The 288,358-nt window shown below is 34.2% G+C and overlaps 12 protein-coding genes and 2 long non-coding RNA genes across 31 annotated transcripts in view; 7 read left to right on the plus strand and 7 right to left on the minus strand.

Moving 5' to 3' along the window:
- Positions 1 to 16,655: 16,655 nt before the first annotated feature.
- On the minus strand, positions 16,656 to 44,112 carry LOC106079311 (calpain-7-like). The gene is made up of 21 exons (XM_056004618.1): positions 43,969 to 44,112; positions 43,039 to 43,216; positions 41,583 to 41,691; positions 41,190 to 41,239; positions 40,961 to 41,077; positions 40,400 to 40,467; positions 39,804 to 39,892; positions 37,128 to 37,299; positions 36,816 to 36,902; positions 35,635 to 35,761; positions 35,401 to 35,486; positions 35,159 to 35,252; positions 30,586 to 30,732; positions 29,654 to 29,881; positions 29,066 to 29,210; positions 28,787 to 28,886; positions 27,860 to 27,995; positions 27,598 to 27,673; positions 26,596 to 26,807; positions 22,127 to 22,266; positions 16,656 to 20,095 (listed from the first exon to the last, which is right to left on the minus strand). Exons 2-21 carry the CDS (start codon positions 43,168 to 43,170, stop codon positions 19,858 to 19,860), a joined length of 2,553 nt encoding a protein of 850 aa, XP_055860593.1. The 5' UTR covers positions 43,171 to 43,216; positions 43,969 to 44,112; the 3' UTR covers positions 16,656 to 19,857.
- Positions 23,021 to 25,452, plus strand: LOC106078903 (uncharacterized). The gene is made up of 3 exons (XR_008773762.1): positions 23,021 to 23,103; positions 23,670 to 23,746; positions 24,021 to 25,452. It is a non-coding gene; the product is annotated as an uncharacterized LOC106078903 (long non-coding RNA).
- A 13,997-nt stretch (positions 44,113 to 58,109) lies between the features above and the next one.
- LOC129921787 (uncharacterized) lies at positions 58,110 to 60,155 on the plus strand. The gene is made up of 2 exons (XR_008773773.1): positions 58,110 to 58,695; positions 60,019 to 60,155. It is a non-coding gene; the product is annotated as an uncharacterized LOC129921787 (long non-coding RNA).
- A 3,568-nt stretch (positions 60,156 to 63,723) lies between these two features.
- LOC106074042 (G protein-coupled receptor kinase 5-like) lies at positions 63,724 to 105,817 on the plus strand. The gene is made up of 16 exons (XM_056004642.1): positions 63,724 to 63,924; positions 83,212 to 83,307; positions 87,644 to 87,756; positions 88,339 to 88,416; positions 88,500 to 88,603; positions 89,620 to 89,712; positions 93,954 to 94,158; positions 94,283 to 94,473; positions 95,365 to 95,402; positions 95,520 to 95,609; positions 96,126 to 96,214; positions 96,404 to 96,523; positions 96,898 to 97,035; positions 97,125 to 97,262; positions 97,865 to 97,999; positions 99,024 to 105,817. The coding sequence occupies exons 1-16, from the start codon at positions 63,873 to 63,875 to the stop codon at positions 99,042 to 99,044; spliced, it is 1,701 nt and encodes a 566-aa protein (XP_055860617.1). The 5' UTR covers positions 63,724 to 63,872; the 3' UTR covers positions 99,045 to 105,817.
- A 1,665-nt stretch (positions 105,818 to 107,482) lies between these two features.
- On the minus strand, positions 107,483 to 131,621 carry LOC106074041 (uncharacterized). 2 transcript variants are annotated; one of them, XM_056004650.1, is made up of 8 exons: positions 131,286 to 131,621; positions 128,221 to 130,992; positions 126,623 to 126,811; positions 124,882 to 125,070; positions 123,642 to 123,776; positions 123,064 to 123,111; positions 112,113 to 112,229; positions 107,483 to 108,519 (listed from the first exon to the last, which is right to left on the minus strand). In XM_056004650.1, the coding sequence occupies exons 2-8, from the start codon at positions 130,876 to 130,878 to the stop codon at positions 108,388 to 108,390; spliced, it is 3,468 nt and encodes a 1,155-aa protein (XP_055860625.1). In that variant the 5' UTR covers positions 130,879 to 130,992; positions 131,286 to 131,621; the 3' UTR covers positions 107,483 to 108,387. The 2 variants fall into 2 exon arrangements, with proteins under 2 accessions (XP_055860625.1, XP_055860633.1); XM_056004658.1 differs by lacking the exon at positions 112,113 to 112,229.
- Positions 115,652 to 118,465, plus strand: LOC129921796 (uncharacterized). The gene is made up of 2 exons (XM_056004671.1): positions 115,652 to 116,824; positions 116,879 to 118,465. Exons 1-2 carry the CDS (start codon positions 116,610 to 116,612, stop codon positions 117,795 to 117,797), a joined length of 1,134 nt encoding a protein of 377 aa, XP_055860646.1. The 5' UTR covers positions 115,652 to 116,609; the 3' UTR covers positions 117,798 to 118,465.
- Positions 131,622 to 136,817: 5,196 nt separating the features above from the next.
- LOC106074043 (tetraspanin-33-like) lies at positions 136,818 to 151,683 on the minus strand. Of its 2 annotated transcripts, none has more exons than XM_056004853.1 (7): positions 151,470 to 151,683; positions 146,408 to 146,608; positions 145,577 to 145,750; positions 145,201 to 145,338; positions 144,760 to 144,807; positions 144,245 to 144,352; positions 136,818 to 140,653 (listed from the first exon to the last, which is right to left on the minus strand). In XM_056004853.1, the coding sequence occupies exons 1-7, from the start codon at positions 151,548 to 151,550 to the stop codon at positions 140,639 to 140,641; spliced, it is 765 nt and encodes a 254-aa protein (XP_055860828.1). In that variant the 5' UTR covers positions 151,551 to 151,683; the 3' UTR covers positions 136,818 to 140,638. The 2 variants fall into 2 exon arrangements, with proteins under 2 accessions (XP_055860828.1, XP_055860824.1); XM_056004849.1 differs by having other exon boundaries at positions 136,818 to 141,169; positions 151,470 to 151,681.
- An 8,319-nt stretch (positions 151,684 to 160,002) lies between these two features.
- Positions 160,003 to 169,161, minus strand: LOC106066634 (MAU2 chromatid cohesion factor homolog). 2 transcript variants are annotated; one of them, XM_056004833.1, is made up of 18 exons: positions 169,084 to 169,161; positions 167,871 to 167,888; positions 166,914 to 166,982; positions 165,845 to 165,940; positions 165,619 to 165,741; positions 165,126 to 165,281; positions 164,931 to 165,006; positions 164,721 to 164,794; positions 164,356 to 164,446; positions 163,911 to 164,014; positions 163,615 to 163,692; positions 163,431 to 163,496; positions 163,113 to 163,240; positions 162,657 to 162,734; positions 162,061 to 162,172; positions 161,351 to 161,441; positions 160,500 to 160,627; positions 160,003 to 160,374 (listed from the first exon to the last, which is right to left on the minus strand). In XM_056004833.1, the coding sequence occupies exons 1-18, from the start codon at positions 169,144 to 169,146 to the stop codon at positions 160,309 to 160,311; spliced, it is 1,617 nt and encodes a 538-aa protein (XP_055860808.1). In that variant the 5' UTR covers positions 169,147 to 169,161; the 3' UTR covers positions 160,003 to 160,308. The 2 variants fall into 2 exon arrangements, with proteins under 2 accessions (XP_055860808.1, XP_055860797.1); XM_056004822.1 differs by having other exon boundaries at positions 168,882 to 169,152.
- A 23,019-nt stretch (positions 169,162 to 192,180) lies between these two features.
- On the plus strand, positions 192,181 to 200,850 carry LOC106065570 (transcriptional repressor p66-beta-like). Of its 3 annotated transcripts, none has more exons than XM_056004806.1 (3): positions 192,181 to 192,208; positions 198,042 to 198,130; positions 198,442 to 200,850. In XM_056004806.1, exons 2-3 carry the CDS (start codon positions 198,060 to 198,062, stop codon positions 200,309 to 200,311), a joined length of 1,941 nt encoding a protein of 646 aa, XP_055860781.1. In that variant the 5' UTR covers positions 192,181 to 192,208; positions 198,042 to 198,059; the 3' UTR covers positions 200,312 to 200,850. The 3 variants fall into 3 exon arrangements, with proteins under 3 accessions (XP_055860781.1, XP_013079856.2, XP_013079857.2); XM_013224402.2 differs by lacking the exon at positions 192,181 to 192,208 and adding an exon at positions 192,264 to 192,559; XM_013224403.2 differs by lacking the exon at positions 192,181 to 192,208 and adding an exon at positions 192,265 to 192,481.
- Positions 194,142 to 195,662, minus strand: LOC106074808 (piggyBac transposable element-derived protein 4-like). Its single transcript, XM_056024609.1, has 2 exons — positions 194,611 to 195,662; positions 194,142 to 194,316 (listed from the first exon to the last, which is right to left on the minus strand). The coding sequence occupies exons 1-2, from the start codon at positions 195,660 to 195,662 to the stop codon at positions 194,142 to 194,144; spliced, it is 1,227 nt and encodes a 408-aa protein (XP_055880584.1).
- Positions 200,851 to 202,202: 1,352 nt separating the features above from the next.
- On the minus strand, positions 202,203 to 225,513 carry LOC106065574 (E3 ubiquitin-protein ligase NEDD4-like). Of its 3 annotated transcripts, none has more exons than XM_056004731.1 (26): positions 225,303 to 225,513; positions 223,198 to 223,277; positions 222,833 to 222,908; positions 222,232 to 222,273; positions 221,923 to 221,976; positions 221,716 to 221,828; positions 218,786 to 218,894; positions 217,775 to 217,974; positions 217,546 to 217,644; positions 217,273 to 217,429; positions 214,703 to 214,723; positions 214,423 to 214,536; positions 214,180 to 214,299; positions 213,976 to 214,030; positions 213,614 to 213,666; positions 212,933 to 212,998; positions 212,601 to 212,707; positions 212,278 to 212,400; positions 210,298 to 210,419; positions 209,418 to 209,488; positions 208,966 to 209,061; positions 208,314 to 208,387; positions 207,671 to 207,791; positions 205,169 to 205,276; positions 204,561 to 204,730; positions 202,203 to 204,466 (listed from the first exon to the last, which is right to left on the minus strand). In XM_056004731.1, the coding sequence occupies exons 1-26, from the start codon at positions 225,342 to 225,344 to the stop codon at positions 204,364 to 204,366; spliced, it is 2,496 nt and encodes an 831-aa protein (XP_055860706.1). In that variant the 5' UTR covers positions 225,345 to 225,513; the 3' UTR covers positions 202,203 to 204,363. The 3 variants fall into 3 exon arrangements, with proteins under 3 accessions (XP_055860706.1, XP_055860700.1, XP_055860710.1); XM_056004725.1 differs by having other exon boundaries at positions 217,775 to 217,977; XM_056004735.1 differs by lacking the exon at positions 214,703 to 214,723 and having other exon boundaries at positions 217,775 to 217,977.
- Positions 225,514 to 225,535: 22 nt separating this feature from the next.
- Positions 225,536 to 254,957, plus strand: LOC106065572 (NHL repeat-containing protein 2-like). 7 transcript variants are annotated; one of them, XM_056004753.1, is made up of 11 exons: positions 225,536 to 225,639; positions 227,292 to 227,492; positions 235,660 to 235,946; positions 236,164 to 236,466; positions 237,079 to 237,349; positions 238,198 to 238,282; positions 240,051 to 240,282; positions 241,188 to 241,304; positions 248,947 to 249,159; positions 249,772 to 249,985; positions 250,491 to 254,957. In XM_056004753.1, the coding sequence occupies exons 2-11, from the start codon at positions 227,330 to 227,332 to the stop codon at positions 250,727 to 250,729; spliced, it is 2,124 nt and encodes a 707-aa protein (XP_055860728.1). In that variant the 5' UTR covers positions 225,536 to 225,639; positions 227,292 to 227,329; the 3' UTR covers positions 250,730 to 254,957. The 7 variants fall into 7 exon arrangements, 6 of the variants coding, with proteins under 6 accessions (XP_055860728.1, XP_055860741.1, XP_055860719.1 ...); XM_056004766.1 differs by having other exon boundaries at positions 225,565 to 225,645; XR_008773789.1 differs by having other exon boundaries at positions 225,628 to 225,869; positions 249,872 to 249,985; positions 250,491 to 250,630.
- Positions 253,186 to 260,481, minus strand: LOC106065573 (40S ribosomal protein S15). The gene is made up of 5 exons (XM_013224408.2): positions 260,328 to 260,481; positions 259,967 to 260,061; positions 255,525 to 255,657; positions 253,405 to 253,506; positions 253,186 to 253,318 (listed from the first exon to the last, which is right to left on the minus strand). The coding sequence occupies exons 1-5, from the start codon at positions 260,328 to 260,330 to the stop codon at positions 253,205 to 253,207; spliced, it is 447 nt and encodes a 148-aa protein (XP_013079862.1). The 5' UTR covers positions 260,331 to 260,481; the 3' UTR covers positions 253,186 to 253,204.
- Positions 260,482 to 260,589: 108 nt separating this feature from the next.
- The window catches only part of LOC106064934 (DNA topoisomerase 2-binding protein 1-like), a 32,921-nt gene continuing 5,152 nt past the window's right edge, over positions 260,590 to 288,358 (plus strand). Inside the window, exons 1-37 of one of the 5 annotated variants that reach the window (XM_056004707.1) lie at positions 260,590 to 260,713; positions 266,976 to 267,090; positions 267,184 to 267,329; positions 267,444 to 267,489; positions 267,588 to 267,677; positions 268,878 to 268,985; positions 270,579 to 270,652; positions 270,818 to 270,945; positions 271,103 to 271,168; positions 272,371 to 272,535; positions 273,004 to 273,224; positions 274,105 to 274,178; positions 274,557 to 274,646; positions 275,120 to 275,230; positions 276,758 to 276,942; positions 277,242 to 277,361; positions 277,507 to 277,617; positions 278,114 to 278,226; positions 278,895 to 279,004; positions 279,924 to 279,983; positions 280,105 to 280,233; positions 280,406 to 280,688; positions 281,065 to 281,277; positions 282,220 to 282,336; positions 283,047 to 283,094; positions 283,198 to 283,305; positions 283,791 to 283,937; positions 284,062 to 284,145; positions 284,618 to 284,686; positions 284,832 to 285,043; positions 285,675 to 285,786; positions 286,501 to 286,574; positions 286,957 to 286,994; positions 287,073 to 287,150; positions 287,238 to 287,295; positions 287,433 to 287,550; positions 288,312 to 288,358. The exon at positions 288,312 to 288,358 is cut by the window's right edge and continues 20 nt beyond it. In XM_056004707.1, the coding sequence (XP_055860682.1) occupies positions 267,010 to 267,090; positions 267,184 to 267,329; positions 267,444 to 267,489; positions 267,588 to 267,677; positions 268,878 to 268,985; positions 270,579 to 270,652; positions 270,818 to 270,945; positions 271,103 to 271,168; positions 272,371 to 272,535; positions 273,004 to 273,224; positions 274,105 to 274,178; positions 274,557 to 274,646; positions 275,120 to 275,230; positions 276,758 to 276,942; positions 277,242 to 277,361; positions 277,507 to 277,617; positions 278,114 to 278,226; positions 278,895 to 279,004; positions 279,924 to 279,983; positions 280,105 to 280,233; positions 280,406 to 280,688; positions 281,065 to 281,277; positions 282,220 to 282,336; positions 283,047 to 283,094; positions 283,198 to 283,305; positions 283,791 to 283,937; positions 284,062 to 284,145; positions 284,618 to 284,686; positions 284,832 to 285,043; positions 285,675 to 285,786; positions 286,501 to 286,574; positions 286,957 to 286,994; positions 287,073 to 287,150; positions 287,238 to 287,295; positions 287,433 to 287,550; positions 288,312 to 288,358 (4,034 nt within the window). In that variant the 5' untranslated portion in view covers positions 260,590 to 260,713; positions 266,976 to 267,009. The other 4 variants (XM_056004688.1, XM_056004696.1, XM_056004684.1 and 1 more) reach the window with 4 other exon arrangements.

Raw genomic sequence — 288,358 nt, forward strand, 5'->3', positions numbered from 1 at the left:
TTGAAAGACGAAAGTCATCGACAAGGTCTGAAACCAACAAGTGATGGGCCCGATACTGAGACGAGAGAGAGAGGTCCTGATGGTGGTGAGGAAAGCCGAATGGAGCCTGAAGCCGAAGACGAGGGACCTTTGCACGAGGAGTGTTGCCAACCTGCCCCACGAGCATGCCCTCCAGACAAGGCTGAAAATGATGAAATGTCCCACAATTCCCTGTCCTGTGGATTTGAAGCCCATCCCAGTCCTTCTTCGCAAAGCCCTATGAAGCCACCTCTTTTGCCAACAATCTTGGTATCCCCAGCCCTTACATCCTATACCTCTCCATGTGCCAAACGGCTGCACTCAATACCGAACGACAAGAGAGCGACGCGACCACGACATCACTGCAGCCACATGAAGACCAACTGGTGGAGAAGAAGAAGACTACTTTTGTTGAATGCAAGATGGATGACGATGCAACCTCGATATCACTGCAACCACACGAAGACCAACTGGCGGAGAAGAAGAAGAAGGCGACTTTTGCTGAGTGCAATATGGATGACCATGCGATCACGAGGTCGATACAACCAGATGAAGGCTAACTGGAGGAAAAGAAGAAAACGTTTACTAAATTTGACGTGGGTGGCGATTAAAGCACGACGTCGAGGCAAACAGTTGAAGGCCAACTGGAGGAGAAGAAGGAAGCAGACTGCAACATGGATGGCTCCATCAAGCTCAAGGGGCAAGCCAACTGCCACCGATCGACCCCCACCTACAGCGATGAAACCTCACAGCCAATGCCATGATGTTGATTCTGTCCGGGACGGACAGATCTAAGGAGGGGGCAGTGTTATAAACCTGGTGGTGGCACAAATGGGTGTAGTGGTGTGTGTGTAGTCAGCCGACGCAAATCGCCCCAGGCCAGCGCTAGACGAGCGGTCAACCGTGACGAGTTACAACTGTCAGCCGAGTCGAGTGTCAACAGGACAGTTCGGGAAGGATCGCCGACGTGAACAGAGCTCAGGAGCGTCACGAGAGTTGTAGTCATCTGATCACCTGGAAACGTCGAGCGGCGTTCTGTCCGGTTCGAGAAGGCCAGCAGGGACCCTATATAAAGAGCGAAGGTATCAGAGACCAGGCAGTCACAATTTCCCGATCTACAGTTCGTTACAACGGCTCAGTACAAGTCCGAGACGAGACAGAGAGACCAGTGCAAGAGTTGATACGGCGGAGAAATATTTGTACAGTCTTGTGTTACTTGCTGCCAATTGTACAGTATTGGCTGTTATTTACTGACATTAAACTATTACGTTATTTTCAAGCCCAGAGTTGTCAAGTTCTTTAAGTTGGTGGTGTCGTTTGGTGCAATTTGCAGAGAGCCTGGATAGTGAGATTCGTAACAATATATATATATATATATATATATATATATATATATATATATATATATAGAGAGAGAGAGAGAGAGAGAGAGAGAGAGAGAGAGAGAGAGAGAGAGAGAGAGAGAGAGAGAGAGAGAGAGAGAGAGCGATTGGAATATGTAGTTAGGCTAACATATCGCTTTTCTACTTTTTTTCTACTTTTCTAATTCTGCTGAATAATATCTGGACTTAGTGGCCAAAGCACTCCTAGAAGACTCAGAATCCAGTTACAGAAGTTACCAAATAAATAGTAAGGAAATCGAATGACGTTGGTCTTTTAGCTGATAACAAAACATCCTCGTTAAACTTAACTGATGACATAACATCACCGTTAAACTATACTGATAACATAATATCACCGTCAAACTATACTGATAACATAATATCACAGTTAAACTATACTGATGACATAATATCACCGTTAAACTATACTGATGACATAATATCACCGTTAAACTATACTGATAACATAATATCACAGTTAAACTATACTGATAACATAATATCACCTTTAAACTCATGACACAACATCACTGTTAGACTTTACTCGTACAACAAGAGAGCCTTTTATTTAATCTTAAATTATTTTTTTTTTAATCTTTCTGTTATTTTTCATTACCAAAGAATTTGTCCACGATTCGCCACTTTTTGTTTTGTTTCTTTTCTGAACTAAATAAATCGAGAGTGTTCAATGGCATTGATTGGTTTCCTCCACTTTGGATTTAAAGCAAAAAAAAAATAAAAGATCAAAGTTTGAATGAGAAAATATTTTTGGACTCGGTATTTTATTTCACCAAACTTTGAACTAAACGTCAGGATGCAGTCCAACAGATACATGGCAGCGAATAATTAGAAGTGAAAAACACTGATACCAGAACTCTCAAAGGAAATATACAGGCACAAGGACAACATAATCAAAAGTGAAACTCAGTGAATGCACAACCTCCTTACTTTCAAAATCACAAACACCATTGCAGTCAAACATATAGACATCTAACCAAATAAACATCTAACCATATAAACATCTAACCATATAAACATCTAACCATATAAACATCTAAACATATAAACATCTAAACATATAGACATCTAACCATATAAACATCTAAACATATAGACATCTAACCATATAAACATCTAAACATATAGACATCTAACCATATAAACATCTAACCATATAAACATCTAAACATATAGACATCTAACCATATAAACATCTAACCATATAAACATCTAAACATATAGACATCTAACCATATAAACATCTAACCATATAAACATTTAAACATATAGACATCTAACCATATAAACATCTAACCATATAAACATCTAAACATATAGACATCTAACCATATAAACATCTAACCATATAAACATCTAAACATATAGACATCTAACCATATAAACATCTAACCATATAAACATCTAAACATATAGACATCTAACCATATAAACATCTAACCATATAAACATCTAAACATATAGACATCTAACCATATAAACATCTAACCATATAAACATCTAAACATATAGACATCTAACCATATAAACATCTAACCATATAAACATCTAAACATATAGACATCTAACCATATAAACATCTAACCATATAAACATCTAAACATATAGACATCTAACCATATAAACATCTAAACATATAGACATCTAACCATATAAACATCTAACCATATAGACATCTAAACATATAGACATCTAACCATATAGACATCTAAACATATAGACATCTAACCATATAAACATCTAAACATATAGACATCTAACCATATAAACATCTAACCATATAAACATCTAAACATATAGACATCTAACCATATAAACATCTAAACATATAGACATCTAACCATATAAACATCTAACCATATAAACATCTAAACATATAGACATCTAACCATATAAACATCTAAACATATAGACATCTAACCATATAAACATCTAAACATATAGACATCTAACCATATAAACATCTAAACATTTAGACATCTAACCATATAAACATCTAACCATATAAACATCTAAACATATAGACATCTAACCATATAAACATCTAAACATATAGACATCTAACCATATAAACATCTAAGCATATAGACATCTAACCATATAAACATCTAAACATATAGACATCTAACCATATAAACATCTAAACATATAGACATCTAACCATATAAACATCTAAACATATAGACATCTAACCATATAAACATCTAAACATATAGACATCTAACCATATAAACATCTAAACATATAGACATCTAACCATATAAACATCTAACCATATAGACATCTAACCATATAAACATCTAAACATATAGACATCTAGCCATATAAACATCTAAACATATAGACATCTAACCATATAAACATCTAACCGTATAGACATCTAACCATATAAACATCTAAACATATAGACATCTAACCATATAAACATCTAACCATATAGACATCTAACCAAATAAACATCTAACCATATAAACATCTAACCATATAAACATCTAACCATATAAACATCTAAACATATAAACATCTAAACATATAGACATCTAACCATATAAACATCTAAACATATAGACATCTAACCATATAAACATCTAAACATATAGACATCTAACCATATAAACATCTAACCATATAAACATCTAAACATATAGACATCTAACCATATAAACATCTAACCATATAAACATCTAAACATATAGACATCTAACCATATAAACATCTAACCATATAAACATCTAAACATATAGACATCTAACCATATAAACATCTAACCATATAAACATCTAAACATATAGACATCTAACCATATAAACATCTAACCATATAAACATCTAAACATATAGACATCTAACCATATAAACATCTAACCATATAAACATCTAAACATATAGACATCTAACCATATAAACATCTAACCATATAAACATCTAAACATATAGACATCTAACCATATAAACATCTAACCATATAAACATCTAAACATATAGACATCTAACCATATAAACATCTAACCATATAAACATCTAAACATATAGACATCTAACCATATAAACATCTAACCATATAAACATCTAAACATATAGACATCTAACCATATAAACATCTAAACATATAGACATCTAACCATATAAACATCTAACCATATAGACATCTAAACATATAGACATCTAACCATATAGACATCTAAACATATAGACATCTAACCATATAAACATCTAAACATATAGACATCTAACCATATAAACATCTAACCATATAAACATCTAAACATATAGACATCTAACCATATAAACATCTAAACATATAGACATCTAACCATATAAACATCTAACCATATAAACATCTAAACATATAGACATCTAACCATATAAACATCTAAACATATAGACATCTAACCATATAAACATCTAAACATATAGACATCTAACCATATAAACATCTAAACATATAGACATCTAACCATATAAACATCTAACCATATAAACATCTAAACATATAGACATCTAACCATATAAACATCTAAACATATAGACATCTAACCATATAAACATCTAAGCATATAGACATCTAACCATATAAACATCTAAACATATAGACATCTAACCATATAAACATCTAAACATATAGACATCTAACCATATAAACATCTAAACATATAGACATCTAACCATATAAACATCTAAACATATAGACATCTAACCATATAAACATCTAAACATATAGACATCTAACCATATAAACATCTAACCATATAGACATCTAACCATATAAACATCTAAACATATAGACATCTAGCCATATAAACATCTAAACATATAGACATCTAACCATATAAACATCTAACCGTATAGACATCTAACCATATAAACATCTAAACATATAGACATCTAACCATATAAACATCTAACCATATAGACATCTAACCATATAAACATCTAAACATATAGACATCTAACCATATAAACATCTAAACATATAGACATCTAACCATATAAACATCTAAACATATAGACATCTAAGCATATAAAAATCTAAACATAGAGACATCTAACCATATAAATATCTAACCATATAAACATCTAAACATATAGACATCTAACCATATAAACATCTAAACATATAGACATCTTAACACTGAAAGTAAACACAAAATGTATCTTCTCACAAAAAATGGCACTGATGACAGGATGCAAATGTGTGTGACATTGCCTAATCTGCTTTTATTTGTTTTTTTTTTTGTTTAAAAAAAATAATAATATTTCAATGTTGAACATATCTGTGTTTGATTAAATTACGTTAAACTCAAAGCTAGATAGATAGATAGATAGATAGATAGATAGATAGATAGATAGATAGATAGATAGATAGGTGCAAACTGAAAAAGATATTTTTTGGGAATAACACCACTAAAAGAAAGTGCTTCTAAAAGTACATTATTTTCAAGGATATTGACATGGCAGAAAACAAAAACATCTCTATTAAGTACAATAAACTAGCGATGATAGCAACTTGTCAACAGACATCCAGGGGACATAACCTAATAATATTAAGAGTTCCATTGACTTGATTGGAACAGCTCGTGTGCTTACTTGGACTGCTACTCTCCGTTTCATACAGTCGTTATTTCCAAGGCGGCTGAAGTTTCCCAATTGAGCATGATTGCATTGAAAACCTATCTATCTGGTCAGTCTAGTTATCGATTGAAGACAGATTCTTGTTTTCTGACCAAATCATCCAAGAAATGTTTATAGAGAAAGTTATATATCTATATATTGTGGGCGGCTGCTGGGACAGAGGAGAATGATTTGATATTGTTAGTATTTTGGTAATGTAACTACTGCATTCAAACATTCAAACTTAGTTTTTACAAACTAACTCTGTGTTATGTTGTAAATAGGAAAGTTTGAAACTAACAATAGATAACTGTAAAACCATCTATTTCCATAAGCACCTCTCTGGTACAGTGGTTGATATATCTCAGATTAGAGGAGGCTGAGGTAGCCTTAGCCTTGAGGTCGAATTCAAATCGTTCACCTTTTTTTTTTATAAATGCATTTAAAAAGCGATCACCCAGATATCACTCACCCCTTTCTCATCAGACAGGTGATGCGTACTAAGAAAGCTAAAAGCATGAAATTGCTCAAAATAGAAACAATTAATAAACATTTTTTTAATTGCATAGATTTGTTATTAGTCTAGATCTGTTACAAATCTAATAACATGACTGATCCAGACTACGTTTTGCTGTTAGTCTAGATCTGTTATAAATCTAATAACATGACTGATCCAGACTACGTTTTGCTGTTAGTCTAGATCTGTTACAAATCTAATAACATGACTGATCCAGACTACGTTTTGCTGTTAGTCTAGATCTGTTACAAATCTAAAGACATGACTGATCCAGACTACGTTTTGCTGTTAGTCTAGATCTCTTACAAATCTAATAACATGACTGATCCAGACTACGTTTTGCTGTTAGTCTAGATCTGTTACAAATCTAATGACATGACTGATCCAGACTACGTTTTGCTGTTAGTCTAGATCTGTTACAAATCTAATAACATGACTGATCCAGACTACGTTTTGCTGTTAGTCTAGATCTGTTACAAATCTAATAACATGACTGATCCAGACTACGTTTTGCTGTTAGTCTAGATCTGTTACAAATCTAATAACATGACTGATCCAGACTACGTTTTGCTGTTAGTCTAGATCTCTTACAAATCTAATAACATGACTGATCCAGACTACGTTTTGCTGTTAGTCTAGATCTGTTACAAATCTAATAACATGACTGATCCAGACTACGTTTTGCTGTTAGTCTAGATCTGTTACAAATCTAATAACATGACTGATCCAGACTACGTTTTGCTGTTAGTCTAGATCTGTTACAAATCTAATAACATGACTGATCCAGACTACGTTTTGCTGTTAGTCTAGATCTGTTACAAATCTAATGACATGACTGATCCAGACTACGTTTTGCTGTTAGTCTAGATCTGTTACAAATCTAATAACATGACTGATCCAGACTACGTTTTGTTGTTAGTCTAGATCTGTTACAAATCTAATAACATGACTGATCCAGACTACGTTTTGCTGTTAGTCTAGATCTGTTACAAATCTAATAACATGACTGATCCAGACTACGTTTTGCTGTTAGTCTAGATCTGTTACAAATCTAATGACTTGACTGATCCAGACTACGTTTTGCTGTTAGTCTAGATCTGTTACAAATCTAATGACATGACTGATCCAGACTACGTTTTGCTGTTAGTCTAGATCTGTTACAAATCTAATAACATGACTGATCCAGACTACGTTTTGTTGTTAGTCTAGATCTGTTACAAATCTAATAACATGACTGATCCAGACTACGTTTTGCTGTTAGTCTAGATCTGTTACAAATCTAATAACATGACTGATCCAGACTACGTTTTGTTGTTAGTCTAGATCTGTTACAAATCTAATAACATGACTGATCCAGACTACGTTTTGCTGTTAGTTAGATCTGTTACAAATCTAATGACATTACTGATCCAGACTACGTTTTGTTGTTAGTCTAGATCTGTTACAAATCTAATGACATGACTGATCCAGACTACGTTTTGTTGTTAGTCTAGATCTGTTACAAATCTAATAACATGACTGATCCAGACTACGTTTTGCTGTTAGTCTAGATCTGTTACATATCCAATAACATGACTGATCCAGGCTACGTTTTGCTGTTAGTCTAGATCTGTTACAAATTTAATGACATGACTGATGCAGACTACGTTTTGTTGTTATTTAGGAATTTGTGAAACTTTAAAAAAATATGTTTTAGAATTGGTCTGTTATTGTTTTGATTATTCTACAACATATATTATAGATCCTTACAATCTTTCGCAAGTCAAAACAGCATCAAACGTTTCTATTCGTTGGAAAATTTTAACTAAAGCCATATTCAACAGACTTCTATAATAAACTACAATATTGCTTATTTTTAAGCTTTAACAAACATATAACAAACATTTTTAAAAAAAAACATTTAGTCTACCAAGAGTCAGAAAACAGAAAACAACTCCAAGTGATAGTACAGCATGAAAGATAGTAGTTAAGTAGTTGAGTAGACCTTTCAGACCTTGCGATCTATAAACCAGATGATGTAAAGATAATTTTTTCTTGGCCGACGGTTAACGAGCAGGGGCGTAGCTATGGATTTTGGGGCCCGGGGGGATTGACCTCTTTGGGGGCCCTTGCATTGTGTCATTCGACATCATGACATGAGATAATGTACTTAATAAATATATAGCCCTACATTCAAACTGGTACAGAATATCAGTAAAATTAACAAGATTTAGAAAGTTTCTCCAACAGCTTGATGCTTTTGTCGAGATTCAAGGAAACCGCCGACGTAGCCTCTTCTCTTACGGACCACCTTGTATTACTCTCTTCTTTTAAACTCTAGGCTCAGGGTTCTTCCATTTGGTGAAACCAACTCCTGGTTTGCTCAATGCACTAGATGTCTTGTTTGATGCCTCAGAAAACAGAACACATGCAAAACAAAATAGACATCCCAAGTTTGGAGAGAAGAGGAGCCTAGATCTCTCCTGTTGGAAGCTTTCTAGTGAACCATGATGTCAAACTTCGTGATTTATTTTGGGTCAACTCTACTGGAAACAATACCATTCATCTTTGTTTTGGACAAATAAGCTACCCTTGTCTATTTAACAGAATTTTGCTCGCAGTTCCTCAGATAAAATTCCAGGATGGAAGTCTTTGTACTTAATTACAGCTTCTTTCCACTTCTGGAGAAAGTGATTTTGGAAGACCATCACTTGACTCATCATCTATATCACTTGCCTCATGTTTTCTCTGACTGCGGTAAAAGGGTATTTCCCTGGATTTTCTTCACTCTACGTCTCTCATCAAGAGACGCTTTCACTTTTTCGACTGCTGTATCTTTGTATGAATCATCTGAATAGTGATACTTTTCTTCGACACGTTCATGGTCTCCTTTGTTTTCTGTGCTCTTATCAGGTTTCTTCTTAAATGATAAAGATGATGCAATAAACTACCTTATATACCAAGTTACTTCCTGAGAGTAACACGGCACTAGTTAGCGCTATGGGTGTTACTCCTTGAAATTGATAGTAACCCCTATCACGGAATACATGCAATAGGGTCACTGACTTATATTACAACGTGAAAAGCAAGATTAAAAACAGATTTCAGACACTCGTGTTCCCCTTCAAATCTTGGCCCGGGGGGATCTTCAAATTCTCCCCCCTCCTCCCACCACCCTAGCTACGCCACTGTTAACGAGGGTATCATGTGGCCAGAACAACGGCCAATTTCCTTTACTTTCTCCAACCATTGTCAAAATCATTCGGATCGGAAGCCAAGAGCATTACCACTCAGCCACCCACCCGCAGCATGAAAAAGCCCTCCCCCCCCCCCCCAAACAAAAAAAAAAACCTTAAACCTAATCGATGTTCAATTCTGGTGAAAGTCAAGCTTTACTTTCCTTCCCCAGCCCGCGCTATATTAACCCTGAAAACTACTCCGCTCACTTGGGGCCAAAGTCGTGTCTGATTAGCCCTATCTATTCAAACAATTTGTGTGCTAAAAATGGACCTGTTAGTACGTGAGATTGCCCTTTCCTTTTTGAAAATTGGTCAAGGATGCTTAGTAGTTATTCGAGTAAATGTGGGAATATTTTGTCGGACAATACCATAAGTCACACCTGTTGTACATCAGATCTAGCCCGACATTATGTCAAAACAAATCACTGAAATGTCAACAAGGAACTTACACCCATGCAGATGCTTAAATGTTTGGAGTCGGAGGAAACGATTTGCAATTTTATATGCATTTTGTATTATTATTATTCTGTTGTATAGTTTTGTTATGATTGGCACAACATTGCTTATATATTATGATAGACGGACACTTTTGGTGTCACTAAAATATTATTTCGACCCACTAGTGGCGCAGAGGCTAACAGGAAGCCACGTGATTGCACTTAGAATTTCAAAGGTTGACAACCGGGAGAATTTGTTATGAATGTTTTTTCCCATGTGAATAGACGTCTGCTGCCTATCCCACAACTTTTTCTCCTAACAGTTAAGTTTACATTTTTGTATCCTACTAGAACTTATGATGTTAAGAAAAACAAATGGGTTTACATCACTGCAAGGGCTTTCTGTATACTAGACCTCACTGCAAGGGCTTTCTGTATACTAGACCTCACTGCAAGGGCTTTCTGTATACTAGACCTCACTGCAAGGACTTTCTGTATACTAGACATCACTGCAAGGGCTTTCTGTATACTAGACATCAATGCAAAGGCTTTCTGTATACTAGACATCACTGCAAGGGCTTTCTGTATTATAGACATCACTGTAAGGGCTTTGTGAACTAAACATTACTGCAATAGTTTCGAGTGTGCTAGATATAATGCAGGGGTTCTATGTGCTAAACATTTCTGCAATGGCGATATGTGTGCTAAACATTAGTGCCATGGCGTTCTGTGTGCTAAACATTACTGCAATAGCGTTCTGTGTGCTAAACATTACTGCAACGGCCCCTTTGATATTGACACAATTAATAATGGTTTTCCCTCCTACACTTCTTGCAACTGAGTTGTTGCCAGTTCTTTGGATCACACGGACCGTGACGTATAGGCAACGCATGACTCCTTCATCTAAAGCTAAGGAATGTCTCCTTTAAAACTTTAAAAGAATCGCTGAGTGCAACCATTGTATCTCGAGAATATATCAACATGAAATCCTCAATCGGCTATATGGCATAACATAAACATTGCATTAGAGACCTCTTACATGAGCATTTTTATATTCACATCCCAAAGCTAGTTGTACATAAAATTGGTTTGAATTTTAAACCATGGGGTGGGAGCGTGGTGCCAGAATGGGAAGGCGCAGGGCTTTCGAGCCGATGGGCCTCCGGTTTGAATCTCGGCAAAGACTTTTTAGTGCACCTTTAATAAGTACGTCCATAAGTTGGGGAAATAAAGACGGTTAGTTGTAGTGCTGTCCATAGGACACCCTTGGGAATCGTCGGCAAGAGAAACAGATGACCTTTACATCATCTTCCCCATAGATCGCAAGGTCTGAAAAGGATAGTTTATACTTTCTGAAGCAAGATTCTGGTGACCTACATCGGTATCCTGACTTAAACAATGACAATACAATGTTCTGTTTTAACTCAAGCCACATTCCGACACCATAACATTTCACAACTGTAATTGAGATTATTCTAATGAAGGCGATGTTTTTTTAAAGGGAGGGAATCAGGAACAGATAACTCCCTAATCTGCTTTCAGTCTACTAAAGCACAGCTGTGTATTGTAGGAAATCTTCCCAGATTATTGTAAATAGATTTGGAGTTCACGAGTTGTCTTTTCGTAACTTTTTTTTTTAAACGTCCAGAAATCGGTCACGGAGAGCAAAACCGAAAAGGGAAAGAATCCGAGAATAAGTGGTTTTCAATTTACGAGCCATTTGTTGTGGGTTTGACTGTCTCATGAGCTTGGCTTATACTAATTTATGTGAGAACATTCTACAAGACTTCACGTTGACCAAGTGTGAGATATAATGTGATACGGAAATAGGTGGGTTACTGATTTAAAGATTAAAGTTTGAAGTTGTGAAATAAATTGAATGCCACATAGTAATTATAAGTTTGATTTCTTAGTTATATTTATAACCGATAGGACAGAATGTGAACGCGACGTTAATAGATTACCTAATTTTGATTAGATTTAAGAAAATAGAAATATTAGTAAATTTTGATGTCCTTTTGGTCTCAAATATGACTCCGACGGTTTTGGTAAGAACCCTGCAGCTGTCTCGTTCGGAAGTCGCCTGCTGCCAGGTGCTCTTTTCTATGTCATTTAAAGCAAGCTGGCACCTAAAGCTGGTCTTGAAAGAGAAAGAAAAACCTTAATCGGCAACACAACAGCAACGTCTGCGCTGGATTCTTCAAAATGTGTAGATCCTCTCATCCTAGCTAGTACTGTGTAGCCACCTGACATACTGCACATACTTCAGACTTGAAGACTCGCTTTATATACATTAATTTGATATTATTTATCATCTGTTGAATTAGAGCCTTCTTTGCGTTAACTTGGACAGATAGGCCATTTTGTGTGGGTGTATATATATATATATAAAAGTAAAGTTTCCCTTTTCAGACCTTGCGATCTATGAGGCAGATGATGTTAAGGTCATCTGTTTCTGTGTCCCACGGTTAACGAGCAGGGTGTTATGTGGCCAGCACAACGACCAACCGCCTTTACTTTCCCCAACTAAAGTCAGGTACCCATTAGAGTTGGGTTGACTCAGGGGCGCCCTAAAAATCCATAAATTCCAAATCCCAGTCTTCACCGGGATTCGAACTCAGGACCTCAGGTTCGGAAGCCAAGCGCTTAACCAATGCAATGTCTTCGATTCCGTAGATTAAGGATGATTAAGGATGGGTCTCGAATGTGTGAAACTCCTACCTACAGTGTATAGTGATGAAGTGGGTGCTGTTCGCCCCATTGAAACTCCTACCTACAGTGTATAGTGATGACTCAATTGACTTGTTGTGTTCATATGCCGCTCGTGTCACGCGTATCAGAAATGTGTATTGACCCCTGGCTAAAATAAAAATATTGGAAATCACTGGACTTCAGTCATGAAAGTACCATAGAAATGAGTTCTTAACTAATCAGTAGGGTAACATGGTGCCATCTCAAAGAGAATAAACACAGATAACGAAAACACTTCCTCGAAGAGTGAATGCCCTTGTGCTATGTACCTTGGCAATGACTCAGATGAAAGTGCTATTCTATCAATTGATGGACCACTAACGGGAGGTATCTAAACAGTGCTATTGACTGGACAAGAAAGTTTCGGGTCAGTGTACGGGTTAATCTACGGGTCTCTACGATAATTGGAACGGTGACCTATGTGTCTAGACAAAGAATATCTAGCCAACTTCTGCCAGACATAAAGAGAAAGTGTTTCAATCAAGATGGAAGTCAAAAAAAAGTTAAAAGGGAGGTGAGAGGGGGGTCTGATATTTATTCATTGATATCAGCAAGTACCCGTCAATTTAGTTTTCAAAACATAAAGGATACGTTAAAAGTACAACTAAAACTTTGTTTGTATAGATATTTTCAATGATTATGTTTAAAGCAGCGTTTCTCAAACTATTGGGCACCCGTGCTGAAATAAAAAAGGAGGGGTTGTTATGTTGGATGTGTTGTTGATTTTTTTTCTATGGAAATGTATTTGCATTGAAGTTATAAGCAGTATTTAATGCTCAATATTTGAGTATTAGAAAAAAGTAAAATTGACTTTATGACTTATGACCCATGTTTAATAAAAAAAACTATTACATTTAGTGATGTCTTATTATTTCGTGCCGTTTGAGCGAGAAGAGTATGCAAGAAGAGTGATTCAAAAAGCTCTTTTCAAGAAGATCTTGCCATTCTAGAAGCTTCATCTTTATTACGACAGAACGTTCAAATCTCTTACAAGTGACGCACCGTTATATTCTTTTGACGTCTTTCGCATAAACAAAACAGACCCGCTGCAAGAATTTCTTAATCTCGGAATGTAGGGAAACACCCTTTACCCTTTAATTGGGTCGGGGTTCTGTTCTTTACGTGGGTCGGGGTTCCGCCCTTTACTCCGCAGGGTAAACTTGCAGCACCCTTCCAAACTCTCTAACTGGTTAAAGGAATTCGAAGTGTGAACTCAATGGCTCCGGTTTAGGGCTGGGCTCACTTGTGAAAGTTTGAGAAACACTGGTTTATTAACTGTCATGTGGGCTTTTATCTTGTTAAGACTGACAACAATTTAACAACGGTAAGTAGAAAAAGCATGGTAACGTGGAGTGATTGATTGATTGATTTGGACATCAGAATATACACATATTGAATATATATGGGGTCCACTTGAACTTCTTGCTTGTTCCTGTTAACGCTTTCACTAGGCCCGATAACATTGGAAACCCAATATTGATGATTTGAAAATAAAAATATCTTATTTATCCTTCCAACAGCTAGTGTTGCTATAATGCAATCATCAGATCAGAATTAGATCTACTATCTACTTTAGTCCAAGTGACTAGCATTGGTAGAATAAGCTCATTGATCTAGACTAGATCTTAAGAGTTCAAAATTAGAAGTCTAGGTCTAGTGTTAAATCTAGATGTCCATATAATGAAAATGTCAATAAATAATCGCACACGTTTGCAGGGCCCGCTGGCCGAATTGGTGACATCGTTCAAGCAGCTGACAGTGTCCAAATCATAGGTTAGTGTTAGATGCTCGGTTTGAACCAACTATTTCATTTATTATTTTGTATACTTTAAGCTGCCTATAATGGAAGCATTGTCTTTTTTTGTTTGTTTGTTTGTTTGTTTTTAATGTATTTTTCATGTTTTGTTGACGGTAGTTGACTTGTAGCACCAATCTTCTGGTAGACAACTGAACCGCTGTAGGCGTATTGTAGTTTAACTTTAAAAAACTTGAAATAACTTGACTAACTTCTGAATGAACTATACTAAATATAGCTTTTAATACAGCATAGACAAATTTAACTTGAGATGAAATGAAATTAATGTAGTAAACTTTAGCAATAATATAAATTGATATTTTGAATAAAATCTAGCTCACTACAAAAACAAGTCCTTTCACTCTGGCATCCTGGAGTCGTCTGGCCTACCCAAGACAGCTTACAACAGTGCCGCTTAGCTTGCATCATTCCCACTGCATAGCTACCAGACAATCGCTAACTTCTTCTCACCATCCTAGAAACACACACAAACACACACATGCAACCATTCTCATCTCATCTCTGTCAGTGGTCCCGTCTGGGGCATAGGCCACCAACCAGTTTCCCGTCTGGGGCATAGGCCACCAACCAGTTTCCCGTCTGGGGCATAGGCCACCAACCAGTTTCCCGTCTGGGGCATAGGCCACCAACCAGTTTCCCGTCTGGGGCATAGGCCACCAACCAGTTTCCCGTCTAGGGCATAGGCCACCAACCAGCTTCCTGTCTGGGGCACGTGCCACCACCCACCAACCAGCTTCCTCCAGGCGTCTCGGGTCTGGGCGAGTATGTCCACAGTCCCGCGACTTGCCCATTAGCTTGGCATCTGATTCCAAATCTCGGCACCGTGTATTTCTGGGCCATCCCTTCTTCTTATTTCCGTTACCATGTGGAGGCGTGGCCAAGCTTATTGCTCAACATTTAAAATGAACTTTGTGAATTAAAGACGTGCTTTCAGAACTGAAGACCATTGCATCCTTTCCCTAACCTCCAGAGGACATTAAGGGACTACAGCCTGCAAGGCTCGTCTAAAAGATTGGGGGCATAAGAATACAGTAGCCAAAGAGTCCAAGAGTAATGATAGGCTGAGCTTCTCATTTTAGATGCTGATTATAGATGACTGCTGGTGTGGTATGCAATCCGGTCTGTCGAAAGTCTAAAGGAATGCTTTCAATAGACGATGGTTAGTAACTGAAAACAGAAGAGGACCAAACATTGTTTGTAAGATTTCTTATAAACCTAGACAAACAGTATAGCTCACTTTATATATTGAAACGCATGGTTTAAGTGGTAAAATATGCACAGAAACTGTTTGTTAAGCCAAGTAACTAGCCTCTGAGATAAGTGTTCTAAATGGAAATGGGCAGCCACTGCGAAAACTTTGTTAAGGGAAGTAAGCACTAGCACTTAGTAACCTACTGGTTGAAATAACTACGTTGTTATTACTAGATATATAGACAGATGTATATAAATTAACGATTGTCTTTGTAGTTCCCGTAGGTGTGATGGGGCAAACTTCGCTTGATTCTTTATAGTTGTTAGCAATAAAAAAAAATAATGTACATTATGTGGTCCAGACGTTTAAGAATTTAAGCTAAAACATTCCATTCTTTGCTTCACTGTCAGAAACAACTCACAAAAGTTTGAAAGAATCATCATTCTTGTCTCGCTCAATTCATCTTTTTGTCCCAGTTGAGTCACTCAGACGTCCAGACAAGAATACTGCAAGAGATTTCTACACCGATGAAAGGTTTGTCTCCCTTGGGAGGCCCATCATGGTGTAGACATAAAGAAAACTTAAAAGACATTTGTATTCCGTCAGCTAGATGGGCTTGGCTGAATGGAAGCCAGGCTCAACAAGCATTGGATGGAACACTAAGGCACAATAAAGATAAAGAAACAAAAATTGTGATTGCATTCCATAAATTATTTAATATAGTCTAGTCAATCAATGAAGAGATTAATTCAACATAGAGATCAAAGGATAAAGTTTTGAAATCAACAAAATGTACAATTGCATGACTGATTGACACAGTGCAAAATATTTGACTTCACTAAGCAGTTCTTTATTTTATATTTAGATCAAGTAAAAAGTCCCCCCCCCCTTTTCAGACCTTATATGTAGATACATGGCAACACATTATGGACACTTATGACCACACCAAGCAATAACAAACTAATTCATTTACTTGAGATAAGTATTTTAAAAAAAGAAACAAATGATCAGTGATTCCCAAACCAACTTTAGAAAGGGTATGTGAGGTACCTCGTTCAGACCTTGCAACCATGGGTACAAATGGTTTTGAGGTCATCTGTTTCTATGGCTGACAGTTAACGAAGGTGTCATGTGGCCAGCACAATGTCACATGGCCTTTACTTCCTCAGCATATGTCAGGTAAGACTCAGGGGCGTCCCCAATGTTTAAAATCCCATTCTTCACCTGGGTTTGAATCAGAAGTCCTCGGTTTGGAAACCACACACTTTACCTGACAGGCAGATTACGGGAGATAAACTTCACCTTTACCTCACAGGCAGATTAAGGGAGATAAACTTCACCTTTACCTCACAGGCAGATTACGGGAGATAAACTTCACCTTTACCTCACAGGCAGATTACGGGAGATAAACTTCACCTTTACCTCACAGGCAGATTACGGGAGATAAACTTCACCTTTACCTCACAGGCAGATTACGGGAGATAAACTTCACTAACCTGTGGCAGGTACCCATGGGCAGTCAAAAATATGCTCCTATCTATAAGAGAAATGTACTAGACTTAACTCATTTCCATTCCCAGCCATGGTTGATGTTGTAGAATACCCACGCTCACAGACTCACGGCATGAAGAAATCAAATACAAGCCTAGCCACCACCAAACACAATAGTATAATGAAACCAATAAGATAAAGTATACAACAGACGTATTGGGGTTATGTCAACTGTTCAAAAACAAAATTCTTTCATTCTGAGCCCACAAGGAAATTTCATAAAGTATACAAGTACTTGAAATATTTAAGACACAGCAGTGAAGCAAGATAAAACAAAATAAAACAGAATATATGAGAGACCATGTTACATACTTAACTCTGCACATTCAAGAGTCAACAAGAGAATAATAAAAAAAAAAAAAAAATGGGTTTCATAAAGTTTTCTTTTGATATATGTTATGTTTTTGTTTTTTTTAAATATAGGCACTTTTTGTAATATTATTTTAAAGCATATATTTTGGTATGACTAAAGCTAAAAAAACATATATGCATTATATAAACAAGAAGTATGTTATGGCTATATAAAAGTAAATATCGAAGGAAAACAGTGTATCAAGAAAAAGTAGCTGAATAATATTTTGTATCAACTTAGAAAGTAATACTGGGAAATATTTATGAAAGCTTCATCAAGTGCTGGGGTAAATCAAATGAATTGAATTGAAACAGATACAAATCTAAAGCTTTAAGCAGCACCTCATTATTGCAAACCAAGGATATTTCCTACGTATTAATGGCTTTCTAGTTTCATTTCCACAAAAATAAAGATGGGGCCTCTGCAGCTCCACTCCACATTTTGAAAAGGATGTTTGAGAGCCACATGGCATCACCATCGTTTGGGCATCACTGATATTACTTATGTCAATGGGTATCACATTATGCCTACTACATCTAGTAATTCATAATTCAAAATAATTTATATGTTTATATCTATGGCACAAATAATTTCAATGAAACTTCTTTACAAAATGTTCAGAAATATTTCTACAATAATTTTGCCTAATAAATGATTATATTGACTGCTCTATTTCAACAATAGATTAACGTAGCATTTTCTATCCAAACAGAAAATTGTAAAATAGGTTAAAAATGGAATGAATAAAGTTGAACATTGCACTTCAATAGAATAACATGAAGAGAAATACATGAACATGTACTGAATGCATTCTTTTAAGTTCATCTATCATACACATTAATGATGTAAATAAACTGAGTCTGAAAAAATAATTACATTTTCAAAGCAACTTTTTGCCTAAAACTTTTTCTGGAAATAAAAGTCACAAATGTCAATAAAATAAAATATAATGGAAAACAACATGGGAAGAAGACAATGTCATGACTGAGCACATTTTTAGCAGATGCAAGAAAAATGTCAATGTGAGGACCACCCACAAGCTAAGAATGTAGTCAACAAATAAGATGGAAAGCATTTCAATTACAAACTTTATTCCCTCAAATAATTTATACATTCATAAGGGTTATTGTTCTTCAGAAAAAAAATAGAAAATAAAACTTCTAGTGATGTCTTTTATTTGGCAAATTGCTATTCTGATGACATTGCACACTCAGAATGAAATGAAAACTAATTGTAATACTACAGAATGTAATCCATTTTTTTTTGTTTTACATGTTTTGGATGTTCCCTCAAAATTGATATTACATCCTAGACCAAACTTCCCATAGGACAGCAGTGGATGACCAAGACATGGTTCAAACCCGGAACCACCAAGATGATGGTGCAGAGCGCATTAGTTTGATTTGACTAAATTTCAGCTTTCATCACTTCACATAACCATTATCACAAAAAAAAAAACATAGCAGTGTCACTGATGCAGAACATTTTCAGAATACTAACTTTGTTCAGTCTTAGGAAATTTCTTATACATAAATACCTTAACTACAAATACTCTCTTGACTTTATATTTGTGTATGTTATTGTTCAACATGAAAACTGATATGCATTCCATCTATATATTTCTAACAATTTGTGTCATAAATTTTATTTTTTTTATTTTTAAATATTTCCATATCCTTCAAAAAAATAGTTTCTATTGACAAAGTTTAATTTTAAAAAATGCAAATAGAAAAATTGATTCCAAATTGTACATGCATTTATATTCCTTACAACCTATCATTTCATGCCATTCCATTCAACTTTCAAGTCACAAATCAGATCAAGTTTATTGATTGAATTATACATTTCTCTCAGATTGTGTTTATATTATGAGAAGCAAAAAACATTAAAAGATTCTATTTACACTTAGTATCACTGATATGCATCAGAATGATGTAGTAACTCATTAGTATAGTATACACTGTGTATGCAATAATGTTGTTCTTATTGGTGTTGCTACTGTAACTGTTTGACTGTATACGATGTTGAACAGCTAATATCCAGAAAAAATGGTCCCTCATTTCCAGCAGCAAAAGTGCAAGGCCTGATATTGTAAACCCCACCAGAAATATTGTTCATTTGTAGGAAACAGTAGCCAGGTCTAAAATCACCAGAAGTGGTTCTCTTAAAGGCACCCACAGCATTAGGCACATTTTCACTCACACAGATGACTTCAAAGCCCACACTGTACTGTCTGGAAAGAAGATTGTAAGAATGAAAAAAAATGATTTTCTGAATTAGTTAAAGCCACTCAGCTATGTCCCCTGAATTAGTTATAGCCACTGAGCTATGTCCCCTGAATTAGTTATAGCCACTGAACTATGTACCCTGAATTAGTTATAGCCACTCAGCTATGTCCCCTGAATTAGTTATAGCCAATCAGCTATGTCCCCTGAATTAGTTATAGCCACTGAGCTATGTCCTCTGAATTAGTTACAGCCACTGAGCTATGTCCCCTGAATTAGTTATAGCCACTGAGCTATGTCCCCTGAATTAGTTATAGCCACTGAACTATGTCCCCTGAATTAGTTATAGCCACTGAGCTATGTCCCCTGAATTAGTTATAGCCACTGAGCTATGTCCCCTGAATTAGTTATAGCCACTGAACTATGTCCCCTGAATTAGTTATAGCCACTGAACTATGTCCCCTGAATTAGTTATAGCCACTGAGCTATGTCCCCTGAATTAGTTATAGCCACTGAACTATGTCCCCTGAATTAGTTATAGCCACTGAGCTATGTCCCCTGAATTAGTTATAGCCACTGAGCTATGTCCTCTGAATAAGTTATAGCCACTGAACTATGTCCCCTGAATTAGTTATAGCCACTGAACTATGTCCCCTGAATTAGTTATAGCCACTCAGCTATGTCCCCTGAATTAGTTATAGCCACTGAACTATGTCCCCTGAATTAGTTATAGCCACTGAACTATGTCCCCTGAATTAGTTATAGCCACTGAACTATGTCCCCTGAATTAGTTATAGCCACTGAACTATGTCCCCTGAATTAGTTATAGCCACTGAACTATGTCCCCTGAATTAGTTATAGCCACTGAGCTATGTCCCCTGAATTAGTTATAGCCACTGAGCTATGTCTCCTGAATTAGTTATAGCCACTGAACTATGTCCCCTGAATAATGTTATAAACCTGGTGGTGGCACAGATGGGGGTAGTGGTGTGAGTGTAGTCAGCCGACGCAAATCGCCCCAGGCCAGCGCTAGACGAGCGGTCAACCGTGACGAGTTACGACGGTCAGCCGAGACGAGTGTCAACACGGCGGTTCGGGAAGGATCGACGGCGGTTCGGGAAGGATTGACGTCGTGAACAGGGCTCAGGAGCGTCACGAGAGTTGTAGTCATCTGACCACCTGGAAACGTCGAGTGGCGTTCTGTCCGGTTCGAGAAGGCCAGTAGGGACCATATATAAGAGCGGAGGTGTCGCAGTCAAGACGGTTCACGGAAGGGGTTCAGAGCCCGGTTCACTACAGTCTGGTCGACTACAGCACAGTTCAGCGGTGTGGTTCTGTACAGAGCATTACGACGGTTCAGTGCGGAGTACTGTCAAGTACAATTGAGACGGCTGGCGTCTTGATCTTGGTCTGCGATCGAGTCCGACACAACGAGCCTAGTGTGTGAAGTCAGTCCTGAACTGTTGAACCCAGTGCAAGCCCGGAACGAGACGGAGAGGCCAGTGCAAGAGTTGATACTGCGGAACGGTGTTATCGGAGAGATATTTGTACAGTGTACGTATTGCCAATTGTACAGTATTGGCTGTTATTTATTCAACTATTAAAGTGTTTCATTACTTTGGAGCCCTGAGTTGTCAAGTTCTTTAAGTTGGTGGTGTATGGTGCAGTTTGCAGAGAGCCTGGATAGTGAGATTCATAACAATAAGTTATAGCCACTGAACTATGTCCCCTGAATTAGTTATAGCCACTGAACTATGTCCCCTGAATTAGTTATAGCCACTGAACTATGTCCCCTGAATTAGTTATAGCCACTGAATTATGTCCCCTGAATTAGTTTTAGCCACTGAACTATGTCCCCTGAATTAGTTATAGCCACTGAGCTATGTCCCCTGAATTAGTTATAGCCACTGAACTATGTCCCCTGAATTAGTTATAGCCACTGAATTATGTCCCCTGAATTAGTTATAGCCACTCAAATGTCACTGCTATCAGATTTTGAAAATAATTATATAATAGTTAACAAAAAAAAAAAGACTTACTTAGGGCCCAACAACTCTATCATCAAATGATTATCTACATTTTTGTTGTCTATAAACACCTGGTACAGCGGATTGTTGACAAATGTTGCAGGGTTGTTGGCACATCCACCAGCACTTTTACCACTCCACTGTCCATTCAACTGCAGAAAAGTAGAACAAATCAGAGTGTGATTCTTGTGAACAGATTCCAAAGTGTATTATAACATAAGTTTATGCTCATTTATAAACTCCAAAGAGAAATAAATGCACAGCCACATTAACCCATTAGACTGACAAAAGGATTTCAATACTAGTCATGAAAAAGATAGTAAGTCTATCTTTCTGAGGACTCATTCATGTCTATAATGCAAATATATATAACCTTTGTGGTGTAATTATTCAAGTCACACTTCTCCTGAATAAAGGACAAACATTCTAACATTCATCATTGAATATCACTGACAATGTTTCAAGCCAATATCACTTTTCATTTTGTTTTTAATTGAGCAACTTTAAAATCTTGAAATAGTGTCCAAATGTTTAAAATTTTTTTATTGTTTTTGAAAATTGTGATCAAGGACCCTAAATTAAACTTCACTTTTGCCAACTAAATAAAGAAATAAGTAAGCAATCGGCGCCTTCGACATACAAGCCTTAGCTCTGACCACGGCGCGGTCTACGTCATCACTCGTCAGAGGCCAAGGTTATGCGTCACTGATGATGCGTGCGAAACTACTGTGTAGCTGTGTAGTCTACATAGACAGAAAGATTTCTTTTGAAACAGAGTTTTCAAAACATTCATCATGGATTAAAACTCTAGATCTACAATGGTGAAAAAATGTCTCGTTTTGTAAAGGATCTAGATCTAGCAGATGCTTTTCTATTACCAAAAGATGATGAATGATGCCTTGGAAAGAAAAAAATGGCCAGCGGTAATACCTTAGCCTTAGGCTTAGTAGAAGGATTAGATCTACGTATCATTAAAGGAGTACTCTAAAGTAAGTAAATATTTCTAGATCCAGCATATTAATATTATACATAATTAATTGACTTCTATGCTTTTGATGATTAACATTGAATAGGCATTGAATTATGATTGAATTCTAGATCTAGGCACTAGATTTATTTCTTTACAAATTAGGCTAGGACGATGTAGGCCTAGATCTATTAATTTAATAATGATTCTGTCAATAATTATAGAGTCTAGATCTAGTTTATATACAAATAGCATAGTCCGTATATAGAAGTACAAATAGACAGGTAGTAACTTTTAGATTTATTATACATAAAGAACTAATTATAATAGAAGAACAGATCTATAATCTATAGTAGGCTATTACTAGTCTAGTATTTTATAGTTATATAGACTCATTAGTGACATTAGACTGTTAGGCAGTTACTATTAGATCTGTCATATTGTATACCCCGGTATGTACCAAATTATTCTAGTAAATGTTAGATGTTATATATATATATAGATCTACATTTTATTTTATATTTTATACAGTTTGCATTTCATTTCAAAAATATTAATAGTTAATAGTAAACTTTATTAAACTTTCAGATCTGCCATTAACATTTTCAAGACGAAGTATCATGGACAGTATTGAAGGATTACGTACTATAAAGGAATACTCTAAAGTAAGTGATAATTATTACTAGCATCTAGTATATAATTTTAGCATTATAAATAATTTAAATTTTTTATGCTTTTGATGATCAACAAGACTATAAAAAGAGGCTATTGCTAGGAAGTAAATACTACTTTAGGCTAGAACTATGTAAATCTATTAATTTAATAACGATTCTATCAATAATTATTCTAGTAAATGTTTGATATTATAATATTATATATTTATTTACAGTTTGCATTTCATTTTAAAAATATTAATAGTAAACTTTATTTAACTTTCAGATCTGCCGTTAACATTTTGAAGACGATGAAGTATTGTGGACTAGCTACTACACATGGAAGAGTAGAGAGTGCATTAACAAAAGTGTAAAGTCTCAGGAAGTCGCAGGATGGCTGCCTGGTCTTGTGGTTTGCGTGCCGGACTGTCGTTTGGATTTATCAATGTCTCTGGTTCAAACCCTGCCCGCTCCCATCCCCTGTTGTCCTGCGGGAGGCTTGGACTAGGAAGTAAACTATCTTCAACTCAGAAGGAACATCCGAAACATGTCAAACATATAAGGATATAATAGTAAAAAAAAACCATATCAGTGATTTCAGTGAATTTCAAGATGGTGTAAGAAATATAAATGTGTCTTCGTTTTGGATGTTCTTTGTCAAGAGGAGTGTATGATTTATGTACATTGTAAAGGTTCTGGTCCAGTTAAGGTAGTATATATATATTCTATTGTTCTTGGTACATCTCTTTGATGTATTTTTTTTAACAAACAGAAGTATATGGTAAAGGTGATATAAGCTACTTCTTAAAACTGTATCCTACATTTATGCAATAACTAATTTTTTAGAACTCATAGAACAATATTCTACAAAAAAATTTTACCAACAATACTAACAATTTAAATGCTATTAACGAAAACACTAAGTACACAAATAAAAAAAATGACAATGAAATAAATATATTAAATTGACTTAAACGAAACAGGACTAAATGTTATGTGTGTAATAAGGCCATCAATAAGTAAGAAGACCATGTCACTTTTTATGGACTTTCTAAATTAAGTATTGTCTACCCACATCCTGCAGATTCCTGCTTATAAGTTATTGACCATGTACATTACATATATTTAAAGGTTTAAGATACAGTGGGATAAATCAAAAAGATGAAAATATTTCTTTTAACTTTCCTAATTTTAATGATTCATCAAAACATCATAAAGGTTCTCTAACATGTTTTCAGAATTTAAACAGAGACTATAAAAGTACTTGGAAAAATTTTTGGCCAGAGGTTAGGGTAATAAATTAGGATCCTATTATTTTCTGGAATGTTTTGATAATTGGTTTACTGTAAGTCTAAGTGTTAGATGTTATATTATGGGTAATTATCTTGTTTTTTGAAGTAACTTGTGTAATCTATAAGATATATTGCTGGTTATTATGTTCATGTGGTTCTAAAGAAATTTAATGACTGCATGACTGGGGATGGGAGCGGCCAGGGTTTGAACTTGGGACCATCTATAAACCTAACTACAGGCTGGAGCGCAAACCGCTCGACCAGGCAGCCATCCATATATATATATATGGATAATATAAAATTTAGATAACATTAACATTATATGAAATCATTGTATTTTTAAAATGTGTATTGTAAATTATTTGAATATCTATTTTTTCTCCATATGTTCATTAAGCAATTGCAATAAAAACTTAACTCATTAAAGTGGCATCTGTTGTCTGCAAATAAAATTGCTATATAACACCCCACATTTGTTTTCATGTTGTGTTATTTCTGTTGTGATGCTTGTTTTAATTAGTGTGTACATTAAGTTGTAAAGCAACTTATCAATTTTATATTCTAATAACAATTATGTAGGTGTAATACTGTTTATAGAAAAGTCATAACATACATGACTACACAGTTATTGAGTTACAGACTATACCACTTAGCCTAAGCACTAATGCAAACTTTCAGCCAGATGTGCTACCGTTCAGTTTACAACACACTACAGTTTACAACACACACAAAGCATTCTTCAGTCACTTAGTGTGTATATTAAGTAAATACATAAAGTGTAGACCTAGTAATTTGTCTAGTTTAATAATACGTCTGTTTATAGTTATGAGGATCTAAGTCTTGATCTGGTAATTTATCTACTTTAATAATACATCTGTTTATAGTTATGAGGATCTAAGTCTTGATCTGGTAATTTATCTACTTTAATAATACGTCTGTTTATAGTTATGAGACAACAACTTCACGTTGGTTGTGTTACATTTTACAACACTTCGCCTAAGCCTAATGCTAACACGGATCAAGGCTCTGGTTACGATAAAAAAACAATGGTCGCTGACCTACTACGTCACCAACCAGCCTTACGGCCTGGGGTCACGGAGGTCACGAAGCAATAGTTATAACACTAAATCAATGCCAGGCAGTTGATCTTCATATCATCTCCTTTATTACTGCTACTTAGTAGCTTATTTGTATTTCAATAAGTTTTTACTTGTTAAGTGAAAGTCTAATGCTTCCTTTTTATAGAGATTATTGTGTGCTACAAATGGATTTAAATTAATTATTCCTTTTTTAGTGAAAGTCTAATGCTTCCTTCTTATTGAGATTATTGTGTGCTACAAATGGAAGAGCTCAGAACATTTGATTCTACACTGCTAAAACTGCCACACAAATATTGCCCTCACATGAACGTAAAACAAAAATAGCCAATCAACACTTCTTAGTGTGTACACCGGAGACACCACAAAGCTTGCTATTTATAGTTTTTCTGCCATGTATGAACATCTCCAATAGAAAATAATTGTTAAAAACAAAGTTTCGTTACCATAAAAAAAAACTAACTAAATTTACCCTTTTATAGTATTTCTTGTTGTAAGGATCTATGATTGGGGTCAGTGAGAATTCACATGTGCTGTAGACTCTAAGTGTGTAGTGTGTAGTGTTGTTCTTCTCATACTGAGAAATGACCAGCGTGTAGGGCTCACTTGTCTTCTCTTCCACAAGCTTGCACAAATAATGAGGAGAGTTAATTCTGACTCCATCTTTGTAGGGCGGGGGATCATCTAAGAGATCATGACATTTGAGATTTTTAAAAAATGCTAAATATAAAAAAGGCTTCACAATAAATCATTCCTGGACTTCTATATTCCCAAGACATCAAACAGCTGAAAGTTTTTGTAGCTATGCTGCTAAAGAAAAATACACTAGACCAACTGGTTTGATCTTTTATAAAAAGTGTGACATCTTACAAATGTCAAATGTCCCGATTACTTGGGATGGACATGTAGTGTAATACACATGTCTGATAGACTTCATAAATAACTTTTTCTTATGGAGAGCTGTGCAATATAAGGTGTTCAACACAAGACATACAGTAATACTCTCAAGAGCTCACTCAAGGAATGTGACATTGACACTAAAGAATGGCAAATATTAGCTAATCAAGTTGTGAGTGTCAGTGTTTCAGGCAAAGAGGCTAAAAGAAAACAAAAAAAATATCCTAAAAACTAAGCCAAAGAAGGCAATACTCCTAAAGATCTTAACTACTTATGTCTTAAATGTAACTGGCATTTCAAAGAAAAGATCAGACTTTACAATCTTCTTTAAGCTCATAGGAAATGAGATTGTGCTCAATAAAGGAGGAGCTTTATGTGATTTGTGTATTTTTATGATGTAAGATTACTAGGCATATGTTTAATTCTCCATCCCTTCTGTAATCCACCATGACTCCTGCATAAGCAGACCTCTATAGCTTGACTGAATAGCTTGTCAACTTAAGGTTAAATGTATTTTTTTTTTTAAGTATCTTTATCTATCACTTGGTGATGCTAAAATACCAAATGTAATACTTACATGGGCAAAATACTTTTTTCCCTCCATTTTTGTAAACAAGAACTGTTATGAACTCTTTGTTGTCAGCAAAGTCAGCCTGTGGGTACAAATGTTTTCAATGGAACAACTGATAGTAGTCATAATAAAAAATAAAAAGCCCTCACTCCCAATTGAAAAAAACAATTTATTACATTGATCAAGTAAATTTCATCTTATCACAATTAATTTAAAAGCAATGATACATCTTTATTTTTTGTAAAAACAGGTAAGTTATTGTACAAACCTTATCAGTAATGTGCCTGGTCAACAAAATCCAGATGGCAGCACCAGCTTGACTGCCTTTCATCTCAAGCCTGTATTGAGGATTGTCACTGATGTTGTAGGTATCCCGTTTTGGTCCTTCTTGGGCCGACCAGGTACTGAAAATAAGACAAAACTTGTGTACTTCAAGAAGATAAATAAATTGTTCACAGTTTTGAAGATGGTGCCCTTTGCTGGAAAATCATTTGGTTTGCCCATTTTAATGTCATAAATACTCCAGACACTATCCCATGCCTCTTTGCAAGAGCTTTAGACAACAGGTTTATTTTTAACTTTCATTCTATAAGATGTTTGTAATTCATAGGACAATTAAGATGGAATAAACTTAATTTTCATTATTCATTTTAAATGATTAAAAAAAGTAGTTTCCATTTCAGACCATGCGATCAATGGGGCAGATGATGTAAAAGTCATCTATTTCTGTGGCCCATGGTTAATGAGGGTGACATATGGCAAGCACATCAACCAAACCACCTTTACTTTTCTCCAACTAATGCCAGGTATCCATTAGAGTTAGATGGCACCCTAAAAATCCTAAAATTAAAAATCCCAGTCTTCACCAGGATTCGAACCTAGGACTCCTCAGTTCAGAAGCCAAGTGCTTTACCACTCAGCTACCGTGGCTGTAAATAATAATTTTAGACAAACTTTTTCCCTTCAATGATAATTACAAAGTTAGAGTCATCAAATTACCTATAGAGTCCTTTTTGCATTCAAAGCAAAAGAAACAGCCGGAGATTTCAAAAGGGTGCCTCTTAATATGGATACAAAACCAGGAGATTCACTTAAGATTGATATGGTGCCAAGTGCCCTATTCCCTTACCACTTCAGTTCTGTTGCATTTAAGCTCTACAATTTACTTTTTACGTTTCTGTGCTAGATGACTTACTGTTGCATGCAGGTTGTATATTTAAAAAGTTCAGGGTCCCAGTTTATGTAGAAAACGTCAAAAAACTTGCACAATGAGTCATAGTCTATCCAGAAAACACCTGCATGAAAACAATATGTAGAATTTATTACATTTTAACCGAAAATAATTTTAATGAGCTTGTAATTGTTGTGTATTCTAAGTCAATACTTATGATAAAAATTCAAAACAGTAGCTCCTAAGAATTAATGAAAATTGTCATGCACACACTTATATAGATGTATACAATTTATTCCTCACCATTGTCAAACATTTGTGCACTTTGGGGATCATAGTTTAAAACTTTCTGTAGCTCGGGAGTCCAGTGCACAGTGTCTTTCTCTGAATAATTTCCTTTCCATCTCAAGTGGTTCCAAGGATTTTTTAACATGAAAAGTCGTCTCCCCTAAAATGTTGAAAAATTATTTTTTTAATTTTAAGCAATTTGTAGAATATATGTATAATAAACATGTGATTTCTTGTCTACATCATTTAAAACTTGACATTTTATGGAAGTGGAAGAGATGTAATATTGTACACAAACAAAGAAGCTATCCCCATTAATATGATCATAGGAAAGTACAGAAGACCAAATTCAAATAGAAGTGAGATAGTAGATATTGAAAAAAAAAAGTTCTGTTTTAACTTTTCAATTATATATATATGACTAGCCTTTAAGGCAATAAATATTTGTTTATAAGTTAAAAATTATATCTGAAAGCAGGCAAGATTCAAACCACTTTCCACCAACTAGATAATCCCTCAAGAAAAATTAAGTGACAAACTAGGAACAAAAAGAAGAGTGGAAGCAACATGTGTGTGTGTATTTAATTTTATAAAGAAACTAACTTTGTATTCTTTTATATCAAGCATGGCATAAGCATGGGTGGGAACCAAACCAGCTCTATCAGCTTCAACCTCAGATAGCTCTCCTGTGGCTACTGTCACCAAGCAATGACCTTTGTGGAATCTATCTAGCAGCCTCTTAAACTCTTTGTCCTTGTCAAACTCAGGCGAATTCAGTCTGATGGCAACTCTTTCAGGGATCCACTCCGTTAAAGCATGTAGATCTATGTTCTAGAACAGTGCCAACATTAAAAAGTGAAAAATATGTCTTTGGTTGAGTTTTAAAAAAATTAATGTAAAAACGATCAACATAATGTAAAATTATCAAATTAAGTTTGTGGTATTACAAAAAAAATTTTTAATGCCTAATTATAAGGTTCTGAAGGTAGTAGCTGTGCACACAATAAAATATTTATATAAGTTTAGCACATAGTTATGTTTAGTACTTCTAAATATTTAACTCTTTTAAATTAACATGGGTGCTAACTGTGATTCTTGGATGCTGCAGGCCAAAACAAGTCACTTATTTTACTTGAATTTGCTCATTTCGAATTCAGGCATCAGCATTCCATTTTACAACCTCTATAGAAAAAGATGAATATTGACTCAATGCTGTACCTCTAACTCAGCAGATGTTTGTTTTACAGGTTTCAGATATTCCTTCAGAATTGAAGATTATTACACATTAGCCCAAACCTCCCACAGGACACCAGGGAATGGCGACAGGCACAGTTAAAACCCAGGACCATCAAGGCGACAGACCAAACCACATAACACAAGACCAGGCAGCCATATGTTAGCCAAATCTTTACCAAAAGGTATGAAAAATTCAAAAATCTCTTTTAACAAAATTCTATAGGAACTTCCAAGTCTTAAAGAGTCCTGCTCTAACAACATAAACATTTTTTAAAAATCAAGAAAGAAAATAAACTTACAGAATTAGAGCCTGGAAAGTCATATCCACCCATGACTTTCATGTAAGCTTTCTCCAGAAGTGAGACCCACAGCTCATTTTTGTTGTTTGAGAAGGAACAGAGCAGGTCCCCATATTTAGAAACAGGCAGACAGTCATCTATGATGACCTGTAAAACAAATTTATTCCAAGTCACAAAGAAATAGGGACAATTTTCAAACAAATTTATGACAAACATTTATAACATGCATGATATTATATGAATGTTTAAATAGTTAATGCTTTAAAACAAGAAAATTATTTTAAAATACTTTTTTAAAAACAAAGCTTATTCTAAGCATAGTAGTATCAATCATCTAATTAAATTTGTAATAGATCTAGACTAAAACTGTGCGATTAGAATTATTTGTACCTATTGTTTTTGTTTAGCGCAATTTCATGCTTTTAGTTTCTCAATATGCTATGATCCTATCACTTGCCTGGACACGTTTGAAAAAGGGTGGGGGGAGAAAGAAGGGGAAATCTGAGTGATCACTTTTTAAATGCATGTATTTAAAAAAAAAATTAAAAAAGGAGAATTCCAACTCAGTGCCTAAGCCTACCCAAGCTGACACTCTACCACTGTGCTAGTGTAGTGCTTATATCAAAAAGGAAGGTTTTATAGTTATCTATTGTTAGTTTCAAACTTTAAAGCGACAAACTATAAAAAGGTCTAATTCAGCTTATACGAAGAACTATTTCTTTCCATTGTTTGTGATACCAAACAAAATAATTTATTAACAATATTTATTTAACTAATTACTTGATATATTTATTGATTCTTGTGTTGTCAGGTAAAAGAAATAATTGTGCAAAATTCCAGCTTGATCCAAGATTCTAATGGTATGGATTTTAATTTGTGTGGAAACGTGTATTTCAGTGGAGTTTTGTGGTAAGACGCTTGACAGTATGGACAACACACCCGCCATCTTGGAACCCAATAACGAGCCTAAGCCCAAGGCTTTAACTGAACAAATCCCTAGCACAAAATGTAAGAAGAGAAGACGTAGAGGAGGAATACAAGTTAAGTGTAGAAGAAGAGGACAAAGAGGCTTCCTTCCACCCATTGTAACAGGCAATGTTAGGTCTTTACAATATAAGATGGAAGAATTAACAGGTTGCTGTGAACATCTGTATCAATTTAGAGAGTGTTCCTTAATGTGTTTCACTGAGACCTGGCTCAATGATACGATACCCGACTCTTCTGTTGATCTCGATAAATTTTACGTTTATAGAGCAGACAGAACAATTAATAGTGGGAAGTCAAAAGGTGGAGGACTCGCAATCTATATAAACAAGGATTACTGCAACGCCAATAATGTGAACATCAGGAATAAAATTTGTGACCCTAACATTGAACTTATGTGTGTCACACTTAGGCCTTACTACTTGCCTAGAGAATTCACCCAGGTGTGTGTTGTTGTTGTGTACATACCACCGACGGCTGACACAGCGACTGCGTCGGAAATATTTTTTGATGTGCTTCACAATGTACAATCAAAACACCCGGACTCTGTTTGTATCGTAACTGGAGATTTCAACAACCTAAATATTGACAACACACTGTCAAACTATTGCCAGTATGTCTCCCTCCCAACAAGGCAGGGCAGAACGCTCGAAAAATGCTACGTAAACATTAAGCAGGCTTACAAATGTAAAAGTTTGTTCCCACTTGGAGAATCTGACCATGTATTACTCCATCTTATACCAAATTACAAACCTACTCTTAAAACCACAAAGAGAGTTATAAAAACGGTCAAGATGTGGTCTGAAGAGGCTGTAGAAAAACTACGGGAAATTTTTATTGAGAACTGTCCAGACATAAACGAACTAACAGAAACTGTTAACTCATATCTATCATTCTGCAAGGAGTTAATAATTCCAACAAAAACAATACAAGTCTATGGAAACAATAAACCCTGGATGACCAAAAAAATTAAACACCTTATTACTGAAAAGAAAACGAAGTATAAGGCTAGCAACGAAGAGTTTATAAATGCTAAAAATAAACTGAGAAAAGCAATAATTGAAGGGAAAAAAACATACAAAGAAAAAATTGAGAATTTCTTTGCCAAGAACAACTCAAAACAATGCTGGGAGGAATTAAAGAAAATAACAGGCTGCGCCTCAAAACGAGAACAAATTTTAGTGGCTGATGATGAGAAATTCACCAACGAACTAAATTATTTTTATTCTCGTTTTGACAAAGAAGATTTTGTTGATCTACACAAAGAACTTTTCAACACTCTGTCCAAAGGAAAACAAGAGCCCTACGTCAATTTTGTAACTGAGGATGAAGTGACTTTGTTATTTAAAAGAGTAAACGTAACAAAAGCTTCTGGACAAGACAAAATTAGTGGCAAGCTGATCAAGCTATGTGCAGAGCAAATTTCTTCTATCTTCTGTCATATCTTTAACCAGTCATTGCAAACGTGCGTAATTCCAAACATCTGGAAAACTTCAGAAATCATACCAGTGCCTAAGAAACCAAAAATAGATTGCTTAAATGATTTCCGCCCAGTAGCACTAACACCTATTGTTATGAAATGTTTTGAAAAATATATGCTTAAACAACTTGTAGCAAAAGTCAATAACAGCCTAGACCCTCACCAATTTGCATACAAAGCAGCTAGAGGAACTGAGGATGCCATTCTATTGCTTTTGGACCAGCTTTATAAGCATCTCGATATACCCAAATATGCACGAGTCCTCTTCGTAGATTTCTCCTCGGCTTTCAATACCATACAGCCACATCTAATGATAAACAAACTGAGTAACTTAAATGTAAGCCCTTACTTACAAGCATGGGTTCTAAACTTTTTAACCCAACGGCCCCAGTATGTTAAAGTCAACATCACCAAATCGTCAACTCGAGTACAATGTACGGGTGCTCCACAAGGTTGTGTACTTTCTCCTGTACTATACACTCTTTACACTAATGACATAAGAAGCATCTATGACTCAGTTAAACTCATTAAATTCGCTGATGATACTGCCATAGTCGGTCTTATTTCAGGAGACGAAACTCAGTATCGAAGCTCGATAGAAGAGTTTACAAACTGGTGCACCGACAACTTTCTAGAACTGAATGTTACAAAAACTAAAGAACTTATAATAGATTTTAGAAAGAAAAAACAAACTATACGTGAACTGCAAATAAACACTACATCTATAGAACAAGTAAAGGCATATAAAAATCTAGGCGTTATCATCAACAACAAGCTTTCATGGGAAGACCACCTTGGAACTCTGACAAAGAAAACAGCCCAGCGACTCTTTTTTCTATACAAACTCAACAGTTTTAAATTAAACAAGAAGATCCTTGAGACATTTTACGGCGCAACTGTACAAAATCTGCTAACATACAGAATAAGTTGTTGGCAAGGCAACGCCTCATCTAAACTGTTACAACGTCTAGAAAACATCATTAAAAAAGCATCAAAAATTACACTCACAACATTACCACATTTAAAGGAACTTTTTGAACAAACGTGCCTAAGAAAAATCGAAAAAATTTTGGAAGACAACGGCCACCCACTCCATCAGAACTACACCAGGTCGTCGCGAAGTGGGCGACTGCTGTCAATCAAAACAAGAACGGAGCAGTACAAAAACTCGTTCGTTCCTCACTCGGTCAGACTCTATCAACGCCACTCATTGATCAGGGAACATGAAATGCACCAAGATACCTGTGTGTAGTCGGTGAATGAACTCTTTATGTTGTCTGTTGTATTTATGTGTATTTTTCTGTTGTGTTGTCTTTATATGAGAAACGAGTCCTTGTAATCACAACAAATTTCCGTAAGGATCAATAAAACAGTCTTAGTCTTAGTCTGGATGTCATAGAAATAATGTATACAAACTTTTTAACAGACAGAGTGAGTTGATATAAGCTTTATAAAAAAAATATAAAATAGTCTCTACAACAACCAATCAATTGTACATTTCTTAAAGAGATGTCAGGTAAACACGCCCTGTTTAAATATCCAATAGTCTGGGAATAGAATAAAATCTGAAGTATATTCATGATGCTCACCAAAAGTTATTGTATATCTTTATTTATTTATTTCAAGTAGCTGAACTGCCTTTATTACTGAGTCTTAGAAAAAAGAGAAGTTGTCCTATAAATATATCTATATTGATATAGTCAAATGGTCTGGGCAGGTAAGAAGGAAGTCAATTAGAGGAATGATGAAATAAAATGTTGGGAGCAGGAAGTGGAAAACAGATTGCAAATAATATTTAAAATAAAAGTGATTGTAAGATAAATAAAAGTGTAGGTTTAAGGTTATGAATAGAAGGATAACAATATCTATACATCAAATGAATTATTTACAAAAGATGTAGTAAGCAAAGAGTTCCAATGTAGCATGTATCATAGATTTAATAAAAAAAATAAATGAATGTGATCAGTAAGTACGTTTCGAATTGTGGAACATGAAAAATGAATGATAATATCAAAGAAGATTTTCTTACAAAAAAACTGGTCTGTGCTCTATGAATTACTTTTGAAAAACTAATTTTATGACCTTTTTTTTATTAAATGAATCAAGTACCTTTCTCCAGACTCCGTTCAAATTCAGCTTGACCATATATTTCCCACATGGATTGTACATCGGTTCTCCATTACGATTTTGTGGATAAATTATGCTGGAAAGAAAAAAAACATTTTTTAATCAACACAGAAAATGTGAAAAATTGAAAAGCTTAAATATTTTTCCAGAGTCTTTATGAATAAGAAAATATGATAATCATTTTAAAAATATTTTCTTTTGATTTTTTAATGTACTTAACTCACTTTGTTATAAGTTTTTTCCTGAATCGTTTTTCATATTGAGCACTGATAGCCAATGAAGCAACAAAACTGCAGTCTGATACAATCGTCTGGAATGGAAAAATAAAATATGGTTATTTCTTGGGACCAATTTTCCCATGCGGGCTAGTCTAATTTTCAAACGTAGGTTTTACATTAAAAAATATTTTTAAAAAGAACAATAAATAATATATCATAAATGAATATTAATATCACTACCTGTCGAATACTAAAACTTGATATGGCATATATAACTTTAGGATCATCACAGAATGATTCTGGTCGAGCCCACTTTTCAAACTGTTGTTTTTGTTTGGGTGAAAGAGTAAGTTTACCATCTCTGTCACTGAAATCAATTTTGAAAGTGAAACACGGTTGTACTACTCAAACATTTGAAAGATTTTTACTAAAAACTAAAATTGTGTCTGCAAGACTCTAGCACAATACTTTACCCTGAAGGTCATAAATTTAACTCAAAGATTCTATACTAGTGGGTGATCAATGAACCACAAGCAAAAGTAATTTTAATGTAAAACAAAGCAATGATAACCAAACCTGAAAGAAAATGACACAACATGGAGATAATCTGCCTAACATTATTGTACTCCACACCTAAGCAGCACTAAACAACTTTGTCTCATGATTAGAGGAAAGGCAATAATAGAAATCCAATGAAAAATAAATAGATGTACCAATTTATTAACCATATTTATAAATTAACAGTCAAATATTACTTATTCTTTTTTTTTTAACTCAATCAAAAATTGTCATTTTTCGTCTGATTTCAGAATCTTAAATTTATTTTTTTCTCCACCATTTCTTTATTCAATGTCAAAATTAGTATCAGTTTTTTCCTTTCTTACTAGAAAAATCTTGCTTCTTTTTTTTTAAACAATTCACTTTCAAAATGCAAATAGAGCTTTCTTAGTATGTTTTTCTTCAGCCTTAATTACTCACTTTAGATAATTAAAACATGTTTTAAAAATTTACATGAAGATAATTAAGATGGATGAATTAATTTATTTCACCTACACAACAGCTTAAATGCAATAACCCTTATTAATGAATGATTCATTTTAAATTACACTTCTTTCAAAAAGTTTTTTTTAGCTTGATTATGAATGAGATGAAAATAAAAGAATATTATGAAATAAAAACCTCTAGAATAAAAAAAAAACATAATTTATAATATAGATAACATTTTATAGAAATTTGTTTCATTTAGGAGATATATTTATCCTTCAGTCCTCTACATTTTCTAAAAGAACAAAATTTTACTGATAAATTCATTTATCACAAATTTATTTTCATTATTAGATATGTCTGAGTTTCAAATGAATGCAGTGATTAAGGTTAAATGTGTAAAGGCACAGTTTCTGATAGTTAAGTTTTCTACTTACTTAAAAAGTTCTGGATAAGCAAATCTTTCTTTTTGATCAATGGCAAGAAAAGGCACATATTCTCTACCATTGATTTTTGATGTGCTCCTGAAAAATTATTTGTACTTTTGATATATCCAAAACCAGAATAAATGGGTTTAAATTAAAAATATGGTATTATGGGGCAAGGATTTTTTTATTAACTCTTTCTCTCCTAACTGACGATACCAACGTTGATTCCACCAGAATGTGTAATATAATTGTGGAGAGAAAGAGTTAATCAATTTGTAAGAATGTAAAGAATATAAAAATTCAACTGCTTTTCTCATGTACCTTAATACTGCAATTTCTTCCTTGCTATAAGAGCTTGGACCAACATTAATAAGACCATTACGTCCACGACTAGTTCCAACTTTTGGTCCTTCAGAAGAAGGTGACAATTTTTGTGTAGAATCTTCTTTTTCATCCAAGAAAGCACCAAATCCCAAAGGAGGGACTGCTTTGCCTAATAAGAGATAGTTCCAAATTAGTATTATCATATGGGTACAAATATTTAGTATTTTACTCACATTGTATGTATTGCTTTGTATTTAAATATGTTTTTGTTGTTTTAGTACTATGTACTTTAAATATAAATTTAAAATATATTTAGAAAAATGAATCTTTCAAACAAGTAAAAAGCATCAGAGAAAATGTAATGTATACAGTTATTATGTTGTATTAGTTACATATGTTTCCAGCTGACTCAAGTTGATTTGTTATGCCCTGCAAGAAAGATACCCAAATTTACAAATATAACTTCATCTTTCAGCCTCATCTAAAGGGTACAGAAGCAGGATCAAAATGGAATACTTCTTCTCAAGGTTGGGATATAAAGATATAAACGATTACCTTTTACATAAGTCAATTAAAATCCACCAGCCAGGGCCGGTCTTAAGCCACTGCAACCTATGCGGTCGAAGTGGGCCCCGTGCTTTCATAGGCCCCGCGCTAAGTATATCTGTAATTGCATAATGATGCAAAATATACGAAAAAGTCGTGGAAGGAAATTATTTTTAAAATCTCCTGAAAATTAGACAAAATTTTTATATGGAAAATACAAATCTTACGCGAATAAAAAAAAAGCATTGTCAGCTTTCATATTTAAATAAAAATATAATAATAGTGACAATTTTAACCGAAACGAACGTTCCAACAGAACTAGAATACGTTTTTAAAACGATCAAAACCCGAAAATGAGAACATAATCACTTCTAGTGAGACAGCTGAAACAGATTCTATGAAGAATGCAAAAACTGCAGTGGTGAATGTCGTAAGAGAAGAAGAAAATGATGTAACACTGACAACTGATCTACATGTCGTAAGAAATGAAGGCAATAATGTAATAACTGATCAACATGTAGTTATAGATAATGAGTTAAATGTGGTCGATTCATTGAGAAATCTGGATTATCCTGCCATGTGTCTAGAAAAAATGGAAAGATCTTGTATTGACTATTTATTACAAAAAGGTCCACGTGAGAATACTTTGGAGAATTTTCCAAAAAATAAGGATGGTAGACATTTTTCTAAAGTGCATTGCAAACCAAACCTGATTAATGGAGGAGGTGTTTTGCGTCCTTGGCTGATATATTCTTTGTCAGCAGACAAGATCTATTGTTTCTACTGTCGTCTACTGGAAAAAACAAATAAGTTCCTTTTTAAATGAAGGATTTGACCAGTGGCAAAGCTGTACCAAAAGGCTAGCAGAGCATGAAAAAAGACGCTATGACCAGTTGCTGTGAAGCTGGAGCAAGACTAAGTAAAAAAAAAAAAAGGCATTGACAAAGTTCACCAGGAGATGCTTTATTCTGAAACTAAACGTTGGACTAGTTGCTATTGAAGCGCTATTTAGCTTTCAGAGGGACCATTGAAAGACTTAAAGAGCCAAGTAATGGGAATTTCCTGGTCTAGTAGAATTACTCGCAAAGTTTGATCCAGTAATGGGGGAACAACTTCAACGTGTTACATTTGCAGAAATTCATGATCGTTACCTGGGAAACAAGATTCAAAATGAACTCATAACTGTAGTAGCTGATGCTGTGGTGAATTATATCTTTCGAGACATCAAAATTGCAGTGATATTGAATTGTACTCCAGACATAAGTCACAACGAGCAGATGTTATCGGTATCTCTCAGATAAAGGTTAATGTGAAAGAGCTTGTGGTTTGTAAGAACGTTTTAAGTTTCTTCCTGTTGTTTCTTCTTGTGACAGCAAAAAGAAGTTGGCTGGAAACATGGATGTTGTTGCAATCTTTCCAGCCAAAAGTCAAAGGAAAAGGCAGTATGATAAATCTGTGGAAAATTTCACACATCGAAAAGCTGAAGATGGCTGCAGGATAAAATGCTTCAACAGAATTGTGAACACTGAAATTTACTCCTTGCAGCTGAGATTTGAACTGTAACTGTGGCATCTTTTGAAAGAAGTTTCTCACATTTTAAACTAATCAAGAAATACTTAAGGTCAACAATTCACGAAGAGAGATTGAACAATGTGGCAATTTTTGCTATTGAGCATGATCTATGTAGGAAACAGAATTTTGATGATCTACTGTATGACTTCTCTACACACAAGGCTCGTAAAGTAAAGTTAATTTGATTGTGAATTTGTACTTAGTTAAGAATGTATAAAATGCAAAGACGAATTTATTTTTTAATACAAAATCTTAATTTTCACTTATTATCCTTATCCCTACCCAAAATAGGCCCCGCGCAATCCGTTTCGCATAGGGCCCCACAATAGCTAGGACCAGCCCTGCCACCAGCAAAATTAAAAAATCAATTTCTCAAATGCAAACTTTTAACAGTTAACTAGTTTTCTTGTTTAACACTGTTGTGATATGTTGATTGAATAGATAAGCAGAAGAGTCCATCCCTGTTAAAGTCTCTGCAGTTAAATGATGCAAATATAACCATAATTTTTTTTTTCAGATTATGAAGAAAGCATTCAAATAAATATTAACTATCACCTGAAAGAGTCCTGACAGTTGCATTGGATGATGTCACACTGGAAGAGCTGCTAGGAGTTTTGACACTCCTTTTCTTTAAAGCCTCAGCTCTATGAGAAGGAATTTTTAAATTGTACAAACAGATTAAATTTAGAGTGAGTGTAAGACAATATTCACATTGTAAAACAAATTGAAATGTAATGTTTATTTAAAACAAAAATATACAAATAATTTTTGTTAAATACTTTTTTCAAGTAATGAATATATTTACTTTTTTTAAAGACATTTGTCAAACTAATTACAAATCTTTAAAGAATCAAATAAATAAAGTTCCTTCCAAGATTTAAAAGTTTGCAAGATACATGTTAAGATCACTTGTAATCATGACCTACAGTTGATAACAGTATCCTGTTAGCCAGAATAACAAACTACTTGTACCACTTCCCATAACAAGTATCAGGTACCTCCCACAACAAGTCTCATGTAAATTAAAAATGTATTCACATATCATGGCCTCCACCAAGATTTAAAATAAAGACCCTGAACTGTTCTACTTTTCAAGCAACACGCTATTTTCCTTGAAAGTATTTTAGTTCAAGTATAAATGTTTTCCTGACCTGTCTAAAGCTTGAGTTGCCATTTTGACCACCTTATCTTTTAACTTGGCATCGGATGTGCTGTCCCTCTGTTCAAAATAAACATTCACTATAAATATCCTTACAATATAAACATTTTTACACTCATTGACATCACATGTGCACTGAAAGTGATGAAAGTAAAGAGGTAGATTTTTAATCCACCAAGAAATGATTCCTATAAGTGTCATTGACCATGAACTAAAAAATGAGTATGAAAATGACATAACGGTCATCTGTTTCTATGTCCCACGGTTAATGAGGGTGACATGTGGCAAGCACAACGACCAACCACTTTTTCTTTTGTCCAACTAATGTAAGGTACCCATTTGAGCTTGGTGGACTCAGAGATGCCCTTAAGATCCCGAAATTAAAAATCCCAGTCCTCACCAGGATTTGAACCCTGGACCCTTCTGTTCAGAAGCAAAGCGCTTTACCATTCAGCCACCCCACCTCCTAATTAACTTCTTATTATATTTCTAGTAAGGATAAACACTGTCTAAATTTCTCTCCACCACCACCACTGCCAAAAAATAAACTTACAATTTTTAAGCAAAATGCAATAGCCTCTGAATAAAGACTTATGGCCTCATCAAAGTTGTTCAGCTCGTCCTCATCTAGTGCTGCATTTAGTAGAAAACTGGCTTTTTCTAAATCAAGCTGAAATTCATAGACACAAAATATAGGTTTATAGAATAGGGCAAGATTGATTTCTTTAGCATGATTAAAAGAAAAAAAAATTAAATGTTAAATAATAATGCCATGAACAAACCTGCTGATTATCTTTACTGTTGGACTTGGAAGTAGTTTTTTGTATTTTTACTATTTAAAACATAGAAGAAAAAAAAATATACGTAATAAGTTTTTCCTGTTTCAAGAATTACTCAAAATATTGATTAATAAAGAAATATATATAAACTGGAATAATGGCTATGTATTTACTGATACAAGAATTACTCAAAATATGGACCAATAAAGAGATATATATCAACTGGTATAATGGCTCTCTTTAATTGCAATAAATACATATTAACACACACAAACACAAGAAACAAAAATTTAGTGTTTTATTTTTTTAATAATTTTTATCTGTTTAAATGAACATATTTCTTTATTAAAAAAAAAAAAAACAATTAAAATGATTTAACAAAGGATCTCAACTTACAAATTTGTTTTAGTTCTTCAACACGGTCCATATATTCATGAACTTTGTTCACAATGTTGGGCATTTGAGAACCTGCTTCAAATGCAGCATATAAAGTCTGCGCAGCTTCCTAATGAAGAAATTTAGCATAGTTCATGACAGACAAGTTATATTTATCTATTTAAAATTACAAGATAAAAAGCTAATAAGAAGTACATGATATCATGACATAACATTTTACTTAAAATTATAAAACTAAGAATCAATTTAATGTTACTTAAATATTAAAGAATAAGGAAGGTGCAAATAAGCTATGTTTGTTCAAAGTTATATGATAATTTTTGTGCACTTTTTATGTGGTGTTATGACTAATTGATACTCTATTGAATATCAAAGGTTAGGTGAAGACATGTTTCGTGTTTACAACATTTTCCGGTGGAAGACCGGAAGTGATATTTTTTTTATTAGTATCTTAAATAAACATACATATATTAGCAAAATATAATAATAATAATGATAATATACCACATTTTAGCACTGCAGAAACACAATTTTCTAAGCTCTTCCATCTGGAGCTTAATTTTGTGTTATTTAGTTGGCAGCATTTGAAGTTTCCATTGAATGTAATTGACATTTGTTAAATCTTAAAAACTATTTTATTTGAATTTATTATGTTAAGAAAAACAGAACTTAAATTTCATTGGCTTAAAGAGACAAAAGCTATGGAAGGACACCTCATTTTCAGAATGAGATAAATTCTAACAAAAAGTAAAAGATGAGCATAAACTCATAAAAGCTTTAGACCAAACACATTTTGAGTCTTAAGCATTAATTATTATATTTCTAGTAAGGATAAACACTGTCTAAATTTGGATGGCTGCCTGGTCGTGCGGTTTGTGCGCTGGACTGTCGTTCGGATTTATCGACCGTCGAGGGTTCAAACCCTGCCCGCTCCCATCCCCCGTCGTCCTGCGGGAGGTTTGGACTAGGAAGTAAACTATCTTCAACTCTGAAGGAACATCCGAAACATGTAAAACAAACAAACAAACATTTTACAATTAATTCCTTTATTTTGCTCTGAGAAGGTGATGCATACATTGCATCTATTAAATTTGCTGAGTTTTGCCAATCTTAAAATACTAATAAAGTTGACAAGTTAAGAATTTTTTTTTTAAAGTCAAAGTTGAATATTTGCATAAAATTGATTTACATTCATTTTCATCAATCAGAATAATCTTAGAATATTATCAACTTCAAAGATAAAAAACATGCACAGATTCCCTTCTATGAATGAATGTGTTACTCAAGAATATCTGATAAGCAATGTTCAACAGCACTTCAATGACCAATTATAAAAAAAGGAAACGGATGCTCATAAGACTGGTTACTTTGTATCCACATCAAGTTTGTTTATGTTTTTCCATAGCACTAAAATTATTAGATAGAAATTTCAAAGCTAAATATTAATTAAACTTACTGAATAATAAAAAATTGCCATTTCAAAATTATGAATTTGGTCAAACTGAACAGCTTGTTGTGCTAAGTTGATCCCTTCATTCTGTAGCACTGTAGCATCAGCTCCATGGTAGCCAGAGGATGGATAATCCATGACTTGAACATTAAGACCAGAAAACCATGAAGTTTAGAAAGAACACCTAAAGGAAGTGTAACGCAATGAAAGAATTAAATACAAGAAAAGTTAGACATTTTAAACAGAAACATCAAAAGGAAAGCTTTGTAGGTTATCTTTATTTGTTAACGAAGTCTCAATGAAAATGAAATTAAATAGCTTTTAAATTTAATTATTTTATCATTTTTCATTAACATCAAGATAGATAGGACAGCTCTTAAGCTACAATTAATTATAAAATACTAAACAATTAGCATAAATCTAGTAGAGCTAGGATTAAAGCCCACTTACAAGATGATTATATTTTATATTCTTGTCATTTAAGAAGTAGAGGATAAAGAAATGTTGTCAATTATAAAAATTCCATTCATTATATAAATTCTAAGTAAAGTCTAGACTCTAGACTAGAGTTGATAATTATTTGATAATATTACTAGATCTAGATGATACTGGTAGATCTAGATGTGACTAGATCTACTTATTCTACTAAATAGAATCTAGATCTATATTCTATTGACTATTCAGTCATTCTATATTATATATCTTATTATCTATCATTCTATGTCTATATAAAGTGTATAGTATAGGTCTAGATCTAGATCTTCTAAGTCTCTAAGTCTAAGATTATTACTAGAGTCTAGATCTAATTAGTGATTATTACTATTATTACTATTAGATAATCATTGATAATGATTGCCATAATGATCATAATCATACATACTGTCAATAATTTGTCAATATTAAATATTTATTCATATATATCTAGTAAACTAATACCATAAAGTTTAATAGGGAAATATAATCTAGAGATCTAGATCTAGATGAGATTTCTATGTAGATCTATAGATTTTTTTTTTTCTAGATCTAGATCTAGAGTCTAGTCTATTAGATACTATCAGATCTAGACTTTCTTTGTAAACATTGAAGAGCAGAAAGTTAAAAAAAAAAAAAAACGAATATATTTTTTAAAACCTTTCGAATATTTAGTATGGAACGAAATTAATAATGTCTAAATAATAGCCAACAAGTAGATAATAATAATAGTGTAATGAGAATTATTTCAATTATTTAATGCTTTATTAAGTCTATACTAGTAATGGTTGGTACCTTGCATAATTATATAATAATTTAGGAGAGAAGGGGGCGAAAGTATAATAACTGGTTGCAAAATACTTAAAATAGCAATCACTAGATCTAGCATAGCCCTACACTATATGATGTACAAAATCTACATAATTAACATAGGCCTAGGACTACAGTTTCAATAGTTTGTCAGACCAAGAGACTTTGCAGTACGTCCAACGTACGTATAAACATACACGTGGAACTTTATGTACTTTTTTTGTACGCTACTTTATGAGAAAAAAATGCATCTCGATGACTAGGCCTAAATGGATAATCTGTTTTTAATCTCTTCTTCCCCCCCCCCCCCAAACAGTAGGCCTATCACAATGGCGATTGACTTTCACGATGCCCACTGTCAGCACTGTCAAAAAACGCAAACTAAAACTTTATGGCCATATCTTAAAGGTCCTCTTAGGTCTTCTAGGCACAAGGTCCTCTTAGGTCTTCTAGGAACAGAGCCAGGCAAGAGGCATGCAAGGAAGACGATGAGAGGACAACAAGGTGGGACCTGTCATTGAAAGAGATTTTATTCAAGGCAAAAAAACAAAAAATAGATGGAATGGAGAAAGGCTGTCAACAGAACATGTGTGGTTCTCTAATGCCGTGTGTCAACAGACTACAGTAATTTAGTACAGGTAAAGGTGCTGCGGATGGTGCGAGCCGCAAGGTGCAACAAGTTGTGAGGGACATCAACATTTTCTCCCTATTATGTATTGTAATAACTTAAGTGAGGCAACTCAACGAGGACATAGACGTTTATTTACATAGAGACATGACAAACACAAAGGGCAACTGCCTTGAGCACAGCATCTCCATATTGGCTCTCTTCTTGGGCGGAAATCGTTAGTCTCCTATGTCAACATCCGACTTGTCTGGTCACTGATAGTGCGCACCTTCTTTGTGCACTATCTTGGATGGCGGTGCGCATGGCAAAGTCATAACATTGCCCCCGTCTTAGCACTTTTCGTCCCGAAAAGAAACACTGCAGCTGAGGTTTGACAGTTCTGGTGAAGGTCGATCAGTGGGAGACACAGGCGGCAGGGAGCGTGTTCCCCACGAGGCCATCCGCATTGTTTTCCTCCAGTGCCGCTTTCTCTTTCTCCAGTTGACCAGGCTGTTGTTGCGACAATGTAGTGGCCGTTTGCCACACAAAGAGATAGGGTCAAGCACTGTTTTCTTCAGCACAGCCGTTGATCGGACACGCTATCTCAGCAGACCTTCCCGACAGACGCCTCTCAAGGGAGCTGCAGGTTCGCTTGCAGCCACGTTGCAAGCAAAGTCCAATGCACCGCAGTCATCCTCAGATAACAGTCTCACGTCCAGAAGATAGGTCTCTTCAGGTTCAAGTGGAAAATGTCTTCCTCTTGACAGCTCAGATTTAGAGTGGTTTGATTGACATTCATCTATGCCAATGTCGATGATGATGGTAGAAGTACATATGTCCTGTTGGTGGTTTTCTTGGCATCTAAATTCTGTGTAATGCGCCGCACGTACAGTTCATGCTAACCTTCTGAATGCAGTTGTCAAGCTTCGAATTTCCCTCGTGAGCACCGGCAGATAGGCAGAGGTCATTAAGGTCCATAGCAACAGGCTTGAACGCAGACCCAACGTTGTCTTGCTCCGTCCGGCTCATTAAGGTACTGGTAACAGGTACAACAGGAACAAACGCTTTAGGCACATAACAGACTTCAGTTAAGGTACTGGTAACAGGTACAACAGGAACAAACGCTTCAGGCACGTAACAGTCTTCAGTTTCTTCATTTGTCTCTTTCCGTTCGATTCGGTACATCTCGTTGAGATCATCACAGCAATCGTTGTCACGTTTCTCGTCTTGAAAGTCACAACCACAAGACTTGCCCACAACACAGACACAGACGGCGCTCCAATTCCCAGCGTCTCCGTCACCACTGTTTGTGCAGCCACAGTCTTGACCACGCAACTTCTTTACCAACGAGTCAACAGGCAACTGCTCCTTTACCAGCGAGTCTATTCGAGACACCATTTTATCTACCTTTTTCCCCATACTGTTAATTTGTTCACACATTTCATCAATACCTTCATTTATCTTGCCAATAAGCTCATGAATCTCCGATTTAATTTCAAATAAGTAGGTATCTGGATCTTCGTCTTCTTCTATCAAGGCTTGCCGGAGACGAGCTGTAAGCACCTCCTTGGTACCACCACACCAATTATCTCATATCGGTAACGAAGTTCCTTCCTAAGCTCTCTAACCGAGAGTTGGTCTAATTGTTTCAAAGCTGCCATTGTAAATCCTACCTCCTCTCGTTTAGTTGCCTATAATCCCACTTCTGACACCAATTGTAATAACTTAAGTGAGGCAACTCAACGAGGACATAGACGTTTATTTACATAGAGACATGACAAACACAAAGGGCAACTGCATTGAGCACAGCATCTCCATATTGGCTCTCTACTTGGGCGGAAATCGTTAGTCTCCTATGTCAACATCCGACTTTTCTGGTCACTGATAGTGCGCACCTTCTTTCTGCACTATCTTGGATGGCGGTGCGCATGCAAAGTCATAACAGTATTAAGTTCCTAAACTTGTCATTGAAAACTACAAATCGCTCACACATGATCATACACTTTTTTTTTTCTTTTTTTTTTAATTCACTTGCATAAAAAAAAAAAACTAATTTTATAGTATTACAACAACAAATTTAAGAACTTTGTTCAGAATTGTTCATTATAGTTCTCGTTTTCCTTTGCTTGTCCCTTTTCCAGCCCTAGACATACAACCAACATGGGCTAGCAACTCATACGAAATGCATGATCTTCGGAGTTTTGAAGGTCAGTGTCTTTATTTACATGTAAAGTCCAACAGTTCTAGGACACATACGCACACAAAAGAAGTCGCAGCATGGGCGTAGCCAGGGGTTGTGGGTTCTTGGGGTTCAACCCCCCCCCCCCCCCCAAAATGAAATCCCCCCCTTCCGGGGGGTCGGGGATCGGAATTTAGTGACTGATTTTTCGCTCTGATTTTGTTTATTTTAGGTGAGATTTTAATACTAAACTATCACTTGCCCCAGCACAGCAAAGGAGGTTTTGAGTTTAAAAACCCCTACCAGGGGTTTTTGAGTTTAAAACCCTTGCCAAGGGGGTTGAGTTTAAAACCCCCTACTAGGGGGGTTCGAGTTTAAAACCCCCTACCATTGGGGTTCGAGTTTAAAACCCCTTACCAGGGGGGTTTGAGTTTAAAAAAACCATACCAGGGGGGTTTGAGTTTAAAACCCCCCATAACAGGGTTTTTCGCATTTAAATTCCCCTCTTCTATAAAACAAAACAAAAAAAAAATGCAAACGACAATCCCCCAAATTTCACGAGCACAGTTAAGGAAGATTTTGATTTTTAAACTCCCTCCAAAATTTATGATAAACACCTTTTCAATATGAAAAAAAGAAAATTAATCACTCAAATTATATGAGCGTAGCCTAAAGGGGTTTTGAGTTAACCTTCACCCACTCTTCAGTAGGTTTTGAAGCTAAAAAATATCTCTTCAATACCCGGTATAAAAAAAAACGCAAATTACGCACTCAAAATGTTATGAGCGTAGCTAAATGGGTTTTGACTCAGTTTTGAGTTTAACCCCCCCCCCTTTCAGCGGGGTTTGAAGGTTAAAAATACCTCTTTAATATTAAAAACATTATACACTCAGCATGTTATGAGTATATTCAAAAAGGTTTTGAGTTTCAATTCCTCTCCAGTGGAGTTTGAAGCTAAAAATTACATCTTCAATATAAAAAAAAAAGAAAATTGCACACAGAAATCTATGAGCGTTGCCAAAAGGAGTTTTGAGTTTAAATCCCCCTTCAGAGTAATTTGATGCTAAAAAATACCTCTTCAATATATAAAAAAAAAAGCAAATTACACACTATTATTATTTGAGCGTAGACAAGACAATTAAGGGTTTTGAGTTTAAATCCCTCTCCTACAGATGGCTTTTTGAGGTGGAAAACCTCTCTCTTTAATATTTTTCTAAATCAAACTACAGTCACTAAATTCTATGACCGTAGCTAAATGGGGTTTTGAATTTTTAAAAAACACCCAACAGATGATTTTGACGATAAAACTTCCCTTTTCGATATAAAATCTAAAGCATAGGCCTACTATAGTCACTAAATTCCAAGAGCGTAATCAAGAGAGGTTACATATTTCTACCAGTGGCGGGGCTCAATTAATAAAGTGCAGTGAATTGAAAAACACTAAATGTGGCTCAACAAAGAAGGCTAAGACAGATTTTAGGAGTCAGTTATAGAGATCGGGTCTAAATCAAGGAAATCCTGTGCCGAAATGGGAGTCGATCCCTTAGTAGGATTGTGACAGAGCGTCGCATGAGGTTTGCGGGACATGTTCTCCGACAAAATAAATTACACATAATACATCCTAGTTTTGTGGAAACAGCTTGACGGCAAATGTGCCGAACGGCGCGGAAGGATCTAAGTCAGTAAGAATGGCACATTAGGTTTTTGAAATTAAATGCACTGTAGATACCTCAGAATATGCATTTTGTTGGTTTTCAATATCAGAAATAGTGCTTGGTGGCGGGGCTCCGCCCCGCGCTGGACGAGCTCCTAGCGCTCCCCCAGACCCCATTGCTGGCAACGGCGGGGAGTCTACAATTTTCCCACTAACTCCAGAAAGAAACTATTCTAGGGCACAATAAGCGTCTTCCGAAAGAATGATGGGTCAGAATGTAAAAAAGATTAAAAACACACATACATACATACATATACATTTTTTTTTCACGGGGGGGGGGGAAGAAAAAAATCCCCCCCCCCAAAACCCCTCCCGAAAAAAAATCCTGGCTACGCCCATGAGTCGCAGATATATAGGAGCACCTATAGCGAGTGGCCAAAAAAATATATCAATCTTTCATATTCATTACAAGGTCGAAGATCCAAAACTATCTATAGTCAATGATTTCCTCGGATCGTTCACCAGCTGACAGGCCCATTGATCTGATGTTTTCATGTCCAACACTTAAAGCTGGGATAATTAACAATGTTCCTGGACAACACGTTACAGAGTTATATCTACGGACACAGTATACCGGTACTACTTTTGTTATTCTTAAATTCTTCTTATTAAATGTAAGGATGGTGAAGATTGGCTTGAATTAAATTTACTAAATTTACTACAAATAAATTCAATCGGTTAAGTCAAACTTTTGTTCACATCTATACTCCATTCCTTCAAAGCTGTTTTCACAAAGCGCCATGTAAGCATGGGTTTGTGTGCTTTTAAAAAAATATATATATATTAATGATTGATTTCGATCGGAAGGTACAATGACATTGCAGTAAACATCAGAGGAAAAGACGACATTTTCACAATTTAGGCCAATGCCGGTCAGAGGACACGATCTCAAAAAGATGGACACAGCTGCGGCGCACAATTCATAGTAGTACAAAATAACGATGGACTGAATAAGTTACTTATTTTTATCATGCACGTGTGTCGCTGCAGCTAAAAAGGACTTCATCAGTCTCGAAGCCACTATACATCATCTCATAGAAATAAAACGAAAGTCTATGCATGAGCTTTGGTCGGAACTATGTCGCCCTGACAGCAATCCCCGCCCCCTCTCCATGTGTCCAGTGGCGTAGCATCCAAGGCGCAAAGGGGTTCATTGTGCTTGTCCATGATTCATGACTAGCTGTTGCCCACGTAAGCATTCGGCTCGGGACCAAAATGAAAAAAATAATTGCACTGTAGTAAAACTGATAACAAAGCTCCATAACAATGTCGTAAACGTTACACAAAACTATAAATTAACTTCAAAAGTTGTCATCTATTTTCAATTTTTCCAACCGTAGCAGTAATGCAAGGACATTATTTAAGTGACAGAATATAGTAAATATAGTAAAAGAAAAAAAAGATATCAAGAAAAACATGAAAAAAAAATAATTTGAAAAAACAATCTTATAGGAAGTGTAATTGTATCAAATAGTTTGGATCAGTCATGTAATTACATTTCTTATTGCTCTAGACTTCTAGAGCAACAACCAGAAATATTGTTTTTCTTTAGAGCTATTTCATGGTTTTAGCTTTCTCAATACGCTATGATCCTATCACTTAAATTGAAGGGGGGGGGGGAGAGGAAAGAATGAAAAGGGATATCTGGGTGGATTTTACCCTAATTGGTTTTTAAAAGCATTAATTGGTTTTTAAAAGCATTTACAAGAATTGGAACTCGTGGCTCACGCCTTCTCAAGCCGAAGTGCTAACCACTCTGCTAGTGAGGTACTTATGACTAGTAAATATTGTATAGTTTATTTATATATTTGTCTCAATTTAGAGCTTCCGTCTATACAGAGTACTAATTTAGCTTATTACTACCACTTCAGTCAAGTACGATTTCTTTCCCTTATTTCAGATTTTATATTCTATATAGCCCCTAATAATTGTATTTTTTTTTATTGCTTCTTGTGTTTTTTCGGGTAAAAAAAGGTGCAAATTTCACCTTGATCCGAGATTGGGTGTAGGAGAAATAACGTGTAAAAGATTTTTACCAGACAAACAAACAGAAAAATAGAGTGAGTTGGTATAAGCTTTATAAAAAAATCTGTACAATATAGGGGCTTATTGCATTTTTAGCGGCCCCCGAAAGGGAAAAAGACGCTATTAGTTTTGTGCGAAATGTCTGTCTGTCTGTCCGTCTGCGTCTGTCCGTCCGTCCCGTTTAGATCTCGTAAACTAGAAAAGATAGTGAAAATCCGACATCACAATATTTTAGACCATTCAAAGTTCTGATGCAACGGCTACTTTTTTTTTTCTGAAAGCGAAAAATCTAATTTTTAAAATCAGTTATGCAAGCAGTTTTTTAAAGAGAAAAGGCTAATTAGTATGCATTATAAGTTAGGCCTAATTTAAAACGAATAGTAATCTTGTAAACTTCATTTTCAAGAACATTTTTTATTGAGGAATTTTTTTTTTTTTTTTTTTTTTTTGAGTATTCGAATAAGAGATTGATTCTTTTCAAAACAATTAGATCAATTACAAGACATCAGTTGGGCTAGGGGAGGCGCGGTGGCTGAGCGGTAAAGCGCTTGGCTTCCGAACAGGGGGTCCCGGGTTCGAATACTGGTGAAGACTGGGATTTTCAACTTTGGAATCTTTGGGCGCCTCTGAGTCCACTCAGCTCTAATGGGTACCTGACATTAGTTAGGGAAAAGTAAAGGCGGTTGGTCGTTGTGCTGGCTAAATGACACCCTCGTTAACCGTAGGCCACAAAAACAGATGAACTTTACATCATCTGCCCTATAGACCACAAGGTCTAAAAGGGGAACTAGTTGGGCCAGGTTCATATCTAACTTTACATTCACTTTCACCTATCCTTTGATCTGCGAGACCGTTTGGGCACTACACAAGATCTGTTAACCTTCTTTCTCCATTCTTATCTCTCATTTGTCTTTGATATAATTTCATTCGGATGTTCTTTCTGAAAATATTGAAGCCTGCCTGGGTGGACCACTTCGGGGGCCGATTTCGAGTTTGTGTTTCCACACAAACTGTCTTTTGTAACCTTGTTAGTTATTTATTAATTAAAAATATTAAAATAAATATAAAAATGTGCGTAAAATAAAATCCGGCACAGGAATCGAACTATGTAGGCCTACTGAGTGAGTTAATATAAGCGTTATAAAATATATGCACAATATATTGCATTTTTAGTTATTTATGTATTTAAGAAAATATATACAAAGGTCCGTAAAAAAAATTCAGTACCGAAATTCAACGTAATTACCACAGGAACTATGTAAATATTACAAATTACTGTTCACATAAAAAATATCTTCATATTTGTTGTATATGTCAATCTATTTTTTTTAAAGAACTGGTTTGATCATATTGTTAGACAAGACTAGCTGTCAAAATCATCATTTCAGATACCGTACCATTTGATCATCTTAAGAGATGAGCTGAAGGTTCTTCGAGCTCTAAGTTTGAAAAAAACAGTAAAAAAAAAAAATGAGTGAACACACAGTTCTGTCTGGAAGAGACCCAATTCAATGCCTATGTAAAGCATTGCTATTTCCGATGCATCTGGCCCCCCAACGCATGGGCTAGACACGACCGAAGGCCGAGTGCACCGGGAACCTCCGCCATTTTCCTTCGTTATACCAAGCTAACCGTGGGGGACTCGCCATTTATGCAACGGTCCCTTGAGGAACGGCGCATGGATTTGTGACAAGTTCATGGGGACTCTTTTGCAACTCCGCGCGTGCAATGGGTGGACTCTCGTCTACCCGTGGGCATCCCCAGGGGGGTTTGGTTTTGCTACCAATTTAGCCTAACCACTTCCTCCAATGGTCGTTTCCACACGAGCGCCACGAAGAGGCAAAGTAGCGTGCTCGCGTCATTCCAGATACAGAAGTAATAAAATTACAAAGAAAGCTAGATGAACATCTTGAAGTAATAAGTCTTCCGTTCTGTTCATTTTAAGCTAAGAATATGTATTTATTTAGACAAAATTATTATTTTAAGGTTATCGAAGTACAGATTTTCTTTTTTTTTACACACACACACAGACACACACAAAAAAGAAAGTTTAAAAAGTTTATTTTAAAAATTGCGCCCAAGAGAATTTGAACCATGTACCTTTGGCTCTAGTGTGACATATTCAACGTGATTACAACAGGATCGATGTAAATATTACAAATTGCGGTTATATAAACATACTTTCAATTAAATTTTCTTTTTAAAGGATAAATCTTCAATTTTTTTCTATACTATTTTACAAACTATTATTTGAATATTTCTTCAAAATGCTGAATTTTTTTAAAATTAAAACATTAGATTTAATTTTAAACAGTTTAGTCAAAGAAAATATAATATTTTATGCAGTTAACATTTAAAATTGAAAAAAAAAAAACTAGTAGTTTTTATATAAACTAAAAATAACTGACATCTTTTTCCAACAGTTATCAGCCTTTGACGATGACCTTTCGGTACATTATTTTCGTAGTACAATGATATAGAGAACTCTATGGACATTTTAATAGCAAAATTTTGCATTTTTTCTCCAAAAAAATATTTATTTAAAGTAAAAAGAAAAATTATCATAACATATATAAATTCTATTGTAGCATTACATATAATAAAAATTTTAACAAACAAGTTATATATTATTTATCAATTTAAAAAACAATAATACAATGTTTAAACTTGTACTTTTTTTTTTTATAAAACCCATTTTACATTGTATATCTTCTTCATATAATTTTCAAGAAATTAAAAAGTCAGAGGATAGGTGCCACAGAGTGCAAACCAAAATAACCAACTATTCATAACAAATTCACGTGGACAGGAAAAAATATTGGATTACCAAAAAAAAAAACAATAATCTATAAGAAAGTATATTTAAAAAAAAAAAAGAAATGAAAGGCTATTAGTACTTAAAATTGTCCACTCTATATGTATTGTATTATTTTAGGGCAATGGTTCATCTAAGTTTTACCTTATTTTAAATAGACTTATGGAAGATATCCATAGAAGTTTGGCAAAAATGCATTCCTTCCTGGTCAGTGGCGAAGAAAGATGCTTATAGTTTGACAGTTACGCTAGGTAGATATGCATATCTCTTGCATTAGGAACGACCTTGCGTAAGGGTAATTACTTTGCAAGCTAAAAGTTGATAGGCGTAACAAAGGTGACTCCCGAAAACGTTTAAAGACCAGCTTAGGCGCCATCTTGGGTCCACTACTATTTTTAATTTACATAAATGATTTACCAAATTGCATTACTTCAGGAACAAAAGTCAGATTATTTGCAGACGATTGCATAATATATAGAACAATAAAAACAACACAAGACACAGTTATTTTACAAAGAGAATTAGATGAATTACAGAAATGTGAATCAAATTGGAGCATGTCTTTCCACCCAGAAAAATGTCAGTTGTTAAGAGTAAAAAAAAAAACTAAAACAAATTAATTCCACTTATCTTATTCATGGCAAACCAGTAACACAGACTAAAAACGCAAAATACCTAGGTGTTATAATAAATGAAAAACTGTCATGGAATCCACATATTGATGAAACTACAAAAAAATCAAACAAAGCATTAGGATTTATTAAAAGAAATTTCTATAAATCAAATAAGAACATAACACTAAAATGTTATTTAACCTTGGTTAGGCCAATAATAGAATATGCATCCTCTGTTTGGGACCCCTCAACTCAAGAAAACATTAAGAAACTAGAACAGACACAAAATAGAGCAGTGCGATTCATAACAAACGAATATTCACATTTGACTAGAGTAACACCTTTAGTAAAATCACTAAATTTAGAAAGCCTTCAGGACAGAAGGCTCAAAAGTAAAGTAGCAATAATACATAAAACACTGAACCATAATCTTCAAATACAAAATCAAAATTTAATAAAATACTCTGAAAGACACAAATATAAAGGCACATTCCTCGTCCCATATGCTAGGACAAATTTGTACAAATACTCCTTCTTCCCTAGTGCTATTAGAGCATGGAATGGGTTGCCTGAGCTAGCCAGGAAAACCAGTGACTTGGCAGAATTTAAGTCATTGGTTAATATGCATGACTAAATGCATGACGCGTAGGACGTAATCATCTTCTTTTTTGAAGTAACGTCTGTATTATATAAGATAAGGGTTGGTGCTGCAGACTAAGTTGTAGTGGGGTGATCTCTCAGCTGTGATCTCTAGCTTGTAGATGGCCGTGCTGACTCACACCAGTTTGACTTCTGCAGCGAAGGTTGCTCTAAGCATTAGGCGATAGCTATTGGGCAGTGGACAGTTTGGGCCGGGTACTGGGCAGATTATACTGGGCAGTATAGGGCACTGTGGACACTGGGCAATATTGTATGGCCAAGGACATTAGGGGATCTGGTGTGGTCGGCTTTGGTTACAGCTTTCTATGGAGATCTGGTAATTACAGCAATCGGGTGTAGCAACCAGGCTGGGGATAAGACAGACAATTAGGAACCTCCTAAAGGCATTGAGCAGGGATTCCCATATGCCTCGCAATCATTCAGATGCAGGCATTGGTATCAATCCCAATAAGGCATTTAAGACAATCATGTATAAAATCTTAAAGCACGCATATAACTCAATAACAAAAAAAGATACAAGTAAGATAACCACAATAAATGTGTTATCATACAATGTAGGATGATACTAGTCAAGATTCATCCATTAAATTTGATAACGACGATAAGTAATCAGTTATAGTAAAATGGGGAATGAGCATATTATATACTAAAGGATAAGATGAAATACTTGGGATCGAGATACAATCATCAGGGTTTGATATAATTAATCAAAATTAAACTCATCCAAGGAACTATCAGTTCAAAAGTATGTGAGACATAATAATATGTATGAGGGATATATAATAGGAATGTAAAATAATTACTTTCCCATGCGCTCTGTAAGTTTAGAGCACTGTGATCTAAGTTCTTAGATAGTACTTAGATTCACGAAAGGTTATTGTTTACATCAATCACTAAGATACAGGAATGGATGAAACATAACAAATCAAATATAATAACTATGGCTTCAAACGTAGACAACCATAACGACATTAATAATGCTATATGAAGATATAACATCGACATAAGATAGTACAATATACATACATAACAAAGTCACAAGGTAATGACGGGGAACGTGGTTGGGTACTAATGTGTACTCACACATTCCTATAAGATAAAATAAGTATAGTAAAATGTTTACACTTACCCGTTTGTCCCTAATGAAACCTCACTAATAAACTTCCTAACAGAGGAGACTGAATGAATTCTAGTGGGCCTAACTTAGAATGCTTTGGTCTCTCTCTATATATATAGATGGGACTTTTTGTTTAACGGGTGGGAAAGAAAGCAATGCGATTTTCTCACATGTATTGCAAATTATGAGCATTTAGCTTTTATTTTACAAATCTTCTATCAACTCACTCTATCCGTCTGCCTGTCTGATAAAAGGGTTGTACACTTTATTTCTCCCACACCCAATCTCGGATCTCGGATCTCGGATCAAACTGAAATTGTGCACAATTATTTATTTTAAATGTTAAGACAATAATTAATAAATAAAAATATATAATATAAAGTTAATTGGTAAGTACTTATTTTGTTTGGCATCTCAAGAAAGGAAAGAGATAGTTCTTGACTGAAGTGGTGATATAAGCTGAATTAGTCCCCTTTATAGTTCGTCGTCTGAGTCTTAGTGAATTAACGCAAACATGAAATAGGACGAGACTATAGAAACAATAGATAGGCCTACCTCTACAATCTTCCATGTTCATAAGCTCTTCACTCCAGAGTGATTACCGTGTTAGCTGAGAAGCCTAAGATATTTGGAGGCGCTAGACAAAGTAAATTTCGTGGCCCCATCTTTAATAATGGTAAAAAAAAAAAAAAAGAAAAGAAAGAAAAGCTAGATGATCCAGGTCAAACAACAGACCTGCCTTTGTCTTGATTTCTGCTAAGGATATAGCTTCTAATTGGGAAGAGTGAAGAAATTTTGTAAGCTAGACTTAGCAGCATTCCAAGGACATTATTTAATGGACAGATGATGATAAATATAGTAAAAGAAAAAAAAAGATAACAAGAAAAACATAAAAAATAATTTAAAACAAAACAAAAAAAAAAGCTTATAGAAAGTGCAATTGTATCAATTAGTTTGGATCAGTCATGTAATTAAATTTGTAATAGATCTAGACCAACTATCAGTAAAATTGTTTTTCTTTAGCGCTATTTCATGCTTTTAGCTTTCTCAATACGCTATGACTTAATTAATGGGGGGGGGGAGAATGAAAAGGGATATCTGGGTGGATTTTTCACGTAATTGGTTTTTAAAAGCATTTACAAGAGGAGTGCAAAATGACCTGAATTCGAACTCGTGGCTCATGCCTTCTGAAGCCGATCGCCCTAACCACTCTGCTAGTGAGGTTTCTTATAACTAGTAAAGATTGTATATTCATATATTATTTGTTTCAATTTAGACCGTCCACCTTTAAAAGGGACTAATTTAGCTTCAGTCAAGTAAAATTTCGTTCCCTTGTTTGAGATACTAAATAAAATATATATTTTTTTAATCGCTTCTTTCAGCTTTTCAGGGTGTCGGAGAAATAATGTGTACAAGCTTTTTACCAGACAGTCAAACAGAAAGACAGAGTGAGTTGATATAAGCTTCATTAAAAAAAAAAAAAAGGTATGCACAATATATTGCATTTTTAGTTATTCATTCAATTAAAATAAATATTTAAAAAAATGTCCGTATAAAAAGATCCGGTTCACAGAATCCAGCTATAATTTGGTAAATGCCACACAACAGACAAGAATTAAGAAATTCATGGTTATTTATAAGTACTTTGAATTAAATTTACTCTTGAAAGATAAATACACAACGTTTTAATTCAGTATTTTGTAAATTTTGCTTTAAAATGTTGAACTTTATCTGAATTCATAAAAATTATATGCTTTATAACATTATTAGTAAAAAAAATAGTTCATTTAATGTTAACACTATATTTGACCTTAAAAAATTCTAAATTTAGTAGGCCTAATACTTTAGAAAAATTAAACATGGATGACAACTTTTCGAAACAGTTATTTATCATTGAAGGAATGACCTTTCGTTTTTTTTTTTATTTTCGTAGTATAACGACATAGAGAACTCTATAGGTGTTTTGATTAGAAAATTTTGCATTTTATTTAAAAATAAATCTTTTTTATACGGTGAATAGTCAAAATGGCATATTATTGCTAAAATGCTTTTTAAATTAAAGACCAACTGAAGAGGTTTTTTTCGAAATTGAGATAGCGATTGATTTAGATAGTAGATAGCATCAAAGTTAGTTCCTAAAAATTTGAGATTTTAGAAAAGCGTATTTATATTAGAAAAAGTAATTTGAAAGTGTAAAAAATAACGAGATTTGAAAATCAGCTTCAATGGCCGAAACCGGAAGTGACGTATTGTAATGGACTGAGAAAATGTAAATAAAAATAGACATGGCTGGATACGTTATTGATAGCGATTCAGATAATAAATTTATCTAAATCTAGCTGTCCAACAATTTTAAATGATACTTATCATGGGGTGCACCAAAATGCCATGAAGAGAACTCTTCTACTTTTTCAAAATATATTCTAGAGCAGACTATTGAATTAATATAATTATAGATAGATTATAATAATAGGACTAGTCACTAGATTCTAGATTCTAGATCACTAGCACTAGAGTCACTAGATCTACTTGACTACTATTCTAGTACTACTCAGATCTAGACTCTAGAGTGACTCTAGACCTAGTCTACTCTAGTAGTAGTCTCTAGTATCATCAAGTACTAGTAGATCATCTATAAGGACTAGGTCTAGGTATACTATACTTAGACTATACTAAGTCTAATAGTTATAACAAAACTAAATGGTTAGATCTATCTATATTATTTTCAATATCTCTAATTCTAGCTAGGCCTTCTAACACTTTTACTAGTCACTCACTAGATCTAGAGTTTATAAATACTTGACTTGTATTATTGTACTAATTGTAGTAATACTACTTACTAGTAGTACTAGTAATACTAATAGTTTATAAACTAGTAGATTTAACTAATTAAGTAGATCTAGAGTAATCTAGACTAGCCTCTATGTTAAGCCTAAGCCCAGTCGCCAACATTTTTTGGTAATAGTTTGTAATAGTAAGACCTAGTGAGTAGTGTCCTAGCAATAGCATAAAGATTATTCATAGATATAAATATATTATAATAGTCAAGGACAAAACCTAAAGCCTAAGCTAAATCTATATAGAATATATTTATACTCTTTACTAGCCCTTACTATACTTATTAATAAGGCTAAACTTTAGATCTAAAAAAATAATAAGTCATCATTTATATTGGTAATATAAAATACAGATTTTTACTAAACACATGTGACATTTCTTTAAGTCTTAAACTTAAACAGGGCCGGTCCTAACGATTGCGGGGCCCTATGTGAAACTGATTGCGCGGGGCCTAGTCTGGGTGGGAATAAGGATAATAAGTGAAAATTAAGATTTCATATTTTTAAAAAAATCGACTTTGAATTTTATTAAATCTTTACTAAGTACAAGATTACGATCAAATTAACTTTACTTTACGAACTTTGTAACCTATGGCATATTAAAATGCCAGTCACTCTATTAAAGTAAATAAAGTATGGAAACTTCTGATTAAAGTGAAAATTTGCCTGATTATTACATTTTAGTACATGAAAGCTGACAATGTCTTATTTCGTTTATCGCGCGTAGGATTAGCGTTTTCGGAATGAATGACACCCACAATTTTGTCTATTTTTCAGGAGATTTTTATGAGATTTCCAGGTTTTATATATACCGATATATATATATATATATATATTGCAATTTAACTATTACACCTAGAATTAGCACGAAGCCTATGAAAGTGCAGGGCCCACTGCGACCGCATAGGTTGCAGTGGCTTAAGACCGGCCCTGGTCTTATATATATTAGATTGCCTAGACCTAGAGTAGAGTAATTTATTATTATTAAGAACAATGAGAGTTAGATGTTGATGTTAGATCAGATAATCAGTATAACATATATAATATATATATATATATATAACCACTAGTTCTATATATGTATACATAATTAAGTATAAATGTTAATAAATAAATTTTTTAAAATCTATTTTACAGAAAACATACAGACAAGTTTACTAGATGGATCTTTCATCATTTTGGAAATACAATATTCCCTGTGAAACAAATCACAGAAACATTCTACAATTTTATTTTATATAATAAATACCAATAAATGTAAATACAAAATCACATTTTAATAGAGTTCTTCATTATACACACAACATTATTTTAGTATGTTCCTTTTCACTTGCTAGGTTTAGACAAAGTTTTGAATCAGGATTTAATATTATTAAGTCATAGCCCAAAACTCCAGCAGGATGTTAGTTAATGGCAGTGGTCAATGTTTGAACCTGAGACCACAGAGAAGACAGTTCGGAATGCAAACCACACAACTTTCTGCGTTTCGAAACCTATTCAAATTTTGATCATTTTTATGTTAATGCAGATCTGAATGTCCATTGCAATGATGACTTGATCTGTAAAGGGGTTACATTTTTTAAAAATAAGTTGGATCTCATTCTTCGAATGATGCTATGTATTAGAAATTGCAACGTGGAATACATATTAGAGGCCAAAAGAAAATCCACTGATGAGGGAAGACGTAGACGTCGTAAAGAACATTTAAATTGACCACCAGCTGAATATGGTTATGTCTTCGCTGGACGCGGCAAAATATCTAGTTAGCAGCTGGGGCTGCGTAGCCATGGAAAATACTGCATTTCTCATTAATCTTTCGGCTCGACTGCCAGCCCTATTTATTAAACACTTTAAATTATGAATAGCTCTGCATTTTTTAATAACAATTAAAAAAAAATATATATTCAGTGATTAACTGGCAATAATTGGGTTACTAAAATTTAATAAAATGAGTTGCATAATTACATCAACAGTAGCCTATATGCATTACTTAACATTATATTGATACTATATTTTATTTTCCACTTCCCTGACTTCCCAGAGAAAAGAAAAAAACGACAACTCCTTCTCCAGTAGGATAATCTCTTTCATTTATAGTCTAAACACAATTTAAAACTTTGTTACCTACAGTTACAGATTAACTTGCTAACTTAACTATCTAATAATCTAATGATTCTATTCCAATCAACAAATGAGTCAAGCGTGAGATAAATGAAAACTCTTAAATTTGTAGATATATATTTATAGAACTATGTAAGTATATAGGCCCGAATATACGGTACGAATATATTTAAATAAGAGTGTAATAAAATCCATATTTCGTATATTAATAATATTATAGAATTGGTAGATCTAGGTCTAATTTTTGCCTTATAGATTAGTTTTTAGAAATTTAGATCTAGTACTTTTTTTACTAGTAGATCTAAATCAGACTACTTTTAAGTCTAAGTTAAGGTTTAAGTTAAAGCTATTTGCCTAGTGTTGTACGGGGTTGTGACTCTAGATTCAAACTAAATATAATCGTATACTACAATAACTACAATGACTACATTGAATGAGCTCAACATTCACATTGTAATAATTGTTTTTTTCCCATATTGGGCCTATTTAGGGACGACTATAGGTTAATAATCACTAAGTGTATAGATAGAGTATATAATTTTAAACTTTGTTTTTCTAGATCTAGGCCCAGCACCTCGATCGGATCAGTCTAAATAGATAGGTCTTATCTCTAAATATCCAATACTACTACTAGATCTAGACTTCATCTAATTGGATTTAGGTCTACTTCGTACATCATTAATGATCTGAGAAAAGAACTCTGCTCTTGATCAAAAGCAGTAGATCTAGAACTAGAATAAGCCTGAAGCAGTAACATAAGCCATAAATTGCGTAACTTGACTAAAACGAAACATGTGAACTGAGGCTCGCGGTACTGCGTGGGGTGAAACGCTGTTCGCTTGACTAGATCAAGAATAAGCCGACAAACAGTAGATCTAACATGCAAAGCCATAAATTGCGTGATTTGACCTAATTTCCCCAACTCTAACATCCACTTTTTATAAATTGGCGTGTTTTAGTCGCCTTTGTTTTTAGAAACTAGCATTCCTGTAAAAAGGAATAGGGAAATACGTTAAGCCATAAACTGAAAAATTTGACCTAATTTCCCTTAAACTACGTCATCGACCTTGGTTGTCCGGGAAATACTGATCTCGAATGGCTTCGAGATTGTGAAATTTAATAGTCCCTAAAACTCACATTAAATTGCTTATATCTAAATAATTACAAAGAATATATGTCTAAAATTTCGTATGTATGTTTTTTTAAGCATTATGAATCTAAAAAAAAGTATAACACCGGTTTCCGCGTCTGACCCCAAAACCTCTTCAGTTGGTCTTTAAACATTATAAAAAATTTTAAAACAAAAAATTTTCTTTTTTTGTATTTAATGTAATAAAATATATATTTTTGGATTGAAGTACGTTCCATTGAAAACCAATATTACTTTTAGAATCTTAATGCATATAAAAAGAAAAAAGGGAATATTTTATGCAGCCTGCACCATTGTTAATCATTTTCCTAGGACTATCTCGTAATTTATTTAAAAACGCTTAGTTTAATTAATTCAAAAAAAAATAGAGACTGAAATATTCGAAGCATAATCTTCACGGCAATTTGGAAGGCCATCCTAACTAAACGCAGAGCTTAACCCAATATTTGATATAGCCTACTATTATAGGTATTCTGCAACCGTCTATTTTCTCCTCTTTCCTGTTTTGCTAAAACATATAATGCTAGAAACTGCAAAAGGATTTACTCTTAGCTTCACCATAAACGAAAGACCGAGTTCCATTCTCATGCTTTCACATTATATAAATCTCATAGGAGAAAATGTATCATGGTATAAGAAATTTCTAAACTGAATATTGCAACTAAATCAATTAGCATAGAAATTTAAATTCACCTAACACCTAACACTCTGTCCTGTGATGGGCAATTTTTGTTTTAGAAGTGGGTCAAAAACTCAAAGGAAAAAAAAATTCGGGACTGCTACTTTTCTCCGCTACTGGATGTGTCCAAGGAAACGGCAGGTACCGATACAGGTGTCAGACATAAAAACGGTGTGTAGATAGTGACATATGTTTGTTGGTGCTTTAAGTCTTCCATTCCTTCCAACGCAATGAATTCGATCATTTTGGGGTGTCGTCTCGATGATCCAGGGTTCGAACGCATCAACAAACTACTCGTTGACAGATCGTTTATGTTTGTGTCCTGAACCATTTTTGTTATGGACGTCCTTATCACCTGCCTTTAACATGAGATCCTGTTTGTGTTCTTGTGTCATGATGCTTTACAGCATATTCTGTATATCCAGAAACGGACAGAAACCTTTATATAGTTTACAAGTTACGTTTATTACAGCGTAAGCCCTAACTTGAAAGCAAAGCCGATGATTACAAAATACCATTCCCCTTAAATACTTAATAAATCGTATCCTCAATTAAAGTAATAGCCATTTCGGCAGTTATTACAAGACAGCACTCTTTGCTTTTATCTCCGCAAAACCATCATGTCTGTGAACGATTTGTCGTGTTCCCCGAACTTGGTATCAGAGAGACGACAGTCCGAAGCTTTTACCAAACGGCCAGTCAGCCTTTTATTTATTGCAAGAGAACACTAATATGATAAGAATTGCCGCTGCATTGCTGACTGAAATTCGATTTAGAATCCAGTATGTAAATTCATAACAATCGTTACAGTAATATTAGGCAACATATTTAGAGAGATATCCCAAATATTTATTTTCATTTTAACCAATCAAAATCTGTCTGGGCTATTTCCCCCTGATGAAAGCAGCCATTTTGTTGAGATATAGGTCTACCACACCCTGTCCCTGTTAATAGTAAGGGAAAATTAAGAGGAATAATTCGTGCAATTGGGGTCTGTAATTTACAGCCCTGTTGCAGAATTAAATTCTTTTTGGATATTAAATGGAACTTGAAAATATCGTCGCGAATACTGTTTATTTGAAAGCACGAGAAGGTGAGCCAACCCGCTGCCGATTTTACAGGATTCGATTATGTGTATCATTGTATGAGGTTGAGTCTAATTATCCTGCCCTCTGTGTTAGTTTTGTACTGAGCCCTCAGTCTTCCCTCGATCCGTAAACTTAATCATGTTTGTAATAAAAAAACTTGTGTTGCTAACAATGCTGCACACAATAAACTTCTGGTCCATCTTAGATCTAGATCTAGGATAGATTTAGAATTTAACTAAACTTAAAACTAGAATCTAGATCTAGAGACTAGAGATCTCTTTATTTAGTCACTTTAGACAAGTTTTAGTTAATTTAGTTTAGAAAAAAAAAAGCCTAGATTAGATAGAACTAAGACTAAGTACTAAAATAAAGTTAAGTTTTATTTAAAATTATTATAAAGGTGGTCTAGACTTAGACACTCAAGACTTACTCTACTCTAGACTCTTGAGACCTCTGACTCACTTGATTTTGATTGATCTTTTATTATAGACATCAACTCAATTCTTTGTTTTAGTGTATATACTGTATACTTACTTTGACTCTTGACAAACATTAGAATACAATCAATTACATTATATAAAAATAGAGATCTAGATCTAGATTTTATATTAATATATACTTGATATATATAGACTATCTATATAGTATATAATAATATAGAGTCTAGATATAATAATATAATATTATAATAAATAGATTTAGCTAGTTAGATCTAGACTCTAGACCTAGATTCTATATGAATTCATGTTCTATTTTACTTGAGCATTCATTATGAAATAATATGAATCTACAAGTAAACTATGGGGCTCAAACAAATTAAGAGCTGTAGGGTCAGTGGTGTGTATTGTGAAGCATACTTTCTCGAAAATAATTATCCCTTGTTAGTAAGCTCGTTAAAGTTAAAGCTGTTGAAAGCTTCGAGCTAATCAAAGAAATTATAATAAAATCTAAAACATTTTAATTTTCACTATGAAGTCATTTTCTTTTTACTCCAGCGTAGAAACACCATCTATTGTCACCTTTCCCAAACTCCAAAACTTCATCCACAGCTCTTGTAAAGTCTGACATCACACCAAGGTCATTAGATACAACAGTTACGCATAGCTGGGTGCGCTAGAAATAAAAACGCCTCTGTTGCGAGAATAATTTAGAAGGGAAGGGAATAAAGGAGGAGTGTTAGGTGGTATTATACTCTTTCCCACTCAGAGCGTCTCCACTTTTCTAACATTTCCAGACAGGGGGGGGGGGGGGGGGTCTATGCCCTCTTCTGATTGCAACATTCTTTGAGACCATAGCTAGTGCAAGTCCACTCTTCTGACAGGCTCAGTGGAAATGATGTAACCGGATTGATATAACTTCCGTTAGACACAACAGTCTTTAGCGTACCTGGTCAATCTATAATAGTTAGTTAGTCTACTATTAGCTCTCCCTTGTTGAATGTGTGCAAAAATGATGTCACACATATTTTTTTTTTGGTACTGTACTTGGTCGACTAATAATTGTTATTCTACTAGATTTGCATATAATTGTTTAACCTGCATTTTAAAATTATAGATATTTATTCTGATATTCTTCAATACTCTGCCAACTCTGGTAATTTTTTATCAATAGAAAAAAACTATGTTGCTCGAGCTTACTAACATGCTAAACTGTTGTCATAGTGCTAGAAAAATCCTAATGATATAATATCAGACTCAATGCACAACATATTATATATATATATTACACATTTCCTTAATGTGTCTATCTATTATATAAATATACCAAATATACAAATCTTTTTTGAGCTGATGATTCATCAGACCTTTCTCCTTCATTACCTGAAAGTAAAAAATAATAACTCCACACCTTTTGGATTATTTTTTTTGGGAACTATGATTATGACTATTGGCTACTCTAGATATAACTAGATAGAATTATCTCTATCACAGTAACGCTTGGTAAGCCTTAGACCTTATTTATACTAGATTCTAGATCTATCATTAGAATACAATCATTAAAAATATAGATAAATCTAAATACTTGATCTAGATTCTAGAACTAGATATTGTTCGGATCTACAATTTATGGGTATGCAGAATAAACAAAGTACAATGGAATATTATACATATGATGTTGATACTGTATGAATGTTTGATAGATTCAACCATATAATGAATGTAATATGATTAAATATGGTTGTTAACTTGAAACTATCAATAAATTTTATAATGCACATTTTTTTTTAAATGCTGAAAATATTTTTTATGCTTTTGTTTGGATTTATGAAACTGATGAGTAATAACTGTTGAAACTAACCCTTTCTAAAGTCAATAAAAGCTATCTTAGAACACATGAGAATGGCAAACATTTTTAGCTGTTTGTAAGCACATCATTACAAAGCTTTTTTAGCTCACTCTGTCTGTCTGCTACAATTTTCGTACAAAAAAAGTTATTTCTCCCACAACCAATCTCAGATCAAATTAAAATTTTGCATAATTATTTCTTGTACATTACAAAACAGGAATCAATTTTTAAAAATTAACCTATTTTAATTAATTATTGGTAATTAATTATTTTGTTTGATATCAAACTTGACAAGGTAAAGAATTAGTACTTTAGTGATTATGTTCTATAAGTTGTCCCCCATAAATACTTTGTAGGTCACTGCTTTAAAGTATGAAGCTAACAATAGATAGCTTGATACCTTCTACATTAAAATAGTAGGAAACAAAATGTACATTCCTTCCACTGTTTCACTCAAGCATTACATGTAAAGTCTACACCAGAACATTGGCTTTTATTCAATATAATTTAATAGCAAATAAAAGAGATCTTGTATCCGTGGAAAGAAGTGGCTTTTATTCAATATAATTTAATAGCAAATCTTGTATCTGTGATTGGTGACTAATGTAATGCTACACAACTTACAGTGTTTTTGTTGTTTAAAATCTTTTTAGTTTTCTCAATATAATGATTTTATTGTCCAAGTGGAGTTTCGTTGTTGCCAGTGATCTTAGTAGGATTTTATTAAGTTTATTTGAATTTTTAATGTTCAGATTGCAAAACCATGAAGAGATGTTGAAAGTTAAAATGCTGCAGATGTGGGCATGGTAAAACTTTGACTAGACTCTTTTTGCTAACACTAAAAGAGAACATTGTCCTTAGTAGTCTTAATCTTTATTGTACTATTTATTGGTGATATTATTCATGTTTGCAGTGAAATTTATCATTTAAAATGGTACTCAGGTTCTTAAAAGTTTTGACTGTTTCGATGTTATCTTGAGCTAGCGAAAGTTAGGAAAGTTAATTATCATTTCTTTCTTTTTTTTTCCACATTTACTATTTAAAAATCATTATGACACTATTTTTTTTATTTGGTTTATTTCATTTAATTTCATTATATATAAATGTATGTCTAAACACCCTGAGAGCAGTTCAACTTTGTTAAGGAACATGTAGGACTATCAGATGAGTGTATAAAAATGGTGATATCACCTCACCCCAAAAATTAAATCCACCATTACCAAAATCAAATGAAATGATGTTAACTCCATCTACTGCTCTAGTTGATGCATTTACACAGAATAGGTTTGTTAAATTAGAAGAGGTAATACAATTGATGGATAATACCTTGATTTATTTTGCTTCATTCACCATCACCAGCAATACCGAACCCGAACAATAAATACATCATTACAAACTAAAATGAAATTTATTAAATACATCAACTGTTCTACTTGATTCATTCTGTTGTATAAATACCTTTTTTTAATATGGTCAGATGGTTTGTATTGTTATTTCTGTATTAATAGTTGTGGGTGCTTTCTTTTGATAGTAATTAATGTAATGATTTAACCTGATATGTGGTTTCTTAAAAAAGACTTACTAAACATAGTAATTATAGATAAACATAAACTTGGGAGAATTTTTATTGGCAGAGTTGTAGCTGGCTTTAAGAATTTTATGGTACAGAAAACGAATCATATCTTTTTTCTTTTTTTTTTTTTTGTGGGTAGACATTCTTATCTCTCTAAAAGTTTCCTTATAAATATGATGAATGGCTCCCATAAGGATTTAGATCCTCCTTTAGCACAGTAACTTTAGTGTAGTTTTTTGCTGACTCTGTTTTTTGCCTTCCTCTTTGTCAAGTAACAAAGGTCTTATGTTAAAACTACTTTACATTTAATAGTATAAAGAAAATATTTTATAAAACACATCATTAATTTATTAGTAATTTATCCAAATTTTATCTTATTCTCCTGAATTGTTTTTTTTCTAATGGACCTAATACATTTTAATATATATATATATATATCACAGACCAAAGCAAAAAGGAAGTTAATTACTAAAATTTCATTTCTGTGCAAACAAGTTTGAAGTGCACATTTCTGACCTAGACATATCAAGTTTTTGATAGTTATCTGTCTGACACAATCTGTGATAATATCATGTTACGCCAGATTATATAAAAATCAGTTGTAGTAGCTTAAATTTTTGAATCTTCAGAATACATGCACATACAATTAATGTCTTGCTTTTTTTTTTAAAACTGTTCTTCTAAGGCGAGAAAAAGGTTTTCAGTTGTTTATTATCTATTTTTTTTTTTTCTAATAGACGTGATTGTTTTTCAATAAGTTATTAAAACATGTATACATGCATTTTTATTGGTAAATTTGAATAATATCTTATCTTATGTAAATTAGTATTTGCCAATTCTTTGAACAGTTTCTAATCTTTTTATCACATGATTAACACTCAGTACTCTTTCAAACACATAGTGGGGTCCTACCTTTTTTTTTTTTGGCTTGGGGACAAATTTCCAATATGCTTGTCTATAGCTGCATCACTGCTTAAATTAAGTTCAATTGGAACCAAACCTCTTATGCTTCATACACTGTAGGCGGATGTTTTGAGGGGCTAGAGAGCTCTGCATCATTGGGCATTTATTGTCTGAAGGCATCACTGACATATAGTCTTTTGTAATAGATGTAATCTTGCAAAACTTATATATCAACTCAATCCTAGTGTCTGTCTGTCTGGTAAAAAGTGTGTACTTGTTATATCTCCCACACCCTATCTCAGTTCCAAGCTGAAATTTTGCACAATTATTTCTTTTACCAGTCAAAACAAGAATCATTTTAAAAAAATTAACCATTCATTAATTAACTTCTGGTAATTAATTATATTTGGTATCTCAAACAAGGGGAAGAAATTGTACTTGACTTAGTAGGTGGTTTAAGTTGATTTAGTCCCCTTTATACTTTGTAGAGAGAAAATTTTGAAACTAACAATAGATAACTTTAAAATCTTCTTTTTTCATTTAGCACTTCCCTAGTGCAGTAGTTAGTGAGGCTGTGGAGGCTTTAGCCATCAAGTTTGAATTAAGCTTGTTCACCTTTTTTTTAATATATTGTTACGTTCTCTCCCTTAATCAGGCCTTCCGTAAACACTGCTAAACACAACACAACACATCAACACATCAAGAACCTGCCAACAAGAGCTCCACAATAATCTGGTACTTTAATAATGAGTGAATAAGTAGAAGACAGCCAATACGACACAATTGGCAACACAATAAGCTACTACGAATGTTAAACTGTACATCACCGTATACAACTCTACTGTCTCTATTTCTTCCTAGACTCGTACATAACACTTGAGGACTCGACAAGGACCGACTTCATGGCCAACTAACAGTCCTGGTCTCAACGCTCTCCGGTCTTGAACTCCGCTTTCTTACACACTGTGTCACTCGTACCGCAGGCTTTCGATCACATGACCATAACATTGGTCATATTTGCGTGTAATCGTAGTACTGTCCCTTGTCCATGGCCCCGCTGACCTGAGTGATTCACGGGTGTGTCAGCTGAGCCTATAGTTAACCCTTTTGCGCCGCCAATAGGGTCGTAACACTGCCCCCTTCTCAGATTTGTCCGTCCCGGACAAAATCTATCACACGACATGGGCAGTGGAGGTGAATCGATGCAGGAGGAGGTCTATCGGTGGGGGCGACAATGGGCTTATATTGCCATCTCGATGGAGCCATCTGCGTTGTATTCGGCGTATGTCTCTTTCTCCTACTCCAGGTGACCTTCACCTGGCTGCACTGACGTCGTGGTTGCATCGCCATGCACTTTGGACTGAGCAAACGTCGCCTTCTTCCGTCGCTCACTTCTGAGGGCAGCCACTTAACACACGGGGAGGGATAGGATGTCAGGACTGGGGTCACCAAGATCGCTGGCCTATCAGGTTGTTTCATAGGGTTTTCAAGAGACGGGTTTTTGGGAATGGGTGTCAGGTCCACAGGAGGGAAGACAGTGGCACACATCATCTTCAGGCTTGTCCGGAGGGCAAACTAGCGGAGCAAGTTGGCAGCACTCCACTTGCGAAGGACCCTCATCTTCAGCATCAGGCTCCAGTTCACTTACTTGACCATCACCAGGTCTCGTCAGCTGGACAAACGTCTGTTGGGTGCAGACCTTGCCGATGGGTTTCTTGGAGTTGGCGTTCTCCCTGCAAAGCTCGACACACAAAGTTCTCGCCAAACATCTGAGTGCAGCCATCAGGATTCGGGTCCCTCTCATCAGCACTGACAGATTGACAGATGTCTTTAATGTCCCCAGCTACAGGCTTGATGTAAGACACAACGTTGTCTGGTTCTGTCTGGCTGTAACACAACGTTGTCTGGCTCTGTCTGGCTGACGGAGGCACTCATTTCTGCAGCAAAAGCGACGGCTGACTACACACACCACTACCCCCATCTGTGCCACCACCTTAGATCTGTCCGTCCCGGGCAGATCCAGCTTCACCATGGTACTTGTTGAGTCTGTCGATGTGGACGACCTTCAGTTTGGATCTTGGGCTCTTCTGTATTCGATACACGACATCGTTGATTCTTTTTATCACGCGGTAGGGTCCTTCCCAGTCTGTTTGAAGCTTTGGGGACTTGCCGTTTCGTCTTTGTGGGTTGTACAGCCACACCAGATCGTTCTCATGAAACCCAGCGGCATTGGCCCGTTTGTCGTACCTTGTCTTCATGTGGTCACTGTTGATCTTGATGTTTCTGCGGGCTAGAGCGTGAGTTTTCTCCATCCGTTTTCGGAGATTTGCAACATAGTCTGTCGAAGAGGCTGGCACATCTCCCGGGATCCCGAATAGCAAGTCACAAGGTAGTTGCAGCTCTCGGCCGAACAACATCTTTGCTGGAGTGTAACCGGTGGTGCTGTGAATCGATCCTCTATATGCCATAAGGAACATTGGGATATAGGTGTCCCAGTTCTCTTGACGTTCATCGACGACTTTCGACAGATGTTGTTCCAATGTTCTGTTAAATCGTTCCACCATTCCATCTGACTGGGGGTGAAGAGGGGTTGTGCGTGTCTTTTCGATGCCGAGTACCTGGCACATCTCTTGAAAGATCTTGGATTCGAAGTTTCGACCTTGGTCGGAGTGTAACTCCCTGGGAGGACCGAATCGGCTAATCCAATTCTCCACAAGTGTTTCCGCTATGGTGGTGGCTTCTTGGTTTGGTATCGCATACGCTTCAGGCCACTTAGTAAAATAGTCTATCACTACTAGAACGTACTTGTTTCCTCTCTGGGATTCAGGAAATGGTCCGGCTACATCGAGCGCTATTCTTTCAAAGGGGTTACCGACGTTGTATTGCTGCATACGTCCCCTCGTTCTCCTGTGCGGGCCCTTTGCTGCTGAACATGCGTCGCATCTTCGGCACCATTCTTCTACATCATCCCGGTAGCCGAACCAGTAAAACCGCTGGCGTACTTTTTCAAAGGTCTTGTTGACACCTAAATGTGACCCACTGGAATTATTATGGATTTCTTGCAGCACCTCAGCAACTCTCACTTTAGGCAACAACAGCTGTAAGCGATTGCATGTCCCATCTGCCGTTTCCCAGACCCTCTTGAGAACTCCATTGTCGATTGTCAGTGAGTCCCATTGTGCCCAATATGCCTTGGTAGCAGCTCCTTTATCAGAAAGGTGATGCCATTCTGGTCTTTGTCCGTCTTCCTTCATAAGCAGAATGGGAGCCAGGTCCTCATCTTTTAACTGGTCTTCTCGGATTCTTTCGTCGGACCATGACCCGGAAGCTTGTATCCCAAGATGTCGACAATCAACGATAACTTCCTTTTCTTCAACCTTGCTGCAGTGTTTACATTCCATTCTACAAGGTCGTCGAGACAGCACGTCAGCATTCTGGTGAGTTTGTCCTTTTCGGTGTTGTGTCTCGAAGTCATAGGTTTGCAAACGTTCAATCCACCTGGCGACTTGTCCTTCCGGACTTTTAAATGACAACAGCCATTGTAGAGCAGCGTGGTCTGTCCTAATGATAAATTTTTGCCCATATAAGTATTTGTGAAAATGTTGTATGGCATCCACAACTGCCAGTAGCTCACGTCTTGTGACACAGTAGTTTCTCTCGGCTTTGGACAAGCTCCGACTAAAGTAAGCTATGACTCTCTCGGTTCCATCTACCTTTTGGGATAAGACAGCACCTATTCCGGTATTGCTCGCATCAGTGTCAAGTACGAACGTCTCTGCTGGTATCGGGTAGGCCAGAATGGGCGATGAAACAAGAGCCTTTTTAAGTCTCCCAAAGGCCTCATGACATTCCGTTGTCCAAATAAACGGCCGCTTCGGTTCTGTCAATTGATGAAGGGCACTACAGAGGCTAGAGAAATTAGGCACAAAACGTCTGTAATACGTGCAGAGTCCAAGAAAGCTTCTTAACTCCTGGATATTAGCGGGGATCGGCCATCCATTTACGGCTTCAACTTTATTCGGGTCTGTGCTGACTCCCTCCTTTGACACGATGTGCCCAAGGTACTTGACAGTCCTTCTGAACAAGGAGCACTTCTTTGGATTCAATTTCATTCCAGCGTTTCTAATTCGTTCAAACACTTCCTTCAGGTTTGCAATATGTTCCTCGAAGGTTCTGCCTATGACGATAATGTCATCTAAGTAAACAAGACACGTGGTCCAGTTGAGTCCTCTTAGCACATGCTCCATTAGTCTTTCAAAGGTGGCTGGGGCGTTACAGAGGCCAAAAGGCATCACGGTGAATTGCCAGAGACCATTACCAGCAGAGAAGGCTGTTTTATCTCTGTCCTCGGGGTGTAGTCCCACTTGCCACTAACCGCTCTTTAGGTCAAGGGTGGAAAATATCTGTGACCCAGCAAGTGTGTCCAATGTGTCGTCTATCCTAGGAAGCGGATAGCTGTCCTTGTGTGTGGCGTCATTTAGTAATCTATAGTCGACACAAAATCGAGTGGATCCATCTTTCTTCTTTACCAAGACTATGGGTGAACACCACGGACTGTTGGATGGTTCAACAACCCCTTGCTGCCTCATTCGTTCTATCATGTCCATAGCTTCTTGATGTTTTGCTAGCGGCAGGCGACGTGGTTGCTGTCGGATGGGCCTAGTGTTTCCTGTGTCTATTCGATGCTGGATCAGGTTTGTTCGCCCAACGTCCATTTCATCAGATGGCAATATGTCAGAGAACTCTCTTAGGAATCGTTCTGCTTTGGTGTACTGTTCTTTTGACAAGATCGTTTTGGCTTCTGCCAGAAGTTTAGTAACCTGGGGTTCACTGGGCTTGAGTATTCCGTCGGGATTTTCACTGCTGCAGTTTCTTATCATCTCTAGAGCATGGCAACCAGCGATGAGGCTTCCTTCCCGTAGATGTTTCTCCTCTGTGCCGAGGTTCATAATTCTTACGGGTACCTTTTGGTCTTTCCCAATCGTGACTAGTGTCTTTCCTACTGCTATCCCGTTATAGTTGGTGTTCAAGCTTTCTACCAGCGCGGTTTTTGTCGTTTGATAGTCGTCCTCAATCTTCCCCCAAATGATCATTTCCGACTTAGCAGGCAAGGTTGTATTTTCCACCAACGTAACCCTTCTGGCTCGGCCATCTTCTTCATTTTCGTCGCCAAGCAAGGGTACTTCGAGGTCCCCACATTGTAAAGTGCCTCCGCCGATATTCAAAGAAAAGCCATATTTCAGCATGAAGTCGAGTCCTATTATGCAGTCATCTGTGACGTCAGCAATCAGGAATTCGTGTTTGAATGACTGATTTCCGATCTCGACTGTTATGTCGATCAGGCCTTTTATGGGCATCAGTTCTCCACTGGCTGTTTTCAACGAGTAGGCCCTAACTGGCGTTTTCTTGCTATTGTCCACTTTATCTGACCGGATGACTGATCGTGAGGCACCAGTATCAAGGAGGAAGTGATAGTTTTGACATCCAATTTTCCCGATGACCTTTAGACTCTTACTTTGCCCTAGCACGGCGACCGGGATGATGGTTGCAGGGGCTCTCATTCTCTGTGTCGCCGGGTTCCGCCCCTTGAAGCCGGCGCGTGCTAGTTTCCCTGGTAGCCCCGAGAATTTGGTCGTGCATACCTTTCTGATCTGTAATGGGTTCCAGTTTGTGCAAATCTTCTAGTGCAGCTTCTTTGTATATGACCGAGTTCACCACAATTCCAGCATCGTACAGGAACCCTAGGTTGACTTTCTGGTACTTGGTTTGTTCGTCGTTCATCTATTGCCTCTGTCACCCTTCTCACAAGTTGTGTAAATTCTTCCTCTTTGACTTCTAACCTTCGGCCTTGATGAGTGCTCCCTGATGCGTCTTTGGCGGCTTCATATGAGAGAGCATATACGAGGGCTTCACTGGCCTTACGTTTACCACTAACTCTGGTGGCTTTCTTTAACTCGGGGTCTCGAAGGGCATCAATGAAAGCGTCTGTAATAATGACTTCCAGAAAATCTTGTGCGGCGGTTGGGTAGGCCAGATGTGCGAGGCGTTCGATGTCTGTCTCTAGTTCCTGTAGTGTTTCATCGGGGCGCTGTTGTCTGGTCTTTAGTTGCACACGATATACTTCTTGCAGATGTTCATCCCCGTATCGGAGTTCCATAGCCTGGACTAGGGCGGCGAAGTCTTGCTGGTTCGGTAGAGACTGTAGCAATTCGGAGGCTTTTCCTCTTAGGGATAACACAAGGGCTGTTGCTTTCTCCTCCTCACTGATCCATTTGTTAACTTTGGCTGCTGCGTCAAATTGCTTCTTGTATACTGACCAGGACACGGAACCATCAAATACGGGGGGCTTCATTTTCCCGGAGACTTCAGGTACAAATGACGTCATATCTGCTTCTGGTACATTTGTGTGCTTGCGTTGGACTTGTATCTTCATTTCGTCGATGGCCTTCTCCACTGCGTCGACCCTCTGATTCATCTGCTCGTCAATGTTGGTGATTCTCTCCTCCACAGCATGTATGCGTTGGTTCATTGCCAATAACTCCGTTTTGATTCCCGAGTCCATTGTATCTATCTTGGTGTCCATGGCATCTATCTTGTAATTGATCTGTTCCAGCAAGTCCGGTTCGACCTCAAAAAGATATGTGTCCGGATCTTCTCTTTCCTTCACCAGTTCTTCCCGAAGGCGTGCTTGTAAGGTTTCTTTGTTGCCGCTCGTCTTCAGGCCTCGATCACGAAGCTCTTCCTTCAGTTCCTTCACACGGAGTTGGTCTAACGTTTTCATAGTAGCCATAGCGGATCCGTTCCTATCCGATACGATCCGATCCCACTTCTGACACCAGTGTTACGTTCTCTCCCTTAATCAGGCCTTCCGTAAACACTGCTAAACACAACACAACACATCAACACATCAAGAACCTGCCAACAAGAGCTCCACAATAATCTGGTACTTTAATAATGAGTGAATAAGTAGAAGACAGCCAATACGACACAATTGGCAACACAATAAGCTACTACGAATGTTAAACTGTACATCACCGTATACAACTCTACTGTCTCTATTTCTTCCTAGACTCGTACATAACACTTGAGGACTCGACAAGGACCGACTTCATGGCCAACTAACAGTCCTGGTCTCAACGCTCTCCGGTCTTGAACTCCGCTTTCTTACACACTGTGTCACTCGTACCGCAGGCTTTCGATCACATGACCATAACATTGGTCATATTTGCGTGTAATCGTAGTACTGTCCCTTGTCCATGGCCCCGCTGACCTGAGTGATTCACGGGTGTGTCAGCTGAGCCTATAGTTAACCCTTTTGCGCCGCCAATAGGGTCGTAACAATATATATATATATATATATATATATATATATATATATATATATATATATATATATATATATATATATAAATGCATTTTAAAAACTATCACACAGTTACCACCTTCTTTCCCCCCCACTCTTTCCAACTGGTCCAGGCAACTAATAGAATCATAGTATTGAGAAAGCTAAATGCATGAAAATCCGCTAAACAAAAAAACTTGGTAAAAATATTACTAACGCACAGATTTATTATTGTTAGTCTATATTTATTACAAATTTAATTATAGGACTGACCCAAACTAATTGATACAACCACACTCAAAATAAGCTTTGTTTTGGGGGGGGGGGGGGGTCGTCCCGAGACATGACGTTAAACTGCGCTCCTCTTTCCTTAGCACTTTTGGAGCTCAAAAGTGCCCTACTTCTTTTCTATCATTGTGTCTGCCTCCTCTTTTCCTAAGTCTGCCTTCATTGATCATCACACTGTCTCCTTAACTTTAAATTCTCACTACGTCCTAGACCAGTCCGTTTGCCGTGGACTGCGACGGGTAAGGGGGGATAAAGAGATCCTGGTGTTTGAGTGGTGGCTATCTGAGGATAAACCACAACAACACAATACTTTGGCTCCAAGTTCCCCTAGACCTGAGACCCAGATGGCCCGCTCTGGGTCAACCGGCTGGTCATGCCGAGCTACCAGCATAGGTCGTCGACCTATGCTGGAGGGCGGTGGCTGGAGGGTCAATCAGGGAGCTGCTGTATCGGACACATGTCCGATGTAGCAGCTGACTGAGTATAGCACCTGTGTAGCCCTGGCGGACTCATTCTGGACATCCGAATGGCCCGTCCCCTTGTTGGACTCGATGGCGGGTGGGGAACACAGGTGCCGAATTAACCAAAATATATATGGACAAAAAAACACACACAAAACTACTTGCCCCAGACCTATGTCTGGGCAAGAAACGACGAATTGACGATAAAAAAGAGGAGGTCCCAAAAAGCTGTGCCACCTGGCCATCATTTCTGGTGGTTAGATGCACAGAGGAGGGAAAAAGCCTGACCAAGTTGAGCCCTTTTATTATCTATAAGGGACTCAAGTCAGTAGTGGGAGAGCCCAAGAGTGTGTCTAAGCTACACAAAACAATGGAACTCCTTGTAGAAGTAGACAGCAAGACACACTCTGATGGGCTTTTAAGATGCAGAAGACTCTGTGATCTCCAAGTGGAAGTCATGCCACACAAGAGTCTGAACACCAGCAGAGGTGTAATCAGCTCTAGGGACCTACTGGAATGTTCCGAGAAGGAAATAGTGGAGGGCATTGAAGGAGTCACCCATGCCCGGCGCATTACCAGGCGCAGGGAGGGTGAGGAGGTCAAAACCGCCACTATTATCCTCACATTCGGAACTAGGACACCGCCAGAGTATGTGAAGGCAGGATACCTACGAGTTCCAGTGAGGCCCTACATACCTAACCCCATGAGGTGCTTCAAGTGCCAGGGTTATGGACACGGCGCGGCAGTCTGTAAGAGGAACACTGTGTGTGCCAGATGTGCTGGAGAGGGTCATGAGGACAAGGGCTGCACAGCCCAGTTCAAATGCCCAAACTGTCAAGCTGGCCACTCAGCCTACTCCAAGGACTGCCCTGTGTGGAAACAGGAGGTTGCCGTGCAGGAGTACAAGGCAAGAAACGGATGTACCTTTAGCCAGGCGAAATCGGCTGTACTGGCCCTACCCAAGGGCCAATTCGGCTTGACAAAGACCTACGCCCAGGCTGTTGCTAAGAAAGGAAGATCCATAGCCACACAGACGGACACATTGACCCCACCACCCCCTCCTCCTCCCCCAACTCAGAAGAAAACACCGCCAAAGAACACACCTCTGAAGAAACAAGAAAGCCCTGTTGTCATGCTAAAGAACAGGTTCTCTGTGCTCGCTGATGAGAGCATGGAGACTGAGCAGCATGTCAAAACCAATACTCCGGGAGAACCCGGAGACATCATGTCTGACACAGGTTCTCCTCAGAGAACCCAGCCAGACACCCCAACCTCTACTGAGTTAGAGGTTGACCAACTCCCTAAGGGGAGAAATCAAAGCAGAGAGGATGCCCGAGGTGAGAGAGGAGGAAATAACCTCCGCTCTAACCAGAGGGATCTCCCCTCTCCAGAGAGAAAGACTTCCCCCAAAAGGGGGTTGTCCTCCTCTCCATCCAAACCCAAGAATAAAAATACCAAGGTCACTGGAATAAAGGGAAACCCCTCCGGGGGCCTCCCAAGGCCAAATAGCTCCAAGTAGGTCATCTAGAATAAGCCATGGATTCCAGAATTGTACAGTGGAATTGTAGAGGCCTCAAGGCCAATTACGAGGAAATGCAGCTACTGATGGACTCTGAGACTCCTGTAGCTGTCTGCTTACAGGAAACATTTCTAAAAGATTGCATCAGCTTCCGAAGCTACCGTGCTTACACCAAGAATGTTGAGGATACAGAGAGAGCATCAGGTGGAGTCTGTATCCTTGTGAAGGATAGCATCCCCCATGAGAGGGTAGAACTACAGACCACACTACAGGCCGTAGCAGCTAGGATAACCCTTCACAAGGTTATCACTTGCTGCAGCCTGTATCTACCACCAGGCGCTCCATTAAACCGAACAGACATGGAGGACCTATTGAAACAACTCCCCCGGCCTTATTTAATCCTTGGGGATTTCAATGCCCATAACACCATGTGGGGATCCAACAATACCGACACAAGAGGTCGTATGCTGGAGGATATCTTCCTCCAACATGATTTATGCATACTTAATGATGCATCACCGACCTACTTGCACCCAGGAACTGGATCATTCACATGCATTGACCTCACCGTATGCGTCCCCGGACTTCTGGACGATTTTAAATGGTCAGTTAGCAATGATCTACGGGGAAGTGATCACTTCCCAATCATCATTACTAACAATCTCCCTTCATTGGGACGACCTCAGCGGTGGAAACTGAATAAGGCCGATTGGGAACAATTCCAAAAAAGATGCTCTGAGGATATCACAGAAAATATCCTCCATGAACAAAACCCAGCTGATACCTTTGCTAGCAAGCTACTAAGTATAGCCAGGAAAGTTGTACCCCTAACCTCTGCAAATCCAAAACGGCCTAGCAAACCATGGTTTGATACAGCTTGCAAAAGTGCTATTGGTGATAGGAAAAAACGACTGGCTGCATTTATAAAGAATCCTTCCCAGGAAAACCTAAAGCTATTCAGGATAGCTAGAGCAAAGGCTAGACAAACCATACGGTCAGCCAAAAGGAATTCCTGGAGAAGTTTTGTCGGCAGTCTGGATGCCAAAACTTCTGCTAGAGCGGTTTGGAAGGCAGTAAGGCGAATCAAAGGGAAAGAATCAAATGCAATAGGGCATTTGAAAAACCAAGGACGAACTGTCACGTCCCCCAGAGAAATAGCTGACTGCCTTGCATCCTCAATAGCAGAAAAATCATCCACTGCACACTACACGCCAGAGTTCCAAAAAGTCAAAACCAGGGAGGAAAGACACCCCATTGATTTCAGGTCAGAGAACAATGAAGACTACAACAAACCGTTCTCGCTTGAGGAACTGAGGGAATCGCTGGACAAGTCACATGACACAGCGCCTGGAGAAGACGAAATCCATTACCAGTTCCTCAAGCACCTTCCCGAACCCTCATTGGCAGTCCTGCTAGGGGTCTATAACTGTGTGTGGCAAACAGGCGCTTTCCCAAACAGCTGGAGGAAAGCCACAGTTATACCGATACCTAAACCGGGAAGAGACGGCTCTGACCCAGCTAACTATCGACCAATAGCACTAACAAGCTGCATCTGCAAAACCATGGAAAGAATGATTAACAGTAGGCTGGTCTGGTACCTGGAAAGGAATAAAGTGATCTCAAACTACCAGTGCGGATTCCGGCAGGGGCGGACAACAACTGACCACCTGGTAAGGCTGGAAGCTTATATTAGAAATGCATTACTCAGAAGAGAACATCTAGTAGCTGTATTCTTCGATATAGAAAAGGCCTATGACACAACCTGGAAACATGGCATTCTACGTGACCTGGCGCTTATGGGGCTTAAGGGACACCTCCCCCGTTTTGTGGAGGAATTCCTGAAAGATCGAAAATTTCAGGTCCGAGTGGGCAACTCCGCTTCTGATACTCATGACCAGGAAATGGGTGTACCCCAGGGCAGCATTCTGTCAGTCACCCTGTTTAACATTAAAATAAATAGCATCATAAATGCGCTGTCCCCTGGCATAGAGTGCTCTTTGTATGTTGATGACTTTGTCATTCTTACTTATGGGAAAAACATGAACACCTTAGAAAGGAAATTACAGTTATGTTTAAACAAAATTCAGGGTTGGGCAAACTATAATGGTTTCAAATTCTCTGACTCCAAAACAGTTAGTATGCATTTTTGTAATCTAAGGGGGCTCCACCCAGACCCTGAACTATTTATACACAAAAAGAAGATCCCTGTCGTGAAAACTACAAAATTTTTAGGCCTCACCTTAGATTCCAAATTTAATTTTCTCCCCCACATTAAGGAACTTAAGAAGAAATGCCAAAAGTCATTAAACATACTAAGAGTACTCAGCCATACGGACTGGGGAGCTGACAGAGATACCTTGCTGCTGCTCTATCGGAGTCTAATTCGATCCAAGCTAGACTACGGATCCATAATATATGGAGCAGCAAGGAAGTCGTACCTAAAAATACTGGAACCAATACAAAATGCTGCCCTGCGTCTCTGTCTCGGCGCGTTTCGTACATCACCTATCCCAAGTCTCCATGTGGAGGCTGGAGAACTCCCCATGGATATATATAAGAATGAAAAAGCTTGCAATGCAGTATATAGTCAAGCTAAAATCCAACCCCACGAACCCTGCTTTTGACTCCATATTTAACCCCACAGAGGTAGAATTATACAATCGAAGGCCTAACGTCATACAGCCGTTGGGCCTTCGAATGAGAGAACCCATCCAAAATTTAACCCCACCCATTGACCAAATCTCTAAAATAGAAACCCCTCAGAATCCTCCTTGGCTAATGAATAAACCTAAATTAAATTTATCCCTCCTTAATTTCAAAAAAGAAAATACAGACCCAAGCATACTACAAGTCCACTTTAGGGAACTGCAGGAGAGCTACGGAGATTGTGGCACCATCTACACAGACGGATCCAAAATGGAGGGAAAGGTCGCGTGTGCCTGCTCCTTTCGGAACAAAACAATCTCCCGTAGACTCCCCGATGGCTGCTCCATCTTTACGGCCGAACTGCACGCAATATTGCTTGCACTTATGGCCGTAAAAGCATCAGAAAGGAGTAAATTTATAATCTGCTCCGACTCCAAATCTGCATTGCAAGCTTTGGGGCGGATGAAGACTGACATCCCATTGGTACATAAGAGCCTGAAGCTGTTGGACCTAATAACAGCCGACCGTAGGGATGTCACCTTCATCTGGGTCCCCTCCCATGTTGGCATTGAGGGAAACGAAGCCGCAGACAGAGAAGCAAAGAGAGCCCTAAATCATGCGGTGTCAGGAACCCAAATTCCCTACTCGGACCTGAGACAAAGTATTGCCTCTGCCACCTATCGAGAGTGGCAGAACCGATGGGAGGCTGAGACTCACAGTAAACTCAGGCAGATTGTGGCAGATGTCAGGTGGCGGCCCACATCTAAGGGTCTGACAAGGCGTGGTAGCACAACCATGTCCAGACTTAGGATTGGCCACACCTACATCACGCACTCTTTTGTACTGAAGAGAGAGGAGCCCCCACTTTGCGAGTACTGTGACTCTCGCCTCACCGTGGAACATATCCTCGTTGATTGCCCCAGATACCAGGATGTCAGGGCGAAATATTTTAGAGCCACTAATCTAAAAACACTATTTAATAATGTCGACCCTGGGAAGGTACTGGGCTTTATTCGGGAAGTGGGGCTATCTACGAAGATCTGATTTCTGAATTTGTGAACATGCACTATTTACATTAGATTTTTACCAAATATTTAAATTTTTACTACCTTTACTATTTTAACTGTGAATAGACCTTAATTTTAATTATATTACTGTATAGAATCTGGCTCTTGTTGTTTAGAGAGAGAGTAGTCCTTGAGGGACTGCAGGCACGACATGGCCTAAATTGTGCCGATGTGCCTCAAATCAACAAATCAAATCAACAAATCAAATTGTTTTGGGGGGGTTTTTTTAGCGTGCCCCAAGAGGGGAAAAGACACTATTACTTTTGTGTGGCCTGTCTGTGCGTCTGTCCCATTTAGATCTCGTAAACTAGAAAAGATAGTGAAAATCCGACATCACAATATTTTAGACCATTCAAAGTTCTGATGCAACAGCTACTTTTTTCTTTTCTGAAAGCGAAAAATCTAATTTTTTAAAATCACTTATGCAAGCATTTTTTTTCATAAAAATATATCACTTTTACAACTATTCAGTATTAATAGTAACAAACACTTGAGGCTCTTTATTAAGGGAGACGACTATTGACCATATGTTTAATACATTTATGCAAACAGTTGTAGGTTTTTTTTTTCAAAAATTGTTTTTTAGATATTTGTATTGTTAAGCTATATAAGTTCTGTTATACTAAATACTATACACACGAAAAATGTTTACTATTTTTTTAAAGAGAAAAAATCTATTTAGTATGCATATAAGTCAGACATAATTTAAAACAACAATTATTAAGTAGTTTTCATATTATCGCAACACAATCATTATTGCACACACAACCAAAGAGATTATTTTTTTTACGGAAATGTTATATTCTTGAGGAATAAGAGATTGGCCCTTTACAGAACAATTAGATCAATTAGATATTCATTATTAGACATCAGTTAGGCCAGGTTCACATCTAACTTCACATTCACTTTCACTTATCCGTTGGTCTGCTGGACCTTTATTCTCCATTGTTTTCTGTCATTTATCTTTAAGAGAATTTCATTCTGCCTTTTTACCTGCCTGGGTGGACCACTTCAGGGGCAGATTTTCAGTTTGTGTTTTCTTGCTTTTATAGTTCAATACATGATAAGAAGATTTAAAATTGACCTATTGACAGTTACTTTCAGATGTAACTTTTTAATTTGATAGGAATGAACTATTATTTTACATATTAAAGAGAGAAAGTAGACTTGATTTTTTAAATTAATTTGTTTCCCTTGGCTTTGTTAGGTGGAGGTGGAAAAAGAAAAGGTAAAAGCAAGAAATGGAAACAGATACTTTCATTTCCTCATATATCCCAGTGTGCTGATATTAAGAATAAAATAAGTAAGTATTGTTTTGTCTATTTCTGTATCAAAGTGTCTGACGTTTTTTTTTTTTTTTTTTTTTTTATTTTAAAGAGAAGAATCAGAATTATTGGACAAATGAGTTAAAACTGGAATTAATAAAACAACAAGATTACAAAGAGAGTTTGTGTTACCACACAAACTCAGAGGCGGCCCCCGTGGGAGACGGATCCCTGTCGGATCCGCATATTCACTGGTCGACTGAGGATGGCATCGAGCAGGGTATGAAACCGAGACCGTAGAGATAATCAGTCCTGCGCGCTACCCGCACGACCAGGCATTGCTCTTAATCTAATGACAAACTGGTTACAAACTAATAGCCTACTATTGATAATATACCTACACATTACGGAATGACAACTACCGGATATGTACAATATGTCAGAAGAGCGATTTTAGATAAATGAGCATTTGCATTGAAATGGAACTAGAATGAGGATAAAGATCTACCTAAATTAAACTACTAATTTAGCACTCTTAATACCTATATCTACTAGATCTAGATCTAAAATATATATTTGGGATAATCATAATGTAGATGTAATTTAGATAAGATTTATATTAAAAAAAACACTAGATAATCAATTAATAGACTAATTGCAATATGAAATATTAAAATAGTAGATTAGTTTTAGTATTTTATAACATTGCAATATTGACATTATATTGACAATCTAGACTTTAGAAATAAAAATCTACACTTTAAGCCTAGAAATTAAAATTATAGATCTTGATCTAGTCTAAATCATGGCTGTCTGGTAGTGCGGTTTGCGCGCTGGACTGTCGTTTGTATTCATCGATGGTCCCAGGTTCAAACCCTGCCCGTTCCTATCCCCCGTCGTCCATGTAAAACAACAAACATTCTAAACTAGACCAAGAAATTCTAGATCTAGATTATATACTGATTTTAATTAGAACTTAAATCTAAATCTAGTTTTAAAAATCTAGCTCTAGTGTAAGAAAAAAAATCTAGATCTAGTGTAAAAAGAAATCTAGATCTAGTGTTAAAAATTTAGATTAGATCTAAATCTAGCTATTATGTCTTTAAAATGCGAGTCACATTACGAGGTTTATCTTTAAAATGCGAGTCACATTACGAGGTTTAATAAACATTACCATACCGAGTTGTTTTAGCATTAAAAGAATTTATTCCATATGACGTCAAAGGAACAAAATCCACTACGTCACACGGCCTAGTTAGACTAAAAAATGTCATCTATATGAGCAGCTTGTCGAGTGTTCATAGACATTGGTGCACTGAGTGAGATCTTTTAGCATTTCATTTAAAGAATTAACTCCATATGACGTCAAAGGAAAAAAATTCCATTACGTCACACGTCCTAGTTAGACTAAAAATGTCTTCTATACGAGCAGCTTGTTGAGTGTTCATAGACATTGGTGCACCGAGTGAGATCTTTTAGCATTTCATTTAAAGAATTAACTCCATACGACGTCAAAGGAAAAAAAATTCCATTACGTCACACGTCCTAGTTAGACTAATAAAAAATGTCATCTATATGAGAAGCTTCTCGAGGGATCATAGACATTGGTGCACCGAGTTTGTTCTTTTAGCATTTCATTTGATGGGCTAGTTAGACTTAATATACATATATAAAAGGATTAAAGACGCTTTTTTTTGTTTTCTCTGTCAGTCTGTCTGTCCGTTATGTTAATAGCGAGAAAAAAAAAAGCCTAAAAGCTATTGAAAATCTGATTAAAATTTAATTTCCCTTCCGAAACATCGCATTAGTTTTAAGTTTCTATAATAGATTGTTCCGGATGTTTATATATTTATAGTGAGAGAAAATAAGAAATTCCAGATTAATCAAATGCCGTTAATTAAATTTGTGGGATGGTCTGTTATGAAAATTACATGTACCATAGTCTTATAGAGATTTTTTCAAACAATACTTTGGTGTTAGGAAGTTGTTTTCCTTAAAAATCGGAGCATAATATTAACGATAATTAGATTTTCTAACGTTTTAGTTAGAAAGTTAAATGTAGTGTAAGAGTGACGTGCGATTTTACATAAATAGAGTTAAACTATTTTTCATAAAAAATCCGGAACAACCAATTTTCGTAAATGAGAAAATTATTTGTTTTATTTATAAGAAGATGGATTTCAAACATTATTAGCGTTTTTATTAGATTTTACATATAAAATTCGGATCATTTTTGGCGACGATTTGTAAGAAAATTAAGGTAATGTAGGTCGATTTCTTTTTCGAAACAAAATCCGGAACATGCTTTACCGATTAAACAACTTTTATTATGTTTTGGCAAGAAAATTAACTGTAAAATGTCTAAAAATTGATTTTCAATAATCGTTTCTAGTAAATTACTTTCTTATTTTAAAATCTTGAATAACCTATTGTCGATATTTTTGAAAAAAAATAAAATTATTTGACATACATTTGTTTTAAGTTAAAAATTCGGAACAATTGATATTGATACATAAACTATAGTGACGTACTGTCAAAGAATATAAGTGTAATATTAGTCAATTATGCGATTTCAAACAATCATTTGACAAAATTTATTTTTTATTAAACAAGATCCGGAACAACTTTGTAGTTAATGAAATATAAATCAGTATAGATATTTTTATTTAGCATTTATATGCTATTTACATTAAAAAACCGGAACTATATATTAAAGATCATGTGTTTCTTGCAAGGTTTAAGCATGGAAATAAAATCTAATATACGTTAGAAGAGCAAACAAATATTCATTGGCATTGATTTGTTTTTTACAAAACATCCGGAACAATCTATTATAGATACTTAAAACTATTACAATATTTCTGAATTAAAAAGTAAAGGTTAAACAGATTTACAACAGCCTCTAGCTTTATTTGTTAATCTAATCGTGACGGACAGACAGACCAACACACAAAACGCACAAAAAATAATCTTCTTTTATTCGGATGGGGGAATTAAACAAAAAATAAATAAAATCTGATTTTTTAAAAAAGTTTAAGGAATTGGTTTAGCACCTGATCATGTTGCGACGTTACGCTACTGCACGAAAATCGCTGCATAAAAAGTCCATTTAAAAAAATGGGCGTGATATTTACATACAAAGTGCATTATTAGCCTTTATAAACAAACAGAAATGTTTTCTTTTAATTTTAGCAGCTAGTTGACCAGAAAAAACATTTATAACTATTATTTATATTTGTTGAAAACATTTCCTGTACATTTTTAAAATATATTTGACTTAGTGATACTGAAAATACACAAAAATTGTCTATCTTTGTTAGCATATTGTAACATTGCCTCCCTTACATTTACGTAATTGTTTTAGAATTGGTGTATTTTTATGAAAAAATCGCTTGCATAATTAATTTTATAAATTAAACGGTTTGCTTTTAGAAAATCAAAAGTAACCGTTGCACCTAAACTTTTCAAGCCGCATTTAATGATGAAATAATATTTTTCATATCTCTTCTAGTTTTCGAGATCTGAGTGTGACAGACGGACATTTTGCACAAACCTAATAACGGCTTTTTCCCCTTACGGGGGCCGCTAAAAATGTTGCTAATGCTCTTTTTCAACTAAAGCAGATGACTAAAACCATGTTCTTGTTTGTTGCTAGAATTGAGTTGTAGTGTAGATGTATTAATTTTTTAAAAGCCTATAACAAATTACTCTCTCTGTCTGGTACAAATTTTGTGCACATTATTTCTCGCACTTTCCATTCTCAGATCAAGTTGAAACTTTGCACAATTATTCATTGCCCCTAACTAAACATGAATCAATAGAAAAATTAACCAAATATATTTTCAATGAGTTGTAAATAACAAATTTTATTTTTATATGGAATATATAGTTAAAAAAACATAGGGCCTCAGTAAAAACATGCCTCTCTCCACTGTCTCCTGCTAGTTTTTTAATGGCTTCCCGGCTCTTTCCTGTCCTCTTGGCTTCATCTAGAATACTGTGTCGCCACGTTCTTTTTGGTCTTCCTTTATGTCTTGTTCCCTTGGGTTTCTACTCTAAGGCCTATCTAGCTTTGTTGTTGGTATCTTTTCTAAGGGTGTGACCAATCCATCTTCACTTCCTCTCTAAGATCTTCACCTCTATATTTTTCTTTCCACTCATCTCAATTATTCATAGTTGAGGACAATTCAAGAATCTATCAAAAAATTAATTAATCAATTAGTGTTAATTAATTAATTTTGTTTTAAATATAAAAAGGGAGTTAAACCTTTTAGTGTTGAGATATAAGGCAATGGTTTCGCAGTTCTTCCCATTAAATTTTTATTTTGCATGTTTTGTTTTCTTATTGATAGCATGATTTGCCTTTAATTGCAGATCAAGATTTCAATTTTATATTTGACCAGCAACCCTTAGGACGTCATCTATTTGTAGAGTTTTGCAATACAAAAGAACAATATCAACGTTCTATTGGTTTCTTGAATTTAGTGGTAACTATTGACTTCTTAAAATAACTTATTTTTTATAGTGATCCTGCATTAAGAGTAGCTTTTGTGTTTGTCACATTTATATATTATTGAAAAATCTAACTTAACAGCTTGAAAATGAGATAAGTTTTTGGAAGTAATTAAATTTTTAAAGTAAAAACATTTATTGTTAACCAGGGCCTTGGTAACCAAGTTCATTGTCGAGAGATCATTTTGTTTGTTAAAAATCATTTTTATTTTCAGTATTTGGTTCTAGTAATAAAGCTGTGTATAAAATTAGTATATTACCTCTAATGACTACATTTCCTCTAAATATGGAAGTATATTACACATGCCAAAAAAAAAAGTTGTTTTTAATATTTAAAAGGGCTTAAAAGCACTTAATGATATTTAGCTTAACTCATTGAGAACTCTTTATTGTTTAAAATTATAAGTTTCTTAAGTGTTCTCTTATTTGTGTAGGCCAGGTGTGAGTATCAAAACAATATCTAATGCATCAAAGCAAGTTTTTAGAATTTTTCTTTTATTGAATGCTATATTATCTTATGTTATAAGCTATCAAATCAATATTGTGCTTTAATTTAGAGAGAGTATGAAATAACTGCAGAAGAAAAACGACATGTAATAGCGGAGGAGATTGTAGAGAAATACCTCCGGCCTGAAGTAAGTTTCCAATTATTCTTTGTTAAACTCTTTTATTGAATCTTGCCTAGAAATGTATTGCATTTTGAGTTTTTATTTTTCAGTCTGAATTCTATGTGACCCATGTAAATGGAAACCAAATTTCTGAAATAAAAGATATTATTGGCCAGAAAAAGTCTTGTAAACCATTATTTGAAGAATGTGGCAAGTAAGTACATGGCATACTTTTTTCTCTTTCTTCCCTTTCCTATTCCATTAAGTATAATTGCTGACAAGTTTGTAATATGCCTAATCTGGGTCTGTAGAGTATATGCTGATCAGAAGATAGAGTGTTTCTATACACATAGTATTATTCTGAGTTCTTAGTTACAGACTTAAAGATCAAGACATATACAATAAAGTAAATCAACAGGTGTAGATCAAATATGAATGTTTATTCAGAATAGGAACTGTCTAGTCTCAGTCACTATAACAAAGATGTTGCTCCTATGAAAGCCTAGCCTCAACTGTCTGTTTGTCTATATCTAAGCTACAGTCTCGTTTTGAATTAATGTGACACAATTGTATGTTCACTAGCAGTCACTTAAAGTGCGTCTTTACAGTTTTATGGCTTTTTACTGGTCAAAATTAGAAGTATGCTTCAAGCATGATGTTCCACATTTTGAAGTTATTTTCACCTCTACATCTTTGCAGTAGTTTTAAGTTCTACTATACAATTTTGTCGAAGTTATCATGCTGGTTTCTCAGAATTGTTATACTGATATCATTTAGTGACTTGTATGCTTCTGATATATTTTTGTAAAAATTACAATAAAATCAATAAATATTATCAGATATTAGACCTGCAACATTTTATAAGTTGTTCATGGTTTACCATAATGCACAGCACAACTAGCTTATAGTGATTTGTCAGAAGAAAAAAAACTTAAAATATATTAATTTGTCCTTTTTAATATATGGTTTACGTAAGCTAAAAAATGAGACATGAAATGGTCATGAAATCTATGCCACAAAATAAAAAAGGAAAGAAATTATTTCTCTTTTTGTCAACAGTATATTAAATTTTGGTTTAAATTGATGTATCATCTAAGTTATAATCATAACAGACATGTTATAATTGCCTATACATTGACATGAGCAATTTGATATCAAATACATTCTCTTACTCTCTATACATTTTTTTAAATGTGTTTAAATATGTTATAAATGTGTATATATTCATAGATTAGTGAGAGAATACTTAAGCAAAGAACCCTTCAATGACTTTTTAGAGAGTATGTATTTCAAAAGATTCATGCAGTGGAAGTGGCTTGAAAGGTAAGTTGTTGTTTTTTGTGGGGGGGAGGGGGGGTTTCATTGTGTATGTAAGCTATAAAAAAATACATTGTAAATGTTATGTAACTGTTAGATTACTAATGAGGTATTGTTTTTTGTTTGTTTGTTTTACACTGAAAGTAATATTACCAATGACTTTATTATCGTATTTGTAGTTTTAATGAAATAAAATTATATTTAAAATAAGTAACTCAGGACTGTTCAAATGTATGATCTTTTTTTTTTTATGTGAGATGCAAAACTCTTGATACCTTTGTATTATTGTATATACCTACATTTATTTAGTTAAGACATGCCAACTACTTTATTTTGCAGCAGTGCTGATGACATGACAATGTCAGTTTTGATGATGTCTTGGTTTGATAACATCTAAGATTTATACATTACAGCTGTGTTTTTGGCTGTGAAAAGTTGGAAGGGCAGGGGCACTTAGTGAATTGCCTGGAGGCTATGAGATTAACTAGAGATAGCAAATGTACTAGAAATGTCCACAATATATTTCTATGTTGGAAACAACCAATATGTTAGGCATACAAACTTAATATTAAAATAACTATATCATTTTCTGTCTTTTCGTTTTGTTTAACATCTGGAAACCATCCAGGGGTGCCACTTTTCCGGAATAACCCGGAAATCTGAGTTTTGAGGGGTCCGATTTTCCCCCCCTCCAGGTTTGCCTTCTACAATTATGTTATAATCCAGGGTTTTAGTTCATTTAGATTTTTTTTTAAATTTCTGGTCATTTTCTCCCGTTAATTTTAGTTTGTTAGTTCCGATCGCGCGAGCCGCCATTTTAAAACAGGGTTCGTAGCCACCTTGAAAACCTGGAAAACACCTTGAATTTCATATTAAATTCAAGGCCTTGAAAAAGCCTTGAATTTCATAAAAAACGGGGAAAAAACCTTGAATTTTAAAATGGACCTTGAGTTCTTTCCCTCCCGATACCTGGTGTTTATTTTCGTTTTTTCCCTGGTTACATTGAGCTGACCAGTGACGACGCGTCTACACCGCCTTTCAGCCACTTGTGAAGCGCGACCTCGTGATTGAAAACGACCTTGACTCAAGCAAGCATTTCACTTAGCACTGTTTTCCTTTCACTGTTACGACTGAAGACGCGCTAGATCTAGTCTGTAGTGACTATTGTCTATAACTAGAGCAATTAGCAGCCTAATGTGAAGGCTACACCCCTCCGGGCCCTCCCTCGCCAAAAATCTTCTTCTTATAACAGTAAGAGTCACTTCGCGTGGAAAGTCCGTATATCATATTATCTTTGTCTTTCTGAGTATTTTATTTTGTATTTGGAGATTATGATTCAGTGTTTAAGTATAATTGCTACCGGTACTTTACTTTTGAGTCTTCTCACGATCCATCCTTCTCATCTAGCTAGAAATAGTATCTAGATTTAGATCTAAGTTAGATCTAGTGAAGATAATTCGCGCTTAACATGAAAACTCCGTGAATTTTAGTTAATTTAAGGATCTAGATACAGGTACATCTAATGTCTAGATTGCTCTAAAAATATTCTAGATTTACGATAAATCACTAGAATCTAGTGAAGATAATTCTCTCACAGCCGTTAAAAGTCCGCGAAGTTTAGTGACATTGAGTTAGAATCTATAGAGTCTAGATCTACGATAGATTCAGTGAAGATAATTCGCACACAGCCGTGAAAAGTCCGCCAATGTAGTGACTTAATTAGATCTAGACTGTAGAAGCAGTGACAGCCGTGAAAAGTCCGCGAAGTTAATGACTTAGATCTAGACTCTAGATTTACGGTAGATTCAGTGAAAATAATTCACACACAGCCGTGAAAAGTCCGCGAAGTTAGTGACTTAGATCTAGACTCTAGATTTACGGTAGATTCAGTGAAAATAATTCGCACACAGCCGTGAAAAGTCCGCGAATTTTAGGGACTAGATTTATGTTGATTCAGTGAAGATAATTCGAAAAAGTCCCGAATTTAGTGACTTAGACTTAGATCGAGACTTAATTTACGCTAATCCAATAGAATAGAGTGAAGATAATTCTCTCACAGCCGTGAAAAGTCCGCGAATTTAGTGACTTAAATTTAGATCTACTGTAGATTTAACGAAAATATTTCGCACACAGCTGTAGAAAAGCCCTTAGAGTTATTTTGGTTAAAACTGATGGAAAGCAAGTCAATTGCTATAGTAAGAATGAAATATTTTTTTTACAAATCTATGTCAATTTAAGAAAATTTCCAACTTCAGATTGCGACAGTTTTAGCTGAATTACATCTCCATATTTTAAAAAAGTTATTCTTCTGTAATGCAAGCTTGTGTGTGTTTTTAAATGTATTAGTAAAGTTTCCCTTTTCAGACCTTGCGATCTATGGGGCAGATGATGTTAAGGTCATCTGTTTCTTTGGCCAACGGTTAATGAGCAGGGTGTTATGTGGCCAGCACAACGACCAACCGCCTTTACTTCCCCCAACTAAAGTCAGGTACCCATTAGAGTTGGGTTGACTCAGGGGCGCCCTAAAAATCCAGAAATTCAAAATCCCAGTCTTCACCGGGATTCGAACCCAGGACCTCAGGTTCGGAAGCCAAGCGCTTAACCATTCGACCACCGTGCCCCCTTTTAAATGTATTAAAAAGTTAAAAAGTTGCATTTAAATGCTTAGGAAACACTAGAGATTAATTAATTTTTTTTTGGAGGTATGATTTCAACTTATCAGCATACATTTTAATGAGGGTTTTTTAATTTAATATTTATATATATATATATATTGTTCTTTTTACATATTTATGTCATATGTATGTAAATATTTATACATATATATTGCTTGCTATGGTGCAATGCATACCTTGAAAATCTAAAACTCTACCTTGAAAACCTGGAAAATACCTGGAAAATCATTCATGAAATTGGCTATGAACCCTGTTAAAACAAAATCGACCCGTCTCATATCTCGCGATTCGCGAGACTTTCACTTTGCATGCGCGCTAAGCTTTATTTACCGGTACAGTATTTTTTTTTTAAGTGACAAAAAAGTGTAAACATTCTAGATCTATAGAGAATTTCTAGATCTACGGAACGCGCCTCGAAATGGCTCGATTTAGAGTCTATATACCCAATATAGATCTGATCTAGACTTTAAAGTCTTGTATTTAGTATAGATATAGTCTAGAATAGTCTAGATCTACTCGTGAACCTAGCGGCTAGTCCTAGATCTAGAAATACTCCTATAGAAAGAAAAAAAAATTCACGAGTGAGAAATTAGACTACTATATTTTTTTTTTCTTTCGGTGTTTTATATTTTAATATTTGTATAGGTTCCATATAGACATATAGCCTTAGCCTATGTCTAGACTAGTCTAGAGCTATATTGGTCTAGAGTATTATAGAAGTAGGATCTAGATTTAGGATATTTACATCGTTTTTAGATCAGAACTAGAATCAATGATTGAAGAATTAAATAAATAAGTTTGCATTAGCCTGAAGACTTTTAGAGGCTAGAAAAAATAGATCGATTGGTCAATAGATTTATACAAATAAATTATAATTATCTATAAGTAGTCCAGCACATTCTAGCCATCTAGGTCTACATTTAAATATTAGAAACTAAATCTTAATGTTCATTCTGGAGTAGATCTGGACTAAATCTCAAATCAATTTTATCTTGTTGCAATGGATTTACAGGTCCATGCATGTACATTGATGGAATCAGTTTTATCAATGTTGATTAAAGTAGGCTGCTTCAAAGGAATAATGATGGAAAAAATGTTAAGAGAGAAACATCATTTAAAATAACTGTGTGGGGGGTGTGTACAAACATTGTTAATATAAAATTGTACTAAATCCTCTTAACTTGTATTACAAGCTTTAACAATAAATACACACAAACTCTATTTATTATAATGATAGGCTTACTAATTACATATTTAAAACATGGGGGGCATATTATGATATATATCTAGGTAGTAATTTAATACTGTTCTTCTTTCGTAAAATTTTGGTGCTTAAATTGTATATGCGGTACGTTTCAGGGTTGGTAAAGTTTGGGGTTTATGATTTCAGGATTTGTAAAATTTGGAAATTCGGGTTTCAGGGTTTACTTGGTCTCATGGGTGGCACCCCTGAAACCATCAAAGATATAGTAAAATTAAGGCTTCACTGAAAGTTTTTTTTATCTTATTAATCATACATTTGAATTTATTTTAAAAAAAAATGCATTTAAAAAATTTCCCATTACATTACAGCCAACCAGTTACAAAAAATACATTTCGCATGTATCGGGTCCTTGGCAAAGGTGGATTTGGAGAAGTTTGTGCTTGCCAAGTAAGAGCCACTGGGAAAATGTATGCCTGTAAAAAGTTGGAAAAAAAACGAATCAAAAAAAGAAAAGGAGAAGCAATGGCATTGAATGAAAAATTAATTTTACAAAAGATTAATTCAAGATTTGTAGTAAGTGAATTTATAATATATTTAATAAAATCAAATTAAAATATTTTTTTGTCATAATTTTTTTTTCTTTTTGTAAGTAATTTACCCATAATGTTAGTTTAATATTATGACTCTTATATTCTAGGTGAGTCTAGCCTATGCATTTGAGACAAAGGATGCATTATGCTTGGTTTTAACTATAATGAATGGTGGAGATTTGAAATTCCACATCCATAATATGGGCAATCCAGGTTTTCCAGAGGATAGAGCAGTCTTTTATGCAGCTGAGATTTCTTGTGGTTTGATTGACCTTCATAAAGAAAGAATTGTCTATAGGTGTGTGTTGATTTTGAACTTTTTTATTTATTTTATTGTCTTAAATATCTATAACTATAATAGAACAAGAAAAAACATTTTAAAAAATATTTTTTCTAAAACAATGCTTATAGTGATGTAAGTGATTGCGTTTTACAAAGCTTATATCAACTCACGTCTGTCTGTCTGGTAAAAAGTTTTTAAATGTTATTTCTCCCATGCCCAATCTTGGATATTGGCTAAAGCTGAAGTTAAACAATTATTTCTTTTACATGACAAAAAAATTAACCAATTAGTTAATTAACTATTGGTAATTAATTATTTTGTTTGGTATCTCGACCTAGGGAAAGAAATTGTACTTTACTGAAGTGTTGGTATAAGCTGAATTAGTCCCCTTTATCGATCGTGCTCTAAATTGAAACAAACAATTTATAACTATACAATCTTCTCTAGTCATAAGTACCTCACTAGCAGAGTGGTTAGCACCTGAGCCACAAGTTCAAATTCAGGTCATTCCTTCTTTTTTTTTTAATACCTTTATAAACCAATTACCCAGATATCCCTTTCTGTCTCCTCTCCCCCACACCCCCTTCACTCTCCCCATTTTCCCAACAGGTCCAGATAAGTGATAGAATCATAGCATATTGAGAAAGATAAACGAATGAGATAAACAAAAACAATTGGTAAAAACACTATTAATTGTACAGATTTATTGTTGTTGATCTAGATCTATTACAAATTTAATTACATTACTGATCCAAACTATACACTTTGTATAAGCTTTGGTTTTTTTTTTAAAGAATTTTTTATGTTTTTCTTGTTAATAATATTCTCATTATGTCTCGAAACAATATAATTTCATTTCATTAAATTATAAATACCTTCTAAATTTATTGATTTTAATTTCCACAGAGATTTAAAGCCAGAAAATATTTTGTTAGATGATAATGGTAAGTACCTAATGCATTAAAAGTTGTCAATTTGTTATGTTAATATAGGTACAAAGAGTTTGAACTTAAAAAAAATAAATTTGTTTGTTCAACAAATTGCTGATTTATTTTTCTAAGGTCATGTAAGAATCTCAGATTTGGGTTTAGCTGTCGAAATACCAGAAGGTGAATCTATAAGAGGACGAGTGGGTACTGTTGGATACATGGGTAAGTAATCAGAAATAATCACACTTCGTTAACAAAATTTATCTTTCTACAAAATACCTAACAATTTAAATTATAATTTTGTTTATTAATCCAATCTCACACATATGCAACCAGCATTATTTGACCCTACATAAGGACATTTAGGTCTTTTTTTTTTTCACTTAAAAAAAGAATTTGAAAGAAAAATAAAGCTTTGAAGCTGTTGAAAAATTCAAATTTATTTTCTTGTACAGTTTTGACAATAAATCTAAACAATTTATTTGATTCTAATCATCTCTAGTATTTCTTCAATTTAATTATGGCTGAACTTAAAAGCCACATCTGTCATTTAAATTGTAAACCATAATACTGAAACATTTAAAATGATAGTGCTAAGATTTCTGTGTTGAAATAACACCATTAAAATATTTTTGCTTTGTTAGTTAGAATATTTCATTTTTATTTCAAGGACTTTTTTTTTATATATAAGTTACTATAAGTTATTCTAGTTAATAAAGAATGTAATTTTGTCCACAGCTCCAGAAGTAGTTAAAAATGAAAGGTATACTTACAGCCCTGACTGGTGGGGATTAGGTTGTATTATATATGAAATGATTGAAGGAAAAGTAAGTTGAAATTTGTGCTGGAGGGTTTTTTTTTACTACTAATGCACACACAAGTTTAAAAGTTCTATTTATATATCATCTTGCATGAAAAAAATATAACTGAATCTCTTGATCTGTATTAGTAAACTGCTTTGCTGTCTAGTTGATCTTGTATACTTAATCTAATACTTTGTTTTTCTACAATTATAGGCACCTTTTAGAGCTCGCAAGGAAAAAGTAAAGAGAGATGAAGTTGACAGGAGGGTAAAAGAAGATCAAGAAACATATTCATCTAAGTTTTCTGAAGAATGTAGGAGTATATGCACTGCAGTAAGCACATTATTTTTATTTGTAGCCCATTTGCTGTTAATTTTTTTTTACTATTATTTTTTTTTTACCCTTTTATGTTCATGTCTGAAATGAAATCTTTATAAAATATTTTTTCCCAGCGAAATATAAATTTTATTATTAATCATGATTGGTGTGAAATTAAAGCTGACAGCATGCCTAATATACTAAATAATTTAACATTAAGACAATTCTGCTGGTTCGCATTCAACTTTCGAGTGACTCAAATTCAATACAATACGGTAGTAGTGCCTCTGGTTTCTATTTTGTTTACATAACAAATAAGAGGGGAAAAAGACCAAAATAAAAAAATGTCTCAACGCTATTTAAAATAATGCATTTGACAATGATTCCAGCTTCTTCAAAAATCTCCAAACAACAGACTTGGTTGTGGTGAGGCAGGAGGTGAAGAAGTCAAATCTCATCCATTTTTTAGGAACATTAACTTCAAGAGATTAGAGGCAGGCATTGTTGATCCTCCATTTGTTCCAGATGTAAGTTTTTCTATTTTTCATTTGGCATTAGATAACTGTGATTTTGTTTGTTTCCTTTTCTAACCTCTTGATTTGTTTCTTTAAACTAGCCAAGGGCAGTATATTGTAAAGATGTATTAGACATAGAACAGTTCTCTACTGTTAAAGGTGTGAATCTGGATGCCAGTGATGATTCATTTTATAGTAAATTTAACACAGGCAGCGTATCTATTCCTTGGCAGACTGAGGTAAGTTTTTTTTCCTTTTTAGCAGCTCCAGCTAAAAACAAACTATTCTTTTTGTGTTGTCTGATAGACTAAATGGACTTTATTATATCCTTAATTAACTTGACATAGAAATTTTATTATATTCTTCTATTAGCCTGAAATAGGAAACTTGTGTACAATCATGAATCTGTCATCTCTGTTATTTAATCGCTGAACAATGTTAGGATTATTCACTATTCCAACAAGATTACCAAAGATCTAGCCTACCTTAATATATATGGTCTCATTGGTTAATCTGAGGTCACTTGTTTTTTATTGCCTTGTTTAAAATAAAATGACAATATTGATTTTTTAAATTAAAATCTTACATTAAAATATAATGTCAAATAGTTATTGAAGGGATGAGATACAAAGCAATTTATTCTTGTAATGGTGTGTTTTGCATTTGTTTACTAAATTGAGCAAGTATGGCCTGGCCTGAATACTATTGAAAAAAAGGTAGTGGTAGAAACTGGTCTTTTTATCTTTTAAAATTATTTTGACTTATTCAAATAAGGTACTATTCACTTAATAATTGCAAAGGTGGATCTGTGATTGAAATTTGTTTTATTTCCTACATTTAGATGTTAGAAACAGAATGTTACAAAGAGCTGAATGTGTTTGGTCCTAATGGAGAGCCTACACCAGATCTAATTGAAGGTCTACCACCACAACCACCCCAAAGAAGTTTTTTTGATAAATTATTTAGGAGGCGACGGGTAATCATATTTTTATTGAAGTCAAATTTATCTATTGGGAAATGGGCATTTAAAATGATAACCCATTTTTTCTCTGAACTGCTATTTCACTACATTGCTTGAGTAGCTGATGTGAATGACGCAATCAAATATTGTAGGTTAAGTATGGGATTTTTTTTTTAGCCATACAATGTTTAGACTACCTTAAGCTCTCTGGCACCCTACATGGCAGTGCAAATCGTAGGATAAGTTAACAAGAGTATACAGCTTAGCAGTGAACAACTGGTTTGAAGAAGAACTTAATCATTTTATTCAAGACCTGAAAAGTCCAGATATAAACCAAATCCTAAAACTAATTGAAGCATTTCTTTATGTAAAACTAAATTTCTATAAATAATTTTAAAAAATAACTTGTAGCTTCCTTAATTTAACCTCAGAGGTTAAATTTAACACCAAAGTCATCTGCACTTAATAGTATCTTCCAAACATGAACCCTTAATGATTAGTTTAGGCAGACATGTTAATTTGTAATTATAACTTCAAAAAAAAAAGTTTCACTTTAAATGCACTATAGAACATTATAGAACACTTTAGCTTATTTTTTTTAATGTAATTTTCAAAGCTTGGTGTGAACCTGTGACTAAAGTCAAGTGAAATATCCATTACACTAAGATCGCAATAGTTAATAGATAGTCTGCTATTAGCCACATGTACAAATTGCATTGGGAAGATGTGCCATTCAAAAGCATTGTAGTGTAAAATATCTTTTTGTAGTTAAATATTTATTATTTGTCTATTGTTACTTTAACATTTTTTTCATTTGCTCTCAGATACAATAATAATAATAACAATAGTAATATTACAATACAATAAATTGCAATAATAATAATAATAACAACAACAATAAATGTTTAAACACTTATTGATTACATTAAGATAAGAACAGGATTTTGCATGTTTTTATGGTCAAATTAATATTGATTTATGAAATATTTTTTTTACCTTGTGTGGCATTGGCCTAATGTGTTCACTTTGTTTGTTTCAGCATGATGAGAATCGTGTTTAATGCTAGCTAGTCATCATCCCCACTCAACAGTTCTCAAGTATTGTACGGGTGATAGGAACTTGGATTTTTGCTTTTGGATGTTATTTCTAGTTTCTCAAAACCAAATGTGTTTCATTCAGATGAGGCATTTATCATATTTTTAAAAAACAACAAATAGGTGCATTTCTACACTTTGGTTAGATAAATGTATTAATGCATTCTCTTTAATGTGTGCCAAGCTCAAGTTGTTATAGCCAACTTTTGGAAATTAAAACCATTAACTGATTGGAAATTGTAAAAACAAAAAGGAAAATATTAGTTGTTTTTTTTAATAAATGTGCCAAACCACAGTTTGAAAACTACGCAGTCATTGTGTAGATAATCAATAACATTATTAACCAAAGCAAGAATGTCAACTGGCTGTGAGAAAACTGCTAAACTGCACTACAAAGTCAAAACCTACCTCTCAAGCCATATTTATTGCCCTGCAATTAATTTTGGGCCAAGATGCCTCATGGTGCTTCCATGTTCACACTGCACTTCACAGGAAGTTGGTGATGAAGAAAAGGCACCTTTCTCTGGAACTAAATCTAGACACAGTGAATATTCGACTTTGAGAGAGAAACATCAAGCAAACCAGTCATTTCATCAGAGAGATGTATTTTTTTTAAATCTTGAAATTAAACAATTTTCTGGCCTGTGAAATCCAGAAGAAAAAAATAAACCAAAAAAAAATAATTTTAGTTTTACTTAGGGCCTGGAGCCCACCATATAGTCAAGACAATTAGTGTTGTTTAATTCTGTTCACACTACATAAAACAATTTTTTGTAGGGAAGAGTACATGTGAACAAGCTGTGGAACAGTTGCCAACTCATTATGCTTCAAGTTTTATTTAGTTCATCTCTTGCTGTAATTTCGGTCATGAGTATGGTGATCATTCGGTAGCTTTAACATTGCCCTTTAAATAGGCATTTGTAAAGATGATCTTTTTACATGTGGAGTAAGTCTAGAAGATGCTTTTTTTTTTTAAGCTATTTGTTGAAGAAAGTAATATCTTACCGGAGCAGAACTTTTGTTAAGGTATAAAGACACTGTCTCTGAGATAAAACCTGAAAGATATTGGTGCATTGTCTTTGTAAATGACTGGAAAGGACCTTCAGGAAGTACTCAGTTCTATATTCGCATATAATTAAAACCATGATCACATGTTCAGTTGACTGCAACAGATAGTTGGATAATTTTTCTGCTATAATGTTGAGTCATATTTATTGCCAATGTGTTTGTTTTTTCTCAAATCAACCATTCTAGTTTTTTTTTTTATTTCAGCATTATGTTAACCACTTTTTGTTTTGCTGAACTTATGAGCTAAATAGGCAAGTGATTGTTGATTCAGAAAATCACTTCAAAATTTTTATTTTGATTGGCTGTAGTGCTGTATTAAAGAGAGACATAATTCCTTTGACCTCTAAATAAAATTTTCCCAATTTTATCTTAAAAGATTTTTTTTTCAAATCATTTCTTAAGTCTCTGTATTTCCTGAAAGCATTAATCAGAAACAGTGTGAATATAAAGTAATTGGTCAAAGGGAGTCTTTTTTTTTTAACAATACCTCTATTTCAATTATATCTTACTAGAGCCTTCTGGGCAAAGGGTGGAACTTGGACACAGATTTCAAAAACAGCTCCAACAATTTTCCTGAAGATTTTACAGTTGATTCGTATCAGGAAAAGAATTACTAGTTCATTGGCCACACTGGGATACTCTAGTTTGACCATTATAATTTTCCATTCCAAAGTATAAAAATAAATTAATTTTAATTTGGCTAGAGAATTAGAAAATATTATTTTTGGTAGGGGGGTTGATTGCCATAAATTCTAACATTCATTAGTTATCAGGAGCAAAATAATGGCTACATAAGTTATATAAAGGGAGGTATTGTCTTTTTTTTTTTTTTTTTTTTTTTTTTTTTTTTTTTAATGTTTTTCTTCATATAGTTTGGGTGCATACAAAAAGATTCTTCTTGTAAGCAAATATTTTTAAAAAAATACTTAGGTGTTCATTTTCTTTCAATTAAAAACTCTTGTGAAAAATTTTCAGTTGCCTGTCATGACATGCAATGGTTATTGCCAGTTTTCCTTTTCTGTAATTTACTATAAGTGCTACAGTTGAAGAATCAAAGTTTTGAAAATTTAACTGTAATGAAACTTTTGAAAACTTTAATGTTTAAGTAGGTTTTCTGTTCTAAGTTTGACTTGACGTTTCAATACTTACTGTTTCGTTTATTGAATACTTTGGATTGTTTCAAGATTTTAAAAAAAAAAATTTGTTCCAGAGTTTTAATTGGCCAGTTAAAGAACAAAATGGCAGCTAATTGGTCAGAATATTTATTTTTTAAAAATCTTTTTAAGATTTTACAATGTCTATCAATTTTATTTATAAAAAGGAAATTTTTTTTATAATTAATAACATTCAGCGATCAAAAATTGTAACTAAATTTTAAGTCTCTCTCAGATTGAATGATGTATAAATTTTACAGGGAAACAAATGATCAAATAGAAGTTCATGAATACACTTTTACTGTAGGTTCCCCCCCCCCCCCCCTCCCACCTCCTTTTTTTCTTTATTTTGTTCTAAGACACTTCCATCGTTACTTCAAACAAAAAAAAAGTGCCATGTTTTTCATTTTTTAAAAATTGGCTTATCTAGTAACTGAATTTTTGTTTTGATTTTCTTTAGCTGCCTTACAGGACTTCTCAACACAATTGCTAACATATTTTTCATTAAACTGGCTGGTAGCTACCAGATGCACAGTTTAAAAAAGAAAGAAGCATTTTGTTTCTAATATCTATATTTCTTTTGTTAGAACTCTTTTTATTTATTGTGATATACATTTTCATTGTTAAGTGTTTAAATGATCACAGACTGTAATGAGATCTTTTGTATCTATAAACTTCACTTTCTGCTGCAGTATAATCTCAAAGCAGCCAGTAGCCAATGTCCATCCTTAGTCTACCCTATAATTAAACTAGGTCCACTTATAATTGTACTATCAATTGAGGGATATACAATTATACAAAATCTTTATAGACTTCTCCTTTCTATTTTGTTTTTCTCTTAATAGATAATTCATGGTGACATCTAGTTTTGTTGTTTTTTTTTCTTTGTTTATGTATGCAATATATTGTAAAATGCTTTAAACTTTTTGTTATTTAGGAATGAAGCATTTTGTAAAACCATAAATCTGCTGTATTCATTTGCTTCCTGAATTATGTGTGTATTGAAAGACCCATCATACTTACAGTAAAAGGTTCTAAATATTAGGGTGAAGAAAGTGCATCATTTCATATAGGCTTTGAAAACAAACAAAAAAAACTTGCTTGAATGCCTGTGAATTTTTTTTATATATATCTCAGAGATCAAAATAAATAATTTGGGCACACCCGTATTTCATCATGAATATCTGCGAAAACAAATATTTTGTCAGAGTTATGTTATGAAGTGTGGATGAGAAAGGGCTTTCACAGTACCCTGCAAATTTCTGTTGAGTTTTGGGTGAAAATGATTCTTCTGACATGACCTCTCAACCATTGGCCACCACTGTTAGGATGTTATGTCATGTGAACTTAGTAATATGCTCAAAACAAACTAGTTTCTATGATGTGTTGTGTCCTTGTTGACAACAGAATATATTCTATATATTTGAACAGCAGTATTTATACACACATGTAAAGATACACTTCATAAGTAAAGAGTTTGGTGTCACTGGTCTGAATGCACATGGATAATTGTTTTTATGCTCTCAATACAAGAAGTTTGTTCATTATCATGGTGATTTTTTTTCTTTCATTCTATGTCTCCATGCACCAAGGATATGATAACTTTACATCCTTGATTTCATACACATTTTAAATTGCATTGAACAAGTTTTGCCAAGATTTATTTGGTCTTTTTTTTTCCTGTTAAATTCTAGTCAGTTTATTTTTTGTTAAACATGCCCAAACCATGCCATTAATTCAGTGCAGTGCTTCTTAGTTTGAAACTTGCATTGTACTCATTAAATTGCATTGTACTCTGCCATTAGTTCAGTGCAGTGCATCTTTGAAACTTGCATTGTACTCTGCTATTAAATTGTGAACACAAGTCTTTAAAATGTTAATTTGATCTCTGTTAAAACCTATTTCCCTCCAAATATTTCTAAAGTCAGGACAGTTGAAAAGTACTTTTTTTTAGGTTTATCTGTATAGTTCAAAGATTTTTACAAATAATTTTAAATATTGAAACCTGAACCCTTCCAAAAATGTGTAATAAGAAAACATTTTTTAGTTTCGATGGTGTCCTAGAAATAGTTTTATCTGCTCTAGTCCATAGATTCTTAGAGTGTATGTACATGTGTTGAATTGGATAGAAATGTCAATGAAAGAAATGTCTCTAGGGCTTCAAAAAATGTAATGCATGACAGTGTACAATCTCAGGCGTGTGCAATCTGTTTGTTGTGTTAAACTTTGCTGTATATTTATTATTAGTTCTCCACATAAGATTGCTTTAAATCATAATGTTGTTCTTTTTTAATTAACCATTTATATATATTTATAAATATATATAAAAATACACATTTCTTTTACTCTGTATCTTGTTTTCTCTATTATGTTTTTTTTTAAACGAATGGCCAAAGCACATCTTAGTGTCTTGCCAATGATACTTTGTTTTTCTGTTACGTAACATTGACTTGAACACCTGACATTCATATCTTTGCATATATATGTTATACAAATATTGTCATAACCATGTCCAGCTTTAATGTAAAATAGTGAAAAGAAATCATTGTAGTAATGGTTACAGATGAAATCAAACTACAATGACACTAATAAATTTATCAAATTTGACAATATTATATATTTAGCCGGATGAGCTTTTACTACATGTTAGATAAGTCAAACAGGTGATGTTGATATTGAACTATCCACTAAATATGTATTGATACCCAAATAACATAGATTCATGAAAATAGTTGCCAGATTGGTTTACTTCTGTGCTTTTAAATTGCATCAGTCTAGTTACAATAGTATTTTATGGAATTGGGCTTAATTAAAAAAATAAATAATAATTTTTCTTACCATTGGGCTATGGCATCACCATTTATTATTCATTGTTTGACACTAGCTTTTTGAGACACCAAACTATATTTCAAATTGAAAATTAATATTGGCTCATCAAAAAAGTAATCCTAAATACATACACCTCTTGTTTTGCTCTTATAAAAAATTTATTGATAAGGATTTTTTTTTAAATTTCATTTTTTTTTTTTTCGGAGCAAAAAAAAAAGGGGGGGGGGGATCCTCGTATAATGAAAAAGGAAGAAAAAAATATGGTTCGCGGCTCAATTGACAATATTTTATCTTGTAAAATTGGAGTGAGTTTTTATAATGGACTAGCATATTTCGGAATGTTATGTCTGATGGTAGGTAGGGACCATGGGAAGACAAGCAGTTGATCTAAATGCTCAAAGAGAACTGAACATTCACATTCATTAAATAGGTTGTCTTTGATGAGCCTACATTGCCATGGAGGCTCATTGTGTCCATTCATCCCCTTTGGCGTCTAGCTCATTGGATTGGTTTCAACCCTTCATCTTCATTAGCATCAAGATCCTCTGATCCTACAATGCAGACCTGTGTTATCACCTTCTTTTTCCAACCTACTAGATATTATTCTTTGTCTTCATTTCTGTGCATGGGAGGAACAGCTTTCAGTTTGACTTGTCTGCCTAATGAACAAGCTAGTGCCACTGAGATATTACAGCTGTTTCTTGGTACATTGAGTTGTAAGTTTGAACACTTGAGTAATTGCTCTGTACTGTCCATTGGTACACTTCTGATGTCTTAGTTTTGTTTAGGGAAATCAAAGGGTTTGGGGTCAAGAGAGATTTCATTAGATGAACGTTCAAGTGTAGTTTCGTTTGACTGAATTCATGAGAGTGTTCACGAGATTGGGAGGTCTAGGAGTATGCATCTCAAAACTAACTCTGGAAAACTCAGAATCACTGATTCTTTGAGTTCACCCTTAATTTGGATGTAATTAATGAAGATAAGATTTGGATTGAGTTTAGGTTATGTTACAAGGAAATAGTAGAGAAAGAATGTTTCTATTACACTTAGATCTAGGGTGTTTTTGTTTTTTTTTTGTGTTATTGTTGAAAGTCCTGCAAGAGAAAGTCACTCTCTTGTTGCTGTCTTGCTAGTAGGCTGGTTTCCTACTAGGACACCTAGTCAGAACAATTCTTTATTGTAAATGTGTACATCAGTTCTTGTACAGGATCATACTTTAACATATTTAGTGTACATTTTGCTTTCTTATAGATTTTTTTTGTTTGTTATTCATGTATACAATGATGTTTTGAATTTTATTTTCTGATCACCATCACTTAATCTTACATATAGACTTCGATCAGGTGTAGCGACAACAATTGTATTGTGTATCTAGACTTTGATCAGATGTAATGACAACAATTGTGTAATTAGACTTCTGATCAGATGTAAGGACAACAAATGTGCATGATTTTTTTTTTAAATGGCCATGTTTCCAATGTTTGATATTTTGGTTAGTGTACAAGTGTGTAAAGAACTTCTTGCTTGAGCAAATGTTGACACAGAAACGTGTGTGCCAATATTTGATGTCATTTTTTTTTTTAGTTGTTCATGTCTTGACGTGTGCGGCGATGTTCTCATTGAAATTGTTTGATCAAAATTATTTTAGCAACTCTTTTTATTAATAAATGTTTCATGAAGACACATGACCATCCAGGACTTTTGTTCCGTTCATTTTGGATTCTCTTTCTTTCCCAACACCGTGAATTAAACATGGATGCAAAGTTAATGGTTTGATTTCACTGTTATACTTTTTTTTTTAATTTTTTTTTTAGTAATTTTATAACTCATACTTGTTTTGTTTTAAGTTTCCTAGCTTAACACACCAAACCATATTTCGCTTTCCCAAAGCTTTTGTGTGTGTGTGTATTATGCAGTGCTAGAAAGAACTACTTGCATGTGGAGTGTGGTAGAATAAACCAAAGCGAATGTGATGATTAACAAACTTTTAATCAAGCTCAGACATTGACTTACTTTCGCACCATTTCAAGAAATAGGTTGAGTTTTGAGTTTTTTGACAATTCTAAACTTGGTCATGTATCGAATCACTTTTATGGTTAGAAAAAAAAAATGTTTCAGTTACTAAAAGTATTAGTCTCAGCCCTCTGAGTCCACCTAGCTCTAATTCAGTGTTTCTCAAACTGTGTGCCGCGGCACACTAGTGTGCCGCCGAAGATTTGCAGGTGTGCCGCGGGAGTTTTCAGAACGCCACACGTGCAGCGTTACACAGGTCTGTCTACTATTAAATTTGTATTTTACGTTGCGATGACATCCCCACTTGCAACGACCAGTAATAGTAGCCTTAGCAGACGCACAGCAGTTCTTGAATTGGTAACGATAATAATAAGCGATGTGTTTCGTGTACATTTTTTAGGTGTATGCTAATAATAACAAATTATTACTAAGCATTATTCATTGTTATCCATGGAGAAATACGTTAGTAAGAATGAAACTGCGGAAGTGTTCAATGAAAAGCAAGGAACCAAACGAAGGTACAAAGAAGATTGCATCGGGTATGGTTTCATATCTTCGGGACCTGAAGATGTTCCATTGTCATTCTGTCTGATCTGCAATGCAACTCTGTCGAATGAGGCACTTGTTCCAAGCAAATTGAAGAGACACTTGGAAACAAAACATCCAGTTTTACAAACGCAACCGAAGGAATACTTTGAAAACATCAGGGCTCAACAAAATAAACAAGCTAAGAAACATACGAACTACATAAAGCTGCCAGAAAAGGGATTGATTGCAAGTTATAAGGTTGCTCAGTTATTAGCAAAATGCAAGAAAGCACACACAGAGGCTGAATCAGAAGCTCTTTGCTGAAAGATTTTATGTCTGTTCTGGATCTAGTGATTGAAGTTGTAAACTTCATAAAATCTCGACCGCTTGCATCCCGACTTTTCTCAGAGCTTTGTGAAGCTATGGATTCAGACTACAAATGTCTCCTGTATCACCTCAACGTTCGTTGGCTCTCCAGGGTAAAAGTGTTAAAGCGTGTCGTCCAACTCAAGGCTGAGCTGATTTCATTCTTGGAGGCTGAAAAAAAAGACTTTGGATTTTCTATTCTTGACGAGATCTGGTGGGTTAAGGTGACATTTCTCTCTGATTTATTTGACAAATTAAATTCATTGAATTTAAGTCTTAAAGGACCATCGAAAACCATCATCACTTCATCCTCAAAACTGAAGTCATTTGGTGAAATATTGTCTTTGTGGAAAGGTAAGATCTCGAAAGGAGTCTTCAACTGCTTTCCTACTTACAATGAATGTGCTTCAAATAAAGAAATCCCCCCCCCCCCCCCCCCCCCGAAATTACGGACACTTTGACACACCTGCAGTCAGCAGTTTGAAGTAATGAGTATGGATGGGTCAGCTCTCCATTTGGAAACAATGAAGCTACAAATCTTACAAAATGAAGAAGAAGAGCAGCTCATTGATTTAAAAAATGATGCAGTTCTAAAGTCAAATTTTTGGGGAAAACAGCCAGGACATGTTTTGGATTTCAATCAACAAGTTATATCCTGCAATCAGTTTAAAAGCAATGAAAATAATTCTTCCATTTGCATCATTATAGTTATGTGAGTTTGGATTTTCAGTACTGACTGAAATCAAGTCTAAGAAAAGAGAGAGACTTCTTACAATAGACGATGAAATGCCTCGATTAGATCGCATTTGCTCTCAAAAACTGGCACACCCTTCACATTAAATGTAATACTTAAAAACAGGTAAAATCTTTTTTTTCTTTTTATTATAAAACAGACTCTTCGTGGTGTGCCGCGAAAGTTTTTGTAGTTTTTTTTACTGTGCCGGCAGACAAAAAGCTTGAGAAACACTGCTCTAATTGGTACCTGGCATTAGCTGGGGAAAAGTAAAGGCAGTTGGTCGTTATGCTTGCCACATGACACCCTCGTTAATCGTGCCGTCGGTCACAGTAACATGACATTTACATCATGTGGTCTGAAAGGGGTTCTTTTTTTAGCTCCCTATATTGAATGGTACTGACTTTCCTTACGTAGTGTTATATTGGACAATACAGCCGATACTTCACTTTTTATTGTACCTAATCTTTACATTAAATAAAGCTACTGACTATCTTGGTACTACATTTAGCAAATATTGGACCAGTATTGTAATCTCGATATTTCACTGGCCAAAATCTTAGGTCATTAGTGTTTTCTGTTAGTATTTGAATGGATTAGTAAAGATCTAGATCTAAATTAAGCAGAATTAGATAATTGTGTCAAGTTTGAGGACGTAATTTGGACCGTGTCACTCAACTTTCTCCAAGTTTTAGAGGAGCGTCTCTGTAAAAGTTTGACGAAATAGCGAGCTGCTACAACTCCTAAGATCTGCAAAGTACATAGAAAATTAATTCTTTAGTATCTCTTCAAAGTGGCCAGTATAGGTACATATGAATCACTTAAAATGTATTGGGAAATCAATGTAGAGTAGAGTCACTATTGCGGAACAGTTTGCTGCTACTTTTAGTTTTCAATTTTTTGCTCCGAAATGGTTAGACCTATGGAAAAACTAAAAGTATCTAGGCATTGCCCATCCATTTTCCGATAAAAATAGACGCATTTGTTTAGTTTTTCAACAGATATTTAAATTTTACATTCAAATCGACTGAGATATGGTCAGTCACAATTACGGAACATGATTTTTTAAGGAGTCACAATTGCGGAACACGGTACAAATGTCGGAACAAAGCCTATATAAAGCATATATTTATTAGTCCTATACATGGGCGTAGCCAGGAGGGGTTCTTGGGGTTCAAACCCCCCCCCCCCCGAAATGAAATCCCCCCCCCCCCCGGGGGCGGAATTAAGTGACTGATTTTTGCTTTCATTTTGTTTATTTTAGGTGAGATTTTAATACTAAATCATCACTTACCACAGCACAGTCGAGGCAGTTTTGAGTTAACAACCCTCTACCTGGGGGTTTTGAGTTTAAACCACCCTACCAGGGGGTTTTGAGATTTTAAAAACCACTATCAGGGGGTTTTGAGATACAAATCCCTCTACCAGGGGGCTTTGAGTTTAAAACCCCCTACAGGGGGTTTTGAATTTTAAACCCCCTACCAGAGGTTTTTGCACTTAAATCCCCCTCTTCTATAAAACAAAACAAAAAAATGCAAACAACAATCACGAAATTCCAACAGCACAGTTGAGGAAGATTTTGATTTAAAAAACCCATCCAAAATTTACGATAACCCCATCTTCAATATAAAAAAAGCAAATTACACACTCAAAATTCATGAGCGTAGCCAAAGGGGTTTTGAGTTTAACCCCACTCCCCCTTCCAGTTGGGGTTTGAAGCTAAAAAGTACCTCTTCGATATAAAAAAAAAGCAAATTACACACTATAAAATCTATGATCGTAGCCAAAGGGGTTTTGAGTTTAAATCCCCCTCCTCCAGATAGCTTTTTCTTTAAAGTTTAAAACCCCTCCAGATGGTTTTGAGTTTAAAATTCCCCTACAGAGCGTTTGGAGTTGAAAACCTCTCTCTTCAATATTATTTTAAAGCAAACTAGTCACCAAATTCTATGATCGTAGCTAAATGGGGTTTTGAATTAAAAACAAAACAAAAAAAAACCAGAGATTTTTTAGTTTAAAAACCCTCAACAGATGATTTGACGAAAAAACTTTCCTTTTCGATATAAAATCTAAAGCGAAATACAGGCATTTAATTCCAAGAGCGTAGTCAAGAAAGGTTACAAATTTCTACCAGTGGCTTGGGCTCCATTAATTAAGTGTGAATAGTCTTCTGCCGAAATTGAAAATCATTAAATGTGTCTCAACAAAGATGGCTAAGACAGATTTTAGGAGTCAGTCATAGAGATCGGGTTTAAATCAAAGAAATCATATGCCGAACTGGGAGTCGAATCCTTAGTAAGGTTGTGACAGAGCGTCGCATGAGGTTTTGCGGGACATGTTTTCCGACAAAATGAATTACGCAAAATAAGAGTTGCGGAAACAGCTTGCCGGAAAATGCGCCCAACGGCGCGAGAGGGTCTAAGTCAGTAAGAATAGCACATTAGGTTTTTGAAATAAAACTTTTTAATAGCAAGATAATTTTAATGCACTGTAGATACCTCAGAATATGCATTTTGTTGGCTTTCAATACCAGAAATAGTGCTCGGCGGCGGGGCTTCGCCCCGCGCTAGGGGAGAGCTGCGAACTCCCCCAGACCCCCTTGCTAGCAAGGGCGGGGAGTCTACAATAAACAATATACGTCTTCCGAAAGGGTCAGAATGTAATAAAAATTAATTATGTACACACACACACACAAATATATCACACCCCCCCCCCCAAAACCCTCCCCGAAAAAAAATCCTGGCTACGCCCATGGTCCTATATAATACTTGAACTCCTTATCCTTTACATTTAATTTTATTTTAATAAAGCTTAAGACAACACATTGTCACTTTTTTATTCTTTACCTGTTAATTTAATTGACGTCACGCTACCCTGATTTTCCTTACAAGATTTTATTTTACACTATTCTTTAATTCTTTTTTGTTATATTAATATTATATAGGCCTATATGATATTATTTGCTATTATGATTTGTCCTCTTTTTGCTGGACGTCTGGTAATCATAATTTATATATTATATGTAATATTATGGTCTAAATGTTTTTAAATTTATGTTTACAAACTCATATTTAAATTCAGATAATCTAAATCACTATGTAAATATTAAGCTAAATGCGCAGGTCAAATTAATGACATCTATAGTGTTCCACAATTGTGACTATCTTTAAAAAGGTAAAAACTGGGTTAACACCTCCCAATTTTTTTTAAATTAAATTCCTGGTAGATGTAAAATGTTTTACATATTTCGGATGTTCCTTCAGAGTTGAAGATAGTTTACTTCCTAGTCCAAACCTCCCGCAGGACGACGGGGGATGGGAGCTGGCAGGGTTTGAACCCTGACCATCGATAAATCCAAACGACAATCCAGCGCGCAAACCGCACGACCAGGCAGCCATCCAATGGCTACGACATGAAGTTTTTTCACATCCATTTATAAACCTAAAAATATGTGTATCATGCAGATGATGTGTCATTATCATTTTTAAAAAGCCTTAAGCCCTGACCTATGCGGTTCTCCTGGTACGTGAAAAATAATGGACGATTCCACACCTGTCAACTTTAACCTGGAGTCAAAATTAATTTTCTGCTGTGAAAAGAAAACCCTTATATTGGAAATGTAGAGAAATGGACCATTCGCAGTACCGTTACAGTAGTTTAGCAGAAAATTTCAAAATAAAGTAGATTTTAACTAATTTCGACGAGCTGTTCCGCAAACATGCCTGCTCCGCAATACTATATATAGAATAGAATTATAGAATCATTCAAATTGACCCCATGAGCAGCTGTGTAACATCAGTGCCCCGGAAGTGATTCGTACATTTAGATTGACAGTATGTTTGTGGTCTGGCGTGAGAGCTGCACGCGGTAGCCTACTTGCATGTTTTCTCGATTCGCATCAGTTTTTTTTTTTATATACGATTAACAGTTCTGCGTTCAAGAAGAGATTAAGAGAAGAAAAAATATAAAGAAGAAAAACGATTTGGGGACCCATGATCCAAATAAATTAACGATAGTTGATATAAAGTACAAACAAATTGGTCTGAGTCTTTGGGGCAATGAAACTATTCATCGGAAGAGAGTACATGATAGGCTGCAGACAACTTCTAAACGGCACAATTGTAAATGTTATCGAAATTGATAGTAGAAATGCAAAATGGTTGTTTAGTTCTGGAAAGTTGCTTTTCGCAGAAAAAAAAAACTGGTAGGAGATTAACAAGCGGCTTTTGACGTAGTGATTGAATTATTGTTTGTACACACACAAGCCGGAAAATCGTTATTTGTAGAACTATTGTAGGCCTACTGTAATAATTACTCGTGTGAGTACTAAGAATAGGAACCATTACCTGTGGAATGATGACGCCTAAAGCTACGTATCCTATGGCGGCATCATTCTTCCCAAGCCATTCTCCGAAACTTTTCATGCAGCCTTTGGTGTTAATCATATACATGATATATGGTTCCTGTACGTGAATAATAAGTCAGTTTAGTGGATTGTGAACGGCGGATTTAGTCATGGAAAAATACTGGAATATATGTGTGAGCTGGCGCTCCTAGATCTATTTTTTTAAATCTATTTTTATCTTTATTTTAATTTGTAATTTATATAGGCCAGGGCTATGATGTTGTAGTTTAGTGTCTTTTTAGTTTATATAGCTCAGTGCTGAGTATTTTGAAGTTTCCGCTATTTATAACTTTCTGCTAGTTTTAGTCTTTTTCTGTTATTTGTGTTTTACTCGTAGTTAACTAGTCTTAGAGCTGTGGATGTTCTTTCCTATTTTTTGTCCATGGTTAGTTCTGCTTATTTTTGTCTTTGTCATTAGCGTTGGATTGGTTGTTTTTTTTTAATTTCAGTTTATGTGCAGGTCTGTAAAAGGTATCTATGAGCTCCCATATGAGTTTAGAATAGAAATAACTTCAGTGGCGTAGCTAGAGTATATGATGCCTGGTGCGGTACCTCATCTTGATGCCCCCCCCCCAAAAAAAAAGATAACTAAATACTAACATTGCAAAACCTTAATTTGTTGTTCAAAATAATATGTTTTCATTAATCAAATATTGTTAATTCAAAAAATCACTTTTACTTAAACATACTACAAGTGAATTTTACGCGCTTTCTTGCTGGCAAAAGTATCAATAATTTTATCGAAATCAATTTTTTCCACCAGCTCTTGTTCAATGGACAAAATGGCCAAATTAGTGAGTCGTAAATTTGTCATCGTTGATCGCAAGTAATTCTTGATCAGTTTCAGTTTGGAAAAACTTCTCTTGCATGTAGCGACGCTTACCGCATAGTCAAAAATATGCGAATCATGATGACGATATTCGGGACTGAATCATCTAGCTGATATTTTTTTTTTAAATTTCAAGAGCTCAACAGGTTTTGGAAGTTCGGAGGCTTCTGATGAAACTGTGACAAACCGTTGAAGCCTCTTTCGCTCCAGCAGAAATTCGTTTTTATCAATGTCACTAGGAGTATTATCGAGATTGATTTCGACCTGAGGATTTAATTGCTGGGAAGGCGACAAAAATTCATATCTATCTGCTACATCATGAAGTTGCTGGAATAGGGTGATTATTTCTTGAACAATCCTGTCCAAGGTAGAATAAATTTCCCTTCGTAGCTCCTCTTTGTGTGTAAGTACAGAGTCGTCACTTTTCTCACCAGGCATCTTTTTCTTATGGCCAATACGTTTTTGAGGTTCTGTACTGATTCTCAGATCTGAGCACACGCTTTCGGCAAAGGTAATGCTGGCTTCAGCGATGTCCTATCGATTACTACTTTAAAATGTCTCCAATTTTTTTAGTTTGAGTGAGCAGTCTCGAATAGACAATCCTTGTTTTTGAAGGTAGACTTGCGTATCATTAATTTCAGTTAATACAGGAGCCCAAAATCCAAGATAGGTGAGAAAATTAAAAGACTGAATAGCAACTAATAATCTACCTGCTTCAGATCTAGTCGATGAATGTTCCTCTCTGTTAGTTAATGTCTCCAGAGTTTCTATAATTTTAGAAAACGTATCCCTAATCATCTAGACGGCTTCTCCTCTGGCGCTCCAGCGGGTCTCAACTAAACGTTTAAGGCTAGTTCCGGTTATTTTGATGATGATATCACAGCGGTGTGTTGAAGTTGAGAAAAAGGTGTGTAAACGGTCCAGTGTACCAAAATAAAATGTTACCGAATTGACTTCAGCTTCAGCAGCTAGAATTCCTGCTAAATTAAGAGAATGGTTTAAGCAGGCAATGAATAGTGCTTTGGGATTGACTTCTAGAATACGTTTTTGGACACCGTAGTTTTGACCTTTCATGACCGCAGCATTATCATAGCCTTGACCCCTGCAGTCCATTATGTCTAAGCCATCCGAACGCAGTTTCTCTAGAATCATCTCAGCGATTTCAGCAGCATGCTTGTCCTTTGTGTCGATGAAGTCAATAAAAGACTCACGAACTTGCACCCCGTCATTATCCATGACAACGTACCGTAAAATTTATTTCGGAAGTTTGATCCAGCTTTGAGATGTCAGGTGTACTGTCAAAAATAATAGAGAAATATTTGGCTTGTTTTACTTGCTGTATGATTTGTTTTTAACGTGATTCTCCAATATTGTAATAAATTCATTTTGTATTTGTGGAGACATGCAGGGGCGGACTGGGTGTCGAAATCGGCCCGGGCATTTCTATACAATCCGGCCCATAACTTGTATATCATATGATGGGCATATAATTCTAGGCCTACCTGTCCTCAAAGTCATTATGTCAAGTTTGATAATGTATCGATATGCATGCATACAGTGAACTCTAAACCTTTATAGAAATAACGGCCTTATGTTGATTTTTTAATCCCTAGATGTGTAGGCCCTAAGCCTACCACTAACACTATCTACGGATGAAGGCCATCACATTATTACTGAAAATGTGTTAGATTAAAATAATATTACACAGTAGAGTGTGTGAATGTTGTTTTTTAACACAAAGCTCAGAGGGCCCCTTTTATAAGGTTTTATAAAACCTTCAACAATTTGATGCGTGCCATAGTGTCATCATGAGGCCCTTTCATGGCCTACCAGCCCATTAGTGAACCGGCCCACCGGGCATTTGCCCGAATGCCCATATAGTCAGTCCGCCCCTGGAGACATGTATGTATTCGGTCTGGAACAAAGCTTAGTTTGAAGCACATACTCCCTCAAGAGTGGATCGGACTTTGATAATAATTTTACTAACTCCAATACTCCAAGAAATTGCCTTGATTTTGCCCTTCCAACTGTCGCGTAGTATAGACAAGTGTCTTTTTCTTTCTCCTAACTCTGTTTTTTTTTTAATTTCCTCTACTGGTAGTACGTGTACGGGGCGAGAGTGTCTTGTATTTTTTTGTTGTGAATTGTTTTGCTACGTCAGAAAGTCCGGTGACATCTATGGGTCTTTTTTTGTCATGAGGCAGTTCACCCTCTAGTTTGGTTGTAGCGGACGGTGTGTTGGCTCGTAAAACGTTATTTGTCTGTACCAGTTTCTCGGACTTATTATTCAGTTGGATTTTTGGGACCCCTGTTTAGGGTGAGTTATTCGTTTGTGATATCTATTATTGTATGTTGTATGAGGTTGTCACTATTTCTATTTTTAGTGTAGAAGTTGAGAGTATTGTGTTTATTTCGTTATAGGGTGCCAGTGTTGGAGTTGTGGGCTTCGCTTGCCGTCTCAGAAATACATATTGCAGTTTTTTTCATTGTCATTGCCAAACTTTACTATTACCAAGGTTGGCAGTGTTGTGACGCCAGTCGGTCAGAGTCTGGTGGACCATAAAGCCAGGGTGACAAGTTAATAGCCATAGCAAAGGTGCTTAAATTAATTATTGCATAATATCTTTATATATACATATTATATATATATATATATATATATCTAATATATATACTGTCTATTTGTCATCCTCATTGTACATACACATATATGTTTCATACAATTAAATTCATTTATTTTTGTTGTTATTTAAACTATTCACCTAGTTGTTTACTGTATGTACGACTGTGTGTGAGTGATGTTCTTGTCAGGTTGAACCCCGGGACCTTAACAGTATACAGCTAGTTAAAAACGCAAATAAATCCTAAACCTGACAAATGGGGGCTCAGAGTCCGGCTGTGACTACTAGGTCATAGATTGTCTTATCTCGTCTTGTTATCTTATAAAATAAAAATAAAAAATATACTGCCTAATACCCCTTTATTGTATTTATATTTGATGTTATTGGGTACAATTTGCTGAAGAAAAAAAAAAGTGTTTGTGTACTTCTCATAATTGTTGGGACATCAAAAGTAGCAGAGGCTTGAAACATTGTTAAATTTATCATTAATTTGTTTGAATTCACCGCCATATTATTATATGTGTTGATTGTTATTGAGGATTGTACCAATGCTAAATTTATCATTTATGATTTTGAACTCATCATCATAGGACTATAGGTGTTGATATTTCAAGATTGTGATTTATATTCATTTATTTAATTTTTTCTTTCATGTTATTTTGTGCTTCACTACCACCGAGTGACGAGTGTCTTCTCGCTCCCGGCAACAGGCAAGTGTGTGGGGATTGACCGTTGATAGCGGTGTTAGAGGCCATCGTTCCTATATTGGTGTGTGGAAGTCCCTGTAACAGCTATCTTTCTACGCATCGGCCTGGAGTGAGGCGTTTTCTCTCCGACTTTGGATACTACTCAGATAGGTTTTCTTTCTTTGCCATACGACACACTCTAAGTTTTAGTTTACATCTTATGTCTGTATATTATAGTATATCATAGTAATAATAATAATAGTATTAGTTGATTTAGCTGAAGACAGTAAGGCACTTAGACCATGGAAACCAGGTTAACGGTAAGGTCACAGTTTATTAGTGATGGCCGTGCTATGGGGTACGAAGGGGAAAGGCTAGAGAAATATGTGAAGGAACGGAAAGCTGAATATGATAGAGATAAGGAAGAGGCGAAGGCAGAAGAAGAGGCTAGAAAGAAAGAGGCGAAGGCAGAAGAAGAGGCTAGAAAGAAAGAGGCGAAGGCAGAAGAAGAGGCTAGGTTTGAGCGGCAGGAGAAGTTGAAGAAAGAGGCGAAGGCAGAAGAAGAGGCTAGGAAGAAAGAGGAAGAAGAGAGATTTGAACGTGATGAGAAGGCCAAACGCGAGGAGCACGAAAGATGGAAGGAAAGAGATGCCAAGGAGTCAATCAAGAGGAAAGAGGAGTTGGAACTGGCTAGGCTTAAAGAAAAGTCTGCGCCAGAGGCAGGCGGGGCGGCAGGACAGTCAGGGGATGTGCGATACAAGAATGTCTTAGACAGGCTTGACAAGAGTTTCCAGGGAATGAAAGATGACGACGACCTCCTAGCTTACCTAACACACTTTGAGGCCGTTGCAGCAAGGTGCAAAATAGAGAGAAAAGAGTGGTCCTTGCTGTTGTCATATAAACTGACCACCGCACTCAGAAACTTCATGCTAAGGGACAGTCTGTTCCTTAGCGAGAATTATGAAGAAGTCAAGACTGCACTTCTTCGCCATGCAGATATCAACGCGGAAACCTGCCGCAAAAGATTCCATCTCGTGAGACCAAGTCAAAACGACTTTAGGAGATATGTAACAGAATTGAAAACGGCCTTAGATAATTGGTGCAAGATGGCTGAAGTCGGTAAAACAGTGGAGGAGTTAAAAGATCTGTTGATCAAAGATAGGATTTTAGAAAGCGTATCGAGTCGTGTATACAGGCAACTGGTTTTGAGCAAGCACAGAACAGTAGAGAACATGCTGGAAGTTATAGAAGGCTTTAAGGTTGCTGGGTCAGATGAGCCGATTTGTAAGGAAGAGAGTGTATATGTGGCGGCAGCATGTTGTGAACCTGTGGGTAAAAGAAAGGTAATTGTGTGTTTCAGTTGTGGTGAAAAGGGGCATAATTCAACCGAGTGCCGTAAAGGTGGTTCCCCGTCTAACGAGATTGATGTTGAAGATGTGAACTCTAATGATATTGTCAGCGATCAAGATCAAAGGTCAAGACATAGATGACTAGCGGGTCGTCGCGATTCGGATGGTCGCCGTGGGTATAAGTTAGTGCCGGATCGCTACACAGTAACTGTTCAAAATTTGCCATTCAATGTTAACTGGCAGAAGTTAAAAGATAGATTTAGAGACGTTGGTTTAGTGGGATTTGTGGAGGTTTTAATGGCAAACGGGAAGTCGATGGGCGTAGGTCATGTAAAGTTAAGGAACCTGGCCGATGTTGCGAGAGCAGTTAAATATTTAGACAAGTCCAAACTTGGAGGTAGAACTATTGTAGTTGTCCCACATCGTATAAGTGCGCGGGGGTAACGATATGATAACTTTGATTCTCTGTTATATATATATATATATTTATATATATATTAGCTTTGTTGGTCAAACGTTCCAATATTTAGACCTATGGAAGTAAACTGGAACTGCAAGTGTGCGTTGGCATTGAATAGGCTGCAGACTTGTCTGAGTAAGTGTCCTATTCTTCGTTTACCTGATACTTCTCTAACTTTTTTTTTCTTCAGACAGATGCTTCAGATAAAGGAATTTCTGGCATTCTCTGTCAGTGTATCAAAGGCATGTTACATCCCATAAAGTACGTAAGCCGTAAATTGTTGCCTCGGGAGCAGAAGTACTCTATTATTGAACGGGAAGGATTAGCCATAGTATATTATGTTAAGGAACTGGACAGGTATTTAGCAGGTAAACCATTTTACCTGCTGACTGATCACAAGGCCTTATCGTATCTCAGGAGCACAAACTTTACAAACGCACGTATCACAAGAGGGGCATTGATGCTACAAGACTACTCCTTTGACGTTGTCCACGTAAAGGGAGAGAACAATCTGCTGGCTGATCTTTGTTCAAGATTGATATAGACTTCCATCCGCCATTTATTTTATGTTTCTATGTGTTATAACATTTGAACTTGTGTTTTATATTATGCAAATGATACTAATTTCAAGAATATAATGTGTATTTATTTAATATGAATATAATTTGGTATATCATATTAATGTTGTATTTGTAAATATGAATTTGTAATATAACTTGGTTCTTGTCCCAAGTTGATATGGGTCACCTTTAAAGTCAAGGTAACCAACTTTTCTTTGTTATTGGATCTTTATCTTGACGTGTATTGTGTCTCCTTGGTTCATTAATTGGTGACTCCCCATCATTTTTTTTTCTTCCATTATTACATTTTGAAATGTGACATAGATGCACTTATGATCTTTTTGTTCTTCCTTGTTCTTTCTACAAAGTTTTGTCTTCGAAAGGATTTTTGATTACTGGAATTTCTTTCAAAATTTCCAGTTCGTCGAGGAGGGGGGATGTCGCGTAGTATAGACAAGTGTCTTTTTCTTTCTCCTAACTCTGTTTTTTTTTTTATTTCCTCTACTGGTAGTACGTGTACGGGGCGAGAGTGTCTTGTATTTTTTTGTTGTGAATTGTTTTGCTACGTCAGAAAGTCCGGTGACATCTATGGGTCTTTTTTTGTCATGAGGCAGTTCACCCTCTAGTTTGGTTGTAGCGGACGGTGTGTTGGCTCGTAAAACGTTATTTGTCTGTACCAGTTTCTCGGACTTATTATTCAGTTGGATTTTTGGGACCCCTGTTTAGGGTGAGTTATTCGTTTGTGATATCTATTATTGTATGTTGTATGAGGTTGTCACTATTTCTATTTTTAGTGTAGAAGTTGAGAGTATTGTGTTTATTTCGTTATAGGGTGCCAGTGTTGGAGTTGTGGGCTTCGCTTGCCGTCTCAGAAATACATATTGCAGTTTTTTTCATTGTCATTGCCAAACTTTACTATTACCAAGGTTGGCAGTGTTGTGACGCCAGTCGGTCAGAGTCTGGTGGACCATAAAGCCAGGGTGACAAGTTAATAGCCGTAGCAAAGGTGCTTAAATTAATTATTGTATAATATCTTTATATATACATATTATATATATATATATATCTAATATATATACTGTCTATTTGTCATCCTCATTGTACATACACATATATGTTTCATACAATTAAATTCATTTATTTTTGTTGTTATTTAAACTATTCACCTAGTTGTTTACTGTATGTACGACTGTGTGTGAGTGATGTTCTTGTCAGGTTGAACCCCGGGACCTTAACAGTATACAGCTAGTTAAAAACGCAAATAAATCCTAAACCTGACACCAACACTTCTGCTCGCTCGCGATGCCCACGAAGTGCCAGATTTTGCTTTGAGAGAAAACGAATGATGTCCAAGATTCTCTTCAGGTAGTCTCTCCAGGTTTTCGTCTCTTGTATAATCAAATTTTGGGCCTTGTTGTCAATACCCTACTCTCAGGCGAACTTCAAGTTCCCCCCAAGCAAGCGATGACTGAATGTGAGTTCTGCTGGTCTCATGTTTTTCTATTTTCGGGGATAACCTCCACCAATCATTGAATCCATCTTTGGATTTAAATGAAGATTTGGTACTTGATCTTGTTGAGAAGAGTATGCAGGGGAAGCAAAATAAGGATTCTTTTTTTGGCGAATAACACATCCACTTTCTAAGAACTTTCTCGCCGTTTGACATTTGCCGGAAAAAAACTAGCCTTTGGAAGCTTTCTAGTCTTTCCTTTTGCTGATTCTTGATGTCTATACACCTCTCTGAATTTACTGTCCATACGCTGAACTGTTTCAGATCATGAGTGGCAAGGTGTATGCGAATATTATCTGTGATGACATCAGGCCAATCTAGAATGTCGTTCAGTCTAGAGTTTATTATCCTGCTTTCTGTATTGTTTACACTGTCTGATGGTTCAGCTTCTTCAGTATGAATATTAGAGGAGTGTACTAAAGACATGCTTATGTGCTGTCCTTTAGTCTCTAGAACCTGCGGTATTGAAGTATTTTCTTCTTTTTCATTATTCAGGATGTCGGCCTCATCATTTTTTCTGGATTCAATGATAACCGTCTCATCTTGCTTTGTTGCTTTTAATTGTTCAGTTATTTCATACACAATAACAGCATGCGCAATATGTAACAGATTTTCACCCTCTAGACTCTATATCTAGATTAAACTAATGGACTAAACAATAAAGTAAAAAAAGGTTGGCCTATCTTGTTCTTCTTCTTTATATTACAGAGCATTGATCAGTGTAGTAACAACATGTACCGTGTGTCCGAAATAAATCTAGTAAATTAGATTCAAACTGTTCTATAGCTTACATTGTATGGAAGAAATAGTCAAGGAGATGAAACAAAATAGCGACATGACTAGTTTATAAATCGTTAGTTCATGTTTAAAATACAGTTTATGTTTGTTAGTGTCCATATAATTAGTCGTTTTTACTGAAACGCTCAGGGAAATAGGAAATTAATACACACTGGGGGGATTTTGGTGCCCCTCTCCACTTGGTGCCCTGTGCGGCCCGCACCACCCGCACATTGGTAGCTACGCCACTGAATAACTTTATATCTTCCTTTTTGTATTTTTGTAAAATTAAATTTTAAGATTTTCTTTTTAATGCTGTTTAATTTGGTATATAATGTTGTGTAGTCCGTGTCTTTAGTAATTTGCTAGATTTTATTGTTGCGTACGACTAGGTACAAATTAGGGAAATCGGTAGTTCAGTTTAGTTTTAGGTAATTAGCGTGACGTCATGCTCTCCGATATGTTCGCGCTGACCAGTTATAGCTAGCTCCAGAACCACGTTGAGCTCTCTTTTGTCTTGACCAGTGGTCAGTGCTGACATTGGTGCCGTTGTAGTTAGTAATTGTAGTGTAATTTCAGCTGGGACCGCCTGTAAGTTGGAAAATGTTTTTATTTTTACTTTGTTTAGTTTGTATTTATTATTAATAATTCCTACATCTACTGTTATAGTCTAGATGTAGACTGATTAGTGTAGTGGCATCACTGGCTAGTTAATTAGCCATGATTACCTCTGATGGAACCGGAAGTTCCGTAGACATGGGTAGCGTCACCCCCTTTTAGCCAGCCTTAATGATCCCCTTATTGTTTTTCTATTGTTTGTCCATGTGTAAATATTTTATGTTCCCTAAGTATTTTTATTACTACAATGGCTTTAGCAAGTTGGCAGGTTCCTAATTTTAATTTTTTAATGTAAAAGATGGCTGCGTCCTACCCAATGCCGGCAATGCTCCATAATGGTGGCTTTGTTCAGTTTGTTGAGCCTAGACTTAGATTTATGTTATTGTTGTCTAGCCCAACTGGTGTTGTGGCATAGACATTAACTTTTACTCATGTATTTCTTTCATTAGCTACAGGCTGGTAGTGAATATTACCTTATGTCTGTATTATTTTGTATGTGTTAGTCTAGATCTAATTCATTATTATTTTGTTATTGTCTTATGTTTTATGTATTTGTAATAGCAGGCTATAATTCCTGCCTGCCTGTCTGCCAACTGTTTGCCGCAGTTATTACTGTCGTTATTATTACTGCCAACTGTTTGCCGCAGTTATTACTGCCAACTGTTTGCTGTCGTTATTTCTACTGCCTTACAGTCATTATTTCTGTGTAGTAGCTTACGGCTGTAGTTCTGCCGAATTGCTGCTTTATTTGTTAGGTTCAGTTCGGTAGGGTTGATTAGTTGTTTAGTAGTGTGTATATTTAGTTTTTGCTTATTTCTAAGTTTATTTCTATTTTCGTACTCACATATATTTTTATTACTGTTGTTTTGGTTTCATGTAAATAAAGTGTATATAAGTTTCTTTTTATAAATTTTAGTTGGCTGTTTTACTTTTAGTTAGCTAGTTTAGTTTAGTTTAATTGTGCTGTCTGGTTGCTTATGCTACTCTAGCCCCTTGGTCGCAGACCGAGGTGCACAGATTGGGCCCACCCAGTAGAGCTGCCACCTGCCTACTGTATAATGAATAAATGTTGAGCAGTAAATAAAAGGCCTCACTCAGTAGCGCCACCCTGACCTGCTCACATATGCAAAGATCGCAAGTAACATCTAAAATTAAAGCATGAAATATATTGAAGACTTTCATTTTAAACATTCAAGATCTGTTTCATAAAAGAAAGAAAATTGTCGTAAAACAAATCTCCTGCATTGCGTTGGGTCAATCCTCTTAATGAGACCAAAATGTGCAGCAGAAATGGGACGACCCGCCAATTAACTATTTTATAATGATGTTCCTAACACACAATTTGGGGTAAAGTATTTTATTTACTCTAAGCATGTACTTTAAAAAATGTTCAGTTTTTTAGCGGCTCCGGATAACAACATTTTCGTGCAGTGATAAGAGATAGATCTAGGTCTACGAATGAACATTTCAAGAAGACATTACCTCACTGTTCATGATGTTGGCACCACATCTGTAGTTGATATATTCTCCCTTGGGAAAGAGACAACAGTCTTAGCTTCTTTAAATATTTATTTGTCAACATCATACACACACACAAAAAATGTTATCAAGTCGAATGTTAGACTAGAGTCATGGCATCGTATAATATTGCAATGAATAGCTCTGAATACCAGATAAGATATTGTCTTCATCTTCGCCTGTTGGAACGTTGGGGGCACCACACAAGATCTGTCCATTGTCTTTCTCCATTCCTCTCTGTCCTTCGCCTTGGATAGAATTTTATTCTTTGATGTTATCTTCCCATCGCTTTCTGTCTTCCTCTTCTTCTTCCTGGTAATGTCCCCTTAAGGAATGTCTTTGCGAACCCTGAGGACCTTGTGATGTGTCCATAAGATATTATGTTACCAGTTAAGTTATTGTGAGTTACCAGTTGAAATAGTGCATGGTGCCCAAACGGTCCAACAGACTAAGGGATAGGTAAAGGTAAACTAGTTGAAATAGTGTGAATTAAATTATCCGTTCAAATAATATGACTAACCAGATCACATATTGATACTTACCGGTTCAAATATGCAGCAAGACATAGGAACAGAACATCTGTATACACTCGGGTTAGACGTGGAACAGTTGAAATAGATATTCTCCTGCCAGTCTAGGTAGCCCGAATTGCTCATACTGACACCACAGCATTGAAACTGTTGGAAGACGAGAGATAGTGAATATAACCGATCTATGGGAAATAGTGTGTGTGTGGTGAAGTGCTTTGTATGTGGCAATTGAGTTCGAATTCCGGTGACAACTGGGAATCTGGGCTTCGAGATTTAATGAAGTCCCAGAGTCCACCCAGGTATAATGGCTACCTGACTTTAGTTCAAGTAAAAGGTCACATTGAACGCTCGATAACCACCGGCCATAAAAAACAGGGGAGCTTTACATCACCTTTCACTTGGAGCGCGCTTTACATCAATTTTCTCTTGGAGCGCAGGGTCTGAAAGTGGAGTTTCAAATTGGCCAAAAAAAAAATAAATTTAAAGAACAATAGCAGCAACCAGAATCGCTGCTAGAAAGATTTATTAAAAAGAGGGGGGGGGGGGTTAATGGGGTTGCCGTTGGAAATTGACATAATGTGTCTCAATGCAAAGTACGGACTGCACGGGATAGGACTTTGCATGTCTGGTCTTAATATCCCTGTCCCTCTATCGCCGGCTCTGAAGCAAGAAAATGTATTTGTGTTTGATATATAGACCCTTAAAATAACACTACGGAAAACGGATATCAGTTAAGCTTATTTCAGAATATTTTTTTAAACTGTGATGAAGTAGGAGTCTATTCAGAAAACTTTCTCATTTAATTTTAGAACAATGCCAACTTTATGGTACGAGTAGAAAAGAAAACAATACCTAAAATTCAATTATTATAAATATTTCTTTTGCAAAAAAAAATAATTCCATTCTTCATTTACCTTTCAATCATCTTAATTTTTAAAAAATATAAAATGCAAATTGATAAAGTGCTTCTCGGACATTAGCATCTGTCTGAAGATAGCCATACTGTCTTCACATGACAGAACAGTTTTGATATTAAGTGTCCTAAACAATAAAACCAGCATTCTTCGTCCGATCGAAAAGTTGTTGTAGAAGAAAAAACTACACTAAAAGTTTGTTGTGTTTTTAACATTTCAAATAATATTAAAATTTATGAAATTTGGTTTACTGAAGAAAAAAAAACAGGCTACTAAATTAATTCCGATAAAGCAATGGTAATTTCTACTTTTGTGGTTGTGGTGCCTATCAGAATCACCTCTTTTTGGACAGTATCGATCCAGTGTCGAACAGCATCGTCATCGAAGTAGTCTTTGACCGCCTTCTTCAAGACTTCCTCAGGGCCGACCTTTACAGCTTGTCTGAACTCTGGCATCGTGTAGAAGAGAAAGACCAGAGTACTCAACAAGCATTCCAGCACAAGTACAATCGTCAATGTTACGTAAAACTGAAAGAGGTAAAAACGTACTGTAGTTTTCTCTTTGGACTTAGATCTACATTTAGTCTCAAATATAAATAGAATAACATTAGGCAACTTATCAGAAATAATAGAACTATCAACTATGTTCAACATATTACTAGACATCTAGGCCTATAATTGATTAAGATAATACTCTTAATTAAGGACTCAGGTTTGCAGCAGAAAGAGTTTGTTAAATCCTCCCGCAGCAAGACAATTAAGTCAATATATCTATCATGAAACGACATTGGCCAAATCTCTTAAAAAAATCACTAGGATTTGGAATACCTGTTTTCATAAATTTGATATTATCTATTATTAAATTTATCTCATATATTTTTTGAGACTTCACACCTATGCATACATTTAATTTAAATTTGTCTTCAATATTTCTACCAAAAGTCTACCAATACACATAAAAGTAGGCTACATTAATTCCAAGAAGTTTTTCCCAATCACAGATAACAGAGTTCATTTTTTTAGCGGCCCCCGAAAGGGGAAAAGACGCTATTAGTTTTGTGTGAAATGTCTGTCCGTCTGTCGTCTGTCCGTCCGTCCCGTTTAGATCTCGTAAACTAGAAAAGATATTGAAAATCCGACATCACAATATTTTAGACCATTCAAAGCTCTGATGCAACGGCTATTTTTTTTTCTGAAAGCGAAAAATCTAATTTTTAAAATCAGTTATGCAAGTATTTTTTTTAAAGAGAAAAAGCTAATTAGTATGCATAAGTTAGACCTAATTTAAAACGAATGGTAATCTTATAAACTTCAGTTTCCAAAATTTTTTTTAATTATGCACACGAAATTTAGGATTTGAATAATTTAAAAAAAAATAGATCAAATATAAGACATCAGTTAGGCCAGGGGAGGCGCGGAGGCTGAGCGGTAGAGCGCTTGGCTTCCGAACCTGGGGTCCCGGGTTCGAATCCTGGGGAAGACTGGGATTTTTAACTTTTGGAGTCTTTGGGCGCCTCTGAGTCCACTCAGCTCTAATGGGTACCTGACATTAGTTGGGGAAAAGTAAAGGCGGTTGGTCGTTGTGCTGGCTACATGACACCCTCGTTAACCGTAGGCCACAAAAACAGATGAACTTTACATCATCTGCCCTATAGACCACAAGGTCTGAAAGGGGAACATGTTAGGCCAGGTTCACATCTAACTTTACATTCACTTTCACCTATCCATTGATCTGCGGGACCGTTGGGGCACTACACAAGATCTGTTAACCTTCTTTCTCCATTCTTATCTCTCATTTGCCTTAGATATAATTTCATTCGGATGTTCTTTCTGAAAATATTGAGGCCTGCCTGGGTGGACCACTTCGGGGGCCGATTTTAAGTTTGTGTTTCCACACAAACTGTCTTTTGTAACCTTGTTTTAAAGAAAATTATGGTTCCTACAAAACTAGGTAATTTTTTTTCCACGCACAAAGACCCTTGTGCAATTGTAAGGTTGTTGAATTAACATTTTGCGTGATTTTATTTTTGTTCCCATGTATAAATAAGACCTTGATACAATTGTGTATTTGTTAAATTACCATTTTGAGTAATAATATGTTTTCCCGAAGTGCGCCTACACATCCGAAAAAGCTTATGAGGAAGATGATACCGCCCACTACAGACAGCAGGACATAGGGATCCAAGAATATATCTGTGATGTCATCAATGAAGACTTTATTGCTCATTAGCATCCACGTGCCGAACGCTATCCCTGTGACACTTGCTACCTGAAGAAGTCAAACAAACTCAGTGACATTTCATGACAAGAGTTAAAGTCACGTTCTACCCGAGGAGGACAAACAAACTCAGTAACATTTCAGGACAAAAGTTAAAGTCACGTTCTACCCCAGGAGGACAAACAAACTCAGTGACATTTCATGACAAGGGTTAAAATCACTTGCTACCTGAGGAGGACAAACAAACTCACAATGTGACATTTCATGACAAGGGTTAAAATCACTTGCTACCTGAGGAGGACAAACAAACTCACAATGTGACATTTCATGACAAGAGTTAAAGTCACGTTCTACCCCAGGAGGACAAACAAACTCAGTGACATTTCAGGACAAAAGTTAAAGTCACGTTCTACCCCAGGAGGACAAACAAACTCAGTGACATTTCAGGACAAAAGTTAAAGTCACGTTCTACCCGAGGAGGACAAACAAACTCAGTAACATTTCAGGACAAAAGTTAAAATCACGTTCTACCCCAGGAGGACAAACAAACTCAGTGACATTTCAGGACAAAAGTTAAAGTCACGTTCTACCCCAGGAGGACAAACAAACTCAGTGACATTTCAGGACAAAAGTTAAAGTCACGTTCTACCCCAGGAGGACAAACAAACTCAGTAACATTTCAGGACAAAAGTTAAAGTCACGTTCTACCCCAGGAGGACAAACAAACTCAGTGACATTTCATGACAAGGGTTAAAATCACTTGCTACCTGAGGAGGACAAACAAACTCACAATGTGACATTTCATGACAAGAGTTAAAGTCACGTTCTACCCGAGGAGGACAAACAAACTCACAGTGTGACATTTCATGACAAAAGTTAAAGTCACGTTCTACCCGAGGAGGACAAACAAACTCACAGTGTGACATTTCATGACAAGGGTTAAAATCACTTGCTACCTGAGGAGGACAAACAAACTCACAGTGTGACATTTGAGACACTGCTACACAAAAAAACCTTTTCCTGATTTTCAACTAAACATTGAGCGGAACAAGAGAGGAGGGGGAGGGTTTCGCCCTTGGAATTTAAATTTAGCGACACCATCGTTAAAATCACACTTTGGAATGATGAATATCTAGTCTACATGCCTAAAATTAATTCAATATACTATACGCACACAAATTTTGAATATAGATTTGTTTTGTTTCGTTTTTTCGTGCTGCTGTTTTAATGAATTTTCAGTCTTGTAATGATTTTTTTTAAACGTTGTTCTAAAACCAAATTAATGCCAAGTAAAAGAACTTAAAGTGAGTGTGTGACTACCCTGATATTCCTGGACATTCCTACTAGAATCCACCGTTCATACCATTCAGTACCACGCATCCAATACGCTGCATAGACAAGGCCAACAAAACTATTGAAATGCTATTAAAAGGAAAAAGATAAAGAAATAAACAACTTACCCAGAAAATAAATGTCAAGAAAAAGATTGAATATTTCAGTACAAAACGAAAAAAAGTACTACGATGTAGCCTGATATATTGTTTCTTGACTGGAACGAAAAACTCCAGGCTAAGTGTGTCTTCATCGTTATTGTCCTGGTCGTCAAAGGCCACGTGACCTGCACGACCTGTATTGCCGACATCCTCTATATTTGAAACGCTTCCAATATTTAGATGACCGATCTCGGACGCCCGATTATCCTCTTCGAAAGAGAATATGCCGTCGTCGATTGCTCCGTTGGCACTTTTAGGGGCAGGCTTTAGAAAGCTTGTTGCCAATGGCGTTGTTTCTGTAACGCTACTGTCCAGAGAAAACCAGGTTTTTACGAGTTTTATTTTCTGAGTTTTTCTCGAGACTCCCGATAGTGTAGCACTCTGCGCTAAAGTGAAGCTCTTGTTCTCATCACATGAAGTCCTCGAGGCAACAACTCGAGATAAGGACTCAATTTTGACGCGGTCTTTGTTATTATCATAATCACTGTCATCTTCATTTTCGTTTTCAGAGCTTGTCTCGTGATATGCTGTTTCCGATAGCTCATTCAAATCTTTGATGAACGCTGAATTGGTAGTCCCGTCATTTGAATGTATGGCATCATTTGAACTGGATTGCCTCTTGTCACACAAGTCAGAAGTGTATAAATGTTTGCGCGCTTCGTGTGAGACGTTTGTGCACATTTCTTTATTTTTCAGACCTTGATGGGGTAAGCTGTGGATTCTGCGTACTTTAATCTCCTCAGAGTTCTGCGACATCTTATCATCACTATGGTCATTCTCTGCAGCTTTTGATAAACTGTAACATTTTCTGAGGTTCATCTTTTGTGCCAAAAAATCATTAATGTTTCTAAAAGTCGATTGAGAAAGTTTCTTTGACTCAAGTTTATTTGCGAACGATGAATCGCCAGGAGGAGGATTTTTTAACGATGTTGCAATATTGCTGTCAGGATTAGTTTCTTCTAAGCAAAAGGAAACCCGTTTTTTAGAAGGACTCTCATAATCTTGTCTTGTTTGTGATACTAAAAAACTGTCTTGAACGTTTATTTTCTTTTTTTCGGATTCATTTAGGGCAGAAGCTTCATCCCACAGTTCCTCATTCTTCGCATCAAACATAGATCTAGATCTAATATGCCTACCTCTAAACAAATTACTTTCAGACAAGTTTTGGTCTTCTAAACCAGTTTCCCTACTTTCCAATGTTTGAGCTCTTTCGTTCAAGAAAAAAGAGAATTCTTGTTTGTCAGAGTTTGACATAGTGTCTGCATCTGTCAGTAATGCGTCTTTAGTTCTAAAAGATTTACTCTGATCGACTCTTTCATCGGTACTATTGTTTGTTTCTGATATTGGCGAGAGGCTTTTGGAAAATTCATTTGATTTGCTTGGAGACGATTTGCTCTTTCCATATATTTTGCGTTTCTTTTCGGAAGACAAATGAAGATCTTCATCGCGCTCGCCATTGGAGAGTCGGCGCAACTCTTTGATGATGGCGAGCATCTCGTCTGGAACGATATTGCGCTCTTCCTTGTTTGATTTGATCAATGTTCCATTGCTTTCAATATTATCTATGTCGTCTGCTGAACTGAGACCAGTACATGTTTGTATACCAGAGTTTTGATCATTCTCTAAACTTAGTATTGGTGTATTGGCTCGGTACAACTGATTGCTGGCGTTATCCGTTTGCCAAAATGGCGACTTCTTATGTAGAAAAAGTTGTTTATGTCTTCTGCTTTTATCTTTTATCATTTCTGATAAACTTTTGACCGAAACTTGTGGTCTAGCGTCTGGCGTATTCTGCACAACAGAATCATGACATGGAATGGAACGCATTTCTTTTTCACAAATAATACTGGTCACTTCACTTGAACTTTGCATTGGGTCATTCCCGGTAGCACTGGCTACACTGAAAGGCTGTTTTCTATTTTGCAGATACACTGGATTACTTGTTGACTTCCATCTTCTAGGTTTGAAAGGCGTCTCTTCTGTTTTAATTGAGGTTGGCGATGCTAATGCTTTGAAAAATATATTGTCACATTCAAGTGTTACCACGGCGCTTTCGTTGTTTTGGTTTGGAGTTTTGTCTAAAAGTTCTTCACCTTTTAATGCTGACAAAGATTCTTTGTGGGAATTATTGGTCAAACTGGCTTCACCTAAGCCTTTGACATTAGATAGGCCACTGACATTAATCATGGTGACATCACCTGTGCTAACATCATTTAACACAATAATATCTGAACTGTCTACATCAAGATACGTAAACTGACTGTCTTGAGCTAAAGGGGACAGGATGTCACGTTCTTCTGGAAGTATCGGACATGGGGCAAACATTTCGCTGGGTGACTGGTCAGTGTCGGGCGATAATGAACACGGAGATTTGGTCCTCGGTGGTAACAAGCCAAAAGAATCTTGGCGGCAAGATATAAGGGCCTTGCAATCATTAGAAGAATCATCCAGGCTGCCATCCTGACATGATTCTTTTTGCGATTTTTTCTTTCTCGTGTTCAGACTCTCTATCGGTAAAGCTGTATCACTATTAGCTTTGTGATCACAAGTTGTCCAGTTTGAGCAACTATGCTGGTCTTGAAGACCTTTCTCAGGTTCGGAGTTTTGTGAAAGAATGGAGCTCATGCCTAGCTTTAATAATCCAAACTTTGTACAAGTCTTCTAGATTTAATAACTTCTTGTAGCTTCTATCAATATAACAGCTTGCAGTTATTAAATGGTACTATCAATGTTCAGAACCTGGAAAGAATTTTCAAAAATGTTTTTAAAAAAAAAATGATGATAATTGTAAGATTGTTTACGTTTGATTTTTCTTAACTAAATACTAAATGATGACAGTAAACTAGTAAAAATCTAGAAATAACAATTTTTTAAAGCCTCTGGGTAATTTGTTGTTTAATAAATATGCATATTAATTGTTTAAAGCTGTTGTATTCAGACCACATAGTAGATATGAAAAGGATTCGGTGTATTCATTCATCTTATATGTAAGCTATGCATGATGGTATGCAATGTTGTCAAAATGGACAGACCTGACTGCCGATATCCTCTACTGTCCTGCCAGAGTTTTTGGTTAAGACATAACCCAATAGCTTCAGAAGGAACATCCGAAATGTTTAAGAACAAGTTGTATAAATATCTAGGCTTGGGCTTACATTAAGATATTTTTTTCTATGAACTAAAAATAAAGTCTAACAGAAAATGTTCTTGTAGTCACTAAACCTAGATTGTATAATATTTATTTTACTTGATCTCGTTCGAATTAGAAAAGCACTAGATTATTCGCGAATCCGTTGTTACTTAACTATAGAAACTTGTGACACTACAGAAGTCATCACAGCAGGAAACTCCAATAACTCTCCATCGGTTCTGATTTCATATGCTTCGGATTTTTAGTCTCCCCCCCCCCCTCTCTCTCTCTCTCTCACAGTTCCCTCTTTCCCCTCCCTCCCCCTCTCTCTAAATCTAGTCTCTCCGAATCTTCTCTTCCACTTTCACCATGGGAAAGTTCATTTTGCACTAAGCCGTAGCACATACACACACGACATCTTTGTTTTTAGTTGTGTTGTTTGTTGTTGTTGTTTTACGTAGGCCTACAATTGCTTTTTTTTTTCTAAAATTTAAATCGGACCAGCTTTATAGAAAAGACTGAGCTCATTTTGCTGTGTTGTCGTTATTTAGAAAATGTTGTAAGACCAAGCTAGATATCAATGAAATATTCTGCAATTGTATCATTCATTTCGCCGAGTCAATACGATTGCAGGAAGGAGAAAAAGCACCGAATGACACATAGACCTAAATATATTGAATTATGTCTATGGAATGACATTAACATCTTTGGTAGACTTGTCTGAGCTCAAAGCAGTCTAATGAATCAAAAGCGCCCCCGATGAAGTTATCAACAGGCCAACAGACGCTCGCCTCAAATGACTTACGAAACGTTCAGATGAGAGACTTTCTTACAGACCGTGACAACAGTTAACTTGTCAGACCCAAAGAAGAAAAGGAAATTGAAAGATGTGGCAAATATCTAGGCAGAACTGGATCAACATAGCCACTTTAAAATAATGCAATCTTTTCACCGAAAGATAGGCTGAGTATGCGAGAGAGAGAGAGAGATGCTTAGCCAGAGATATGGAGAGGCTTAGAGAGAAGGGGGCAGTCAGAGAGAAGGCCCATGACAATTTGTGTTTCATCCCAAACCATATCGGCTAAGCTTTTTATACCTCATTAAAAAATGCCCGTCTCGGTACTCAACAAGTATGAATTCAAGTTTAGACGAAGTTCTATGTCAAGGTCAATTCTGGGTACAGTCCTAAAGTGGGTTTTGTGCCTGAGTGAATACAGTAACCGAGCAAGTAGGCTTATATTATCTGAGTGCACAAGTACCAAATAGAGTTCAGTGCTAAATCTCTTCGTAACTTACCTAACTTCTAGAGAAAAGTTTTGAAGACTGTCAGAAATGTACAACTATTTGCTTCGATTCTGAAGATTAAGTATAAATGTAGTGTTTCACAAGGCTACACAAAATTCAGTTGCGACTTGCATATTTTTCCACATCTGACGCAGCCAAAGCCTTTTTTCGCCTGGAGTCCATTTAAATTTTCTTAAAAGTCTTCTGCGCATGTCTTCTACAAGGGCTTTTTCTGTGACTCAAATGTATCTCGACAAAGGATTTTGTTCTATCCAATGTTTTCGTAAAATTGTGTTTCTATTACATAAATTCGTATCGCTTTGGCCTTTATCATTTTAGCTAAAAACAAGGTTACAAAAGACAGTTTGTGTGGAAACACAAACTCAAAATCGGCCCCCGAAGAAAAATGTTTTACATAATTCGGATGTTCCTTTAGAGTTGAAGATAGTTTACTTCCTAGTCAAAACCTCCCGCAGGACGACGGGGGATGGGAGCAGGCATGGTTTGAACCTTCAACCGTCGATAAATCCGAACGACAGTCCAGTGCGCAAACCGCACGACCAGTGGTCCACCCAGGCAGGCTTCAATATTTTCAGAAAGAACATCCGAATGAAATTAGCCTATATCAAAGACAAATGAGAGATAAGAATGGAGAAAGAAGGCTAACAGATCTTGTGTAGTGCCCCAACGAGGGTGTCATGTAGCCAGCACAACGACCAACCGCCTTTACTTTTCCCCAACTAATGTCAGGTACCCATTAGAGCTGGGTAGACTCAGAAGTTGAAAATCCCAGTCTTCACCAGGATTCGAACCCGGGACCCCCGGTTCGGAATAAATAATGTAATTGTTTTGAACAGGCTCAATGTCATATTTGAATTCGGAAAAGAATATATTCTCCCTCGTTTAAAAAAAAATTTACGAAAATGGAGTTTACAAGATTACTATTCGTTTTAAATTAGGTCTAACTTATAATGCATACTAATTAGCTTTTTCTCTTTAAAAAACTGCTTGCATAACTGATTTTAAAAATTAGAATTTTCGCTTTCAGGAAAAAATAAGTAGCCGTTGCATCAGAACTTTGAATGGTCTAAAATATTGTGATGTCGGATTTTCAATATCTTTTCTAGTTTACGAGATCTAAACGGGACAGACGGACAGACATTTCACACAAAACTAAGAGCGTCTTTTCCCCTTTCGGGGGCCGCTAAAAAAAATAACAATAAAAGAGCGCGAATACAGTGATCAGTACAGCCAAATCCTGACTGGCCCCACCACATCACCAATGCGACTCGATCAATGAGCATGATTCAATTACCCACTCTTCATATTTTGTTTGCTGTACCAAATTATGGACGCTCATGATGAGAGAACAGTGAGCAGCGAGCCGCAGAGGAATAGCGACTGTCAATAAGGACAGTTCTGCGATAATGATTCCATTGTCCACACGTCAATTGATAGCTCCTGGATCATATCCGCTGTTCGATGAACACTCTTCATATAGTAGCAACTAGTAGGCGCTCAGTCGACGCATGCGTAATAAATTAAAACAAGTATGAGAGGGAGAGGCGTAGGTAAGTGAGGATTCACAAAAAGACACGAGAGTATTTATTATTAAGAGCTGCTAAACTGGGCACTAGATCTATAATTACAAAAGGAAAGCAACATTAGTTTTCTTTGGAGCATTTTTGTTGTTATATAAAAGCTTTTCTCGAAACAAGGAATACATGTAGCTGCCTATCTATGAAGTCAAGGCTGAATAGAAAGACTTATTAGCCAACACCGATATAGGCACCCCCACATGAACGCTAAGGTTTAGTGGAGTAGACTTTTAGATGTACACAATAATTATTATGTACACTAAAATGTAATAGTGTCATGGGCGTAGCCAGGATTTTTTTTCGGGGGGGGGGGTTTGGGGGGGGATTTGTTTCTCCCCCCCCCCGACCCCCCCCCCCCCCCTCGAATTTTTTTAATATGTATTTATGTGTGTGTGTGTAAATAATCTTTATTGCATTCTGACCCTTCATTCTTTCGGAAGACGTTTATTGTGCCCTAGAATAGGTTCTTCCTGGAGTTAGTGGAAAAATTGTAGATTCCCCGCCAATACTAGCAAGGGGGTCTGGGGTAGCGCTAGGAGCCGCCAAGCACTATTTCTGATATTGAAAGCCAACAAAATGCATATTCTGAGGTATCTACAGTGCTTTTTCCTGCTATTAAAAAGCTTTATTTCAAAAACCTAATGTGCTATTCTTATTGACTTAGACCCTCCAGCGCCGTTTGGCGCATTTGCCGTCAAGCTGTTTCCATAAAATTGGTGATTCTCTGACATTACTAGCAATGGGGTCTGGGGAGCGCTAGCGCGGGGCGAAGCCCCGCCGCCAAGCACTATTTCTGGTATTGAAAGCCAACAAAATGCATATTCTGAGGTATCTACAGTGCATTTTCCTGCTATTAAAAAGTTTTATTTTAAATACCTAATGTGCTATTCTTACTGACTTAGAGCATTTCACGTCAAGCTGTTTTCATAAAAATCTGTCACTGGTAATGTCTGACGCCTCTTCCCACCTGCCATGAGGACCTCAATGAATGAGTGGCGTCAAGTTGTACTAGGATATCATTGCAACTCTTCTTATGCGTAATTCATTTTGTCGGAGAACATGTCCCGCAAACCTCATGCGTCGCTCTCTCACAATCTTACTAAAGGGTCGACTCCCAGTTCGGCATAGGATTTCCTTGATTTAAACCCGATCTCTATAACTGACTACTAAAATCTGTCTTAGCCATCTTTGTTGAGCCACATTTAGTGTTTTTCAATTTCGGCAGATGACTATTCACTACAGTTTATTAAGGGAGCCCTGCCACTGGTAAAATGTGTAACCACTCTTGAATACGCTCTTGGAATTAAGTGACTGTAGTTTGCTTTAGATTTTATATCGAAAAGAGAAGTTTTATCGTCAAAATCATCTGTTGGGGGTTTTCCACCTCAAAATGCTCTGTAGGGGGATCTTAAACTCAAAACCATCTGGAGGAGTTTTAAACTTTAAACAAACGCCATCTGTAGAAGAAGGGTTTAAACTCAAAACCCCCGATTGGATTGGCTACGATCAAATAATTTTAGTGTGTAATTTGCTTTTTTTTTTTAAATTGAAGAGGTATTTTTAGCATTAAACCCCTCTGAATGGGGGTTTAAACTCAAAACCCCTTTTTTCAACGCTCATAGCATTTTTAGTGCGTAATTTGCTTTTTTTCTTACACTGAAAATGTATTTTTTAGCCTCAAAACCCCCTGGCGGGCGGATTTAAACTCAAAACCCCTTTGGCTGCGTTCATTGATTTTAGTGTGAGTAATTTCCTTTTATTTATATTGAAGAGGTACTTTTTAGCTTCAAACTCCACTGGAGGGGAGTTTTAAACTCAAAACCCCTTTGACTACACTCAAAACATTTTGAGTGTATAATTTGCTTTGTTTTTATTATTAAAGAGGTATTTTTTACCTTCAAACCCCGCTGAAGTGGGGTTTAAACTAAAAACTAAGTCAAAACCCATTTAGCTACGCTCATAACATTTTGAGTGCGTAATTAACTTTTTTTATATTGAAGAGGGGGTTTATCGTAAATTTTGGAGGGTGTTTGAAAATCAAAATCTCCCCTAACTGTGCTCTTGGTATTAGGGGATTTTCGTTTGCATTTTTGTTTTATAGAAGAAGGGGGGGGGGGTTAACTGCAAAAACTCCAAGTAGGGGGTTTAAAACTCAAAACCCCTAGTAGGGGGTTTTAAACACAAAACCCCTGGTATGGGTTTTTAAAACTCGAACCCCCATTGGTAAGGGGTTTTAAACTCAAAACCCCCTGGTAAGGGGTTTTAAGCTCAAAACCCCATTGGTTGTGCTGAGGCAATTGATGGTTTAGTATTAAAATCTCAACTTAAATAAACAAAATCAAAGCAAAAAATCATTCACTAAATTCCGATCCCCCCCCCCCCCCCAAGGGGGGGATTTCATTTCGGGGGGGGGGGGGGGGGGGGGGGGGGGGGTTTGAACCCCAAAAACCCTCCCCTGGCTACGCCCATGAATAGTGTAATAGTCTGTTAGGCTGCTTATGACAATGTTATTAATTAGTAAAACTAGAAAAAATCATTTTAACTATTCTGTAATATTAAAATATTTTATTGATATTTTTTTTTTGTAAGAAACAAGAAAAAAAAATCAAGAATGAAAAAGTCATTTTGAGAGGATTCGCCATAAAAAAAAATCAGATCAAATTTGTTGAAACATGCACAGGATCATATAGTTGACCTCATCACAATCTGGAGAGAGGAATCTCCATACGAAAAAAATAAAAGCACTTTATAAACTTAGGTTACATGTTTTTGTATTGTTTTTCCTATTAGTTTATTTGTGAAATAATGTACATTTACTAATAATTACAAAGTTGCAAGGAACCATGCATGCAAAAGTCAAACAAAAACAATGGTAAAGTTCTGGTCAGGCTGACCCATTGGTCAAAAAAAAATTTGACTAGTTAGTCCAAAATTACATGTACTTGATAATTAAAAACATTTAAAACAAGGTTATCTTTGAAAAATGTTTTTCTTTACCATGTCTTATGAAAATGTAAATGACTATAATAAAATATAAACACCCAAAACTGGTTTCTGTACTATTCTGTGTGGCCTCGTCACATATGCAAATGATACAATTTGATTTTAAAAAACTGCATGCACATTTCTACATCCAAAATATATTTATTAGTTCATTACAACAGTTGCAATGTGCATATCAATTTACACATTCCAAAACTTTGTATCTTTGTAAGCATTAATTGAAAAACAATGTCAAAGTAGTTCTAAAAATAAGCATGTTTATGAATGGAATGATCATAGAATCATTGATATCAATTTCTAAATATAAACAAGATTGTACTTCCTCCAGCATTCAGAATTATGGTAGCAAATAATTAAATCAGCGAAATGAACAAGGATGCTGTACGATAGACAAACTTTGGAATGGCTTTAATACTGTGTTTGTTACTTAAACATGTAGTATTGAGATGCACAGACAAAGCATAATGACAGCATAAAATATAAATTCAACATTTTTTATTGCTAAATTTATATTACAAGTTTAATGGATGTTGAAAACCTGAACTTATATACACGTATATGTATGTCTCGCATATTTTGTTTTATTTATTATTTACCAGCAATTTTTTTGTATGATCTAGAAATTCTACTCTTTCACTGTACAAAATATGTACAGAAGATCTCAAATAAATAAATAAAAAAGAAACATTACTCTGCATTAACTTTAAACAATTGTCTTTAAAAAAAGCAACTTTTTAATTAGTTATAGAGCAACTTTTCTTTCTTTTTTTTTAATTCTCAGAAGTTTTTGATTCTTAAAAGATTAAAGAAAAATGCTGTCTGCGTAAAAAGAGAATGTATATATAGGACAAGGCACTCATAGTGTATGGCAAGGTATTCTTGTTGTAATTACACCTGCACCGGTGAGGTTAGTGAAAAAAAAAAAGTTTAGTTTTTTTCTTTAAAAAAAAAAGGTGCTAGAGTTTCTGACTATATCAAAGTGAATCGATTCCTGCGTAACAGATATGGTAAAAAGTTTCTACATAACAAGATCAATGTTCACCTTGCCCTCCAATCAAAAGCATGCTTTATGAAATGCATGGGGATTGTTTTTTGAGTTTAAAAAAAAAATATATTTTATGTTATTACATTTTTTTGTTCATTTACATTCATATGAAAGCCAACTTGAAAAAAAAGTTATCAAAACAAATCCCCAAGGCTACCAACGAAAGCAGGGCCAAGGAGATCACATACAATTTAGAAAATACATGAAACTACACACATATATATATGTATAATATATAAATGTTATATCAAATTAGAGTTAAGAGATCTTTGAAGTACATTTTGTCAGCAACATTAACTTACTACAGTTATATTTTTTTTTACAATACAATGAGCAGGTCTGATCAGGTTTAAAAAAAAACAACTGGAATCCAACAAAACTTGAGTCAATCCATCAAACACACAAAAACCTTTTTGCCGTCTAAGAACTCTGGGACAGATGAGGTAAAATTATCCTACCATTTAAAAATGGTGTTGTGGACAACACATGTCACCCACCTTTACTTTCCTCATAATATGTCAGACACAAATTAAATTATGTGAACGCCCAGGTCTTAAATAGAGACAATCTTTTGGTTTCACCATGTCCCCATGATACAGCATGATACCAAATATATCCATAGTTGAAACCAAATGGAATTTCAATTGAATGTTCAGGTGATTATATTCACTTTAATATTCACTTTTAAAACAATATAATATTTTTAAAATGTGCGATATTGATATTTAAACAAAAATAATTACAGATATAATAATATATATATAGTATATATACTAGAAGGAAGTAACCATTTGTTCACCAAGACGTATTGATAAGAAACACTAGTTCTAAATCAAATATCTTAAAATAATGAATCTTTTTAATAATGATGTTTCTTTTGTTCTTTTCTTCATAAACTTGTTTCAAAACGATTGGTACAGTGCAAAACATTAGAATGTGTCACTTTATTTCTTTCTTACATAATTTTGAATTATATTATGTATAAAATGACATTTGATATTTTTAGGTAAAAAAGACAACCTTTTAAGAAAATAGCTTATTTAAAGTAATCAGAAACCCAAGAACAAGAATAAATATAGTCTCCAACTAAATAGATAATAAAGTTATTGCTGTACACACACACACACAAAATTAAATACAAAATGTGCTGCGCTGTTGACATAAATATATGCTCTGGCCAATAAACAAAAGTTATCACAAACCCCATTTACAAAAAAAAAAAAAAAAAAAAAAAACAATTATAAAAATTGAAAAGCAAAAAAAAACTGCACATCACATTAAGAAGGATAAAATAGACTTACGTCATGAGAATATATAAGTAGAAACTATTTTTATCTTAGTTATATCCATGTCTTCATTGATTCAACCCCCCCCCCTTGTGCCACTGAATATTGATATGAAAAAAAGTATATCAGTGAACAGAAACAAAATGAATAGTAAATACAAAGCAGGGACTTGTACTGTGAGACTATGTAGACAACATTTTGTTCTAAGGAATTTGTAATTTTAAAAAAAAAAGGTAAAATCCACAGTATCAAACATTTAACATCATCTTAATGAGCAAGACGATAATTCACATAGAAGACAATTTTTTTTTAAAGTTAACTCTCAACTCTTGCCTTAAATATTTGTCATGGCTAATATTTTGTCAACTATGTAGTCATTAGCAAAACATTTATCTGAAACTTAAGACTCCTCCTGAAACTGCATAGACAAAAAGTCAACAATGTACATGTTACAGCAAATGAAGACGCATACAACTGCTAATAAATGCTTATGGTACCATAGTTGCCAGAATTGTGTATACAGCCTTGCATAGATAAAGCATTTAGTTCAAATCAAAATAAAAATAGCTCAAAAGATTATTTGTTTTTTTCACAAAACAAAATTATTTGGTCAGTGAAAATATAAAGTCTCTGCAGAGGAACAGTCTTTGAACTAATAGGATGGACAGCTAATTGGTTGAGTATATAAACTTAGGCATAACAGCAGCAAAGAAATGAAAAGACTGCTAAAATGTTCCAGAGACAAACTAGGTGGGCTACCGCCACATTCTGAACAAACAAACAAATATTTGGAACACTAAAATAATCCTCTCTGCCATAAAACAAAGAAAGAATTTTGTACAGATCCTAATTCCAGAGAAGTGTGGAACAAAAAGATATCAATCCAAAGTGCTCCAACCTAAGTGCCTGAGAATAATTCTAACCTGAACAATGTCCTATCGCAACAATCTGTGATCTGCTGTCAATGATTGACAGTATTTAAAAAGAAACAAGTTAGGTGGATGTGTCATGCTCTTCAAATGCAGGAAGACAGATGTCCTTAATTTGACCTCAACTGGAAATCAAAAAGGAGACAACAGATGACTATTTAAATGACAATGTAAAAACCGCAGTAACAACTTGGACAATGTTGAGAGGATTGTGCATAACAGAACTTTCAGTTTGATCAGTATTACAAAGGATCCATACACAAACACAATAACAAAAGACACAGACACACTAATATAACATTGATCAGGCTGGGTAATGATTGTAGACAAGCGTACAATCATTGTTAAAAAGTAATGTCAGAGATGTAAAAACAATGATTTAGATGACAGAGCTATTTAGCCATCAAAATAAAAGAATGAAATAATTTAAGTACATGACCAGACAGACAATGACTAGCGAAAGAAAATAAATGGATTTCCATGATGTACTCCATTATTGAGCCTTATTGCAAAACTTGACTTTGGACATAATTGCTTTATGGCCTTCTTATTACTCATCTGTCTTGATGGTATCGTCTCCACCTCGCCAACTGATCTGATATCTGACCATCCAGTGTACGTGACAGCACTATTCCCATAATCTATAAGAAATAATTTATTCAGATATGAATTTATGCTTAGAAGTAAATACAATTCAATAGAATTACATAAGCAATATGGAAATAAATTTACAATTATTATTGCTTTTGTAAATTCTATGGAATAGTATAGAGCCAGACATCTTGAAAGTTGCTGAATAATCATGAATGACAAAAGACAGACTTTCAGAATCTGAACATTGTCTAAAAAAGCGGTTCTCAGCCTTTCAAGCTCGGCGACCCCTTATTATTATCTCCAACTCTGATGCGACCCCCCCCCCCCACACACACACACACAGCAATAGAAGAATAGACAAAATACAATCCATATTGTGGTCTTAGGCGACCCTTGACAAATCGTCAATCGACCCCTTAAGACAGTAGTTCTCAACCTTTTAAGCTCGGCGACCCCTTTTTACAATTCCCCCACTCTGCCGCGACCCCCCCCCCCCACCCTCACACACATACAGCACTAGAAGAATAGACAAAAACAATCCAAATTTTCGATGGTCTTAGGCGACCCTTGGCAAATTATTAATCGACTCCCAAAGGGGTCGCGACCCACAGGTTGAGAACCCCTGCTCTAAAAGGACATGAAAAGGGAGAGAACTAAATTGTGGTGTTTTTATTGGACTTAATTTCAATGGTCAAAAGAGTGTGGTGGCATTATAAAGTGGGCATTGCATTGAAGTATGAAAAAAAAAAAAGATTGCTGAAAAGTAATCAACATATACCAACTATTTCAATATAGTTAAGCACAGGTATCAGCAAGTATATAATGAGTTTAATGATGCCGATGATTAAATATGTTAGCTGTTCAAAGGGATGTATCTTATTTTATAAAATACATATGTTACTTTAAAAAAGTACATGATTCATCCTATCTAGAACAATCTAGTCGTGCATATCAATAACTTAAATTCCTGGCTGACTCAGGCAACACATTCTATGCTTTAACAACACTAGGGAAGAATGAGCATTAGTATAAATTTATCCTAGCATATGAAACAAGGAATGTGCCTTTATCTTTGTGTCTAAATGAGTATTTTATTAGGTTTCGTTTTTGTATTAGAAGATTATGGTTCAATGGTTCAGGGTTTCTAAATTTAATGATTTTACTAAAGGTGTCACTCTAATCAAATGTTTGGAATCTCATGGCTCTATTTTGTGTCTGTTCACATTCTTAATGTTTCCTTGAGTTGAGGGGGTCCCAAACAGAGGATGCATATTCTATTATTGGCCTAACCAAGGTTAAATAACATTTTAGTTTTATTTTCTTATTTGTTTTGTAAAAATAAACCCTAAATGTTAGTTTGATTTTTTAATAATTTCATCAATATGAGGATTCCATGATAGTTTTTTATTACCATGAATAAGATCAGTGGTATTATTTAGTTTTTGTTACTCTTATAACTGACATTTTTCTGGGTGGAAAGATATACTCCAATTTGATTCCCATTTCTGTAATTCATCTAATTCTCTTTGTAAAATGTCTGTATCTTGTGTTGTTTTTAATGTTCTATATATTAAGCAATTGTCTGCAAATAATCTGGCTTTAGTTCCTGAACTAATGTAATTTAGTAAATCATTTATGTAAATTAGAAATAGTAGTGGACCTACGACTGTTCCTTGAGATACAACTGAGTTTACTGTCATTGGTGTTGATTCAGAGACATTTATTATTACAGTTTGTTCTCTCCCTATCAGAAAATCCTGAATCCATTGATGTTATGAACCATCAATGAAAAAATATTTGTTAAGCAAGCTATGGTAATGAACTTTGTCAAATGACTTAGAAAAATATAATCTATTTGCTCATTATTATCTAAGCCTTTTGAAAAATCATCAATTAGTCCTATTAGTTGTGTTTCAGATTATCTAAATTTCCTAAAGCCATGTTGGTATGGAGTAAGGACATTATGTTTGTCTAAATAGTTTATTGATGTTGCTACATACTATGTGTTGTATGATTTTACCTGTGATGCTGGTAAGTGATACTGGTCTGTAGTTTCCTGGGTTAGATTTTTCTCCTTTTTTTTTTTTTTTAAATAGGAGAGTGACATTAGCGTCTTTCCACTCCCTTGGTACTCTGCCCTGGTGCTAGCTTATTGCTCAGTTCTTTCTAGCTGGAATACCATCAGATCCTGATGCTTTATTCAGATTAATGTTCAAAAATAGTATTTGGATCCCATTTTCTTGTACTTCATATGTTTGTAAAATGTTTTACATGTTTCGAATGTTCCTTCAGAGTTGAAGATAGTTTACCTCCTAGTCCAAACCTCCCACAGGACGACGGGGGATGGGAGCGGGCAGGGTTTGAACCCTCGACTATCGATAAATCTGAACGACAGTCCAGTGCGCAAACCGCACGACCAGGCAGCCATCTCCTATGTTGTTGACTTGGTTCAAATTAAGTAATATGCCTAGTCTCCGAGGGCTGAGAATGCTGATGCAAATTATTTATTTAGCATGTTAGCTTTAGTTTCATTACTATTTTGTGTTAAGTTATTATGGTGCTACTCCTGTTGTTTCCATTTTCTTATACTTAATGTATGACCATAGGTTTTTATTGTTTTACTTAGATATTATCTTGTTTATGTTTTCACTCTGCAGCTGTCTGCTTACTGTTTGAGTTAGGTGTTTAAATTTAATATACTTTTTATAAGCTCTTTCTGCCATAGTTTCTTTAAATTTTCTATATAGGTTTTAATCATGTTTGCAAAGTTTCTTTAATTTACTATTAAACCAGCATTTATTTATTTTGTTTTATGAGTATTTATTTGGTATTTAATTTTCTGCAATGTTTTTCAGATAACTTTCAATGAAATTCCAGAGGCCATCAAATAGGAGTTTAATGTCTTTGTCTTTTTCTGATTGCTTCTGAATGTTTGTTGAAATTTTAATGCAGCTTGGTGTAATTATGTTAGGTTGCCCTTTGTTCCAGAGTAAGATTTTTCTTTTGGGTTTCATATTGGTTGCTGCTTTTATATTTGTATTTTAACAATATCATGGTCAGATAGTCCAGGGATAATATCACACTATAGCACTAATCCAGGTCTGTTGGTTATATTCACTCACCTGAGGTACAGCAAAGCCGATTATAATACCTCCTACAATTGGCAAATTATTCTCAACCACTTGCATCACTGCAGATACACATCCAACAATGTAAATATTAGTGGAACCCTGAAAGGCAAACAGAAAAAATTATGAGGCAGGGATAGCCAAAGAAACAGAACAAGATGTTATTAATGAAAGTCATCTGAGCTTCTAAAGATTAATCTTAGAGTTTCAGTATTGAAAACTAAATATTATAAGTATTACAAATGAATAAAGATATCTATGGAAATTATTTTGTATTTTAATAGTTTTAAAACTGAGATTCTATCTGGTTTTGAACCATAAAAAGTAAGGAATTTAATAAAGTAGCTCAATATGATATGATGTAAAGTTAAATTGATAACATTTTAATGAAATTTTATATGCTTTGATCTGTGTTAAAATTTTTGTACTTAAACAAAATAGTTACTATGCAACTATTGTTATCCAATTTGGACCGTATAAGTGCAAATGAAAAATAAAGTCTAACAAACCTTTTCATTTAATGAGTTGGCTCCACAAAGGATATTAGTTACTCCGGGCTGAAAGAGAAATGATTGATACCATTAATTATGATGAGGAAGATTATTTATTTAAAAAGAAAATCTCTATAGAAACAAAAAGAAAAATGTATAAACAAAAAAAAAAGAAAAAACATTGTAAGATGCAAGTTCTGTAAGTAAGAAAATCTAATATCTGGAGCAATTTTGATTACAAATAGATTATGAGGACAGAAAGTCTTCCTTGCTATCTTCCCAGCAAAGGAAAAGACCCAAGGCTTTCTGTTACTGATGATATCAGAGATATATGAGTATTTAATTTAAAAAATTGTACAGATGAACTACAGGTTTGAGTCCTACTGGATGTTAAAATTGACTGACATAATGGCTCAATAGGTAAAAGTTAGTGTAATTTTAAGAAGAGATAAAACTTACATAAATTGTGTCTTGCTTAGCACAACAGGAATGAGGCACAGCACAGGCCATAGCATTCTTGTTCTCTTTGGTACAATTGTAGTATTGGTTGTTATTCCAGTCTCTATAACCATCTCCAGACATACCACAACAGCCAAGCTATTAAATAGAGGATTGTTGAACTTTTTACATACAGAGGATTACATTAATTTGCAAATACATTTCTAAACATATGAAGGTTATATGATATATGTAGAGATATTAATGACTTACTTCTTTTTACTCAATTGCAATACAATAGTTGTGCTTTAAAAATTGTTCAGCTGAGAATATGGCATTTAAATGTATGAACAAAATACAGAGATGCAAAAAAAAATATAAAAAAAAACATGTTTACCTTTTCCTGTATCAAGTCAACCAGCATTTTCTTATCTTCTCTCTCAGTATAGAGTGGTATCAGTTCATCTTTTAATGTCTTCACAAACAAATCTCGGAACTCATTTGACTTAAGGAACACATAAACAGCACCACCAACTTGGCCCAAAAAAATGATACACAAGGAAAAATAATACTGAAAGAAATAAAAAAAGTTTTTTTTTAAACTCATGAAATAAATAAATAAATAAATAAATATATATATATATATATATATATATATATATATATATATATATATATATATATATATATATATATATATATATATATATATATATATATATATATATATATCTATATATATCTTATTAAGGATTAAATTTACTTGCATTATTCTTAAGTTAAAAATTTAACAACAGTAAAACTTAAGCATTGTTAGGAAACTTATAACACATGTGAGTTCGCACAGCTGCTCAGTTTTTCAGACGCTCTTTAAAGAACTGGATAACTGGATTTAAAACAATTAATTACAAGGGAAAATGGTCTTCGAGTCTTCTACTCCAAGTGTCTCTAATGTCACTCCTACTAGCATCACTAAACATGCTGTATTTCCTGTCTAATTTTATCTACTAGACTCTTTTGGTCCAAAGATTACTACATGAACAAACTATTAAATATGTATCCTAACAACCTCTAAGTTCTATACTACAATAACTGAATAACAATAGTTTGTTGAATTTGCAAAACATTTAAATAGTTAAGTATGTAATACATTAATAGGCCCAATACGGATTAGCTTTTTAAAGCAATTAGCTTTTTAAAGCAAAAAGTGATTGTTATATGTACTTACCAGTTTAATAAGACAAGTATTCTCTCTTAGAGCACCAAGACAGCCACAAAATCCTAGTAGAAACATGAGACACCCTATGATGATGGCAAGTATTGACAAATCAGTGATGAAATCAAAAACAGATCTTACGTCTTCAAAAGAGAATGTTTCTTTCTGAAGATGTGCCCATATTCCTATGGCAAGCAAAGATAATCCTGCTAACTGTATTTAAAAATAAAAGAGAAGAATTTTGTTTCAATTATGCAAAAACTATAAAAAAAATAAAATAAAAGTTCCCCTTTCAGACCTTGTGGTCTATAGGGTAGATTATGTAAAGGTCATCTGTTTCTGTGGCCTATGGTTAACAAGGGTGTCATGTGGCCAGCACAACGACCAACCGCCTTTACTTTTCCCTAACTAATGTCAGGTACCCATGAGAGCTGGGTAGACTCAGAGGCGCCCGAAGATCATGAAATTAAAAATCCAAGTCTTTATCAGGATTCAAACCGCGGTCCCCGGTTCGGAAGCCAAGCGCTTTACCACTCAGCCACCGCGCCTCCAAGCAAAAACTATAAATTAATATTTTTATGACTATTCTTTTAGATCTATTTAGGTTTGAGAACTGATCAATAATTCAATAAAAATTGTTGTGAAATTTTGATAAGAATACTGCAGAGCAGCGGTTCTCAACCTTTTAAGCTCGGCGACCCCTTTTTACAATCCCCCTTTCTGCCGCGACCCCCCCCACACACACACACAGCAATAGAAGAATAGACAATAACAATCCATATTTTCGATGGTCTTAGGCGACCCCTGGTAAATCGTCAATCGACCCCCAAGGGGGTCGCGACCCACAGGTTCAGAACCCCTGCTGTAGAGTAAAAATAGTATGATGATGTGGCCACATTGTAAAGTCTTTAGCTACTGAACTGAAATCTTCTCAAGTTTGAATTTTGGTGAAGTTTTCTTTTTTTTTTCACTTTAAGTCTTATATATATATATATAAAATATATATTAAATAATTATTGATATAGATCCAGTCTCTACTAGTCTCTAGAAATTAGTAGCAACTAGAATATCTATAGATATAGAATAATATATATAGATATATAGAATAATCTAGATCTAGATAATAAATAAGTACAAGGTTGTCCGGGAAGTATTTAAGACATTTAAGTATAACAGTATAGTATATTAATTTATTTAAATTTATTAAAGTAGTTCTACATTCTACTTAATTCTACTAGTTAGGCCTACAAGTAGAAGTAGATCCAGATAGTTACTATATATAGTTATAGTACTATAGACTATAGATCTCCTAGTCTTGAATCTATATCTAGTATAATTAGAGTTAATAGAGTTACAGTTAGAGTAACTCTAGACTCCTATAGACTAGCTAGACCTGAGATTTTATCATTTATTTTTATCATTCAGATTCTTTTTCTAGATAGTGACAATAGTCGATAGTGATAGACAATACTCAGAACAGAATACTCAGTACTGTCAAGAGTAAGTAACTTAGTAAGTACTAAAATAGTTTAATACTAGATTAGGTACTTTGACAAAAAATTCAACTTTAATGAATCTAAATGAAACTAGTATAGTTAGATAGATCTTTTTGAATGGAGTTCATTGATACCTCATTTATGCTTCTAGGTTAATTAGAACATAAGTTATGACCATTTTAGTGTCGGAAATTTAGCCTATTAAAATACCCAAAAAATTGTGACCGAAAGGAGGAGCTTATACATTTAAATTGCTATAGCTTTTTAACGCTTAAAGATAATGTAATAAAATTTTCCATAGAAATGCGCAATTATGTTCTGATAATTATGACAATTTTAAATCTGGGATATCTATTAACACTTTTTTGTGTTAAAGACCAACTGAAGAGGTTTTTATCGAAATTGAGATAACTATTGATTATGATAGTAGATGGTATCAAATATAGTTTCTAAAAATTTGAGTTAAAATAAATACATATTTATACTAGAAAAAGTCATTTGAAAGTGTAAAAAAATTAACGAGATTTGAAATAGCTCTGTCATGGCCGAAAGCGGAAGTGACGTTATAGTATGGAAATCACGGAAAAATGTCGAGCTCAAGACACTAGATCTAGCTAGACCGCCTAGACCTAGAGGATTCTAGATCTTATTTTTTGTTATTAAGACCAGCTTAACGTAGACAATTTAGTCTTATTACTAGATTGTAACTAGATATGGATTTAAATATCTAATAATAGATTTTTAGCTACATAGATCTATATTTTTTTTTTACTAGTCTTAGTTTAGATGTAGAATAAATCTAGATCTAGTCGTAGATCTAATTTAGTATAATATATATAAATAAATTACTATAAAAAATAAATAAAAAAAAAACAATAATATAGGAATATAAAAATATAGTCTTATGACTTATATAGTGACTACTGACTAGCCTTGGCTATAGGGCTAGGTCACTTCACTAGTGGTCTGTAATATTAATATATAGATTCTATGTCCTGGGGAAGGTTCTGTCTAAATCTTTAGTTGGTCTATAAAAGTCTATTCTTGTTTTGTAGTAGGGCCTACTACAAGATTTAGAAGACTATTATCACTTATAGTCACTATAGTGTCTATAGTAACAATAGTTTTTAGAAAGCATATAATTTTTACATATATCATTCTTAAGGAAGGTATAGATCTAGATTTATAAATTAATAAAATCTAGACTTACTAAACTCTTTCATCATTAGACTCCAAGAATTATAAGAATTAAGATAGATCTACTATAGACCTTTATAGTATATAATCTATTTATATTCTAGTAAAGTAGCACTAGATTCCTCTAGGCTGACATTAATGTTTATATTCATTTAATATTACTTAATTTTTCATTTATGTATCTATTACTAAATAAATATATAAATATATTTTTTTTTAATTTATTGTAGAAACCTGACATTGGCTAAAAGATGATCTGATGCGTCCAACAGTGGATGGCTGCCTGATTGTGTGTTATGCCAGCTGGACTGTTATTTTATAAGACTGTTGAGCATCTTTTACTTACAAATCTAAAAGCTGATGCTATGACACTCAATGGCTTAGAAGAAATTCTGTCAGTTTTATATGGTTATGACAATAATCTTTAATAAATAAGTCTTATACAAGGACAGTAAAGATTATTATTATTATTATAATCATATTTTCAGTTGCTTTGTTTTAAGCTAACGTTGTCTTAAATTTTTAGAATTAACAAATTTGTTACATTTTCTTTATAAATACTCAAAAGTGAAAAAATATTCTTTTGGATAAATTTCAACTTTGTGGGACATGCCCTTTATATTTAATGCAAGCATAAAGTTATAAGGCATTATCTTCGATTCCGAAGATTAAGGATGAATGCAGCATTTCTCTTGATCACATGAACCCAGTTGCAACTTGTATATTTTGTCATATCTAATTCATTATACAGACAAACCAGTGGTTTCTTTGGCATATAGGAAAGCAGATTGTCTTTGAAAGAAACAGCTGAAAAGCTCTGACTAGCTTGCTAAAGACAGATGCAGACGACGAAAAAAAATTAAATTATTACAAATGCGGAATGCATAGTTTGTTTATATATTTATAAATTAGTTAATGAAATGTAAATATTTCCAGTAAGACACTGTTTACAAAGATATTTTAAAGAAAATTTAGCACCCAAAAGTTATTTAGCCAGATAAATAATTTAATATTAGAACTTGAAATATTTAATAGCTTGAACCTAACTGATCAAATATATTACCTCAGCTGTTTCTGCTCTTATTATCTTATTTAAATTAAAGTATTCTGATAATATTCTAATAGTTATAATGTTTTTTGTTTGGACAATAAAGATTATTATTATTATTATTACTTTGAAAATATGTTAATATAAGAAAAAGTAAAAGTGAACTATTAGTTAGCAATTCTGCTTTATAACAGCATTAGGAAAAACAAATTGAGCTCTTCATTGCTATCAGCTTTTCATTGAGCTAACTGCTTCCAATATGGGGATTACTCTTAAATTTTTAAATCATATAAAAGTTAAGGAAGCTGAATTTGTACTTAGTGTGTAAGTAACTATCTAGCTTTGACTTGTTTCTCCCCACCCCATCTCTACACACAATTACACATTATCATTCCAAGGGCATTTGAATAAGTGAATTCCATTAGTCAAGGAGCTGTTTCTGCAACCATAGTTTCTAGCATAAAGATCTATTTAACTATCATCGTTATCAGAACGAAAAATACCGGTAATTGAAAGAATTGGTGATAAAAAAAACAATTGCAGGTGTACTGCACGATATGGTGGACAGAAACACTGTGTTGTGGTCAAATACTGGGTACGCATGAATGGATCTAAGTTAAACCGGCTTGCTAATTTTGATTAGCTTACACTCATAGTCATAAAAAACCACACGTGGACTGTAACAAGAGGTATAGTAGACTGATCCACGTTGTACGGTGGACTAAAACTCGATAATAGTACGCTTGATTGGATCTAGGCTAATCCGGCGAACATTAATTCGCTTACCTCTAAATTTAGTAGCGTGACCTAGTTTCCAAACTATGACGTCACGGACCAGTGTAGTGAGGGAGAAAGACATCTCGAATGGCTACGAGACTAAGACTTTTTAGTGTCCCTAAAATCCACATTAAAATGCTAATATCTCATTAACGGCTGAAAAGTTATAGAAAATATTTTGCATACACGTTTTTTTAAGCATTATATTACAGAAAACAAGTATTAAAACGGTTTCTGTGATTGACCCCAAAACCTCTTCAGTTGGTCTTTAAGCCCTTGATGTAGACATTTGTAGGGGTAGGTGTTGAAAAACGACAGAAATAGAATACATATTCACTAAGACTAAGTGTAGATTACTGTGTTACAGTGTGTCAGTGTGTAACTTGTATTACACTTGTCTTGTAGTCTTGTTACTTGTAAGACAGTAACTGACTATGACTAGTATGACTATAACAGTATAACTGAGACGACTGAGTTAACTGAGTAAGTAATTTAAGTAATTAGTAAGGTAAGTGAGTAACTCAGTAAGTGTGTACTGTAGATCTAGATGGCCTACCCAAAATGTAAAGTTGAAGAAGAATAATATGTATTTCAATACTGGATTCACAAAAGTATCTCGACTTGTGCAACATGCCATTGTAATAATCCAAAATAATCAAAGAAAGGCGTATTCTGTAATTCATTTCATATTTCCCATTTCTTTATTTATATCCGGAAATGGGACTACGCCGCCATATTTGTTGGATTAAGTCAGCCTTTGTACATAATTAGAGGAGTTTCCTCCCCTTACGTCTTGAAAGAAAGAACAAAAAATGGGGAGAAGGCGTAAGGAAATTGAGAGTAGAGACGCCTTTTCGGAAGGTGCAAATGACGTGGACAGGGTCTAGTGAGAAGAAAAACTAGTTGTGTTTTGTGTGTGTGTGGGGGGGGGGGTAAGTATCTTAGTAAATAATAGAATATGCATTATCGAATGGGACCTTTCAAGGAAACATTAAGAAACTAGAACATACACAAAATAGAGAAGTGATTTCATAACAAACGAATATTAAAACACCACCTCTTCATTTAGAAAAAAAAGCAAATTACACACTCAAATTTCTATGAGCGTAACCAAAAAAGACGGAGTGGGTTGAGTTTAAACCCCTCTCCTCCAGAGGGCTTTTAGTTGAAAACCCCTTCTCATGGTTTTGAGTTTAAAATGCCCCTACAGATAGTTTTGAGGTTGAAAACCCCTCTTAAATATTTTTCTAAAGCAAACTACAGTCACCAAATTCTAGGCCTATATGCAGGGCCGGTTTTAGGCCACTGCAACCTATGCGGCCGCAGTGGGCCCCGCACTTTCACATTATAGGCCCCGCGCGAATTCTAGGTGTAAATTATTAAATTAAACCATTATAACGAATTCTCCTGAAATTGCAAAAATATTGGGAAAAGTCATGTAAATCTCTTAAAATTATTAAAATCTTCTTAAAACTCATCCAATTAAATCTCCTTAAAAACAAACACAATTGTCATTTCGGGGTGTTATTCAATATGGAAAACGCAAATCCTACTCCCGATGGAAAAAAAAACAACACATTGTCATAAAAATGTAATAAAAAGTCGAATTTTATCCAAAACCAGAAGTTCAAATGCTTAATTTTCTTTAACACTGGCATACAAGTATAAATCAAAATCTATCTCGACCTTTAAAAAAAAAAAAGCGATATTTTGCTAGTCGATAGTAAATCTAAAAGGCAGATCTGAATGTTTATCGGCTTTTTGTTGGAAAACTACTATCTAATGTAGGTGGGTCGTAAAGTTAATTTGACAGTGATTTTGTAGGCCTACTTATTATCCTTATCCCTACCCAGACTGGGCCCCGCGCAATCCGTTTCGCATAGAGCTCGCTATCTGTAGACCGGCCCTGCCTGTATGAACGTAGCTAAGGGGAATTTGAGTTTGTTTAAAACACAAAATCCAGAGATCTTTTAGTTTAAAAACCCCCAACAGATGGTTTTGACGATAAAACTTCCCTTTTCGATATACAATCTCAAGCAAACTACAGTCACCAAAGTCCAATTGATTACACATTTCTACCAGTCGCTGGGCTCCATTAATAAAGTGCAGTGAATAACATGGAGGTCATCTGCCGAAATTGAAAAAAGACTAAATGTGGCTCAACAAAGATGGCTTAGACGGATTTTAGGAGTCAGTTATAGAGATCGGGTCTACATCAAGGAAATCCTATGCTGAACTGGGTGTCGACCACTTAGTGAGGTTTTGACGTAGCGCGCATGAGGTTTGTGGGACATGTTCTCTGACAAAATGAATTACGCATACTTAGAGTTGCGATGACATAGAGACAAAATAATAGCAGGATAATGCATTGTAGATCAGAATCAGAATATGCTTTTTTTTTTGTTTTAATAGTGCTTGGCGGCGTGGCTCCGCCCCGAACCCCCAGATCCCCATGCTGGCAAGGACGGGGTGTTTACAGTTTTTCACTCACTCCAGGAAGAACCTATTCTAGGGTACAATAAACGTCTTCCAAAAAAATGAAGGGTCAGAATGTAAAAGATTAATTATGCACACACACACACACACACACACTTCCCTAGTGCTATTACAGCATTATGGGTTACCTTAGTCAGCCAGGAAAACAAGTGACATGGCTGAATTAAACTGAGTTTAATTCAAATGCATGACTATAGGTTGACCTAGGGACACCCTTGGGACATAATCACCTTCTTTTTTTTGTGTGTATGTATTTTATAAGGTAAAATAAACAAGCAAATAAAAAGATTTTTTGTATGCGAGTATAATAGGCCTAAATCAAAGGCAGTATGAGTAAATCATAGCTTACTTTGTAAAATATCATATTTCTCAGACGAAGATAGATTTCTTTGTAGTTGATCCTGAGTGGTCATTCAAGCCCCCCCCCCCCCCAAAAAAAAAACAACTATGTGTCTATTGTGGAAAGACGCGGGTGCACATTTTTACGTAGTGGGCCTACAGCGCGAAAAAAAATTCAAATGAGAGTATATTTATCTATTTTGTTCAGTGTGCATGTAGGCCTATCAACAATAACGCTCCTTTGATGCTAACAAGAGAAAAAATTCCAGACTTTGAGAAGCCCTGCTCGCTAGTAAGTAGGCCTGTTTACAGCACTGAAGGTCAGTAGGCCTACAACAGTTCATGAAGGAGTTTGTCACAACAGGTTGTCATTTTTCTGCTTATTATGAGCACGTATGTGTGTTTGGACCATATGATTGATGTAAAGGTTTCGAATTGGATTGATGCAAGAGAAGTAAAAGAGTACGAGCCGAACATTTTTACACAGTAGGCCAGTATTTCTCAGACATTTACTGCTATAGGTCTATAAACTTTCCTAATTAGGGATTTAGCTCTAGGTGTTTTCCTGCATTCTGAGCTTCAGTATTCTCCTGGCGCCTACGACCGTACGACGCACTATTTCTCCTTATTAGAAAGAAACAGCAAAACAAAACAAAAAAAGAGAAGGGTTGGGTCAGGCCGATACTAAAGGTAAGAAGGACAGTAGGCCTAGAACATGAAAATGATTGGATCGTCTATTTTTACATTATGTCGCACACAGACTCTGATCTCAAATTTTATCATTAGTAAAGGGTTGTACCAGGTGGGAGGGGCGAACCATGCAATCGGCTTCCGCCCATCGGACAAACCAATACTTTTTATCTTTTTGTATTTTAGTTAAGAAATTACAAAATTAAAAAAAAAAATTGTCACTAATATAATATAATATAATATATATATATATATATATATATATATATATATATATATATATATATATATATATATATATATATATATATATATATATATATATATATATATATATATATATATATATATATATATCATGGGCGTAGCCAGGGGGGGGGGTTGGGGTTCACCCCCCCCCCCAAATGAAATCCCCCCCCCCTTGGGGGGGATCGGAATTTAGTGAATGATTTTTGCTTTGATTTTGTTTATTTTAGGTGAGATTTTAATACTAAACCATCAATTGCCCCAGCACAACCAATGGGGTTTTGAGTTTAAAACCCCTTACCAGGGGGGTTCGAGTTTAAAAACCCCTACCAGGGGTTTTGTGTTTAAAACCCCCTACTAGGGGTTTTGAGTTTTAAATCCCCTACTTGGGGTTTTTGTAGTTAACCCCCCCCCCCCCTCTTCTATAAAACAAAACAAAACAAAAAAGGCAAACGAAAATCCCCTAATTCCAAGAGCACAGTTAAGGGAGATTTTGATTTTAAAACCCCCTCCAAAATTTACGATAAACCCCCTCTTCAATATAAAAAAAAGTTAATTACGCACTCAAAATGTTATGAGCGTAGCTAAATGGGTTTTGACTTAGTTTTTAGTTTAAACCCCACTCAGCGGGGTTTGAAGGTAAAAAATACCTCTTTAATAATAAAAAACAAAGCAAATTATACACTCTATGTTTTGAGTGTAGTAAAAGGGGTTTTGAGTTTAAACTCCCCTCCAGTGGAGTTTGAAGCTAAAAAGTACCTCTTCAATATAAATAAAAGCAAATTACTGACACTAAAATCTATGAACGCAGCCAAAGGGGTTTTGAGTTTAAACCCCCCGCCAGGGGGGTTTGAGGCTCAAAAATACATCTTCAGTGTAAGAAAAAAAGCAAATTACGCACTCAAAATGCTATGAGCGTTGCCAAAAGGGGTTTTGAGTTTAAACCCCCATTCAGAGGGGTTTAATGCTAAAAATACCTCTTCAATATAAAAAAAAAAGCAAATTACACACTAAAATTATTTGAGCGTAGCCAATCCAATCGGGGTTTTTGAGTTTAAACCCCTCTTCTACAGATGGCGTTTGTTTAAAGTTTAAAACCCCTCCAGATGGTTTTGAGTTTAAGATCCCCCTACATTTTGAGGTGGAAAACCCCCAACAGATGATTTTGACGATAAAACTTCTCTTTTCGATATAAAATCTAAAGCAACCTACAGTCACTTAATTCCAAGAGCGTATTCAAGAGTGGTTACACATTTTTACCAGTGGCAGGGCTCCCTTAATAAACTGTAGTGAATAGTCATCTGCCGAAATTGAAAAACACTAAATGTGGCTCAACAAAGATGGCTAAGACAGATTTTAGGAGTCAGTTATAGAGATCGGGTTTAAATCAAGGAGATCCTATGCCGAACTGGGAGTCGACCCTTTAGTAAGATTGTGATAGAGCGACGCATGAGGTTTGCGGGACATGTTCTCCGACAAAATGAATTACGCATAAGAGGAGTTGCAATGATATCCTAGTACAACTTGGCGTCACACGTTCATGGAGATCCTCAGAGCAGGTAGGAATAGGCTTCAGACATTACCAGTGACAGATTTTTATGGAAACTGCTTGACGTCAAATGCTCCGAACGGCGCGGTAGGGTCTAAGTCAGTAAGAATAGCACATTAGGTTTTTGAAATAAAACTTTTAAATAGCAGGAAAATGCACTGTAGATACCTCAGAATATGCATTTTGTTGGCTTTCAATACCAGAAATAGTGCTTGGCGGCGGGGCTTCGCCCCGCGCTAGCGCTCCCCAGACCCCATTGCTAGTAATGGCAGGGAATCTACAATTTTATGGAAACAGCTTGACGGCAAATGCGCCAAACGGCGCCGGAGGGTCTAAGTCAGTAAGAATAGCACATTAGGTTTTTGAAATAAAACTTTTTAATAGCAGGAAAATGCACTGTAGATACCTCAGAATATGCATTTTGTTGGCTTTCAATATCAGAAATAGTGCTTGGCGGCGGGGCTTCGCCCCGCGCTGGGGGAGCTCCAGACCCCTTTGCTAGTATTGGCGGGGAATCTACAATGTTTCCACTAACTCATGGAAGAACCTATTCTAGGGCACAATAAACGTCTTTCGAAAGAATGAAGGGTCAGAATGCAATAAAGATTATGTACACACACACATATAAATACATATAAAAAACAAATTTCGCGGGGGGGGGGGGGGGGGGGGAGAAAAAAAATCCCCCCCCCAAACCCCCCCGAAAAAAAATCCTGGCTACGCCCATGATATATATAATTAAAGGCCTCAACATGGCTGTTTTTTTTTTTATTATTTTTTTTTTTTTTCGGCGGCGATCCTCAAAGCCTTAATCTTAATACGTGGGGTATCTTTTCAAGGCACAAATCGGTTGTATTTGCAATGTAGAAAGGGCCTGTAAATTCATATTAGAATTTTTTCAAGAAAAAGATTTTCAGAAGGTCTTTTTTGAGTAGGATGAATAATTAGCTGTAGATGTCAGGAGAATGCTTTTCTGCTGTGAAGAAAGCAAGAAAACCCACTGGGAAAGCTTACAACGTTCCCCTAGACCGCCTAGCAGTCAAGAGAAAGGGCTCAACATTGCTATTTTTTTTAATTTTCGCTATATATATATATATATATATATATATATGCTGTACGCGCGTTTGTGCTTAGGGTTTGGAAAAAAAATCGCCCCCTCCCCCTCCAAAGTTCTGGATCCGCTAGTGAATTATAGGCCCCGTCTCTTATACCCACTATTAGACAAAATATTTAGAAATCTTGAAGCATTGGTGAATGATGGACACGGAGAGCAGTAGACAAACTAACAACACAAAAATAGAAGTAGGACTATATCTTCGTTCACCCGTACTCGATACAACCATTCTTCAACGGCTCCCTTTAAGAGAAAAGCTGCTATTCATTTTGTCATCCATGGAGATGGGTTTGGGTCAAGGTATTTCTGCTCTTGTGCTCGGCATGTCCAGCTGATCCCTGTGTTAAAACAAGCTTCTTGCTGTTTCATTGGCTCTGCTTCAGCTCGTCTGCTTTTTTTGTCCATGTACTATCTCGTCTCAGTTCTTACTGCAAGATGACGGGGAAGGTGAGAAAAGAAATGCTCCTCTAGATAAGAAGCAGCAGGTTAGAGATTCTATACAAATAACAGTTTACTGGGTAGCAGTAAACATTAGAGCTTCAAGTTACTTAAAGTTTGCTGGATAACAGAAAATTTGGGCTTCTGGTTATTTAAAGGACGCTGGGTAACAGCAGTATGTGCTTCAAGCTACTTAAAGTTAGCTGGGTAGCTGTAGGCAAGAGCTTCATGTTCAGCAAAAAAATGAAATTAATCACACAGAAAAGAACAAAAGCAACATTTTGTTTTGGATAAGTATCTATGTACACTTTTATATTCAACTCATGGAAATAACTCTTTCAACTTGAAAAAAAAGACATAAGCAAAAAAAAAAAAAAAGTAAAAAGCCTATTACATGAGAACTTGTTTAAAATACTTTCCAAACAACTATATTAGAAATGAATGCATTATATGCAAGCTTATATCAAAAACATTTATGTTGGATGGTTTCGCTAGGTAAAATCAATAAACAAGCAGCAAAGAACATATTTACCTCTCAACTTAAGAGGTCACTTGAATGAGACCCAGAAGTATGTCTACAGAGAAAAAGATTTCCAGTCAATAAATAATATGCTAAAAAAAAAAAAAAGATATCAACATTGCAATGCTATTAACAATTAGAATAAGAGGATTCAACCTTTTATACATTTTTAAGCATTATTTTAACAAGACTATTATATTTCCATACCAGATTCTTTAAAAAGTTATATATATATTAACACACACACAAACAAAGCTCTGACCTAAACTTAAAAACAAAATGTTTCTATTTAAAGTGAGACACAATATATTTCAGTGAGTCAGGCATGAAGACTATAATTTTTAAAAAGATGCCTTTTGAGATTAACCAGAAAGAAAAAAAAAACAATATTCAAATATTACAATAACAAATGTTTAAGGCTTTAATAAAGATATGCATGAATCACACATTTCTTGCTTTGTTTGAATTAATATTAAAAAAATTAACATATTTCAAAACTGTCATGATATTTTTACCAAAAGAATTTTATTGTGTAAAAACCTGCAGTACTTAGCGATTATAACATTGAAGTAAAAATACTCTGGAATCAACTGACAGCTAAGTTTACATTTTGATTAATGAACAGCATTGAAACTTTAAAAAAAAAAAGCATTTTAAAATATTGTTACTTTAATTACCAGTACTAAAAACTGTTAGACCCACACACAGACATTCCCAGTAAAATGTCAATTGTAGTCAAACTGAAGTTCTATTTGATTGAATCAATAAAATTATCTTATCTATCTATCTAAAAGGAAGGCTAAAGTAAGAGTTTATGATTCTGTGTTAAAACAGGATATTCCATGATCTACAATTTTTTTCCAATTATGATTGTATTTGTATATATATATATATTTACATTTAGGATGATGATCCTATCCTAATTAAATGTCAACTATCTAGTGAAGAAAACAATGCATGAGAGGGAAGGCAATGGTTCATTGTTCTTAAACAAAAAATAATTGTGGGTGCACAGCATCCAGTATGACAAAATGTAAAGATCATTTTCACAAGATTAACAAAAGTTATGTACAAATCAAGTGCTATACAAAACATCTTATATACTCTGCTGTCAAATATTACAACTAGGCATACAAATTTTACAAAACTTAAAATCTTTGCTTGCCCAATTTACCTTTAAAAAAAAAGAAATTACTATATATAATTAATAGCATCAATTATACAAATGTTTAAGTTGTTTGTTTTGATGTTATTTTGCTATTGCTGATCATTATTAAAATAAAAACAAAATAAAAACTGAACAAGTAAAAATGATTTTTATAAAATTCTATAAAATAGGTTATTACAAAAAAAAAAAAAATGTTTGTTAAAGAAATATGAAGTGAAATACAATTATTATTGTTTGGGGGAAAAAAAAGGAACACACAAGGCAAATAACTAGATATCCTTAGCTATACAACAGCAAAAGCTAGGAGGAATAAAATGATAATTATAAAGTTGGCAGAAGAGAACAGTATCTCTGGTAGAAAGAAGAGAACAGTATCTCTATACCATGATAAATAAAAACATCAACAAAAATGTAATGTACTATTTATAATATCTTTATATTGCACACTCTTCTTACCTTTACACTGATCTATCAATATATAAGTGGGATTTTTTAGCATAAAAACTTTCAATATACTATTTAGAAAGCAAAAAAAAAAAAAAAATTATTTGTACACAACAGAAAAAAAAGTAATGCCTCCTTCCCATTTTCAACCAGTTTGATTTGTTCAATGTCTAATATGATCAGTTGATTAGAACAGATCAATTAAGAGGTATATACAAAAAAAACTACAATGGGTTATGGTACTCAGAATTTTAAAGCTATCAGTATCTAACCTTAAGACTTCTACTACAGCAGACAGTAATGGGTAAATGTTTTTATCAATTGTTTTTAATTAGACCTGCTTAACAACATGACATATTTACACAGCTAAAATAAAATGTATTGCAAGTCATTACAACATAGCACTTGATGCAGAGGAAGAACTGCTTAAGTGAAAAGGACAAGGTCCATCTGTCCACTGAAAAAGGAAAAATAGTTTTTGGTAAAAGTTTCCATTAAATTATCAATACAGTAATTTAATTGCTCAATTTTTGTTTATTGTACTAAAATATTTTTAAAATACCAAGTTAAAAGGGTAAATACCTGTATGATACCATGCTCTGACATTTGAGAAGATTGAAAATGATCTTTAAGCAATGCTTGTGAAAAACTGGTGTGCATACGATATCCTTCAGCCTCATTGACTGTGTCTCCACACTGCCTGTACAGATCTTAACAATACAACATAAGAAATAAGATTCCTTGATTTTGCAGAAGAGGAAATATGATTTATTACATTGGTTTTCTTAACATCAAATGAAACTTTTTTTTTTATTTACCATTGATAAAAAAAAATATGATTATCAAGGGATAATTTTTGAAGATGGGTGCTACAATCACAGAAGTTTCACATTTCAAGTCTGTTCTGTTGTCAGTTTTAGCTACTAAATGAAATTCACAATGTACTACTTATTGTTCTATTATAGACCAGTGACTTTTTAACATGTTTGTTTCTTAAATAAGTAAAATCTATGCTTTGCAAATTGTTTTTATATCGTTAAATCTTTTATATTTATTGACAAATATGCTGCATTAATTAATCTAGGCTGTGCCCCAACAAAAAAACTGTTAAACATCCATTTAATTAGGAAACAGAAGCTAGAGCATTGACTCAAAATGTAATAATACCAAAGACACTGTATGAAGGAATACAAGAAAAATATTTATAGAAACCAATTTCACAGTATAGCAGCCTTCTGTCTATTTATTTTATTTCTACACCAGTATTTAGCCCTACAGAAAGTCATTTACTTATATTTTAAGAAGAACAAACATGTACTTGGCATCTTACTTAGACATTATCACTTAAAGAAAATAAAGAAATTTAATCAATACCTTTCAGCAAAGATGACATACATTATCAATTAAAGAAAGTAAAGAAATTTAATCAATACCTTTCAGCAAAGATGACGCCCACAACTGGACATGAACATCAGGTATTTTACCAGCCAATTGCATGGCTGGAGTTACAAGATTCATTGCCTCCTAAAACAGAACAATTACCAAATTAGTTGTCTAAAATTGTATACATTATAGTCATCAATATCTTTTATTTAATCAATACAATATCTAGATAAGCCCCTAATGTCTAAGGAGTACTCCAAAATTGCATGCATCTCTAACAGCTGATACAAGGCCAAATGACACTCCTTTTGACGACAAGTGAAGGGGTCAGTCAGATGAAGATCCTCAGCCTAGTTAAACTATAATTTCAAATCTGCATCACATTGTGGTCAACCTTGAGAAAAAAGCAGGAGTGTAGCCCTTTAGCTATTGGGACTATTAACTATGGTCTTTGCAACTGAATTGGTGCCCAGCATAATGTGTAGCATTCCTTTAGTTCACATAAGCAAGGTTAAGAGTAAGAATGAGAGGGATTGGTCACCCATGTTAATCCTTTTATCTACAACCCTGGAATGCTACCTGGAGAGAAAAGTGGTGCTGGTGCAAAGCAAAATTATATATATTTATTTATTTATTATCAGATAATATGGTAAAATTCAATCATAAACGATGAACCTTTAACATTTTAGACTTTAATGAGCATAATTGGTTAAAGAATTTTGTTTATTCATCCTTTTTTCACCTGAATAATTAGGCTAACCTGTGTATTTCCTAAAGAAAGAAAAATGTGACCAAGCAGCACAAGGGAGCAGGAAGTAAGTCGATTCAAATCTTCAGCATTGGCCATTTTTAAGGTTTCACGCAAGCACCGCCTGTAAGGATACAATTAAATAATTACATAAAATATTTAAAATTATATACTAATTAAATCTAAATGTTCACAAATAAAATTTTAAAAAATGCTACAGATAGTCCTCACTTTTATGTTCGGATGACGCAAATGTCAACTTGAATGTTTTTTTGAAACACAAGTTTAATTTCCTTTTCTGAAATACTAATTGGTTTAGTATTGTATTTGAATTTGACATCCAAATAACTGTAGAACCATGTTACATGAATAGTACTGTCATGAATGTTTTTAGAAAATATCTAGCCCCATGTCCAGACTCATTTAATAGAGATTTTCTTAACAAATGGGTGTTGGAGTGGAACCCTTGGCATTATGTGAGGACTATCTGCATTTTTTGTTGTTGTTAATGAAATATCTACAATAAAAAAAAAAGAATATATGACTATATAATTGATAAAAGTTAACTAAATTAATGATATGGAATATTTCATTTTTACAGAACTCACTTGGCATCACTAAAATTGGCTTGAAAGAAAAACTGTAGGCCTTTGACATAATATGATGCTGCTTTTATTGTATGAGATCTGCAATTTTTTAGAGTTTATATTTTGAATGCACATAAATTTTCAATTTACTAAATGCAATTCTAAAGCATTGTTAATTAAAGCGGTTCATTTTTAATCAAGTTGGAATCTATGTCACTAATTTAAATCTTTTATGGATCTATATAAACATCTGTGCTAACTATAACGACTAAGTGATTTATTACCATCTCTAAATCAACGACTAAAAATATCTAGGTTTAATAAGAAAGTTAATACTTTAACCAAATACCACACAAAACACATTGATATTCAGTTCATCTAGATTAAATCCTTAATATATTTTTTTTAATAAACAAATAAACATTTCTTTTTATAAGTGTGAATTTTTTGTAAAAATTATTTATGAATTACTCTTACCCACTAGGTATTGTTTCAGGGTTTATTGCCTCCAAAAGGCCCAATAATTCTGTATGTCGATTAGTGCGTAAATATACAATGGCTAAATTTAGGTTGATGAAATTATTCAGGTCTCCCCCACCAGCCATCTAAAATATTGGAAAATTTGCATTTAGAAGAAAATTTTAAAATATTATATGGCTTGCTGGTCTTTATAAATATCACAAATCAAATAATTTTGTACACAGAAAATTTAATAATGAAAAAAATTGATTAAAATAAATTAATTTTTATACTGAGGTAGAAAAAAAAATGTTAAAAAATAGTCTATGGACAAACCTTAAGGGCAGTTTTAAACTGAGCTTCTGCAGCCTCCATACAGTTCATTGACATAGCATATAAACCCTATGGAAAAAGAATGAAATAGTATAATATGAAAAAAAAAGTATACAAGTATTAAATTTAGCATCTTGATATTTCCAAACACTCCTTAAAGATATTTGAAATAATTAACATTTCTTACAATTAAAGTATGTATTTGTGATCCATGTGTCGTAAATAATCTAGGCTGTTGTTGGCAAACATGACAGGCCTGAAATATCTGACAAAAAAAAATAATAATTAAATCAAGACAAGAAAATCAACATATAAAAAAGCAACAGGAACAATAATTTGATCATTATAACATGTCTATTTCATTTTGGAAGAAAATGATGCTAAATAAAGTTTCTGAAAATATTTTTTAAAATTATTTATGACACACATAATAATCTTTTTTTTTTTATTATCGATTAAAAAGTAAAATAGAAAAATACTAACTTCATGAATGGCAATTGATTTATTGCCCATGATCAAACGACACATAATGATATGCTCTAAAAGCATCATTTGAAAAGATGATAGTAGAGGATTGCTATCCATGACTGTAATAAAACAATAATTATATCACTTGACAATATAATTAGCAAGGAATAAGTAATAAGTTTACATCTGACTTTTGTCCTATCATACAGTCATTGGACATAATATGACTGTGAAAAGCAAGCAGTGGATACTTGCAATTCTTGCTACTCAATAAAATAAATTTATTTCAGGTTAATTTAGCTGATTATTATAATCTAGTCCTAAAAGGAAATAGGATTGCTAAGGATAGAACGTATATTATAAAAAAAAAGAGTTGACATCAAGTAGGCTACTATATATTTTAGAATGTAATAAGAGCAAATAACTGAATTCAGTGTTGTTAACATCAACATTTTCTTACATTTGAGTTTCTCAATTTGCATAAGTGCTTTGTCTGTATATTTTTGTGCTTTATCCATGTAACCAGCCTGCATGGAATGCATAACAGTCACCTTGGAATAAATAATATGAAAGTAAATTAAATGTACAGTGAAGAATACACAATAAGATTAGTACAAGCAAATAACATAAAATCTTCCTAGTGTAATGGACCTTAATTTAATCGTAGCCTATATTTAAGTATTTAAATATTTAACGCTTCTCCATTTTCTCTCTCATAGTTACAACTGAATGCAAATTATTTAAAATTAATTAAGCAACAAACACACCAAGAAGTCTAATATTAATCATGTTAACCAAGCCATTTTCTAAAAAAAAAAAACTTACCAAATAAACCAGAATACACATATGTTCTTTTGGAAGCCATTGAAACATTTCTGCTTCATTTGAAACAAGAGGATCTGTGAAAGTTAGTGTACTCATTGTTAGTTAACGAAGCTAATAAATGTATTAATATACAGAATTACCGGTATACATTCTTTTACTTCAAAACTGAATTCAAGAAGAAATATAAAGAACAACACTATGTGCTATTACCATCATCAGAATGATTGTGTGCTATTGTCTGAATACTCTGTTGAAGCTGCTTTAAAACGGGTTTCACACTTTTAACCTAAAACAAACAAAAGAAAATTTACCAAATTTCTTTTTTTTTCTAATGGGTCACTTTATAATAATCATAATTGATTATGAATGAAATAAAATTTAAGATGGTTAAAAAAAAAAGACTACCTGACCAGCCATGAGATAATGGCAAACTTGAAGAACCAAGAAGAAAACCTTGAGATATTCTTTATGTAAGAGGCTTCCACTGAAGGACTCTATCAACTGGCCAGCTTGTGTCATGGAATCATTTATACAGGGAATATTTTTACTTATTAGTCCAATCTAAACAAGGAGAGATAAAAACAAATGTACTTAGGAGGTTATAATTACTAAGGATGCAGAGTACTTGGTGGCTCAATAACGCTAATGGGATTTTTCATAGAATTTTGGAATTTCTAGATTCTCCTTTTGTGGGGGTATGACATTGTATAAATAAAGTATGTGAGTTACGAAAATCCTGTTAAACATCAGATCAGTTAATTATCTCCACTTATGCCATTAAATCAAAGAGAATCTTATTATGTTAAGTTTCTGAAAAAAAAATGTTACAAAATTGAATACAAACTGGATTATGAACCCGGTGTCTCTGCTAAGGACAAGCATTAAATTTTGGAATTACCATGCCTCTGCTCAGCATAAAGAGAAGTCGTGTGTACTCAGACCGCACAGCAAGAGCATAATCTGCTCCCCTTCCCAATAAGTTAATGGCAGCATTCCACTCCTTCTCAGCAGTGTAAAGTTGCTGAAATTCAAACAGAACAATGTCACAAAGGAATAGAAAGGTAAAAAGAATATCTCAGAAACAGAATATTTCCTTTTACAGATTAAAAAAAAAGTGAACTTACTGCCAGCTGAAATAACAGTCGACAGTGCCAGTATGGTGACTGTTGAGAAAGATCAACACCTCGAAGTAAAATTAGCTTAGCATTACTTGATTCTTCCTAGGAAAAACAAGCATAAAATATTGCGGTGATTCTTTATCAAAGTTTTTTAAATCTTTACTATGTCCTTAGAACTACAAAATACTTTACATGGGACACAATTGCTTGCAAGGGTCCCTATTCTGTGTTGTTTCTATCCGAATTAGTTACTTTTCTAACTTATAATTCCTTATTATGTTTTTACTAGCCCTGTGCAAGCAAAGTTTTTTCACCTCTAATAGTCAAATATCAAATACAAATTGTGGTCAGAAATAAAATTTAATCATTTGATATATTCAATTATGTGTATTTGTTTTAGTTTTAAAATATTTCAAATTGATTAACAAACTAAAATATTTTAATTTATCCTTTGTGATGAGTAATGAAATAATTGTTACTTATTGAATGGGCCAATGTTAGTTTGTATTAATGTGTTATGAATGATGATGCCAATTTCCAAAACATAAGTCTTTACTTGTGGTTTGTTTTTTAATAGAACTGCTGGGATATGTTCCCAGCAAATCAGGTGCTTGACAGGTGTATAACATCAAGGTCAACAGCACACGAAAATGAGATGCAAAGAGAACTCAAGGTGATTAATATACCCATCAAGATCATTAATTTTTTGTATAAGTAATGCAGTCTGGATAGCTGCCAAAATATTTTTGTAAATAACAACTAAACTATTTGATTTATATTCACATTTTTCAATTATACTAACAGAGTTTGTTTTTATAACATTTTCTTTTTCTTTTTCATAACCATGACCTTAAATACAAAATACAGTACTTTACATTTCAAATACTGGAGACAAAAATATATATATAAATATATAAATAAAATATATACAGTATCAGTATTTAAAACAAAACAAAAAACACATGCATTTAAAGACCACTGAAAAGGGAAATAACTGGAGATTTTCAACATGGCAACACAAGCAAGCAATGGAGAAAGAATCAAGTAAACAGGCTATTTAAGATGGGATACATACCTGTTTTTCTGTAATAACTTGAGCAAGGATGCTAGCAGATTCAAAGCGAACATCATCAATATGTGAAAGCTTGTGATAGATCAGGATTTTTTTAAGAATGATTTTTTGATGCTAGTATTCTTCAATTTTTTCTGCATCATCATAATCTTTATCATTATGTTTTTGGTTGATTTTTATTTTTGATCAATAATTTTTCATTCCTTACATTGTTAGTTACATTATTCTTCCAAATATGGATACAATTTTTTGCATTTTTTTTTTATCATTATGTTTTTGGTTGGTTTATATTTTTCACCAATAATTTCTCATTCCTTATACTGTTTGTTAATATATTTTTTTCCCAATAACCTTTATCATCCAAATATTTATTAAATTTTGTGGATATTTTTTAATATCAAGTTCTAATGTTATACTTACTTTTCAGCATGTAACAACCAAATAAGTATGCTTCATTGTCAGCTGTTTGTTTTTTCTTCTGTGTTTATACATTATGTATCAATAACAGGAATAGTGATGTTAATTTTCTTTCTACAAATTTCTATTTTAATTGTTGTTATTCTACTTTGTTATCCCTTTTTTTAATTCATTTTTTTTCTTCATAAATGAATGATATGAATTAAGATAATATGAAACTGAATACTTTGTTTTTAATAAAATTATTTGATTTCTCTACACTATTTTAAAGATAATTGAAATGATTCATTAAGTTTCAGTATCAATATCATTATGTGGTCCACCATAAAAAATGTAGGAAAAATAATCAACATGGACACAACATAAAAAAGTATCTCTGCCTTAAAAAAATGATGTTAAGCTCCTCCTTCACACTTGAAGATCTCAATTTCTATGCACATCAAGATGGGTGTGTAGTCCAATCATTGAATAAATTGGATCTATATACCCGGTAGATGTAATCATCACTAAAAAAATTATATTTATAATTTATATAAAGGATACATTTGATGAAAGAGTCCACTGAAAAAATATTGGTAAAAAAAAATATTAATAATATTACACAATAAAAAAATAAATTTATATATATATATACAAAATAGGAAGTTTATCTTTAAGAGTTGATAAGCACAATTTGTGAATATGTCTGGTTATCGATATGTCAGTTGGGGCGCTTCGGATAAGGGATGTGAGTTCTGGAAGCGGATGAGAAAACAAGACCAGAAGGATGCATGGTTGCAACATAAGCATGAGAGTAAGGAGCAGGACATCCTATCCTAGTTTTGTATCAGCCACTGCCCAATTCAATAGGTGTTCTATTTGGGCTGTTCAGAGGACACTATGACTGTATGACTCTGTCACATACTACTAGATAGATTTTAGATACTCCTTCAGATTTTTCCTAATCCTAGGACTAATCTGTAATCATAAAAAAACAATTTTAATGTTTTACTTTTAAGACTAAACCTCTAAATCTAAGATGAATAAGTAAAAATTCAAACTTTCAAATAGATACTACCCATTAGATGATCTACTTGATCTAGATTTAAATCTAGTCTAATTCTAGTCAATCTAATCTAGAATCTAGATGATTAGATCATAAATGTTTAAAAATGATTATTAATGTCGACTGGACATGATGATCATAATAAAATAGCTCTAGTGCTATTAGAGCATGGAATGGGTTGAATTTAAGTCATTGGTTAATATGCATGACTAAATGCATGACGCGTAGGATGTAATCATCTTCTTTTTTGAAGTAACGTCTGTATTAATATATAATAGATCTATTATAAGATAAGCTCATAATCATTAGATGGCTTTAGTAGCCTTTAGAAGGTGTTAGGCTAAGCTAAGGCCCGGTTACTAAACTAAGGGCTAAGGGTATGCTATACTGACACAAAGTCCTATAGATTTAGATTATTTTAGATTAATATTGTTTTTTGATCTAGAACTAGATCTGATCTATCTAGAATTCTAAACTCTGGTGTACTTTGTTACTTGTTTGGTACTTACAGCTTGTTCTAAATGAGCTTTTGCAATGTCTACATTTTTAGCATGAGTCAATAAGATGTTTCCTAATTGCAGGTGAGTGCGAGATTCTATATGTGGTGGCGGCTTAAAGTTTAAAATTGACTGTAGGCAATGTATACATAGTCTAATATTTGGTGGATTTGAGGTTCTGAAGTGTTCAGCAAGTCCAAGTAAAGCGACGTACCACGGCTGCTCTGCGACACCAGAGGTAGACGCCATTTTTATTGTTTGGCTGAATTTTGAACATTGATTGGTTATATTTAATCGATACTAGAGTCTAGAATCTAAATCTTGATACAAGTATCGAGCACTCCAAAACAATGCACACGTACAGGAGAGAGTCTAGAATCTAGTTCTTTGTTTGCTTCAATTTACGCAATTTGTTATTTATCTTATACCAATAATGTATCAACTGCTTTTATTGAAATAAACTTCTTAACGGTAGGTTAAACTCTCCCGATACTTTTTTAGTAGTTACGATTTGTGGGTTATCAAATGTAGCCCATTATTTCAATTCGCATGTTTGTTTTAAAAGTTTCGTCTTCGTACGTTCCTCTAAAAATGAAGATTACTGGATCTCTCTCTCTGTCTAAACTCAGAACTCCCGAAAAAAAAAATTATGATATGTCACTGTTAGGTGGCAGAGAGCAGGTTCGAACTCGACAGTCTGGAGCACATAGGCCTATCATACGACCATCCAGGTCTTTTACTTTTATTACACTACTTTAGTTATTTTCTTTAATCAGGAATCGAAGACAATGCCTTCTAAATAGGCTTTTTAGCGGCCCCCGTAAGGGGAAAAAGCCGCTATTAGGTTTGTGCAAAATGTCCGTCTGTCCATCTGTCCGTCTGTCACACTCAGATCTCGAAAACTAGAAGAGATATGAAAAATATTATTTCATCATTAAATCCGGCTTGAAAAGTTTAGGTGCAACGGCTACTTTTGGTTTTCTAAAAGCAAACCGTTTAATTTATAAAATTAATTATGCAAGCGATTTTTTCATAAAAATACACCAATTCTAAAACAATTACGTAAATGTAAGGGAGGCAATGTTACAATATTGTTACGTATTTCTGAATCTTCTGGCTAGAAGTATTAGTAGGCACACAAATAAAAACACAGCAAAGAACTTGACGACTAAACTTTCAGTTTCATATAACTTTAATGACTATTAACTCTAACAATTCGTTACTGTAACATGTAGCGTAGAAGACTTGTACAATATCTGTCAGTTTACTGTTAGCTATACTTCGTTGCAATACATCTCTTCACTTCGTTGCAATTCATCTCTTCTCAACTTTCCTCGAGCCGTATTCCACAGAACAGACCAACGACACACTTCCCAGTGTCGCTCCAGGTCTCCTAAAGCTGAACCAAGTCGTACTCAAGTCTACCGAATCAGAGCCGCATACGTCTTACATCGACTGTATCGACTGTAACGGCTCAAGTCCACTGTAGTTCGCTGTATAGACTTTAACTTTAACGACAGTAGTCCACTCCAGTTAACTCTACCCTAGTTAACTTGCATCGAGTCGTACACATTTCCCTTCCACAGAGCCGCACACGTCTTACATCGTCTGTATCGACTGTAACGGCTCACTCACGACTCCATACGACTGACTTTCACATTAACTCTCTGGCTTATATAGAGTCCCTAATCGCTTGTCCAAAGTTGCACAAACACGGCTAGTATTCTCTGAAATAACACGTGAGGAAACGTCACATCCTGTCTCTATTTATACACGTAGATTCCAGAAAACACTCGCTGCAGTGTCATCAAGTCGGGGTCACACGTAGTGACCTTTATCTGTCACTGTTCATTAGTAACTGTCCCCCTACTTAGATCTGTTCGTCCCCTGGAACAACACGTGTGGACACGTCACATCCTGTCTTTGTTTGTACATGTAGATTCCAGGGAACACTAGCTGCTGTGTCATCTCGCCGGGGTCATACGTTGACCTCTACCTATCACTGTTCATTTGTAACACTGCCCCCTTCTTAGATCTGTTCGTCCCGAACAGATTCTACTTCATCACGATACTGATGAAATCGATCGACGATCAATTAGGAAGCTTTGGTGGTTGCCCCCTTCTCAGAGATGTTCTTTCAATCTGGCAGTTGTCCATCTTCTTTCCATAGAAGAATGGGAGCCAAATCTTCATTTTTCAGCAGTTCCTCACAAATGTTTTCATCAATCTTGGTATGGAAACATCGACCTTCAGATGACGACATTGGGCACTCTTGTCGAGAAAATTCATCAGCATTCTAACGAGTTCGTGCTTCACTGGCTGAGTTTTACATTTTCAAGCATCTTTTTACAGATGGGTTAGGGCTTTTTCCAGAGCTTCTTCAGAGATGACCAGGTTCATTACAGTACAGCAATATTCACATGTTCTTCTTACAACAGCAACTGACTTTGGGTTTGTACGATGCCTGTTAGGTTGATCTTCTTGTACAGTTCTGTCACAGATGGTTACTCACTACAGTTCTGACATCTTAAACTACTTCTTTTCTGTCCTTCTTGCTTCTGACTTAATTAGCGTTCTTCTAAAACCTCTGTTATACTTCATCAACCTATTCTCATGAGGAATGTTCTTAGATTATTCATTAGTGGCTTCACACTTTCAACTGATTCGTAAGGCTTTCTTCTTTGTTCAGATGGTTCCGGACAGAATCTTTCTAAAAACATGGGCTGTGGAGTTTCATCAGTGCAGGTGGGGGTCTATCAGTGGGAGAAGTGGTGGGCTTGTTTTCTAACAACATGGGCTATGGAGTTTCATAAATGCAGGTGGGGGTCTATCAGTGGGAGAAGGGGTGGGTTTGTATCTTGATCTTGTTGGAGCCATCCACGTTGCACTCTGCATATGTCGCTTTCTCCGCCTCCTCAATTTGATATTTCTTTGGTTGCGTTGATGTCGGTGTCGTTGTCTTGCTTTCCTGTCGATCAATGCTGATGGCAGCGACTTAGCACATAGGAAGGCATTGTATTTCATAGCTGTAGTCATCAAGACTGTTGATCTAACAAGTTGCTTCAGCATTATTCTTCGATGGGTGCTTTGCGAATGAGCTGCAAGTCCACTTGAAGGCAAGTTGTCAAACACGTCATCACCTTCATCCGAGTCTGGAGGACTCGACTGTGGGGCAGGTTGATAACATTCAACGTGCAAAGGTCCATCAACTTCAGCATCAGTTTCTATTGTAATTCCTTGACTATCACCAGGACTTCTCGCGCCTACCTTGACAGCTGAACAAGCTTCTGTTAAGTCTAGAGCTTGTTGGTGTGTTTCTTGGCATTCACAGTCTTCTTGCATAGCTACGTACGTACAGTTATTGTCAAACGCATGGGTGCAATAATCAAGCTTCGAGTTCCTCTCGTAGACATTGGCAGATAGAAGACAGAAGTCTTTAAGGCCCACAGCAACAGGCTTGGACGCAGACCCAACGTTGTCTTGATCTGTTTGGCTGGTTGAGGTACTCATATCAGGTTTATCTGTGGCTAAAGCTTCGGTCAAACTATAGGTCTCTTCTATTGTTTCTTCAGCAGTCTCATTCTGCTTTTCGTTGAAATAGTAACAGCTACCGTCTTTTTTCATTTCTTGTGAGCCACATTCGTTTGGTTTGCTATCACAGTCACAGACAGCACAGCCATCACCAGCATCTTTATCGTAATTGTCTGTATCGCCACATTCTTGGTTGGACAATTGTTCGCTGTTCATCAATGGTGTAGCTCTTTCATCAGTCGACTCAATCTGATACTGCTGGGTGTTTAGCAGCTCATTAATCATGATTCTCGTTTGATCTTTTATTTGTTCTTCTGTCTTGTTGGGCTTGGTAACTATTTGTTCATTCTCATTCATGGCTTTGATCAAATGGTTAAATGAAGAAAATCGAGTGTTGATTTCTGATTCTATCTCCTTAATGCTCTCATTCACCGAGCTCATTTTGTATTGCAAAGTTCTCAGGAGCTCCATCGTATTAGGTTTGATTTCAAATTGGCAAGTGTTCGGATTCTCATCTTCCTCCAACAGGGCTTGTCTTAGACGTGCTAAGAGCGTTTCCTTATTTCCGTTAAGATGTAGACCTCTTTCTCGAAGCTCTTGTCTAAGTTCTTTCATGTCAAGTTCATTAAGAAGTTTGGTGGAATACATTCTAGCCAGAAAGATCCCACTTCTGACACCAATTGTTACGTATTTCTGAATCTTCTGGCTAGAAGTATTAGTAGGCACACAAATAAAAACACAGCAAAGAACTTGACGACTAAACTTTCAGTTTCATATAACTTTAATGACTATTAACTCTAACAATTCGTTACTGTAACATGTAGCGTAGAAGACTGTACAATATCTGTCAGTTTACTGTTAGCTATACTTCGTTGCAATACATCTCTTCACTTCGTTGCAATTCATCTCTTCTCAACTTTCCTCGAGCCGTATTCCACAGAACAGACCAACGACACACTTCCCAGTGTCGCTCCAGGTCTCCTAAAGCTGAACCAAGTCGTACTCAAGTCTACCGAATCAGAGCCGCATACGTCTTACATCGACTGTATCGACTGTAACGGCTCAAGTCCACTGTAGTTCGCTGTATAGACTTTAACTTTAACGACAGTAGTCCACTCCAGTTAACTCTACCCTAGTTAACTTGCATCGAGTCGTACACATTTCCCTTCCACAGAGCCGCACACGTCTTACATCGTCTGTATCGACTGTAACGGCTCACTCACGACTCCATACGACTGACTTTCACATTAACTCTCTGGCTTATATAGAGTCCCTAATCGCTTGTCCAAAGTTGCACAAACACGGCTAGTATTCTCTGAAATAACACGTGAGGAAACGTCACATCCTGTCTCTATTTATACACGTAGATTCCAGAAAACACTCGCTGCAGTGTCATCAAGTCGGGGTCACACGTAGTGACCTTTATCTGTCACTGTTCATTAGTAACTGTCCCCCTACTTAGATCTGTTCGTCCCCTGGAACAACACGTGTGGACACGTCACATCCTGTCTTTGTTTGTACATGTAGATTCCAGGGAACACTAGCTGCTGTGTCATCTCGCCGGGGTCATACGTTGACCTCTACCTATCACTGTTCATTTGTAACAATATGCTAACAAAGATGGACAATTTTGTGTATTTTCAGTATCACTAAGTCAAATATATTTTTAAAATGTACAGGAAATGTTTACAACAAATACAAATAATAGTTAAAGACGTTTTTTCTGGTCAACTAGCTGCTAAAATTAAAAGAAAACATTTCTGTTTGTTTATAAAGGCTAATAATGCACTTTGTATGTAAATATCACGCACATTTTTTTAAATGGACTTTTTATGCAGCGATTTTCGTGCAGTAGCGTAACGTCGCAACATGATCAGGTGCTAAACCAATTCCTTAAACTTTTTTTAAAAAATCAGATTTTATTTATTTTTTGTGCAGTGCCCCCATCCGAATAAAAGAAGCTTATTTTTGTGCGTTTTGTCTGTTGGTCGGTCTGTCCGTCACGATTAGATTTAAAAAACTAGAACTCTAAAAGCTATTGAAAATCTGATTTACCCTTTAATGTTCCTCCCATAACATCTCAATAGTTTTAAGTATCTAAAATTGATTGTTCCGGATTTTTTTGTGCAAAACTAATCAACGCCAACAAATGTTTGTTTGCTCTTCTAACTTATATTAAATTCAATTTCCATGCTTAAACGTTGCAAAAACACATTATCAATAATATGTTGTTCCGTTTTTTATGTAAATAGCATATTAATGCTAAATCATAATCTCTATACTGACTTATATTTCATTAAGTGTAAAAATGTTCCGGATATTGTTTTATAAAACCTGAATTATACCTAATGATGGTTTGAAATCGCATAAGGCTTTTAAAAAAAGTAATTTACTAGAATTGATTACTGAAAATTACTTTTTAGACATTTAATTTTCTTGTAAAACATAACATAGAAGTTTTGTAATCGATAAAGAAAGTTCCGGATTTTGTTTCTTACAAATCGTTGCCAGAGATTTCCGAATTTATTTAAAAATCTACTAACGCCAAATAATTGTTTGAACTCCCTCTTCTAATTAATAAACAAATAATCTTCTCATTTACGAAATAATGTTTTTACGGATTTTTATGAAAAATATTTTAACTCACAACTCTCTTACAGTACATTAAACTTTCTACCTAAAACATTAAAAAATCTAATTATCGTTAATATTATGTTCCGATTTTTAAGGAAAACAGAATCCAAACACCAAAGTAAGGTATGAAAATCTCTCCACGTGGCTGTAGTACATCTAATTTTTATACGAGACCATCCAAAAAATTTAATTAACGGTATTACATTTATCTGAAATTCTCTTTTTCTTTTACTATTTATACAAACATCCGGAACAATCTATTATATAAACTTTTCAATTGTGTTCATACCTTAAAATTATTGCGATGTTTTGAAACGTAAAATAAAGGTTAATCAATTTTTAATAACTTTTAGTTGTTTTTTTTTATATCAAGATAACGGACAGATCGACTGACAGACAAAACGCAAAAACAATGTGGCTTTGATCCTTTTTAAATAATATCTATTAGAACTCAGTGCCCCAATGTCTATGAACCCTCGTTAAATATCTCGTGTAAATAAAGACATTTTTTTTTATGGTACCGGTACTAGCCTATTGTGAGGTAATGGAATTTTTTTTCTTTGAATGGACTCTTTAAATGTAATGTTAAAAGAACGCACTCGGTGCACCAATGTCTATTAACCCTCGAAAAAATTGCTTGTATTAATGAAAACATATTTTAGTCTAACTAAGCCGTGTGACGTAGTGTTTTTTTTTCCTTTGACGTCACATGGAATGAATTCTTTAAATGAAATGCTAAAAGAACGCACTCGGTGCACCAATGTCTATGAACACTCGAGAAATGGCTCGTGTTGATAAAGGTGATTTTTAGTCTAGCTAGGCCTTGTGACGTAGAGTTTTTTTTCCTTTGACGTCATATGGAATGAATTCTTTAAATGAAATGCTAAAAGAACGCACTCGGTGCACCAATGTCTATGAACACTCGATAAAAGGCTCGTAATGATGAAGGCGATTTTTATTCTAGCTAGGCCGTGTGACGTAGTGTTTTTTTTTCCTTTGACGTCATATGGAATGAATTCATTAAATGAAATGCTTAAAGAACGCACTCGGTGCACCAAAGTCTATGAACACTCGATAAATGGCTCTTATAGATGAAGGCGATTTTTAGTCTAGCTAGGCCGTGTGACGTAGTGTTTTTTTTTCCCTCTGACGTTATATGGAATTAATTCTTCAAATGAAATGAAAAAAGAACTCGGTATAGTAATGTTTATTAAGCCTCGTTATGTGACTCGCGTTTAAAAAAGGAATGATATCTTGATTTAGATCTAATCTAGATTTTTTATACTAGATCTAGATTTTTATTACAGTATATCTAGATCTGGATTTATATTCTAATTAAAATTATTTTAGAGTCTAGATCTAGAATTTCTAGATCTAGTTTAGACTAAAATAGACTAGATTAAGATGTAGAATTTCAATTTCTAAACTTAAAGTGTAAAAAAAAGTGTAGATTTTCATTTCCAAACGTTTTGATCAATATTGTAATGTTTTAATATACTAAAACTAATCTACTATTTTTTTATTAAATTTAAATTTAAATTTACGGCAAATGAATCTTTGAAACATTATTACTTTTGACCATCGGATGGCTGCCTGGTCGTGCGGTTTGCGCGCTGGACTGTCGTTCAGATTTATGGATGGCCCAAGGTTTAAACCCTGCCCGCTCCCATCCCCCGTCGTCCTGCGGGAGGTTTGGACTAGGAAGTAATTATCTTCAACTCTGAAGGAACATCCGAAACGTGTAAAACATTTTACATCAAAATTAAATCACCTCTTGAATATTATTTGCGAATATGCAGATCCGACAGGGATCCGACTTCGACGGGGGCCGCCTCTGAGTTTGTGTAACACAAACTCTCTTTGTAATCTTGTTTTTTTTGAGTTTGTTCAAAGGTACGTTATAAATTAATTTCTTAATACAAACAAAAATATTTACATGGACATATACTGGAAAGAGGTTTCGCAAAGAAAAATTTTGTTTCAAATCTCAAAGCCTTAAATTTCTTTCACTCGTTATTAGATTTTCTTAAACAGTTCCAAATTATTCTATGTAAAGTGTTATATCGATGGATTCACTTAGATATCCAGTGCTACGTCCCAACGAACGACAGTGAAAAGGAGAAGAAAGACAACTTTTACATCAAGCGAACTACCATCGTACATGTCAGACCTAAGAAGAACATCCTCATTAGCCTATAATTGAATGGACGACTTGGACGCCAAGCTCGGCAATGGTGAATTGACTGATTCAATAACATGTGCTCCACATAGGCTACGACTTAGTAGCCTAATTGGAGAAACTGTATTCCATGCTAACCAGTCCAAAACCCCCATCGCCCCGTTCCCCAACGGAGCTCATACGAGTGGTGATGTCCCCCCCCCCCCCCACGGGTGCGATGGGACAATATAGGCATGAGGGCCCCCACGTGGGGCTTGGGCCTCCGGCCCCGCATGAGAGGAGAAACTCATGTCGGGGCTAGGAGGACCGCGCAACATGACAAGCCGGGTGTGATTACATGATCACCTAGTCGCCGTGGGACTCCTGACAGAGGGGTTGGTGAAGAGCCAATTTCTCATCCTGGCCACGGGATAAAAGCCTTTCCCGGGTCACAGGGTTCATAAAAGGGATGCGTTCATCTCGAACAATAAAGGACATCTGACTCCATGCAGCAGTTCTGTTTATTTAACATGTATGAAACGTGGATACGCGAAGGACGTAACTATCTTCTCTTTTGAAGTAATCTGTAATTTATAAGAAGACTGTGGGGCAGAATTTAGCCTAAGTACTCTTAAAGTATTTCCTGCCGTTGATGAATCGGTTTAGAAATGCACGAAAAGAGGCGTGAAAAGGTTCCTCTTTAACGAAACGAAGGAGACATGCGGCTTACTGTTCTGGATGAAGCGGGTTGGTTAGAAAAAAAAATGCAGTAGCGACAATCGTAAACTTTTATGAAAATTGTGCTGAGTAGGCCTACCTCATATGGAGAAGCGGCCTATTCAACAGGTTAACGCTTTCAGATGGATAGTACAGAAAGATGATATATATTGGAAAATGATTCAGAAAGCCTGCTATTATTTAAATTATTGTGTGTGTACATTGTGTGTGAGGGCCTACATTCTGGTGTAATGTACTAACGTCTAAATTCTTGAAAGCAATACTTCTCAAAAAAATTCTGAACCTGTTTTTTTACGTCACATGATCGACGTGTTCCTCTTTTCGTTCCATAAATATCTGGTCACCTTAGATATGATCTAGTTTTTTAAGCAGTTGAAATAAGCCCGTTTTCTAAGAATCCTGTCTGTTGGCTCAATCAATGCATTTAATATAACATCATCAATTTTAACTATATCCGTGTATTGATGCTAGACGATGTTGTCTGTAGACGAATCATTTGCCCTTCCTGTCACCAAATAGGCCTACCAGTTGAAATACTCACAGTTGTCTTGTTCCCATTTTTGGAAATACTAAGACTTTTTAGTATTAATAACAATAATATAGGCCAAATAGGTCGACTAGCAGTACATACCGATTACGACCGTTAATTTTACCCCAGGCTTTATATTGTTAACTGGTTAGTTTTTTTACGCATCCTAATTTCTCCGACATAGACTTTTGATTTGATTTTGGAAAGACCCGCTACATAATGCGCCCCAACTCATACACGCACTCATATCATGTTTACTTATCCTCCCCCGCCAACAACAAAAAGCTAGTCCTTCGTACACTATATATGACTTTTCATCGGCTTCTCAATTCAATCTATATTATATTTCGACCGTGAACCACCTACTATGGGCGTAGCCACGATTTTTTTCGGGGGGGGGGGAGGGTTTCGGGGGTATTTGTATGTATGTATGTGTGTGTGTGTGTACAAAATCTTTATTACATTCTGAACCATCATGCTTTCGGAAGACGTTTATTGTGCCCTAGAATATGTTCTTCCTGGAGTTAGTGGAAAAAATGTAGACTCCCCGCCATTGCCAGCAAAGGGGTCTGGGGGAGCGCTAGGAGCTCCACAAGCGCGGGGCGAAGCCCCGCCGCCAAGCACTATTTCTGGTATTGAAAGCCAAAAAAATGCATATTCTCAGGTATCAACAGTGCATTTTCCTACTATTAAATAGTTTTATTTCAAAAACCTAATGTGCTATTCTTACTGACTTAGACCCTCCAGCGCCATTCGGCGCATTTGCCGTCAAGCTGTTTCCACAGAAATCTGTCACTGGTAATGTCTGAAGCCTCTTCCCACCTGCTTTGAGGACCTCCATGACCTCTTATTATGCGTAATTCATTTTGTCAGAGAACATGTCCCGCAAACCTCATGCGACGCTCTGTCACAATCTTACTAAGGTGTCAACTCCCAGTTCGGCATAGGATTTCCTTGATTTAGACCCGATCTCTATCACTGACTCCTAAAATCTGTCTTAGCCATCTTTGTTGAGCCACATTTAGTGTTTTTCAATTTGGCAGATGACTATTCACTGCACTTTATTAATGGAGCTCCGCCACTGGTAGAAATGTGTAACCTCTCAAGAATACGCTCTTGAAATTAGGTGACTGTAGTTTGCTTTAGATTTTATATCGAAAAGGGAAGTTTTATTGTCAAAACCATCTGTTGGGGGTTTTAAACTAAAAAATCTCTGGATTTTTTAAATTTTGAATTCAAAACCCCATTTAGCTACGGTCATAGAATTTGGTAACTGTAGTTTGCTTTAGAATAATACTGAAGATAGAGGTTTTCCACCTCAAAACGCTCTGTATGGGGATTTTAAGCTCAAAACCATCTGGAGGGGTTTAACTTTTTAAAAAAAGTAATCTGTAGGAGAGGGGTTTAAACTCAAATTCCCCAATTAGCATGGTTACGCTAAAATAATACTAGTGTGTAATTTGCTTTTTTATATTGGTATTTTTTTTAGCTTCAAACCCCGCTGGCGGGGGCTTTAAACTCAAAACCCATTTGGCTACAGTCGGCTACACTCATAGAATTTGAGTGTATAATTTGCTTTATTTTTAGTATTTTTTACCTTCAAACCTCGCTGGCGGTAGGTTTAAACTCAAAACTGAGTCTAAACCCATTTAGCTACGCTCATAACATTTTGAGTGCATAATTTGCTTTTTTTTTTCATATTGAAGAGGTATGTTTAGCTTCAAACCTCGCTGAATGGGGGGGTTTTAAATCAAAACTGAGTCAAAACCCATTTAGCTACGCTCATACCATTTTGAGTGCGTAATTTGCTTTTTTTTATATTGAAGAGGTATTTTTTAGCTTCAAATCCTAGTGAAGAGGGGGGGGGTTAAACTCAAAACCCCTTTGGCTACGCTCATAGAATTTTGAGTGTGTAATTTGCTTTTTTATATTGAAGAGGGGGTTTATCGTACATTTTGGAAATGAATATCTTCCTTAACTGTGCTCTTGAAATTTGGGAATTGTCGTTTGCATTTTTTTGTTTTGTTTTATTTTATAGAAGAGAGGGATTTAACTGCAAAAACCCCTGGTAGGGGGTTTTAAACTCAAAACCCCTGGTAGGGGGATTTAAATTCAAAACCCCCTTGGCTGTGCTGGGGCAAGTGATGGTTTAGTATTAAAATCTTACCTAAAATAAACAAAATGAAAACAAAAAAAAAAAGTCACTAAATTCCGATTTCCCCCCCCCCCCCCCGCAAGGGGGATTTCATTTCGGATGGGGGGGGGGGGGTTGAAACCCAAAGCCACACATAACTTGCTTGGAGGGAACTTGAAGTTTGTCTGTGACTAGCCAACAATAATGACAGCAAGACTCAATATTTAAATAAGCAAGAGGAAAAAAAAATTGTAGAGAATCTTGGACATCAGGCCTTTTATCTTAAAGCAGAATCTGGCACTCCGTGGGCATCACGAACGAGTTGAAGTCCAACTTGAAGTTGAAGTACAAAGAATCAATCAAAGAAATCTCCTGGAGTAAAATGGCTATCCAAGTGCGATCCATTCCCGAAAGACCGAATACGTAAATGCCCTGCCCCAACAAAATAAAAACGAAATTATTGTAATATAAGTGCTCACGAAAACAAAAGAAAAAAAAAAAAAGGTTACAAAGACAGTTTGTGTGGAAACACAAACTCATAATCGGTCCCGAAGTGGTCCAGCCAGGCAGGTAAAAAGGCAGGTTTCAATATTTTCAGAAAGAATGACAGAGTAGAATGGAGAAAGAAGGTTGACAGATCTTGTGTGGTGCCCCAGTGGTCCAGCAGACAAAAGGATAGGTAAAAGTGAATGTGAAGTTAGATGTGAACCTGGCCTAACTGATGTCTTATAATGAATATCTAATTGATCTAATAGTTTTGTAAAGGGTCAATCTCTTATTCAAATCCTCAAGAAAAAGACATTTCCGTAAAAAAAAAAAAAAAAAATAGTTAAGTGTACTATGTCCGCTGTAGTGTACTGCAGTTCACGCGATAATATGAAAAACTACTTATTAATTGTTGTTTTAAATTATGTCAAACTAATAAGCATACTTAATTATTCTCTTTAAAAATTTTTTTTTTTTTTTGTAAATGTAGTAGTTATTATGACAGTACTTACATAACTTAGCAATACAAAAAAAATCTAAAACCATTTGCATAAATATGTTTAAAATATGGTAAATGGTAACCTCACCTTCTAAAGAGCATCCAGTGTTAGTTACTATTAATAGTGAATAGTTGTTAAAATGTTGTTGTTTTTTATTTAAAAAAAAATCATAAGTGATTTTGGGAGGCGCGGTGGTTGAGCGGTAAAGCGCTTGGCTTCTGAACCGGGGTACGAGGTTCGAATCCTGGTGAAGAATGGGAATTTAATTTCCGAATCTTCGGGCGCCTCTGAGTTCACCCAGCTCTAAGCAAACTTTTCCAAACTTACTTTGATGAACTTACTTACGATCAACGATGACGAATTTACGACTCACTAATTTGGCAATATCGTCTATTGAACAAGACCTAGAGGAAAAAACTGATTTCTATAAAATTATCGATAGTTTGCCGGCGATTAAGCATGTGAGATTCACTTGTATCATCTTTTTGTAAAAATCGATTCTTTTTGTAAAATCGATTCTTTGCGAAATAGCAATGCTTAAGTAATGAATACATTTTGGGGGGGGGGGGGCATCAAGAATCAAATACCCTAGCTACGCCACTGCGTTAGTGCATTACACATTATAAAACATTAGGCCTACAATAGCAAACGAAATGTATAGCCTACATTCGTAAAACAGTTTCAATCAAATATAGAAATTTAATATGTGAAGTTTACATGAGCAATCTGGCTTTTATTTAATAATTTAATTGTCAGGGGAACAAAAATGTTCCTGTGTCTAATTTTGTATCGGTACATGAAGGCTTCGTGGGGTCAGGGGACTGGGTATCAAAATCGGCCCGGGCATTACCTTATAAACCGGCCCACAAATGGCATGTCATATATTTTCGGTGTAGGGGGAGGATTTTAAACCCCCTACGCAACCCTAACCCTTACCCTAAACGTTTTTTCTACCCTAGAATACTCTCTTCCTATAATTAGTGAAAGGCAGTACACACCGCCAAGGGACAGCTAGGGAGTCTGGGGGAGCGCTGTAAGCTCCCCCAGTGGGGTCCGGGGCGAAGCCCCGAATCCAAGCATTATTTCCGTTATTTTAAGCTTTAAAAAATGCTTATTTTAAGGTATCTACAGTGCAATTAGCCTGCTACTCTTCCGCTAAAAAGATCAAAAACTAAATCTTCTATTCACTGGAGTTCAGCGACTGGTAGAAAATGGTAAAATGCTTTTAGTTTTGTATTGGAAAGGGGGGGGGGGGGGAAGGGAAACCACAAACCCCCTTTTGGCTACTTTCATGAAATTTGGTGACTGTAGTTTGCTTAAGTTGGCTGCACTCAGGAAGTAAGTAAAGTTTCCCTTTCAGACAATGAGATCTGAGGCCAGTGATGGTTTGAGCTCCTCCCCTCTCGTCTACGCTCATGTGTTTTATCATAGGTGTAAGCCTAATTCTATTCAAAACATATAAAGTTTGATAACGCATCGAAAACTGAATGTATGCTTTCGTAGGCTTATATAATGTATTCTATTTATAGGCCTACATGTATCTAGTCTGAAAACTATAAACACTACATTAGCAGCCTTAATGAGTTTCAAACTTTTTGGTATTACTTATAGATTACAGACGTTTCTTCAAAAAAATAAAATAATTAGGTCCTACGCATTTCACGTGTCAATCTAGTCTTGCATGTTGATCTGTGACTTAAAATATGCTAAATCATTGGTTTTCAAGGCTGACTCAGACAACCCATTCCTTTAAAGTGGTATCACCACAAATACAAAACTAGGGGTCTATCGAGCCGTCATCCTCCCTACATTGCTCTACGCCCCAGAAACATGGATAGTGTACAGTTAACATGCAAAGAAACTGAATCACTTCCACATGACATGTCTGTGAAAAATACTGAATGTCGAATGGCAAGACAAAATACCAGATACTCAAGTCCTTCAAAGAGCGGGTCTACAAAGCATCCACACAATCCTGATGCAGTCCCAGCTGCGATGGGCAGGACACGTATGCAAAATGAAAGACCACCGCATCCCTAAACGACTATTGTATGGCCAACTAAGCGAAGGAAAGAGCTCGCAAGGTGGTCAAAGAAATCGCTTCAGGGACACCCTGGGAAACAGAGGCACATGACAGAGCATCATGACGTCGCGCTGTGAAAACCGGCGCACATGTTGCTGAGGAAAAGAGAACAATGCTGGCAGAAGAAAAACGCAAAACGCCAGAGAAGAAAAGTAAGGCCAATGACACTAGCTCCAGCTGGAATAACCTGCCTAGTGTACGGCCAAACATTCCGGGCTCACATAGGTCTCACCAGCCACACGAGGAGACATGGAACCCCAGTGTAAAGCTCTCAGCCGCCCGGATGACAAAGTGGTCATCATCGAACCACGATGGAAGAAACTATATATATCATGGGCGTAGACAGGGGGGGGGTGTTCTTGGGGTTCAAACCCTCCCCGAAATGAAATCCCCCCCCGCAGGGGGGGGGGGGACGGAATTAAGTGACTGATTTTTGCTTTCATTTTGTTTATTTTAGGTGATATTTTAATACTAAATCATCACTTACCACAGCACAGCCGAGGCAGTTTTGAGTTAAAAACCCTCTACCAGGGGGGTTTGAGTTTAAATCCCCCTACCAGGGGGTTTTGAGATTTAAAAAAAAAACCTATCAGGGGGTTTTGAGATACAAATCCCTCTACCAGGGGGCTTTGAGTTTAAAACCCCCTACAGGGGGTTTTGAATTTTAAACCCCCTACCAGAGGTTTTTGCAGTTTAATCCCCCTCTTCTATAAAACAAAACAAAAAAATGCAAACAACAATCCCCGAATTCCAACAGCACAGTTGAGGAAGATTTTGATTTTAAACCCCCCTCCAAAATTTACCATAAACCCCATCTTCAATATAAAAAAAGCAAATTACACACTCAAAATTCTATGAGCGTAGCGAAAGGGGTTTTGAGTTTAACCCCCCCCCCCTCCAGTTGGGGTTTGAAGCTAAAAAGTACCTCTTCAATATAAAAAAAGCAAATTACACACTATAAAATCTATGAGCGTAGCCAAAGGGGTTTTGAGTTTAAACCCCCCTCCTCCAGATGGCTTTTTCTTTAAAGTTTAAAACCCCTCCTATGGTTTTGAGTTTAAAATTCCCTTACAGAGCGTTTAGAGTTGAAAACCTCTCTCTTCAATATTATTTTAAAGCAAACTACAGTCACCAAATTCTAAGATCGTAGCTAAATGGGGTTTTGAATTAAAAACAAAACAAAAAAACTCCAGAGATTTCTTAGTTCAAAACCCCTCAACAGATGATTTGACGAAAAAACTTTCCTTTTCGATATAAAATCTAAAGAGAAATAAAGGCATGTAATTCCAAGAGCGTAGTCAAGAAAAGTTACAAATTTCTACCAGTGGCTTGGGCTCCATTAATAAAGTGTGAATAGTCTCCTGCCGAAATTGAAAATCATTAAATGTGTCTCAACAAAGATGGTTAAAACAGATTTTAGGAGTCAGTCATAGAGATCGGGTCTAAATCAAAGAAATCATATGCCGAACTGGGAGTCGAATCCTTAGTAAGGATGTGACAGAGCGTCGCATGAGGTTTTGCGGGACATATTCTCACACAAAATGAATTACGCAAAATAAGAGTTGCGGAAGCGGGGCTTCGCCCCGCGCTGGGGGAGCACTGCGAACTCCCCCAGACCCTCTAGCAAGGGCGGGAAATCTACAATAAACAATAAACGTCTTCCGAAAAGGTCAGAATGTAATAATAAAGATTAATTATGTACACACACACACACATTTTTTTTCCGCCCCGGGGGAGGGGGGGAACCCTCCCCGAAAAAAAATCCTGGCTACGCCCATGATATATATATATATATATTAGATAGATAGATAGATATTCTTTTACAAGATAAGAGAAAGCAGAACGGTTAGAGAGGCACTTCTAAATATGAAAAGCTCTTGCTTCCTCCTAGTACATTCTCAATTGTATATGAATATATTATTTAAAATATAAATGATTCTAAATCTCCTTTCATTAAATATCGTATGTGACAGCGCTATATAAATATAAATTATTTTAATTATTGTAATAATTTTCATTATTAATGACGTCATACTAAGCATAAGCTTCCCATTAATCATAATATCCTATTGTTTGTGTTTTCTATAAATTTAGATTTTTTAATTAAATAATTTTTTTTTGTAAGCCTTAAGTGGCTTAAGTGTAGTATTTTTAGATCTATGTTATTACAAATAAACAACAAGAAACTTACTTTTTCTTTTCAAATCGCAGAAAGTAGAGCTTTATTGAGCTGTGAATAATGGTATGCAATTTCGCGGCTGTGTGTATGTGTTAAAAGTTAACTTCTATAAACGTTTTGTTAAAGAGCTAATTGTCTCCCTTTTGCCGCATTATATCAATGTTTTCTTACTTAACCTCTCCCATCCCTCTTTTTCGTTAACTTTCATTGGAACCACCAAAAGACGGGTGAGGGAAGGAGCAAAACAAAAACGGCAGTGCCATCAAAGGCCCATGCCGACCAGCAAAACGATCAGGCCAAAAACAGTCTCGAAGACATCAAAGTAGTGTTGAAGGCCATGCCGCTCATGCATAGCAGAAAGTACGGTCTAACGTTTTACAAATGATAATACGTACAGTGTATAGTGTAATTCTTAAAATTTCAAACAAAATTAATTGTAACAATAATTTACAAAAAAAAACAAAAAAAAAAACAAGAAAACTTGTTCGGGCCTTTGTGTCTTGCTGCTGTCACTTTTGTTTTTAAGTTGTCTGCATTGAGTTTTTTTTTCTTTGGTCGCGACCAGACCGGCCCATTTGGCTCCGGCCCACCGGGCATTTGCCCGTTTGCCCATATAGCCAGTCCGCCCCTGCGTGGGGTTCATTACTTTCCGTGAATCGATGTCTCGGTATTTCCGTTTTCCCCGTTTTATTTTATAACAATTCCCCCAACACTAGGGTTCCGAAGAACACCGTTTATGAAAACTGCAGTAAAAAGTTAAATCTATAGACATAAATAAATATAGACTGGCCGATGAAAGAGTTTTATGAAACGAAAATTTGTGACTTGCAATTTTGTGTACTTTATTATACAGCAGTGTAGTTTTGTTTATCTCTAAGACTGAAGATCATGCAACTTTTCAGAATTCGGAAATCCGACAACAATAGATATACATGTTTTCAAGTTACATGAAGTTATTTCCTTTTTCCAGTCTATATTTATTTATGTCTATGGTTAAATCATGGTTAAAAATATAGAAGTTGATAAACATTTTGCGCATCGTCTTGTGAAGAGATGAGCTGGACTGTAATACATTAACTTGATTGTGCAAGCTCACAGAAAAGATTCCTTGCAATATTGAAACATTTCAAGAAATAAATTTAATAATAATTTGTAGACAACCATCTGCTTAATTAAAGAGGATTTTTTTTTTAATTTAATTTTTTAAATATTGTAACTTTAAACTTTTCCATTTCAATGTATCTCCACCCCAGAGAATGGATCATCAATCTAGAAAAGTAGCCTAAGTATTGGGCAAGGTGGCTGAGTGGTAAAGCGCTTGACTTCCGAACCAGCAAGACTGAGATTTTTAATTACGGGATCTTTAGGCGCCACCCAGCTCCAATGGGTAATGACATTAATTGTGGAAAAGTAAAGGCGGTTGGTTGTTGTGCTAGCCACACGGCACCCTCATTAACCGTGGGACACAGAAACTGATGACCTTTCCATCATCTGCCCTATAGATCGCAAAGTCTGAAAAGGGAACTCAACTTTTTTTAAAACTAGCCCACGTATAATTTAATTTAAGCTGTCAATTAAAATTATAGAACCCTTGAGCTTTTCACAAAGCTTATATCAGCTCACTCTGTCTGTCTGTCTGTTTGGTCAAATGTTTGAACACGTTATTTCTCTCTTATCCTTTCTCGGATCAAGTTGAAACTTTAAACAATTATTTATTGTACCTAAGAAAACATGAATCGATTAAAAATTAACTAAATAGTCAATTAATTTTTATTTTGTAATTATTTTTTTTTAATATTGAAAAAGGAAATTCTACATTATAGAGAGATAAAACAGAGTTCCCGAGGCCTCCTGATTTCTCATGAGCTCCTGGAAATCTCCTGAAATTATTAAAATGTAAAAGAGCATGTGACTGAACATGAACGTTAAATATGCTGTGTGTGCGCGTTTATACATAGGGTTAGGATTAGGGTTGGGGAAAAAATCGCACCCTCCTCAAAAGTCATGGATCCGCTAGTGTTAGGATATGTAGGTATCTGGTAACCCTACATGGATATGGACTGACTGACATTGACACAATATCTTCACAATTCAGCGAGACAAAACCATACTACATTCGATGCAGAGGCGATTACTGCTCTGCTACCTACCAGTTGGCTCGACGTATTGGTGAGAAATAATAAAAAAAAAAAAAAAGAAGAGAATTAGTGTGGGCTCCCTAACTGAGCCCAGGGCACCCGTCTGTGTCAACGGTCGTTCATCCCCCGAAAGGATCCCAAAGGATTAATATAGGTTGGCCCAGCTGGCAAAGTCTTTGTAACAGGGATGAAAAGGAAACCAAGCAATTTTTAACATTAAGAACTTGGAACACGATCTGGTGGTCTCTGTTGTATTCTGTAAGCACGCCCTCTCTGCGGATCCATGACACAATAACGTCGAAGAAGTAAAAGCACGTTTTTCAATAAACTCAACGTATGCGTAAGCATAAGAGTGAGTAACCTTAAACAGCCTAGGTGGTAATAATTAATGTATTTTGTATATGTACATTGGACCTCATTCACCAATCGTAAATAAACACATTTAGCCACGTCATAATATTGATAAAACAATGAAAAATACGTATCACGTGACCAGTGGCGTACCGAGGGGGAGGGCGGGGGGGGGGGCATCCGCCCCGGGCGCCAGAGAGTAGGGGGCGCCAAAATGGGTATTACCAGTGGCGTCACTAGGCAGGTTCGGGGGGTGTGGTCCGCACCGGGTGACACCCATAAGGGGGTGACACCCATGTGAAAAAAAACAACTTTTCAAAAGCAGACAACAACTTTAAATCTGGCACATATTGCGAACTTATTTACGCAAGTAGAATCTCCTCTCTCTTTTTTCTGTTCTCTGATTCTCTCTCTCAATATGTTTCTATAAATAATTTTGGTTCCATCAAATTAACCAAAACGTTACACCATACTAATTTTACTAGCAAAACATTACACCATACTTTCAGCGGCATGGATCGGAAAACTTCTTTGATGTATGGAACTGTGTCATCGAGGCTATTGTGATTGTTGCAAGCTCTTGTCGCATTGTGAGATGGTGTAGAAGTTTGCTGTCATTTTTTTATTCCCCCTGTATTAAAAAAAAAAATCCGCCTATCGTGTTAACGAGAAAGAGGGACAAGTGCGGTAGGTTAATAAAACATTGATGTGTTGTAGAGTAAAATAAGGGGGGACAATTGGATACTCTTGAAATAATATATAAAAATGAACTCACATGGCACAGTTGCCAATAACTAATTATTTACAGATAAATCCGGGTAAATTTTTGTATTAATTAAAGGAAAAGTAAGTCTTTTTGTTGTTTATTTTGGATAATGTAGAACTATAAATACTAAGTTTTAAGCATGCAGATAAAATTAATTATCAACTAGAAATAGTAGAATGTATTTAACGTTTGCAACTTCAATCATTGTAATGTAGAATATTTGTAAATATGTATTGAGCAGCTAATGAAAGAAAGTATATTTGAGGATTATGATAACAAATATCAAATAAGAGTTATCACATTACAATGTACATTGAAATTGTCATTTTAAAACACTTTAAATTAACTAGTAAATACAGATTTAGATCTGGGTATTACACGCTCTATATAGGGGAGAGCACCCATGAATAGGCTATCAGTCTCGTAAATGTTTTGCTAGATTTGTACGGTAAAATATGTCAAATTCCCTATGCATTTTAAAGTAAGCGATAATAGGCAGCGATTACGCTGCAGATTAAAGCAGACGCGTTTTTGGAAGTGAAACTAATCAGGAAATTTCACATTTATTTAATTTAATATTGTTTAAAGGTGAACTCTTAATGACAATGATTTGTTTATATTATTCAGGCCATTATTCATAAATATTTGACAAATTTAACCATGTCAAGCAAGAAATTAAGCGGAGCTCAACAACGCAAAAGAAAACGAGAACAAGAAGCGGATGCTAAAATATCTGGCTTATTCATGCAGCGTTTTTTGAAACTGGGACAAACAGAAGTTGACGACAAAGAAGAATCTGATATTGATAATGTTGGACAAGAGGCAGTAAATGATCCACCAAGTTGCTATCAATTGGATGACTCTCTGATGACCTCTGCGATACAATTGCAGCCGTCAAATTCATCTACTCAAACTGCTGAAGCCACTAGTGATAGTAAACAGCGTATGCTCCTTGATTCACATGATTTTGGTTACATTGATTCTGATTCCATTACGGGCTTATCAAACGTAGCAGACAATCTTCGTATGGAGTGGATTTCTCGTGGGCCAGAAGTATTTCAGAACAAGGATGCTAATTTTGCAGTAAGTGCAGGCCGTCCAATGACTTTAACATGGTTTAAACGTAGAAACGTAGAAAACCTGTATGAAGATGGTACTCAAACTAGTGAGACTCAGAATGATGCATACAGTTTGCTTCAAAATGTGATGAATTTCGATTTCATCACTCTACTTGATTTCTGGCATGCAGTTTTGTCAAAAATTGACCGGATTCAAAAACGACTGCAAGATCCATCAATGAATTTCCATGACGCAGCACTGGATTTAGAAGGACTGCAGCAACGGCTAAGTAGCATTCGAGAAGATGTTTGCATCACTGCAGTCAATGCAGCTAAAGTTCTGTGTGAAAAATTGGGAATTAGGATAGAAGGAAGAATTAAACGTCGAAAACAGATGCCTGGTGAAAATTCTGGTGATGCAGGACTCGATGCGGTTGAAGAAATAACTCGCATTATGAAATCAGTTATTGATAGACTAATCCAGGAGATGACAACACGATTTGGTCGTCTGAAGACGTTCGATGAAAAGTTTGGATTTCTATTCAACATCAGCAAATTGTTTGCTAATGATACCTCTAATGATATTCAACAGCACTGTGCTACGCTGGCTGACTTTTATAAAACTGATATCGATGGAACTGAACTGTTCGTAGAAATCAGTGACTGCAGTATGTTGCTGAAAACCCGGCCAGATGCTACCCCAAGCATCCCATTAGAATTACTTTCATTTATTATTTCATATGGCATGACATATTTCCAAACTTGCGAATTGCTTTGCAAATAATGCTGACAATCTCTGTGTCAGTTGCTAGCTGTGAGCGTTCTTTTAGTAAACTAAAAATCATTTTAACTTATTTGAGAGCTTCAATGGGTCAGGAGCGTCTGTCAGACTTGGCATTGCTAAGCATAGAAAAGGAGCTGGTCGAAACAATTAATTTTGATGATGTCATTGACAACTTTGCTAGTGCAAGATCACGAAAAGTAGTTCTATAAGAAATGGCTAATGTTGTTTCAGATTGTTCATTAACTTTGTTTACGATAAAAAAATAATTTATTGATTGGTGATTGTTTTAATGCAAATATAGATTACGCATACTAATAGGGGGGGGGGCGCCAACAGACTATGCCGCCCCGGGCGCCTGGCACCCTCGGTACGCCACTGCACGTGACAACCACTAAGGATTACATAATTTGTATAGAAGATATATAGAATCACGTGGCTAAATGTTGTTTGTTTACGATTGGTGAATGAGGTCCAATTGGCTCATTGGCATCAAATAATCAATCATAGGACTTATATAATTTGTTCAATCTCAATAATTAAAATTTACGATTTAATGACAGTAGTATATGCTATACTTCGGTATAGGCCTACTACTGGTCCTCAAGGAGTGGTTCTACTTGTTTAACCTCTTGTTGAAAAAAAGTTTCTAAACCAAGGCCTTGTAATATACTCATGTAGATCTACGTGATCGCCTACTAGCCCTACTAGATCTATAGATGGCGCTGCTTTTAGCTTTTTTTTTTTTTTTCAGCACAATGTTTGAGCATGTGAGCATTTTATAGTGCGACAGGCATTCATTTTACTGTAAACTGTTTGTTTTTCAAAGGTTTAATAAGCATTCTACCGTCTCTATTTAGGAATATATTAAGGGAAAAGAAAGGATTTTTGATGAATTAGTTTTGCTAAAACTATTTTTTCTCATTGCTGGTATTATTATTTTACTAAAATGTTTAAATATTTAACAAATGCATTTGTCTTTTCAAACAATATATTAGATAATTAAGTCAGAGAAGAAGCGAATTAAATGATATTTTTTATTCTGTCACTCTGAATTTAATGAATGTGATAACTATGATATTAAAAGCAAAATATCTATATATACAATAATATTAAAAAGCACAACTATCTTTTGTGTGGAAATTATCGACTACAAAATGAATTTAAATTTTAGACATAATAGTTACCTTTAAAATTTTAATTTTACAGTACATAGGAAAAGGCCTAATTAACAATTTGTGACCTATTTAAAGAAATATGCCAATTTGACATTGTCAGTGTTAGAATTGTTTATATTTTAATATACTGCTTAGAAGAAATAAATACTGAATTGGGCAATTTTAGTGATTTAAAAGATACGTTTTGTAGGCGTTTGAAATTTGTTAACAAGAAGTAAAAGCTAATAGCTAGAATTAAGCTACATGAACTCATTTGACTTTTCACGGCTACTAGAGCCAGACCTATCTGTCGCCATGTTGTTGAATCATTAATGGAGGTCAACGACTGAAATCTTTTACTTCCCATATAAATAAACAGAGAAATAGATGTAATAGAATCCAGTTTTATGCCTAATCTAATGTTTCTTTTTATAATCTAGCCTGAAATTTTATATTACCTCACTAAGGTTAGAGTTAGGTCATATTGTATTCGTTTAATTTGCTTAAAAACTTGTAATTTAGTAATTCCTCTAGATCTAAGTCTAGTTCTAGTCTAATTTCTTGTGAGTTATGACTAATATGACTGAGTAATTCTGAATTGTCTGAATCTGAGTAGTCTCGAATTGATTTGTATTGTGACAGTATTCACTGTATTGTCAGTATAGAATAGATATGATAATAATAGTACTAATAGATCTAGATCTATATACTCTAGAATCTATTGTTTTGTTTTTAAGATGATAGATCTAGATCTACTTAGTATTACTAAGTATTAGTACTATTACTAGATTATAGAATCTATATTAATTATTAATAGATCTGGGTCTAATAAAAAAATATAATTATAATCTACTAGTCTAGAGTAGTCTAGACTCTACAAGCCTAACAAGGTTACAAGGACTCCTTTTTTTTTTTAGTGTACATAGACTAATAAAAGTAATATAATTAATTATAAATATAATACACTTATTATAAATAATACCAGTAATACAATAATATAAATAAAATTATAATATGAATTAGATTCTATATAGTATTATTTATATACAGTTAATACAGTTACAGTATACTTTTTTAATGACTAATAATCTATCTAATTATTCTAATCATTCTAATGTCTAATGATGGATATAGGGCCCATTATACTGATGATTATAGGCATAGGCATATAGGATCTGGTTACTAATGATTAGTAAATTAGTATGTAATATTTAATTATTTAAGTTAATTAGTTAATTAAATAGATCTAAATTGGACTAAATTATTCTAAATCTATTATCTATACTATAGACTAACTATAGAATCTAGATCTAGATTTCTATATCTAGACTCTAGACTTAGCCTACTAATCTAGAGAAATATAAAGTTTATAATATAAATATAATATAATAAAGTAAACTCTCACTCTCTGAAGAATTATATATATCTAGGCTAGAGTCTAGTCTAGACAGATCATAGATTATAGTTCTAGAACTTGAGAACCAAGATGATAATTAATTTTAATCATCATTCATTAAATTAATTATTAACTCTTTGAGTGCAAATTTTTTTCACTGAAAAAATGGAGTTTTTTCAGGAAGAACCAAAATGGGAGAGAGGGTGGCACTACAAAAACTACAATAACTTTTTTATTTCTCAAAATATATGAATAGTTTTGGTATCAATTTAAAGGGAAATGAATGTGTAAAACGCTAAAGTATTAGATAAATAAAAATTCAATAAAATATTTTTTTTATATCAATTTGAAGTGTGTCAAAAAATTTTTTTTTCGAAAAAATGAAGTAAAAATCCAACTTACCGAAAGGTTTATTCCCATGTTAATAAAGTAAATCCAATATAAAAGAATATTCACTTAACCACACATATATGTCACATAAAAATAATAAAAAAACAACATTAGCACAAGTCTGGGTTGTTGTTTTTTCAGCTTCTTTGATGTTCACAAAAATGAAGAAAAAATTCTATTTACACAATATTTACACAAATCTCAAAACCAAATTGAAAATCAATGTCACTTTATACATATTTTCAGTTTTTTTCATCAGCATGTTAAAAATGAACTTGTGTATGCCATTTCTTAAAACAATCTTTTGGATGCAGATGAGGTCTATCAGGACAATCACTACAAATGAAATGAGTGTGCGCTGGTTTTTTTGGTGTGCTGCACACTTTACACCGGTTTTCTTTATCAGAATAGTCAATTATATGCCTGCCTGCATCTAGCCTGGGGATAGGATTTTTCATAGGTCTTCCTACTACTGGCTTTCTTCTGTCTTTCTCTTCTGGAGGCATCACAGCGGCTGCTTCCATACATAGTGCATGGACAAGTTGAATTTTAAATTTTTTCAAACTGAGCATTTCTTTTTTTTCTCCATTTTTGCACATCAAATAGAGAACATGGGCATTTGAAATTGTTATTTCAACTATCCAGTGAAACAACTTTTTCCACCACTTTATGCTTTTTCTGTTCTGTAGACCGTAGTAGCCAATTTTCTGATCGACCAGATCGCATCCATACATGTATTTATTGTATGTATCCACAACAGCAGGCTTCACTTTATTCTTTATTTCCCTGTTTTCAGCTTTTGCCATGGTAGACACAATAGCTACAGGCTTTTTAGCCTTTTTGTCTTGCCAGCTTACTACCAGTAGTTTTTCTTCAGCTGTCGCCCAATATCTAGACTCCTTGTGCCTCATTGTTAGTTTTTTAATTTCATCAGGAAATCCTTTGCAGGTGGTCTGTACTGTTCCAGTATAATATTGCTCTTCTGACAAGAGATAGTCAACTAGTTTTCTGGTCGTGTAAAAGCGATCAGCGAATACATGATAACCCCTGCCAATGACGCCAAGCAAAGTCCTAAATATCTGTACTGCCTGCCCTCCGTCCTTGTCACTGTTTGGGTCAAATGAGGTGTTTTTCCCATAATATGTCAGAAGATTCAGAACATATCCTGTACAGCTGTCAACAAGCTCAAAGCTTTTGATGTGATATTTATAAGGCTTTGAAGGATTAAATTGCTTGTACAGCCATCTGCCTTTGAATCCCACAATCATTTCGTCGATGGCCACATTTTGGAAAGGTGTATAAACTGTGTTGTAATTATCAATCAAGAGATTGATAAAAGGCTCTATTTTTCTTTTACCTTCAGCATCTGGTTCCTCGCAATGTAACATTGAACAAAATAAGGACAAGAACCTGTCCCTTTCAAACATTTCCGAGAAAAATGGAGTAAAAAAAATATCATCGGTTGAGAAGTAATCCTGTATGCTTGGTTTTTTGTTCAAGCCCATAGCCATGGTGGTTGCCAAAAATTTTATCATCTCATATTTGGTTACAGGTTTCCAGTTTTGAAATCTTGACCTTCTCCTCAATGGCGTGTTTTGCTTTACTTTTTTTAGAGCATAGGCATTGATGTACTCTATCACAATATCCATGATGGTACATGTGAAGAGGGAAGAGAAGCAGTCCAGAACAGAAGATGACTGGGATAAATAATTTTCATTTATCCCAGGCTCATTCTTGGGTGCAAAACTGAACTGGTTTTCTGTTTCAAAACCATCTCCAACCATTATCCAGTCAGAGATAGATCTATTTATAACAACATTATGATTATCATTTAGTTTTCTTTTTTTCCTTTTGCTACCAACAACTGGAAAACATGATAACAAAGAAGTGGGCGTTGCCCCAGCTGTTTCTTCTTCATCGTCACTGCTTTCACTAGATCTAGGTCTAATGCCATGCTGATTCTCGTAGTCACTATCTGATGAATACGCATTATCACTATCATCTGAGGAAAAGTTATTAAACATTTCTAATGTTTGCTGAGCAGTGATTTGCCTAGATCTAGAATTAGTCTCAGGTCTAGAAAGTCCACTAGATTCACCTAAATCCATTTTAGAATCCACTCAAAACGAAAAACACAGTGTCACTAAAACAAAGATTTGAAAATAAAACGTGTACGTATAGCGTCCAATCAACAATAAAAGGAAAGAACAACCACTCTCTCAACCGGAAAGAAATAAAGAATTAAAAAAAACGAACTTTAAAATAAAGAAATATAATGAAACAAACACTATATACCAAGTTACTCAGGGAGAGTAACGCCGCACTCTACAGCTCTAGGGAAGTTACTCCTGGAGAGTAACCCCGCACTGAAAGTGATAATTAGTTTATATTAGTTAAATATAGACTAATATAGTTTATTTTATACTCTATACTAGTGACTGCCTGGTCGTGCGGTTTGCACGCTGGACTGTCGTTCAGATTTATCGATGGTCCTGGGTTCAAACCCTGCCCGCTCCCATCCCCCGTCGTCCTGCGGGAGGTTTGGACTAGGAAGTAATTATCTTCAACTCTGAAGGAACATCCGAAACATGTAAAACATTTTACAAACAAGTGACTGTACTACTATGTTACTATTTTACTACTCTAACTCTAGATTCTAGATCTAGACCTCTATAGTGGAGTCTATAGTCTTTATATATAGTACAAGTTTACTAGATCTACATTACATTTCACATGTAGAATCAGATTCTCCAGACTAGATCTAGATATATCTAGCATCATGTAGATTCTATATGATTCTTGTCTAGATCTAATGCTTAACTAGACTATTAATATTAATTAAAAATTATTTACTAAAGAGAATTAATTTTAAAGTTATTGAAATTAGTAGTATGAGATCTAGAAAACAGCTAGCTAGATGTAGTCATTCTAGCTAGTGACTATTCTAAATAAATCTAGTCTATCAATTATTAGAGCCTAATAATTATAAAAAAAGTATTTTTATATTTATTATTCTATGATTATTCATTAATTGTTTTAATAAATTTTCATATCATGATCTAAATCTAGAGACTAGTCTAGATACTAGTGACTGATTAGTCTATTAGATAGTAGTATTAGTATAATTGAAGATATTTCCAACCCTTATCGCCACAGGTTATATCATTAGAATTGGGTCATAAGGGTCTTGTTGTTTTAAGAATGGAACATTACTATGTCCTAGCTCAAACCTCCTGCAAGATTACAGTGGGTGAAAGCAGGCAGCTAAGTAGAACAAAGCATTTTTTTTTTTTGCAAAATTTCTTAGGTTGTGACATCGTTTTAGTTTGATTAAAAGAGTCTCAATACTCATACTCAATATGGATAAACAACTAAGTAAAGAGGGCCTATTAATGACACATATAATTTAAACTCTTTATTTGGTGACCCTTTGATTTGTTATAAAATTTGTTTCTAAGGTTTTTGTCCAGCATGTAATATTTTCACTAAATCGTTAAATGTCAGTAAACATATTTTGATTGACCAAAAAAAAAAACCCCAAGTTCCCAGGAAAAATTACAAATTTTAAAAAGATTAAAAATACCAGTGTTTTGTTTACAAATCATTGCACTTATGAGAAAACCAATTCTTTAGATGCTACAATAACTACAAAAAATACAAATAGCTGTAATGAACAACTTAATCTTTTTGATAGTCTCATTATTGTTATGTTAACAACACTAATAATAATATTGAGACTTTATGTAAAAATGTGGAATACTGGAGTTAAAGTATAAGCTGAAAATAACTTTAGGCCTTGCTTTTCAAACTATTTTAAAATAAATCCTGAATTGATATTTTTCTATTACAAGTCATCTAGACTAACCTAAAAATAATACTGATTCAGTTTAAAAAAACGAAACAACAGTACAAGAGACTAAATTGAATAGATGTTACATTGCTAAGTACCACACAATTTTGTAAGCCAAGTGTTGGTAACAGTATAGCATATGTATTGAATTCAGTTGCTCACTGAACAGGCATGATTTATTTGAAGAATATCAAATTAATATTTCCAAATAAAATCATTTATTACCTGTTTATAAAACATAGTATTATATTTCTTTGAAAGTCCTTGCAATTTTTTATTCGATTTTAAAGTTTTTGCTAACTTTTTTTTTCAGCTTCTGAATATAAATTGAATGATGGAGAATGAAAGAAAGCGACCAACTGATTCCTCTAATCTAGAATTAGAAGGCAATGAAATAAAAAGGTAGTAACACTGACAAAAGAGCTTATAGATTTGACATTTTGGAAATGAATATTATACTCTGACTGTAAACCAGCTTGTCAATAACTCTTTTATTTTTTCAAATAAGACATTCAACTAAATAAATTACATTTATAATTGAAATCTAGTGTTATGTTAAATAATTTAAGAGTGAAGAGCTTGACTAAAGATGAGATCCTCTGTTTGTCAACCAAGAAATTTACCTTACATTGGCCATATTTTGTTTTCTTATTACTGCTTTTGCTAAAATTGTTATACCTGCATTTATTTCATCTCATTGATTTTGTTTTTAGGCCTAAATATGGAACAGCAGAATCCAGTGACATTGATAAAACAGAGAGTGAGAATAATGACATGGCTTCCAGTACCTTTGATAGTTGTCAACCTCTAGCACTCGTTAAAAAAGATGTTGTGAAAGTATCAGGAAGTGGCGATCTAATCCTAAATCATTCAAAAAGTGACTCAACGAAGCAAGATAAGGAAAAATTTGGTAAAACTTTTACTGCAACAGATTCACCTTTATTGGATGAAAAAAATAAAGATGATATGTCATTAGTTAAAGAAGAAAAAGCTTTAAATACAAGAAAGGCCACAATGGAATCAAAAGACAATAGTGTGACTGACAAATTATCACTAAATATGTCAATGAATGGTTCATTGCAAGAAGGAGACTTACAAAAAGAGATTAAAAGTGACAGTGAAGATCAGACTGATGAAACATCAACAATAAAATCAGATGGAAGTGAAAAGGAAAACATGGATATTAAGAAAGAGAAGGCTGAATCTCCAGACATAATAATGTTGTCTGATGAAGATGATGAAACTGCAGATCCATCAACTAGACGCTATCGAATATTGAAAAAAGTCAAAGCCCTGCAGAATCAGTTACGCAATGAAGAAGCAACGCTTGTGCTGCTTAAAAAGTTGCGCCAGAGTCAAATAACTCAGCCCCAAGAGTCTAACATGACACCAACATTACCAAAGCCCCAGTCTCACCACCCACAACTTAGTTTGCAACACATGAGACAGCATAGTGGGCCTGTGTCTATGAATAGAGCTAATCAGCAGAATTCTAAGACATTGCATCTTAATCAAAGTCCTCATAGTAACAGAGGACAGGCTATAAATAATACTACTCCTTCATCACGTCCTCAACAAGGTCCCACCCCCATGGTTATGTCTCGCTCTAATGGTCAAAATGTGCCATCCCACCATTCTCATAGTTCCCGTGGAAATGTACCAAATAATTTGTCACGAAATAATACAAATATCAGAAGTCAGTCTAATGTGCCACAAGCACAACAGCAACCACAGTCAGTTCAGAGGCAGGTGCCTACTCCACAGGCCCCGCCACCTCCCCCACCGCCACCACAAGATACTCAGACACCTGCTCAACGCCAAGCTGCAGCAAAACAAGCTCTACGAAAACAGTTAGAGAAAACATTGCTTCAAATTCCACCCCCCAAGCCACCTCCTCCAGAAATGAACTTCATCCCATCATTGGCGTGTCCTGATTTCATCTTGTTGCTAGGCCTTGAAGAAGTTGTTAATCATATGATAGATTTTCAACTCATCGCTCGTGGTCAGAAAAATCCAGATGAAAGGTTTGTTTGCACCCCTTTTACCTGTGTGCAGTGTGGGTCAGATTTTACACCTGTTTGGAAGAGAGAAAAACCTGGATCTAAAAATGTTATTTGCGAGCATTGTGTTACGAGCAATCAAAAGAAGGCCTTGAAGCAAGAGCACACAAATCGGCTTAAGTCGGCATTTGTTAAAGCGTTGCAACAGGAGCAGGAAATAGAGCGTATGCAGGCTTCCACACCCACACCAAGTCCACAACCTGTTAGCAACACTACACCTCAGCCACAGCTTCCATCAGCACCAATGATTTCAGCTGCCAATGCTGCTGCAGCAGCAGCAACTGCTGCTGCAGCAGCAGCTGTTGCAAATTTTCGGCCCAGTGCAGAACAACTTAGGCAGCACCACAGCTTCTTTCAGGCCCAGCAAGTCCAGCTCAGAGCTGGCCAGCCTTTGGGTCTTCAAGCCTTTGGGTCTCGTGCTCCGTTTCCATATAATATCCCTTTCGCTAAGCAGCAGGATCTACAACGTCAGTATCTGCTAGATATGATACCAAGAGGTAGTATGCCGTGGAAGCAACAATAGCATCTTTTTATTGCCCATGAGGTGGTAGGATTTTAGTTATCACTGCCCATTGTTTGTATTTTCACAAATATTATGTTTTTATTTTTATTATGTTTAATCTTTAATATGTATGGTTTTAAAATCTGCCATATTTTAAAAAAAAGTTAAACTTTTTAAGCATACATTATAATAACATTTCGTAGGCTTGAAATAAGAAAAAAAAATGTGGTGCCTGTCACTGTTGTTGGTGCCAAATGTATTTCTGTATGTATAACTCTATAAACATAGAAAGCAGTGATGTTATTGTATGAGAATACACAATTTTGTTTTGTTGTTTGTGTGTGTAAAAATGGTTTTGTAGACTATTTCACAAAATAAAGTCAAAAATGTTTTGAATGTATATAGTAATATTATAAATATATATAATTAAGACTTGTATTTAATTATTAATTAATATTGTCAAGAAAAGATGATGGTCAAAATTTGAGAAATGATAGATTACATGGTAAATGTATGGGACTTGTTAACAAAATTTTAAAAGATTAAAAACTTCTAATCTCCATTGTTTTAACTTACTATTTAGTTGCAAAGACACTAGACATTTATTTAAAAGGTGTTTGTAAATATACTATGAATGAAAAGAATACCATATAATTTATCATTTTGAAATAAGTCATAATTTAGTTACATCTTTAATCTAGACAAAAGGTCTTCAGAAACAATATCAGAATATGCAAAACAAAATTAATTTGCTACATTTGTTAAAAATAAATTTTATATTGCTAGAGCTGTAGTTATTACTGTGGTAACAGTATTTTTCAAGATAATTAACTAACTGGGTGTTGAACAATAAAGTCCTGAACCTAGGAGAGACAACAAATTGGAGGACATCTGAATGAGCAATGTTGCATTGGAGATTGGAACTCAATATTTTCACTGAACCATTCCATCCTTGTGTCATTTTAAGCAAACATTATGTAAGGGCTACACCAGATATCAAATTGACAAGTTCTTGTACTCCTTTCAAATATTGCTATTTGTTTTGATCCAGTCCTGCACTTTTGTAAATAATGGTCTATTGTAAGACAAATCATTCATGTAATCATTCTTTCCATGAATTGGTTTGTAGAGGGAAGTTAGGATAGTAGGCCTAATTAAGTCATAAAGGTTGTCTAAAATACTTGGAACAGCTGCTATGTCAATATTTTGGATATAAGATCAGCAGGCACAAACAGAATTGTAAAAAATTCTGAAGGAATGTGAACTTTTTACAATATTTGAATATCATTAGAAATACTGCATTGCCGAGCATCTTGATGTTTTCCCTACCTGCTGTGATGATGTCCTTCAAGTTTTGATGTCAGGTACAGGTATTGGTTGATAAGTACTGGTAAGTAGTTTTTTCTGATGATGATTATGAAAAGTCCCAAACCTATTAGACACCTTGATATGAAACATTGAACTGGCTTCTTGTAGAATTTTTTTTAAGCTAGAATTTGTAATATGAAAAGTAACTTACACTTTTGTAAACTGTATATTTACTACATTTTTGTTTAAAAGAATATTGTGGTTGACAAGTTGAGACTTCATGCTTAGTACATCACACATTTCTTTATTTACACTAAGTCCTAAAAAAAAACAAACTATGAATTTGTCTCTTTGCCTTACCTATTGATTAGATAGTTAATATTTCAGGATAAGAATAAAAAAAAGCCAAAGGATATGATTGGGGTAGCTTTAAAAGAATGTCCTACTGAAGAACTAAAATTGTTACTTTGCATTTTTACTCTGACCACTTTTTTTTTCCCCTGAATATAAAAATCACTATCATTTTATGTTTTCAAACTGGTAAGGGATCCTATTGTTCAGTTTTATTACTATAAATTTTGATCAAAGAAATAAAAGAAAAGTACCAAGTTTGTAGGGTATTTATTTTGTACAATGGTTGTAAATTATTTTGTACATAGTAGAAGTATTACAAGAAATTTTAGAGTACACTTATAAATAATAGCACAAAAATGTACATGATATTAAAGAAAACCTGTTTACACATTCAAATGATTAAAAGAAACATGAATCAAGCTGTTGCTTGTTAGCATCATGACAACCATTTCAAACATCATACATTGTAAGACATACAAAGACAAATAATGACAACAGAAAATTAAATCCAAAGGCACAGTAAACCTTGTGCACTAGTAGACAAATGCAGTGGATATCTTGACATGTAGAAATAAATACAAAAACAACAAGAAAAAAAACATTTTAACTGATTAAATATCACAGTCATGTACAATAATGGAAATTGTATCGGTGTTAGCACATAATGAGATGCATACACAAAGAAACCGTCACCTAACCAAGGAAAACTAATGGCCTACGTCTGCATTTAATATATTATTATAAGGTAATTTCTTTGTCTTTGATGTCATTAGAATGAATTCTGATGGTCCTAATTGATCAATTGGGCTCTCACTGTAACTACACAACAGGTCAACTCTGTTAAACAGAACTGAATGTGTGGGTTCACAAAAGACAAAATGCTAGAAAAAAAATCAGAAATTGAAGTCCTACTATTTTTTTTTTACAATTTTCTGTCACAATCTACTCCTAGTTAACCTTTCTGTACACACTTTTTGAGATCTTATACCTAATAAAATCATACACATACTAAGTTCATGTCTGGAATAGGTTGATATGGAACAAAATATTTACATTCACAGAATATTAGAACTACTGACTTTTAATGTATTTTAATAAATACCAGATAAAGCTTAAATTATAGCTTTACAATGAACACAATGATTTGAATAAATATATTACCAGGTACAAATAAATCTAGACAAGGCAATTGTAAACCCAAATATTTATAAAGATAAATTTCAATCCAATGTAAATATGTTTAACTAGCTAGCTTAATGAAGAAAAAAAAAAGCATCAAAGTACCATTTATGTACACATTGCTATTTACATTACAATAAAATTCAAGTTTTGATAGAAAAAAATTACATTAATAAAACTCATGTTAAACTTGTTTTAAACAAGTATCAAGAAAAAGCATTTATTAATTAATTTAAAAAAAAAAACTATAACAGTTCAATTAGCTGACATTTTTTATAACTAACACATATACCTAAAAACTCAATGAGCCAGACAACTATTAATTGTATACCAGTAGTCACATTTACAGTGATGAATTATTTCAATAAATAATCAAAGTCAAAATCAATTACAAAAATCACTAGGCCTAATTCTAAAAAAAATGCTACCTTTTAGAAGAATTAAAGTATATAATTTACAGCTATTTCAGTTTTCTTAGCCTAGCCCAAAAGTATCAAATTAGTTTTTTTTCAAAGAAGGTTAAGCAGTGTAAATTATTTGAATATTTGGTGTTTTTTCTTTTTTTTAAGTATTTTTATCTGGGTTTACATGCTGACATAAGTTTTTCATATTAAAGTTCAAGATAGAAAAGTAATTTGAAAAAGGAGATGCATCTAAACGTAATACAAATTTCTGGAGTCTCTACAGAGTGATGATGAAACAGTTGGTAGTCATTTTTGTCATGAATAGACATGTTTTCTACACACTATCATGTATGCTGTTTAGGTGTACATTGCTCAGAATATAAAAAAAAACAAACACCTTTTGATTTACTTTTTAAAAATTGTCATCTCTCCCCTTGAAATTACATTGCTAACTGGCATGATCTATTCATCTGGCGGACATAACACGCTAATTAACAGCCATGTATATATAGTTTGGAATTATCAATAACAAAAAAACATTTGAGCATTAAACATTTTATAAAAAAAAAATTCTAACAATCTGGTATATTGTTCCCTTTCTTAAGGTCATTTTTTAACATTAAATCTAGCTAGTGATTCAGACATCATACTTTATAAATATTATACTCTAAAGATTCATTAAAAAAATCATCTGAATCCATAAACTTAAATTATGCACCTTATCATGTACACATTGTTTTGCTAAGACTAATTTCTTATCTAGAAAGTAAGTCTATGGAAACTAGTTTGTTATATGTACAAAAAACTTATTGTTATTGTCTGTCAGCCTCAGTCAACACCTTCAAATCCCTGTGTGTTTTCTATAGCTGTCATAAGTCTACTTCTTAACTCTTGATATGTGTTGTAAGGAGGTAAATCTAGTCGATTGAAGCTGAAAAATAAATTAGTGAAAACGATAACCTTTACATGAACTTGGTCCTACTCGAAATAATTATTTGCTACCCAATCAAAGAATGTTAACATACCAAGTGTGTGCTCTTGGAAACTGATTTACGTTGCCCCATTTCTCAATGGTGAACAGCTGTGGTCCATTGCTGCCATAGAGCTCTGCAAAACCATTCATGGGAACCCTGGATGTACCAGTGACAAACTGCAGAAGCCTGGAACGCATCTCATTGTTGAATGAATAAACAGCCTGAGAGAAAAGACATTTTTGTTGACATTCATGAACATGCTAAACTAGATTTTTATATAATGTAATGACCTAAAATTGTGAGACTGGTGGATAAAATTCTTTGTACATCTATTAAGTTCAGATTCTAGCAGTTCAGAGTATTATATATAATTCTAAACTCTAATTTCTAATGGTGTTTCATCCTTAAGGACTATAACTGACAGCTTAAGTAATTTTGTGTAAATCACTTCTATTTACAAGGCATGGAAAAGCTTTTTTTTTTTAGGAATACAGTTTAAAGAAATTGTGCAAGTCGATGGTCCTCTCAAACCTTTGCAAGGTAGGAGACAAAAGTAATATTTTATCCTAATCAGTAACTAATGATGGGAGTGCGTTTGTAAGAGGATGGGACTAAACCAAGGAAATGTACAAATGTAAATATTCCAGATTTTGTATTACCTTCCAAAAGTTTATGACAACAGGATGATTAGGATTATATTCTCCCTTGTAAGCTGTGTTTTGCTTCCAATTATTAACATCCACATCTTGCAAGCCACACATAAGAAGCTAAAGAAAAGATAGTGATTTTAATCAGTAAATAAAATGTAAAAAAATAAGGTCATGTTTTCCACAATGTATAAAACTCTATGGCCTTATTTCAAGGTCTTCAGGGATCGCACAGACCTTCCTTCAGGGAACAGTACCAGGAAAAAGAAGAAGACGCAGACAGAGAAAGTGATGGGAAGATGTTACATGCGCATCATAGTGTTAATGTGGAATGGTGCAAATGCGTGTTGATAGGAGAGGAGAACCAAAATGGAGGAATAAAACAATATAGTGTTTAAGATTAAATTATTTATAAACTATGATTTTGTCGTTTCGGTGTTAGTGAATCACTAAAGAGTCTCATTATATAAGACGTAACAGAAGACAACATTAAAGAATGGATGGGCCTGCCATTGAAAGAGATTCTATCCAAGACAAAAGACAAAGGAATGGAGAAAGACAGTTGACAAATCTTGTTGTGCCCCAACGGTCCAACAGACTAAAGGATAGGTGAAGGTGAATGGTGCCTATCTGTTAATATGAAAACAATGTGTGAATTTGGCTAATAAGCCATAAGCTAGTAAACCTAATATTTAAAAAATTCATTCTTATTGCTATTTGTTTACCATTAACTCAATGTTAGGCACAATGTAATGGAAAGTTAACAAATTTTTTAAAACTTTTGTATAAGAAGAGCTCTTTCAGTCTTGTATATAACAAGAAAATTAACTGAGCTAATTTTCAGTGATTTCTGGAAATTTTCTAAACCCCTATTTGAAAACTAGTGTGTCACAGCGACCCAAATAAGGAGTTGCTGAATTCTTTTTAAAAATGTAAAATTAATTATATTGACTATTAATTACATTGAGTGTTTTTTACAAATTCACATGCAATAAACTGTTGTTTGTACATTTATAAGGGAGAACTTTGATAGCTTTTTTTTTGTTGCACTTCACTTGACATGAGTTTTATACCTGGTCCAGGCAGAGTCTTTTGATTAATGCTTTTTTAAACGATTGGTATTATGGCAACATCTCTCTCAATAACAAGAAGTTGGGTGTTTTAAAATCCAAACATGCCTGACTTTTAGAAATTCTTTATGATTATGAGCTACACTTTTTTTTCTAGTTATTAACCTGAATGAATGAAAAGGAACTCTACCCTCTTTGAGTCCAATAAAAATGATTAAACAAACACAGTGAGAAAGCTTTTAAATCTCTGAAGAGTTCTTATGCCAAAAACAACAAGAGAGAGAATGTCCAGCAATAAAACAGCATACACGGCAGATGCAAGCTATTTGCAAAAAGGATATCTAAAACTAGTCTAGGCCTAGTCTAGAGAACTGCCGCACAGGGTTTGTAAAACAGAATCTATATTCCTTAGAGTCTATAAAAAGCTAGAATTTAATCTAAATATTTACTAGATTTAGATCTAGGTCTATATGATACATAGATCTATTATATACACATTTAAGTCACAAATTATAGATGTATCTACCTCTAACCACTAAATTTTATTTTGTTTCCAGAAGATTTGTAAACATTCAATGCTATCATTTGTTGTCAACATCTAAATTAGAAATAGAACTCTAGCAGACATAGCTAGAAAGAAGCACATCTTGATAGTCTGCATACCACAACAATATGTGACAAATACTGAATTAGTAATCCAATCTAATGTCAAGATCTAGACTTCATCTAATACATGGAAATTATTCAAATTCAAGAATTGTCAAAAATTTATCTTTCAAAATCCAAATGATTCAAATCAATAGGGAGGTTCTAGAGTCAAATTTTTAGCTAGTTTTTCTTTTATTAACTCAACCTATTAAACTGACTCATATAGGATGTGCAAATGAATCTAGTCTTAGCTCACAGTTTTCCAAAAATGCAAAATAACAAAATCACATTTTTATTGCCTTAAAAAAAAAAAAAAAATTTTGATTTTTTTCGTCTTTTTCATCATCTTTTTTTTTGCTAGAAAATTTTTAAATTTAATCTTGAATAATTTTTCTTTGGGAAACATACAGATTTGTTTCATTTTCAATGTGTTTTTACAAAAATAATGTTTTTAAAGAGTGTGGGCTAAAAAATTAAGGTATTGACATGGGATACTAAATTATATGTTTATAAACTAAGTTTTGTGAAAATATGATGATGGTTATTTTATTGTTTTCATTTAAGAAACAGATTTGTTTTACACAAAAAGGGTGTGCATTCCCCTTTAATTTATACCAACTATAACATTTTCTGATAAACAAAAGTTTAATCATAACAGGGTAGTGAAATACAAATGAGCAAAATAGATAATTCTGTCGGAACGTGGAGAATAATTACGAAGAGAAAGAGTTAATGCACTTGTGGGTTAAAAGTTTTTGAGGAAAATGAAAACTTATTTGAAAATTAAACATTATACCTCTAATTCATTTTCATCAAAAATTTGTAGATGATCCTGAGGAATCAGGGCATTGAAACCTTTCATAAATGCTTTCATCTGTGAGTCTACTCTTGAGGAAAATCGCCAGTTAATCACACAGCTGAAATGTACAATAGAACTTGATAATTGCAATATATAAAAATTGTGGCAATGAAATATGAAAATAGAATACCAAAGAGTACAGCCAAGACTAGTAGATCCCAAAGTAAAAAATTGTGGACAGAGGTCAACATCAATAATTAGTGAAATGTTTCTTAGCTTTTCAACAGAGTTTATTATTGACATAATAGTTAAAATTAGGTATACTAGTAAGAACTGAGACAAATGGCAGGTGATGTTACAAATATCAGTATGTCAAACAGTTTACTATAGTATTGTGTGGCCAGCATAATGATATAACAACTTTAATGTCCTAATCCAACAGAGTATCCAAATGGAGATGGTGGAACTCAACACTAGTCTAAAAATCCAAGTTTAAATAGAAACTCTACTAAGGCTCAAACTTAGCCTTTGGATTAGTTAGAATACTCAAACATTCTTTCTTTTTAATGGTTTGTGATAGATTAGCAACAGCTGTAATGAGCTTAAATAATCTTTAATACAAAATGTGCAAATATTGTACTTGATGTATTCCAATTTGTTGTCATTAGTTACAGGTATATTTCTTCCATTGGGCTTCAGGTCCTTTTCTTTTATCTGTAACAAAAAAAAAAAATGCAAGGTGAGCAAGTATTTCAGGACTTGTATATAGTTGTAGAGATGTACAGTAACTAATGTGGCTCCTCAAAAAGAGTATTGACAACAACAGTTGTGCCTCTAGTCAACATAAATTTGGAAGTCTCGTAACACATTTAGATTCAATAGTTACAACTTCTAAAACATCAAGTTATTTGACAAAACAATTAATTGAAATTTTTACTTTTTGATGTTAAGTCAGTTTAAGTTTGAAGATTTTTATTTTTAAACATCTATACATAACATGAAACATAAAATACAACAAGGCTTATTACATCACACCATACAGGTGATGATTACATCACAATCAAAGTAAGAAAGGCTGTTTTATGGATTCTACATGTTTTAAAAAGATATTTAGGCCTTGACCTTTAAACCTGGAGACTTACAGAAAGATATTTACTATTATCTAGAAATGTGCCTCAAAACCGCCCAGAGAGTAGAGTGCCAAATACACAACTGAATGACAATTATATTCACAGAAACAAACAAGTGTCAATGTGTATGTAAATTTCTGTACTGAAGCTTATGACAATTACCTCACCAAGCTGGTCTTCTTCCACAGAAAATGTCATCTCTAATTCTGAAGGATCATTGTCTTGAATCCAAATCAAAGAATTATAATATTCTGAATCCTAAAGGTAAATATAATGTCATAAATTAAATGAGCTGTCTAAAGAATTATCTGATTTTTAAATCCCATGTGTTTATTATATTTAACAGAACAGTCAAACCTTTTGAGCTTAACAGAAACAAAAATTTCTTAGAAATTAACATACATCAAAATTAGTTAATGAATGGATTTGTTATATTCCTTACTGATTGATTAAAAAAAAAAAAAAAAAAACAGATTTAGAAAAGAAATCAGGGAATGATGGAAGTTTGGAATGGAAGAGTTTACTTCATTGGTTCTTTGATTATAAGTAAAAATGTTATTAAATTTAAATGGTTTCTGTACACATTACCAAAGGTGACAATAAAGAATACTTACAACTGACTCCATATCATTCAATGTAATTTGCTTCCGTAACATCATTTTATAGAATGGTCTGATAAAAAATGCTGAAAAATAAAAATGGAATGCCTACATAATATATATCTGTGACTACAGATTTCCTGACGAACATTCTTTCATTAGACAATTCCGTAATGAATCGCGTACTAAATATTAATTTGTTTAATTGTTTACTTTATAATCCCATCCCTAGATCTAAAACTCTAATTCAACTCTAAGATGATAAAACTTCTCTTCGCACAGATAGTCTTATACTTTAACACATAAACATATTAATTAAAGTCCATTCATTTCATATTTTGATCAAATAAACATTCAAATTTGGTTTTCTAAAGCTACATTCGTTTACGAAAGCTGCGAAGCCGAGTTGAGATAGGCCTAGATCTATATTCATTCATGACTCGCGTACTAAAAATTATTTCGTTTAATTGTTCACTTTATAATCCCATTTATTTAACAAAGCTATCTCTCTTTTCGTTTTTAATAGATAAGAATGTATCGACTTCGGGTAAACCATTTTCGCAAAACTAATTTTATTTTCGTAGCGAAAGAGAAATAACGTGAAAGGATCATTAGCTACGTTTAACATACATCTAAATCCAATCCACTAGATTATTCAAAAGCAAATGTTTTAATTTTAAAAAAAAATGGATTTAAGCCTATTAGCTATTTTTACATTGACACATTCGCTTTACTTATTACATTATTATTTCGTTTAATTGTTTACAAAACACTCTCAGTGACTATATCGACAGTAATGCGCAAATAAAGACCCGCGGGTCGCGGGTAACATATGTCTAGTATATTATATTTCTAAAAACATTAAACTAAAGATAACATTGTAGAAAGTTCATACCATCTAATAGTTTCCCATGAAAAACTGCCATGCCAGCAATTCGCCCAACAAACTCAAAATATTTTAAATGTTCTTCATTCAAAATGCCTGATAAAGCATTAATCTGTAGAGTATAGTTATCCCTAGAAAAAAAAAAGATTGTTTTAATATGTAGATAATTGCTATTAAAATAATTTGCTGTTTAAAATCATTAAAACAGAGCTAATTCTGAATTTCAGTTTATGTCATGTTAAGTGTATACCCCTTTAAGTAATTTGATTTTATCTACTATATGCTATTATTAACTAACAGTATGCAACTTTCTAAACCAGAAAATAACTAGGTTACAAAGGCAGTTTGTGTGGAAACACAAACTCAAAATCGGCTCCCAAAGTAGTCCACCCAGGCAGGAAAAAAGGCAGGTTTCAATACTTTCAGAAGAATATCGGTATTAAATTCTATCAGAAGTGGTCCACCCAGGCAGGTATCAATATTTTCAGAAAGAATATCATAATGGAATTCTATCAAAGGCAAATGACAGAGAAGCATGGAGAAAGAAGGTTGACAGATCCTGTGTGGTGCCCCAAAGGTCCAGCAGACCAAGGGATAGGTGAAAGTGAAGTTAGATGCGAACCTGGCCTAACTGATGTCTTATAATGAATATCTAATTGTTTTGTAAAGGGTCAGTCTCTTACTCAAAGCCTCAAGAAAAAAAAACATTTCCATAAAAAAAAAAAAAAAAATCCTTTAGTTTTGTGTTCCATGGTGGTATGAAAGCTCTGCATTTCACGTGTTAATATGAAAAACTACTTATTAATTGTTGTTTTAGATTATGTCCAACTTATTTGCATAGTAAATAGATTTTTTCTCTTTAAAAAAAAAAGTTAAAATTTTTTTGTAAATGTGTGTGTATTTAGTATGACAGAACTTACACAACTTAGAAATACAATTGTAAAAAAAAATAATCAAAAACCATTTGCATAAATGTGTTAAAAGAATAGTCAATAGCAATCTCCCTCAGTAAAAAGTCTCCAGTGTTTGTTACTATTAATATTGAATAGTTGTAAAAATGGTGTATTTTTATGAAAAAACTGCTTGCATAATTGATCTAAAAAAATTAGATTTTTTGCTTTCAGAAAAGAAAAAAGTAGCCGTTTCATCAGAACTTTGAATGATCTAAAATATCATGTCTGATTTTCATTTCTCTTCTAGTTTCTGATATCTAAACGGGACGGACGGACAGAAAGGTCACACAAAATTAATAGCGGCCCCCGCTAAAAAAATTTAAATAAAAAAAAATGGAATTTTATACTCTTTGCTCTCAGCTAGATTTGATAACCCATCTCCAAATTGATGCTTCTTTGATGAAACATTTAGACTTTAAATATACAGAATGTTACTTTAAGATGATATAAATTCTTTATAACTCCCCTTTCAAAGTAGATTGAGTGAAATCATCTACATCCTTTTTTTTTATCATTATCTCCTTTTTTTCCCCCTTCATGTAACATTTTGAAACTAAGTAAGTTGTTAGAAAGTTAAGTAATTTCTTTTTTTTTTTTTTAATCCATTGTACCCAACCAACATCAAAAGGGGGACAGTGCCCGCCGACCTCCTCGTGGTGTCCCCTGGTAACAGTCCACCCTTTGCTCTCAGGGTGGTCTGAAAAAGGCTAATGTTGCGGGAGCTCCAACTTTCCTAGCAGGCTCTCATGCTCTCCTGGTGCAGAGTTCTGCTGGTGAGGTCTGGGTAATGCTAAGATCTGATCGACATAACCCCTGCACGCTCGTATTGTGTAGGGATTTGTGTCTGTCGGGGCTCTAGCTAATGCTGAACTGATCAGCCGCCGCCCTGGAGACTAGCCATCAAAATTTGTGGGCCCTAAACTGGTGGCTTTAAAAAAAGGTCTCCTGCCTCACTCCACTTTCGTGGATTAAACCCTACCAACATCAAAAATATAATAACTAGAAAATTTAAATGTATACTTGAGTTCTATCTTACGTAGCAGAGTATTCAAAAAGGCCATAATATGGGTTAAACATTTCTTTAGAAAGAAGATAGAACCATTCTCTTGCAACACCACCATAGTCTAGACCGATTTCTCCATCAAACTCAATCCACAACCTGCAGATGCAAATAAAAACTTATGTATGAATTCAAATTAAAAAATAATTTCTATTATTTATAAACTTTGCATTACTAAAATACAAAAAAAAAAAAAGATTTTTTCTTAAATTTCTGTTAATAATTAAAAGAATATATAATAATGTAATAATTAAAATGAGAAGATAACATGATAAAATATCAACTATAGCATTACTAACCTAGTTTTCAGCATATCTGGATTCTTCACTCCCATAATAAGTCTAAAAGAATCTTCAAATACATTTCTTCTGGTCACTTTGATATCAATTTTATTTGGTAAAGAATTCTAAAAGAAAGTGACCCAAAAATTATAAAAAATTTAGAATAGTCAATTTCTATCCAAACCAACGTTTATAATACTTAATATCCTAGTAATAGTTTACTTAAAACTGAACTTAAATATATTTCATTTAGCTCTCTATAAATGTTTAAACAAAATTCAAAGAAAAAAATTTAAAAAAAGCAATGCAGCAAGTACAAGGTATTATATTTTTTGCTAAGTGTTACTTACAGGTTTACGCAACTTTGACCTAAAATACTCATACTTTCTTTTGTAGTCTCTAGAGTATGGAATAGCCTGCAGAAGAAAGTAAATGATTGACCACAAATCTGTAAAGAACTTTTGCAAAAAAAAAAAAAAAAAAAAAAAAAAAAAAAAAAAGGTGCCTTATTTTCATTTTTCACAGTACAAGTCAACACTTGAATCTCATACCTGACAAAAATTTAAAATTAAGTGAAAAGAATAGCAATAAATGACCAAAGGTTACCTGATCATTAAGACTAACCTGGAAAGACAAGCTTTATAATTTTTTTTAGAAAATAATCTTAACATGATATTATTATTTAGTTGAAGACATTTTTTTTATATTTTCAGTTGTTGTTTTTATTATAATGGCCACTCTTTATTCCTTATATTGTAAAAACTTTTTTAAAAAAAGAATGTCTCTCAGGAATTCAGTACTAAAAAAATTTGCAACTGATATTTTTCCAACAATTTGTTGTATACTAGGTGATTGAACAAGATTTGACTAAGGTATAAAAAAATATTTTGTTCAAAACTGTTACTGAAATAATTTTTTTTTTCTTGCTATTATAAAAGTTTAGATTTATAGATCTACCTAGCACTAATGTAGACAATTACACTAATATTACAACTAAAAAAAAAATTAGTTACATTCATAACAGTACTTACTGGGCCACCAATTTTTTGTAAACGAGGGTCTTCCCACTGTGTAGTTTTATTATCTATGATTAAGAAAATGTGTGATATCAGATAAACAAAACAAAACTATCATATTAAACAAAATTATTATATAAAATATAATTTCTTATAATTTTGGTAGAAGAACAAAAAGAAGCAGATGAATAAGTGATTAATTAAAAACCAAAACTCCTCTCAAACCCATCTGCTATGTCAACTATCATTCCCATGAACACAATACTGGGGTTGAGTTTTATTTGAATGTTTGTGATATTAATTTACCAAATTAGTTGCCTATTTCTCCATTATAAGATATTCAATAAATGTGGTATTAAAATAAAAAGCTCACTTACTATGATCTATAAAAAACACTCTACCATCTGTATGAGTTCTTTCTTCCCAACCAGGCTAGAAAGAAATTAAAAATTTTGAATGACATTAAAATGTGTGTAAAATGAATTGCAATAAAACAAAAAATAAAAAGGAGGAAAAAAATGCAACCCACCCCCCCCCCCCCCCAAAAAAAAAAAACAAAAAAAAAAAAACCAACAACTTACTGGTAATGGACCAAGATGATGAAGCAGATCTTCAGCAGATGATGATTTGAATAATGGGCTAGGAGATTCTGTAGTTTTGAGAGACCCTCCTCGTTGAAGTAATGACTTTCTTGGGTCCTCCTATAAATTATTAGCATATATGTTATTAAAAAGAGCTCCATTCTATTTCTATTCACACCCCACTTACCCCATAAATCGAATCCAAGACAGACTAAAGAGTAGCTGCAAGCCAACTATACTTACCCAGCTAGTGGCTTTTGTATTGTGATCAATAAAAAATGTTCTACCATTGGGGGCTATACCAATAGCCCAGCCTGCTGGAAGTGGTTCCTCATCTGGGTCTTCACTTGTTATATGCTAAACAAAATGTAAACAACACGGTAATCACAGAAAAATGTAAATATGGTGCTTGTGTATTTTATTTAGCATTATTAAAATTAGAAACTTATTTGTTGCTTTTTGAATACTGAAAAAACTAAAGCAGAAAAAAAGAAATAAAACTTAAATCTAAATTTTAACTTACAGAAGCAGGCATACTCCTCCTCTGAAAAATATTCCATTCATAAGTAAGAATAAGCTTCTAAAAAAGATGCTATTTACTGCTTAAAAATATTAATAAATCTTTGTATTTCATCACGTTGAATCAGTCTGATAGTTTAAAGGAGAAGATTAAGCTTCTCAAGCCCTCTCAAGCCATTATAAACAATGAAACATTATTGTACTGAGATTATTTTTACTGTTACTGCACATAGTTTTATACAGGCCAAACGAATTGTATTCTTTAGTATATCAGGTTGGAAAGTGAAGAATAAATGTTTATGGTCAGAAATTATTGTAACTATTTTGTTTGTTAGACATAAAGGGATGGCTGCCTTTGGTATGCACTCTGGACTGTCATCCAGAAGGTCCTTTGTTCAAACCCTGCTTGAAGCCAAAGCTCCTCTTGTGGATGTGGGGCTAGGATTTAATAATCAACTGTGAAAGAACACCTGAAATATGTTAAACAAAGGGTGCAAGTTGATGAGATAAAAAATGCCAGTCATTATAAGTTGGTATTAAATCCCAAGCTTTTTTTAGGTACAAAGAGACCAAGACACTGCTATACTTAAACCAGAAAAATAACAGGAGAAAGAAACTGTCAACCAGACTTTCCATCTAGGTTTTTACAATGATTCACAATACTTTATCAGGCCTCATTAAACCAGAATAAGATATCTAAATATCAGAGATAGGAAAATGACTAACTAGTTTTTGAATCAGACATAAAAAAAATGGATTAGGCAGCACATGAAAAATATTGTAACAGCATAAATAACCTAATTTTAAAAAATTCTAACTCCAAAGCATTTACATAATATGTGATTTGAAAAGCTTTAATACATATTATACAAATGACACACACCTATTTCTTTCAAAAAGTATTTTGATATTTTTACCCCTTGAAAAAATAGACACTTAGGCACTACATTTAATTTTTTTAATCTACACCAATAATTTATCTCAGAAGTTTCTAATTAGCAACTAATACTGACACTCTAAAAGCTAATGCATAACAAATTCTAGAAACAAAAATAAACTTGTATATTTCAACAATAAATACTTAAAATATGAATACATTATTACAAATCAAAATGGATGAGCTACAGAAATGGAAACCTAATTAGAGCACATCCTCCATCCATAAAAGTGCCAACCATTGGAAAAGCTAGGAAAACAAACTCTTGAGAGCTTTAGGATGTATCAGCTATTAACACCTCAAAAATTAAAAAATGTACCTTTCAAACTTACAAATTAATGGTGCTGCCGAGTGGGGCACATTTGAGAAGCCTACATTTATATAATGGTGCAATACAAATCAACATAATGTAAGTGCCAAGATTATTCATTTATAGCTAACATAAGGTCCAACTAATTAAGTATTTGTTTTTTATATTAAATTACATTGGACTTCAACCATACCATGCAAATTTAATAGAACCCCAGCTACATCATGCAAATTTAATAGAAACTTAGACATACTAAGCAAATTTAATAGAAACTCAGACATACCAAGCAAATTTAATAGAACCCCAGCCATATCATGGAAATTTAATAGAAATTCAGACATGCCACGCAAATTTAATAGAAACTCAGACATAACAAGCAAATTTAATAGAAACTCATACATAACAAGCAAATGTATTAATTCTTAAATTAAGGTTTGACCAAGAACAGCTAATTTTTTTGTTTTACATTTTAAACATTAAATATTTTAATTAAATGATAGAGAATTTTTCAATATAGCTAAAACAACAACAACAACTAATATATTACAAATAAGTACCCATTAAATACTGTAAAAAAAATATTCAAAACAATAAAATATTTAAGCTTTAAAAAATCTAGCTAGGAGTGGTTTTGAACAACACATTCAGACAAAAATGTATTTTTGTATTGTAACAAAACAAAAAACATACTAATAAGAAATCTAATCAACCACAGTTTACTATAGCTGAAGTTTCAATATTCAAACATGAAAATTAAGATGAATTTATTAAAAAAGCAAATGATACATTTTCTTTAGAGATAGGATAAGCCAAATAGATAATTATAATTAGATAATGCAAAAACAATTTTAAAAAATCAAAGCCTATTAATATATATTCTTTTGTTTAATAAGCAATAGTAGCCAAATACAGCATACAAACTTTTATAATTTTAAACGTGTCAAACTTAACAATAATTGCAAGAGAAAATGTGCAACGAAATTCAAAAAAAAATTTGCAACTATAATAGAAGATTAATTTTTCAGTGCTGATTCAAAAAGCAACAAAATAAGCATGAAAAAAAAAAAAGCATAATGCATATGAAGTATTTCAAACTAAATGTTTTTAGATTAAGTGCAATTAAGATTAAGAAAATATTTTGGCTTTTTTGTATCACATCAAACATTGTCCTAGCATTTCTTTAAGATAAAGCAAATTTGTTTTGATTGTCAATGGCTGATGCATTGCAATGTTTGTGTGAAAACAAAATTAGTGACAGTCAAAGAGACCATAACTAAAAAAACAACACACTAATAATACCAATAAATAATATATGGATAGAACATACCCTTCTTTCCTCTTCTCCATGCAAGTTGGTTTCACTGACAGATGATGAAAGGCTAAGTGTATCATCCTGACTGATATGTCTACGATTTCTGTATAACTGTTGGGCTTCCAAGCTGCGTTGACGCTGTACATCTATTGCTGAAGGTGTGTCTGTGCCTCTGTCAAAAAAATTGAACATTAACATACAAATAAATGTCAGAAAACACACATATAACGATTGTTTCATAAAATAACCAAGATTGGTCAGTAAAATACTATAGTAAAAATTAAGTACCCTGTAGGTCTTTCCCACTGTGTCGTCCGTGTGGTGTGATTTACATAGTAAAATCTGCCATTAGCATCAGTTCTTTCTTCCCAACCTAATGGTAACAATCTTTAGGGAAAAAAATACACATACATAATATATAATAACATAAGGATTTGTAGCAGTAAGTTATTTTACAGTATAAATAAAATTCAACTAGTAAAAATTGGTAGTCTAGTAAATGTTGAGTCAGTCTCACTCTACTGGTCGGTTCCACTGTGTGGTTCTTGTGGTGTGATTAACATAATAAAGTCTGCCAGAAGGATCAGTATGCTGCTCCCAGCCAGGAGGTAGAGGCTGCCTCTGGTTAGAAATGCTTTCCTGGTCCTGCACAGTTGGCCCTGAGGCTCCGACATCAGAAGATGTAGCACCATCAAGATCTACCAGCTCCCAACCAGGCTGCTTAAATATGAAATAAAAATACATGCTGTTTCATAAATGTAGAGCCATTAAAAAAAATTGTTCCTGTAAGTAGCACACTAGAAGTATTGTAAACTTTCTAATATATTGATAAGATTAACCACTAGTGGACATTTATCATACATAATAAGACACTAATAAAAAACTTTAAGAGATCTTTGCAAGTCTTAATAAATATTAACATCCTTTTGATGACTAGCATGAGATCAAGGGGAGGCGCGGTGGCTGAGCAGTAAAGCGCTTGGCTACCGAACCGGGGTCTGGGGTTCGAATCCTGGTAAAGACTGGGATTTTTAACTTCAGGATCTTCGGGCGCCTCTGAGTCCACCCAGCTCTAATGGGTATCTAACGTTAGTTGGGGAAAAGTAAAGGCGGATGGTCATTGTGCTAGCCACATGACACCCATGTTAACCGTAGGCCACAGAAACTGATGACCTTTACATCATCTGCCCTATAGACCACAAGGTCTGAAAGGGGAACTTAACTTTTTTTTTTTAATGACATCAAGGAGCTGACCAGGTTATATCTCCCCATTCTACAAAAATCTCCATATATTTTCCCCTACTGCCACACCCCAACTCATGTCACTGATCAATCTCTCTTTTCTACCTACATTTTCCCATGCTTTTAACCAACTTTGTCCCTCATCTCAATGATTCATTTCTTTTTCTTTTTAATATTTGAGAATTTCATTCTAACTGAAAGCAAATTTAGGAAAACAATTGGCCAGGAAATGGGAGATTAATACTAATTTAAGAATAGTCTCATTTAGTAGAGAATAACTCCATACCTCTTGTGGTGTAATACCAGATGCTCTGTCATCTGCACCATCTCTTTCATCTTCACTAGCTAAATAAGCCAAATATAGAGATAAATGGCCTTTAACTCTTGAGCGAGAGCTGTCAAACAACAAAAAAGAAAAATTTAAATATCCCTATTTTCCCTCCAAAAAAGTGTAACTATTTATACCATAGGCGTAGCCAGGGGGTTTTGAGATAAAAATCCCTCTACCAGGGGGTTTTGAGTTTAAAACCCCCTACCAGAGGGTTTTGAGTAAAAAAAACCCTATCAGGGGGTTTTAAGATAAAAATCCCTCTACCAGGGGTTTTGAGTTAAAAACCCCCTATAGGGGTTTTGAGTTTAAAACCCACTACCAGGGGTTTTGAGTTTAAAACCCCCTACCAGTGGTTTTTGCTGTTAAATCCCCTGCTTCTATCAACAAAACTATTAAAAAAATGCAAACGACAATCCCCAAATTCCAAGAAAACAGCTAAGGAAAATTTTGACTTTAAAACCGCCTCCAAAAATTACGATAAACCCAGACCTGCCTACCAAAAAAAGTCCAAATGCGTAACATTTATGGTCAAAATGCGTATTTTGGCACCAGAATGCGTAACACTTATGTGATCCACTATTTTGTCATATATATATAATATATATATAATATTAGATATCATGATTAGATCTACAATCTAAATCTAGATCAATAGAGATGATATCTAGACTAGATTTGGATCTATGTCTATATAATGAATATAATCTACTCTAGATCTGGGCTCAAGAGTGTTACCAATGCTGTGGATCCGCTACAAACGTAGGTCTACTCCAAACTTTCGTAGGCCTACCTTCATCCTTGATCTATTCTATACTAAGACTAAGAATCTAGTCTAGATCTAGACTAGATGGTAGTAGATGTTATCGATCTAGATCTAGTCAATCTAAATTCTAAATCATACTATAACTAGATTGTAGGGTAATGTAGAGAATCATAACGTAATGACTAGCTAGACTCTAGCTAGATCTATTCCTGTATAAAAAGTTATCTAGATTCTAGATCTAGAATCCAGATCTAGACTAGATATCTACAATCATACAATGTCACTCAATGTGTTTTGAATCGATTTTTTTTCTCTATACAAATGAATACGGGAATCAGGGATTCAACATAATTAATTTCTACCAATGAACTTACAAAAAAAAAAAAAAGTCACGTTGGTGTATCAGCTTACTGACGGTACCAACCTGGTACCAGCCCGCCAGTCCCTCACTCTCGCGTTCTTCATTTCTAGACATCTAATTGCTATTAAGTACCAATCAACGTATAGATCTGGGCACATTGTGTTTACCCCACCTTTTCTGTTTTGCCCCTCTCCCCACAGGTGGGCTTAGCGTGACCTCCGTGACCTCTTGTAAGCTAGTCTAGAGAGGAGAAAAAAAAAGCATACGAAATGCGTAACGCGACGGGTTAAATGCGTATTTGCATACTTGCTGTCATTTTTGGGAGATTTTGCGTAACGAATAGGCATTTTGCGTAACGGTAGGCAGGTCTGTAAACCCCTCTCAATATAAAAAAAGCAAATTACACACTCAAAATTCTAAGAGCGTAGCCAAAGGTGTTTTGAGTTTAACCCTCACCCCTCCAGTTGGGGTTTGAAGCTAAAAAGTACCTCTTCAATATAAAAAAAAGCAAATTACACACTATAAAATCTATGAGCGTAGCCAAAGGGGGTTTGAGTTTAAATCCCTATTCAGAGGGTTTAGATGCTAAAAAATACCTCTTCAATATAAAAGAAGCAAATTACACACTAAAATTCCTTGAGCGTAGCTAAGCTAATGAGGGATTTTGAGTTTAAATCCCCCTCCTCCAGATTATTTTTTTTTTTAAAATTTAAAACCCTTTCAGTTGGTTTTGAGTTTAAAATTCCCCTACAGAGTGTTTTGAGTTGAAAACCTATCTCTTCAATATTATTTTAAAGCAAACTACAGTCACCAAATTCTATGACCGTAGCTAAATGGGGTTTTGAATTAAAAAAAAACAAACTCCAGAGATTTTTTATTTTAAAACCCCTCAACAGATGATTTGGACGATAAAACTTTCCTTTTCGATATAAAATCTAAAGCGAAATACAGGCATGTAATTCCAAGAGCGTAGTCAAGAGAGGTTACAAATTTCTACCAGTGGCTGGGCTCCATTAATAAAGTGTGAATAGTCATCTGCCGAAATTGAAAAACACTAAATGTGGCCCAACAAAGATGGCTAAGACAGATTTTAGGAGTCAGTTATAGAGATTGTGTCTAAATCAAAGAAATCATATGCCGAACTAGGAGTCAAACCCTTAGTAAGGTTGTGACAAATCGCTTGCGGTTTTGCAGGACATGTTCTCCGACAAAATGAATTACGCATAATAAGAGTTGCGGAAACAGCTTGCCAGAAAATGCGCCGAACAGCGCGAGAGGGCCTAAGTCAGTAAGAACAGCACATTAGGTTTTTAAAATAAAACTTTTTTATAGCAAGATAATGCACTGTAGATACCTCAGAATATGCATTTTGTTGGCTTTCAATACCAGAAATAGTGCTCGGCGGCGGGCTTCGCCCCACGCTGCGCAGTGCTCCCCCAGACCCCCTTGCTAGCAAGGGCGGGGAGTCTACAAGATTTCCACTAATTCCAGGAAGAACTTATTCTAGGTCACAATAAACGTCTTCCGAAAGGGTCAGAATGTAATAAAGATTAATTATGTACACACACACACACATATATATATAATTGTTTTCCCCGGCTACGCCCATGATTTATACTATACATACAATGAAGATTTTTTTATTTTGGCATTTAAAAAACTTATGAGTTTTGTATTACCAAAACTGAGACAAGAGGCTTAAAAAATATACCAATACTTATTCAAAAGTTTAAAAGAAATATTTGGACATATTTTAATTACCTTCGAGGTCTGAGAACAAAGTTTTTTGGAGGTATATCTCTCCCTGGCCTTTCAGTTGTTATTGACATATGATTTAGATTAAGCTCAATTAAACCCAAAAAGTCATCACGAGTCTGAAAAAAAAAAAAGTAATTATAAAGACACACTTTGGCATTTAGAAGATTTATTAGCAATAATAAATTGTTTAAATTAATGTTTTATACATACCAATCGATTGGAATCGAAGACTTCTAAAAGAATTATGCTGTTTTCTGGATTGACCTGTTAAAATTAAGTCATTCTACTACAATTACTTGCTTAATAAAAAAGAATTAAAAAAATATCAGTTGTAAGAGTTGTCTGTAGACAATTTATAAATCAATATCGGTAGGTGGTACCTTAAACTCTTAAACCTTCTGATCCATTTTTTTCACAATATTTTTCAAACTTTAATTTTCAGGTAAGTGCATAATTACATTCAATGAAAAAAATGAAAAAAGGGTAGATATCTAAGTATTCATGCTAACAAATACTCACTCTAAATATAAACTCTTCATCTTCCCACTTAGGATTTAGAGTCTGAAAAAAAACAACAAAAAAAAAAAACATAAGGTAACTTTGTAATGTAAAACCTTAATAAAATAATGTTACAAACAAAAAAAATATATATATATATATATATTCATATATTATAAAAAAAAAATTATTTATATATTGTGAGTCACAGCTGTCAACAAGAGCATATGGATTGACTAGTGAAATGATGATAGGCACAATGCCAACATCTTTATACATTGAAAACAAATGAAAACTAAACTTATTTAAGTTTTAAAAGATCTGATTTATTTAAATATGCTCAAAGTGTGTTAAAGAGGTATATATATTTAAACTTTTTGTAGTGCCTACCAGCAAGATGTAGTTTATGGTTAAAAAAATAATATAATGTGATCCCACCAAATAAAAAAAAAAACAACAAAAAAATAATTACTTTAAAATATTGTACGATATACTCGTGTCTAAAATCATTCCATGTTTGAATGTTATTATTATTATGAAAAGAAAATGCTTAGCCTACCAATTAAAAAAAACAAATCCCTTCCATTTGTATTAAGCTGTATGTACTTTTAAAAATACTCACCTTTTTAACGACATGAGTTTGTTTTGTGTCCACAAGAACTCCTTTATGATTCAATGATAATTTCACATATGGATCACTACAGAAAAAAAAAAGGGGGAAGACAATTTTTAAAAATCCTTGTTGAAAAAAAAACCCCTGTAAATAGAAGAAATATCCAACTAGGTCCTATTGTAAATTAAGAGAGGGAGATCATTACTTATGGTTACATTCCTACTGACCGTTAGAGACTTCAAATCTAAAAACATTTTTGATGTGCCTTAACTTTTGCCCATGCAGTGTGATAAAATGCAACTGAAAAACTTGAGACAGATGGGAGATATTTGCTAGGTTAGTCTTCAACTAAACAAAATAAATGTGTTCCTTACCTAGCGCCAAATATATCTTTTTTAGCCAGATGTACACCTTCAATAACCTTGATTCTTAACAATTTCGTTACACCTTCATTCTGAAAGTGCCAAAAAAAAAAAAAATAATAAACAGAAGGAAACTATAAGAACAAGTACTGAAGTGCTTGCCCACTAATACTTTCTAACAATCAAATTTCACCCCTGCAATACAGATAAGATATCTGAAAAAAAATTTAAATGAAAATGTTGGCAGAACATAAAAGAACATACTTGATAAAAGCTCAAGATCTCTTAAAAATTTAAGAGAGCAACCTGTCCAAGGCAAGTGCTCAATATACACTTACCAACCAACTAACATCACCCTAACCCAGACCTTAATAAGAAAGGAGTAGGAAACTTTACAGTGCCTTGCAAAATTTCATGAAAATTCTACACAAATTTCAACCCTAAGAGCATTGACAATGAAAGAATTTTTTTTTTTTTTTTATAATACACACATTAACTTTAATGTGAACAGACTAAAAATAAAGCACCAAGATGGAAATTATGTCTAATTTTTAGGGGAGGTCTAAATAGAAAGTCACACATCTTTAATTAAACTATGATGCTTTCCGTCACATTGAAACAGAAATGTAAATTGTTTAAAATGAACATGTTCAATTTGGTTTTGTACAAAACATAATGTAGAGATATTATAGAAGTGTACCATGAGCTTTGTTATGCCTTCAATTTCTCTGTGGATGCTCTAGATTTTTAACAAGTATGATTTGAGATTGAGAACACACAGTACTGAGTCATGCAAAGCAAATACCTTACCATATTATTATCTGTAATACCTTATTTTCATGTTTGTTGCATAATTATATTCTATTTGGTACTATGCATACTCCACTTTTAATCATTCAGAAATATTGTTTTTCTCTGAAAGATAACTTGTGTAAAGGTAAAAGTTAACAGGCAAAGGAAATTTAGATTTTTTAATGTCTAGGAAGAATGGTATAATTCAGAGCTTCAAACTATTTTTGAACATTTAATACATTTTCTCTAGGACCCCAAAATATTTGGCTGCTATGCACATTATGTGCATCATATCTAATGATGTTCACTTTATTTTAAACTAAATTAATTAAAAGGGGCATGTTTGCTAAATTGTATATTTTTTTAAGAGTGATCCTAAACACACATTGTCATAAAGTAATATTGGGAATATGAAAACTTTTGCAAGGCTATAACTCACAAAAAAGGAATCTCTTAGATTTTTACTAGAAAAAGAGTTGTTAGTTTAAAAAAAAAGTCTCTCCAGGAAGTCCAGGAGAGAAATGAATAAAAGCAAAGATTAAGCATCTGAAGACACCAATACTGTCATCACTGATGAGCTAGTGGACAGACAGCTACACTAGGCATGTCAGTTTTAAAAATAAATAAGTAAGAACATATCATCATGATTTAATTTTATAATTCTCTATTAATGTAAAAAATGTTTCTTCTGTTGCTTTTTGTGTACATCTAGTAACACTTCATGACTTCAGATCAGTATAAAAAAATATGTTATTAAAACTTCTGCTTCAAGTTGAAAAACAAAATAAGTAAGCAAAAAACTATCAACAGATAATCATGCATTTTTTTTTAAAATTTTATTCATTGTATTTAAAGATAAAAATAATACAGCTTCCTAAATGTGAAAACTTCTTTAATTTCGTTTCCCCTATGTTACCCCACTTTAATAAATAAAATTTAAAAAAAACTATTCTGTCAGCTTGCAGATCTAGATATTTCATCTTTGAAATAAGATTGTCACACATAATATAATAATATAATCATCTTTGATCTTATGTTACAATTTATAATATATATAATAAAATAGATGTAGACCTTATCATGCCTTATGATTATCCTTATAATTACTATTAAAAAAAATAATATAATACCCAAAAGTCATAGATTATTAATAGATATTATATGATAGATCAAAATAAAATTAAAATAAATTGATTAATTCAATTGATCACAGTCAACTGAGTCAAAACAAGTCATAGTCGACATAGAATTAGTCATTAGAATATCAAGAATCATATCAAGTAAGACGTAAGAAAATGACATTTTCTAAACAATTTCACACGTACAGTATCTGGTGGTAAGCCTAAAATGGTCTGGCCTGAAGCCATTGGGTAGCAGATCCTAACTTTCGTTGAAACTTTCTTTTCACAGCAATGTAATGTTATTACTTGATTGTAAATGTAACATCCTGTAATCAGACACTGAATTTAACTGATTATCTGTATTTCAGTTTCACCCTGCCTGATACACAGTCTTTGATGACGATAAATGCAGAATATTTAAGTCACCCGTATGAAGGGTGGATAACTGTAATGCATCAAAGCAAAATGTACACATTAGAGTAATCTCTCCATTGTTTTCGTTCAAATTCATTCTTCATTGTAATCTACTGAAATAGTCAAGGCCAAGGCAAGGGACTTGAAGGGTTTCACTTGAATCTAGACAATCTATCTAGTCTAGTATAATCTAGATAGATCTAGGATCTAGATCTATATTCTATAGATAGAATCTGATCTAGAGCTCGAATACAGACAAAATTTGAAAATAGATCTACTAGAATTTTACTAGATCTAGATCTAGACAGTGTATAAAAGTATTAAAAGATCTTCTCTAGATTCTAGATCTAAATCTAGGTAGATGATAGTATTGATACTAGATAGTAGATTTAACTAGATCTATTCTAGAGTAGTTTATGCTATTCGGACACCTACTATAGGCCCAAATGTGAAAGTTTGACTTTGACAGCGCATTATTTTACAATGGACAATGGTTTGACATAGAAAAGAAAATGACGTATCAAAATCTTCTTTAGTTAAATGAGAATAAGGATGACTACTTATATTTGTTCCCCTAGCCCTAACCTAACCTATATTTGTTATTATATTTAAGGTCAAAGAGGCCGTGTGTTTTCATTTAATTCGGACACATTTGACCCACATTATTTGATTCTGGACACCATAATTTATTTCAGACAGTCTCTATATTTAGGCATCAATAAACTCAGATTTTAATTCTATATTAACATTAACTAAATTTTAAGATCCCTAGGCATAACCCCTCACATTAAATCATTACGATGTTCTCAAACTATGCATAAATACGAACACAAAAAATAAAAATATGAACACACTTATTCTACCAAAATTAGGTCACTGGAATAGTGATTTCTGCACCGACTTTTAGACTTATTTTATGTTTGTTTATTTTGTGTGTGTTGAATGTTTGGGGTTTGCATTAGATGTGTGTTGAATGTTTGTGTTTTTTGTTTGTTTATTAATTTAATAAATTTCTAATACAGATGATCTTTTGTAGTTAGTAGGCCACTACAGGTCACGATAGCCATTCTTGCCTAACTGAATCCTCTATATTCTCTATATAAATCTAGATCTATCTAATAGGTCTAGATCTAAGCATTTAACTTCATTCAATGTACCAAGCTCACTCCAAACATTTGCCCATTTATTCTCTATTAAAAAATACAACAACAAACGAACAAATATAATATAAGTATAAGATCTTTTTTATTGATGTCCAAAACTGGCTGTCCGAAATAAATTTTGGTAAGAAAATCGTAATTTAATTCGGACACCAAATTCATTTTTTTTTGGTATGGAATAAGAAAACTTGGCTTATGAATCAAATAAATTAGCTCCAAAAACAGAATAAATATTGCCGGGCTCATTAGTATAGACTTAGCCAATCAAAAAATATAGTCTTAACTCTAGGAAGAGGTAAAGTCATCCTGGTAATATAGAAAAAAAAAACAACCTGACTAACAAATTTGAAATTCGTTTTTCTTACATAAAAAGACAGCTAAATGGAAGGAAATTGGGTCAGAATCATTGGAAAATGGACAAGCACATTATACAGCGCGCTATTTTTATAATACATATTAAAATAATTATTTAATGACCACAAAAAATAGCGAATGTCCGAATTCATGCAATGTCCGTAATAAATAAACTACTATAGATCTAGAATCTAGAATAATCTAGATTTATTCATATTCTTAGTATAAGTATTCTATAATTTATACAATCTAATTATAATTCTAGATCTAGAATTCTAGATCTAATCCACAACGACAAGAAGGATGACTACATCGATATTTGATTTACTTGGAATCATTGCTGATTTTGAAGAAACTTTAAACATAAATGACATAAATGAATCTAGATCTAACAACCGTGAAAAAATTGTTTCACATTTACAGAAAATGGATAAGATCAATTTTAAAGTTCCTGAATTCACTCCAGGCAAGTTTTAGGTTAATGTCATTTTTCATAAGTTATTGCATTATTGGGTATTATTATATTACAATAAAAAAATTAGTCTAATTAGTTAAAATTAAATTAGCTTACTTGACAAGATAGACAGAATCAGGTTTCTCTTATAAATTATATTATATTTTAATTTTAAGAATATGCAGAAAAAAATTAAGATTACAAATATGTAATTTGATTTCTTCGGAGATAAATAGTTTTTAAAATCTATATTTTTTAAGTTTAATTTCTTATTACCGTATATTGTCATTGGAAATACGCATTTTTGTTTTTAAGGCTCAACACTAGATTATCTCCCTTAAGTTAATTGCCAACTTTTTCTGTTTGTATTTTGTCTTTGTTCTAACAGCTATTACAGTGTTTCTCAAACTTTTTTGTCTGCCAGCGCACTAAAAAAACTACAAAAATTTCACGGCACACCACGAAGAGCAACAGTTGTTTTATAATAAAATGAAAAATTATTTTACCTTTTTTAAGTATTACATTCAATGTGAAAGGTGTGCCTGCTTTTGAGAGCAAATGTGATCTAATCAAGGCTTCAAAGTTGATAAACAAACTCGCATTTCATCGTCTATTGTAAAAAGTCTCTCTCTTTTCTTAGACTTTATTTCAGTCAGTGCTGAAAATCCTAATTCACAAACCATGAAGATATAAACTGATTGCAGGATATAACTAGTTGATTGAAATCCAAAACATGTTCACTCTATTTTCCACAAAATTTGACCTAAGTACTGCATCATTTTTCAAATCAATGAGCTGCTCTTCTTCCTCATTTGTAAGATTTGTAGCTTCATTGTTTCTAAATGGATAGCTGACCCATCCATATACAAGACTTTTAACTGTTGAGAAGTAATGCTGCAATGCTGACTGCAAATGTGTCAAAGTGTCCAGAATTTGGGGATGAATCCTTTAGTCGAAGCACATTCATTGTAAGTAGGAAAGCAGTCAAAGACTCCTTTCGAGATCTTACTTTGCCACAAAGACAATTTTTCACCAAATGACTTCAGTTTTGGGGATGCAGTGATGATCCTTGAAGATTTAAATTCAATGAATTTAATTAGTCAAATAAATCAGAGAGAAATGTCACCTTAACCCACCAGATCTCGTCATGAATAGAAAATCAAAAGTCTTTTTTTTCAGCCTCCAAGAATGACATCAACTCAGCCTTGAGTTGGACGACACGCTTTAACACTTTACCCCCTGGACAGTCAACGAACGTTGGTATGATACAGGAGACATTTGTAGTCTGAATCCATTGCTTCACAGAGCTGAGAGAAAAGTCGAGATGCAAGCAGTCGAGATTTGATGAAGTTTACAACTTCAGTAACTTGATCCAGAACAGACATCAAATCTTTCGGCAAAGACTTGAAGGCAAGAGCTTCTCTGTGGATCATACAGTGGATTTTCTTGACGCACAAGAGTGAAAAATCCCTTTCTATTTCCCTGCATGGAAGGACAGCCATCGGTGCAAATGCTGACACAGTTTCTCCACTTTGTAGTTTGAAGAGGAAAATGTCTTCGTTTACCACATTGAAAATATATTCGCCTATAGTCATAGTTGGTAAGTCTTTGCGAAATAAGATTTTGTTGACACATTTTTCATCTTTTATGAACCGAATAAAAGCTAGCTGCTGGGCTTTGCCGCTAACATCAGTGGATTCATCAACTTGAAGAGACCACAGCAGAGACACTTCATCGTCAGTCACGTCGAAGTGTTCGCAGATTTGATCTTGTAAATCTGACGGTAAGTCTTCAATTCTGCGCGAGATAGTATCATTTCTCAAAGGAACTTTTTAACTATTTCGGTGGCATCGGGACCTAGTTCGTTTCAACAACTCTTGCTGGTGCAATGACATATTCAGTCTCTGTGTGTGCTTTCTTGCGCTTTGCTAATAACTGAGCAACCAATCCTTTTTCTGGCAGCTTTAGGTAGTTCGTAAGTTTCTTAGCTTGTTTCATTTGTTGAGCCCTGATGTTTTCGAAGTATTCCTTCGGTTGCACTTTTACAGCTGGATGTTTTGTTTCCAAGTGTGTCTTCAATTTGCTTGGAACAAGCGCCTCACTCGATACAGTTACATTGCAGATCAGACAGAATGGCAATGGAGAATCTTCAGGTCCAGAAGATAAGAAACCATATCCGATGTAATCTTCTTTGTACCTTTGTTTGGTTCCTTGCTTTTCATATAACGCTTTCGCAGTTTCATTCTTGTTAACGTATTTCTCCATGGATAACAATGAATAATGCTTATTGATAATTTGTTATTATTAGCATACACCTACAAAATTTACATGAAATGCATCGCTTATTATTATCGTTACCAATTTAAAAATTGCTGTGCCTCTGCTTAGGCGGCCTACTGTAACACTGCACGTATGGTGTTCTGAAAACTCCCGCGGCACATCTGCAAATCTTCAGCAGCACACTAGTGTGCTGCGGCACACAGTTTGAGAAACACTGAGCTATTAGATCTAATAGTGAAACTTATTTAAAATGCAAACAAGCTTAAATTGTACTTTAAGCAATAACTAAATATAAATTATGTAATAAAAGTAATAACATAGATCTACAAAGACGAAAACAAAAATTAATAAAAAAAAATATTCACATTAAATTACTTTGCAATATAAGTTAATAGGGGGTCTACCGAAAACCAGAAAACATGGCAAGACAAAAAAGTTTGGGAACCACTGGTATAGAGTCTAGAGTCACAAAAGTGTCACTAGAGTAGACCTAGATAAGATTGTCCTAACTAGAGTTTAAGCTCTTATATTCTGAACACATCATCAAATTCTCATTTGCATTCACCGAACGCATCACTTTTTAAATTTTGTAATTTTTGTAAGCTATTATTTTAACCTCCCCTGCAACTCACACCCATATAAGGGATGAGGGCTAGATTATGAGCCAGTTTAATCATAGCCTCCAGGTCATATCAAAATTTAAGCTTCTATTAATCTACAGAAAGCCATTCCAATCACATTAACACTGTTTACTATTAAAGGAAATACAAAAAAAGGGGGTGTTCTGTGAATAATAATGAATATAACTCATTCTTGTTCCTTGAACATGGCAAAATGGTAATTAGATTTTATTGGGATTAATAAATGATTTGTTCAATGAATAAACATGACCTAGATTGTGATATCTTGAGTACATAATTTATGAATGAATGGAAAAAGTGCGGGATTGCTATTTCTAAGCCAGAGACCATGCCCTGGTGGTGAGGAGAGTGAGGTATATGTATACACTAAGCATGTAGTATCACAACCTAGTAAATAGGCTGGGGGGGGGGGGGGGGGGGTAGAGTCATGAAAAAAAAAAGAATTATAGGCATCTGTGGGAGGGGCCCCTAAGGTGCAAAAAAAAACAAACATACAAACTATGAAAACAAGAATAGGGTCCATGGATGGGAATGAAAAGGAGAGAGAGAGAGAGAATATGTGCAGCTGAAAATGTCATCTATCTATTAAATTATTTTAAATTATAATATTTAATTTATACATTTGTTTCTCTCTGTTTCTACACTTTCTACAAATAGATTATATATTATATATTATATATTATATTATATTATATATATATATATATATATATATATATATATATATATATATATATATATATATATATATATATATATATATATATATATATATATATATATATATATATTAGGGGTGCACCGGATAGTACTTTTTTGGATAGTAAAATTTGATATTCGGCTGGGGCCGGTGCCGGAGCCGGATACCTAAGTGTCTTGTTAATAGCTTGTGTTGCTGAACATTTTACGAAACTGTTAAATAACATACCTATATTGGTTGGTTTTATTTTTTTTCCTTTTATATACCTTATTGTTTTAAACTCTGTTACTGATTGATTTATTCAAGCTTAACAGTATTTCTAAAAATATGCATAGCATGAGTGTGTCTGTGTGTATGTACGATGCCACCAACTGTAAAGGATGTGTGTAGGAGGGTCAATGTAAAATATGTTAGTATATATTTAACTAGTTACTAATGTAAATCTCTCATAAGTAAAGTGCAATCTGCCTTGTATAGTGGTCGGATGTATGTGTTCATGAATTTCAGACCAACAACCTGGTCAGATATACCTAGTGAGCCTACACATGTAGTCCTAGTGTAGTGTGTATAGTTGTTTGTGTTAACCATCAAGCATTGTTTTTTCCTTGAGCATATGCACGCAATAGAGTTGGGTGTCAGTCAAAAAAGATAACACATTGGCATGGTCAGTCAAGCATATAGATAAATTATACCCGTCCACTAGTTAGAGGTCAAGGGTTGTTGTTGTTTTTTTTACGCTCCAGCATATTGTTTCTTTGTTTGCTAGATCTAACTGCGGTACTATTATTCAATTTATTTTATGCGATTTTAAAATTTACTGTAAGATTTTCCGTTATTTATTAAGTCAAAAGAATTAAAAAATGAAATTAGCTTTCTTTCTAATGATTTTAATACAAGGCAAAAAATTACACACACGCAAACATGCACATCTTTGTTTTATTTTATTGTGCAAAGAACGCACGTAAGAAACATTAAATGCAAAGAACGTATGTTAGGAACATCTTCCTTAATTATTACTTATTAATTATTTTATTGGTGGTTTCAGTAACTGTTACAAAAGGGAACGATAGTAAGCCTATGGATGTCAGGTGTGTAAAAGTCGTCCTGGCCTGATACACAGTGGCTAAGTACGCATCTTAAGTAAACAAAAATAGTAATAACAAGGAGTTAATTGACTGTCACAAATTATTAAGAATATGTTATCAAATCTAGACACTTAACTGAAGGAGTAATATTCAAGTTAACACGTTAGAAAAAATATTTAACTGTAATATTTATTGACAGTGTAATATCCTTTGTTAGCACGTTGTGTTTTTTCATTCTGGCTTAAAAATGGTCAATGTCTATCAATAAATTGGGTGTCAAGGACCAAAGAAATAAAATAAAGAGTAGGGGGTGTTTAGCTCTCCATTTAAAGATAGCCCTGGTCATGTCTTCTACAAAATAATTAGTTACTGGCTTACTGGGCTATATAATCTCGCGGTTTGTGTTCTGTGTAGCTAAAGGTCACTCGTTTAGGTGCGTGTGATTTTTGTCCAGCTTACTAATTTAGATTTATGTTCAAGTAATTTGGCACACTTGAAAAGGTGTGGCCTCTTGCCCAACCACGTGATTAAGATTTTTCTCCAAATAAGCAAACTCTTTGTCCGGATACCCGTATAGATGTTTGGCTTGAAGTCCAGCCCCCCCCCCCCACCAATTAAGATTAGCTACTAAGTAAACAAACATAGTTCCCTCGTGTGACCTCTAGAGAGTGCTTACGTCCATCGTATCTGACTTGGGGTCACCTGTCAATCAATGAACTCAATGTGATGGACTAAACAAATAAAAGGGGGAGGGAGTTGTTCATCTGGATATACCTAGTCCTAGTTACATTAGAGGTGTGGCTATGGTAGTCCAGCCCCCGTAATAAAGAATAACTATTGAATAAACAAACTCAGTTCCCTCGAAAGGTGTGACCTCTAGAGAGTGTCAATACGCTGACATTAAACCTATGTCCATCGTATTTAACTTGTGGTCACCTACCTATAAAAAAACCCCAATGTGATGGACTAAACAAATAAAAGGGGTGGGAGTTGTTCATCTCTACCTCTGGAGATATACCCGCACAGCTTGACAGACGTCTCGTCAGCATGACGTAGTCAAGGAATGTAGCATTTCAACATGTTAACTAACCTACTCAAAGGTCAAGACAAATTGAAAAAAGTGTCAGCCATTGCTGCTCTGTATGTAGAGAGCATTTATGATGTAAAGTTTCATTTCTATTTATGTTTAGTTATTAACACGCCTTGTCTTTATAATAAATGGTGCATAAACAGGTGTTTGGTGCATATTCATAATGGCTCTATTTTTAAGCACATTATTTTGTTTTAATATAAACATTAATACATTCTACAACAGACATTAATGGAACGAGATCCACTTTATGCATATTAAATAGGTGTATTTTTTACTATCCGGTAGTGATATCCGACCGGAGCCGAATAGCACCGGATAGTAAAAAATGCCGGATATTCAGCAGAAGCCGGAGCCGGAGCGACTATCCGGTGCACCCCTAATATATATATATATATATATATTTATTTATTTATTTATATATATAAACTATAAATATAAATGAATGAATAGAGTTTATATATATGGGATACATACTACCAGCTCTTGTCTAATGGAAAAAAATTGCCAGTTTATTGATATTGGAAGAAAATGTTCTGCAACTCACAAAACTATTCCAAAAAAGTAACTTCAACTGAGAAATCTGATAATTATTATTACCTAGTATTTATATGTCATACTGACATGTTTTATCAGTACACATAGTTTGTTTTTCTACTCTTATTACTCTCTTTCCTTTTTTTCTGGCCTCTTCTGGGTATGCAGCTGACAGGTAAGTCATATAATCTGGTGTCATCTTCAGTCATGCTTTTATTTTTAGGAACAATGCTTAGAAAGACATTGATTAGTATCATTTATTATTGATCTGTTTATATTATAATAAACATTGGGCCTTCACCGTGCCCCACACTCTCTAGTCCAGTGTTTCCTTTAACATAACACTTTGCACATTCTGAGTAATACTTTGCTTATTTTTTAGAGAGGTTAATTCACATGTTAGTTTACTGGTAAGTTATTTCAGTAGTTCATGGAACAGCTATTCAGGCTTCGCATAACACAGCTTGGGAAACACTGCACTAGTCAATTCATTTTTCTTTATTGCCTTATTTGACTTGGTTTCTATGATTATTTTTATAATACTTTTTAAAACAAAATATTTTTTTCAAGCTAATTAGGCTCATAAAATGGTTGCCTGAACTGTCGTTTGGTCATCTCTATTGTTCTGGGTTCAAAACCTTCCTGTTACTGTTCCCAGGAAGTTTGGACTAGAAAGGAGATTATCTTCACAAAATTCGCTGATGATGCGGCTCTTCTTGCCCTGCTCTCAGAGAGCTCAGACGTAAATGAGTATTTCAAAGAATTAGAACACATTGAAGAATACTGTAAAGATAATTTTTTATTATTAAATGTAAAAAAAAACAAAGAAATGATAATTGATTTTCGTAGGGACAAGAAGGAAAATGATATTGTTTCTGTAGCTGGAGAGACTATTGAAATTGTGCAAACCTTTAAATACCTTGGTACTATCCTAGACAATAAACTAAATTTTACTGCAAATGCTGATTATATCAGCAAAAAAGGGCAGCAAAGATTACGACTACTAAGAAAACTGTCCTCGTTTAATGTTAGCGAAAAGGCCTTGGCTATGTTTTATCACGCTCACATCTGCAATATTTTAAGTTTCAATATCACTGCCTGGTATGGCAATCTGAGCATTAAAAATAAAAATAAACTTAATAGAATCCTAAATGCTGCTGGCAAAATCATTGGCAAAAAACAAGCCCCATTTGGGCAGTTGTTTGAGACAAACATCTATAAAAAAGCTAACAAGATCCTCGAAATAAAGAATCACCCTTTGTGTCGGGATTTTGTGATTTTACCATCACAAAAGAGATACAAGACACCGATAGCAAAGACAAACAGACACAAACACTCTTTTGTTCCCTTGGCAATCAAATCATTAAATAAGAACAATCTGGTATAAACTTTGTCACATGTAAATTATGAGTGAGTCTGGTGTGAATGTACACTTTGGTTTCTTATAGTTCTAATGTTTTTTGTTTGGTGTAATGCACAAATTGTAAGACAAATTTCCTTACGGATAATAAAGATTATTATTATTATTATTATTATTATTCTTATTATTATTATTATCTTTCTCTTGGAAAGCACATCCAAAACATGTCAAACATTTAACAAAACAAAATGTATAAATTCCTTAATATAAACTGTTAAACATAGCATAATTTGTTAGTTTTTTGTTTTGCATTGGAACAATCTTTTTAGGCCAATTTTCACATACATAAAATACCTTATTGATAATTTTGATGCTAACTGAAATTAATTAAAAAGTAATTTTTTTAAATATTATTGTCTTTATGATTTAAACGTCACACAATTATCATAGTCATTTATCTTTATTGTCATGAATATTTTTTTTCAGACCTTGAGTGGCTTAATGTTTCTCAGCCTTTAAAAATGTATGACCACTTGAAAGGGAAAATTGTTGTCTTGGATTTCTTCACCTATTGCTGCATCAACTGCATGCACATTTTACCAGATTTAAAGCTGGTAGAAGAGAGGTATCCCTTGGATGCAGGGGTAGTGATTGTTGGTGTTCATTCAGCAAAATTTCTAAATGAAAGAGTGACGTCTAACATATTAAGTGCTATACTACGATACAACATCCAACACCCTGTGGTCAATGATAAAAATGCAACCTTGTGGCAAGTAAGTTAAGAATAGTTGTAATTGAATTAATAATACTGCATTCGTTCTTACAAAATTTACTATGTTTTTTTTTTTTAATTTTTTAATTTAAAGTTTTGAACTAAAAGTACTACCCTAATTAACAAAGAAAAAAATGCTTGATTATATAAAAAGTATTAATCCAATCAATGCTAATAAAATTGTATTTTAATAGTTATAATAACATTTTTTTTTAAAGGAACTTGCTGTGTCTTGTTGGCCTACTTTAGTATTTCTAGGGCCCAAAGGTCAGATAATTCACTCAATAGCTGGAGAAGGTCCTAGAGACAAATTACTTTTATTTCTAGACGTTGCCACGCAATATTACTCTTCTGAACTCCAACCTAGTGATCTCCCCATCAGCCTGTCAAAAAATGAAGCTACGCTTTCACAGCTGATATACCCAGGAAAAATTTGCTATTGGCCTGAAAGACACCAGCTTGTTATTGCTGATACTGGAAACCACAGGATCATTGTAACTGATGTTAACGGCATTGTTCAGGTTCAAGTATAACTTACTTAAGGCTCTATTTTGATTGTAGATGCTATGGTTTTATGTCAATTTAGATTAAAAAAAACCAACCAACAAACTTACCTTCTTTTCTTTTAAGTATTTTAGTAATTCATCCCAGTGAATATTTGAAAGTAATGATAATAAATCAATAAGTATAATGCTTATACATGGTTTTGTAATAAAGTAATTAAGGTTAACTACCTAAGTATTTATCATGGTATTTATAATATGTATGTAGCTTCATTTCTAATGTCTTAGTGTTCTAAATTTTACTTCTGAGCCATATATTTTCGGATGAAATGATAACTTTGAGCCACATTTTCTGGTTTTAAAAGATTTTGAGCCATACATTCTGGTCTAATGTTTTTGCTCAAAAATATTCTGATGTTGTTGATTCTACCTGGCGACTGAATGAGTTTTGTATAGTAGCTAAAGTAAAGCTTGTTAATCATTGTGTTGGCTACATTCGTAAATTGTAAACTCACCTTACAAACCCTCAAGGGATTTACACATAAAAAACTAAGTAATACTTAATCATTTAGAATTTTAAATCTTTTTAATCATTTAAAATAATCTCTTTTAAAAAAAATCTATGAACAGAATATAATTGGAAATGGACATAAAGGATTGAAAGATGGCCGATTGGAAATTGCAGAATTTTCATCCCCTCAAGGTGTTACTTGTGATTCTCAGAATATCTTTGTAGCAGACACAGAAAACCATTGTATTAGAAAGATCAGCTTTGAAAGTTTTGAAGTAAAAACTATATCTGGAACAGGCCATCAAGGATCTGATAAAATTGGAGGAAATGTGTTTCAATCTCAGGCACTTTCATCACCTTGGGATGTTTTGATTGGATATACTCCAGATGGTCAGTTTGTTTAAACATGTTAACCTGTTTATCATCTTTACATTATCTATAACATTTTCACCTGTGAGACTTGCAATCATGACCAGTTGAGTTCTCTTTAGTCTCAACTAGAATCCTCCTGAAAATTCCTCCATTTCTTAATGTTGTCTTCTAACTCTAACTGTGCTATAACACCAAGATGTTACATAAACCAATTGACTATTTATTAAGGTGGATCGAGTGCACTTATCATGCTATAAGACTGAAGAAGCAATTTAAAAAGCAACTCCATCTCCTATTCATTTTCAGGATTCTATTTTTTTAAATAACTTTTAACTTAACATTTTTTACTAAAATGTATTTTACATTCTTTAGATCTTCTTGTTGTTAAGAAAACTTTATTTTCAAACAACTTTGTATATATTACTTGGTTATAATTATATTAAATAATCAGCTGACAATATGAGGTACAGCAACTTTGACCTGAAATTGTAAGGATACACTAATAGATTCATGCCTTAGATGAGGAAACTAATAGCCTTTGGTTAAAGGACTGATCACAGAAGACTTGTAACCATTGTTCACAGAAATATGTTAACTGAACCTTATCTGTCTATGATAGTCCTTGAAGTGAAACTTAATGTTTGTGGTGGCTTAATAATATACACACAACTTCTGAATCAAGTTTAAATTTTAGTGAAGGCTGTGCACTGGCCACAAGGAAGTTATCCTTGGTCATAGAAACAGAGAATACATGTAGGCCACTAGATCTCTAGAGAAACATTTATAAAATTAATGAAAGTATTGTAAAGGAAAGATATTTTTTTTAAACTATGATTTAAAATCTCTTTTTGATTTTTTTTTTAAAGGTACTACATCATTGCTGTTTATTGCAATGGCAGGCTCACATCAGATTTGGGTTTATTTTTTAAATGATACCCTCTGGTACAGCAAGTATGTACATAGAACTTTATGAAATAAATAATATTAGGGAATATAACTTTTCAACTTTTTTTTTGTATCAGTAGAGGGGTGAACAATCTGTGCTTTTCTTTAAAAAAAAAATACCATGCCACCCATGACAGTGACATTTGGTTTATCAATCATTGGTTAACCAAAATGTATTCACAAGAGGATAGACAATAGTAGTAGATATTGATTTGAGTTTCTGTGATTGTTAAAAGTGAAACACATTACTATGTCATTGATATTTGCAAATAAATCCAATATATCTTTTTAAACTTACCTGTCTAAACATGAGAAAAAAAACTAAGGTTGACATGTAGAATCATTAATGACTAGTTAGTGAATACCTGCCCCTTTAATAGAAACCTACAAGAATGATTCCCTGTCCTATAAATTTTATTACTTCAAAGGTACCATTCTGTCTAGCGCTTTTAAATTCTGAGTTAAACCAAGTGTCTGAGAGATAGACCATAATGGTGTAATGAAATTTGTATATAAATTAAGCAAACATATAAACCATATTAATGTACATTAGTGTATTGGAGAGGCGAGCATAGCTTGATGTGTGTAAAAAATACAAAGGAGAAGTAAACATGATGTGTATAAATTATTGAGTATTTGTTTAGGTGGTCAAGCGGCCTTGTCACAAGTGTATTGTTATATAACATCACAGTTTGTTTCTCTTCTAATACATTTGTTACAGAACTAGAACTCTCAGCCCAAAGCTTTTGACTATTTTTTTAACATTGTTTCTTTGAACTACGGTATGTCTCAGAGCTAGTTTTGTAGTGCTTCCATACTTTAGAAAAGTATGCAGTCAGATTTTGATTTAACATATTAGTTTGCCACTCTATAAATCCTGAATTTTGGGAGAGTAAAAAAAAAAAAGCGTACCGGTAAATGTATCATGCTAGTTAAAATGTATGTTTAAAATTACAAAAAAACAAAACTGGCATATATGAACTATATTTATTACTATCACTATTAACTTTATTAAGATGAGATCTATACAATAACAATTTCCCTCTGCTGTGAACCAGTATATGATGAACCCATTGTCAGTGAACCAAATGTCATTGAGCCATTTGTCATGGCAACAATTTTTGCTAAGCCAAGTGTCAATGAACCAGTTCTTGGTTAGCCATAGTTCTCTCAGCCTACTGAACCATTTGTCTGGAACAAACCTTTTGTCTTTGAACCACTTGTTGTGCAACCCCATGAAAGTGTACCATACTGTAGTTCTCTTTTAAGACCTAAGACCTAAATAAAATCTTATCAAATTGGCTGCTGAAATAGATGTACTAAAAATGCAGGCTATTTCACTGATTATGACACCCATTCATATCTAAAATTTTAATTTCGGTCAGCCTCATATTCCTAGAGAATCCTGTTGTATATCATCTTTAACAGACTGTTCCAAGCATAGCAAACATTTTTAAGTGTTGGTCGTACGGACATCACTTATTGCTTCTAATTTGACCTTTTTCATTTTGCATTACTGACACCCATTACAGATGATATTAGTTGTTGATTAACATTACTTAAAATATTCTCAATTTAGCACCCCCCCACGTTTTTTTTTTCCTTCAATTTTTTTTCTTTCTGACCTTCCAATCAGCTATTGATTTGATTTTGGATTTTTCTGTACAAAATTGATTAACATGTACTAAAAAGTAGTATAACTATTCATCTTAATATCCATATGCTAGAATTTAAATTACTTACTGTAAATATTTTGTTTGTTATTATCATTCAGATCCTATGTGTCTGGAACATGTCTGTGTTTTGCTGGTTCAGGACAAGAGGAAAACAGAAATAATTCTTATCCAGATAAAGCTAGCTTTGCCCAGCCCTCAGGCTTAGCTTTGTCTATGGAAGATTCTAAGGGGAAACTTTATATTGCTGACAGTGAGAGCTCTTCAGTGCGTTATATATCTCTATCTGATGGCAAAGTTTGTGGACTGGTTGGTGGAGAGAGAGATCCTACTGTAAGTTCTATTCTACAAGTAGCCATAAAATACGTCCAATTATTTAAGATAATTACCTCAACAAAAAAATCGGCAATTAAATTTTAATTATAATTATCTTTTTAAACGAAAACATGATTAAATCTGCCTGTTCTCTTTCCTTTTTTTTAAAACAAAACTTATATCAACTCACTCTGTCTGACTTTCTGGTACAAATTGAAGGCACTAGTGCGAGAAGGTGGTTAAGTCATATTTTTATGAAAATTGAAGTTACAAATTGTAATGCTCTGTGCACCTTCTGACAAGATTTCCATTGTATTTAAGAGTAGAATTGTGTACATAGTCCCATTGACAAATGTACAGCTGGGGGGCTGTGTCCAGCCATAGCCACTTTATGCATGAAACCTGACCACCTTCTTTCACTTAATTGTGTTAACAAAAGGAAAATAATTTACCTGTCAATCTACTGGATTTGTCTATTTGGACTTGACCCCCTTCTTAGATTGACAGAAAAGTAAATTATGGAGAATTGCCCCAGATCCCTAAGATTGCACAGTGGAAAATTGTCAATTAAGACTGGAAACACTAAAGGCCTTTCAATATTGAACATGTTGTTTCTCCCTCTTCTCTGATCAAGTTGAAACTTTGCACAGTTATTCATTGTTCCTAACAAAAGTATGAATTATTAAAAAAAAATAAACCAATTAGTTAATTAGTATTGTTTGTTAATGAAGAAGGGAAATAAATGTTACAGCATTGATTTATATACATATGTCTGTAAATGTGGAGTTCTCCCCCTTATTTATTTATGTTTAAAACAGTTTTATATAAGAAAAGCACACCATAAAGTTCTTACCATTTCTCTATAAGATTTTAATGATATTGTTTGTATTCAGCACAAAGTATTATTTTTGGTTACAAATTAGAATTTATTTGCCTTTGGTGATACTGATGGAATTGGGATCAATGCAAAGCTTCAACATCCACTTGGTGTTGCTGTACTTGATGAGCAACTAATTATAGCAGACTCATATAACCATAAGGTTGGTTGGTGATTTACTTTATATATATATATTATATATTTGTTTAGATCAAAACTCTTCGTCTATGAGACAGAGATTATTTGTTTTTGTATTATTGTCATACTGAACCTTTTGAAATGCACATTTGGTATGAATGCACCTTGGAACATTCATAATATATGTAAAATATCCCAAAAGGTCAATTAGGTCTTAAGAAATCTTTGAAAACTAAGTGTGACAACATTTGTTGATGGTGAGATGTGTTGTCATGCCGGGGATTTTACTTGAATTCAATAGTTAACAAAAATGACGATCTAGAATCACAATTGACGATTCTTTGATAAAACAAAACTCTGGAACTTTATTTAAACACAACGTAAGTATACTTTATGTACAAATTACAAATCAATGAGCAAGAGACATATTATAAAGGCTTTTCAAATAGAGCTCTTAGAAACACGACTGTCTACAAGGACCTAATATTATCCACTGACGTTTACTACCGCCAATTCTCTGGCGCTAACTCTTTTCAAAAAATGTCTTTGTTTAATTTCAAATCAACCAATAGATTTCAAACATACTAATTACGTCCCTTGGGTAAATCCTGACTTGAATGTCAAGTGTCTAAATTTGAGGATTAAATCCTGAGACTCATGTCGAGGGCTTATATTTCTTTCAAAAGTGAAATGTACAAACAATTCTATAATGTAATCTGTGACATATTACCCCCCCCCTCCATTTAGCATTTGTATGGTAATAGAAATGCTCATATGTATACATAAAATACCATACATGAAACTATAGAAAAATGGTTGAGGTAACATATGACAAAATAAAGTCAACTTGGAGATAAAAAATATGTAAATGCAGTGAATAAAATTATTGATGACTTTGAATACCTGTCTCACTATTCAAGTGGTTATGAAAATGAGACAATGCTTGTCATGAACAATATCAAAAGTTGTACAAGGCATAATACTTGGATAAATTAAATCTTGAATTGAATAGGTTACTTCTCTTCATGGTGCCTTATGATGAAATTAAAATATGACAATACAAAACTGATATACTACACCTGTGGAAGAAAAATATATATACAATTATGTTAAGAATTAAATACATCTGGAAAGTGTGTCAGCGAAGACGTTCTCACGTCCAGGAATTGTCTTGACCTCAAATTGGTAGTCTGTGAGTTGTAGACTCCAACGAGTTAAACGACTGTTCGCTAACTTCTTTGAGTTCAGAAATGCTAGTGGTGCATGATCAGTTAGGAGTGTGAAATGAGCACCTAGTAGATATCTGGAGAACTTGGCTATGGCCCATACAATGGCTAGACATTCCCGTTCGATGGTTGAGTATCTGGTTTCAGCTGGTGACAACTTCCTGCTGATGAAAAATACTGGGTGCAAAGTCTCTTGGCATTTCTGTGAAGTGTCTTGGTATTTCTGCATTAGGCATGCACCTATAGCTGAAGATGAAGCATCTGTGGCGAGGTAAAATTGCTTCTCTGGATTCGGAAGTTTGAGAATAGTGTCTCTTGAGAATTCAGCTTTAATGTTCTCAACCGTGGTATGTAGCTCTGTCGACCATGGAATCTTCGTTGGTTGTCCTTTCTTAGTGAGTTCAATCAATGGAGCTATGAGTGCTGTGTAACCTGGTATGAAATGTCTGTAGAAATTACACAGACCCAAAATACTTCTCACTTGCTTTTTACTGGTGGGGACTTTGATGTCTAGTATGCGTTGAATAATGTTCTCTTGAGGTCTCAGCGAATTGTAGCTGACTTTATAACCCAGGAAGGATATTTCTGACATGGCTAGTTCTACCTTACTAGGCTTTATGGTAAAACCATGTTGTTTCAGTATGCTGAAAACTTCTTGTAGTCCTTTGATATGTTCGTTCCATGTCTTATGGAATATGCAAATGTCATCTATATATGACACTGTGTCAGAGCGATTGCCTAGTATGCTGTGAATGGCTCTATTAAAGGTGCTGCTGGCGTTGACTAGACCAAATGGCATGAAGTTGAAATGGAATAGTCCATAAGCTGTGGTGAATGCCGTAAACTGTTTGCATTCTTGTCTGACTGGTATTTGGTAATAACCTCTGGATAGGTCTATTTTGGTGAAGAACTTTGCCTCTGAAAATTGGTCATAAGATCTTCAGGATTTGGCATAGGATATGAGTCGAGTTGGGTTATTTTATTCAACTGTCTGAAGTCGACACACATTCTTGGAGTTGTCGTTTGCTTCCGTTTGACAAGAACTATTGGTGCAGCATATGGAGAGTTGGAATGTTCAATGATTCCTTGCTCTAATAGTTGGTTAATTTCTTGTTTAAGAAAGTCTCTGTAGTGTACTGGTAATGGGTAAGGTCTTGCTTTTGTAGGCTTGGAATCAGTAAGTATTATATTGTGTTCCGCAATTGACGTTTTGCCTGGAACATCTGTAAATATGTCTGAATTTTCTTTGAGAATGGTAGTCAGTTCTTTCTGCTTTTGCGGTGTCATTGAATTAAGTTTGATGTCTTGCCAAAATTCAGTTTGTTTGGTAGTTGTTTGTGGCATATTGATGTCGTCAAATTCGGACGTGTTGTTTTCATCTTCTTCTGGTATGACTGCAAGACATGATATGGCTCTTTCATTTTGTTCTGGGCTTGTGGTACCTTCTGTTATTGTGTTATATTTTTGTAACATGTTGACGTGATAGATTTTCTTTTTGTTGTGTATGTATATCTCATAGTCAACATCTGTTATCTTTCTGAGTATGGAGAATGGACCTTGCCATTTGATGAATAGTCTGTTGCTTTTGTCTGGTAGTAACAGACATACTTGATCTCCTGGTTCAAATTGTTTCAGTGTTCTGTTTCTATTGACTCTCATTCTGGTATTGGAGTTTGCTATGACTGTGGCTTCATTTGCTTTTTCACATGCAGATATGACTATGTTTCTGGTATCTTGCACATGTTGAAACGCTGTCTTGGTTTCTGATGAGATTGAGTTTTGGCGAATAATAGCTTCTTTGAGGATTGCCATTGGTCCTCGTGGGTTGGCGCCATAAACCATCTCGAAAGGTGAGAATCCTGTGGTTTCTTGAGGACTTTCTCTGTATGCAAACAGAGCTGCTGGTAGCAATAAGTCCCAATTCTGCGGATTGTCGTGTGCTATTTTTGAAATGCACCTCTTCAAAGTACCGTTGAATCGTTCGCAAAGCCCGTTGCTTTGGGGATGATAGGGCGTTGTGAACTTCATCTTGATGTGGTACATGTTCATGAAGTCTTTGGTAATGTCAGCTGTGAACTGTGTGCCTCTGTCAGAGAGGATAACTTCTGGGAAACCAATTCTGGAAAATATCTCTGACAAAGCTCTGGTGATGTCAAGCGCTGTAATGTTGACTAGAGGTACTGCTTCTGTCCATCTTGTACATGTGTCAATCAATGTCAGGACATATAGATGGTTTCTTGCTGAAGCTACTGGCATAGGACCAATCAAATCAACTGAGACTTTTTGGAATGGCTTGTCTGTCAATTCCATATCCTGAATAGGTGCCTGTGATTTGTTGTTCTTAGGTCCTTTGACTTGGCAAATATGACATGACTTCACGTATTTCTTGACGTCTTTAATGATACTTGGCCAATAAAATTCTTTGAGGATTCTGGCTTTGGTTTTGACTACACCCATATGGCTGGCGTGTGGAATGTTATGTCCTGTTGCCAGTATTTCTTTCCTGTATTTCTGTGGCACTATTATTTGCTGAACGGTATTGTCTTTATGCATGGCATTTTTCACCAGGAGGCCATCTTGAAAATATGGTTTATTTGGTAGATTCAGCTGTTTGTTTGCTTGAGCCTTCTGATAGAGTATTTGCAATGTTGGATCTCGCTTCTGTTCTTCTTTGAAGTCATCATGTGTGAAATATGACTTGTCTTGATGGACTTCAGTTTGACCAGTTAGAGTTCTTGTATCATTGCTAGAGACTCTGGGCATGTCGTCTTGTTCTTCAAAGTTCAACAATGGACATTCGGGAATTGGAGGTGGACTTATGACCGGTAGGGATGGGCTTGATGTAACTGGGGGTGTCCATGTTGAGTGTTCTTGATTGTTGCTGGCTACTGGACTAGTAACTGGTTCTGTTGCATTCTGCATAACTTGAGTAACTGAGGTAGCCATGTGATTATTTTGGCTAACTTGTTCAGGTGCCAAATGTTCTTGTTGTCTGGACATGGATCTTGTCATTACTGCCAAACATTTTTGACCTTGCTCTATGGCATTTGTCCATTCAGTAAGTTCTTGAGGAGTGCATTCTTTAACTCCTTCTATGTTTCCAATGATTAGGTCCACTGGTAGATTGGGTGTTACTAATGCTTTTGTTTGACCACTGAAGAATGGTGTGGTAATATAAATGATGGCTTCAGGTAACTTGCTGACAGTTCCGTTGAATGCAGTGGCTTGGACGTGGTTGCCTGTGAAACGGTTTGCGTGTACGAAGCGTTCATGTACTAATGTGGACGTGCTTCCGGTGTCACGAAGAACTTCCACCTTCTTGTCTCCTACAAAGCCTGGATAAAATTTGAGACCATTGGATTTTGCAATGACTGTCATAGTTGAGTGCTCATTGTAATAGCTTCTGTTATATGAGCTTCTATTTGGCATATATTGTGGTCTGGAGTCCCGTGAATGACTTCTGTAGCGAGGTTTGTTGTTATCTGGTTTATTATTTCTAGGTGCTTTGTTGAGATTGTATTGCTCTCTATTGCTGTATCTTTGAGTTGGTGATGTGGGTCTATCAAAATTTTGATTTTTGGAGACTGCCTGTTTTTTCCAACATTCATGAGTTTGGTGACCCTTTTTATGGCAATATGAACATTCTGTGGTTCTGCTGCGGCATTGAGACGTGAAATGCCCTAGTTTATGACATTTGTTGCATTTGACTTTGTCATCTGACTTATATCTTGCATTTTTGTCTTGAGCAAAGCAAACAAAATTTTCTTCAACAGATGGTTTGACTGACTTGTTTGGATAGGCTGCTCTATATTGTCTGATGATCTTGGTTAATGTCTGTATATCAGTAGGATTTCTCTCTATAATGTAGGATTGAATATCTTCTGAGTGAGCATGGGTGATGTTGTCGATAATAATATGTTGACGAATAGCTTGGTAACTTTCTTCTATTTTTGCCATGGATACCCATCTATCAAACCACATTGACATATTAGCTACAAAAATTTGAGGATCATCATTTTGCTGTGGCCTTTCATTATAGAATTTCTTTCTATAGTTGGCTGAAGTTGCTCCGTATTGGCGCAGTAGAGCTTCCTTGATATCAGAGTAAGTGCTGCGTTCATTGATGGACAGTTGTGAGCAAATGTTGACAGCTTTGCCAGTCAAAAGGGTGAGGAGTGAGCTCGACCAATGTGCTTCAGGTAGACCGGATGTTGTAGCTATTTCTTCAAATCTTATGAGATACGAGTCCATATTGTCAATGTTTTCGTTGAAAGCCGATATTTTGTTCATAAATCTGTATTTGTCAAACAAACTTGAGTGACCTTGAATTGGAATGCTTTCTTTATTTTCTTTATTTTGCCTTTCGAATTCCATTTTTTCTTTTTCATGTTGTCTTTGCTTTTCGGCGTCTTGCCTTTGTTTTTCAGATTCTTGTAATTTTTTTTCTTCTAATTGCATGCGTTTTTCAGATTCTTGCCTTTGTTTTTCAGATTCTTGCCTTTGTTTTTCAGATTCTTGCCTTTGTTTTTCAGATTCTTGCCTTTGTTTTTCAGCTTCTTGCTCTTGATATTCTTTCTCTTCTTGTTTCTCTGCCCACTGGTCTGGCTTTGGAATTTGCTTTTCTTTGGCTAATTCTATCAATTCGAAGAGTCGTTGTGTTCTAGAACTGGAAGCCATATTTAATTTTTTTGTTAGTTTCTTGTATTGGAGCAAAATGTTCAATATCTGGATTTTGGCTTTATCTCAGATATAATAATAATATAATGAAAAAGTTCTTGAAGCCTCAATTTGCTAATAAATTCTTGACAGTAGACTTGTAGTTACTGGAGTCGTATGATTGAATATATAGATCTATTGAGCCGATGTACTTTTTTACTGGTTTAACAGTTGGTTAAATCTGGTCTTCTGTTTACTTTGTGCTGCACAAATGATTATTTACTGGTCTTCTTTATAACGCCAGTTATTTGATTTACTGGTCTTCTTTATAACGCCAGTTATTATGTATATTGGTCTTATTCCTTTTGCCAATTACATATAATAATAGATTTCGTGAGTTAGACGTAACTCTAACGAAAATCTTTATAAAAGAATTATCAATAACCAACTGACCTGTTAAACACAGAAATTCTGTCCTCCGTTAAATAAGAATGAAGTTCCTTTGAAGAGTTTAGAAATTGGTCCTAGATCTTGAATAAATTTCGTTAAAAGTTGTCCATGAACTTTTGTTCGTCGGAGAGTGTCAGATGTGACAACATTTGTTGATGGTGAGATGTGTTGTCATGCCGGGGATTTTACTTGAATTCAATAGTTAACAAAAATGACGATCTAGAATCACAATTGACGATTCTTTGATAAAACAAAACTCTGGAACTTTATTTAAACACAACGTAAGTACAGTTTATGTACAAATTACAAATCAATGAGCAAGAGACATATTATAAAGGCTTTTCAAATAGAGCTCTTAGAAACACGACTGTCTACAAGGACCTAATATTCTCCACTGACGTTTACTACCGCCAATTCTCTGGCGCTAACTCTTTTCAAAAAATGTCTTTGTTTAATTTCAAATCAACCAATAGATTTCAAACATACTAATTACGTCCCTTGGGTAAATCCTGACTTGAATGTCAAGTGTCTAAATTTGAGGATTAAATCCCGAGACTCATGTCGAGGGCTTATATTTCTTTCAAAAGTGAAATGTACAAACAATTCTATAATGTAATCTGTGACACTAAGGCTACAAGTTATAGTGGGCTTACTAAATAACCTTATGAAATTGTAACATCCCCATTGACTTATAATAAATGAAATGTTATCATGAAATCCCCATATTGATGAATTTTTTAAAAATGAAGCAAAGTATTCAGATTTAATAAATACATTTTTGCTAATCAAATATGAACATAAAATGTAAATGATATTTAACCTTGGTTAGACCAATATCAGAAAATGTGTCTTCTGTTTGGGATCTTCAACTCAAGAAAATATAAAGGAAACAGATTACACACAAAATAGAGCCATGAGATTTAAATAACCATTTTAAAATCACAAAATAAATAGAGACACCTCATCACAACAGACTTAAAAGTTAGTAGCAATAATACATGTAACACTGTACCATTACTTACAAACACAAAAACACAACATAATGAAATACCCAGAAAGACACAAAGATAAAAGCACATTTCTTATTCCATATACTAAGACTAATTCATACAAGTGCTTCTTCTTCCCTGGTGTCATTAAAGCATGGAGCAGGCTGCCTGAAGCAGCCAGGAAAGCCAATGACTTGGCAGAGTTTAAGTCTCTAAATAACATGCACAACTAGATTAACACATGGATATGGTAAGGACTTAACTGTCTTCTCTTTTGTAATTTATAAGATAAGACAATATTGGTTTCTTTAAAGATACCTTCTATACTAAATATTCAAATAAACAGATCAAGACTGTAGATCTCAAGACCCTGAGGTGTGAAACTTTAGCTGGCACTGGTCAGCCAGGTTCTTCAATGTTTGCAAGTGACTTCAAAAAGAGTGAATTCAATGAGCCTGGAGGTGTCTGTGTCAACGCCAAGGATAAGCTTATTTACATAGCCGACACAAATAATCATGACATCAAAGTAATTGATCTCAAAGATGGCACAATCTTTAAGGTTTGCTGTGCTTTTCCTTTATTTAATTTTTAATATTAAGGATATATATATTCTTTATAAAGAATATAAAAATTAAAATAATGTTGAGGACTGAAAAAGTTCATTTGATTTCAGTATATTCAAATGATTCCCATTTAGATAGAATGAAAGTTATTTTGCACTTTATATATTTGATCTGAAGCTAACTGGAATTTACAATCAAGTCTCATCAATTTATGGAATGTATGGCGATTCATATTGTAAAGTGTTCACATTTTCATAACCTAGATACTTGGCAGGTACTAGTAACCATCCCTGTTAGGTACAACTATCTTAAAGGTAGACTAAGTACTTAAGCTACCAATGCACCATGTATAATATTTACTGTCTAAGTCCACTGGCTCCTACATTAGGATAACACTATACAAAAAAGGTCCACATAATAAGTTAATTCACCTCTGTAACTATTTATGAGAATGATATGCAACCATAATGAAGTGCTTTTATAAAGAGCACACATTTTTTTACATTAGTCATACTTTTTAAAGTTGTATATGGATTGCATTACTTTTATGTTTAAAGTTACTGATAAATCTTAATTTAAAATGCTGCTTCTGATTTGTTTTATATCAGCTGCCTATAATATTTAGTAGTGCTAAAGAAGAAGAAGAAAAAAAAAATGTAACTTCTGCAGTGTGTGAAACAACAGAAAGTGATTTGATCTCCCTTCCAGATGTTGTTTTGACACATGAAATGACAAGTGTTACTCTAAGACTTCCATTGGGACTTGCAGAAGATGAACACCTGAATGCGCTAGCACCTAACACTTGGTTACTTTCTGGGATGGGTAAGCTATGAATACTTTTCATACCATTACTGTATATTATCTTGAATGTAATATCTTAGATACGTTCATTCAGCAGTAGTATTAGCCTAAGGGCAATGTAAATCTCATCAACTAACAAATACAATTGCAGCATTATAAGATTGTCATTGCAATATTAAGTGCACTGTAATTGCTTGTGTCATGAAATTGACATGTTCCCCATGCCTGCCTACATTTCATCTAACAAAAACTACAAATGTGGACTGTGGCTGCAGAAACTGTCAATAATTTTATTGATGCATTGCTTCTCATCTCGATGGTCAAGCTGCCAATGAACGCTTATCATGCACAGTGCTTAGTTGTTCACCAATCATTGTTGACCGCACCCAGGTTCTGATTCAGCATAATAATTATGTCTAATAATAATTCTAATTTACTTATAATTTATTAATCATAAAATATACATAAGATAAAGATAATAATCAATCAATCTGATAGTATAATTTTTTTTTTCATTGTTTTTAAGATGAAGAATCTGACACTTTTGTGAGTTTATTGGACAAGTCTAAGATAAAGGGCAGATTAGATGATTTCTTATACAATGCTACAAGTGGATTAGCTTCTGTAACTCTTCAACTGCCATTAAGTGCAGCAAATGGAAAGCTGACTCTTAAAATTTCTGTGCATGTTTTTGTATGTAATAGTAAATCTAACATGTGCCTTCCCCCTAAATGGGTATTCTTTAAACAAGTTGTAAGGCATTAGTCACTATTAAAAATCACTTTCAATTATTTATTTGTAGAAACTCAATACATTTTAATAATTATTCCAATACAGATACAACCTTTTCAATGATGAATACTAAAATTGACTTCATTAAATTTGAAAGAATAGAAATTCATTTTTTTAATGTTGTTTTGTGTGTTTGTCTAGAATTCTATATTGCGTAGATTACCCGATAAAATAGAATGGATAAAATAGCACTGCTGAAATTTCCTAACAAAATAGCTCAAACTTATTCATATATGTATAATAAGTTTGGGCAGGATTATTTGATGAGGCCTCTACCTTCTTCAAGCTGCAACAAGGGCAAGCTTTGGGGTATCAGGATTAGCCAATTTCTCATTTCCAATTTAGATGAAAAAGATCTAAATGATGCTTGGCCAGATGTTGAAGGCCTTGTAGCCAATTTTTATGATTACTGGGAGGACAACTATATTGATTGCCAGAGATGAAACCATTGACTCCAAGATTTCCAGTACCGGTACAAGACAACCATGATCAATAAATCAGTTGAGGGATGACATATGCATTTCAGCTGTCTGTTGACAGTCATCACCCCAATATCTACAAGTTGATCAATCCCTTCCTGAAAGAACAGAAGTACACTGAGAACAGGATTATTGGATATAATGCTGGAGAATGAAGTATGCATGCAAAACAAAGCTACAGTGCCTATGTATGGAAATAAGCCACTGATGGAGTTTTTACGTGACAGACATTGCATACAATTAGACTTTTATATTTTAAATAAATCTCTCCATTTGAACCAGTTTATATTGAAAAAAAAGAGGGTTGTGGATAAAAAAAAAAAAGCTGGAGCCAACTAATAGAAATATTAAATTAAAATACTAGGCACTTAATTTTGTCCATCGCAAATCAAAGTCTCTTGGGCTTGACGCCTAAGCCGCTAAGCGTGTGGTCTAGAGAAAATGCTGTGGTGGCTCTAACGTAGTTGGACATCTAGGAAAGGGAATGTGTGGGTATTATGTAATGACTAAAAAAAAAGGGGGGGGGGGGATAGGGGAATACAAATTTGTTACAAGGGGGAGCGGGTCTGAAGATTTCTTACGTAACAAAATTAAAAAGTACAGTCGTCCCTTCACTTTCGCAGAATGGCTATATCATGGGTTTAAAAACATTTTAATGGAGAAATACTCCGCCATTATTGTTTTTTAACCTAGACTTAACCCCTCCTGCAATTGTGTGACAGTAGGTTGCTTCACTTGCTTTAGACTTTTTCTCAGACTGTTGCTTGAATTCTCGTAAATTTACTTTACTTACGGATACCAACGACGACTTTTATTGGAGTGGGTGATTCAAATCCCTTACTTGGTGGGGGTATTTATTTCGGAGGTTTGTGTACGGGGTTTAAATTGCAATTTCAGCCGCCGCCCCCCCCCCCCTCTCTATTCCTGCTTGAGAACCTAATTAAGATGGATTTAGAGGTCATCAATAATTATTATTCTTTTCTTAATAAAACAATGGTACAGGTAGGATCTATATAGGCCTATCCCTGTAGCCGCACGATGCCACAGAGGCGACTTTAGCAGTGCGGGGATCGATCATGCAATTATTTGAAGAAATATCAGTGGGGAGTTTCACTCTAACCTTCAACCTGTTTTGTTTTTGTAAAAATATTATAGGTAAATGTCCTATATAATGTGCTGTGGTGTCTCAAAATCTAGTAATTTTACCAACGTTATAATAATGAAATGTGAACGTTCGTTTCTAATCGAGTCGGGTCCCCATAATCGCCTAACAAGGTTGAAGAGGATTTTATGCTTTTGTGATTTGGAAAAATTCTTTTAGTAATGCTGGACTTAATGACATATCACTACCATGTAGGCCTAAGTAACCTACAGCTACCGCAACTTTATTTTAGCTCCATTTTGATTCCCATTCATATTATTCTAATATACTTTGTAAATTTTCGTTTCTATTGCACCGTATCTATATCTAGTCAAGCATGTTAAGATGTTTTTCCTGATTCAGACAACACATTCCATGTTCTAATAGCACAATGGATACAGGAGCCATGAGCAAACTATGGAAAATCTGGAAGAGTATCATCAGCCTTCAAGTAAAATTAAAGCGATATTTTTCTCTAGTAAGTAAATGCTAAAGAAAAATGTCGGGTATCCAATATCAGGTTGGTTAACTAGGGGTCACAGAAACACAAAAAAGCTATAAATTTAATACATACTTAAGGGGAGGGTAGCACAATCACCGAGTTTAAAGTCTACATTGTTCTATTTTGTTTGAGCCCTCCTAAATCAGCTTTTCATTAAAGGATATAAATTCCAGTGCATTGGTTGTGGAACTATAGTTGAACAGGTTAGGGTTAAAATTAAGGATATTGGATAAAAATTCCCATCTGTAAATAATTGAGTTTGAAGGGTAAATTAAAAAACAACAACAAAACAAACAAAAGAGGCTGGTTTAATGTTAATCCATAGTTTATTTCAGAGGGATAAACCTGGAAGAATGTGTGGCACCAATACCAGGTCTGCCGTGCTTAACAGGTTTGTAGGTAATTGAAAACTCTCCCAAGTAATGGCCAACCATCTCAGGCTGAAAAAGTGAAAAATAAAAGTAACATATATATATAATACTATTACAAACTTAAATCAATCCAGACAATTAATTAGGTTGCATACCTTGATTTCAACTTGGTTAAAAGTTTTGCCGTTGTAAACACCAACAATAGATCCAATCATTTCTGGAATAATGATCATGTCACGAAGATGTGTCTTTACAACCTGAGAAGGTTAAAAAAATTTTTTTTCCCCAGTGTTTTCAACAAGAGAGAAACAACTACACTAATAGAACTAGCTATTTTAACTCATTAGCTACTAATGCGCCCTTCCCCCCTCAGTACTAATGCGCCCAAATGCGCCCGCCACAGCACACATACAGCGTGACTTGCATAGCTCTCGTTTTCCTGCGCGACGCGTGGTGTTATTTTGAGCTGGCTGGGTTTTTAAAAAAGTAGAAATATAGATCGTTTCGGAAAAAAAAAAAAAAAAAAACGGATGTTTTTACATCTTTCGCTTCAGTTTCTATGGGCCTTCGAAGTTTGTTGATTTTTTTTTCGATTTTTCTTAGCTGCACAGGCCATTTTCTCAATGACCTTTCAATTTTTAGACCCCGTTATCGCAAATAATACACTAAATACAGCTAATAATGAACTTGATATTGATCAAGACATTGATCATTAGAATTTAGCGCTACATTTAGACGTAGATCTAGTCCGATTCAGAGAGAGAGTGAAGTAAATATTAGATCGATCATCTAGCCTAGATCTAGACTATTCTGGATCTAGCGTCAATGAATCTTCAACATCTTTGACTGATATTTTGAACAGTTTTTATTTACCACATGAAAACTTTAGATGAAATAGATCTAGTTGGGGGCGTACACAACGTTGGTTTGGACAATGGTTTGATTTCTTTTACTTTGTTATGCTAGAAGTCATGAAATCTGAGACACATGCAGAACCACATCAACATGATGCCGTGTTCAGGCAACTAAGGGGCTCACACGTACCCAGTGAAAGTCAGTAAATACTCAAGACATATACAGATTTTATATATAAGCATAATGTTTATTGTATAGGCCTACTAAATTCCTACTTAAGGGGTTACTGGATAGCGAAATTTATTTTTTTTATTTTTGCTTTAACTTAATAACTATTGTTATATTATATCATATGACAACTCAATAATAAAAAATATATATTGAATGTTGTTTAATGTTTCCGGGTTGCCATGGTAACGGCAGCCATCTTGAAAATAAACAAAAATTAGTTCATATAGGAAAATTGTAAAATTTTTCAAAATAGATAAATTTCAAAGCTAAAAATACTTACACCTTAAAGTATAAAGGTGGCTGGAAGGAGCTAGCTAGATTTTATACATTTTCCCTTAGTATTGTGCATTTTATGATTTTTTAAAAAAGGGTGATTTTTTTCCCAAAAGATCATATATTAAAAACTTCTTCAGCTAAAGTCATTAAAACTAGCTGATTCTCTGTATTATTTATCTCTGAATATGTGTACCAAATTTGACATTTATCTCTATTAGTTCTAGAGATTTTAGAAATATGTTACAGGGGGGGTCACAAAAAATGCATTCACTCAAAAACAGTGAATTTGTATTAAGAAAAATATGGAAAATAGTGTTCACCACGCATCATTAAAATGCTTTTTTTTCAATAAAAAATGCTATTTTTTAGAAAATTTTTGGTGCCAGTTTATAAAATACATGTCCACCTATTTAATTACACCAAAATTGAAAAATCGATTTTTTTACCCCAAATCGGATCCAGTAACCCCTTAAAAACATTACTGGTCTTTGGGTAAAATTTAAATATTACCAAAAATTACAGATCTTTGGGGGGGGTCCCCACCAGTCTTCAAAAAAATCAGGCACTCGAACAAATTTTCGTCTTTACCTGTTGTTTTTATTGTTTTAATCTTGTAAAACCTATTCAAGTTATACATCATTTTAAAGGTCATCCATTTCTCTTTTTTTTAGAAGTATTTTTTGTTATTGATAGATGTTGTTTTATGTTTTTTAAAATATATTTTGTAAAGTCAGTCTATTGATGTTTTGGAGTTACCTCCCTTTGCTTAGTATTTAGAGAGATGCTGCTTAGGTATGGGCTTAGTAGCTAATGAGTTAACCAGGGGATTAAATGTGCTCATATTGTAGTTTAAAAAACTACCACACAACTTAAAAGGCATGGTCATCTGTCCCTTATCAAACTTATAACTTACCTCTGGTTTTTCTAAAGGTCCAGCTTCCTTCTTGGCTTTCCTCAAACGCTTCATCAGAGCAAGAGGCTTACGCTTCAGACCGCGATTCAAACGACGCCTTTGTCTGGCATTGAATAAATCAGCAAGCTGATCCCTACAAGAAAACAAGATTAAGTGAATGGATGCATGATAACAAGATTTAAGAAACACGAATGAGGAAACAAAATGTATCAGCATTTTCTGGCATCTCAAATCATCTTAGACATGAGTGTGAATGAAATGTGAAAATAATTTAGCACAAAAATCTTCACTCTAGTGGTATCAATTACACACTGGTGGGTAAGCATGTGCTATTTTATGTACAAATTTTTAAACTTCAGATGCATTAACATTTGACAAATTTACAGATCATATATATAAAATAGGTACTAGTAAGTTAATAACACAATAGTGTCAATAGAATGTAACAATATATGTAAATGTTCTTGGTTGTTTAAATTTTAACTGATAGTTTACATAAGTAACTATCAGTGTGCATGTTTATTATTGATTTTCATTTATACCACGATCTGTGTCTGGTAGATTAGAATTTACAGTGAAATTTTGAAAAGATCAAAACCTACCAACTTTACTTATTGTAAAATAGACTTATAGAGGATGACTAACCAACCATGTTTAATTAAGTCAAATTGTGCATGTAAAGTACTATAAACTGAATGTGGCACATGACAGGCATAAACAATTGTCTAAAAATGGCACTATTGATCAGAGTAGGTTACTTGTCTTAATAGTTTAGAACTAAAAGTCTGCTATGAAATATTAAGAATAAATCTAGAATACCAATAATCTAGATTTACAAACAGATTCTATTCTCTTCCCCACAACCTTTTAAGTAATAAAATAGAAGCACCCAAACTAGGACCAAGGCATGCAATATGCGGACAAGATGGCAGGAGAATTTACTGAATCTGAAAACATTAGTAACCCATTGCCATTGTAGTAAGCATTGTTTACAATATTTGAAACCAACAAAAGTGGTGAATCATGTCATGGCATAAACTCATTCTGAGATTCGCACAAGAGTAAGGTATGCAATAGTAATTAGTATTAAATGTATATTGGTAGAGAAGAAATGTAGCAGCTATGGAAAAGTGTGTCAAAATTTTCTGACATTTTACATCATATCAAATGTAAAAGTGAATGAAATTTGAAATTGATATAGCACAAAAATCTTCACTCAAGTGGTACAATAAACACACTGGTGGGTAAGCATGTGCTTGTGTTGTATACAAGTGTTTACAATACAATAAAGTCTACAGAAAAATAAGTGTGATAACATTAGATTTGTATTAAAGAGTTTAAATTTAAATTTTTTTTTTTCTTCTATGGGATGGGTAAGCCAAAATAGTAATAGAATTGTGGCCAGAGAAATAGTTTTCACACAAATGACAAATATTGGATAAACAAAAGTGAGGTTACTTCAGGGAAACAAATCAGCTGACTTAATCCCCTATACAAGTTACAAGCAGCTCAAGACTTCATCAATGATTAATAATCACAATGCCCCAAACCTACCAAGCATTCCCTGGCTTTTCAAGGCTTTTGATTGTTTTGGGCTAGCATTCCTTAAGGGGATTATCCACACAACAGAATGTGCATTTTACTCAACTACAATGACTAAATCTAGATTACATTCTCTACCTAAACGACCTAAACTCTAAACAGAAACCTTAAAACAAAAGTATTGAACTGTTAAAGAAGTTAAGTCATAGAATAGACAGATGAATTTACTGGTGTATTACCAGTAGATCTAGTTAACTTAAACTTTTCTGCATATGATAAGTGCCATAACTTCATTGTGTAGGTAGTTCGATAAAAAATTCAAACTCACAATATACTAATAAAACCTATATGGTTGAATAGGGCTCGAAAAAAATATTTCCAACCATACTAAATTTATCATTGTATGACTAGTGGAAGGGGAGATATTAATTTTTATTTGAGAGGGGGAAAGTCTTGATTTTTTAGATCCATGTCATTTCTGTTCACTACCGGAAGTTGAATCAAACTGGGAAATAGGTCAAGAGTATTTTTTTGTTTGTGCTGCCAATTTATCTAATTTTGTGACAAGAATGATCCTCAATTTTTTTCTAATTTTGTTTTGAGTTTCTCTTTATTGCATGTAACATTGAATCAATTTTGAATGTATTGATAGGATTAATAATTATTATTTAAAGAAATATAAGTGTACTCTTAATGAATATATAGTAAAACACTATTTGTAATTGAAAAGTACTTATGTTTGTTAAAAATTCATTTTGAAAGATTTAAATCTTGAAAGAGAATTTTTTTTTTATTTAAGTGTCTGGTATCTATACTTTTTAAGTATGAATTAATTATTATGCTGAAAATATTATTTAAAAAATTGAAAAGTAATGCTTTGATTTTAAGTAATTTTTGAAGAATGAAGTAAATAATTTTTAAATCTATATCAAATCTGCAACACAAGTTAATGAAGAACATAATTAATATTATGAAAAGAATAGATGCATTCTAAATATTAATACCTAATGCATGATTTTATATAAGAAAAATGTCTAGATATTCTATTTTATGAGTTGATTATTAACCAAAATAGATTTTTTTTATTGCAACAAATGTTTGTTGTTTTTTTGGAAATAAAATAGCATATTTACAATCATCACTTAGACATCAGCAAATCAATCAAATAAAATTAAAATACATTTAAGGAAATGTAAAATAGTATCACAATTAAAGAATAATTATAATCTCAGCATCATCCATAATTCCATAATTTTTCTAATAGGCTATGGGTAATCTCACAGATTCTTAGATTATTTGCTGTTGTAAACAATATATTTTCTTTAAGAATAGGCACACCAACATCTTTCAAAGCAGCTTTTATTTCATTTGCCATTTCATTTCTTGCTCATCTGTCCACACTAAATTAATTAATCCATAATAATTTCCCCACATCTTTTTCTTGGTAAACAAAAAGAAAATTTATCTCTTGCTCATTTCTTTTTTAGTGCAAAGATAATGCAAGCGTTGTTGCCATTGACTTTTGTCTTACCATCTAAAAATAGCCATTTTAGCATTTGGTGCTTTTCATGATAATAAATTAAAAAACCTAAGATTCTTTCAGCCCAAGTATTGTGGTGAAGCACATTTTTTTATACATACTAATGGGCCTGATAAATCCCTTTGTAATGAGAAACTCTCATTAATAAGTCCAGTGTAGACTGAGGTATAGTTCGATTTAAAAATTGAGTGGAGTTTACTAACAGTAGAGATATCATGGTTTGATAATTAATTTAGAGGACAACTAAAAGCATTAATCTGAGAGTTAAATAGAAACTCTGGTGCATCTAGCAATTTTTAATGCAGTGTAAAGTGTCCTTGATGTTTCATCTAAATGTGAAAAACAAACCATAGTATTGCCTTTAAAAATGTAATTCAATTTCTTATATTTTTGTATTTAACAATAATAGCTATATAATATTTTAATCAAAAAATCTTAAAATTAATAGTAATAAAATATAATAATAATAATAGTAAAAAAAATTATTGTGAAATAATAATAACCTAACTAGAGTAGTTGATAATTATGTGATGCAAACAAAGCTTAAATTCTATGAACATTACCTATGACTAGTGGTACAAACTTATTTAAAAGATAACTAAGAATTTTTTAAAATTGTATAGATTACATTAAATAATATATTGTATTGAATTGGAATAATTAGAAAATTATTTAACCTTATGTAAAAATAATTAATTTTATATTTATATTAATCAATTGCTTTTAAAAAGAAATTATTCAAATCATAGATGGTTATAAATAGGGGGCCGATTGAGATGGATTTAAATACGTACTGACAGTGATGGATGTATATATGTTTTAGCAAAGCTCTTGTTTTCATGGATAATTTTGTTTCTGCCAACTTGTCCAAAAATATAGTGTTCAGTGCTGAAAAATGTCAACTATCGATAATTGGTCACATATTTGAGTGAATCGAGGACTTCACTCGAAGACGTTTTTCTAATTAAATCTGATTGAAAATATGCTTCTAAGTTATCAATTACGAATCTTTAAGTAATTACCCAGATGAGCCTCTTTTAAAAAGATTGAAACACGGATTATTTCAATTGACAACATAAAAACAAAAATATGCAGTCGTTTGATCTTCATTTTAATAAAAACAAGCCAACACTGGAATAATCGGGACATGCCATTTGAAAATATTAACATTCTAGAGCACATTGAGCACAAATTTTGTAAAAAAAAAAAATAAAAATGTAATTTTACTATAAAATTCAAAATACCAACGTTTATGGACCTATGCAGGTTTTATATGAAAAATGGAATACTACTTCCGGTGTTTATACGCGGATTTCGAACTCACTACATTGTGACATTGTCTTTAAACAATGAAACCTACATGGACATATCCAGAAGTTGGTCTAAATCCACTCCTCTGTAAGTGAACTTGCGGAAAGTCCTCTTCTTCTTCTTTTCTGCCAAATCATCGTCAGCCTATGACAACAATAACAAATCGAAATATTAAGTCATTTTATAATTGAGATCTAGATATATAATACTATTTTTTTTTAAAGTCTTAGAATCTACAACTAGATCTAGATATTAACAGATCAATTTGCTTTTTTTTAAAAAGGGGTCGGTAAACAAATATTAATTTTACGTGGCTAATAAGTAGAAATGTAATAGTTTGCTATATTATGACAGTATTTTCATAAACATTGATTTTAAAGATAGATTAAAAAGGATTTTAAAATATTTACCATTTTCTATGCTTCTCTTTACTCAAACAAATTCTAAAAAGGAAGTTCAATATCGGAAGTTCAACAGTAGTTAAAATATTTTACTGAGAAATCAAAGAAACGAAACAAAATATAGATCTAGATCTAATAGGACCTAAATAAGCAAACTTCGGAGGAAATCTCTAGATCTATAAATAGATCTAGATTTATATTTGATTTAATGAAATAGGATAAATTCTATATAAGAACTAGCAGATAGCAGATCTAAAAATTTTTAGATTACACCTTTCTTTTACAAATATCGTGGATAGAAGTTTACTACGGATATAGATATATAATCTCTATATATAGTCTAGATTCTAATCGCAGAACAAAAATCTTTCGAAAGTGAAATGCGTCGAAATCTGGTACTATTGCAGGCGCCACTTCCGAAAATAACAATAAATTGAAAATATATTTATGATCATCTATCTTGATGTGATCTATAGATCTACTATCTAGAGTAGATCTAGATGTCACCATAACATTTTAATCGAGTAGATTAACTACTAGATCTAGTTATCATCTAGAAAAATTAAATCCCCAGTTCTTTATTAATTTAAACTGATCTATGATCATCTATCTTGATGTGATCTATTTATAGAAGCTACTTACTATTAATATTAACTTAGTCGACTTAAGACTTAACTATTAGATCTACAGTAACTTACGTTTATCGAACAAGTTAAGCTCATTCGCCGACAATTTTTATGTTTGAATTTGTGTATCTCCGTAAAATTAGACCTAGAAAAAAACTGATTGTATCTGTGAACTCCTCATCCATTTTTCTTAAAAAGTAGACATGTTTTATTCTATTACTACTACTACTCATAGTTAAACTTATATTTGATGTTAAAATGGGTCAGGTTGATGATTTCAAAAGCTTAAATTATCGAACACTTTTTTAGCTTTATCTTATCTTATCGAACATATTAAGAACTTATCGAACACACAAGAAGTATGGTGTTTTAAAAGTGTTATAATCTTAAAATTTTGTGAAAAGTATGGTGTTTCAAAAGTGTTATAATCTATATTTTTTTTATTTATATCATTTTCTTTTTACGCCATGTCAAGAAAGACAGATTTTTAGTCATTTTCAAATGGTCCACATCGAAGGAATCTATCACTGATCAGCTCTGCTTAGAAACTGACGGTGCTAAGCCCAGTAACGCATTACCGTAGTACTTATTTAGGTCTAAGCTATTTTGAGACATAAGGCCATTAATAATTTAAATCCAGATATTATTTATTTGAGGGAGAGCCTAATAAGCTTTGGTAGCCAATAGATAATCCCGCCCTCCCCAAGTCATTGCAGGACACAACAGTTTACTTGGTTACTTGGTTGACCTAAAAACAAAACATACGGTACGCGGCCCTACGTAACTAGCCGCCGATCTAGCACGCTCAGTGTATGTAACAGCCCAAAAGTCAGTGCTAGATATTTTTCGATCTGGGCGGGGAAGGTGGGGGGGGGGGTGCTGGAAAGCTATGGTAGCTTGCAAGCTGTGTTACCTATAGATGTAGATAAATCCGCCCTCCCTAAACCACCTGGTTGACAAAAAAAAAAAAAAAACCCACAAAAAAACACCGTATTTTAGAGCACGCTTAGTATTTGTCACACACACACACAAACAACATATTTATATATACTACGTATCTATCATGCCTAGTGTTTGTGACCTAATTAGCGGCTTGACCGTAGGTACTCGACTGATGGCTCCTCCCCCTTTCCCCTCAACATTGTTCTTACTACAACTTGAACAATGTTTTGGGGCTGTGTTGATGGCCTGGTTTACACCTGTGTGTTACGCTATCACTGACCATTTTTTGTTGTTGTGTGTTAGTCTGGTGGCTGCGTTTGGATTGAGTCTTGATATTTACGTTGTTACTTTGCACTGAAAAAGTGTGAATGTTGGAGAGTGGAAGCGCGGGTAAGGGGGTGTAGGCAGAATAAGAGAGTGGTTAAATGTGTTATTGTTATTATTTTGTGTATTTGTGATGTTTCAAAGGAGTGTCTTTGTAGCGCATTATGAGCTTTATCATACTTTATGGCAAATATATATATATATATATATATATAATTTTATAGACCCGGCGCCACACGTCTAGATCGAGAAGCACAACTGACTCTTGTATTTGAGGCTGACGTCACATTCTAATGGTCGATCAATTATTGATGATCTCTGGATACAGTGTCTTGACTGTTTCTCTCCCCCACCCCCCGACCTTTTTTTTTTTACCTGTCCAAGACATTTTTATTTCAAAATACCATATCTGCATTCTATACCTCCCCCTTTCGTTTTATTAATATCTCTTCACATCAAGCACATGCGCTAGGTATTGGTTTATAACACATAATTCAGAAGTTAATAGAATGGGGCAAATTCAGAAGTTAATAGAACGGGGCATCTGAAAAAGAAACAACAACTGAATACTCAGAATACATTCCATTCTGATTTTCTCTTTCGTTAGGCATAGATGCTATTAGCATCAAGCTATAATATATGTGTCATAAAATCAAGCTTTTAAAATGGGTACAATTAGTGCATATCGATGTAAATCTATTTACTTTAAAAAAATATAGCACATTTACGGTAAACCACAAATAGCTGATACAAATTGTAACATATGAATAATTTATATCTGAACTTTGCATTACATTATTTTAAAAAATAACAATTAAAAAATATATAATTTAAATATTTTGTCTTCTTTGGGTTATATCCCTTTGATGTTTATTTTTAACATTAAAATGGCGTTCGATATCTTACGAAGCTGAGATTGCTTATATAAAAACTGCTATTATCGAACACCCCCTTTTTAAACCTCAATTTTCATGTTTAGGTAACAAAGGATACTTTCAAATAAATAGTTGTAAATATTTCTCAGCCTAATTAGAAGCGTATTATATAGTTTTTTTGAGCTGAAGCATCATTAGCATTAAAAAACACCCTTAACCCGAGACTCACTCCACTCTTCCCAAGAGTTCAAAAAATGTGAAATTTTTATACCAATATTACCAATGCACTTTGAATATAAGTAAAAAAATGATCCTCAGGTGAAAATGAAACTAATTATAACTTAACTATAAAGAAATGGACGATGCACAATAAGAATGGACTAGTTTCTTTATAATCATCGAAATAAAGGAGAATTTTAAAAAATACAATGGGGTGTTCGATAAGTACCTTAAAACGAAGGTGTTCGATAGATGTAAGTTACTCTAGTAGTATTACTAGATCTAGTATTAGTACTATCTTTAACTTTAATCTTAGTCTTAGTTAACTTAGTAACTAGAGACTAGAGTAGATCTAGATTCTAGATGTCACCATAACATTTTAGTCAGTAGATTAACTACTAGATCTAGTCTAGATCTAGTTATCATCTAGAAAAATTAAATCCCCAGCCCCAGTTCTTTATTAATTTAAACTGGTCTACGAAATAAAGATTTAAGATTGGAATAATTATAATAAATATGAACAGAATTTTATTTATTAGTTATTTTTAAACTATTACCTCTATTTAAGTCTATTTTAATACTAATAGTAATACTACTAATAGTAATAGTAGTAATTCTAGATCATAGATCCTAGTAATAGAATAGTAATACTTACTAATACTCACTCAACTCACTGGTCACTGGCATACACTTCACTTGTGAGGCTTGTGACTATGCTATACTATAGTAGTATAGTATACTATAGGTATAGGCATAGGCTATTGATCTAGAATTCTAGATCTATTCATCTAACTATTGACTTAGAGTTTAGAGTTTAGACTTAGTTTGTGTCTTGTCACTTGCATGACACTTTACATCACTGAGTCTTGACTTACACTTTACTTTAGTTTAACTTTAGTAATTAAATATAATAGTTAGTCTTTGACTTTAGTAAATAGTAGTAGTTTAGTATCACTTTGTGATTTTACATTACACTTACACTAAAAGAAAGACTAAATTTAATTAATATTAATAGTAGACTCTAATTCTAACTCTATAGTCTATAATTTTAATGATATAAAATAAATTATAATGAGTCTATATAGTCACTATAGAGTATACTCAGTATAGTCTCTAAGTGACTTACTGTGATTATACAGACACTATAATGACTATAGTCAATTATTGTCATACTGAGTCATAGTTATAATTAGAATTGATAGGCTAATAAAAATACTGCTAATAGTATCTAACAGTATAATGAGTATATAGTAAGTAAACTATTAGTTCACTCAGTAATACTTCGTCGTCTTAGTAATAGTAATTCTTAACTTAATAGTAATAGGAATTAAAGTTGAACAAGTTACAAGACCAACATCACCAAGCTAAGTAAATTCTTAATTGAAAAACAAAACACACAAAAAAGTTAAATATCCATGACTAATGATGATCAAAGTGATTCAGGCTGAATTTCTGATTGACTGTGTATTTTTTTTATTATTAGAAATGTAATTCTAGACTATTGTCACTATAGTGACATTAGAATGATAATGATTAGATCTAGTAACCCAGTTAGATTAGAAGAGATTAGAATAAAATAGTAGATCAAAGAAAGATTCATCATTTAATTGATCTAATACTAATAGATATATATTAGTACTATTACTTTTAGTTTGTAGTATTAGCAGTGCTTTTTTTTTGTAAAAGAATTGGTGCCAGTACTCAGTGATGGATTGCCTAACTTTTAACTACTAATAAATTAATAAAAAAAAGTTAAAATACAAGAAAAGTAATATTTTTTCCCCACATTGAAATTAAAAAGGTGCCAGTACACCATACCTTCACAAAAAAAGCACTGAGTACTATATCAAGACACCTATAACATCTAAAGTAAAGCTGCCTTATCGAACACCCCACTTTTTATCAATCAATGCATCTTATTTTGATGGTTATTACAGAAATACTGTGGTAGTACTGTGCATGATCCATTTTTCAAATTTTTAACACATTTAGTTTTGTATTCCTTTGCAAGATTGTTTTTCTACTAGGAGATGAAGTACACTGGTATGAAAGTATGTTTTTTTTTTGACCTCATACGTATGAATGGGGGTTCTTCTGGTACCAAGGCTACTTTTTAGCCCCATTTTGCATTAACCAAGCAAGACCTAGACCTATATATTTGGCTTCAGGATTGAAAGGAGAACTTTTATATTACACTTCCCATATTTTCCATTAAATCTATTCTTTGTATACATGATGTTCGATAAGGTTTACATATAATATATATATATACCATTTTAGAAAATGTTACAATATCAAACAAAATTTCTTTTTTTACTGTTTATGTATTTTTATGCAATGTTTTCTTTATTGTTCAAAGCAAAAATTATCGTAATCAGTAGATTTTTTAGTATCTAAAAGACAAAAACACACTAGCAAAATTTATAAATACATGCTAAATAAACATTTTTTAAACAAATAACGCATTTAAAAAAAAAAAACAATTAAAAAAAAAATTATAACTTTCTCTTCCCCCCCCCCCCCCCTTCCATTAATTTATATTAAGTATTTTGAACTATCACTGTGACATGTGTATGGCAATTAGTCTTTTCTTTTCTTTCGCACATGGTAGTTCACCTCTTGATTGACCACAAAATACCTGAATTGAAAGAATAAGATGATTAAAGAAATTTTAAATACATTTGGTTTGATATGGTATACAAGACGTTCAATATTATCAGAGAAAAAAAATGTGTCTGATGAGGGATACACTTTGGCATACCTACCCCACCTCTCTTTGACATTAGATTTTATTTTAACTATATGTATTGAAACTTGGATCTAATTTTATAGATCAATGGATGACGAATTTATAGATTTTTTCATTTTTTTTTTAGGTTTAGCCAATACGGAGCTACAACAATTTAAATGCAAAAAATCGCAGTGATTCTGCTTAACTTCTTCAATAAGGCAGCTTTATTCTAGATCTTGATTTCTGACAATTATGAACATCCTTAACAATTAAGTTTAATTAGCGTTTCAAAGACTGGATCTGTATCACCAAACTAGAATGTTTTATATCATATCTTTAAACTCTAGATCCAGTACTCTTGTCAGTATTAATAGTCTGAGTATATCACCAAACTAGAACAATTCCCTCATGAACTCAGATTCAGATGGCTGGAGTGGTCAGATTTCTGAAAATACTATTAGTTCAAATTACAAATTTTGGCTCTGAATCTTAAAATTCAAAATATTTAAAGAGTGCTAATTTTATTAATGGACTTGTACAATTAATAAACTCTTGTACTATCGGTACTGATTTTTTACTTTATTTTTCTGATTAAAAGTTAATATGTTGCTGTGTTTGAAACAGTACTTTTAGATTTATTTAAAAATGTTTTAGTGGTTTATGGTTAATAGATGTAGAAATCCACTCTTTCATGAAGGAATTTTTTAAAAAGTCTATGCTTGCTTTACAGTTATGTCAAAATAAGTAGATGAATACAATTTCACTTACCTACATCTTTGAAACTTATTTACTCAGTATTTTATTTAGAGTGTCAAATAGATTTATATTAAAAATAGAGAAACCAATGCTTGACCAACAGTTATCTCTATATTTATGTATTGTCTTAGTAATAGAATTATTATATTATATATAATGTAGAGGCAATTTATATTTTGGACAGAGTCATTTATTCAGTTTGACACTTTGAATCAAACATGGAGGATAATTTCCAGATTTACTTTGTGAAGCCAGACAAAAATGAAGAAAATAGTTCTTCACTTGTGGAGGCTTTTGAGGTATCATCATAAATATATCTTGGATAGCAATAGAATGTTAAAGATGCTTTGTCAAGTAACCAAATAATAATAAAAGTAATACCTCTATTTCAGACTTTATATAAAAGTGAGTTCAATTTCAAGCCTGAATGGATTACTCAAGATGATTGTTTGAAAGTCAGTAATAAAGGAAAGCATATTTATATCTTTGATCCATTTGAGGGGAAAGGCTTTGACCACATATATAGTTTAGGATACAGGTATAAAAACAACAACATAGTAATTATTATAACTATTAGCAGTAGCTGTTTTAATAAATAAATAAATATCATTCTATATCTTTGTCCTTAACTGTATATTTTTTCCTTCTTAAGAATTTATGGTCCTCGCTGCTTGCTTGCCAATTTACTACATGGAATGGTAAGCTCTTTATCTAATTTCTCAAACATTTTTTTGTAGCTTTGGTGATTTTTAGAGTACTTACAAATCAAAATTTTCAAAAATATTTTTATCCCCAGGAACTACCTAGAAATAGAAAACAACCCATTTATAACCTGGCAATGAAGGGAGTCAAGTTGTGCTGCACTTCTGTTGATAAGAAGACCAGAGTAATTATCCATATTTATTGTGATATTATATATATAGTAGTATCAGTATTACACAATTTTCCAAGCATAAGGTTCTTATTCAAAGTGTGAAATAGAAACAACCCATTTATAACCTGGCAATGAAGGGAGTCAAGTTGTGCTGCACTTCTGTTGATAAGAAGACCAGAGTAATTATCCATATTTATTGTGATATTATATATATAGTAGTATCAGTATTACACAATTTTCCAAGCATAAGGTTCTTATTCAAAGTGTATTATTTTGAAAGTGTGTCTTCTCTTGGGACAGAAGTATGTTTCAAATTCCGCCCAGCCTCAAAAGTGAAGATTGTTGGTTATTAATGCTTAGATCATATCCTTGTTATTTGACAATCATTGTACAAATTGTACCCTTGTTACTTGGAAGCTGTTGCTCATGTGATGTCTTTGTTTAAGCCAAATTCTTATTACCAGGTTTTAGTTGTTAAAAGTAAACCTTTTTTTCTTGGTAATTATTTTTCAAACCATAACCCAGTAGCCTGGCATTTGTTATACAATTTGTAAACTCAATTCTCGCTTTCCCCATTCTGGGGAGACTGGTTTGAATTATCTGAGAAATTTTATTGTGCTTCTTGACTTAAGGAAACGTTTACATTCATATTTTATTTATTTAAAGGAATACTGATGTCTGAGTTCCACACATAACGTACCTCTAATCATTTGAGCCTTAAGATACCATAAGTAATGAAAGGACACTGTAAAGAACATTACAAATAAAACAATCATTTAAGCAGATGATACCATGAGTACCTTTTTAACTATCCGTGTAGTCCCAACCAATTAGAGATTTGTTGTTTTGGCACCATGTCTTTTGCCTTTCTCTCATCTTTTTTCTAACTTACATCAAGAAGGTTTCTGGGAGTGTTAAACCTTAGTCGACAAGTTTTAAAACAATGTTGATATCGTAGTCTGTGTCAAGAGTGACAAAATCTGTAGGTCACAGCTGAATGTGCCCAGCTACATGAAATATATAATCTTCCTTTATCTCCAAACTCAAAGGCAATGGTATATATTATAATGTTGTGATGAGCTCTTTTCAGATGGTGCCCTTAAAGTTAATAAAGTGTCTCACTTCTTAGTTTAGAAAACTTCCTAAATAAAGGAAAATTCTGTTATTTATTTTACCCCTATCCCACTTGATTTGTAATATCTTTTCCACTAGGATGAAATCATGAAACTGACACAGCTAATGGGCGGTGAAGTGTCCTGTGATCTGACTGCAGATATCACTCATCTAGTAGCTGGAGAAGTAGGAAGCAACAAGTACTTGGTACTTCATTTTTTTTAAAGGCAGTATTAATCTCAGAAGATGTTCATTTACTTTACATTAATTTTGGATTTAAAATGAAAAGATCTGAGCTAGTTAAGTTTTTAATAATATTAGAACTTTTTTCAAATTTTATATCTATTCACTCTCTGTCTGTCTGTCCTGTCTATCTTGTCTGTATGTATGTCTGTCTGATAAAAAGTGTACATGTTATTTATCCCACACCCATTCTCAGATCAAGCTGTAACTTTGCACAATTATTCATTGGCATAAACAGGACATGAATCAATAAACAAAAAAGTAACTAATAAGTCAATTAATTACTGGTAATTATTTTGTTTGATATCAACTAGGAAACTAATCCTTCAAGAATTCACATACATGGCTAAATGTGTTGGGTTTAGTCCCCTTAAATAATTGTTAACACTATTTCTTTCTCACACATTCTCCAATGAAGTTGATACTTTAAGCAATTATTTATTGGACCTAACAAAACATGAATCAATTAAAAAAATAACCAATTAGTCAATTAATTATTGCTAATTAATTATTTTATTACCAAAAAAGGGGAATAACTTGTACATTATCGATAATATAATTTTAAGGACAAATTTCTACCCCTTTAGACAAGGTTGTTTTTTTTTAAAAAGGATTTTTAGCGGCCCCTGAAAGGGGAAAAGACGCTATTAGTTTTGTGCAAAATGTCTGTCCGTCCGTCCCGTTTAGATCTCGTAAACTAGAAAAGATATTGAAAATCCGACATCACAATATTTTAGACCATTCAAAGTTCTGATGCAACGGCTACTTTTTTTTTTCTGAAAGCGAAAAATCTAATTTTTAAAATCAGTTATGCAAGCAGTTTTTTAAAGAGAAAAAGCTAATTAGTATGCATTATAAGTTAGACCTAAATAAAAACGAATAGTAATCTTGTAAACTTCATTTTCGTGAAATTTTTCTTTATCGCAAAATTTTTTAAATTTTCTTTTTGAGCATTCGAATAAGAGATTGGGCCTTTTCAAAACAATTACATCAATTATAAGACTTCAGTTAGGCCAGGAGAGGCGCGGTAGCTGAGCGGTAAAGCGCTTGGCTTTTGAACCGGGGGCCCTGGGTTCGAATCCTGGTGAAGACTGGGATTTTCAACTTCGGAATCATTAGGCGCCTCTGAGTCCACCCAGCTCCAATGGGTACCTGATATTAGTTGGGGAAAAGTAAAGGCGGTTGGTCGTTGTGCTGGTTACATGACACCCTCGTTAACCGTAGGCCACAAAAACAGATGAACTTTACATCATCTGCCCTATAGACCACAAGGTCTGAAAGGGGAACTAGTTAGGCCAGGTTCACATCTAACTTTGCATTCATTTGCACCTATCCTTTGATCTGCTGTACTGTTGGGGCACTACACAAGATCTGTGAACCTTCTTTCTCCATTCTTATCTCTCATTTGTCTTTGATATAATTTCATTTGGATGTTCTTTCTGAAAATATTGAAGCCTGCCTGGGTGGACCACTTCGGGGGCCGATTTTGAGTTTGTGTTTCCACACAAACTGTCTTTGTAATCTTGTTATATTTTGTTTGTTTATTTTTCAATTTAGGTGGCTTCAGAAAATGGCAAACAGATTATGGTAAAAGAGTGGGTTTTTAAAGTCTGGGAAGTTTCTCAAACTAGGTATTTCCTGTAACATATGTGGTACAATACCTCATTCAACTATTTTAAACATAAAGTATTATCTTTAGGAATATTCTTTCTGTCAGTTAAAAAAAATGTAATTTTTATGTTTATTACTTTTTAGTTTTACATAAAATTAAAACTGAATATTATCATCAATTTTAGGCATATATTTGCAACAGATGATATGTTCACAAAGTATTCTTGCCCTGCATTTCTTGGTTTGACGATAGTAGTCTCTGGTTTTACAGTTGGTGAAAAAAATAAAATGAGAAACTTAATTACAAGTTATGGTATGTTTTTTTTAGGCCTTGTTCAACATGCAATAAATTTTAATCGTATTCTGATCTTTAAAATGTATGTGTACATATAAAATAAAAAAAATAATCTTGCAGATTTCAAATGATATTTAAATGCATTATAATTTACATAGCACAATATATTTTTTAGGAGGCAAGTATAGTGGGGAACTACAGATGAATGAGTGTACACACCTTATTGTCAAAGAACCCAAAGGTTTGCATATTAAATTTGTCACTTAATTGTTTGAGCTGGTCAAGGGATTTATCAGGTTGCTTCATTATAAAACTGACAGTACTGATGTCAATGTGTAGTTTTTATTATAAAAACAAATTTATTTTTTTTAATCATTCTTGCTAATTTATTTAGTTGTCCTATTTTTTTAGCATAAGGCTTATTCTCAAGTTTAATTGGTTATTATTAATTTTTATTTCATTTTCTGTATAAAATAAAATTACTGTACAATTACTTTGACAAAAAAAAAACCCAGCTAAATAAATGTTATAGATTACAACAATAGAAACAATAATAAAAACAACAAATAATAAAATGTCTAAAGATAATCATTTTTTTTTTTCATTTATCTTTAAGACTTTTTTTTACCTTTACCTATCCCTTAGTCTGTTGGACCGTTGGGGCACCAGGCAAGATTTGTCGACCGTCTTTCTCCATTCCTCCCTTTTTTTTGCCTTGATCAGAACCTCTCTCAATGGCAGGCGTGTCCATTCTTTAATGTTGTCCTCCCATCGCTTTTTCTGTCTGCCTCTTCTTCTTTTTCCTGGCACTGTTCCCTGAAGAAAGGTCTTTGCGAGCCCCGTAGATCTTGTAATGTGGCCAAAGGTTTTAAGCTTTCGTTTTTTCACAATAGTAAGCAGGTCGTCATGAGCTCCGATCGCTACAGTAACCCTGTCTCTGATTTCTTGGTTTGTGATGCGGTCTTTGAATGTGATGCCTAGGATCCTTCTGTAGCATCTCAATTCCATTGCTAGGATCCTCCTCTCAAGCTCTGCATTCAACGTCCACGACTCGCAAGCATATAAAAATGTGGCCATGACCAGAGAGCGCATCAGTCTAATTTTGGTGCCGAGGGCTAAGCCCTTATCTTTCCATATTATTTTAAGTTTTGAAAGGGCTGCTGTGGACTGTGCTATTCGAGCCAATAATTCGGGTTTTGTTCCCTCATCTGAGACAATATCTCCGAGGTATTTGAAGCTGTTAACACTAGTTAGCTTTTCACCTCCAATACTGATGCCTCTTTTAAAGCCCTGATGGCTATTGGTCATAATTTGAGTTTAAGACTAAATTCACCTAAATTTGTATCATATGTAAGATGTAAGGAATTATGAACGTAAAATTGTGAAGAATAATGATAAATAATTTAATATTGTTAAACTCTATTTTGATATGTTTCCTATCAGGTCCAAAGTTTGAAGCTGCCAAGAATTGGCAAATTAGAATAGTAAATGAACAGTGGCTATTACATTGTTTGGAGAAACAGAAATATTTGGATCCTAAAGCCTATCAGTTTAATGTGACAGCAGCTAGTAAAAAAGTGAATACATCAACACCAGAAAGAATATCAGGTAAAAGTATTAATTAAATAATTGTTACAACTATTTTTGTGATAAAGAACATGAATTTATATTTAATTTAGAATTTTAGGTTGTCCTTAAGTTCAACTTAAAATCTATGCCTCGCTTCAGTAATGGAAAGTAAATGTTGGGATGGTTTATAATTGAACTGTCCACATGACATCCTAGTTGACCCTTGGCCACAGTTACAAATAAACTTTGCATTGCTTAACCCTTAAACTTCTAGGTCTCAAAAAGTGAATATAAAAGACATGTTTGTTTTTTTTTGGTGGATAAATTTTACTTTAGATTCTCCCAACGTTGGATCCAATTGCAACAGTCCTTTTTGTCTAATGGATAACTCCAAACTGCTTTAAAATTGCACAAGTTATTTATACTTAATTTATCAACTAGCTCTTAGACCAAATATTTTCACCTTTGCCCAATTTTTCTAATGGATAATATTTGACTAAATCTTAGTTTTAGGACCAAACATAAATGATATCAGTGCCATATCTGTTACTGGTCCAAACTCAAGCATGCTTAGAGTGGATGAAACCAATATGACATCCTCACGCTTATCGTGTATGTTCACCACCACTGGCAAGGCAACAAATATAGCTGAGACTAGGTTGGGAGTTACTGGCTTTGGAGATAACACAACTTTACCTACTGCTGATGTTTTTCTGGATGGTTGCAAGGTGAGTTCCAATGTATTCCAGTATTTTCAGCAAAAACTGTTTGCTATTCAGTTAAAATATTTGTAAAGTTTGACTTAAATTGGGACACTTTCACTGTGGAGATATGCATTTAGTGCTTTCAAATTGAATTCTAATATTGCTTTGATGGAAGTATTTTGGATGTTCATTTGTTTAGTTATAATGTTTTGTTTGGTGTAATACACAAATTGTAAGACCAATTTCCTTTTGGACAATAAAGATTATTATTATTATTATTGGTTTTATATTAAATTATTGCATTTATATTGAACATAAACTGTTAGAAAAGTTGGCAACAGTAGTTAACAAGAAAATTAAATCTTATCAATATATATTGTTTTGTAGTTTGCTCAAAAGAATTATATTAGAAGATATCTACAGGGTAACTCAACTAGATATGAAAAAAAAATTGTATACTGAAGAGTGAAAGTTATAATTGTCACATTTTTTTGGGGATTGATAATTTAAACCACTAAGTAAAGAGATGCAAGACTGGAAAAGTCTAAGGAAGAAACAATATTTCCCATGACTACAGGCACACGCTTTGTCATGTTTGACATTGAAATAGCTTCACAGTCTGCATCCTTTGACTATAGTTTTATGATGGCTGTCACTTAATTGTGGCCATGATCATTATTAGAGTTTTCAAATTGATCAATAAAAGGGTACAAACATTGATTTAAACAAATGATTTATTCAACTTCCTCATGTACCATGTTGTCGTATAGAAACATATGTAACAAAGCAAAGCTAGTGCCCTTGTGATATAAATGTATAATTGTTTATGACTATTTCACATTTTGTTAAACTTTTCATAAATGTGATTAAAACTCAAGATTGTTCACTTCTCATATTATAACAGATCTACTTAAGCGGCATGAAATCATCGGTTGAAGACAAAGCTAAAAAAATCATCTCTGCTGGTGGTGGGTTGAGGTTTGTGTGCCATTTTATATTTTTTACACGTGTCCAATGTATATTCTAAGATTAAAAGAACATTGTAATTCCATAAAGGCATTTCTTTTAGTGATATTAATGACATAAGCTTAGACTAACTCATGTTGCTAACACTATCCTGTTGTTAACACCCAACCCTTTTACTGTCAATGCTATTTAGTCTTTATGTTTTGTAAGAAACTTAAGAAACTTTGTGTTAAGCATTGCAGTTTGCTCAATTTTTTATTTATCTAGGTCACGCAGCTTATATGCCACAGCTGGGAAACAAATTTTAAGTATGTTTAACCTGCAAATAAACCCCAACTAGCTTCATTGCTAGAATAAACTTCATTTTATTTACTTTGCTTTCTATTACAGAGCTTTGAACATATCCGAGGGTATTTCTCATGTTATTGTAGGCGACATCGTTTCTTCTGAAATAAAACAGATTCTCAAATTACAAGAAAGGTGAGTCGCATCTGGTTTTTTTTTTTTTTTTTTTCAAATTTTGTTATCCAATCTGGTCCTATCGCATTATTGGAATTTGTGGAAAGGCTGTTTTATTTTGTTACCTATAAGTAATAGAAAATGTACTCAGTTAAATTTCAAATTGAAAACATCTAGACTCAATCAGGATTTGAACTCAAAGCCATTATTTTTTTGACAACCATCCGTAGGTATTCGGATTCATTGTACATGAAAACAATCTGTTACATGTGGACAATTTATTTATTTAGCAATATTAATCACAAAAACTTCTAACAAAATATAATTTTAATAAGTTTTGGAAAGAAAAAATAATAATTTTTCCCCATAACTGGTATTCTTATGATTCATTTTTGTTAAGATATTTCTTAAACTATCTAATTGGCACACAAAAAAAAGATTGGATATTGGGATATAAATCTTAATCTTATTAATGAACTTCTTTCTGTTTTCAGTCCTTTTGTAGTCACTATAGACTGGCTCATGGATTGCTTTGCTCAGAATAGTCATGTAAGTGAAGACAAGTATATTTGCAGTGACTTTGATCCTCAAGCTGAGAAAGAAAAGTAATTTGTTTTGTTTCTTTTCTTTTTTTTTTAAATATACTTTTTGTTTTCTTTAAGAGAAATTATTAGTTTGTTTTGTTTTAGGAACAAGTATCCATTTTTTTTTCTTAAAGCAAAACAATCTTATTGTTTTAGAAAGTCTATTCATTTGTCTGCTTTATTCTTTTCATTGTTTAAAAATGTTGACATAAGTGAATTATTCACATTTGACTCAAATATTTTCTTTTACCCTATGTTGAACACTATGTGTCACAGCTTTCCTATTCTATTTATAATTATAACTCGACAGAATCTACCTTAGGTCTCGATATGTCTAGGTGTCCCTGGTTCAGTTGTAGTTAACGAAATAAAACAATTAAACACATAAACTTTAATCAGCTTTACTGCATATCACACACGCTGGTCTCTGTCTGACAACAAAACACACTTCCGGTTATTCGCGCAGATTGTAAAAATAGATTATACATACATACACACATTCATCCGTGACATCTCGCCCCTACTAAAATTATAATCAATTTTTACAAAGATACATAAAAAACACGATTATAAAACAAGTATAAAACATTAAAACACAATACAACAAAAATGCTAATTCGATAGGCCACAAAGGCTTAGAATATGCCACACAGGCTTTAATGTAGTCACACAGACTTTAATGTAATAGGCACACAGTCTATAGTTAAGACACACAGTCTTAGAAGATGAAGACACACAGTCTTAAAAGATGAAGACACACAGTCTTAAAAGATGACTTCCCCATTGAGTTTTAGGTATTTCTGTAGCTTGAGCATGCACTTCAAATCTCGCCAAATATACATCCATTTGATCCACGTTCTCATTAAAAGGTGACAACTTTGGTTTCCATACAGGTTTTATATGCTCTTTGATTTCTCCTTTCGTCTCCCTAAGCTCCGACTCTCTGACTCTCAATTTGTGTATTTCTACATCAGCTTCTTTCTCTTTAGTTCTTGCTTCTGCCTCTTTAGTTTTTGCTTCTGCCTCTTTAGCTCTCTTCACCGCCTCTCTTTCTTTAGCTCTTTCCACCGCCTCTCTTTCTTTAGCTCTTTCTTCTCTCTCTTTAACACGTTCCTCACGCTCTCTGTCTTCTTTTTCTTTCACCCACTCCTGTAAAGCTGTCCCTGACAGACTTCCAAGACTAAGTCAAGTAACTAGATAAACGAGCCCCCAAATATGTCACAGCTTTCCTATTCTATTTATAATTATAACTCAATAGAATCTACCTTAGGTCTCGATATGTCTAGGTGTCCCTGGTTCAGTTGTAGTTAATGAAATAAAACAATTAAACCACTAGATCAAACATATAAACTTTAATCAATTTTACTGCATATCACACACGCTGGTCTCTGTCTGACACCAAAACACACTTCCGGTCATTCGCGTAGATTGTAAAAATAGATTATACATACAAACACACATTCATCCGTGACACTATGCTTATGCTTGATTTGTGAGAAGTTTTTCAAAAGAGATTATCTTTTAAAGTAGAACATTGTTTCATTTCAGATCAAATAAAATCAATAATCCTTTGAATGGCAGACCTTCTAAAGAACTAAAATCTGTTGAGGAAAAGAGGATGTCCAAAGAAGCCAAAGCAAACACTCATTCACAGGATAGATCAAGTTTCAAGCATGATGCTCCTAGTGATTTAGAAATGGCTGAATTGCTGAGTCAGTATTTAGAACCAGCAGGTAAACAAAAAGCTGTTTTATGACAGTGTCAAATTGTGATAAAGTCTCCATTTATACATAGCTATTACAGTTCCAGGTGTGAAATATCTTAGAACTATATTATTGTTGATTTATTTTCAAAACATTTAAAAAAAATTATTTTTCATTATTAAAATAAAAATATGTATATGTATTCCCTTTTCCTGGTAAAAAACAAACAATAACAACAATGCACTTTTTACCAGTTAGCTGTAACATTTATAATGATCATAATTTTTTAATTATAAATCATTGTTAGGATTATTTCTTAATCTTCACAGCTCCTACAAATAGCAAACCAGAAGATAGCACTGAGAAACTTGGTGATGGGAATGGAGGTCAATCTACCATAATATTGGCAGAAAAAATTGATGAAGACACATTAACTCAAGATCCTAATGGTAATTTTAAATGTCTGACATTTCATATACAATTTTTTTTTTTCAAACTATTTCTTAAAAGTCGATATGTATAACCAAGTATTCAAGTATTATTCTCATTGCAACAATATGCTTAGTTTGACTATAACATTCAAAATTGTTTCAGACCTGATCAGTGATGGAGACAAAGGAATCTTTCATAACTTGAAGTTTATTATTCTTGGCTTTGTAGAAGAAATAATTACAAAGTTAACTAGTATTATTATAGAAAATGATGGTATGTAAGCTTTTTCAAAAATGTTTGCTTTATCTTTAAATAAGTTAAATAGTCTTAGATAAAATACAGACAATACCTATATAAAATTTATAATATTTTCTGCAAATGTACTTTGCCATCTGTATAACTTATATGCCTTTAAAGCTGGATTTATGTGTTTGAGAGTTTTTTCATCATTATTAATAGATTCACAAAACACCAAAGCTGTAAAAAGTTATATAGAATAACCATTTTATACAAAATAATTTCTAATTGAGAAACTTTCTCAAGCATTAGTACCCCATCTCTGTAAATCCATTGACACCTTTACAACATATATGAATATTGATGATTTCTTTTCTTTTTTTTTTTTTAACCCAAATCAAATTACAATTGGTAGCTATTTTAATTCAGGGGGGAAACGAACGACAAAACAAACTATTTGCAATTTATATTTCTGTTGTTTTTTTTGTATGCATAAATAAGGAATTACAAACTACTGTTTCATAACTTGTAGGTCAGGTCATCGATGGCAATAAAAGAAGGCAAGTTGTGGACATTGCAATCGTTCCTCTGGGTGGGCATCCTGTAGATGTTACTGTCTCTGAAATATTAACTGATTTCTGGCTGGTAGTAATTTTTTTCTTCTTTTTCATTAGCTCAATTTTAATATTTTTCTAGACATCATTTTTGTCTGCATTTTAGAGAACTTTCCATAACTCTGCAATTACATGCTTTATATGCGAAATTCAAATACTCTTTAAAGTTTTTTAACATTTTTATAAGAAAGAAAAATAATTATATATTTATAATAATTAGCAAAATACATTAATGACTAAAGTTTGACTCCACCACCAAATGAGTAATAATTCACCTAAGAATTAGTTTAAATATTTGAACTATTCTTCTTATTATTTCAAAAGTAAAAACTGTCAAAGCAATGGCCATGGACTTTTTGCTTGACTGCAACATCTTTGCACCAAAACTGAAATCCGTATTTTAAAGTCTTTTGATCTGTTTTATTTTACAAGGCTAATCATCTTAAACTAAAGAACATGCTCTTTTTCATAACTGCTAATCATAACTCAAAGGGTTTAGAGATTTGATCTTTCAAAGATGCTTAAGGTAATCATAAGTTGTTATAAGCATTTACAGGATTTTTAGTTTTAAAACCTGTCCCTTTTTTTAGAACTATCACCATAAATATGTAAATAAACAAAACTTCTAAATTGTTATTCTACCTGATGATACAAAAGCTTTCTATTGTGAATCATTTCTATCCCTTGTTTTTGTTTTAGGAGTATTGTCTTGAAAATGGTACTTTTATACCCTATGACAGTCATTGGCTGAACAGACCCATGGAACTACCAGAAAGTGAGCCACTCAAAGAGCTCTGTATAACTGTCAGGTACACTTCAGTTCATTGATCTTTATCATTTTAATTAAATGAAATCTGTATAGTTTTAATAGAACTATATTTTAGATAAAATAAAATATAAGTATGGTTACGATCTTCTACTATCAGGCCTTCTGTAAACACTGCTAAACACAACACACCACATCTAATACAAGAACTTGACAACAAGAGTTTCAATAAACAGTGTGGCGGTTTAATTACAAATACATCAACAGCCAAATTAACACAATTGGCTACACTAACTTCAATTGCTTTCTTGTACTTAACAGAACTGCCTAATAAGCACTACAAGTCTCTCTAGCTTGTACAGCTACATTCTCGAGGACTCCCAAGGTACCACACAGTCCTTACTGCCTTGCTGTCCTGGACTCAACTGTCCTTTCTTACACACTGTCTCTCGTCCTTGAAGGCTCTCGGTCACATGACCGCAATGTGGGTCATACTTGCATGAACTAGCAGTACTGTCCCTTGTCTATTGACAGCCATTGACCCATTGACCTGTGTTATTGGCCTGAGTCGTTTGTATCAAATTAACCCTTTCGGTCTGCCACTGGAGTTAGTATAGTATTTACTCCAAAATATTAGTAAAGCTAGTGGTATAAAATGGCTATTTTTATTAAGCTCAGACACAGTTAAAAAAATAAAGATGCATACCAACAATTTCAGGATAAAAAAACACATTTTACATTATGTTCATTGAAATGAAAAAAACAACAACAATACACCATTAATTCTTTGTAAATCACATCTTGAACTTATTTTTAAAGAAACATATTTACACCGTACAATTTGTGAATAAAATGCCCTTAATAATCATATTTATTATTATACAAACAGCTCATCTATTTTATATTTCTATTAATTGTGTTAATTTATAAAACATGTGTTTTAAAAACTCTTTACATTTCAGTGGATACACTGGTGTGGAGAGAAATTGGATCATTGATATTGCTAGTTTCTTGGGTGCAAAGTAATACATTTTTTCTTTTCCAATAATTTTTATGTACACAGACATAAAAAGAAAAAAAGTACTTAAGAATAATCATATAATTGTAATTCTAAAACCTTTTTATGTTCATTTTTTACTTCAGCTGCCAGAACAAATTGTCTAGAAAGGCTACTAAAACTGTAATGGTGAACACTCACCTTATAGTTAACCAACCGATTGGGTCAAAATATTTGGCAGCAAAGAAATGGAATCTTCCAGCTGTAGGAAAAGAGTAAGAGCATTAGAATTATAATAATTTATTTTGGTTACAACTTTTGCTCAACACAACGTAATTTTTTTTTTTGGGTACTCATATTTCTAGTAGCACTATATATGTAGTTGAGAAAATCTGCTTTATAATTTTAACAACAAAAAAATGTTACCTAATATTACTACTTTCACAGGTGGCTGATAAAATGCATAGAGACTGGTACCAAAGCTCCAGAGGAAGAATTTGCTGTGGAAATTCTTTACCAGCAACAGCTCGAGTCAGGGGCTATTAACAGTTCTTCTACTTCTGAAACTGATCCTAGGGAAAGGCAGACCTCCAGCACATCCACATTACCAACACCTGTGGCTGTGAAGAGGAAAGAGGAGGAATTAAAGGCTGGGAATGAAGAAGCTGAACTGAAAGCAGTCAATAAAGACAAGTCTGCTCTAAATTCTTCTGTGCATGATTTAGTTCAGGTATTCTTTCTGTAGAGTCCAATGTGTTTCTTGCTTTTTTTTTTTTTTTTTTTTTTTTTTTTTTTAATAGTACTTTGTGTTTTCTCTACAATTATCAAACTACCATATTCTTTAATACATGTTATTGTTATATCTCTATCTAACATAATGAATAATGCTATATAATATTGGATAAAAACTTTACTACAAAATAGAACATGTATTGAAAATGTGACACACTATGTAACAAGTAACATGTAAATCCATTAGCATACAAAACACATACTTGCAAAAGATGTAGTTTACAACTGAGTTATTGTAGCTTTTTTAAACATAAAAAAATATTTCAATTAATTCTGATTCATAAAATTCAATCCTCTTTCTTCTGTGGAAATAGACAAAAGACAGAGTACCATCATCCTCAGGGGAAAGTTCCGAGTCTGGGCATCCAAAGGATACCAACCCAATAATTTCAGCATTAACCAAGGAAAACGAATCATCCAATCAGCAGAGTGACAAGCAAAGAAAGATTGTATGTCACCCTAGCCAGACAGATAATATAACTGCAGGCTGTTTAAAAACACCAGCTAGTGTCATGAGACAGAAATGGGTAAGTCACTTAAATCTTTGAACCATATTCCTTGTCTAAGTTTGTGTGTGTGTGTGAAAAAATGTCACTTTGACAAAACTAGACACACCTATGGTATCAAATTAATGTTTATTAAAGAATATTAAATGGAGAATTTGAAACATCTTTCTTTTTCATTGTAAAATAAAACTAATAACAAAATATTGTAACTTTAAAAAAAAACTCAACAGGGTGTCATATTTGTTACCCAGGCCTAGATCTTTGTCTGCAATATAATAATGCAGTCTATTAGGATATTTACAACCTTATCATCCAAGAATAGTGAAGTAGGCCATATATATCCAAGAATAGTGTTATCATGAGCTAAGATCTGATGCTAAATTACTAATTATGTTAAGATTGCAATAGAGATGCTAGCTGAGATCTGGCTCTAAGACTTTCAGTCACAACTGCTGGTATCGCTACCTATCACTATTGAACCTGGTGTAGCTATGGCAACAATGTCAACAGATAAACAATTATTCGAAAAAATGTATAGGTCATAATGAAAAAAGATTCAAGGACTCTTACATTAAATGTAGGATTACCTCCAGCTTAACTTAGAAAATGTAACAGAAAAAAAGTGGAATAAAAATCTATTTTATATTTGTTTTATGCAGTAACTGCAAGAGTTGGTTATTAATATTATTTTCTTTTCCTATTAATGAAAGTTAATTTACCTAAACTATACCTAAAGAACTAGCAACATATCAAATATTTGTTGGTATTCCTAGACCTAGAAAAAGGCACTAGGGAAGAATTTAATGTGCTGAAGGTTTTGTATCTCTTCCTTTGTAAATTCTCAATGCTGATTTCTTTATTTAATAAATGAGTTCAGAGTAGTTAATTTTTTAAAAAGTACATTAGTTAATTTTTTAAAAGTACATTTATATATTTTCTTCACTAACAATGGTTTTATTTCAGGGTATCAATGTCTTAAATGATAGCCCAGCTACCACTCCCTATGGGATGATTAAAGGAGGCGGAGAAACACCTGGCACATTTATGAAACCAGGATTCAAACCAAAATTTAATATTGATGTAAGATAATTAAAAATATTATGTTACAAAGTCAAAGTCTTTTTTTTTTATAGTTAATTTGCAATTCGGTTTTGTTACATATATATATATATAGTTCGTCCATCGTGGTTCGATGATGACCACTTTGTCATCCAGGGGGCTGAGGGCTTTGCACTGGGGTTTTATGCCTCCTCATGTGGCTGGTGAGACCTATGTGAGCCCGGAATGTTCGGCCGCACACTGGGCAGGTTATTCCAGCTGGAGCTAGTGTCATTTGCCTTGCTTTTCTTCTCTGGCGTTTTTCTTCTGCCAGCGTTGTTCTCTTTTCCTCAGCATATATCACTTTGGGAATCCAGCATTTTATAAAGCTCTCTGTTTGACACATACCTCTTAGCATTGTCCCAGTCAAAGGTAATCATGCCTGTTGCCCTCTTGTGTCATCCCTGTCATTATGGGGGTGTCTATGTTCTTGCAATCAAAGAACATGAGTTGTTCACCTGACAAACTTCTATCTTACATTGCTATAAGATCAATCACATTGATGCATTATGACCTCTTTCTTAGTAAGATAACAACCAGAATTCTTGACAGGTACTTATGATGGAAACAATGTTTAAACATCTTCATTTTCCACCATTTATTATTATTATTATTATTTGGCTTAAATATAAATTGAAACCAATATTCATTGTTGTTTTAACTTTCTTGCCTTAATATCTTTATTATTTCAGGGAGTGTTTAGTTCTCCAGAAACCACTGAAGATTTAAATAAATCTACTGTAAGCTATAATTTTTTTTTATCTATATAACCATATTTTATTTATTGTTATTTTCACAATAGTTTTATAGAAGGCTATATGTGTTTAAATTTTATTTTTTCAGCCTTGGGGGGAAACATTTAAAAGACACATTTCTAGAGCAGCCCAAATGGCCACTGCTCAGAATGGTTCTGCTGCTGATGCCGATCAAGGGGAACTACCACCATCTCAAGTGAGTTTTTGGTAGATAATACTGTCTCAGCTCAGCACAAGCATTGTTTTAAATACCCTTTCCTCAACTTTGTGTCATTTTTTTCACTGGCATAGCTCATTGGAGTAAATTTTTAGAGTATCACTATCTTGGACAAATCAAAAAAGATTATAGAAAACTATTGATGACTAATGTTAGCTTATTTACATGTAATTGTTGATTGCTACACTGGGTGATGTGAACTTATTTGCCAACAGAAATTGTACAAAGCCTAAAAAATAGTTAAAGCATAGTCAGTTATCAATTAGACAGGATTGTTCTCTTACCTTAGGTTTCCTTATCTTAGGGTTATCATATCCAATAGGAATATTACAACAGCTAGTTTAACAAAATTGGAAGATTATTACAAAGCTTTTATAGTGCAAACTGGCTTTAAATCATGACCTATGTTGAACTATAGTTAAAAAAGAAAAATTTTATAAATATCTCCCTTTTTTTTTACTTAGCATGATGTACAACCATTACATGGAGTGATCATAGCGGTTGCCAAAAAGTTGGGTCGAAGTCATGAACAATATAACAACATTGTGGTTGAACTAGGAGGAAACTACTCATGGCAAATGGGTCAGAATGTTACACACTTTGTATTTCAGGTATATAAAAATCAATATCTAAATTTCTATGGTCTAGATTTTAATGTTTTCTTATGTCATACGTATATCTATGTATATATTTTAAACCAAGTAGTGGAAATAATTTTTGTTTCTTTGTGTAAAGGGCAGGCCCAATGACACAAACAAAGAGTTTCGCAATGCGAGGGAACAAGGAAAGATCATTGTCTCACCTTACTGGTTGTTTGCTGTAAGTGGATTTTCAAATTAATACAAAAATTAACAAATAGATATTATTAAGATGAAACAGTATTTTGTATTGTTCATTCCCCTTTAAACATAAAAACTCTTGTGTGTTGTTTTTATTTCAATTTAACAATTTCATAAAATATTCTAGTTTTTTATATTTTATGGGCTTATCATCATTATATTACTCATGATGTTTTTTGTTTTTTTAAAATAAGAATGCGAGCTCAAAAACTATCAAACATAGACCATTGCTAGGTTAGAAACTATTTTTCCAATATCTTTTGAAACATTTCAATTATTTGAATTTAGAAAACAAGAAGCGGAATGAATCCAACAAACATGAAAAAGAAATGATGCATTCACGTGATTTTGTTGAGTGTAGCTATTCATATGTTTCATTAAAGATTTTCTAAGTTGAAAGACTTGAACATGAATTAATACTTGCAACTTTTTTTGTTTCCTTTTATGCCAAGTGTAAAGAACAGAATGCCAGAGTTGATGAGAGCCTATATCCACATAATTTTAACCCAAGCTACTCTTTGGTAATCATTATTACAATTCATTTATTTCTTCATTAGAAGTTTTTGATAATGATTTATCTATATAAATATATATTTTAAAGCTTATGTATAGATTATTTACCAATTTTTAAATATATTTTTTTGAATGCTTTGGTATTTCAATTAGGCAATGACTCCTGCTGCAAAGTTAACACCTTTAAGAAGCTCAAGAAATGCAACAAAAAGTTCACATACTTCAGAAGCTATGCCCACATCAACACCAGTAAGAGCATCCAATAAAAAATTGCCAATTTTGAATCTCCAGAAAGTCAGCTGTACAGAACACAATGAGAATGTGGCAGGAGAAAATGCATTATTTCAACAACCAAAAGAGAATCAGTAAGTTTCACCTAAAATTATCTCAACACTTTTTTGTGTTATTGTATATCTAAAAAGAGTGATGGGGTGACTAATATTTGTATACATTTAACAGCATTACATAAAAATGTTAATCCAAATTGACAGTAAAGTTTCCCTTTGAGATATAAGAGGTTTTCTTGAAAATGTTTGTACAATAGCCAACAGTTATTTGCAGACGTATCATGTGACCATCAAATTGTATCTTTATTTTTTAAAATTGCTTCAGTCACTTTAATGCTATCGTACCTGAACTTAAAATGCAGAACCTATTTAATAATAACCAGTTTAATAAGGCTTAATAATGTAAACAATTTCAACATGTGACCAGCTTGGATTTAAACTTGGGTTTTTCTAAACCTATATGTACAAGAAAACAACAGTAGTAAAATGTTTTACATTTTATACAAACCTATTGAAAATAACTCACGAGTACAATGTCGGTCAAATTGAGGAGTAATGCTGTTATGTATCTAAAGTATTTTTTTTAATTTTATAGTTTTATAAATATTTGCTTGTTTTGGCAAATTGATATCAGCATCACTGCTGCTAAGTAAATTAGCTATGTAATAAAGGTTGTTATTAAAACACTTTTAACTTGTGATTTGAACAGAGAACTAGTGTCTGAGAAGTCCCTAGAACCAATTATTTCTATTGAAGGAAACTCAGCTGATGATTCAGAAGAGAAAGTGGATAGTTCATTGACAGATGGAGAAAATGCTGAGGTAATGATTGTGTGATTTTATTCAGTTTTTATCCAGAAAAATACTCCATGATTTATTGAAAGAAATGTAATGATGATTTCATCTCATTGTTACGTACACAATCTAATGTAGCTAGCTAGCATTCAAAACTTCTATAATGTCATCACTGATATGAAAATGGTTTTCACTAAGACTTAAAATAAAAAGCTCTGGATGATATATATATATATATATATATATATATATATATATATATATATATATATATATATATATATATAAATATATATATATATATATATACAATTCTCTGCTACTTTCCACCCTCATTTTGAAAACTTTGAGTACACATAAATATAAGGAAACTAAAAGATATTGGGGCAAATGATAGCACCTCTTAAGTAAAAAATTACCCCTGTTAACATTTACATATGATATTGATGAATCATCATGCACTGACTTCTCTATCAGCAAGATGATAATAAATATGATATACAATAACATAACAATAACAATAGAAATTATATTTTCTTTTAATAATCAATAACATTGGTGAAAAGAGTAAAGGGAAGGCTATTTAGAAGTGAAAGTCTAATCAAGTTAGATACAATTATGAATAGATAATATAGTTTGACCTATCACAATTTATAGATACATTAATTACTGTCTAGAGATGCAGCCTGTTCTGATAGTGTTATGTATTATAGACATTTAGTTCATGTTTTAATTTCCAAGGACAAAAATAAACATCAAGAAATAAAAGACACTCTCGCAAAAACAATGGGTCTCAAATTAGCTAATGCTTTGAGGTAAGCAGTACTATATCAATAAACATCTTATAAGTATGTTGCTTTCTATAATATTACAACTTAATTACCCTGCAGTATTATCTTTTAAGCTTTAAGATTTATGTGAAATTACACTAAAATATTTGAAAATAAAGTTGTTTAAGATATTTACTATAATAAATAATAATAATAAACGTTTTTCTTTTCTGTGAGCTATTTTATGTTTTATTATTATTATTTTTTTTACTTTAACACATCTGTATATTTTTGGATTTTTAGTGCTATTATAATATAAAATAAAATTTTAAAAAGCTACTGTTTATTTTATTTATAACATCCAATACAAAAGTAATAATTTTCTATTCATTATAAGCATTTTGGTATTTATTATTATATATTCCAGTTCCAGTCGATCCAGAAAAAAAGGAAATCTTGTGAACTGTAAGTTGCTTCTTTCATTATGATATGGAAAATACTATTAATAAGGTTGATTAATCCACATCTCTACTATATTTTCAGTTAGTGGCAATACAAGTGAAGGCAGCTCATCAGGTAGTCCATTAATGAAATCTGGCACGTCACTTTCTCATCTAAAAGGTAATTTATTGTGTGTGTGTGTGTGTGCAATGTATCTTATTACTATATAAAACAGAACTAAACTATTATATCTGAATCAAATTATAGCCCCTTCTAAAGAGCCATCACAAAGTCTTGAAGTAATATGGGATGATTCAACAGCAAGGTATGCAACCTAGAAACTACTTGTGTGACTGTTTCATGTTAACATCTCTATACTGATAACTCTCCTAAGTTATAGCTAAAATTATTTCAACGTTTGTTAAAAATGAAAGTTTGATAATGCATTTTCATTTTGTACAGGTTGGAGCAGCAAAAGTCAGCAGAAAAACTTCAGCAAGTCTGTCAACCAAGCCAAAATACTGATGATTATCTCCTGGCAGCCGTAGAAATAACACAGCTAGGAAAAAAAATATATAAAGTAAGTGCTGTTAAAAATGTGACTTTATTTTCACCACGTTCAACAAAAGATAGATACCATAGAAGTGTATTCATTGGCTATTCCGTCATGATCATGTATAACACCCCATACAAAAAAATTGTCAATTTCTTGTGACAATGAGAATATTGAACATGCGGAGTTATATATCTAGTACTGAAACTTCACATTACTGTCCCATCCCAACTGTCCTCTGCCCCAGTTAACACTTCTCTAAAGACACTAAGGTTTCTTCACCCTTCAATCATCCACCTTTGTTTCAACCATCCACTTAGTAAAAGAAGGTTAAGCTCCTTAGATAATTAAAGTAATGATTGTTCATAGTCCAGTGAGAACACTAAAAAATATTGTTAAATAAGCTGTGAGTATGTAGGGACACTAGGAACAGCAAGATGGCCATGGAATGCTCACCAAATGTTTTCTGGAAATAATGATAATAATCTTTATAATCCATAAGGAAATTTGTCTTACAATTTATGCATTACACCAAACAAAATATAACTTCACACCAGACTCACTCAAAATTTACATGTAAAATGTTTATAATATTAAGCAAGTTGTCCTACCCAGCTCCTTGCATAACTCTTAAAAATTATGTTCATCAATAAACACAAATTCCTTTAAATCAATTAAATCAGACATTTACAATAATTTAAACAGTTTGATTATTTGTTTCTGCAGTCTTGTTTGATAATTTTTTATTAATAGAAAATCTGTAATTGAAAAAATTCATATTTTTACAGACTGAAGAAAGCCACCAAAACAAATTTGCAAATACTAAATCCCCCAC

This window comes from Biomphalaria glabrata, chromosome 1, assembly GCF_947242115.1.
Source record: "Biomphalaria glabrata chromosome 1, xgBioGlab47.1, whole genome shotgun sequence".
Classification (NCBI taxonomy): domain Eukaryota; kingdom Metazoa; phylum Mollusca; class Gastropoda; family Planorbidae; genus Biomphalaria; species Biomphalaria glabrata.

Coding starts and splice junctions, on each gene's coding strand:
- LOC106079311 (XM_056004618.1), bottom strand. CDS start 43,170: ATGGATTATCCATCCTCTGGCTACCATGGAGCTGATGCTACAGTGCTA. Junction 37,300..39,803: donor AACTGTCAGGACTCTTTCAG/GTGATAGTTAAT, acceptor ATCTCTTATTAG/GCAAAGCAGTCCCTCCTTTG. Junction 35,762..36,815: donor GCTTATCCAGAACTTTTTAA/GTAAGTAGAAAA, acceptor AATTGATTTCAG/TGACAGAGATGGTAAACTTA.
- LOC106074042 (XM_056004642.1), top strand. CDS start 63,873: ATGGAACTTGAAAATATCGTCGCGAATACTGTTTATTTGAAAGCACGA. Junction 95,610..96,125: donor GGGTACTGTTGGATACATGG/GTAAGTAATCAG, acceptor TTTTGTCCACAG/CTCCAGAAGTAGTTAAAAAT. Junction 96,524..96,897: donor GTAGGAGTATATGCACTGCA/GTAAGCACATTA, acceptor CAATGATTCCAG/CTTCTTCAAAAATCTCCAAA.
- LOC129921796 (XM_056004671.1), top strand. CDS start 116,610: ATGGAAACCAGGTTAACGGTAAGGTCACAGTTTATTAGTGATGGCCGT. Junction 116,825..116,878: donor AAGGCAGAAGAAGAGGCTAG/GTTTGAGCGGCA, acceptor AGAAGAGGCTAG/GAAGAAAGAGGAAGAAGAGA.
- LOC106074041 (XM_056004650.1), bottom strand. CDS start 130,878: ATGAGCTCCATTCTTTCACAAAACTCCGAACCTGAGAAAGGTCTTCAA. Junction 126,812..128,220: donor TCTTGACATTTATTTTCTGG/GTAAGTTGTTTA, acceptor TGACTTCTTCAG/GTAGCAAGTGTCACAGGGAT. Junction 112,230..123,063: donor CCAACATCATGAACAGTGAG/GTAATGTCTTCT, acceptor ATTCACGTACAG/GAACCATATATCATGTATAT.
- LOC106074043 (XM_056004849.1), bottom strand. CDS start 151,550: ATGGCATGTTGCACAAGTCGAGATACTTTTGTGAATCCAGTATTGAAA. Junction 145,339..145,576: donor TTGACTTGATACAGGAAAAG/GTAAACATGTTT, acceptor TCTATTTAATAG/CTTGGCTGTTGTGGTATGTC. Junction 144,808..145,200: donor CTAAGCAAGACACAATTTAT/GTAAGTTTTATC, acceptor TTTCTCTTTCAG/CCCGGAGTAACTAATATCCT.
- LOC106066634 (XM_056004822.1), bottom strand. CDS start 169,118: ATGGCGTCTACCTCTGGTGTCGCAGAGCAGCCGTGGTACGTCGCTTTA. Junction 165,941..166,913: donor AAGTTATTACAGAAAAACAG/GTATGTATCCCA, acceptor TGTTTTTCCTAG/GAAGAATCAAGTAATGCTAA. Junction 164,447..164,720: donor TGTGTATTCTGGTTTATTTG/GTAAGTTTTTTT, acceptor ATTTATTCCAAG/GTGACTGTTATGCATTCCAT.
- LOC106074808 (XM_056024609.1), bottom strand. CDS start 195,662: ATGGTTGGAGATGGTTTTGAAACAGAAAACCAGTTCAGTTTTGCACCC. Junction 194,317..194,610: donor GATACATACAATAAATACAT/GTATGGATGCGA, acceptor TCCTATCCCCAG/GCTAGATGCAGGCAGGCATA.
- LOC106065570 (XM_056004806.1), top strand. CDS start 198,060: ATGATGGAGAATGAAAGAAAGCGACCAACTGATTCCTCTAATCTAGAA. Junction 198,131..198,441: donor GAAGGCAATGAAATAAAAAG/GTAGTAACACTG, acceptor TTTTGTTTTTAG/GCCTAAATATGGAACAGCAG.
- LOC106065574 (XM_056004725.1), bottom strand. CDS start 225,344: ATGGCTTCAGGCCAGACCATTTTAGGCTTACCACCAGATACT. Junction 223,278..225,302: donor TAGGCTTACCACCAGATACT/GTACGTGTGAAA, acceptor TGGCACTTTCAG/AATGAAGGTGTAACGAAATT. Junction 209,489..210,297: donor TCATGGGAAACTATTAGATG/GTATGAACTTTC, acceptor TTTATTTTTCAG/CATTTTTTATCAGACCATTC.
- LOC106065572 (XM_056004753.1), top strand. CDS start 227,330: ATGACTACATCGATATTTGATTTACTTGGAATCATTGCTGATTTTGAA. Junction 240,283..241,187: donor GTGGAGAGAGAGATCCTACT/GTAAGTTCTATT, acceptor GTTACAAATTAG/AATTTATTTGCCTTTGGTGA. Junction 241,305..248,946: donor CAGACTCATATAACCATAAG/GTTGGTTGGTGA, acceptor TCAAATAAACAG/ATCAAGACTGTAGATCTCAA.
- LOC106065573 (XM_013224408.2), bottom strand. Junction 255,658..259,966: donor CAACTTCTGGATATGTCCAT/GTAGGTTTCATT, acceptor GTTTTCTTGTAG/GGATCAGCTTGCTGATTTAT. Junction 253,507..255,524: donor GACCTTTAGAAAAACCAGAG/GTAAGTTATAAG, acceptor TAACCTTCTCAG/GTTGTAAAGACACATCTTCG.